General features: G+C 32.6%; 24 protein-coding genes, 2 long non-coding RNA genes and 6 pseudogenes across 50 annotated transcripts; 23 read left to right on the top strand and 9 right to left on the bottom strand.

The window, feature by feature from the left end:
- Positions 1-7877: 7877 nt before the first annotated feature.
- LOC137831344 (uncharacterized) lies at positions 7878-11712 on the top strand. 4 transcript variants are annotated; one of them, XR_011084418.2, is made up of 7 exons: positions 7878-8485; positions 8693-8785; positions 8862-9474; positions 9572-9673; positions 10147-10319; positions 10545-10736; positions 11487-11712. It is a non-coding gene; the product is annotated as an uncharacterized LOC137831344 (long non-coding RNA). The 4 variants fall into 4 exon arrangements; XR_011084416.2 differs by having other exon boundaries at positions 7882-8485; positions 8881-9474; XR_011084417.2 differs by having other exon boundaries at positions 7901-8232; positions 8881-9474.
- An 8996-nt stretch (positions 11713-20708) lies between these two features.
- Positions 20709-24563, top strand: LOC150027299 (uncharacterized). The gene is made up of 5 exons (XM_090303921.1): positions 20709-21097; positions 21203-21831; positions 22492-23164; positions 23987-24368; positions 24474-24563. Exons 1-5 carry the CDS (start codon positions 20709-20711, stop codon positions 24561-24563), a joined length of 2163 nt encoding a protein of 720 aa, XP_090160047.1.
- A 14038-nt stretch (positions 24564-38601) lies between these two features.
- On the top strand, positions 38602-40917 carry LOC137831342 (zinc transporter 11). The gene is made up of 3 exons (XM_068638983.2): positions 38602-39176; positions 39781-39836; positions 39948-40917. Exons 1-3 carry the CDS (start codon positions 38708-38710, stop codon positions 40479-40481), a joined length of 1059 nt encoding a protein of 352 aa, XP_068495084.1. The 5' UTR covers positions 38602-38707; the 3' UTR covers positions 40482-40917.
- Positions 40918-41860: 943 nt separating this feature from the next.
- On the top strand, positions 41861-44660 carry LOC137831343 (large ribosomal subunit protein bL19cz). Of its 2 annotated transcripts, none has more exons than XM_068638984.2 (5): positions 41861-42031; positions 42950-43204; positions 43289-43375; positions 43474-43607; positions 44349-44660. In XM_068638984.2, exons 1-5 carry the CDS (start codon positions 41915-41917, stop codon positions 44449-44451), a joined length of 696 nt encoding a protein of 231 aa, XP_068495085.1. In that variant the 5' UTR covers positions 41861-41914; the 3' UTR covers positions 44452-44660. The 2 variants fall into 2 exon arrangements, 1 of the variants encoding a protein (XP_068495085.1); XR_016521393.1 differs by having other exon boundaries at positions 41872-42031; positions 43296-43375.
- Positions 44661-46574: 1914 nt separating this feature from the next.
- On the top strand, positions 46575-49966 carry LOC137831341 (zinc ion binding protein). The gene is made up of 4 exons (XM_068638982.2): positions 46575-46965; positions 47764-47959; positions 48688-49365; positions 49528-49966. The coding sequence occupies exons 1-4, from the start codon at positions 46808-46810 to the stop codon at positions 49717-49719; spliced, it is 1224 nt and encodes a 407-aa protein (XP_068495083.1). The 5' UTR covers positions 46575-46807; the 3' UTR covers positions 49720-49966.
- A 5746-nt stretch (positions 49967-55712) lies between these two features.
- LOC137833462 (cytochrome b561 and DOMON domain-containing protein At3g59070-like) lies at positions 55713-56707 on the bottom strand. Its single transcript, XM_090303920.1, is given in 3 exon segments — positions 55713-56010; positions 56012-56272; positions 56619-56707. Coding segments are annotated over 3 exon segments (648 nt in total).
- A 5482-nt stretch (positions 56708-62189) lies between these two features.
- On the top strand, positions 62190-68311 carry LOC137831340 (Agenet and bromo-adjacent homology (BAH) domain-containing protein). 2 transcript variants are annotated; one of them, XM_068638981.1, is made up of 7 exons: positions 62190-62351; positions 62516-63530; positions 65121-65209; positions 65299-65421; positions 65749-66555; positions 67186-67402; positions 67488-68311. In XM_068638981.1, the coding sequence occupies exons 2-7, from the start codon at positions 63149-63151 to the stop codon at positions 68000-68002; spliced, it is 2133 nt and encodes a 710-aa protein (XP_068495082.1). In that variant the 5' UTR covers positions 62190-62351; positions 62516-63148; the 3' UTR covers positions 68003-68311. The 2 variants fall into 2 exon arrangements, with proteins under 2 accessions (XP_068495082.1, XP_068495081.1); XM_068638980.2 differs by having other exon boundaries at positions 62204-62351; positions 63236-63530.
- Positions 68312-72040: 3729 nt separating this feature from the next.
- LOC137833461 (cytochrome b561 and DOMON domain-containing protein At5g47530) lies at positions 72041-73607 on the top strand. Its single transcript, XM_068641808.2, has 3 exons — positions 72041-72129; positions 72487-73015; positions 73083-73607. The coding sequence occupies exons 1-3, from the start codon at positions 72041-72043 to the stop codon at positions 73605-73607; spliced, it is 1143 nt and encodes a 380-aa protein (XP_068497909.2).
- A 1701-nt stretch (positions 73608-75308) lies between these two features.
- LOC137831339 (uncharacterized) lies at positions 75309-77376 on the top strand. The gene is made up of 3 exons (XM_068638979.1): positions 75309-75656; positions 76243-76302; positions 76775-77376. Exons 1-3 carry the CDS (start codon positions 75411-75413, stop codon positions 77084-77086), a joined length of 618 nt encoding a protein of 205 aa, XP_068495080.1. The 5' UTR covers positions 75309-75410; the 3' UTR covers positions 77087-77376.
- Positions 77377-81091: 3715 nt separating this feature from the next.
- On the top strand, positions 81092-82917 carry LOC137831338 (serine acetyltransferase 1, chloroplastic). Its single transcript, XM_068638978.1, has one exon. The coding sequence runs from the start codon at positions 81477-81479 to the stop codon at positions 82677-82679; it is 1203 nt and encodes a 400-aa protein (XP_068495079.1). The 5' UTR covers positions 81092-81476; the 3' UTR covers positions 82680-82917.
- Positions 82918-85536: 2619 nt separating this feature from the next.
- LOC137833460 (serine acetyltransferase 1, chloroplastic pseudogene) lies at positions 85537-86866 on the bottom strand (annotated as a pseudogene).
- A 12115-nt stretch (positions 86867-98981) lies between these two features.
- Positions 98982-105581, top strand: LOC137831336 (cytochrome P450 71D11). 4 transcript variants are annotated; one of them, XM_090303690.1, is made up of 2 exons: positions 98982-99955; positions 103179-105581. In XM_090303690.1, exons 1-2 carry the CDS (start codon positions 99050-99052, stop codon positions 103209-103211), a joined length of 939 nt encoding a protein of 312 aa, XP_090159816.1. In that variant the 5' UTR covers positions 98982-99049; the 3' UTR covers positions 103212-105581. The 4 variants fall into 4 exon arrangements, with proteins under 4 accessions (XP_090159816.1, XP_090159815.1, XP_068495077.1 ...); XM_090303689.1 differs by having other exon boundaries at positions 103176-104170; XM_068638976.2 differs by lacking the exon at positions 103179-105581 and adding an exon at positions 101690-101991 and having other exon boundaries at positions 98983-99955.
- Positions 105582-111312: 5731 nt separating this feature from the next.
- Positions 111313-113528, top strand: LOC137831335 (cytochrome P450 71D11). Its single transcript, XM_068638971.2, has 2 exons — positions 111313-112306; positions 112746-113528. The coding sequence occupies exons 1-2, from the start codon at positions 111404-111406 to the stop codon at positions 113367-113369; spliced, it is 1527 nt and encodes a 508-aa protein (XP_068495072.1). The 5' UTR covers positions 111313-111403; the 3' UTR covers positions 113370-113528.
- Positions 113529-120891: 7363 nt separating this feature from the next.
- LOC137831334 (histone-lysine N-methyltransferase, H3 lysine-9 specific SUVH5-like) lies at positions 120892-137006 on the bottom strand (annotated as a pseudogene). The gene is made up of 7 exons (XR_011084413.2): positions 136932-137006; positions 136590-136826; positions 133381-134073; positions 133269-133309; positions 133036-133160; positions 131432-131491; positions 120892-121098 (listed from the first exon to the last, which is right to left on the bottom strand). The product of XR_011084413.2 is annotated as a histone-lysine N-methyltransferase, H3 lysine-9 specific SUVH5-like (transcript).
- LOC137831332 (cytochrome P450 71D11-like) lies at positions 121395-123651 on the top strand. The gene is made up of 2 exons (XM_090303509.1): positions 121395-122401; positions 122841-123651. Exons 1-2 carry the CDS (start codon positions 121499-121501, stop codon positions 123162-123164), a joined length of 1227 nt encoding a protein of 408 aa, XP_090159635.1. The 5' UTR covers positions 121395-121498; the 3' UTR covers positions 123165-123651.
- On the top strand, positions 128412-130741 carry LOC137831333 (cytochrome P450 71D11). Its single transcript, XM_068638970.2, has 2 exons — positions 128412-129425; positions 129865-130741. The coding sequence occupies exons 1-2, from the start codon at positions 128523-128525 to the stop codon at positions 130486-130488; spliced, it is 1527 nt and encodes a 508-aa protein (XP_068495071.1). The 5' UTR covers positions 128412-128522; the 3' UTR covers positions 130489-130741.
- A 6271-nt stretch (positions 137007-143277) lies between the features above and the next one.
- On the bottom strand, positions 143278-147173 carry LOC137833141 (uncharacterized; annotated as a pseudogene).
- Positions 147174-162275: 15102 nt separating this feature from the next.
- Positions 162276-191169, bottom strand: LOC137831328 (uncharacterized). 11 transcript variants are annotated; one of them, XR_016521390.1, is made up of 10 exons: positions 189966-191169; positions 188572-188780; positions 187516-187588; positions 163783-163860; positions 163630-163692; positions 163457-163524; positions 163214-163291; positions 163037-163107; positions 162783-162853; positions 162276-162685 (listed from the first exon to the last, which is right to left on the bottom strand). XR_016521390.1 is itself a non-coding variant. In XM_090303186.1 (3 exons), exon 3 carries the CDS (start codon positions 174020-174022, stop codon positions 173120-173122), a length of 903 nt encoding a protein of 300 aa, XP_090159312.1. In that variant the 5' UTR covers positions 174023-175722; positions 187516-187588; positions 188572-189956; the 3' UTR covers positions 168752-173119. The 11 variants fall into 11 exon arrangements, 2 of the variants coding, with proteins under 2 accessions (XP_090159312.1, XP_068495070.1); XR_016521389.1 differs by lacking the exon at positions 189966-191169 and adding an exon at positions 188849-189956; XR_016521387.1 differs by lacking the exon at positions 189966-191169 and having other exon boundaries at positions 162276-162551; positions 162651-162685; positions 187516-189956.
- On the top strand, positions 165938-168073 carry LOC137831326 (cytochrome P450 71D11). Its single transcript, XM_068638968.2, is given in 3 exon segments — positions 165938-166887; positions 167258-167579; positions 167582-168073. Coding segments are annotated over 3 exon segments (1524 nt in total). The 5' UTR covers positions 165938-165984; the 3' UTR covers positions 167881-168073.
- Positions 184371-187521, top strand: LOC137831327 (cytochrome P450 71D11-like). 2 transcript variants are annotated; one of them, XM_090303185.1, is made up of 3 exons: positions 184385-185530; positions 185974-186636; positions 187031-187521. In XM_090303185.1, the coding sequence occupies exons 1-2, from the start codon at positions 184637-184639 to the stop codon at positions 186595-186597; spliced, it is 1518 nt and encodes a 505-aa protein (XP_090159311.1). In that variant the 5' UTR covers positions 184385-184636; the 3' UTR covers positions 186598-186636; positions 187031-187521. The 2 variants fall into 2 exon arrangements, with proteins under 2 accessions (XP_090159310.1, XP_090159311.1); XM_090303184.1 differs by lacking the exon at positions 187031-187521 and having other exon boundaries at positions 184371-185530; positions 185974-186768.
- Positions 191170-192164: 995 nt separating the features above from the next.
- On the top strand, positions 192165-194348 carry LOC137831325 (cytochrome P450 71D11). Its single transcript, XM_068638967.2, has 2 exons — positions 192165-193067; positions 193611-194348. The coding sequence occupies exons 1-2, from the start codon at positions 192165-192167 to the stop codon at positions 194232-194234; spliced, it is 1527 nt and encodes a 508-aa protein (XP_068495068.1). The 3' UTR covers positions 194235-194348.
- On the bottom strand, positions 192589-202350 carry LOC137831329 (uncharacterized). The gene is made up of 3 exons (XR_011084406.2): positions 202222-202350; positions 202089-202116; positions 192589-193126 (listed from the first exon to the last, which is right to left on the bottom strand). It is a non-coding gene; the product is annotated as an uncharacterized LOC137831329 (long non-coding RNA).
- LOC150027298 (histone-lysine N-methyltransferase, H3 lysine-9 specific SUVH5-like) lies at positions 197792-202071 on the bottom strand (annotated as a pseudogene).
- A 716-nt stretch (positions 202351-203066) lies between the features above and the next one.
- LOC150027297 (uncharacterized) lies at positions 203067-206960 on the bottom strand (annotated as a pseudogene). Its single transcript, XR_016521385.1, has one exon. The product of XR_016521385.1 is annotated as an uncharacterized LOC150027297 (transcript).
- Positions 206961-208000: 1040 nt separating this feature from the next.
- LOC150027296 (serine/threonine-protein phosphatase 7 long form homolog) lies at positions 208001-208743 on the bottom strand (annotated as a pseudogene).
- A 10293-nt stretch (positions 208744-219036) lies between these two features.
- Positions 219037-221390, top strand: LOC137831324 (cytochrome P450 71D11). The gene is made up of 2 exons (XM_068638965.1): positions 219037-220106; positions 220652-221390. The coding sequence occupies exons 1-2, from the start codon at positions 219204-219206 to the stop codon at positions 221273-221275; spliced, it is 1527 nt and encodes a 508-aa protein (XP_068495066.1). The 5' UTR covers positions 219037-219203; the 3' UTR covers positions 221276-221390.
- A 7754-nt stretch (positions 221391-229144) lies between these two features.
- On the top strand, positions 229145-232400 carry LOC137831323 (cytochrome P450 71D9). 2 transcript variants are annotated; one of them, XM_068638964.2, is made up of 3 exons: positions 229145-229857; positions 229998-230767; positions 231627-232400. In XM_068638964.2, the coding sequence occupies exons 1-3, from the start codon at positions 229833-229835 to the stop codon at positions 232236-232238; spliced, it is 1407 nt and encodes a 468-aa protein (XP_068495065.1). In that variant the 5' UTR covers positions 229145-229832; the 3' UTR covers positions 232239-232400. The 2 variants fall into 2 exon arrangements, with proteins under 2 accessions (XP_068495065.1, XP_068495064.1); XM_068638963.2 differs by lacking the exon at positions 229145-229857 and having other exon boundaries at positions 229866-230767.
- A 2283-nt stretch (positions 232401-234683) lies between these two features.
- On the top strand, positions 234684-237049 carry LOC137831322 (cytochrome P450 71D9). The gene is made up of 2 exons (XM_068638962.2): positions 234684-235720; positions 236284-237049. The coding sequence occupies exons 1-2, from the start codon at positions 234818-234820 to the stop codon at positions 236902-236904; spliced, it is 1524 nt and encodes a 507-aa protein (XP_068495063.1). The 5' UTR covers positions 234684-234817; the 3' UTR covers positions 236905-237049.
- A 934-nt stretch (positions 237050-237983) lies between these two features.
- On the top strand, positions 237984-240574 carry LOC137831321 (uncharacterized). Its single transcript, XM_068638961.2, has 2 exons — positions 237984-238621; positions 239868-240574. Exons 1-2 carry the CDS (start codon positions 238111-238113, stop codon positions 240263-240265), a joined length of 909 nt encoding a protein of 302 aa, XP_068495062.1. The 5' UTR covers positions 237984-238110; the 3' UTR covers positions 240266-240574.
- Positions 240575-246963: 6389 nt separating this feature from the next.
- Positions 246964-253215, top strand: LOC137831320 (ABC transporter C family member 3). Of its 2 annotated transcripts, XM_068638960.2 has the most exons (11): positions 246974-248359; positions 248438-249604; positions 249779-249865; positions 249958-250608; positions 250798-250962; positions 251081-251375; positions 251479-251690; positions 251881-252186; positions 252295-252358; positions 252557-252796; positions 252886-253215. In XM_068638960.2, exons 1-11 carry the CDS (start codon positions 247226-247228, stop codon positions 252999-253001), a joined length of 4437 nt encoding a protein of 1478 aa, XP_068495061.1. In that variant the 5' UTR covers positions 246974-247225; the 3' UTR covers positions 253002-253215. The 2 variants fall into 2 exon arrangements, with proteins under 2 accessions (XP_068495060.1, XP_068495061.1); XM_068638959.2 differs by having other exon boundaries at positions 246964-249604.
- A 4193-nt stretch (positions 253216-257408) lies between these two features.
- Positions 257409-260950, top strand: LOC137833069 (uncharacterized). Its single transcript, XM_068641451.1, has 7 exons — positions 257409-257557; positions 257664-257749; positions 259135-259430; positions 259501-259627; positions 259716-259991; positions 260185-260286; positions 260389-260950. The coding sequence occupies exons 2-7, from the start codon at positions 257702-257704 to the stop codon at positions 260767-260769; spliced, it is 1230 nt and encodes a 409-aa protein (XP_068497552.1). The 5' UTR covers positions 257409-257557; positions 257664-257701; the 3' UTR covers positions 260770-260950.
- Positions 260951-262536: 1586 nt separating this feature from the next.
- Positions 262537-268827, top strand: LOC137831319 (ABC transporter C family member 3). 2 transcript variants are annotated; one of them, XM_068638956.2, is made up of 10 exons: positions 262537-264917; positions 265262-265348; positions 265448-266098; positions 266310-266474; positions 266690-266984; positions 267081-267295; positions 267421-267726; positions 267815-267878; positions 267977-268216; positions 268427-268827. In XM_068638956.2, the coding sequence occupies exons 1-10, from the start codon at positions 263139-263141 to the stop codon at positions 268537-268539; spliced, it is 3915 nt and encodes a 1304-aa protein (XP_068495057.1). In that variant the 5' UTR covers positions 262537-263138; the 3' UTR covers positions 268540-268827. The 2 variants fall into 2 exon arrangements, 1 of the variants encoding a protein (XP_068495057.1); XR_011084403.2 differs by having other exon boundaries at positions 262598-264917; positions 267131-267295.
- The last annotated feature ends 2189 nt before the right edge of the window (positions 268828-271016 follow it).

Raw genomic sequence — 271016 nt, 5'->3', positions numbered from 1 at the left:
AAATTTATTGTGTAAAATAATGTCTAAATTTATAAAATAAGAGAAAGCTGTTTAAAACTTTTTAAACCTAAAAAACAAATTTTTATGCCACTGAATCTTATTTAAGATTCTAATGTCTTAATTTTGTTAGTATGCTTTAAAATTTCTTATGAATCTTAAATCTTAAATTTATGAATTTTACATTTTAGAAAAGTTCTTAAAATAAATAAAAAATTGGAACTAAATAAATATATTTTATACGACTCCTTCTCTTTATTACATGTTAAAAATCTTATCATTTCGAAGTAGAATTACATTATTTTTTATATTATTAAAAATATTTTATTAGTATTATTAAAATATTTTATTAATATTATTAATAATACTTTATTAATATTATTAATAATATTTTTTTAATATTAATATTTGATTAATATTTTTATAATATTTGATTAATATTATTAATAACATTTTACATGAATATTTTCACGAATAGGTATACAAGCAATTACCTCCAGGCATGAAACGTGATAAAGAGAACAAGTTCGTCTCTTGCATAAGTCTCTTTATCCGTCACTGTTCTGCCAAACATTCAAATTTTTTGCATGATTTCAAAGAAGCTAATTCTATCACTCTGTTTCTAACTAAAACACGTTGGACCAAATACAACTGCTATTATAGTATATGTAGATGTTGTTGGGAATGATATTGATGAAAAACATATAATATAATATTACTGCTTCTCTTCATCAAACTTTCAAGATAAAGAATATGGAAGATTTAATTTATTTTCTTGGTTTTAAGGTGGAAAGAAGCGAAAGAGGAAAACATTTGGATAGAGAAAAAAAAATAATACTTTGACAAATCTTTGTAGTTGTATACACTCATCAACTAATAAATAAATATATATAATAAAAAATAAATTTAGAATTAAATAATATAAAAAGATATTAAAATAATAATATTAGAAGTTATAATGAGATTTATAAAAAATGAGTTGCAATAGTAACTAAATTAAAATTACACTACAAGAAAATCATGAAATAGAAACCAATTTTTAGAGACTAAAATAATTAGTTGCAATAGTAACTAAATTAGAGACCATTTTAGAAATTAAATAAAAAATTAGTTTCTAAATTAGTTTCTATTAAATAGTTTCTAAATTGGTATCTAATTAGCAACTAAGGTTTTAACTACCAATTATTTAGTTTCTAAATTTGGTCTCTAAAACCAGTTGCTAATTAGATATGAATTTAGAAACTATTTAACAATAATAGAAACTAATTTAAAAAATAATTTTTTATTTAATTTATAAAATGGTTTCTAATTTAATTACTATTGTAACTAATTATTTTAGTCTTTAAAAATTGATTTTTATTTTATGATTTTGTGTAGCGTATATTTCATAGTCAAAATGTGGGATATGACTCTAATTGTGTAAGGTCTTACATATATCACAGTGAAATCTTCATTAGGGTGGGATCTATTTATTGTTACTTTCGTTTAACCTAAATTAAGCTCTCTATCTATCCCTCTAAACCATCACGCTTTTACATTTAAGCAATATAGGAAAAAAAATATCAACACTCTAATAAAATAAATAAAGCAATCCCTTCATGCATATTTCGGCTATATTTGATGCCAAGAACGAACTTTATATATTGCTTAAATATGTTAGCTGATATATTAAGCTAATGAAGAATCTGAATAGTATTCCGCACTTGCGTATTTAATAACATTTTTTTGTTAAGATCACAAGATAATTAAGGAGACAAAGAATAGGAAGATTCTCTGTGTATTCTTCACTTATATATATCTCTTTAAGTGGATTTCACATTTCAGATAAAAATTATGGTGGTGCAGAATTTTCAAGCATATTTATGTGAGAAAGTAAGTATAGGATTCCACCTTTCTCTCAGAAGCAACATATAGACACTATAAGTTTAGATGTTCCTGTGATGGAGCAACCTGAAGTGAAGTGGTGAGTGTGATAGTATTACAAATACACGAGTTGACTCCATGGGCAGCGCGTACAGCAAACATGTGGGGATTGAGCTTTACAAATGGTCTACTTCTGAATTTCCTCAAGAGTATGCTCTTGTTTACACTTCACTCGATGATACATCCAGAACCACCACTTTACGATTTAGCGTCAACACAGATATGGTGCTATGTGGAGTTGCTGACCACATGTGCAAATATCACCCAGTACGATTTCATGCCAAGCTCACTGCTATACGAGACAGCAACGGAGATTACAGGTTCGGGGAAGTTGTGGTTGCTCAACATGGTTGTGAAATCTCAACCAGGAAGAACAACATCCCATTTTTCAGATATAATTGTTCTGAATCATTTCCCGGCAATGATGTTTCGCTGATGCCCAGAATGCACATGCTTGATGCTTATTGGGATTTCAGTCATTCGTTAGAAATTGGTGTTAGAAGAAACCTTAGATGTTATGGGAGAGTTGAGTGTGATAAAGAGACAGGACTTATGGTGGGGTTAAGTGGGCCTTTCTTGTACAAGGGTTTTTTTATTCAAGATGAACTAGGGTTAGAGGGTAAGAATGTGGTGTTGGGAGAGCCACGATTGCTAATGTTGAGAGGGAGTGGAAAGAAAGAAAAGAGTATACCCTCTTTAGAAGGGATCAGAACGGAGCCTTGATTGCGAATGTTGAGAGGGAGTGGAAAGAAAGAAGAGAGTATAACCTCTTGAAAAGGGATCAGAACGGCTCCACCTTACCTTCAGGGCAAGCTAACATGGGTGCTCAAGCTACGGAAAAAATGTTCAACATGGGTGCCCAATTTCAAGGAAACGGTAATGGAGCTAAATACCAAAATTGCAACATTGTTATGAAGTACAAAGCTGCTGCTCCTAAACTTCCTCGAGGCACCAAACCTAGTCGTTCTTAGTAGAAGTTTAAGAGAATTGTTGTTAAAATAAATCAAGTTTAAGAGTTCATGTGTCATACTTATCAGCATGTAATTATCAGTATCTTAATTTCATTTATGTACATTAATAATTTCTGTCTCTCCCTCCCTCCCTCTCTTTCTCTATATATACTCTCTTTGTTTTGGGAATCTTGTAAAGGAGAACAACTCTTGCAATTGTTGGATAATAAGAGACTAGTGGAAGAAAGTAAAGGTATGGCTGATAAGTGGATTTGGAGAAATATAGAGTCTATAGTGAGTGGGAATCAGATGGAGTCAAGCTGCTATGGAGGAGGAAGGAGGGGGTTGAAGGTGGTTCTGGTGTGAGCTGGAGTAATCAATAAGACCACACTCTGGTATGCTGCTGGAACTGGACCGTCTAGGCTGGTTTGTATTTGCTTCTGAAACAGTACCAGAGGTTGAGCAGGCTAACCAAACAGAACCAGCACTCTTTGACTTCTCTGGCTGATCTGAATGGACATATGGTGATTCAGCAAAACAATCAGCACGTCACTGTCCTAAACAGTGTGGTGAAGAAGGAATTGTAAGCCTTTATGCCACCAAATCAACCTGATTCGTGAATGAGATTGGCACCTTGAAGCCACTTGCTACCGTTTTGAGAAAGCCACATCCAGCTGGAGTTAATGCGGGTCCTGTGAGCAATGTTGTGCTGCATGCAAGTGCCAACATTGTTGGAGTTGTAAAGATGGGTACATAAGAGTCAAACCATGCAGGAGCAGACAATTACGATCCAGAAGTAATGGAGGTTCCAAAAGGGAATTGCCTCCTCCGAAAACCAAGGAAAGCTTTAGGCCAGACTAGTTTGTAAGGGAGGGTGGTTTTGGAAGGGTCTACAAAGGCAGGCTTGAAACCACTGGTCAGATTGGAAAGGCTGTGGGTGGGGAGTTTTCTTTTCCTGTGATTCAAACCTTATCAGATGGCTTTTCAAGCAGTGAAGGATTTGGTGTTGTTCTTTGGATCTTGAACCCAATCTGTTGTTTTGGTTTGGTCCCTGGAATCCAAATCTGGTTTTGGCTTTGCCATGCTCTGGAATAAAAAATTGGTTAAAACAAGGCAGTTGTGGTGTTCATGCAGGGCCACCAAGTTTTGGGGTGATGATTGTGTTGCCATATCTGGTGGCTCCTCTCACTTATATGCTTCTGGTATTGCTTGCGGAACAGGCCAGGGAGTAAGTATTGGCAGCCTGGGTAGAGACTAGAGGAAGTTGTGAACTAAATTGCAGCTTCACTAATACTACAAATGGAGCAAGAATCAAGACAACACCAGTTTGCTGAAGCTGATGCAGGGGAGGTCCTGTTTCTTGATGTTGCAGGCTTTCTATGTTAGGTATTCCGCATAGTTAAGCTTTTCTGGTGTGCAGGGATTTGTTGTTTTTTGGGAAGAATTGAAGCTTGATCATGTGGCTTTTAGACATGTCTCAATTCTTGGTTCAACCCCTTTAGGAACCTTTTTTCGTGAAGTATAATAGAAGACTACAGGATAGTTAGTTGCGGTATGTGTGTTTTAATTTTTTTTATGTTGAAAATCATGCAGCAGATTATAATTGAGAAGAGAAACCACTTTTTGGTCAAATATTGATATTCCAAGTCTTCTGAAAGTAAAATTACTTTATAAATTCAAATTAATCTTTACAATCTAGTAAAAATATGGTAAATTGGATGAGTGCATTCAAGAATACTATACCACCTGTTGGTCAAGACCCCATTAAGATCTGACTGTAGCTAATACGAGAGCAACTCACAAAGCAGCTATAAGACATGCTTGGAGAGGAGCTTTCGCAACACTTGAGACAAGAGATGTGAGACATGATGATATCATCTCTTCATCTTTTCTAACAAATATTCAGTTGTTCTCCAATCTATACATGTGTTAGTATAAAAGAAGATTTGTGTTGTTTTTATAATCTATTGGCCAAGAACACTAACAATGATATGCTACATCAATGAGTTGTATTTTATAGTGATTTTTCTTATTTAGTGCTAATTGACAGGTCTCATGATTTTTTTTAATGTTCCCAGCAATTTGGTTTAATTCCTTCGTTTTTTAAATAGAGATAATTTGTCTCTTTATTATAAAAAAAACTGTAATTTTGGATTATAATACAATTTTTCATATATATTATAATACAATAAAATTATTAAATAAAAATCAATTTTAAGGACAAAAAATAATTAGTTGTTATATTAACTAAATTAGATACTATTTTAGAGACTAAAAAAATTATTAGTTTCTAAATTAGTTTTTATTATTGATAAATATTTTCTAAATTGGTATTTAATTAGCTATCAAGGATTTTGCTACCAAATTTATAATCTAAATAATTGGTAGTTAAAATAGCTAATTAAATACCAATTTAGAAACTATTTATAATAAAAAAACTAATTTAGAAATCAATAATTTTGTAGTCTCTAAAATAGTATCTAATTTAGTAGTCACTAATTATTTTCAATCTCTAAATTTGATTTTTATTTAATAATTTTATATTTGTATTCAATTGAACCTTAACACACCAAATCTATGAAGCGGTGTCCGAAGTATCGGACATCGACACTCGTATGACACCTACACCTGTAGGACACATATCCGTAATGTCCAATTCAAAAAGTATTTGTTAGATTTATGATAATTCTAATACGGTTCTAACACAATTTTAAAAAGAAAAAATACATTAATTTTCTAAAAAATCAAACTTTATTGTATAAATTGTTATTATGATTATAAAAATAAGAAATAAATCCTCGTGAATCAGTTATGAAAAACATCTTTTTACTCCAAAAATATACTCTGAAACATACTTGTGCACATAAATATTTATTGTCAATTTATATAATTCATAATTATATAATATATAGATTTGTGTCCCCATGTCCTACATTTTAGAGATTTTACGTATCTTTGTGTCCGTCTCCATGTCGTATCAGTGTGTCTGTGTTAATGTTTGTGCTACGTAGTACCAAATAGCTATAATTTACAACAGGTACTCAAAATAATGGATTGAGCAAAATAAGAGATACTATATTTAAGCCTAATAAAAAATTATTGCAGATTAAAAAAAACCTAATAAAAAATATTAAATAAATAAGTAAATACAGATATATTTAAACTTTTATTTTATAAATTGTTAAAAGATTGTTTTATTAGTGGTTTAACAATATTTTATCATGGATAATGTTGATTTCCGAGTATTTACAAAATAAATTTATATTTTAATTAAATAGTTCATTAAAATTAAAAATGTATTTTTGATATAAAAATTAGAAGAAACATGTTGAAAAACTGTAAAAATGTGTAACCATACGAGAAAAGGAGTATATTATATATACTACAGAAATTATTATTTGAATTTATGATAAAAGTGTATTACTGACAAAAACAGTACTAGATTATTAATTATTTACGATTCATTAGCGCAAACATTTGATAAAGGGAAAGAACGAAATATAAAACGGTGATAAGTTGAAAATAATTATTTGTTGAAAATAAGAAATGATGTTTGGTCAAAGAACACTTATTAAGAAAGCATAAACATTTTCATTCATTTTAGTGGTAGTCAATTTTTGATTGAATGGATGCCAAATTCTATCTTCCCCTCTAGTCAAAATTTCACTGCAATAATATTACCAAAGAAGCATATTTATGTGAGAAAATTTTCTTGTACAAGGCCTTTTATCTAGGTAGAAGTTTAAGAGAATCAGAACCTGGGACTGGGTCGGATGTTGCTTTACTTCATGCTCACTTACTGTCATACTATTTCTGTAAGTAATTGAAAAAATCTACCTTAAGAAAGAGGTCTTTAATTAGTTTCTCTATGGAAGTAACACTTCCATTTGCTATTAGAGTAACACATATGCATAAGCTAGGGGACTGATACATAGTTTAGCAGTTCATACTCATGGTCTTTTCAATGGTTCTTAATTAAAAAAATGTCCAATCTTTTGGACCATAATATGTGGAGACATGTAATTCACGCATTCAAAGAAGTAATTGTTCGATATCATATTAAATTATAATATATAAATAAGAATTTAGTCTCATAAAGTTACTGTAATGTTTCTTTATATTTTTACCAATAATAAAGAAACTTATAAAAGATGGAACACTTACACCATTCCAACCCTTTTCCTATTTATACATAAGAAAAAGTGCAAAAATACATCAAAGATCATATGTGCAGAAATAGTATAGCAACAAAGAATAATTTGATAAGGCTAGTAGTAATCTTGGTTAGTAGTTTGTGTGGATTGTGTGATGAAGAACACTACAAAAAAGATTAGTATTATCTATGAATTTTTATTGACGAATCTAAATTCGTTGGTAAATTCAGTTATGAACATTACCCACAGACAATATTACCTACAAATATTACCCACATATCTAAATTTGTAAGTAAATTCAACATTACCTACTAATTATTATCCACGGATTTTTATTACCTACCAACTATTATCCACGGATCTCTATACCAACGGTTACCCACAAATTTCTATTACCTACCAACTATTAGTCACGAATCTCTATTATCTAATAACTATTATTCACGGATCTCTCTTACCTACCAACTCTTATCCACGGATCTTTGTTACCTACCAACTCTTATCCATAGATCTTTATTACCTACCAACCATTATCATAAAAACTATATACATAATATTAAAAATATTATTATAAAATGAATAATTATAAAATCATAACTAATCACTATAACATTTTTTAGTTTAAACAACGTTAAAATAGACTACATGTATAAAACTGTTGCCTAAACACACCAAAGACCACACTTTTATAAATGTGGGTTAAAAATTATAAGAAGCCACGGTTTTACACCCGTTTAGGTTTTACACCCGTTGACATTTTAAGCCACGGTTTTTAAGCTGATGACATTTAAGCCACGGTTAAAAAATTATAATGCTATGTAGCCTTTTACGTTTAGAAAAAAACTTAAATGAAATATATGCGGGAAAAGGTTTTTTCTTCCTTCTCGTGAACGACTAATCACAAAAAACACAATACACTTCTCCCTCTCGCGCGTTTTTCGCTTCTTCTCCCCAAATCCCAGCGCGCCATCTTTTCCCCAAATCTTCCCGCCTTCTTCTGTGCAAATCTTCTCAGGCGCTCTTCTCCCCAACCCAAATTCTGAACTTGGGTGGTGTGAGTTGGACACCCTAGCAGGTGAGCATTGCAATTTGGTGCGAGTTGGATGGTGAAATCGGTGACCACTGGAGGCAAACGAAGTTCTTCGTGGTAAGGAGGTAGAGGGTTCCGTTGAAATCGTGAACACTGGAGCCAAACGAAGTTCTTCGTGGTGAGGAAGTTGAGGGTTTGTTGAGTTTAATTTAGGGACGGAGGTTTTCTTTCATAGACTATGTAATTTGGGGGCAAAGGTTTGGTTTCGTGAACTGTAATTTCGAAACGAAGAGGGTTCTTTGAAATTTTTTATAAAATAATTTATGTAGCTGCAATTGATGTGTTCTGAGACCATGTATTGGTTGGAATTTTTTATTTCATTGGATTCGGCATGTTTTGCTTGAGCTCTTCTAAGCTTATGGGTACTTCAGGTTAGGGACATCTTCACTGATTTGAATTCTTTTTTTTTCTATTCTTAAGAAATGCAATAGATAATAGAAATCAAAATCTTTCAATGTAGTATTTTTACTAGCAAATTTGGTATTTTTTTAGTTGTAGTAATTTGACGTATCTAAGTGTTGAGATGATAAATAGGATTAAAATTATGTATTGATTTACAGTTGTGTATCCTTGTGCAGCGGACTGGTACTCTTGAGTTTGATGGTGCGTCAAAAGGAAATCCTGGAAAATCTGATGTTGGGGCTGTTCTGCGAGCTATTGATGGAAGTTTGGTATACATTTGATGTTTCCGTATCTAGTCATCATTGGTATACAACTATAATCTCTTTAACTATTTTTACTTTAAAGATTTGTTGGTTACGTGAAGGTGTGGGTGTAGCAACTAACAATGCTGCTGAATATCGTGCAATGGTATTGGGAATGAAATATGCTCTTAAAAAGGGATTTATTCGTATCAAGGTGATTCCAAACTTGTTTCTCATTTCACCTTGATTATCTTTCCATTGTCCCATAAATTTCAGTATGCTGTTATTGGAGAAGTAGAAACATTTTCTGGACGTGTAGGGTAGAGGAATTAAGCATAATGAAATTGTAGATGAAGCGTAGACTTGGAAATGTTACATTTGTTAATGTTCAAAAGAAGATTACAAGTGATAACAACTTGAAATTTTTACAATGCTCAATCTTTATAGTCCTTTAAAGATTTTGTTGCTTTTTAAGTTATTTATTTTATGAAATTCTATAAGCTTTGAAATTTTAAACTGCAATATTCTATTTACAATTTTTGGACTAATTTATTTTGCACTTCTCGTATAATCTTGGTCATGGGAGGGAAAATCATGTTCCTGTGGTTGCTGTCATTGAATGCCCAAATGTTCAATTAGTAAAATTGGGCATCCGAGCTCTGGATGATTTTCCATGCCTGAGTATTCCTTATAATGCACGTGATAGTCAGTACCAGGTAAAAATGTTTGAAACAAGTAGTCATTCTCTACCGTGTCTGTTTTTAGATCTTTTTTTTTTTGTTTCTTAATATATTTAATTTTGGCATTGTTTAGATTCTTGGATGGCAACAAACTACTGGTAAAGTTGTAATGCAACGTTGTGCTGTAGCGGTCCAATGGTTAAATCAAAGAATTGCTCTCTCAAGATATGCTCATGTAAGTATTTCAATCTTTAGTAGCATATCTGAGGGAAAATTATCAAAGAAATAGAGAAAAATATTTGTTTGTAAAAGAAATTTATAGTTTAGGAAAAGTTCAAAACCCGTAGTTCAAGTGTTAATTTGTGATGAAATGTGCTATTTCACAAAGATGTTTTTGTTTCTTTGCTCCAAATGTCTATATGTTTCATCAAATATAGAAAATGGGAGCCATGAGGTTAATGTCCAACGGGAATGGACCCTTGACTAGGTTCTCTGTCTCATGTGGTAGATGCTTGAGGTTGTAACTATTTGTCTCAAAACATCTAACTTTAGGACCTTCTTTCTTTTTGGTTTCAATTAGAAAACTGTAATTGTTGTAACCAAAGATGGTAGGAGTAAACAATGGGCTGCAATAGTTGGTCTATGGAAGTGGTATACTGTTGAACCTGTTTTGATGTCCTAAGCAAATCTATGTCCCTAATGATGCAGAGGTATTTAAGTTTGAAGAGATATAGACAAGTGGAGGAACAGGAACATGTTGAGTCTGTTTGAGCTGCTCCTGCACCAGCAGTGGCTGCCTTTGGAGTACCAACTCAATACCAATGCTAGCGGCTTATGCAACATTTATTAGAATCACAACTTCAGATTAAGGATCACAACAAGTGAGACTGCATACAAGTAGCAATTATCTCATTTATTCTGTCTAAGAAAAATATGTCTTATTTTTTTTTTTAAATGAAATTATTTAAAAATTATTTGCTGTTTTGAACTGCTGTGTGGTCTCTTGTCTCTTATCCATGGCATCAACGTTTCTCACCCTACCAACTCCCTTCCTACACAAAACCAATGCCATTTCTTTCTCTAACAAGAGATCCTCATTTTCGCAGTGGAGCTCTCTGAAGATCAATGCAATTGCAAACAAATGGGAACCTACTAAGGTTGTGCCTCAGGCGGATGTTCTTATTCGTATGGAAGAGCTATCAGATAAAACAGCTGGGGGAGTTTTGCTGTCGAGGTCAGTTGTGAAATTTGAGAGATATCTTGTCGGTGAGGCTGGAGAACTAAAGGCTTGAACAAAGGTACTATTCACTGACATGAGTGCTTATGAGGTTGATTTGGGGATTGATACGCATCACTACTTCTATAGGGTTTGGCCACTGCATGAAATAAAAAGGGTGCACTGTTTTTTATAATATCTTTGAACCATTTCTATTAGTTGCGGCTGAAATTTTATATTCCTTTTATGTTATAATAACTTAGGTAGTTTCTGAATCAAAACTCCAATCATAAATTTGTGTTCTATCCTTTCCAGTAATCTAGTCTTAGTAAAAAAAAAATAATTCAAATAAAATTGTATCACAAAATGTTATTGCAAATAAAATTAATCTCTAAAAAATAAATTCAAATAAGTTGTACAACAACTTTAAGATTAAATGAAATTGATCTCTTTAAAAATAATTTTTCTTCAATAAATCTAAATAAAAAATATTAATCTATAAAATAAAATTTTAATCCCTTCAATTAATAATATTTTATTTTGTGAAAAAAAATTATTCTGATAATCTGGATTTTAAAAAATTCCAAATAAAAACTATTAATTATTTTATTGTTAAAATTAAAATTAACAAAAAATAATATTTTATTTTTTGTTGCATAATGTAAATTATAAATAATATATATATATATATATATATTACTTACCATATAAATATTTTTTATCAAGAATATCCACTAAATATACCTATTTTTATATTTATAGAGAAATTTATGTGTAAATATTTTGTTTAAATTAGATTTAATCTGTATATATTTATGTATTTTTTTTGCAGCTTAAGGACAATGAAGATTATGAAGACAATCTTGAAGAAGAATAAACTTATTGATATATAGTAAAGAAACAATATATTATATTTTTTTAACTAAGTTTGTAGTTTTAATTTTGAAGACTTGATTGTTATCATTACATTTATTGATTATGTAGTTTGAACACATTTATATGAGATTTTTTGTTGGATCACTTTTATTTCAATACACATTATCTTTCAATACTTATTATTTTTATCCTGAACTTTTATATGAGTAATTCTTTTAAACTTAAACTTAAAAAAGTGTATTATTTTTGTCAATACTTTAAGCAACACTTTTAAAATTATGGCTGCTATAAAGATTTTAGGCAACGATTTAAAAATGTTGTCTTTATAAAAACCGTGGCCTATTACAAACAGTCACGTTCACTTGGACCACGGCTAAAAAAACCGTTGCTTAAAGTTTAGACTACGGTTTTAATGCTTTAGACCACGATTTTATGTTGTTGCCTAAAGCAATAATTGTTGTAGTGAATATTCATAAATAATAACAATAATAATTATAACTAATAGATATACATATTATTAATATTATAAAATTAATAATATTAATATAAAAAATATTATTAGTATTATATTAAGAATATGAATAATATTAACAATATTAATAACATTACTATAATAATTAATAATGTTATTAATTTAAATAATAATAATATTAATGAAATTAATAATATGAATAATATTAAATATACGAATAATATTAATAATGTTTATATTATTAATTATATTAATATTGATAATCATATTAATAAGTATAATAATAATCATAACATATGACAACAAAATTTGACTGGTGTAATACTTAAAGCTTCTTTGGTCATATAATAATAATAATTGTCAATGTCAATAATAATCATAAAAATAGGCATAAAATAATATTTGTAAATAATAAGTAGGTAATGAGAAATATGCAGGAGTTCACTTAAAAGGGTGGACTTCATTGACTGCTTTATTTTTTTTTGTCTCTTTAGGGCATAGCAGGTTGCATATGTTGGGTGTTTGGGATAGGTAGGAGTGTGTGGTCCTACCTCTCTTTATTTTATTTTTTATTCTATATTAGGGTTTGATCACTCCTTAAATGATCTATATTTATTTTTTATTTTTTGCTGATAAAAAAATTGAGTAAGTCCTAAAATCATTTATGTCAAGATTTAGTGATAGAGCTAGGGTCACTCCCTAGGATTCGAGGTCAAGGGAAGAAACCTCCAGAAAACATATAAGAGAGAAGATGGGAAATAATTCTTTCTTTTTTTTTTCATTTCTTTCATCATGGTAATATTAGGAAACAACAAAACAAAATTGGATTGCGTATCTACACCTCTGACTCAACAGAAAAACAGAATTGCATATGACTCAACATAATTTTCCCTTCACACATAGTCACTTAGGTAAGTGGGTTTCCAGGTCATCCTAATGGGTTTGGACGATTGGGCATCTGCATTCCTATCATCACCCTCCTCTAGGAGAACCACCTTGTCCTCAAAGTGAAACTTGTATTGAAGATCATCCCATTTTTCCCAACTTGTGTCTTCCGAAGCCAAACCAAGCCATTGCATCAATATCAAGAGAGAAGGTGACGAAGTAGAAGAGTTCCATTAGCGGTCCAAAATAGCCAAAGGTTGAACCAAGGGATGGTTATCGTGGGAATCCGGCGGTAATGGATCAGTATTGTGAATGAGTGGACCTTTGTGAAGTTTTAACAAAGAGCAATGAAACACAAGGTGTATCTTTGAACCAGAGGGTAAATTCAAACGATAAGCAACTGCTCCAATCTGTTCTGTGATTTGAAAAGCACCATAAAATCTTTTAGATCATTTATGATATGTCAAATTAGAAATAGAACTCTGGCGGTAAGGCTGCAATTTGACATAAACTCAATCTCCTATATTATAGGATATATCTCTCCTTTTGCTATCAGCTTGTAGTTTCATGGCAGCTTGAACCTTGAGCAAACGATTCCTTAATTTGAGCAACATTTCTTGTCTAGAAGCCAACAAATTGTCAACAACTTCAATGGAAGATGAACCAAGCAAATAGTGAGGTATGGATGGAGGACTTTTGCCATACATAAGCTTGAAAGGTATAACTCCAGTAGAGGAATGGACAACAGTATTGTAAGACCATTCTGCTAGAGAAAGAAATTTGTACCAGTTGGAAGGTTTAAACAAAGGAACGCAAATACTGCTTAAGTACTCGATTAAGGACCTTCGTTTGACCATCAGTTTCGGGATGGTATGAAGTGCTCATGCGCAGTTTTGTGCCACATATTTTAAACAACTCGCCCCAGAATTGACTGATGAAAATGGGGTCACGGTCTGCGACTAGGCTACGAGGGAAGCCATGGTGTTTGCAAACCAAGTCCAAAAAAACAGAAACCACCTTGAAAGCCCCATATTTTGGAGGAAGTGCGCCAAAGTGAGCACCCTTAGAAAAACGATCCACTACAACAATAATAGCAGTATGGCCCTGGGATGGGGTAGGCCGGTGATAAAATCCAAGGAAAGGTCTTCCCAAATGGCTGTTGGGATTGACAGTGGTTGAAGTAAGCCTGCCGGTTTCTTGGTCTCATACTTGACTTGTTGGCAAGTGCTACACTGAGAAATGAAGTGTTGAACATCCTTACGCATGGCAGCTCAGTAAAAACTTTCTTGCAACCTATGTAAGGATTTTGCTACACCCATATGGCCTCCCAAAGGAGTCTTGTGGTATTCCTCCATCAGTAGCTGTTTAAAGTGATTAGTAGGGTCGAGCTAGATCTTTCCTTTGAAGAAAATGAGACCATTCTGAATTTTATAATCTGTAAAAGAGGCAGGGTTGTGTTGTATTTGTGTGACTAAGTTTTGGAAATCGAGGCTATCAATTAAGGACTTGCGTAGGTCCTCCAAGAAGGTGAAATTGGGCATGGAAAGCACGAAAAATTGACCCTCATTGTGCTCAAAGATGCGAGATGAGGCATCTGCGACAATATTGTTTTTCTCCACTTTATATTGGATGGAATAATCGTAGCCCAGTAGTTTGGACAGATACACTTGTTGCTCAGGTGTTTGGATTACTTGAGACATCAATTCCTTCAAGGTCTTATGATCTGTTAGAATGACAAATGCGTGACCCAACAAATATTGGCACCACTTGCGTACAACCGTGGTGATCGCATGCAGCTCCCTAACATATGTAGAAGCTCGTTGTAATCTAGGACAAAAAGGTTTGCTAAAGAAAGCAATGGGATGTGAATGTTGCATGAGAACAACCCTCATGGCCAGTCCGGACACATCGGTTTCCAAAACAAAGGGAACAGTGAAGTCAGGAAGAGCAAGAACGAGGGCCTCAGTCATAGCTTTCTTGAGGCGTTCAAATGCTAATTGTGCATTTGGATTCCACTGAAAACAATCCTTGTGCAGCAAAGTAGTTAGAGGTGAAGCAATAGATACATATCCCTTAATAAATTTGCGGTAAAAACCCGTGAGTCCAAGAAATCCTTGCAAGGACTTAATGGTGGTGGGAACGGGTCAATCCAACATGGCCTGTGGCCGAGATACTCCAATTGACGTTTACCAAAGAGGCACTTGGAATCTTTGAGAAAGAATTGCCCATCTCGCAGTGCCTGAAAAAAACACTCCAAGTGGGAAAGATGTGCTTAAAATGAACTGCTAGATACAAGAATGTCATCAAAGAACACAATTGCAAACTTGCGAAGGAATGGTTTGAGAAGCTCGTTCATGGTTGCTTGAAAAGTGGAATGGGCGTTACAAAGCCCAAATGGCATGACCCTATATTCGTAGTGGCCTTGGTGGGTGTGGAAAGTTGTCTTAGGAATGCCATGTTCATTCATAAGAATCTGGTGAAAACCTTGCCTCAAATCAAGTTTAGAAAACCAAGAGGCATTGGCCAGTTCATCTAAAATTTCATCAATTATCGGCATTGGAAAGTGATCCTTTATGGTGATCGAGTTTAAAGCCCGGTAGTCCACGCAAAAACGCCAATTGTCGTCCTTTTTCTTAACTAGTAAAACAGGGGAAGAAAATGGGTTGTGGCTAAGTTGAATCATACCCGCAGATAGCATTTCATCAACTTGTTTCTCTATTTCTCCCTTTTGGAAGTGGGGGTAGCGATATGGTCGGACATTTACGGGGTTAGAATTGGGTAGTAAGTGTATTTTGTGGGTAATATTGCGGGAAGGAGGGAGTTGAGTAGGTGTCTGAAAAATGGTGTGGTATGCAGTCACGAGGGAGGCTATTTTTGGGATATGTTGGTTTGGGGTAGGGTCAATGTTTGGGGATTTGGTTTCAGTGATTGAAATGTGAAAAAATGCAGATGTGGCATTGGTTTGAAGGAGTCGTTTGACCTGTTGTGCAGAGGCGTCCATAGGCTTGGTAGGAGCATTTGCACAAAATCGGACGAGCTCCCTGTGTTTGATAAATTGCATGGTCATTTTGTCGTAATCAGTAATGATGGGACCCAAACGTTTGAAGCATTGGATCCCCAATACAATATTTGCACCACTAATAAGGAGTACGTGCAAGTGCACATCAAAAGTGCACCATTGAAAAGACACAGTAGTGTGATGACATATGTGCAAACAGTCTAGTACTATTCCATTTCCTACCGCGACCTTTAGCCCGTGCGTAACTTTTGTGGGTAGCACGAGGAATTTAGCTACCCGAGTTTGCACAAAGTTGTGCGTGCTACCACCATCGATGAGGATAGTAATGTGAGATTGACCAATCTGTCCATATAAACAAAATGCTTCAGGTGCAGAGGAACCTGAAAGAGCGTTGAAGCTGATTTGGGCGTCTGTGTTGTCAGGGTATGGAGGGAGGGATTCAATGATGGGAGGAGGTGGGGGGTCGGAGTCAGGATATTGATCATCATCCTGACTGATTAATAGGAAGAAATAAGCCTTACAATTATGGTTGAGACAAATTTTTCATCGCAATTAAAGGAAAGACCTTTCTCTCTACGGGCAGCTCTTTCCTCTAGGCTCAACTGACGAAATTGGATTTTGGGTGGGGTGGGGAGAAGTGGGGTTGTGGTAGTGTTGGTGGTTGTGGAAGGCGCAGGTGTAGTAATTTTACCCTTGTGACCGTGACAGCGATCCTCAATCTTGTCTTTGTGGAGTTTTGTCAAGGTCATGGCTTGAGGAAGAGACAAAGGTTATAATGCTTGAACTTCTCTGCGAATGTCTGGTGAGAGTCCGGAGATGAAGCAACTAAGGAAGAACGAAGGAGCGAGGCCAACAATGCTATTTTCCAAACGTTCAAACTCATTCAAATAATCATTGGCAGTACCACGTTGAGTAAGTTTGAACAAGGCTCCTTTGCGGTCATCATAGAATGACGGCGCAAATCTGGTTTCGTGAGCTTGGAGCAAGCTAGGCCACGACGTGATGAAGCCGTTGCAAAACATCCATTGAAACCAACTCAAAGCAGGCCATCCATGTAGAGTGATGTCACTATGATACGGTCCTCGTCGGGTGTCCCTTGGTAATCGAAGAATTGTGAGATTTTGAAGATCCATCCCATGACATCATTACCATCAAAACGTGGAACCTCAAGCATAATAAGTGATCGGTTGATATAGGGCGATGGCAGTGGGTGGGCTGAATGTGGTGCTACGAGAGTTCAGTTGCTCGAGAAAGGAATCGATTTTGAGGGAAAGTTCATGTTGGTTAGAGGTGAGGGTGGTTGAGTTTGGGTGAGGCGAAGAATGACCTCTTCCAGGCGGTCGGAGGTGACCTTGGAGCGCGTATTGTGTTTGGTCATGGTGGTGAGAGGGCAAGTTGGACCAATTGATAGAGCTAGGGTCACTCCCTTGGATTTGAGGTCAAGGGAAGAAACCTCCAGAAAACATATAAGAGAGAAGATGGGATATAATTCTTTCTTTTTTTTCCATTTCTTTCATCATGGTAGTATTTAAACAAAATGATCTAACGCCAATCATTAGCAACCCGCAATAATAGGAAACAACAAAACAGAATTGGATTGTGTATCTACACCTATGACCCAACAGAAAAACAGAATTGCTTATGACTCAGCATAATTCTCCCTTCACACATAGTCACTTAGGTAAGTGGATTTTCGGGTCATCCTAATGGGTCTGAATGATTGGGTCTTTGCATTCCTATCATTTATGTGTATAACATGTTTTCTGCTTTTAACCTATTTTCTACTTGTTGATGTCGTTGTCTTGAGATGCTTTAGTTATCCTCTCTAGCTTTACTTTTTTTATCATGAATATTGCATGAACTAAGCAATTAGTCTCACAATGTGCTGTGTTTCAAAAGCATTAATTAACACTATAAACAATTTAATAGATATAAATGTACAAGAATAAGTTATATGGGAGGTAACTGATTTTTTAAGCTAACAAAGAATCGGAACATTAGAAGAAAGATTCATTTTCTTTTGTGTGTGTTTAAAGTGGTTATTCTTTTGCACTGACAACACAAAGGATTCGAGATGCCTTTCTTCATATTAGTGAGGAAGAAATTAGTTAGGAATTCTCTGTAAGTTGCCATCCAGAGTTCATAATATATTGTTCGCAATTGAAATTAATATATAACATCTCGATTTAAAAATTAAAAATAATTGAAAAAAAAACTAAATTCACACGTTGGGTATGAGGTCATACAATTGACGTGCCCATGGCGATATCTATCTTCAAAACAAATATTTGCAATCAAAATTCTTGCCAAAAATGTAACAAAAGTTATTCAACAAATTTTCAGTGGTTATCAATCTGAATATATGCTCAACTCTGTCTTCGAAATTCGGGTGTCACTTCTACCTATCTCCAACTACCTTGTCCATATGAATACAAAAAATATAATTAAAATGCTAAACTCTACTAAAACTAACATTAATTTTTTTAAGGATTAATTAATCACGGATCCAATAATAATTTTACTGATAATAATAATAAGAAAATAGTTTATCATAAAAAAAATGTTAGAGAGATATATAATAGGTGGAATGAGATTTTTTTTTTTAAGATTGGTATGAGATTTGTCACGTGATGGTATCCCAAAAGTCAAAAAGTCAAATCCATTTTATATGCGGACTCTTTCTTTGGTTAAAAGGAAGCACTTGAGTGGATACAATTTCACTCATATCTCTTATTTGATTCACTGTTCTCTGTAGAAGAGAAACAAAGTGATTAACGTGAATAGTGTTTTCTAAACTCCACTTTAACATACACAAATCTAATTTACACATCTATTTTCTCAAATTCTAAAAAGTAAGGAAGAAGATAGATAAACTAGAGGAACAAGATTTGATACCCTTATCTTTGTGATATTAATGAAAACAAAAAAACCTCATTCAAAAATTACTAATGATAGATACAAAATCAAATTACAGTATCATTAATCAGATTATAATTTAGGGTAACAAGATAATACACAAACTTCTAAGCACTACCAAGAATAAATAAATAACTACAAGAAGAACAGATAGAGAAACAAATAATTAATCATTATATACATTAAAATAAATATTATTTTATAAATTAAAAAATTATTAATATTTAAAATAATTTATGTTATTAATAAAAAATTATAAATTAATTTCAATATTTAACACTAATTATCAAGATTTTAGATATTAATTATTTTATATTTTAAATTAATCTTTAATTATAAATTACTGATTAATTTAAAATTTAAAATAATTAGTAGATAAAATTTTGATTAATTTAAAATTTAAAATAATTAGTAGATAAAACTTTAGTAACTAAAATTGGATACGAATATAGAAACAATTTTATGAATTTTTATTTAATAATACAAACTATTTTATATAAAAAAAATCTTTAATTTATAAAATAATATTTAAATTAGTTAATATATTAATTAATTTTTATTGTAATGATATTTTTTATTATATTTAAACTTTGTTTTAACTTAGATCCTTTACCAACTATTTTATAGTTATTTTATGTTAACACCACAAACAATAAAAAAAACATTCACTTAACAAATCAATAAAATAATATTTTAATTATATATAATTTTTTTATATTTTAAATATTATTATATCATTATAATGTAACGTGAAGTATATATGTTTTTACTGTTTGTTCTGATGTGAAAGAAATGTTTTCTTTACAGTTTTTACAGTCACATTAGGTTTGTACGGTTATTTGTGTTTGTTTTTGGTTAAGATATAAATTTATCTGGACCGAAAAGAATTGGTATAGGAAGCATTTTCCTTATAAATGTGCATCTAGGTTTAGCGTTCTCTTCTTACAAACTGTTATATATATATATATATATATATATATATATATATATATATATATATATATATATATATATATATATATATGTGATAGGCGATGCCATGAAGGAGCAACCTTGAATAAAGTGGTGAGACAAAAATCCTCCATGGGAAACTCATTCAACAAATATGTGAAGATTGAGCTTTACAAATGGTCAAGTTCAGAATTTCCTCAAGAGTACGCTCTTGGTTACACTTCCCTCGATGATGCATCGTTGTCAATATGTATTATATATATTGAAGAAGAAAGCGAACCGTTGCAGTGCACATTTCGTAGAGTCACAGAGTCGTTGCAGATCGACGGACACCGCGAGATCTCCTCCGATTTTTCCGGCAATCTGTTTCTCCACTCGCTTTCTGTTTCAAGTTTGTGTCTTTGAGTTTGAAAGGGTTTTTGGAACGTTGCAAGACCTGTTCCACGATCTTCCTTCTGTTGTGGTGGCCTTCCGCCATTTCCGGCGCGTCTCCGGCGTCACCTCCGAACCGCCGGAACAGCTTTCTCCATATCCCCTTTTTTCGTGGGTTTTGGGCTTCTCTCCTTGCCTATAAATAAGAGGCACGAGAATGCTCAAATCACATTGGCTTCGGCACATCGATCTCCTCTTCTTCTTCCTCACAGCACTCACCACCGTGCCTTCTTCTTCCTTCTCCATTTTTTCCCTTCTCATTTTCTCTCACCCCATTATCCTATTATTATAATTTTTCTGGGTTCCTTTTGGGTTTTACTTTTTCAAAGAAGAGAAACTTGCTAGTTCTGATCCTCGGAAATTACCGGGAAGTTCTTGTTGTATCCTGGGGGACTTGCGGAATACACCGCGGATAAGTCCTTACGGACAGTGATTACTCATGCCTTGGGAAACCTTTTTTTTTTTTCGTTTTAAAGCCTAATTTTCTACAATCGTAAGGACTTATGGCTAAAAATCCGAACAACAACGACAACACTGCTCCGGAAACATCAAATGTTGTTTCCGCAACGCAAACCATTTTTGCGAAACCTTTTCCGGACGTCTCCAAAATTGAAGTCTTTACCGGTCAGAACTTCCAACGTTGGCAAGAACGCATGTCCACCCTATTGGACATGTACGGAGTTGTTCATGCACTTACAACTGCCAAACCCGACTCAACCACGGCTGCGAAACAAGTTGACGACTGGATCCATGCGAATAAGGTATGCCGTCACACTTTACTCAGTGTGTTATCTAACGATCTATTCGATGTTTATGCTTCTTATAAGAATGCGAAAGATATTTGGGATTCTCTTATCCTCAAATATACTGTCGAAGACATCGTCAGACAAAGGTTCGTAATTGCAAAATACTATCGCTGGGAGATGATCGAAGGCAAAGACATCAAAATCCAAATAAACGAATATCACAAGCTGATTGAAGATATCAAAACTGAAAGCATAAAATTGCCAGATGAATTCGTGTCCGAACTCTTGATCGAAAAGCTTATGCAGTCTTGGACGGATTACAAACAACAACTGAAGCACAGACAGAAACAGATGTCTCTATCAGATTTGATCACCCACATCATCATTGAAGACACAAACAGGAACGAATGCGCTGCTGCAAAGGCCAAAGCTTTTTCTGCCAAAGCAAACGTGATAGAAGACAAACCAGCTCCAAAAAGGTACGAGAAAAAATTTGATCACAAAAAGAAACCTAATAACAAATTCTCTCGTCCCAGTGGAACTAACCCCATTTTCAAGAAAAAAGGTAATTGCTTTGTCTATGGAAAGCCAGGCCATCATGCACCTCAGTGCAGACATAGGGCTAAAAACGACTATCCTCCTAAGGCAAATCTAGCCGAAGGGGAAGATACTATTGTGGCAGTCGTTTCACAAGTAAACCTTGTGACAAATGTGAGCAAATGGGTGGTAGACTCTGGGGCTACCAGACACATCTGTGCAAACAGAAATGTGTTCACCTCCTACACAAGTGTGGGGGATGGAGAAGAACAAGTATATCTCGGTGACTCCAGGACAACTCCTGTCCTAGGAAAAGGAAGAGTTCTTCTGAAGCTCACATCTGGTAAAACTCTAGCTTTGAATAATGTGCTACATGTGCCATCAATTAGAGTTAATTTGGTCTCTATGGCACTACTAAGCAAAGTTGGGGTTAAAGTGTCATTTGAATCTGATAAGATTGTTATGACAAAAAACAATGTTTTTGTGGGAAAAGGATATTGTGATCAAGGCCTTTTTGTATTAAACATTTCTGAAATTATGAATGAATCTAAATCTTCTGCTTATATTGTTGACTCGTATGATATATGGCATGCTAGATTAGGACATGTGAATTCTTCGTATGTTATAAAATTGCAACGACTAGGATTAATCAACATGCATGACAAACAAAGTAGTAAATGTGATGTATGCGTAGAATCTAAAATAACAAAGAAAACATGTCACTCTGTAGAACGTCAAACTGAAATTCTTGGTTTAATTCATACCGACCTTGCTGATTTAAAACAAACCATGTCTAGAGGTGGTAAAAATTATTTTGTAACCTTTATAGACGATTTTTCTAGATACACCAAAGTGTATTTAATTAAACATAAGGATGAAACTTTTGACATGTTTTTAACTTATAAAGCAGAAGTAGAAAATCAACTCAATAAGAAAATTAAGAGAATTAGATTAGATAGAGGTGGTGAATATGTTTTATTTAATGACTATTGTGTAAAAGAAGGTATTATTCATGAAGTAACCCCACCATATTCACCTGAGTCTAATGGAGTAGCTGAAAGGAAAAATAGGACTCTTAAAGAAATGATGAATGCCATGCTTATTAGTTCTAATGCTCCTGATAATTTATGGGGTGAATCTCTGCTTACTGCGTGTTTTTTACAAAATAGGATACCACATAGGAAAACTAGTAAAACACCCTATGAGTTGTGGAAAAGTTATCAACCTAATTTGAAATACCTAAGAGTGTGGGGGAGTTTAGCTAAAGTGATGTTACCTGATCCTAAGAAAAGGAAAATAGGCTCTAAAACATCTGATTGTATGTTCTTAGGATATGCAGAACACAGTGCTGCCTATAGGTTTCTAGTTCTTAATAGTGATATAATTGAACGCAACACTATAGTAGAGATAAAAAACGTTGAGTTCTTTGAACACATCTTTCCGCTAAAGAGTAGTGGTACATCTGAACAACCTATAGATAGTGTTAGTGATACCTTGAGTGAGGATGTTAGAAGAAGTAAAAGACAGAGAAAGGAAACATCTTTTGGAGATGACTTTTATACTTATCTAGTTGAAAATGATCCAATAAGTTTTGTAGAAGCTACTAGTGCTCCTGATGCTAAACATTGGGATAAGGCCATTAAAACTGAGCTTGAATCAATTAAGAAAAATAATATGTGGACCTTAGTAGATCTTCCTAAAGGAGCAAAACCCATTGGTTGTAAGTGGATCTTTAAGAAGAAGTACCATCCTAATGGATCCATAGAGAAATATAAGGCAAGATTAGTAGCTAAAGGATTTACTCAAAAACATAACATAGATTACTTTGATACTTTTGCACCTGTTACTAGGATTTCCTCTATCCGTGTATTGCTAGCCTTAGCATTTATCCATAAGTTAGTAATTCACCAAATGGATGTTAAAACAGCTTTTTTGAATGGTGAATTAGAAGAGGAAATTTATATGACTCAACCTGAAGGTTGTGTAGTCTCAGCTCAAAAGGAAAAGGTATGCAAACTTTTAAAATCTTTGTATGGTTTGAAACAAGCACCAAAACAATGGCATGAAAAACTTGATAATGTTTTACTTTGTGAAGGTTTTTCTACCAATGATGCGGATAAATGTGTGTATTCTAGATCTGAAAATGGTGAATATGTCATTATATGTTTGTATGTGGATGACATGCTAATATTTGGTACATGTAATGATATAGTTGTTAAAACAAAATTGTTTCTTGGATCTAAGTTTGAGATGAAAGACATGGGTGAAGCAAGTGTGATTCTAGGAGTTAAAATCATAAGGAAGGGAGATAGTATATTACTATCCCAAGAAAAATACACTGAGAAACTTCTAAAGAAGTTTGGTTACTATGACTTTAAGTCAGTGAGTACCCCTTATGATGCTAACTCTAAATTAAAGAAGAATAGAGGAGAATCTATTTCTCAAACTCAGTATGCCCAGATAATTGGGAGCTTGTTGCATTTAATGAGCTTTTCTAGACCAGATATTGCTTATGCAGTAGGTAGATTAAGTAGATACACTCAATGTCCTAGTCAGGATCATTGGGAAGCACTTGCGAGACTCATGAAATACTTGAGAGGTACAATGGATTATGCAATTGAATATAGTGGATTTCTCGTTGTGCTAGAAGGGTACAGTGATGCTAACTGGATCTCTGATTCAGATGAGACAAAATCCACTAGTGGTTATGTATTTACACTTGGGGGTGGTGCAGTTACATGGAGATCAGCCAGGCAAACTATTATTGCAAGATCAACAATGGAATCTGAGTTTGTTGCTCTAGAAATGGCTGGTAGTGAAGCTGAGTGGTTGAAAAACTTCTTAGCAAACATTCCTTTAGGAATGAAACCAACCCCATCTGTATCAATACATTGTGATTGCCAATCGGCAATAGCTATAGCTAAAAATAAAAGCTATAATGGAAAGAATAGACATATACAATTGAGACACAATTTGGTGAAACAGCTGTTAAAGAGTGGAACGATTTCTATTGACTATGTCAAGTCAGAACAGAATCTGGCAGATCCTCTGACAAAACCCCTAGGGAGAAAATGATTTTAGAAACATCGAGGGGAATGGGACTTAAGCCACTTGCAAACAAACAAGTGATGGAAACCCAACCTTTGTGATTGGAGATCCCATGAATAAGGTTCATATGGATAAAAACGAGTCACTTGTTAGTTCTGCTAGCACAGATATTGATTTAAAATCAATTTTGTCCATTCCTATGGTGTGTGTGAAATTGCTAGTTACTGCATTATCGAGAGGATAAACTTTGTGGTTAAAATTCAAAGTTAAAAGAGTCTTAATGATTTACAAAGTTTTAATGATTTTCATATCCCTTATGGGTGGTGTATGATTTGCAGCATACACTTGATGAAATCACCTATATGAGTGACAAGTGGGGCCGCTTGCATGAGATCTAGCACTCATGAATACCGGGCACGCACATGGCCTAGTAGCGCAACACAGCGATAACAACAAGTATTGTGAAGGTGTATTGTGATTGATAAACTTCTAACACATACTAAGTGTTTTGGTTCATATAACTTGCTATACTAACTACACTATGTGTTAAGTTCATCAATCTAAGACTGGTTCATATAACTTGCTATACCAATTCTGATGCATTACATCTTAGATAAACCCAGAATTTCCTCCTTTTTCTTCTTTTTCTTTCTTCTGCAATATGTGGGGGATTGTTGTCAATATGTATTATATATATATATATATATATTGAAGAAGAAAGCGAACCGTTGCAGTGCACATTCCGCAGAGTCACAGAGTCGTTGCAGATCGACGGACACCGCGAGATCTCCTCCGATTTTTCCGGCAATCCGTTTCTCCACTCGCTTTCTGTTTCAAGTTTGTGCCTTTGAGTTTGAAAGGGTTTTTGGAACGTTGCAAGACCTGTTCCACGATCTTCCTTCTGTTGTGGTGGCCTTCCGCCATTTTCGGCGCGTCTCCGGTGTCACCTCTGAACCGCCGGAACAGCTTTCTCCATATCCCCTTTTTTCGTGGGTTTTGAGCTTCTCTCCTTGCCTATAAATAAGAGGCACGAGAATGCTCAAATCACATTGGCTTCGGCACATCGATCTCCTCTTCTTCTTCCTCACAGCACTCACCACCGTGCCTTCTTCTTCCTTCTCCATTTTTTCCCTTCTCATTTTCTCTCACCCCATTATCCTATTATTATAATTTTTCTGGGTTCCTTTTGGGTTTTACTTTTTCGAAGAAGAGAAACTTGCTAGTTCTGATCCTCGGAAATTACCGGGAAGTTTCTGTTGTATCCTGGGGGACTTGCGGAATACACCGCGGATAAGTCCTTACGGACAGTGATTACTCATGCCTTGGGAAACCTTTTTTTTTTGTTCGTTTTAAAGCCTAATTTTCTACAGCATCTAGAATCAGTACTTTACGATTGAGCGTCAACACAGACATAGTACTATGCAGACATGCTGACGATATGTGTAAAACTCATCCAGTACGATGTCATGCCAAGATCACAGCTCTGAGAGACAGCAGAGGAGATTGCAAGTTTGGGGAAGTCGTAGTTTCCAAATATGGGGATGACGGAGATCCATATCTGAATGACAATTGCGCATGCTTCGCCTATTTGTGTAAGGAAAAAGCAGGTGATTTTATTTTGAAGTCAAGAGAACAAAAGGTTGATCGTGTGAATACGGAGAGAACATATTGGGAGTTTTGTCATTCCTATTATGTTGGTGTGAGAAGAAAACTTAAATATTTTGTGAGTATTCTGTGTAATAAAGAGACAGGACTCAGCGTGGGGTTCAGTGGGCCTTTTATGTACAAGGGTGTCATTTTTGACGATGAACTAGGTTTACAGAGTAAGTGTGAGGTCTCGGGAGAGGCTCCAAAAGAGTTGATTGCAAATGCTGAAAGTGAATTTGAAGGAGATGAACATACCCTCTTGAAAATAAATCAGAACGGTTGCACGCTACCTTCTGCAAAAGCTAAGAAAGCCATTAACACACAAACTATGGCTGTGGTTCATGCATCTGCACATGCTACAGGACTCATTAATTCTATTGGTGGACAGACTCAAGGTCATTTCAATGGTGCTATAAATGTCAATTTTTTTGGACCACAATAGCTTCCATTCACTGTGGAGTCCAATAATTCTGTCTGAGTTGAAGGGATTAATAATGAACTCAGTCCAATCTTTATGTATTAAAGTTTGCATAATTTGATAATGTAAAATTAGGGTAAGGCCAATGAATTTACTAATATTGTTTGGTTTCATGCAGCAGATATGTGATTTTTAATGTTTGATATGTCAAATTTAAGAACCAATACCTTTGGTTTTCTTTATTTGAAATATGACTTTTCTATAATCAACATATTTTCTAACAATTTTTTTTTAAAATCAGTAAAGAATTAATAGAATATAGAGAGAAATTTTAGGGATGCTCAGGTAGCTCCAAGTTTAAGCAATCATCACAAAGCATATTAAGGGAAACATCATTTAACTCAAGAATCTTAAACTATTGAAGAGTTCCACAATCCTTATAACACAGAAAAAAAAAACACAATTTGGGTTGGGGTGGTAAATGAAATATGGAACCACATGAATTCTACCATTTTCAAAAAGAGAGTGGTTGACGCGTTTGAAGTATTTGCTTTGGTGCAAATAAAGGTTTGGTCTTGGGTTTCTGCAAAAATTCGTTTTGCTTTGTTTTCTTATTCTTATTAGTGTTTGGAACCTGTGAAAAATATGAGGTTGGTCTCTTCAAGTTGTTTTCTAAGTGTAGTAAGGATAGGGTGTTTTAGTTAGTCTAGTGATACCGTGGCTATTTAAAAGCCAACCAGGCCCCACTCTCAACTGACATAATCAAGCACTCAAGCAAGGCCTAGATGCTTAACAAGTACTTTACAAAAAAACACATATTTGGCATACACAAAAAGATATAAGATGCTACTCTCAACTTTTTTGTCTCAGTGCTCAGAATATGGACCCATTTGAACCTCTTTTCTATCAGCAATCTATCTTATAGACACACAATCCTCTCTCTCCCTCGCACTTCAATTCCAAGGAAGGACAATGATACTTTAACTAATTTCTCACAATCAGTAATTGTTCTCACTCAAAGGTGATTATGGGTTTTGGATTCTTCGAGTTTTCCCTTTGAACCGGCCCAAATAATTTTTCGATCCCTACTTTGTGTTTTTTTGTGTTTTGATGATTTTATTTATAGATAATTTCCAGTTTTTTAATTGAATGAAATCATGCTAAATTACTTTTGTACCGTACGACTGATGACATGTTTCGGTCTCTATCACTGGATAGACTAATCCACATCAATGGATCAACTGACACTTACGTTTAAGCAGAGTCAGTGAAGTTAATATATGATTAGGAACTAGGTAATACAATCCTAATCACGGTCCAACTCTCTAATCTGACCCAATAAAAAAAACTCACTATACTGGTAAGGTCCGTATGACCGATGTCATGTCTCAGGTCCCATCACTAGGCCGACTGAGACCTCACTGCCAACGTCTATAAGGCCGATCAACAACATAAGTCCAATTACGCTCAAGCAAGATCACCGAAGCTAATCTATGATTAGGAGTTAGGTAATGCAACCCTAATCACTATTCAAACACTAAGTATCCGACGAATTAAGGTTATGTAGCTTGCCCCTTTACCCATCATTCAATTGGAAAGGACATGAGAAAATACAAGAAATGGTTATTAACTTGGTCCAACACACGATTTGGGGCTCATCTGATCCATATAGGTTGGGGCAAAAAGAGTTCACAAGACATAAAAAGAACGCTAAAAAATTGACCAAAATGTCGCCAAAAGTCTCACAGGTCAAGCAATATAAAAACAAAATTGCATCTATATACACTAAAAATATGTAAATAATAAAAAATTACCTACGAATTACCTATCAGTAATCAGGGCTATGAGTAATCAGAGGATAGTAATTCCATGGAACACATGAAATCATAACCACTATACTAAAAAGACTTTACGATTATACTATAATTATTATTATTTTTATTATGATTATTATTCTTATTAGTATTAGTATTAATATTACTAATAGAAATATTAATAATAATAATAAAAGAATAGTAATTTAATAAATAAATAATTAAAGAAATAAAATATTATTAATATTAATATTTATCATTAATAATAATAATAATGTCTATAATAATATATAACGGGAACTTTCTTTTTCTATACATTTGGTTTTTTAATTGTATTCTTTATAATATTAAAATATAATAAATTTAATAATTACTTATTTTAAATTGAAAATTGTAGTTTAAAAAATTAAATTTAAAGAAAAAACAAAAAAAACATATCTTACAATTTTACCCTTTAAATAACTATTTTTTTCTAAATTCAAATAATTCTTTCTAATAAAAACCACCTACACAATAAAAAAATACATACAACAAAATTAAAAAAATATATATTTATTTTTATAATTATTTGTAATAAAAATAATTTAATAATTTAATTATATTTTTATTTTAAATAGTTATTATAATAATAGTAATTTAATAATTTATTTTAACCTGATCCTGGCATTGTTAGTCAACTATTAATAGATTGACCGTTCAACCTAATTAACTATTCACAGGCTGATAATTCAGCCTCGATCTGGCACTGCTAGTTGACTATTCACAGGCTAATCATTCAATCTCGATCCCAACACTATCGGTTGACTATTCACATGCTTCATTGTTCAACCTTGATTTCAACACTATCGGTCAACTATTCACATGCTTGATTGCTCAACCTTAATCTTGATACTGTGAGTCGACTATTAATAGATTTACCATTCAACCTTGATCTCGACACTTCTTATTAATAGGTTGATCAATCAACCTCGATCCCGGCATGAGCGGTCGACTCCGACACTATCAGATTATTAAAAGGTTGACCAATGAGCATCACCATTGAAAAGTTTAATAAGTGGAGTATCATAAAACATAAAACAAAATTGAGTAGTTTCTAAATGAGTATACATTTTTTATCCTTGTCCTAGATTAGACTCAACTTATGTCATAATGAAATGGATGATCTAATGTTTTCATGTATGACCATAATTTATTAGGCACAACTTACATATAATTTATTTTCATATTTTTCGTTGGATAAACCTCTTTATCTACTTGGCTCGAGGTTGGGGGTTTGTGTATTGTCCCAAACTAGGGAGATCATCCATAGTTGATCAAACATGTGGTATAAGGACATTTCGTGATGGTGCTAAGAAATCTAAATTCTAAGTGAGTGAAGGCATGTCGCTCTCTTTCCAAGTTGTTTGACAACCAATGGACACTCTTTAAGTGTCGGATTTTTTCACTAAAGGACGCTCTTTGGACGACCATTGTACTAGTTTCCATGGGATAATCATATCCAAACCTACCATCATTGGCATGATGATTTTTTCATTTAGGAGGTTGAGGAACAACTAAATCCTTAAATATCATAAAGATATTTGGTTATCAAAAAATAAAGGATTTAATAAAGTTAAAAGAGGAGTTTGTTTTCGAGTACTCCAAATCTTTAGCCTCAAAGAGTTTATTTCCTAATACCCAATATTTACCTCTAAGAGAATCTAACGAGAATCTTCATGTAAATATATTATAACTCTGACGTAGAAAATAAGATTTGAATCCACTAGTTAAATTCATAACTCTCTATGAGAACAATTTTTTATAAATTTATAACTTTGAATAAGAACAAATTCTTATAAACATTCAAAAATAATATTATTCTTAGGGTGAAACCACTATATCTTCAGAAAATAAAAGTAAAATTATGTTAACAAAATAATCTCTATGATATTACTAATGTTTAGTTTTTTAACATATTTTTAATCCTTGAATTATAATTGATCCCATCGATAAAGACAGAAAGTTACTATTTGGACTAAAATCCCAGACTAACACCCTATAGTTTATCTATAATTTGTTGTTGTATTGCTTCAATAACATGTATAAAAGAGAATCGAGTATACAAAAGATTAGAGGATGTAGACTCAAAACTAAACACTAGAGAAATATGAAGAAAGGTCAAAGTTGTTTGTTTCTATAGAAATCTTTCTTAATAAACTCCCTCCTTTCTTTCTCTTAGAAAGATTTCAACTAACATGGATGTCCATGAATGATTTTCATGTTATGTTCGACACATTTGATAGTGCAGTGCTGTGCAGTGCAGATTAGGTTGCCACAACTAAGATCACCAGGCTCGTAAGAAGAAGGCAAAAGAGGAAATAATTGGAGTTTATTTGAGGGATTGAAGGATATAATTGTTCTCACTAGGGAGAGAATTGTAGAGGCTCAGTCAAAATTATGATGAATGCACATGCAGGTTTGCTGATTTTTTTTCACTAGCTTCTAGCTCGGTTTGGAGATACAAATAATTTTGGAAATCCTTAAAAAAAAATGTCTATAGCTTGCAGCTTTTCTTGAAAAGTTTAGCAATTCTCACATTACTTTTTTTTCTATGAATAGAAAAGGCGTGGAAGGAGAAGAAGATCACGAAGATGTGAGAAAATATTGAAAAGAAGAATAGAGTTTTGAAAATGCAAGAAAAAAAAATTAGCCAGGTGGGTTTTAAAGGACTTCCCACAATGACAAATGCTATTTTTTTCTTTTACTTTTATGAATAATATGATTATTAGAAGAAAAAAAGCAATTTTTTGTAATTGTAAAAAAAATAAAGGAAAAATAGTAAGTATTTGTTGGGAAAAATGGATAATTTTTTCACTAAAACAGAACCCTAACAGAGTTACCCGGCAAATAATATTGAATAAACAGAGCGGAATAATAAAAGAGATAAAGAGGAAAAAAACACACTAGAAAATTGTTAACGGAGTTTAGCCAATTTAGCCTAATCTCCGAGCACAGCTGAAACAACCCACTTTTATTATTATGGGAGAAGATATTACAAATTGGGATATTTAAAAGTGAAGGAGGAGCGTTTAATTTATAACCCTCAAACCTCCTTCCCAAACAATGAACCCACCGATGTGGGACTCGGGATTAAGCCAAAATCAACAAATCTCCACCTTGGCTTTCAAGTCTCACCTAATACAAATCTTCTCAAAACATAACAAAAACAAACTTTGCAGTGCTTCAAATTTGTGCCTCCGGGCGCCAACTTCAAATGTGCAAGATATTAACCAAGTCTAAACAATGTTCAAACTTGGCCCTTGTAACCACCTTGGTGAACATATCTGCAGGATTCTCTATAGTGTGAATCTTCTGGAGAACAATCTCCTCTTCTTCGAGAATCTCACGCACAAAGTGATAGCGAACATCAATGTGCTTCGTCCGTGCATGAAAGACTTGATTCTTTGCTAAATGAATAACACTCTGACTGTCAGAATATAACTCAAGTTGTTTCTGACCAACTCCCAAGTTTTTAAGCAACCCATAAAGCCAAATTGCTTCCTTCACAGCCTCTGTAATCGTCATATACTCTACCTTTGTCGTAGACAAAGCCATCGTAGACTGCAAGGTAGACTTCCAACTAACTGGCGCTTTTGCTAAAGTAAACAAATAGCCAGTTGTAGACCGTCGCTTATCCAAATCAACTGCATAATCAGAATCACAATATCCAACTATGCATTGACCAAGTGATTCATCTTGCTCAAATGGAAATCCAATATCTAAGGTATTTTGGAGGTACCGTAGAATCCATCTCACAGCTTGCCAATGACCCTTGCCCGGATCATGCATGTACCTGCTAACAACACTCATAGCATGTGAAATATCTGGTCTCGTACACACCATTGCATACATCAAGCTTCCAACTGCATTTGCATATGGGACTTTCGCCATGTATTCTCCTTCTTCATCAGTCGTCGGAGATAAACGACTACTCAATTTCAAATGAGGAGCAAGTGGAGTACTTACAGGTTTTGTAGCTTCGTGTATACCAAAACGTTGTAGTACCTTCTGCAAATACTGCTTCCAGCCAAAGTTTTCCCCTCTCTCTGTCCCTGTTTATCTCCATGCCGAGAATCTTCTTGGCTTCCCCAAAATCCTTCATCTTGAATTCTTTACTCAACTGAGCCTTTAACCTGTCAATCTCAACTTGGCTCTTTGTTGCAATCAGCATATCATCAACATATAAGAGTAAGTAAATGTAGAACCATCTTCAAGTCTGCACAAATACACACAATGATCATATTTGCTTCTCTTGTACTTTTGATCGTTCATGAACTTATCAAATCGTTTGTACCACTATCTCGGAGATTGTTTCAGTCCGTACAACGATTTGCTAAGTTTACAAACTCAATCTTCTTGACCAGCAACCTTGTATCCTTCTGGTTGAGTCATATAGATTTCCTCCTTCAAACCACCGTGTATGAACGCGGTCTTTACATCAAATTGAGCTAGCTCCAAATTCAATTGTGCTACCAAGGCCAACAAAATTCGAATGGAGGAATGTTTAACAACTGGAGAAAATACCTCATTATAATCAATTCCCTCCCTTTGAGCAAAGCCTTTAGCAACCAACCTTGCCTTGTAGCGAACATCTTCTTTATTAGGAAATCCTTCTTTCTTTGCAAATACTCATTTGCACCCAATTGCCTTCTTACCTTTTGGTAATTGTGCCAGCTTCCACGTCTTGTTCTTCTTCAAAGACTGCATCTCCTCTTCCATCGCACCTGCCGAATTACCCTCTCTGAACTCATAATGGCTTCTGGATAAGTGGATGGAATGTCATCAACAACTGGAAGTGCATAGGTAACCATATCCATGAAACGAGCAGGCTTCTGAATATCTCGTATGTGTCTTCTAACTGCAATCAGCGCTGATTGTTGTTGAGATTCTTGGGTAGGAACCTCTTCCTCATCTGACTCTTCTTCTTCCATAGGAGAGCCACTTATGGTATTTCGTGTTGGGATCACCACCGTCTGCTCAAACTCCACTTGCTTCCGGGCACACTCCACCTGTTGCGGAGTACTATCAGCTCCTTCTGGATTTACCTTCTTTAACATGGCAGATTCATGAAAGGTAACATCCCTGCTGATAATCGTCTTCTTTGCCTCTAGACACCACAAACGGTATCCCTTCACTCCAGGACTAAAGTCCATGAAAAGAGCCTTCTTTGCCCGTGAATCCAACTTTGATTCAATCACATGATAATATGCAATAGAACCAAAAACATGCAAAGAATCATAATCAGTAGCAGGTTTTCCAAACCATACCTCTAACGGGGGTTTGCCATCTATAGCAAAAGATGGCAAACGATTGATGAGATGTTGAGCGTATGTCACAGCCTCAGCCCAAAACTCTCTGCCTAACTCAACATTAGACAACATACAACGAACTTTCTCCACAAGTGTCTTGTTCATACACTCTGACACCTCATTCTGCTGTGGTGTTTTTCTAACAGTGAAGTGTCGAACTATGCCACAATCTTGGTATACCTTCAGGAACGGATCACTCTTGTATTCTCCTCCATTATCTGTTCGGAGAACCTTAATCTTCCTTCCTGTCTGATTTTCAACTTGAGCTTTCCACTTAAGGAAAATTTCAAGCACATCATTTTTGTTCTTCATAGTAAACACCCAAACTCTCCTGGAAAAATCATCCACAAAAGTGACAAAATAATGTCTACCTCTGATTAACGGAGTCTAGGCAGGTTCTCACACATTTGAATGCACATAATCCAGAATACCCTTGGCATTGTGAATTGCAGTGCCAAACTTCACTCTTCGTTGTTTTCCCAGAACACAATGCTCACAAAATTCAAGTTTGCAAGCTTTCGTACCTTTCAACAATCCCTGCTTGGTAAGAATTTGCAAGGATTTTTCTCCAACATGTCCCAACCTCATATGCCACAACTTTGTTGCTTTAGCATCCTTCTTAGAGCTAGAAGTTGTTGTCGCTACTGTCCCCACCACTGTATTACCTTGGTAGTAGTACAGATTGTTCTTCCTCACGCCTTTCAACATCACCAGTGCTCCTGAAGTTGCTTTAAGAATTTCATCTCGCATCGTCACAACTAGGCCTTTAGATTCTAAAGCCCCCAATGAGATGAGATTCTTCTTCAACTTTGGCACGTACTGTACATCTCGCAAAATTCTGGTGGATCCATCATGATTCCGCAACTTGATTGAACATATCCCAACTGTCTTACATGGATTATCATTACCCATGTAAACAACCCCGCCATCAAGTTCTTGAAATTCAAAGAACCATTCCCGAATGGGACACATATGGTAGGTACAACCTGAATCCAATATCCACTCATCTGGATACGATGATGCTGAAAGCAAAACAATTAGGGTGTGTTTGGATTGGGGAAAAGATTTGAGGGAGTGGATTTGAAGTGATTTGAGAGGAAAGTGAGGTTGTTTGGATTGAGGTATGTTAGAGTAGATTTGTGAGGAAAGTTTATTGAAGTTTGTGTGTGATGTGATGATTGGAAAATATTTTTTAATTTTTTTAAAATGTAAAAGGTATAAAATATAAGTTTTTACAAATTTAATAAATATAATAAATTTTAAAAATATTATAAAATAATTTAGAAATATATATTAAAATAAAAATAAATTCAAATTAAAAAATAATATTAAATATTATTAAAAATATGTATTAATAATTAAAATTAAAATTAATCTTTATTTATTATTTATTTTATTATAATATGAAAATTAATATTAATAATTAATAAATAAATTATAAATGTTATATGTATATATTAAAATATAATTTATATATATAATTAACATAAAATTTATTAAATTTAATAAAAAAATAACATATTATCAACTTTCCCTTCATGAAAGCAAAGAAAGTTTTGAGCAAAAAACTTATCTCATTTTTCGTGTTTTAACCTCAATTCTGCCTCGTTTTTCCAACTTTCTATGCTTTCTTCCTTTCCTCGCCATTCTCCGCCTAGAAACGAACAGAGCCTTAAACATTTGCATCTTGTGAAGCCTTCCCTTTCTTCTGCAGTTTTGGACAGTCTTTCTTCCAGTGTCATTTCTCATGACAGAAAACACACTCATCTTTGGCAACTGCTCGACCTTTAGACTTAGACCTCCCTCTTCTCCCCTTTGTCTGGCTTTGCTGACGACCTCTTGCCACCAATGCTTCTTCTGATGTCGTTGATTTGGTTTTCATCTTATCCTGCTTTCTCAATTCATGACTATATAAAGCAGAACAAACAGCATCTAACGACACATTCTCCAAATGTTCAAATTCATCAGGAAGAGATGATAACAACATCAAAGTCAAATCCTCATCCTCAAACTTCACATCTAAATTCAACAGGTCTGCTACTAATTGATTAAACATAGTGATGTGTGCATTCATAGTAGTACCTTGTTGGTAGTCAAATCAGAACAACCTTTTCTTCATCAGGAGCTTGTTTTGACCACTCTTCTTCAGAAACTTGTTCTCCAATGTCTTCCACAGTTTGTGTGCAGAAGTCTCGTTTTTTACAGCATACTTCTGCTCTCTGGACAGGCAGGATCGAATAGTTCCGCATGCCAACCGGTTGATGATGCTCCGGTCTTTCTCCTCTACCTCTTTTGGTTTCTCTCCTTCAATAGCAATATCAAGACCCTACTGAAAAAGAGAATCCAAGACCTCTCCTTGCCACATGCCAAAATGTCCAGTGCCATCAAATATTTCCACCGCCAATTTCAAAGTGGACATCGGGAACCTCGACCATGATGACGAGGAGCCCGAGACTCTGGATACATCCTTCGCTTCTTCTTCTTGATTTGCCATTACAAACTCAAAATATAATATTCAATATTACAAATAATTTCAAACAACCCAAGGGCGAACCTTCAGCTCTTGATACCACTTGTTGGAAAAAACGGGTAATTTTCCCACTAAAACAGAACCCTAACAGAGCTACCCAACAAATAATATTGAATAAACATAACGGAATAATAAAAGAGATAAAGAGGAAAAAACACACAAGAAAATTGTTAACAGAGTTCAACGAATTTAGCCTAATCTCTGAGCACAGCTGAAACAACCCACTCTTATTATTATGGGAAAAGATATTACAAATTGGGATATTTAACAGTGGAGGAGGAGCGTTTAATTTATAACCCTCTAACCTCTTTCCCAAACAATGAACCAACCGATGTAGGACTCGGGATTAAACCAAAATCAACAATATTAAGTGTTTGTAAGAAATTATTGAAATGTCAAAAAAAATATGTTTGTCCTTATAAATTAAAACTTTATCAATTTCTTAGTATTATTACATATATAATAAGCAATCAATCATTTAACAACTAAAAAATTAACATTTTATTTATATTTTTTTAAAAATTGAATTATTAATCATTATTATATTACTAAAGTAAAATTCTTAAGTGGTGTTTATTTCATAAAAACAAACTTCAAGTTTTGTAAACTCAAAGGACATGGTGTTTATTTTATTATCTATGTTTTATTTTATTGTTATGGTTATGCTCCAACATAAAATATAATTAAAATATTTTATTTATTACATTTTTAAATTGCAATATAATTAAAAATAAAAAAATGGATTTTATTTAGCGATTTTTTTTTTAATTTTTTAATAAATTTCCATATTTTTTTAACTTATATATTAATCACTATTAAAATTAAGAACTTCTATTAAAAATTAAATTTTGTCAAAAAATTATAGTTAACCATGAAAAATACTATACGAAACTTAATGTTTTTTCTGATCACTTTATTCATTTTAAAAAATTAAATTAATTAATTTTGAAATAATTATTAATTTATAAAATTATTTATGCATTATATTTTTTTAATTATATAATTAATAATAAATTACTTTTTTTATTTTGATGATATTTTAAATTTTTGAATAAATTTTCATATTTTTTTAATTTATATATTATATACTATTAACATTAAGTATTGTGTTAAAAAATACATTTTACTAAAATAATTATAGCTCAACATAAAAGAATACTTAGAATATAAAATATTAATGGAGTAATGATAGTTTAAATAACTAACACAAAGTACTTAAATTCAAATATTATTAAGTTGACATTTGGACACGAGAGACATTAGTTTTCCCGTGTCAAAAGTGATGTCAGTTCCAAAAGCTGACAATATTCTATTTTGCCAAGAATTTCGACGAGGTTGTCTTGTTTGTTTTACAAGATTATTGCCAACATCACTTTTTCTTAGTTTGTAGTGCAACGTGATTAACACATAGTACATAAAACAAGTGTTAACTTCTGACAGTAAGAAAATTATATACTATAAACAGTGAGAAGAAAATTTTAAAATTATTAATTATAACATTAATTTAAGATATGTAATTAAGTTCAAAATATCTTATAGGAGAAAGTAAAATTAAAAATAACAACAGAAGACTAAATCAGAGTCTTCTCTCACTCACCATATCTCTCAATCATCAATTAATGATTAATTGCGTAAACCAAACATCTATTTTGGTGTCTGGAATAACAAAATATCAATGAGACGACGGTGACAGCCGCTAAAGAAGGTAACAGAGCAACGTTAAAGTCTACCAAAGAAAACGACGTAGAGTCTACGGAGAAACAAATATAGAAGAAATGTTTTATAAATAGAAAACAAACTTCTCTCTATTTTGTTATTTTAATAGGTACCATAATGAGTAGGTAGAAAATGTAAATTAATAATATCTTATTTATTTCAAAAGGATAATTAATTTAGGTTTAGAGACAGTTATATGTCAAAGTTAAAGAAAAAAACAAAATTGTAGATCAAATCATGTGACTAATTGCATTTTAATATAATAATTAAGATTCTAATGACTAAAGACCCGTGACATACGTTGTTTCTTTTCTTTCAATTCAAGTCAGATGTCGTAGTACACGCGCTCTTCCTTCTCCGGTTCAGTTGGAACTAACTAACTACACGTTCCGGCATCAATTGAAAATAATTATTTCGTGATTAAAATTATTTTTTAAGAACTAATTTGATAGTGATTTAATAAGTATTAAATTGTGATATTAGGGATAAATTTGAGTTTTGTTTAGATTTAAAAGAAAAGAAGAAAGAAGAAAAGATGATTAGGATGACTTAGTCCAACGTAGTACAAACTGTGTCACTCTCACCTATGTGTAGTACAAAGCAAACTTCGAAACCTTATCACTCCCAAAGACCACATTCAATCACGCGCATATTCACCTTCACTCTTCGTCCTCATCTTCACTTCTCACATTCCAACAATGTCTCCTTCTTCACGCACACTCCTCTTCCTCTTCACGTTCACCCTTCTCTTCTCCCACCTATGGGCCCACGGCGGCCACGACGACGACGCTGACGCTGAAACCGACTCCAACGACGCCCCCGTTGACCTCCGCGCGAGGCCCTTGATCCTGGCGAAGGTGTGGTGTCTGATCGTGATCTTCTTCGCGACCTTCGTGTCGGGGGTGTCTCCCTATGTGCTGAAATGGAACGAGGGGTTCCTTGTTGTGGGGACCCAGTTCGCCGGAGGAGTGTTTCTGGGAACTGCCATGATGCATTTTCTCAGTGATGCTAATGAGACTTTCGGGGATTTGACTACCAAAGAGTACCCTTTCGCGTTCATGCTGGCGTGTGCCGGCTATTTGATGACCATGCTTGCTGATTCCGTCATTTCCTCCATTTTAGAGAAGGCGGGGCGTGATGGAGATGCAGGAGATGTCGAAATCCAAGGTTCGTACTTTGCCTTCTGCTTCTGTCGAAAATGTGATTCTGTCAGTATTGCTACTACTATTAGTTTTTTTACTCTGTTGAATCATGTGTTTTTTCAAGGAATAACAGTGTTCTTTTTTTATCAGAAAGTAGGATGATTAGTAGCAAAATTTTGAAAATTTGCAATTTGGTGTTTTTGTTGGTAATTGGTGTAATGAAGCTTTTTTCTAAGAACTTTCATCCAAGTTTTTTCCTAATTTTTGTCCTCTACTTTTCTGGTGTGATTTTGGATTATAATATGTATTATTATACTATTAAAGTTTGTTGTAAGCTGGGTATATTTTTTTTATGATGTAAAAATAATATTTTTGTTCTTTTTATTCATCCATGGTGTTGAATTCCACAAAGAAATTAAAAAACAAAGATCACCTTTTGCTTTATTGCAGCATGATCATTGTGGTGTACAGGGTATGTACAGGCTTATTGGCTATTGAATTGTAGTAGCACTTTTGAATATGTGTTTGTTATCATGGCACATCAATTTGACAAATATGAAATTGGATTTGAATATCCTTGAGTTCACTTATATAAGAAAAGAAAGTTACATTCTATTTTAATTGTGCAGGGCGTGACACGAGCAAAGTAAGTACCAACGGTGTCACTTCTCAGTCACAAAACCGGGTAAGATTTTCATGTGTTTTGTATCAGTTGAATGAGTGGTGAAGAAGGTGTTGTAATTTTAGGCTTGCTACCTCTTATTTGGTACTAATTTCTTGTTTTGTGTGCTATCAGAACCTTTCTATTTCCAGCACTGATCACAACTTCGCAAGCCCTGCACTTGCCTCTGCCCATTCACTTGGAGACACCATTCTGTTGATTGTTGCCCTTTGTGCACATTCTGTGTTTGAGGGCTTAGCAATAGGAGTTGCTGAGACAAAAGCAGATGCATGGAAGGCCTTATGGACAATCTGTCTGCACAAGATATTTGCAGCCATAGCCATGGGAATTGCACTCCTTAGAATGATTCCAAACCGTCCCCTTATGTCATGTGTAGCCTATGCTTTCGCTTTTGCCATCTCCAGTCCAATTGGTGTGGCCATTGGAATCATTTTGGATGCCACAACACAAGGTCATGTGGCAGATTGGATCTTTGCCATATCGATGGGTTTGGCTTGTGGAGTGTTCATCTATGTATCAGTAAACCATCTGTTGGCAAAGGGATACAAGCCCCACAACCCAACAAAGGTTGATTCAGCCTATTTCAAGTTTTTTGCAGTGTTGTTGGGCGTGGGGGTGATAGCAGTTGTGATGATTTGGGATACCTAAGGTTGTTCAGAAGTAGGAGTCATACATAATGATAGCTTGAGTTCCAAGATAACTTCTGTGTACAGCATATGCAGAATCTTTTTCTTATTCCTTTTTATCTCTTATTTGTTATAGTCATCATCATTAGTTGATGGTGAATATGATATAGAAAAAGTTGGGTAGTTCCTACTGTTGAAAAGGTGGCAGAAATTTCCTCAAATGATGCAAAAGATGAGCAACTATTGAGAACTAACGTTAGTTCACATGGAGGGGTAGCTGAAATCATGAGAGACAAAGGTCGGAGAAGGAATATATACAAAGCTATAGTAACACTATGGTGTTTAATTCATGTAAGCTTGTGGGAAAAAAAGGTTGTTGAATTGTTATGATTTAGTAATGTTGAGGTTTGAAAAGTAAACATTTGTTATATGGGAAAGATGCTTTGGAGGTTGTTCAATTTTGTATTATTATCTTAAAAAATAAAGTGTTAATTAATATGTTAAAAGTTCTACATAGATTAAAAAATAAAATAAATCTTATTTTATAAAGTTAAATTTATGATATTATTTAAAAAAACAAAAGTTTCCTAATATATAGGAAATGCTTATTTAATTTGAATTCTCTGAAAAAAAGGTATATATTGGAAAGTTGGAATTATTAGGATCTGTATAATCACAATAGTAAAATTGTATTGTAATTAATAGATTTATACCCTTGAAGCACAAGTATTTTTCTCACAATTTAAACCTGGTTAAATAACACTTTAAAAGAAAAAAAAATTACTTAGCTGAGTATTTGATGATAAAAAAATATAAAATTAAAATAAATTAGTAAATCACTTATATTTTTTAAATTATATGAACTAAAAAATCGAATTTAAACTTAATTGAGTAGAAACAAACTTATTTTAATAAAAATATTAATCTGATTCTGTTTTATGTTATTTTGATATTAGGTCGTGTTATACTATAAAGTTTCATAGCAAAATGGTAATGTTGGTGTTAATTTAGAAAAACTCTAATAGCTTGTTTGGAAAAACATTAAAGCAACAATATTAATTATTCTGTATTTAAGTTTTGGAACGTACGAGTAACCAAACACGCTATGGAAACAATTTACCCTGGTGTTATTTATAATTAACTCTTTATAATTTTTAATTGTTTCAACATGTTTAATTTTTTTTTTAAATAGATGTTATTATTATTATTATCGCTTAAATTACATATATTAATAAATTTTGAAGTGTAATGAGAGATCATATTTTCAGAAATCTATTATCAGAGTAAAAACTAATCTTGACACATTATACAATTGTTTTTAAACTGAAAATAATAGGGTTTCGGGTCGGGAAACCGGTTTCTTCGCCCCGACCCGTATCATATGCGCAAGCCCAAGTCATAAACCCTAACCTAAACGAAAGGGCTTTTCCCCTTCTCACTCACTGCGTTTCAGTTATGGCTTCTCGAAGGCTCTCATCATCTCTCCTCCGACCATTTCTCCGTCGATCTCCGCCGCAATTTCAAGCTCCGGCCTCTTCCCGGTCATTCTCTGTCCCAAAGTTTACCTCTCAGGTCAGGTTTATCCGATCGCCATAAGCATCACCTCGTGTCATTCACTTTCGTACATTTTTTTTTTCCATTTCTATACTTATAATTAAGCACGATGTCATTCTTTCACCAAAAGCTACTTCTTTCGGTCGTTTGGTTTGTCTATGCTTGAGAATTGACAAAGAATAGTACATACTCCTAAATGTATTGATATTGAAATTAGATACATGTTTTTTTAATATATTAATTTACATCTTAAAATCCCATAAATAAAGAATGAATCGTCACTGTAAGTGTGGCATATATCTAATTCATTGAATAGTATTTTACAAGAATGATCTCTTTTAGTACTGTGTGTGTTTCTATGTATAGAATCTCAAATCTCAGTCTCATTTGTGTTTTTGGGACACATAAATAAAGTAACAAAGAAGACCAATTAATATCATATAATCTTGAACTGTGATTGGGAGATTTGTTAAGTTACCGATAATATTGTTTACTACAGGTTTGATCTTCTCAGTTTTCTTGTTTAGTTCTTGTTAATTATGCAAGATTGAGTGGAATGAATACAGGAATTTAAAATGACATAGTATCTAGAGCTCTTCAAGGGGTTTGTTTTGGGGTTTGTTTGAATAAATCTCTCCACATCACTCATGTAGGACAATAAAACTAGAAGGAGAAATTAAATAAGCTTCTTCATAACTTAAAAATTAGCATATGGAAGCAAATTTGTAGAAGTTCTCACATTAACATTTTCAAAAGCTATTTTTTAACTTACACATAACTGATTTTAGCTTATGGAAAGGAAATGCTTATTTTATGTTCCTAAAAGTGTTCATGAAGAAGTTTATCGTCGGCCAAGCTTGAAAGTGTGACCTTGATATATAGACTTTAGCACATATTATGTGGGATATAAGCTCTTATGGGTGCTTGCGTTTGCAGATTACGAAATTCCCTCAGACTGAGGCATTCTCAAGATTTGAATCTGGTTATGGTTTAGCATCAGTTTGGAGAAGTTCTGAACTGGGATCGTGTAAGCATTTTGGGGGGGTCACCCAACCTTTTGCTAGCAGGTATATGTCAACAGAGGCTCCTTCTGTTGATTCTTCTTCTCAAGACAGTTTGATCCCGGAGCCTGAAGTTCCTCCTCGCATCAAATTTAAGAGATTAGACAAAACTGGCCGGCACATTATGCAGGCAAGTGATTGCTCTGGATTGCTTTTTAATAAGAATTTCATTTTTTTCCATTTTGTAAAAATGGTTGGTATTTATATCCTTTAGATTTTAGACAAGGAAGCAGTAGAGGAGGTGAGAGGACAAAGAGAGATACCTGACATAAAGCCTGGTTATATTGTGCAACTTAAAGTGGTATGATAGTTTTTATTTTCTATTCATATTTGTTATTTTCTTGGTGTTTGTGTGTGATAGTGATATGATCTTTTGTTTACTAACATCTGATATTACAGGAAGTACCTGAGAATAAGAGGCGTATTTCTATTATAAAAGGCATTGTTATTGCAAGGCGCAATGCTGGACTCAATACTACTTTCAGAATTAGGAGGCAGGTGGCTGGGGTTGGGATTGAATCTCTATTCCCTCTGTAAGTTGACCTTCCCATATTTTAAGTAAATCTGTATTTATACAAGCTATCTGAACTGGTAAAACAATCTTTTAACATTTGTTGGCATTTGAGGACGGTGTAGTTAAATTGCTTCAGTAACCATAAAGATAAAGGGGTGATAGAAATAATTACTTGGGGTGGTGATAATTATTTGAAATTCTAGTTATGGCCTTGTTATTTGTGTTGTTTACTATTAAGCTCCCTTTTAATTAAATTGTCTAAAAAATTTATGATTAATGAGTGTTTTAAGAAGAAAACTAAAAGGATGGAAAAAGCAATTTTACTGTTTTTCTTATTAGCTACAAAGTGTGAACATGATTGTTTCAAAACTTATTCAAATAAAGAGTTAGATTTTTGGAAAGGACTTATTGGAATATACATTTTATTTTTTAATTTCAGATCAATCTATAATTTGCCCCAAGCATTATCTTTAGGGAAAAAGTGATATGCTTTGCTTCAGTGTACATTCAGACTGTAATTTTTTCTCTTTCATGAGCTTAATTTAAGGTGTTTTTTTGTGTTTAGGATGAGTTCTTGAGTTTGTAATACAATAAGGATCTTCTGTTTATCTTCATTTCAACCTGTCATGATTTATCTACTATTGTTTATCTACTGATGTGATTCTTTGTTGGGGTTTTTTAATTTTCAGTTGGTTGTGCATGTAGTCTTATTACATAATGGTTAATGCTTGAGATTTGTGCCATGTGTGAACTATAATAGGTATTCACCTAACATAAAGGAGATAAAGGTGCTTGACAAGAAGAAAGTGAGAAGGGCTAAACTCTATTATCTGAGGGACAGAATGAACGCACTTAAAAATTGACATCAATCTTCATCTTGGTGGACATTTTTTATGATTCATTTGTCATATCGACATGTGTATTAATGTATTTGCTGCTGTTTAGTCACCAACTAGATTTTTTGGTTTTTCACTGTTGGCTTATTACAACCTAAGAATATGGTTCTGCAGTTTTGTTTGACTCCTTGGAACCTATCACTGTTTTTTGATAGTAATAAGTTAGTTTTCTTGAAGGCAAGTTTCCCTGAAAAATGGGCTAGTATTTTAGCTGCCTTTTGTCGACCATATGATGAAATTGTGATCTGGAAGGTTCATGGTTTTTTTTGCCCTAGGAAAATTGAAAAGGCAAATACTTGTCAGGCCTATGTTACTGGAATATAGTTGTTTGAAAAATGACACATAGTGTCACTTGGTAAGAGAAAACAATATAGGTATTATAGGTAATATAATTATTTCTGCCTCTGTAGGAGATAACATCAATCTTTCTCAGGAGAAAATCCTTGTTTGAGCTGTGTATGCAAGTAGCAAACTCTGAACTCTCTCCATTTGAATATTTAAATTTAAAATAAACACAAAACTTAGGTATAGTATCTTAGCTACTTGTGCTTTTCTTATATTATAATTAAAGTTCCACCTCTATAATGTTCATATATTATAAATACATACTTCTATTACAAGAATTGTTGTACCAAAACTCCAACTTTAATTTGAAAACAGCAAAAACAGTAATATTGTATCTTACTTTCCTTCATTAGGAAAATACAAAAGACAGGTGAATGGCATTGTTTAAATAAATGAATAAAATCACAAACAAATAAAAAAAATTCGGAGAAAAGAAAAACAGGAAAACTCTTGAACAGACACAACATAATTATTATATTACAAATTATGAAAACTCTTTTCTTGTGTACTTCAAGCCCATGTAATCAATTATTCACCGTTATAACAATAATTCAAAAGAAATTTCTTGTACTTCCCTTTTAGTTTTTATTTTCAATTAAATATCTCTATTTTTATTTTTTATTTATTACTTTTCTACAAAATCAATTTTTTTCCATTCATTTATTACATATTCCTCTATTTTTCCTTTTTTCTGCTTATTCCAATATCTCTATTTCTTTCCATTCTACAAAGCACATAGGATCATTTATATATATATGAGTTGATTTACCTAGGAGTTGTCTCCATTTTTCTTTTAGAGATTTTTTTTCTATTCTTAATATAGTTTATATATCTAGCGTTTAGTATCTTCTAGAAGTGCTTCTATTTGAATTTAGAGATTCTTCTTTCTAAATGTTTGGTAAATATTTTTTTGAACTTATTTTTGTCAATAAAAAATCCTATTTAATACTAAAACTCTTATATATATATATATATATATATATATATATATATATATATATATTTTTTATTTTTTATTTTTTTTTTTTATTTTTTATTTTTTTTTTATTTTTTTTTAATTTAATAAATGATCATATATTTTCATAAAAAATAGAAAAAAAAATTCTCTTATATTTAAAAATATTATAAAATTAATTATTTCTCTAAAATAAATTAAACTAATTACGTATTAAGTGGTATGAGGTAATTTCTTTTTGCACCCCTTTCATGTGCCCTTACCATCCTGTTATTGGCACTCCTTTGTTGTTGTCGTCACCTTATCATCCTTGTTATTCTTCTCTATGTATTGTGTTATGTATTGACATAAGAAAAATATCATTTTAGATTGTATAATCTAAAATAAATAAATTAAGACTGTCTAAATTATACAATTTAGAAAACACTTGAAATTATAATTTGATTTTTTTTTTAAAATTACATCCTGATTATGTAATTTTAAAAAAATTATATAAAAAATAACTTTTAAATGGTACAACTCATTAGTCAAAAAAGTTTTTGGACCGTAAATACTAAAATAATAATGGCTTCTAAATTTGCAAATTTTTTTTCATAAAAAATAGCTTTCAGTGTAATATAAAAAAATTATGTAAAAAATAATTTTTAAACTACATAATAATCATATTTTAAGTATAAAATGAAAAAATTTATATTTGTAAGGGTAGAGAAAGAAAATATGGGGTGAAAAGAGAAAGTTCCCTGTCCTAATTTAGTAAGTGCTGAAAAGGTAAGAAGGCCGTCACACGTGTGACAGATTCAAAATGCTGCCCAGACTCGCGCGTTAAGTTTGGATGACCAAATCCTTTCGTTGCGTCGTCGTTTCGACTCTCTCTTTTTTTGTTCTCCCTTCACACCAAATTCTCTGCGATCCTTCACCAATCATCATCGTCGTTTTCAAATTCTTCAATTTTCACCGTCAATTCCCCTCCTTCTCTCTCAATTACTGTGGTTTGCTTAGTTTGGGATTTCAGGGTTTGGGAGGATGAATGTGGGCGACCTCAACAAGGTATGGGAAATCAGAGCTCTGAAGAGGAAACCCGCGGCAGAAGAAGCGACGAAGATGCTGGAGAAGATCGCTAAACAGGTCCAACCCATCATGCGCAAACACAAGTGGAGGGTCAAGCTCCTTTCTGAATTTTGGTACTTCAACTTTCCATTTTCATTATTTATTTATTTGTTTGTTTATGTATGCAATGCCATTCATTTTTCATTTATTTAAAGGAGAATGCTTACACCTTGTATCACTGTTTTTGCTGTTCTCCGATCATATTGGAGTTTTAGCTCGACAACCCCGTAATAAAGGTTTGTAAGAATGGATTATGCAAGTTATCGAAGTGAAACTTCTATTATAACGGGAGAGAAGCAGAACCAGTACTTGAGTTTTTTCTTTATTTAAATATACTTGGATGGAGGGTTTAGTGTTTTCTGCTTATAGTGATCACACTCGGACCCAAGAAGATTGTTTCCCCTGAAAGATACTTGTTATCTCCTACGGATGATACCTGTTATTGACTGTATAACAAATTTCAATTATCCTTTGTGTTTTCTGTTAATGGGCAATGAAGGTAAAATGAAGCATTGGAGTTTGAAAGAGTGGAGTTTTCCTTTTGGAGTAAATACCACTGTTCTAATCACTAAAGTTATGTTACTAATTAAATTAACAGCTTTTGTGATTGGAAGTACGAGCATTACAGATTATGTAATTGTTGATTTCATCGAAAGTTTTTACAATAAGATTTGGACCATTTTTTTTTCTTTTGCATTACGATTTTGGATTCTGCTAATAACCTAAAAAGATTAGTTTGAATTATGCTTTTGCTTAGACAGGAGAAAATTGCTTTTCGTTTGGTGAATAGATTTTTATTTTGGCTTCATTTATATCTGTTCACCTTTTAATTTTTTGGGGAATGACTGAAGAGCTGGTTAATGTTATTGTAGCCCAGGAAATTCATCTCTCCTCGGGTTGAATGTTGGAGCTGGTATACATGTGAAGTTGCGGCTACGGAGGCCGAACAGGGATTTGGAATTCTACCCATTTAATCAAGTTCTTGACACGATGCTTCATGAGCTTTGCCATAATGCCCATGGCCCTCATAATGCCAACTTCTACAAGCTTTGGGATGAGCTTAGAAAGGTTCTTCTTGTTCCTGTGATGTTGTTATAATCTGTAAATGATCTTTAGATTTCCTGCCTTTTAAAATGCCCTCTTTTTGCATTTGAGAAATACCTTCTGGATTTTATGTGACCTTTATTTGTCATATTTACTTTCAAGTGTATTTTTTAACTAATATTTTACTGGTTTAGTCCTCAACTTTATCATTTCTTGCCACACTAGAAGATTTTGGCATAGGAATTTCATTGCCAGGATTTATGTTCTATATAGGATCAGATTGTTATGATCTATATGTGTACCATACTCAAAGATTGTCAATTTTAATTGATGAGAAGATATGTTTGTTTAGCATTTTTATTAGCTAAGATTCCCAACAAAAAATGATAATAATATAAATGAGTAAATAAATAAGAAATGTAATAGGAGGCCGGAATTTTATTTTCCCGGCAACTTATCCTTAACTTCTGGTCATGCTGGGAACTGCTGGTTACTATCAAGATAGACATTTGCAGAATCCTCTCCATTTAACATTCTCTTTTGATGAATTGTGTTTACTTATAATAAAAAAAAAAGGTATTTTACAGTGGAGAATATTTTATTAGAGTAATAGTTGGATAACTAATGCTTATGATTGTTCTAAATACTTGTTTGCAGCAACACATTTCTAAGAAGAAAGTTTTTTTTTTCTCTTAGCAACATATAAAATTTATGAACCTCCTTCATGTGTATATGATTTTAATCATGCACAGGAATGTGAAGAGTTGATGGCCAAGGGAATAACTGGTGCAGGAGAGGGGTTTGACCTTCCAGGAAGGCGTTTAGGTGGTTATTCCCGGCAACCTCCACTTCCATCCCTCCGTAAAACTGCACTAGAAGCTGTAGAAAAGAGGGCACGATTGGGATCTCTTCTTCCATCTGGACCAAAACGTATTGGTGGTGATAGTGTTATAATGAAAGCCCTTACTCCAGTACAAGCTGCTGCAATGGCTGCAGAGCAGAGATTACAGGATGAAATATGGTGTGGTTCTCAATCTTCCGCACATTTGGATGAGAAAGATGTTGACGATGATGATGCTGAGAACATTGTGCATAAGGGGGGAAATGTGGGAACCTCAAGACTAACGGACAATTCTACTCTACCATCAAAGCTGTTATCTCGAAAAAGAAGTCAGGATACAGATTCAAGTTTACCTGTTGGCTCATCATCTAGTAGTCCTGAATTTATAGATTTGTCTATGGATACACCAAAAACTGGATCTAAACGAAGATGCTGTGGATCAGAAACCATTTCACATTCTCAATCAAATTTTCAAGCAGGATCTAGTTCGGCAAATTTATCAAGTGTGTCGGTATATGGTGATAATAGAACATTTCGTTCTGATGAATCTGGAATGTGGGAGTGTACGATGTGTACTCTACTGAACAAAGTAAGTATCCAAATATTTTGCAGAGTTTTTTCCGTTGTTAGAAAGTATATTATTTTCAACCATTCTTCTAAAATATATAATTAGATTAGATAGCACACTACCTATCCCTGGCGTTAAAAAATAGACTTTTCTAATGTGTGTGAATGATGTGGATCGTTGCAGAAATTGGCTCCAATATGTGAGTTGTGTGGCACTCACCAGCCAAAAGATGTTAGTACCAAATACAACACTTGGTCTTGCAAATTCTGTACGTTGGAGAACAATGTGAAGTTGGAGAAGTGCTCTGCCTGTGATCAATGGAGATACTCTTGTGGTCCACCAGTGTCAACCCTGGCACCTAACGTTGGTACATAGCAGAACTGTGTAATTTGCTTATTAAATCTTGATTCATTTTTGGCTTTAGTCTTCACAAACCTGCTCCCCACCTATTTATTTATTGTTGGTATCTTATTTTTCTATGCACGGGTCTAGATTTAGTTCATATCTTCAACGCTCCTACCATTTCACAACAGGATAGAAACATCTTTGAACTCTGTCACGAGGGAGTTGATAAAGGAGAAGGCATATGCACAGTTAATGAAGTCTTGGGATAGATAATTTATGTGTTCTTGTCTCATCTAGCGATTCGTGTTATGTTCATACATGTTAGTTTTCAAAAAAAGCAAGTATTTACATTTTTATGCTGGCTTGTTAATTAAACAGGGAGACCCAAAGAAAAATAACAATGAAGAATGAACATGCACAAAATAATCTGAGTTTTAGCAGTTGACATTACTCATGATCATATATAAATTCGCTTACATTAATAACTACATTCCAAAACAAGCACCCTTATAAATCATCTTCCTTCTCCCTTGACTGTGGCACTATAGTTGCAATGGCACTTACAAGATGGAATTCTACAATTAGATATTCATGCTCAGTACCTCTAATTCGCAGGAATGTCAATATCATTAGAGGATTATGCGATACATAATAAAATTCATAATTTTCATATTTAATTCAATACCAAGTTTCAACATTTCAATTAACACATGCACAATCAAAATTATAGTGGAACATCAAATTTTAATTTTTACCAACAAAGTTATATTTTTTTTATAAAATTCATGCTAATCAGTATGACTATCATGTGAAAAATAACATAAAAAAAAAAGACTAAGGGACTGAAACAAATTCATGTAGCAAAAAAAAAAGCAAACAAACTCTAAAAAAATAGTATAAGCAATTAAATTAGAGCTTAAACTAAAAATAAGAAAAACTAAATAAAGACGATAAGAAAAACAAAAGAACATTATCTTATTCCTAATTCTCATAAAGATTGAATCTCAAAAGTTCAATCAGGTTTACGTCCATAATATTATCATTACTTTGATACCAATTTAATTTATTTTGTTAATATTATTTTACAAGAATAAAACAAAATAATTAATATTTAATTAGTTTGTTTCAATTTCAAATAAAAAAATTAATATCTGTTTAAAATATGAGTGAATTTAAATGTCATCACAATTATTTATACCAATATATTTTTATGTGTCACATATTTTTTTTATCGTATTTAATTTTTATGTTACCTTTTTATATGTGTTTGTTTAAATTTAAAATAAATATAAATTATTTTAAGATATTTTTAAATTTATAATTATTTATCCATACTTATATTTATGATTAAATATGTTGTTCAACATGAACTATTCCTCGAAATTGATTTTAATCTCTAAATGAAACTTTAGATCACATGAGTACTTAAAGTTTATGAAACTAGTGAAAGAAATTTTGTCCAAAGAGTTATTTTTTTTTTCACGGCAAACGTTATTATACACATCAACACAAAAAATCAGAAACTAACACCAATTTTAACATTTTTTTATTTAAAATAATTTTTTATATACAAAAATTGAAAATATTTAAAAATATATCTTCTTAGACCAATCATCCATGAACAACAGATTGAGTAGCAGCTCACATTGAGTTTTACCAATAAAAAAGAAAAACATAATTATTTATTTATTATAATACCAATAACTTTTTTCAAACAACCCTAACTTTTTTTACCATCATAAACAATTAAAATACTAAAATAAAATTATAACAAATTATAATAAACTAAATCATATTCATATAAACATAATAAATTAAGATATATTAACAAACATCACAACAAATTAAATAAAAAATAACAACAATCATTTTTTAAATATTAAACATAGGAAATAAAATATAACCAAAATTATATAACTAATAAAAAACAAATGTAAACACTGGAAAATTAACATGCAATAACAACCAAGATCAGACACAAATAAATTTTAACAAAACTATTTTAACTTATGGGAAATACGCAATTTGAAAAATCCAACACACCAAGACAAAGGAGCAACAACTCCCACGACCTTAAAAAAATTGAAAATACATTATTGCATGGTAAAATCAATTTTTGTACACATACAAGAATGGATGAAATCGATTTAGGCGTTATACAAAATTGACTGTGGTGCTTACTATAAATTGAAGACAGTTGATTATGGTGTCTACTATACACAAAAGACAATTAATTATGATGCTTACTATATTGACAAAAATAGATTAAGCTTGTTATTACATAGAAAACAAAATCGATTGACAAAAATAGATTAAGCTTGTTATTACATAAAAAACAAAATCGATTAAGGAGGGTTCAGATAAAATCGATCGATTCACCTGATTAATATACATTGGAGAAAATAGATTATACTTGTTAAGTAAACATAAAAATAAAATTGATTAACACTCTTGTTATACAGGTAACAAAATCAATTATATAAGCAACACATACAACAAATCGATTATGGTGCATCATATAAGCAACCATAATCGATTATACACCAAACAGATATTGAAAATCGATTATTTTGACTTTGTTTAAGTATAAACATCGATTAGATTTAGGTTATCTTACCACAAAAAATATCTTCATACTCACCTGAGAAGATTATTTAATAATTTTTTTATAGTGATAACTTCCCACAAATCCAAGTTATTATGACTTACTCTTATTTTCCTTCTTAACTACAATATACCCCTAAATCCGAACACATCATAAATATTCAAAGAAAAATATTTTAATCAACCTAAAAGTATAGTATAGAAAAATTTACGTAATACTTTTAGATAAATTTGAGACTGAGACAATTATTTTGAATTTTTAACACATTTTAATATATACATACACATATATATATATATACTAATTTAGACTAATTTCCTATCTAACAAGAGCTAAATTTTAAATTAAAATAATATATAACAATTAAATTATAAAACATTCACGAAAAAAAACTTTAATCTTTATCTCATCTCAATTATTATACCAATAAATATTGAACTTATCTTATCATCATTATTTAATATTATCGTTAATTATTATAACTATCATCATCACTGTCATACTTTAAATTATCTATACTATTTTGATGGTCGATGTTATGGATAGTGCTTGTACTACCCGATGGTCGAAAGACTGACTAGACGACTAAAGTCGACAAGACGACAAGACACAAAGCTAAATACACAATTAGGGGTAAACAAGCCAACTTAAGAGATAAGCACGGTTAAAGCACAATTGGGCCTTCACTTGGACCCTAAAGCAGGCCCATAACAGCCATAGCCCATCTAGAGCAGTATAAATAGCAGAAGAGGCACAACACCCAAGGTAACTATTCACTCCCCACTCTTCTGGTACTTAGCTCTCGGTCTGACTTGATCGTTGGAGTGTCTTCGCAGGTACTCCCCCCATCGTGTCCAGACCGAAGATCCAGCTGAAAGAAGACTAACCGAAAGGTCGGGAAGACAAGAAGAACATCACAAGATATCACAAGAGGAAGTGTTCTGCAGGGTTTAGATCTTGTAGGAACAGTGTTGAATATGTAAATTAAAGTTTTAATTATTTAGTTATTTATTTCTAAATTTTATAATTATTTTTAAATTTTTTATCAGTTTTCTCTAATTTTCTGAAACTGATTTTTTATCATTTTAACAATCAAGAGTGGTTAGAATTTTAATTTATTAAGTTTTTTTTCTCATATCACTACTAGAAAATCATTAATTATAATCAAATTTTAGAGACAAAAAATTATTAGTTTCTATATTGACTAAATTAGATACTATCTTAGAAACTTAAAAAAATATTAGTGTTTAAATTAGTTTCTATTATTGATAAATAGTTTCTAAATTGGTATCTAATTAATTATCTAAGTTTTAGCTACCAATTATTTAGATTCTAAAGTTGGTATCTAATTAGATACCAATTTAGAAATCATTTATCAATAATCAATAATAGAAACTAATTTAGATACCAATAATTTTTTTAGTCTTTAAAATAATATCTAATTTTGTTAATATAACAACTAATTATTTTTGGTTTTAAGATTGATTTCTATTTAATGATATTTTTTAGTGTATTCTAAGTTTCTTGTGTTAGTTGCATATTACCGCATGGGAGATTTGAGACGAATAGACATTTCTATTAAATCAAAATTGTAATAAAATGTCCAGTTTATGAATCAAACATTTTTGGAGACTTCTCTACTTTTTCTAAGTTTTTGAAATAATTCATTAAATAACATAGAAATGATGATAAGAGAAGTTATCTTTGATAAACTATTAATAATAGGTTAGATTTGATAATTTAGTTGAAGTTGGATATGGATGGCTATTCTCATGCATGTATGATGAAACTAGAAAGTTGAAAAAAAGTTGTGAATAAATATGAAATATTGAATTGCTATTGTGGGACTATTTTGCAAGAAAATCTAAGCATTTCTTTATATAAAGTTGTGCTTTCTTTATTTGAAATTTGAATGTAGACTTATGAGTAAATTTATATGGGAGATTTTATTGGTGGTTTCTCTACTTTCTTGGATATTCTAAATGTTTTGGTTGCGGAGTTCTATGAGGTGATTCATGCTATTGAAAAAGCTAAAAAGATAAATTTTTCATGTATGTGGCTTGAATGTGACTCTATCTTAGTTTGTTACATTTACTACTATAACTAATGTTCCTTGGACCCTTCATAATAGGTGGAACAAATATCTTGATTATTATGGAAAAATCATATTTAGATTTCATTCATAAGAAGAAGTTTCATTGGTATAATAGGCTTCCATCAACTTATTCCTATAATTCTTTATTAATAAGTATAACTAACCTAAGTATCGCTTTTCTTAGGTTCTTTTTTATGGGTTCGGCCTAGTCCTCCTATATTTGTTTGTATTTTCTATATTTTTTCTTTTTTAATAATATGTTTTTCATGTGATGACAGATAATTATTGAAACTTGAGGTGTCAACCTAGCTTATATGCTAAATTTTATAATGATACCTAACATGATAGCTTTATAGTCTTTTTATATAAAAAAGAAAAACTTTTAGTATTGCTAGAGTGAGTATATATTAAGTTTAATTATTTAACTAAATGTTATGTTGAGCTTTGAAAATCATTTTAAATAGTAGTTTGAAATTTGTAAAACTATGATATCTAATTTATCCTATTGAATTCTGCTTGAAATGATGTTTTTATAATTTTATTGAATGATAGTTTGAATTTTGCATGTTCAATTTGAGTAAAAATGATTAGAACATAAAATTTGGAGAATATATTGTTGTATTTGAGTATTTTAAACTTGCTGAAATATAGTTAGATGTGTCAAATTTAAAGTGTTATTGTATATTTTCTACATTATTAGTTTAGTGGATCTCAAAATCGTACAACAATGTTGAGACAGTGAAAAAACTAGGTTTTTTTTGGATTTTGTTCAATGAAATATTTATAGTAATAAAACCTAAGCTAATAAGTCTATGAAAAAGTGTACTCATTAACCAAATTTTGCTTAATGAAATTCTAAAAAAACTAAAAAAAAATTGAAATTTTAATATTGACTTATATTATTTAAACAACTTTTATATTCATGGTTCTAATTTAATTTAATTTAATATATTTATGCATATATTTTGAATGTTTTTGTTTAATGCTTCAAATTTAATTACTTGTAAGAATTGAGTAACATTTGGGAATGTGAATAACTATAATATAAATGGTGTATTGAACTAAAAATGGCTTAGGTTTTCAAAAACTCACGTTTGACAGATTTTTCATTGGTTGAGTAAATAACAAAAGAAAATAATTTAAAGAAAAGACACACAAATTGGATCTCATAAAATGAAGAATTTATTAATTATTTTATCGTTTGATGAAACTTTAAAGAAAATAATCAATTACATGTAAAGTAAAAATTGATATAGTTTAGGTTTGTTGTTGACCAATGTCAACATGGTCTTGAGAGTTCTTGGTACTCCTCTTGTTGGAAACTCAAATCCATGTCATGACTTCCAAAATGACAGCAATTACAGCCAACGATATGATTATGCCTACATAGCTCTTCTTCCACACATTGTCAGATATGAAATCGATGGTTCCATAGGATTGAAGATTAGAGCGTGAAAAGGAGTGAGCCTTGAGAGTGCCATCTTCAGAAACCAAACCCTCATCCCAAACATGGTTCACCAAAGTCTTGTTGGGAGGAAGTTGAAAAGTCACAAAGATAATGATTCCACCATTTGTGTATGATGTAGAAAGGCTATGAACCGAAAAACTGAGATTGCCCTCTTAGCTTAGTCTCATAACTTGTTATCGACGATGTATATGCTTTGATGGTCCCATTTGATTTATGAACTGCCACGAATGATTGTGAACCCACCATGCCCTTTGAGCTAGGGTTTATGGCCCATGCAACCCAACTTGAGTCCTTTGCGTTGGCCTTGTTGAATGCAACATCAACTACACCTGATGATGGATGGTAGTTCCAATACAACGAGGATTCAAGAACAGGCAAATCCTCACAAGCCGCATACTTGATGTTTGTTGAAAACCTGTATTATTTTAAAATTATAAATATGAGCTTCATTATATATAATTTATATGATAAATATGAAAGTACTCTTTCACCTAATATAAATAAAACACTAATTTGTTAAGTCATCACGTATATATCTTCAAACCCCTTCCATTAAAAAGCATATTTATTTTGCATTTAGAGAACCAAAAATTTAAAAAAAAATATTTTTATGAAAAATTCCACAGATATTCAAGCAAATATAAGAAAAAGATTATGACTTTATGTTTTTTGAAAACATGCTATTCAAGCAAATATAAGCAAAAGATAAGAGTAACCATTGAAAATAGAAAGAAAAAGAAAAGGATGATGCTTTTGAAAACCTGTATGGGTTGCAAGGCAGTGAAGTGATAGGGACAATAATGGCAATTAGAAAAGTGAAGAAGAACACTATATTTTCACTGAAAGTCATAGTAAGAGAAAGGAAAGGAGAACAAAACAATTGCTCTGATTTTTAGCACTGAAGAAACTATTGTCACACACATCTATTTATAGGTTTATAAGATTTGTAAATGAAGATATCTTTATCTTATCTAACTGTTTAAAATATATTTTAAAACAGTTTTTATCTTTTTATGTCCAAATGATAGTTTTTATTTTCTATACTTTTAAAAGATAAGATTTCAAATTCAAAAAAAAAATTCTGAATTTTTTTTAATTAAAATGTTATTTTGTATTTAATAATTTAATATATATATATATATATTAAATTATCTTTTATCTTAAAATTGGAAAAATATTTTTCTTTTATTTTCTATATAAGCTAAAGATAAAATTAAAAATTAAAAAATTATTTTTACTAAAAACTTTATTTTCAATTAAAAAAATATTGTGTGTAATTAAATTTTGTAGGAATATTTAACTGAATATTGTTATGTATCTACCAATCGCATTCATCCATCCAAAAGATAAATTAGTTTTTTTCCTACAATTCTTATTTCTATTGTGTTAGAATTAATGTTTAGTAAACCGAAATTTAAAAAAAGATATACTTTTCTTTTCTATCTATATATAACCAAATCAATGAATAGATAAAATATTCAGTTATATAAATATTGTTATCAAAATATATTTTGATTTGATATATTGATTTCATATATTTTTATTTTCTTTCTATATATTAATCCAATCATTAATGATCAAATACAAATGACGTAATATTTATCTATATATATATATTTGTTTAATCATTTATATTTATCTTAAGAATACTTAGGTCTTGCATAAACAAGTTTAAATAATTATCATTTAATTTAATGTTTTTTTATAAATAATTTAATTTAAATTTCTATGTCAAATAATTATAAATATAAGACATTATGTTAAATAAAAATTATGATATCTATTATCATATAAACTACTACTAAAAGAATTATGCAAAAACTTATTTTATTTATATAGCTACTTTTTCTTCAAATTATAAATAAATTATATAAGTTTTGTAAAACTAATATTATGATGCAAAAAGAATTTAGAAAATATATTTGAATAATAAAAATTTATTTTGTATATTTTAATTACCATTACAATTTAAATTTATGTGTGTTTTGTAAGGTCCTATTTTAGTTTAGTAAATATTTTTGTGTTAAGAAAATAAGATTTAAAAATCTATTTTATGTTGACTACATACATTAGAATTTTAATTATTTAGTTATTTATGTCTAAAAATTTAGCAATCTCTTTAAACTCTTTTATTCTCTATTTTTTTTAATGTCTCTAGTTTATTCTTTTTTTTTCTTCGGTTAGATTGTGTTTAGTTACAAAGTAGATGTTATTTATAATTATTACGAAGTAGACTTTAAGCCTAACTCAACCCTATAAAACCGGCTAGGGTTGAGGTTTGCACCCACTTATATACAATGAAAGGCTCTAATCTCTAGTCGATGTGGGATCTCCAACACACCCCTCACACCGAGACTGCCAACTCGTGCGTGAGACTATATATTATGGGTGGTCCGATAGCGGCCCGATAGCGGGTGGTCTGATAAGTCCAACAAATACTCACTAGGATAGGCTCGAAAATGGCTCTGATACCATATTACAGTAAATAAAGATGATGAATATTCCTTGCCTGATGTGATGTTTTAATGTAGTGTACGTAATTGTACGTAATCGTAATGAAAAAAAAAGGTTTTGATAAACGTAGAGAAAATTAAATATAAAATAAACTTTTATTCACTTTTATATTAAAGAGTAAAATACATGGTGTATATATAAGAGAAAGATTAAGACCAAACTAAAATAGAAAAGGAAAGTTTGGCCAAAGAAACAAAGCCCAATAAATAGAAAATTAAATATTGTAACAATAATCAATAAAAAAAATTATAGAGTAATTTCATTCTATAAATGATTGTTCTAGTCTTTTGTGAATTGAAGTTTTGAATTCTCAAAACTTTTGTTAGAAGAGATTATGTTTCATCGATATTAACCTTTTATTTGGATTTTGATATGTTGATAATTTTGGAAAATTTACATATAGTATTATATTTTCGTTTTTACATAATGAATAATTTAAAAAAAAATAAAAATGAATAAGTCATATTTTTTATTATTTATTGGAAGAAAAACCTTCGACTTTTTTTTTAATCAAAATCCTGTTTGGGGCAGCATAATTTCTGATTTTTTCTATATATATATATTTTAGTTTTTCAAGTTTTTGGTTTTTCAATTTTATTATTTGATTATTAAATATTTGTTTAAATTAAAATAATAATAGAATTAATTACTTAAACTAAATAAATATTTGTTTAAACTATAATAATAAATTATGTATATTATATTCGAATACAAATAATTTAATACATAATTTAAAAAATAAATAAATAAATTACTTAAACTTATTAAATATTTATTTAAATAATAATAATAAAGTTTCTAAATTATATTTAATTATAATTAAAAATACAATTTTAAAAATAAATAACACAAAAAAATTCAACAAGCAAGATTATTGTACTTAAATTTGGTAATGAATTGGATAGCCATAGTAATTGGAGATGAGATTGAGTTGATGATTTTTTTAATGTAAGGGTTGAGATCTTGAATATTAAATGAAGATACAATTTTTCAGCATAGAATGGTAATTATCTATTGGATTTACGTTCTATGTATTTTTACCAAACATTTGCATACGAAAAAATATGAATGTAATTACTTATATATTATAGATGAAAAAATTTGTATCTAATGTTACTTTCTTTTATTTTGCAAGCCTGGAGATATTCAAAACTTTTTTTTTTCAGATGTGGATATATAATAAAAAAACATTCAAATTTAGATATATATTCAAAAGTTTTCATACTTGGACATATAATCATATAATGTTTCTTTTCTTTTCTTTTATTCTCACGAGATGATGGTGAATCACAACTTTCTTATGACATCTATATATATGACATGAAAAGATAATGAAAACAATTTATGGTTAGCTGATATAAACTGGTTTGACTCTAAACTTTCTCCTAATCATGTAAAACGGTTGGTTTGATTACTAATCATGTCAATATTGATTATCATTACATTATTAGAAAGACTCAAGTGTATACTCAAACTTTTTCTCTCTATATAGTTAAGTCTATCAATTTTCCTATAACACTTTCAATTTGTCTTAAAAAATCTACTTGCCAACATGATATATGAAACATGAAAGGGAACTACTATTTCCCTGCCTTCTAGTTAATGCTTGATAAAGAAATTATGAAACATTTTATTCTATCCATAAATTAATTCTATGGATTGGCTAATAGGTAGACTGCAAACAGTATATCAAACATGAACATAGATCAGCATGACATAAACATTACAAGAAAAAAATTATTTACATATTGATTATTACGTACGAATTCAAATTCAAATCCGTATGCAAAGTGTTACATACAGATATTTGCATACAGATTTAATTCAGTATGTAAATAGACATTACATATGTAAGCAAAAATTGATTACATACGAATTTAATGTAATGTTGGCGTCATGGAGCGGAAATGATTTTCGAAGGATTATATCCGTATATACAGGTATTAAAAAAAATATTATGTTAAAAAGAATTTGATATAATTGGGTAGCTTCTTCATTGCATTCTTTTTGTAGTTTCTTCTCATTTTTTTTGGCTTGTACTCCTCTTTTCGTGCGCGTTTCGCCTTGTTCACCCTTCGAGCTCGTCTGTATTGAAAGGAAATCAAGGTACTGTGAGGCAAATGAATCCAGGTCAAGTTAGTATGATTGAAATGAAATCAAAGAATTATGTTGATATTTGGATTTTGTATGATTGTGTTTGAATAAAAAGAAAACTAAATTAATTATGAATTACTAATCAAATTAGTTATTTTACTTATATTTTTGCATGTCATAACTTTATTTCAATAGCTTACCCTTGCATGTGTTTGTTTGTGTATGGACTGTAATGATTGTACTATGTACACGAGTAAATATTTGTATAGTACAGTGCAAGAGAGACTAGAAGACTTTAGAGTTTTGTTTTGAGCTGTGAATTGTAAATATTTGTACTTTTATAAGTCCTAATCATGTATTAGGAATGTCTTAAAGAAACTTTAAGCTTATGTATAAACATGTAGAATTTGTATTGTAATAATTGGATGTATTTTTTTGGTGTTACACAGTATTTTTTTGGATGTATTTAAGATTTCTCATAGTGTATTATGTAAAGTTTGATGATATAAATATCCTACAGTAAAACTAAAAGTGCTATTTAGTCTAAATTTACAATCTCATAATTCAATTGTACACAAATATATTAACTCACATGACCTCTTCTCAAAGAAAGTCATAAGTAAAATTAAATTTAGTCTAAATTTACAATCTTATAATTTAATTGTACATAAGTATATTAACTCACACTCCTTTGTTTCTAAACATAAGTAAAATCAAATTAGAAAAATTCTATCTTGCTCTTGTGTTTCCAACGACCAATTTGATGGAGTAAGAAAGAGCTAAGAAAGCACAAAAATCAATAAATAAAAAAACAGAAAGCAAGATGAAAGATTTGCATGATATTTCTTCGCAATCCAATCAAAATTTGCTAGAAAAGTTTAGGGTTTGGAGTTTAGATTTTAATATATTATATGTTTTATTATATATATATATTTATAATTATTATATTAAATATATATTAAATTTTTATATTATTAGCTCATTAGTATTTGTATTTATATTATAATAAAATAAATATAATTAATTATTATTATTGAAATAATAAAAATATTAATATTTTTTTTATAAAATAATAATAATAATAAATTTGTTAAAATAATTATTAATAATAAAAATATATAATTTCAATCACACCTATAATATCATTTATAAACTTTCATAAATATTTTCTTCATCTTTCATTCTATTTACTAAAGAAATATAAGTATTATTTAGTATTTAAGAACCAATGCTAGGTAATTGAAATTTTTTCTTCAGTTTCCATTCTATTTACTAAAAAAATATAAGTATTATTTAGTATTTAAGAACCAATGCTAGATAATTAAAATTTTCTATTTAATTTTACATGCACTACAACAATTTTTAGTTTTGTGAAAATATCTTAAATTAAAACATTACATCAATGGTTGATCTAGTTGACTTGGTTTACATTAAAAAAGATAAAAGTACATATATTTAATATGCTTTCACAAATTTAACTATATTTAAATTTTGTATATAATAAACTATTAATTTATTATCATAGTAAAATAATCCAATTTTTTTTATATATTTATAAAATTGAAACATATCAAAATTGATAATTATGAAATATTTTCAAGAAATTTGATATACAATATTCAATAAAGATGATAATTGTGGTGACATTCGATTTTTCCAACTCTCTCAAAACCTGGTGTTAAAGAAAAAAAATAAATATTTGTGTGTAAAAGTAGAAAAAGAAAATATTCACTGCAACCACACCAAACCAAACAGGTCCCCACTTCTCTCTCTTGTTTTTTGTTTTTATTTTTTTCATAATACAACGTCTGCGGCTACATTGGATGCACAATTCCTCAGTTCTGCAACTCTCTTTCTCTCCATCTCCGGTTCATGGCAATCTCAAGGTACCTTTCTTCTGCTTCTTATTTACCTTCCCTTTCATCATCTCTCACCCCTCTCTCTTCTCTCCCACTCTGTTTTTTCCTCTTCACTGTTCCCACAGACCAAACCTTTTCCCCAGTCCTTCTTTCTTGACTCATCTGGGATCACCGTCACCATTTTTACTCAGGGTATGCTATAAAGTTTCAGTCTTTCTATTGGGAACCCCTTTCCTTCTCTCAATTGGAATACCCTTTCGACCTTTTGGCTGATTGTCACCTCTGGAGCAGCCAAAGGCCCTGTTTTTCTCCTGCTGTTGGATTTTTGAGCTCCTGGATCAGTTTTCCTGAAGGGTTTCTCTCTGATCTGTTTGGCGGCACATGTGTTAGTTTGAGGTTTTTGTGGCTGTGGTCAACTTTGGAGCATCTTCAGTTTCTGGAGACAAGGATCGTGCCTCTCTGGAGGCTTGTTAGATTGAAAAAAAGGGGTCAATTAGTGTTCCTTAGATGATGTTTTTCTCTGATTTTAAAGCCCTTTTTAATTTCTGAGGAGATTTTGTCTTTTTTTTTTGTTTGATGTAATTTGGAGGGTATGCGTGCTTAATTAGGGTTTCTGACCTTTTCCCCTCATGAAAAAGTACTTGGTTTTTGAGGATTCTGGTTAGTTTTATGTAGAAGACATATTTTTGTTAACCTGAGTAGGGTTCTTCCTAGTAGTAGGGAGACTGAGGTTGTTCAAAGGTTTTTTGTGTTTGGATGATGGTATGCTGAAAGCTTCTTGCTCTATGTTATGGATTTGTTTGAATATCCTTTTGGACTAGTGAATGCAATGGGTCTGCACCCTTTGCCATTGTTTTGAAATCAAGTGCATATCTGGTGTTCTGTTAACTCCTGCTGGTATTCTCTTTAAGATGGCCGTGAACAATCGCTGTTTTGTGGAATGGAAAGAGCAGTTTGTTTCACAGGAGCGTGGTAATCGTGTTGTTCACTATTACCTGAAGGATGCTGCTGGGGAATCTATCCTTGCAGTGGTGGGTACTGAGAGGAGTGTTAGGCACATGTGCTATGTTGTTGCTGAGGAGTTCCTTGAAATCTGTGGTAAGGATGGTTCCATTCCAACAGGTTTCAAATGGCGATCTAGAAGAGAGGTGGTGGATTGGTTGACATCAACGCTATCAAAGCAGAACCTGCAGGGAGATAGAAGTGGTAAGTTGATACTTCTTTATTTTAACTTGTTGATGTCATTTATAACGTCTTTGATAATTGTATGTCCAATAATAATGTGAGAAATAACATAGGAAATTATGACTTTATGAGCAACAAAGTGATGTAGACTAATGAACAGCTGCATTGTTTTGTAAGGCAATCACATGGATGTGGTTCTATCAATGAACCGATATTTGGTGCCTTTTTCTGTTACAGGAGCGCATATCATATGGATGTGGCTCAAAGAATACTCTTGTTCACTGGAATTTTTCTTTAATATTTTCTTATTCTTCCTTGTATTTGTTCAATGTGAGAATATTTTTTCTACCTATGTACTAGTACTCTCTGTTCATTTTGATAAAACCCCTTCTTTTATCCTTCCAATTTCCAATAATGAAAACAGCAGATGTTCTCAAATAGAAAAAAAAAAGTGAAAGCATTAAGAAATTTAATATCATAGAAGATTGGTGAAGATTTTTTTGGCCTAATCACTTTCAGATTCAGCATCTGTGTGCTAACAGTCTAGTACCTAGGCGCTAACTGGTGTGGAATCATTTTCCAAACATGAAAATTTCCAATCAATCAAAATACACAATCCCATACTTCTATGACAAAAAAGGATAAAGAATCGCTGTTTTCCAATTTTTGCATACAAAGAAGATAACCATCAAAACTAATCATTGTCTATAACACTGCCGAATTCAATTTTCTAACTCGGTTCTTTCAAGAAAAAACAAGATAGAGCAGTATAAACCCATTTTGATGGTGAATAACTCAATATATGATTCTTCGACTAGAAAAAAAGAAATAGACGAGCAAAGCAAAGAGGAAGGGTTTTGAATTCTTTAATCACCTTAAAATTCTAAATACTTGAAGCTTTTTCCTTTCTTTCTCTTCATCAAGCTCTCCCTCCCTTTCTTCTCTTCTTCCCCAGCTGAAAACACTCCTTTTGAGACACACTCATAGTAGTGGCTTTAGTGTAGGGATAAGGATTAAGATAATATTGATAATGTTTCGGTAGAATAAATAATATATGCAATGACAATGTAAAAAGTTCTAATTACAAATTGTCATGTATGGTTTTGCTGACTTTTATAATAGTAATTTTCTTAGAAGTCATACTTGTAATATTTTATTAGTTGGCTGTGTAAAATCTTTTACAATGACAATGGATGCCCATTGAAATCTATTATATTATCCTAGTTACTTTATAACTTGTTACTTTATTCTTCACACTTTCGACTTCAGTACAATTTTCTATATATATGTAAAATAATGTTGATCCATGCAAAAAAGTGCTAGAGATATAATTTGGGGTAATAAAAACTGTAAGTATCATTACAGTGAAGTTGAGAGTTGATCTGTAATGCAGCCGTAAATTCCTGGAAAATGAGATTAAGCTCACCTTTATTCATTTCTGCATTCCAAATAACATTGAAAAAGCTTAGCTTAGAAAAATATGGTGTGTGTTACATGAAGGAGGCCCACCGATGATCTTGTTCATCTTTTTATAACTACTATTTTTTTGAGGTTTATATCTGCTGTCTTGTGTTAATGTTTTTATCTCTTATTTTGTATTTTAAATCACAGTATCACCTGGTCATAACTTGGTAAAAGCTCATGAGACCACAAATGACAGTATCAATGAAATTACCTGTACACAAATAACGGATGATAAGGTATATCCCTTTTTGTCCTCCCGTCCAATATTTTCATTTATATTGTTTCTAGTGAATTTTTTTGACATCTACATACTCCTCTTTCTCAGGACTTTCCTACGAGTAACTCCAAATTATCCAATTCAGACATTGTTTGGTCAGGAGTTGCATGGAGATGTGGCAAACAACTTAAGCATTATCCTGCTTTTTGGAGGAATGGCATCAAAATAGCTGTAAGAGGGCCTTGAACTAAATTCCTTAGCTTACTTGTGTCAAATCCTTGTTTTGTGGTCAACTTCTAATTAGCTTCCCATCATTAATAACCAACGTTTAATCAATTTCTTCCAGTATTGACATGTAAATTCCGTAATGATGTCTGTATTTAGGTGTGCCATTACAGGAAAAATTTTCGACATTGAAATAAATTTTAGTTGCATGATATTTGCTTGATGCCATGCACATTACAGATGCTTGAATTTAGTCAAAGAAGTTTCCTTTCTCTGTGAACATGATATATAAATGGTTTTGTATCTGACATTTACATTCTTCCTGATTTCTAGATTCAATCCTTTGTGTTTGTTATGGGGAAGGGAGAGAATCATTATATTGCTTATGTAGAGGATATGTATGAAGACAGGAGGGGGCAGAAAAAGGTCAAGGTGAGGTGGTTTCACCATAATCAGGAAGTCAAGGGTGTAGTTCCTGTACGAAATCCTCATCCTCGAGAAGTTTTTATCACACCTTATTCTCAAGTTATCAGTGCAGAGTGCGTAGATGGTCCTGCCACAGTCTTGACTCGTGAACACTATGAAAAGTGCATGTCTTTTTTTTCGCCCACTTCGAGGGACAGAACACATTTGTGCTTTAGGCAATTTAGAAGCAACAAAGTAAAGCCCTTTGACTTGAGTAAACTGCGTGGCTACTATGCCCAACCAATTCTTTCTTGCTTGCACCTTGATTCAATTCAGAACCCTGAGAGGCCTGCAGGAGAAAATGAAGACTTGAGTGCAGGTGATGATGTGAAGGTAGGAGCCAAGAGGAGCAGAAGTGATAAGGGGTCTCCTCAGTCTTGGATAAGTCAACAGGGAGTCAGGAAATTGATGAGAAGTAAGCAAATGATGGTATACAAAACCTTCCAGGTTGCAAATTATGCAAGATCAGAAAAAAGATTACTTTCTCGGAAGCAGGTTGAGTGTCAACCTTGGTCTAATCACACATACAAGGTTGATGACAAGATTGAGTTGCTTTGTCAAGATAGTGGCATCAGAGGCTGCTGGTTCAGGTGTACAGTTGTTCAGATAGCTCGGAAACAGTTGAAAGTCCAATACGAAGATGTCCAGGATGAAGATGGAAGTGGAAATCTGGAGGTACAATTAAGCTTTTGAGATATTCTATATTCAATTTTCTGGTCAGTACTTAGTTTGCTTGTAAAGTATATGCATAAATAAAGGGGGCCCCTATTAAAGGTTTTATCATGAACCAGAAATTTAAGGTTATATAGTTTTAGGCTTTTAGCAATTGTTCTGTAATGGGTTTCTGTGTAGAATTAGAGATCATTCTAGTTTAAGTTTAATGTGAATTATTGTATAAACTTAGACTGAATTAACCAAGGATCTATCTAGATGAATCTCATGGGATTAACTAATTGTGCTAGAGATATTTCTATGACAATTTGTTTGACTGCTTTTCTAAGAACTGGCTTTGTAAGCAGAGGAGATTATGTAGGCAGGTTTTATGCACGAATGGATTTTCTAGTGGAGTACAAGAAATTCATTATTTTTATATTAAAAAATTTAGAGGGTAATGGGATGGCCAATAACGACATGGATTGAATGGCAAAGTTATAAATGATACAATTTAAGACGGTAGAAAGATGAAGTTACAGAACCAAATGAAAAGCAGAATATTTCAAAGAAAAGGTCTCGTAGATTCACTTATTGCATACTTTTACAGCACCCACTTTTCAAACTTTTATCTGAATGTTCTCTATATTTTAGGAATGGGTCCCTGCTTTCAAGTTTGCCAGGCCTGATAAACTTGGGATGAGGCATTCTGGCCGCCCCACCATCAGACCTACTCCAACTCTTGAAGAACAAGAACTGACTGTTGAGGTTGGGCATGCAGTTGATGCATGGTGGAGTGACGGCTGGTGGGAGGGGGTTGTAACTAGAATTGATCACTGTGGAGATGACAGTGTTCAAGTATACTTTCCTGGTATGTTGTTTTAATGCCTTTTTGGAGCTTTTTAAATCATTTTATCTTCCGTGTTTTAATAGAAATGTTTTTTTTTTGGTATCAGGAGAATGCCTGCTGATGGAAGTGTGCAAGAAGGATTTAAGAATATCTAGAGATTGGTTAGGGGACAGTTGGATTAACATTAAGGCTAAACCTGAAATAACTACAACTATATTCTTCACAGCTAATAATAGCTTTAACACAAAGCTTTCCGTGTCCCCATCAATGGACAAAGTTGCGGACACTGTTGGTTTTGGTAATTCATGTCATGGTGATACTTTTAGTGAGAAGTGTGATGAACTGGTTATTGAAGACGAGAAACATGTGTCTTGTGAGGGCTTCACTGACAATGAGGTCTGTATCCCGGATAATAAACCCTCTTCAGAAAAAGATACTGAAGCTGATAATATTGAGATACATGGCTGTTGTGATGAACATAACAGTGATGAGCATGAGAAAGTTAACAATGATGATGATAGTATCAAGAATGGTGATAATAATGATAATAAAGATATCAAGGTGTTTGGAACTTCTGGATTGGACCATGAACCTGTAGACCTCATGGAAGTGGCTGTATAAACAAATTTTTTAGAAGTCATGCATAAAGGTATATGGCACTGCTGATTGTAGAGCTATGCCATAATCTCCTAATGTGTTGTAATCTGTCTAAAGTTAGTGTGAGAATGTAAATAGTAGTTACACGGTTATGTGGGGAATCCGATTGATTGTTAACTTAGTAGTTGCCTTCATAGGTGTACAGTGTTGAGTGTAATGTGCAAGTGTGTTGTTATCTTTCCTTCCATTGATTGTATCTGAAAGTAGATTTTTTTCACACGAGACAACTATTGTTGAGTAATTTCAATTGCTATCCAATTAGTTTCATTGATATGAGCCAGTGTATTATAAGATCTTATGTGCATAATATTTTTTTACCCTTGCTTTTGTTCATTCAGACTTGCCAAAAGGTGCTGTAATAATAATAATGTAAGTTTCTTTTCTGAGTGTTGCTTCATGAACAGGAAGTGTGTATCATAAGTTAATGTAGAGAATAGTAAAATGATTCTGATGGGTTAACCAATTGAGCAATTTATAGTTTCTTTATTGGTAAATGAGGGCCACAAAATTCTTCTTTTGCTGATGTGTCCACTGTGTACCATTTGGTGTTGTATAGTGTTTATTACTACTGATGTGACAATGGAGTTCATACTTAAAATGTGTGCATAATTTTTTTATTTGGTAGGCTTTTACTTGTCAAATAGTTTGATGCTCAACACAAGATTGGTTTATTGTGATGGGTTTGAGTTGATTTAGGCTTTGTTTGTATTTGATGTTATTGGGATAACTAGAAATAAGATTTAATTATATAATTTATTGATTTATCAACATATTTTTATTTTAAAATGTTAGAATTAATATATTTTTTACTTAAAATAAACATGAATGTTTTTTTTTCTTTTTTATAAAAAACTTTTATATTAGATATCACTATGCTACTTGACATCTTAGCTAGGCTGATACCTTAAGTAACAACAATCATTTGTCATGAAAAAATATTATTAAAAAAAATACAAAAATAAAGGACTAGACCAAAACTCATGTTAAAAAAACGATACATAGGTAGACTATACCTATTAATAAAGAATTCTAAGAACAGACCAGATGGAAGTCTATTATACCAATGAAAAGATTTTCTATGGATAAATCCTAAATTAGCCAACTTATCAGCACACACATTCCCTTCACGGAAAATATGAGTAACTTTAAACCTGATTTTTCCACAGTAATTAAGACAAGTATTCTATCGATTACGAAACATTCAAGGAACATTTGTCCTAGCAGTAAACGCAGCACAAACCAAGGTAGAGTCACATTCCAGCCAAACATTAGTAAGACCCAACTTTTGAGCTTTCTCCAAAGCATATATAACTCCATAAAATTCAGCAACCAAAGCAGTCTGAACGTCAAGAAACGCAGAGAAAGCTCCAATAAACTCCCCCATACTCCCATGGAAAATACTTCCACAAGCAACAAGACCTGGATAACCCCTAGTAGCCCCATTAGTGTTAATTTTAACCCAGCCCGGTGAAGAAAACTCTCATCTAACAGGAAGAGGACGTAGAACTTTACCAGTACGAGTGTGTTAATACAAAAAAACTTGAACACATTGAAATCGAACATATTATTCTTCATTGAAGCTTTAGACGAATTACTCACTAGACAAGTTAAATCTTTAATAATCAAAATAGTCCTAGAAACCTCAATCTTATCCTGAAAACGAGCATAATTCCTTATATATCATATCATCCAAATAGAAAAAGTTATCACAGCTAGCTTAACCAATTTAACCAACGGACTACCATCACTCTTAATAAAAGAAAGAAGATCATCCTTATTAAAAAAAAAAAACATGAATGTTTACATTTACAGGTTTATATATTTGTGTTTAACTTTTTTTAATTAAAGAAAAAAATCCATAATTATTTTGATAGAACTAATATTATGACGTAAAAAAAATAATTAATAATACATATTGCAAATATTTTCACACATTTTAATTTTTAATCTCTTTTGTGCAAATTGGTGAAGACAAACGCAAACAATATCTACCATTTATCTGCTCGCGAGTACAATTAACTCATCCAAACACAAACACGTAAGGAGAATGAAATTGGACTATTATTTTGTGGTGAAGATTCTTGCATATAGCAAAAACATACGCTTATGATGAATGTCTCCATGGAATTTGGAATTTGGAAGGTATAACATATTTGACTATTTTCACATTTTTCAACAGGATATTAGTCTCAAAATGTATATTTAATTTTTTTAATAATAATGTAAACATTATAATATCTTATTTAAATTAGGAATTTAAAATTTAAAACAAATTGAACTAATTTATCTAAATAAAATATAAACAATTTTAAAAAAGAATTCAAAATTTAAATGTCTTATGTTATTTTTTTAAAAAAATTTGAAGTTTTCAATCCAAATGTATTATAGAGATTCTTGCAAGTGTAAAAATGCTTAAATAATTAAATACTACAAGAATTGTAGGTATAAATCTACCAAATCTTTGGCTGTGTGTTATTAAGTTTTTGAAATTTAAATTTAAATTTCTTTGATTAATTTTTTTTTAAATGTTTTTTATAAATTAGTTCAATTTTTATTAAATTTCAAATTCTTAATTTAGATAGAATAGTTTAACTTATATTATAATTTAAAAAATAGGTATATATTTAAAAAATAGGTATATTATAATGACAAGATATTTTTTATAAGAACATTTATATAACTGAATATGTATCTATTTGATATTTATGATTTGACTAAATTATAAATAAAAAAAGTATATCACGTAAATAATAAGGTCATTCTAATCTTAAACTAACCAGTTTTTAATGTTGGTTTACTAAAATTAACTAATAAGGATTTAGGAAAAAAAGTTAACTTACGTTTTATATAGATAAATTTAATTTATATATTTATATTTTTATGATTATTTTTATTTTTAATTAACATTTTATTTAGTATTTATATTTTAGGTTAGATTAGATAATATTATTGAATTTTTTTAAAATTAATATTTTTCTTGAAAAATTTCTCTTTTTCAAATTAAATAAATTTTATATTTTTTTAAAAATGTAAAATTTACATCAAATTATGCACTATTTAACATAAACGTAATACTTTTTAATATCAAAAGAATTTATGTAAAACAATATATAATTCGTCGTAAATATTTATTTTTTTATCTTTTAGTGTAAATTTATCACTTGTATTAAGTAGAATTTTTAAAAAGTATAGTGGTTGGAAATCGTATTCTTGATCCGATTGTATTACAGGCAGAGGATCATACAGATTTTGATAAAAATCCTTGATACTAATATATAACAGTCTCTTTTAATTTTCCCTTTTGATGATTATTTTGAGAACCAGATATTGTTCAAAATTAGATTTTTAAATATATGAAATGAATATATCAAATATACATTTTCAAATGAAAATATATTTTGATAACAACATTTATATAACTAATATTTTATCTATTCAATGATTTGGTTAATATATAGATAGAAAAGAAAAGTATATCACATATAAATGATATAAAATAAGGTTAATAACCATCTTTTTTTAAATTACGGTTTACTAAACACTAATTCTAGCACAATTTTGTAGAAATAAGAGAATTGTAGGAAAAAAACTAATTTATCTTTTGGATGGATGAATGCCAATGGTATATATATATATATATAACAATATTCAGTTAAATATTTCTACAAATTTAATTACACACACAACAATCTTTTAAGATAAAAGAAAAATATTTTTCCACTTTTAAGATAATAAAAATAATATTAAATTATTAAATAAAAAATAAAATTTTAATTAAATTAAACATATTTTAGTAAAACATTTTTTTGAATTTGAAATCTTATCTTTTAATATAGAAAATAAAAAGATAAAAACTGTTTTAAAAGATATTTGAAGGTTAGATAAGATAAAGATATATTTATTTATAAATCTTATAAACCTATAAATAGATGTGTGTGACAATAGTTTCTTCAGTGCTAAAAATCAGAGCAATTGTTTTGTTCTCCTTTCCTTTCTCTTACTATGACTTTCAGTGCAAATATAGTGTTCTTCTTCACTTTTCTAATTGCCATTATTGTCCCTGTCACTTCACAGCCATGCAACTCATACAGGTTTTCAATTTTTTTTTTCTTTCTATTTTCAATGGTTACTCTTATCTTTTGCTTATATTTGCGTGAATAGCATGTTTTCAAAAAAACATAAAGTCTTTTTCTTATATTTGCTTGAATATCTGTGGAAGGTCAATTTTGTGAATGTAAATACAAAATAATCTCAATTAATTTTTCATAATTTTTTTTTTAATTTCTGGGGCAATATAAATATGCTTTTTAATGAAAGGGGTTTGAAGATATATACTTGATGACTTAACAAATTAGTGTTTTATTTATATTAGGTGAAAGGGTACTTTGATATTTATCCTATAAATTATATATAATGAAGCTCATATTTATAATTTTAAAATAATACAGGTTTTCAAAAAACATCAAGTATGCGGCTTGTGAGGATTTGCCTGTTCTTGAATCCTCGTTGCATTGGAACTACCATCCATCATCAGGTGTAGTTGATGTTGCATTCAACAAGGTCAACGCAAAGGACTCAAGTTGGGTTGCATGGGCCATAAACCCTACCTCAAAGGGCATGGTGGGTTCACAATCATTCGTGGCAGTTCATAAATCAAATGGGACCATCAAAGCATATACATCACCGATAACGAGTTATGGGACTAAGCTACAAGAGGGCAATCTCAGTTTTTCGGTTCATAGCCTTTCTACATCATACACAAATGGTGGCATCATTATCTTTGCGACTTTTCAACTTCCTCCCAACAAGACTTTGGTGAACCATGTTTGGGATGAGGGTTTGGTTTCTGAAGATGGCACTCTCAAGGCTCACTCCTTTTCACGCTCTAATCTTCAATCCTATGGAACCATCGATTTCATATCTGGCAAGGTTTCTAAATCTGATGGAGATGTCAACTCACAAACCATATTGAGAAATGTAAGAAATTTGAACTTCATGATATTTTTTAGAGAAAGTATATATTTTGACCTTGTGAATTATGCAGGTTCATGGAGTTTTGAATACCGTGAGTTGGGGAATAATGATGCCGATTGGAGTGATAATGGGTCGTTACTTGAAGGTGTTGGAAGGTTTGGGTAGCACTTGGTTTCACTCGCATCGAGCATGCCAATCATTGGCCTTCTTGATTAACATTGTTGGCTTTGGGACTGGTTTGTATATTGGAAGCCACTCAGGGGTTCATCATGCTCCTCATCGATGTGTTGGAATTACTCTAATGTGTCTTGCATGTGCACAAGTTCTTGTTGCGGTGTGTTTGAGGCCTAAGAAGGATCATAAGTATAGAATATTTTGGAACATTTTTCATTACATAGTTGGTTATGCAACTATTGCATTGGCCATATGGAACAACTTGAAAGGTTTTGACATTCTCAATGTTGGCAATGTGTGGAAGAAGAGCTATGTGGGCATAATCATATCGTTGGCTGGAATTGCTGTCATTTTGGAAGTCATGACATGGATTTGGGTTTGCAACAAGAGGAGGGCCAAGAACTCTCAAGTACCATGTTGACATTGGTCAACAACAGACCTAAACTATATCAATCTTTATTTTACATGTAATTGATTTTTTTCTTTAAAGTTTCATCATGCGGTAAAATAATTAATAAATTCTTCATTTTATGAGATCCAAACTCTGTGTATTTTTTTTAAAATTATTTTATTATGTTATTTACTCAACCAATTGTCAAGTGTGAGTTTTTGAAAACCTAAGCCTTTTTTAGTTCAATAATTAATTTAAAATATCCTACATTGTGTTTTGTATTGATTAAATAGACATGAAATGATAACTAAGTTGTGATGGCATGCATTTGCTATATATTTTTTCTTGGTAATATAATTTTTCTTAAGTGATTCATGGTCTAGATAATATAAATTAAGATATCAAGAAAAGAAATATCAAGAAGAAGTGATAAATTGAAAAAGAGTTATTGAAAACATTTATTTAATGTATGAATAAGGTGTAGATTAAAATTTTAAAAAAGATCAAATATTATTCTCTCATAATAATGATTAATATAAGTCTTTTATGAAAAATATTTATCTATTTTTTACAAGATATTAAGATGGTAAGAAATAGAATTAATTATTATGTAAGATAAGTATTGATATACTTGAAATAATATGAGATTATTTTTATAAAGTAGTATATTATATTTAAACATACAATAAGTTCCCTTTATTTTATTATGTTTGAGAAACTACTATAATTATAATAATTTATATATAAACAAATAGGTCTAGAGAATCTTATAGAGAAGAACATAGGTTACAAAATATATATATATATATATATATATATATATATATATATATATATATATTGGAAATATTTTGTTTTGTAAAGTCCTATATTTGATGCTTTTGGTGTTACACGATATATAGTCTAAGTTTACATTAATATCTAAACAAAAGTTTAAATGATATCTATTTTTATTTTTAATCGGTTATACAAAAAGTCTACGAGTAAAAAAAATCAATTTTTTTTATACATTTCTAGATCAAACTTCCCATAGTTTTTTTAAACTTTTAATTAATAAAAATATTTATTCTTGCCAATTTCCTTTTTAATCAATAACACTTACTATCACAATAAAATCATGTTTACAAATTGTAGTGACCTAACAATATTTTGTTAAAATGAATTAATTCTGAATATAATTCGTGAACTAAGGAAGGACATGTAATATGTGAGACACTTTATCTCAAACTATATAACATGATTTTGAAATCTAATTGATAGCATATCTAATAATTTGAAGAGAAAATGAAAATTTTGTTGCACAATTGTTTGCACTATTTGCAATATGTTTTAGGAAATATTTAGTTTCTTTGAAAGTAATAATGCCATATACTATTTTAAATATATATAGAGAAATAAAAAAAATGTTAGTTACCATGATAACATAATATTAACTCACACATCTAAAATAAGAAATGAGAAAATAAAATAAAATTATAATACAAATAATGGAATTTATTTTTTTCTTATAAAATTTAATGAGATAACCTATTAATAATTTATACACATTTTGTAACTATTTTGATGTGATTTCTCAAGAAAACTATTTTATCATTTGTTTATATCCTTAACTATACCATTTGTATCGCAATTTCTTAACTGTAAAATAAAACATAATTGGGAAATGTTCGTAAAAGGTTGGTATTGAAAGCCCATTTTCTAATGGGCTTTTGGGCTGTGATACTGAAAAAAAATCAGAAAAAAAATAAATTGTGGATAATTCTATGCTCAGTGTTGCATTGCTCTACACGAGTTCGTTCTTTCAGAGTGAGATAGAATCGTTGAAGAGCTTCAATGGCGGTTTCTTCTCTCTCTGTTACTCCTCTTTCTCTCTCCAATTCTTCTCCCTCTCTATCTTCCAAGCTAAAGTATCCATCTTTGTGCCTTTTCTCGGGTAACTCCTTGAGGGTCACATGCCCCAAACCTCTGCACTCGTCAATTGTGGTTCATGTTGCTCCGGAAGTGTTGGATTCTTCCCCTGATCCCTTGGACCCACCTCCAGAAACCCTTGATGATGACTCTGAATCCACCACTTATCAGGTTTGTGGGTGTGTAGTTTGGTATTTCTTCATTGGGTGATGTATTACTAGGATTTTCCAATTGCTTGATTAATTGTGTTTTAGAATATACTAATTCAGCATGCTTGTTATTTATCTGTAAAGCAATGGCTATTGTGTTTGTTGACAATGTTAGATTTGTGGATATAAGATGAAATGAATAATGAAAATTATGACAATGTTATTGTTTTTGTATTTGCAATGTCATCACTTTTTGTTTGGAGATTTAGGAAGTATAATGGCACTGGCTTCAATGTTATTATGTTTTAGCTTGTGTAGTGGTTTTCCTTACACATGTTGAGTAGTACGGAAAGAAACCGAGGGAAGAAAGTTTAAAATTTAAGTTGAAGAGCAAATGGGTGAGGGAAAAAATTGAATTTTTGTTAAAGTTGATTTTTGTTCTCCCCTTGATAACTACATTGTGATCTGTGTTTCTTTCTGCTGTACTGTCTTTTCTCCCATCCAAACATATCATTACTATTTTGAGCTCATTAGAGAAGTGGGAGTTTTAGATGTTAGGTGGCATGTGCATTTAGTATCCTTGTTAATGCAATATTTTGGTGTTTTAGGTTGGTGACCTGGGGACTCCGAGCACTTCGGCAATTAGCATTGGCGCTGATGCAGATGCAGTATGTATCAATTCCTCATTTCTAGTTGCTATTTAATATTTGTTGCATTTTGGGGTTTTGCTTTATCTTTTACATGTGAGGCTCAAATTTCAAATGTGAATTATATCCAGTAAAAATGGTTGAAGAATTATAATAAGAAATGGTTGGACATTTTAATCTGTGAATAGTGTTTGGGATTCATGGATCAGCGGGGTTGTATTCATGATACTTCTATTTTTTGGGCTTTGAATTAATGTGGGATTAAGCATGCTGTTAGCTTATTTTTCATAAGTTCCTTTGTGAAGTTTTCTGTAAGTTCAGTTGAAAGGTCCAAAAGCAACTCGATGGTAGGAGGTTTGGGTATTAAGCCATTGATTTGTTTTTCTTTTGTCCAACCAGAAATTAGAATAAACATTGCATGAGATGCCTTTCTTTTTTGGTGTATTCCCATGAAATTAAATCATCTGATAACATTTCTTGTTCCTATTCTTAGATGGCACCAAAGCAGAAGATTAGAATCAAGCTTAGATCTTACTGGGTGCCCTTGATAGAGGATTCCTGCAAGCAGATATTAGATGCAGCTAGAACTACCAATGCAAAAACGATGGGACCTGTGCCATTGCCAACCAAGAGGCGAGTCTACTGTGTTCTTAAATCCCCTCACGTACACAAGGATGCTCGGTTCCATTTCGAGATCAGAACTCACCAGCGTCTCATTGATATTCTGTATCCTACTGCTCAAACAATAGATTCTCTGATGCAACTTGATCTTCCTGCTGGTGTTGATGTGGAGGTCAAGCTCTAGAGATATTTTCTTCTTAGGTTGCTAACCATCTTGAATTTGAGGGAGGTTCAACTTGTTATCAATAGCCAAATACATTAGCAAATGTCATGTATCTCACTGCCTAAACTTGACTTGTGTGCACGATGCAAAAAAATCCTTTTTGGTTGTTTCACCTTCTGTCTTCAACAAGGTTTTCATTGTCTATCCCTGATATTTGTATATCATATTCAATGTTATGTAATTCTGATCTGACACTGCCCAATGTTCTCTCTTTTCCTGTTAAGTTATGCTTACGAACTTCTTTTGATTGATTTCTTTTTTATTGATTTCTTGTGGGTTTTAATTAAGTGACGGAGTGGTTAGTGGCGTGTTTGATCTGAGAGAACCTTTTCTTCTTAACTATTCTTAAACAATTAAGCAAATGTTTCCTTGTTTTCATTTTATTTCATGTTTACTAATAGTTTTATAAGAAATGGTGAAAATAACGAGTGGTGTTACAGTTTAGTTTGAAAACTGAAACAAAGTGAAGTTAAGTGCTGGGCCTCTTTTTTTTTGGGTTTACTTGACCTCACTTTGTTCCTCTCCTCTTTTACATATGGCCAAATATGTTTAAAACTAGTAAAGATTATTCCATCAACTTAATTTTAAGAAATAAGAATATACACTAAAAACAATGTCAGTCATGAAGTTGCAGCTCTATCTGACATTATATTTAATGTATATCCATTGCAGTATAAGAAGTGGTTTAACCTTTAAAGCTGATCAAGAATATGCTGAAAATAATGTCAGTTCTGAACACATTTAAACTCAGTAGTGTCTGTTTCTTTTGTTAAAGTAAAACATAATTCATTGTGGAAGAAACTTGCAATTTGTTATCTCTTCAAATGAGAAAGTTGACATATATGGCTCAACCATCTATATATTTTCAAGTTGAATCCTTGGTCAATTTATGTGGAATTGGTCCATGACCACTTGAAAATCTAGTAGCTAACAAAAGTGCTTCGAGATATTTGTTTATAATACAAGATGAAAAGTGCTTTGTGGATATTAACTCATTAATTTATTTAGAATGCTTTATCCTTTAGTTTCTTACCTTTTTTTTATACATGCTCAATTATTCTTTCTTGCTTGTGGAAGTGTGGAACTACTGTCAACCGTACCAACCATATCTCCTATCATGTCTCTTATTAGGTCCTTTTGATAATGCACAATAGAACATGGATCTTGATGGAGAACATCATTTTCAAAAGAACTTGGTCATTGACCAAGTCAAAACATCCACTGCATAATTTAGTTTTTATGCTTTTTACCAACATTCATAACAATTAACTATTTTTTTTTATATCTTTAATAAGAGAATACTTGACTGGGATCACATCACAGCATAACATATTTAGCAAAAACATTTAAGTCTAGCTAGACAGTTATTCCAAAATAGGGAGTGAACCAAATCCTAAAAATTCCATTGTGTGGCTACCAAATTGCTATGTTCTCTTGAATGTGCAACTTGGTGGATTAGCATCTTCAATAATTCAGACAGACTTTCATGGTTGATATGAGATATAGTGACAAAGAAGTCTCAATTTGTCTTATCTTTTGCTAGGCCTGTCTCATAGAGCTCTCTCTGTCCTTCTACCTAACCTTACCACTCAAATGGCCAAATTGTATTCAAATTACAACCAATAAGTTGACTACATGAAGTAAAAAGAAAGAAAAAATATTTCATATTTAGATAATGTGCAAATTTTCAGAGATTAAGAAGTTACTTGAATATAATAGGTAACATAAATTGGATTAAAATAAAAGTTGCTGATTTGGGTGTTTTCTTTAAGCAAGTAAGAAATAATTGTCATTTAAAATCTACTTTTGATTCTTCTTGCAGACATATTCTTACTCTACCCAATTGCAATGTGTTCATAGCATTGTATTCAGATTCTTTTTTTATGTTAAAAAATATTACTTAATCTAATTGGAGATTATAAAACCTTACTCTAAAAATGATTTTGGTCCTCCACTTTTGTTAAAGTTTCACCAATGATCTTATGTGTAATCACTGTGAGGTGTATTGTGGTTCAGGTTTTATTATTACAATGTAACTGTTTTAGATAATGTTTTTGTTTCATTTTTGTTAGAGAAGTTGATATATGCCTATCCTTTAAAAATAATGCATTCTAAAAAGCTGTTCATTGCAGTTCACTTTTTAGTTTTTATTTTTGTTCATATATTTCAAAGTAAGTATATTTCATAAGCATATACCTCTGCACCGGTTCACTTTAAGCATAAAACAAAAGACAGAGAATCTAAAGGAAGTGTTTTGTTTCTTTATTATAGGTAATTCCAAAACTTTGGAAGAAAACACAGGGATGCTCATTAAAATTTCAAATATTTTCAGATATTCTCTGTTCTACAATATATATATATATATAATTTTCACTCTACAACTTAATCCCACATCTTATAAAATTCTTCAAATTACATTACTATATTTAAACTTAGATAGAATAAAGTAGTTTCAATTTAAATAGGGGAAACTAAAATAAATCAATTAATTGAACTCAAGAAAATAAAATACTATCACTTTATAAAACTAAAATAAGACATAATTTAAGTACACTTGATTATATTTAATAATTTAGTAATTTAATTTAATTAAATCTGATTGAGTTAAACTTTTTTTATTATCAAATCTAACTCCATCTTTTACTAATTATGTGTATTGAATAAGAGACCCAGTCTCATTAAATCAAATAAATAATAATAATAATATAACTGATATTTAATCATTCTATTAATTAAATATTATTTTTTTCAAATATTAAGTTATTTAGATACTAAACAATACAATCTATTTTTTAAAACGATTATTTATAAAATTTAAGGAAAATCTTTATAGGAAAACAGTTCAAAATTCATGATTTAATTGAACAAAATTTAACCTATCCTAATCAAGAATAAAAAATTTAATTCAATCCAAAACTATTTTATTAGATTGAGTATTGAGTGTGAAATTCTACTGTTTATTTAAAAGAGATAAAAACATAAATTAGGAAAAGAAAAGGAAGTGGCAAACAAATTGAAGAGGTAACATGATCACAATTTGAAGAGGTAGAATGATGAAGGAGAATCTTTGTGACGTAATGCATTACATAACAAAGTCAAAGAATCATTGAACTTCAACGGCGGCTATTATTTACAAATTACAACTCACTTTTCATTTCATTTCTTAATTATTATATTCTTTTATTTTATTTTATTTTATGCCAAAAATCATTCTCAATGTTATTTTCAATAGCTATCCAGTTTAAAATGTTGGAAGTATTGAAAGTCTCTTTTTACACTTGCTATCAATTATAAATATATTGGTTGTTTTAAATACAATTAAAGATTCTTAAAATAGTTATTTTATTAATCATGTTATTTTTTTTTGTTAAAAACAAATAAAAATAAAATAATTTTTAATATATTAGTTTTTCTCTCTCTTTCTATATATATATATATTATAAAATATTTTAATTTAATCTATAATAAACTAAACTAAAAGTAGAACATTTAAGCATTAAGATGAAAAGTTCATTTTTGAATTATTAGAAAATTTCAAAAAAACTTAAAGGAGCTCAGATTTGGTTAAACTCAACCATTTACAAAATTTGAAATGACATAGAACTTTTATTTTCTCAAATTTTTATTAACTTTTTAATTATTTAAAAATTATTACATTATAAATTTAGATAAAAATGTCGCAATTATTATTTTTGCTCTTTTCTATACCAATGATGTTATATTAATTACTTTTAATTATCCATAAATTTACAATATAAAATAGTTTCAAAAAGCTATAAAAGTAAAAACTGTTATTATATGAAAAGAACAAGAAAATATTATTTTGAAATTTTAATTTTGAACGTAAAATGTCAAAAAATTTCGCTCCATTCACGAAATCCAAAGAGATATGAAAATACTGGAGTCTCTTATGAAATCAAAATCCATGATTTCTACCCTATATTATTGGGTGTGAAGCTTCACATCGAACACGTAGACGCATTCAGGCGATGGCACCAAGATAAAGGGTTCATATCCTACCCACTTTTATGATGTGATGAAATTATTAATGCTTTTCTGACACAATATTAATGTCTTTTAAACTATCTCTTTGTTAATGTTATGTATATATTTTTCAGATAAGAGATATTAAGAAGGTATGATTACTGACTCAAATTTAATTTTGTGAGATGTGGGCTTCCTTAAGACCAGGACCAGTCCTTTCTTTCCGAACAAGAATCACATTCATTCATTCACTCATCAATCTTTCATATTTCATCAACCAACACAACACTCAATCAAGAAGTAAAATTTATTTTCCCTTTCTCCTATTTATAATAATTAAATTTTCCTGAAAAATTTCCTATTTTCCATGAATGTTCTGGTTCTAGGGCGCTTTTTCACTTCTCCATTATATAAGACTTCGCCTCTCACTCCCTCCTCAATCCAATTCACACCCATTTTCATTCATCCCTCAAAGCTCCAACCTTTGCACGCAATCCACCTCTTCTCTCTCTCCATGGCCACTTGCGTTGACGCCACAACCCCTCTTTCTCGCAAGCCAAACGTGCCCCAATCCGATGACCATTCTTTCAATTACACCAAATTCTGCCGACCCAATTTTTCCGATCGCCTCCCCTGCATACCCATTTGCAAGAATCGGGAGATGGCCTTCTCGCGTGTGGAGGACCTGGACACGCGTGTAGAGGACTTGGACACGCGTGCGGAGGATGGTCTTGGTGTTCTTGAGTTCGGGGCTGTTGATCTTTGGTTGAAGATTCAAGAGGAGGCCAGGTTGGATGTGGATCAAGAACCCATTTTGTCTAGTTACTATTTCAGTTCCATTTTGTCTCACAAATCATTAGAGAGTGCTTTGGCCAACCAACTCTCTACCAATTTGAGCAGTTTGAACCTTCCTAGCAGCACCCTTTTTGATATTTTCTTGGGTGTTTTGATTGATGATTGTGGAGATGATATCATAGGAGCCGTGAAGGATGATTTGGTTGCTGTTAAAGAGAGGGACCCTGCATGCATTAGTTATGTGCATTGTTTGTTAAATTTCAAAGGGTTTCTTGCATGCCAGGCTCACAGGATTGCTCACAAATTGTGGCTTCAAGGGAGGAAGGTTCTGGCCCTGTTGATTCAGAATAGGGTGTCTGAGGTTTTTTCTGTGGATATCCACCCTGGTGCACAAATTGGACGTGGAATTTTGTTGGATCATGCTACCGGGCTTGTGGTGGGGGAGACTGCAGCTATTGGCAATAATGTCTCAATTTTGCATAATGTGACTTTGGGAGGGACTGGTAAGTCAAGTGGCGATAGACACCCTAAGATTGGTGATGGGGTGCTAATAGGTGCAGGGACTTGTATTTTGGGAAATATTAAGATTGGTGATGGGGCTAAGATTGGTGCTGGTTCTGTAGTGTTGAAGAATGTTCCACCAAGGACTACTGCAGTTGGAAACCCTGCTAGGTTGGTTGGAGGAAAGGACAATCCAATTAAATTGGATAAGATGCCTAGTTTTACCATGGACCATACTTCATATATCTCTGAGTGGTCTGATTATGTTATTTAGATGTTAATTAATTGTCTGACCTGTTTTAGAGTTGTGTTTAGGTTTAATTACTATGGTTGAGGGGACTTGGTTGTTGTGCATGAGAGAATACAAGTTCTCCAGCTGACAACAGTTGTTCTTTTAATTGTTGTGTTAGGTTTTAAAAATAGTTAAATGTAGTGTTTTGTTGTTGTGTAATTTTCCATGATCACCATCCTTTGTGTAAAGTTTACGAATAAGGATTTTGCATGTTTTTACATTTCTGTTCTCTCTCATTGCTTTATCCTTTTGGAGGATTGCATTGATTAGCAATGTCAGATATCAAACTGTTGTGGTGAATACGGATACCAGATAAAAGCAACAATGGTACCTTTAACACTCTGCCCTGCATAATACAATGAATGTTTTTGGATGGAGCTTTTGTTCAGCCAGTGATAACTGATATGTGGAATTATCAATATTTTTCAACTAAATTAGGATGACTTCTGGGAGAGTTCATTTGGGTTTCCATCATTACCCCAGCTAAAGTGTTTCAGAGAATATATGCAATGAAGTGGGTTTATGATATGGTGATGAGGTATATTTAGTTTATTCTAAAACAATTTAGGATAAGCAGTTCAATCTTGCTTTCTCTTGTAGACAAATGTTTATAGGAAAAACTACTAGGTCAATGAGTACATAATTAGTCAGGTTACAGTTTCATAGAATCATTAGTGTTGTTCTGTTGTGTTCTGAAAAGTGTAATGGCTTTTGATGTCTTTGAAAACTCTATCCAAACACAGACCAAGTTGTTTATCTAAACTTGTCCCAAGCTGTCTCTATTTCTACTTTTCTTGTAAAAACTGTTTCTGTTGAGTTGATAAATATATTAAAGAAGAGACGTACTGAAGTTCTAAAGCGGCTTTAGTTCTGGTTTGGAACATCAAAAACATAAGAGTCAAGATTTTGTTCATTATGGTTTGGACTTTGCATACCAATTACTACAGGAATCAGCAATAAAGAAAGTCCAACTTGGCCGCAATTTTTTGAAGGTGAGATTCCAATAGCCAACAAAATCAATAGTGGAAAGGAGAATAAGATCATAATTAAATTATCAGCAGAAGTTGCATTGCACTTTTACCTTGTTACTCTTTTCACAGTTTAATTATGGCCTTTCTTTTTCTTAGTGGTTACATGAATTTAGAAAAGATTCCATGATGCTTTGGTTTTAGAAAAGTTTAGCGTGTAGTGGCTGTGCTTAATAGCGTGATAAACAAGTTGGTCAAAAGTTGTGGCATCTTTAGATTACTCTGTTTTAAAAACAACTCCTGGTTTTTGTCCTTTTTTTGTTTTCTAAATGATTATTTATTAGCTTAAGCTAGTAATTTGGTTTTATTTATTTAGGTTTGATCATTTAACTATTTTTTTTTTTCAGTTTCACTTTGGTCTTCTCAAAATATCTCACAAAAACTTTCTATGATCTATTCATACATTAGCATATTTCAATGTATAAATATTTTTATTAGTATTGTTATTTTTAAGATCTTACATATTCTGAAAGATTAAATATAATTTTTAAAGACTTTTCAATGATTGAAATCCATTAACATTAAACAGTTTAAGATTGAAAATGTATGTATATAAAAAGCTCTCTTATTTGGATAAGACACTAAATAATTGTAGAAAAAAAATATCCTAATTACAAAAATAAAGACTTTTCAATGACCCATTAGTAACATTTAAATGAAGAAAAAGTCTTCAAAGATATTTTATTTTAAACAATAGAATTTTTTTTTACATGTATTCAACAATAAAATAATTAAAAAAATGCATTACCCTATACCATATTTTCTTGGGAAATTATATAAAATATAAAAGATAATGACGTTGACGTGTTCTCATATTTGCATCATTATTTATTTATTTAATTTTTTTCTTTTAAAGTAAAACATTGTTTGGTTTCTTTCTTTCTCCACTCCCATGGCATTGTTACATCAAATATTCATTGTGGGCAAGACTTTCCCTTTTGGTTAGAAAGTAGTCAAGATTTTATTTGTTTCTATTAGTGGGCATAGGAATTTTCATAAAAAAAGAAAGCTATTCTTTCATTTCTTTTTAGCAAAAGCGATTTGCAGGTCAATTCTTTTTCTCTTCATATATTTTCCACAAATTAGTGATGCCTGCACTCACTTTAGAAGCATACTGCCTTTTTCATTTATTTGAAAAAAATCATTGTGTTAAGTGAAATCAGAGGAGAATTTGGTTTCATTTATATTAACTTTGTTAAGTGAAATCATTTTTGTACTAAACTACAAGTTTGTTTTCAAAAGATAACCACACTTAAACCAGTTAAAATATCAGGAATATAGTAGAAATGATGCAGAACTGTTAGATTGGATAAGGACATGTGGATGAAATAGAGTAGAAAGCGTGTATAAGAAGTCCAAAGATAAGGCTACTTGGTCTGAGGTGAACGTGTTGAGTTGTACATACTAAGCACATTTACCCCACGCCATTCAATTCCGTGTGAGAATGTGAAAATCAAAATCAAACCATGCATCAATATTATTGGCTAAGTACAATTTGAAGTCAAAATATTGCTAATGTAGTGTCCAAAATTGTTAAGACTGTTGGTCACGTATCCACACGTGTTGGATGAATCAGAGACATAATCTCAAGCTCTGATGTTTGTTTGAATGATCTATAGAAAGTGTAGTATTTTAAAGCAGAAAGTTTTGTTTCAAAGATTTATATACAATATTGTGATATGATTTTTTAAAGTGATTATTACAGGATATGAAGTTTGGTTCATATGTTCTCTGAAACACTTTAGCTGGGGTAATGATAGAAACCCAAATGATATTATGCAGGGCAGAGTGTTAAGGTACCATTAGCAAACTTTTCAAAAAACTAAATTCTATGTTGCTTTTATTTGATATTGGTATTCACCACAATAGTTTGATATATGAGAAAGGGTGGTGATCATGGAAACTTACAACAACAAAACACTACATATAACTATTTTTAGAACCTAACACAAGGATTAAAAGAACACCAGTTGTCAGCTGGAGAACTTGGATTCTCTCATGCACAACTAGAAGTCCCCATAACCATAGCCATTAAACCTAAACACAACTCTAAAACATGTCAGAAAATTAATTAGCCTCTAGACCACTCTGAGATATATGAACCATGCATGGTAAAACTAGGCATATCCAATCTAATTGGGTTGTCCTTCCCTCCAACCGACCCGGCAGGGTTTCCAACTGTAGTAGTCCTTGGTGGAACATTCTTCAACACCACAGAACCAGCACCAATCTTAGCCCCATCACCAATCTTAATATTTCCCAAAATACAAGTCCCTGCACCTATTAGCACCCCATCACCAATCTAAGGGTGTCTATCGCCACTTGACTTACCAGTCCAGTCTCCCCCACCATAAGCCCAGTAGCATGATCCAACAAAATTCCACGTCCAATTTGTGCACCAGGGTGGATATCCACAGAAAAAACCTCAGACACCCTATTCTGAATCAACAGGGCCAGAGCCTTCCTCCCTTGAAGCCACAATTTGTGAGCAATCCTGTGAGCCTGGCATGCAAGAAACCCTTTGAAATTTAACAAACAATGCACAAAACTAATGCATGCAGGGTCCCTCTCTTTAACAGCAACCAAATCATCCTTCACGGCTCCTATGATATCATCTCCACAATCATCAATCAAAACACCCAAGAAAATATCAAAAAGGGTGCTGCTAGGAAGGTTCAAACTGCTCAAATTGGTAGAGAGTTGGTTGGCCAAAGCACTCTCTAATGATTTGTGAGACAAAATGGAACTGAAATAGTAGCTAGACAAAATGGGTTCTTGATCCACATCCAACCTCTTCTCCTCTTGAATCTTCAACCAAAGATCAACAGTCCCGAACTCAAGAAAAATGGGTGTGAATTGGAGTGAGGAGGAAGTGAGAGGGGTGAAAATTAAGTCATGGGTCTTTCAGATTTTGTGTTGTGGGATAATTTGTTCTCTCAATGCAGACCCAGTGAAAAAAGATTTTTAAGTTACTTCAATATTCATCATTTCCTTTTAATTTCACAGTGAAAGGTACTGTAAAATTAAGAAAATGAGAATGAAAAATATTTTATTTAAAATTATCTTTTTGTGTATATATAAATATATGTTTTTCCTTCAAATGTGGTTTACCTGAGTTTGTGATTCACTGATAAACCACATACATTCCTGACATTATGAGTGCATCCCTAACCTCATCATGGTTGCTAATGTCATATCATCAGCAACTCAGGAGGAGTTGCAACATTCAATTGAAGTCCCTTATTTTTTTTTGTCTGAATTAGGTAAAATCATTATGAAGAATAATATATTTTCTGTTTTATATTTAAGATAACTACATATCAAAAGCTTAAACTACTTCATCTATTTTGCATAATTTTTCACTTATATTATATATTCCTCATATGGCACATGCAAGCCTTTGTCCACCACCAGAATCACTTTTTTTTTCAAGTGGTCCATATTCTGCACTCTTCTTTTTTCAAAAAATCAAGTTTGTGGTGAAAATTAAGTGATGGGTCTTTTAGATTTTGAGTGGTGGGATAATTTTCTTCACTCAAATTTTATATATAAAAAATGCAGACCTAGAGAAAAAGATGTTAAAGTTATTTCATACTCACCATTTTCTTTTAATTTCACAGTGATATGTTACTATCAAATTAAAAAAATAGAGGAAAATAATTTATTTGAAAATTATATTTCTATGCATATAAATACACATTCATTTCTCTTTCAAATGTGGTTCAGCTGAACTCATGCGTGCCACTAAAAGAAAATGTGTACACAGTAAAGATGCTTCTAAAGGATAAAGCCAAAAAGGAAGGAAGATACATTGATATTGTAGAGAAAAAAAAATCACATGAACCCTAATTGATACTATTTATCTTCTTAAAATATTATTTCTAGTAAATATCTGTGTAAAAAGGGAGTCTTTTATTTGCCAGAGTTTGTTTAGTTCTGTGCTTCATAGCATGATTTGCTAGATTTCATCATCTACATCATACAATTTTACTTTTAGTATCCATTTTTTTTCTTACATTTTCATATATGTGAAAAAAGTCTACATTCTTCATGGGTTGTAAATATTTTAGATTTTAAAATATGAAAACCTATTAGAGATTCCATGATTTAGAATTAAAAACTATATTTCATATTACATAATCTCGAAATGTAATATAAATTGTTGCATTCTAAAATACATTTTTAGATTAAAAAATTATTATAAATTATTCCATCTTAAATATATTTTAATTTACACAATTGAGAACGTATTTTAAATTACACAATTCAGACACTTGTAAAATTCATGTTTATAAATTCTGTAATGTAGAAATATATTTCAAATTGTATCATGTACATTTTTAGATTATTTAATTTAGAACTTAATTCGAATATCTAAAAATGTGTTTTAAATTTTATTTGGAATACATTTTTTTTATTACCCAGTCTGAAAATTCATAAATGTATTTCAAAAATTACAGATTGTGTAGCTTAATCATATTTCTAGATTCTACAACCCAAAATTCTAATCTAAGGACATTTAAGACTTTTCCAACATTGCCATGGACATGAAGAAAACATGGGGTGTGAAAAGTAAATGCCCACAACATATCCAAAAGGGTCAAGTCTACTTGAAAGCCCAATATTGTAGCACAGGCCTTGGCAACACTTGTATTTCCTATTTCTGGTTGTGTCCAATTTTGGCTTGGCTGATTCTCCCTACACCCAATCAAATTGGACCTGCACCCAATTGTATTTGTGAAAGTACCGAATTACCCTTAATGAAAATGAAATTAGGATTTAGTGATTTTTGCACCCAATCACACACCCAAGTTTGTTTCTGCCATTCTCGCACCCAACACCATCTCTCGCACGAGCATTCGCATTCTTGCATCTTGGTTGACATTTCTCCGGCAGCATAGTGTTGAGTGGAAGGACTCCTTGAACAAAGATGAAGCCAAGAGCGCGAAGGTCCGTCCTCCATTGTTGCGCGAAGGTATGAGGGCATCAGTGCACCCTACAAGCTTTTTCAAAATAAACATGACAAGGGTACAATTGAATTTTAGAATGTTCGTCGAGTGTCAATCACAATGGATTGAGTGGAGGAAGAAATTGCCTTTCGGCTTTTGCTTTATGAAACTCCATAATTACTACTTGCACAATCTTTCAAGTAGTTAGTACCACAAATGAATTGTTTGAGTGACATGTATAACAATCTGATAAAATATTTATAATATTAAAGTTAATATTCTTACACAGTGATACATCATCAGAAAATATTGAATTAACTTTTCTAAACTGATGAGTTAATTCTGAAATGAGAAGTTCTGAAATAAACGCTTTTAAGATCAGTCATTTATTTTATAAAAACAACTTAAAATTCATGTCTGGTTATAATTATAAAAAATGTTTTTTATTTAAAATATTATAAACTTTTTTAAATGACATTGCAAAAAAAATATTTAAAAAGTATATACATATTTTTTTTATAAAAAATTATAAATAACACATGTTTGCTTAAAACACCATTTTTTAAATTAAAATGATTATTATGTTTTTTACTTTAAAAAAATTATATTTCAACATTAAACATTAACTAAATTAAAAAATAACTTGTATAAAAAATAGCTATTTTATAATTTTTAAACAAATATGCTTTTATAAATGATGAAAATAAAATGTTTCATCTCTATGAAATTTGGAGCAAATCCAATGGCACACTGTAGATAAAAATTACACAGATGTTTTTTGTTTTGAGGTCAGAATTTGTTGACCAGAAATCCGAATTCTGACTTGCTTATGGGGCTGATTACACCAGATTTCCACCTTGAACTCGGTTTCTGGATAATTGAATTCTAAGGTGGTTTTGATATTTTTTTTTTTCGTTTTCGATTTTAAAATAATATGAAGGTGGACAAATTTGGGAAAAGAAATATAAATATAGTTAAATCAAAATAAATTTTAGGAGGACAATTTTAAATCAATTAAAAATATTGAGAAAGTAGAAAATTAGGTAAAGATATATTTAAAAATAAATATATGTAAAAAGTATATAAATTTTCAAAAATAGAAATTTTGTGAAAAAAATAAAGGATTGTAAGAATGTAATGAAATGTATGTGATATAATTAAACTTATTGAGTAGTGAGAAATATATTAATCTTAAAAGAGAAGTGTATATATAAATTTGGAGAAATAAAATTTTGAATAAATAAAAAAACAAAAGTACAGATATATTAAGAAAAAAAAAATTTAAAAAATATGAGAAAATATAAAATTTATGAAAAAGTAGAGGAAAGAAAGACTTGTAAAAAAATGATTGGAAAGTTTTTTATATAGTAGAATTTTTTTATTTTTAAGTTGTGTATGAAATATTGATGAATTGGAAAAAATATTTTAGAAATATTGATAGAAAGGAAATTAAAAATGTATAGAAAAATGTTTGAAGTAAAATTATTACATTTTATTTTGATTATTTATGTTTATAATAGTGAGGTTTATGAATATAAATAAATTTGACATTTGTATAGTGAAAAAATTAAAAACTGAGTTTGAAAAATTTATTATCGTAGGATTTATTTTATAAATATTAATAATTTATATAATATTTTTTTTGAAAATAGTAAGGTAGAATTAATAATAAAATATTTAAAATGATTAGTTAAGGAGGAATTGAAATTTTACATGAATAATTGTAAAGCTAATACACACTTGGAAGAAAATAAAAATGAAATTAAAGATATAAACAATTAGAAAAATACAGATTTTTTTTATGTAGTTGTGGTTGATATAGTTACTGTATTTTAAATCACGAACCACAATTTAATAAGGGTATTTCACTGTAAATTTTTGGTTTGGATAAAGAGTTCTATGTTGCCCCATGATTGTTTATATTAAATGTAGTAGTTAAGCTTTTTTCCGATGCTTGATCATTTGTGTAACATCAAAGTCAAATTTGATTAACCACTCTAAGGGGACAACGATAATTGATTTCAGTAACTTCTTTGTGGTCTCTATATTGTAGTACTTGGATTGTTGTGTAGTAGTTGATGAAAAGACCACTTTGTGTTGAATGGTTAGATTTATAGGTAAGACTATAACCATTTGGACTTCCATTATGATGGCTCTTAGGGTAATGCCTCCGAAGTATTTGTTGTGTGGAAGTGATGATGTTGAGGTTTGTGGAAGAGGTTGAAGTTGGTTAGTTTAAAAGTATCATAATTTTTTTTTTTGTAAATATTATCAATTTAGCATACAATTCAATGATTGTATTTAAAGAAAATGAGACTTACAAGCTATCATTTCATGTACATGGACATTTATTGAAGTATGAGTAGCATGATACGTAAGACACCCGAACCACCCAATGCATGTCAGGATTACATCTCATCCAACACAATATAGGCTAGCATACTTTTCCAGCAAATATGACAAGTCATAAATATGTGGCAATGTGCACGTGATAGGGTAATGACATGTGTCATGAGCCACTGAACCACCCAATGCATCTTAGAGTTACATCTCATCCAACAACAGTTTAGGGCAACCACATGTTTCTAGTGAATATGAAAAGTCATAATGTGCATGTGATGAGATGATGATATGTATCTTGAACCACCCAAGTCACCCAATGTATGTGAGGGTTACATCCCATCCAACACAATCTAGGTCAACACACATTTTCAGTGAATATAAGAAGTCATAAACATGCGACAATGTGCATATGATAGGGTGATGACACGTGTCTTGAGCCACCCCAACCACCTAATGTATGTTAGGATTTCATAAACATGTGGTAGCGTGCATGTGATAGGGTGTTGACACGTTTATTGAGCCACCCAAACCACCCAATACATGTTAAGATTACATCGCATCCAACATAATCTAGGTCAGCATGCATTTCAAATGAATATGACAAGTCATAAACACGTGACAATTTACATGTCTATCTGATGACACGTGTCGTAAGCCACCCCCAACCAATGCATGTTTGGGTTACATCCTATCCCACTTTCATTGTTTCTATATAATATAAGTGTAATTAGATTAGTGGAAGGATGTGCAATTTCAAATTCGTAGTACTTAAAAATAGTTTGCTTTGAAGAAATGAATGCATACAATTCATTTTGTGCCTTAGTTGATTATGAGGGTGGAATGTTTGCACTGTTTAGATTCTCAAAGGGTGTTACACTTAGTCACATAAAGAGGATTATTGGAAGTGAACTATTGTGCACTCAAGGTTAAGAAGTTACAAATTTTTTTTTATCATATTCCATTTCTACCTTTTGGAGAAACTTACTGATAGCTTGAGCTCTTCATCCTAGCGTTTTTGAGGTGGAATTTGCGGAAGCTTCAATGGATTGTTGGTGGAAAAAGGCTCTCCTAAGAGTTGTGGTAGCCTTGGAGGTGCAGGAGAAGTAGTGAGAGAGGTTTGACCAACTCTCTTTGTAGGTGAAAGGTTTGAAGATTAAAGACCTAAATCCTAAGAGAGTTTAGGCAAAGGAGTAAGAATGACACATTTTGGCAGCATTTTATTACTCAAATTAATCTTATGAAAACATGAACCAAGCACCTCCTTATATAGGCTTGGAGGGTTGGAATTGGAAGAGCCAAATACAATGAAATGAGAGCCAAATTCAAAGTGTTGGCACATGTGAAAAGTGGCGCCTATTTTCAGCCCATGTGAGGTAAGATTCTAGAATGCTTCCATGTGCTAATTCATCTAGAACTTACGCTCATCTAGGGTCAAATTGGGTCGGTCCTAAGTTTAATTAGAAATGGATATTTCTAATTAAACTTAGGTTTAGCCTTTTAAGTACCACTTTGCATGTTTCATCACATTTACAAAAAGATTTAAACTATGCTACCTTGACTAGAAAATTAAGAAAACTATTACACACTAGAGTCTATGGCATGTAAAATGTGTCCTCTTGACCCCTCTTTGACTATGACTCTAGTGGTTGCCTCAATGTATCATTTTGGTGGCCTCTCAAAGGGTTGGTGCTGGGGCCTCTTCCATCATCCCCTCCCTCTTGAAAAGGATTTGTCCTCAAATCCATTGCTTCTTCTTCTTCTTCATGGCTAGGGCGATGGATGTGGCTGGATGGTGTCCATCATCTCCTCCTTCTTGAGAAGATCTATCCACAGATCTACAGATTTGATCTCGGATAGCAGCCTCTTGCTTCTTCAACTAGTCTTGCCCTCCCGGATAAAACGTCCACCTATGGGAATAATCAAATAAAGTAAAGGTGTTAGTTTGAAAATCAATTTTACTATGTTGCCATTTCTCTTGTTTTTGTTTTGTGTTTGGCAACTTTTCACAAAAATTTAAAGAGGAGTACAAAATTTTTCTTTCTAGATGCTTCCTCTTTTGTTCTAAATTTTCGTTATTAACTTCTTTATGAATTTTTCTAAGACTTTCTTTCACAAAATTTGAAGGTTGTTCAACAAGAATCATATTTTCAAATGTGTTTTTAATGTTTTCTTCTTGTTGAATGACCTTTTTTGTTTTTGTTATTTTTTCTTCCTCTCTTTTTTTTCATTTGTACTTGATCCTCTATCACTTGTGAAGGTGATAAGGGATAAAGTATAAAATTCTTTTCTTGGTGAGTGAAAGTTTTCTCATTAGTTAGACCATTGTGCAAGGTTTTTTTTTGTCAAATTGCCATGGTCTACCTAATAGAATGTGGCAAGCTTCCATAGGTACTACATCACATAAAATGTCTTGGTAGTTACCTATAGAAAACTTGACTTTCACTTGCTTATCTACAATTAGTTCCCCATCTTCATTTATCCATTGAAGCTTGTAAATTTTAGGATGAGGGACTACTTGTAGATTTAATTTTTCAACCAATCTAGTGCTACAACAATTGCAGCTTGAACCACTATCCACAATGAAAGAACATATGTTTTCTAAAACTTTACATCTTGTATGAAAGATGTTCTCTCTTCGTGTTTCCATGGTTGCACTAGGTTGATTGTTGAGGGTTCTTTTAATCATCATTAATTCCCCCTCTAAAGGATACACTCTTTCTTCTTCTCCCCTTTCTTTTTTCTCACTAGGTTCGTCTTCACAACTAGTATATTCATCTTTACCTTTCAAAAACAAGGTTCTTAGGTTTGGACATTGTGCTTGCACATGTCCTCTTCCATAGCATTTAAAACATTTAACATCCCTAGTGTGAATGGGTGGAGTGAAGGTATCCTTGCCTAAGGGTTTAGGAGTCTCTTTTGGTGTTTCCTTAGATGTACTCTCCTCCCTTTTAAAATCTCTCTTGGGATAGGAGTTAGGATATGAACCTTCCCTTTGACTTGAAGTTTTCCTTAAATTTTGTTGTTCAACTTTGATACAAAGTTGAACCAAGTCATTCAAGTCTTGATAAGGTAGAAGTTCAACCCTATCTCTTATCTCAAGATTGAGCCTACTTAAGAATCTAGCTATGGTGGTGGTCTCATCCCCCCTAATGACGACTCTCATCATATAAAGCTCCATCTTTTGCCTATACTCCTCAACACTCATGGTTCTTTGTTGGAGTCTTTGGAGCTTGTCCATCAACTCCCTATTATAGTAAGAAAGTATATGGCGGCGTCTTAGGGCTCCCCTTAGGTCATTCCAATACTCTATGGGAGGCTCCCTATGAAGACGCCTATCTCTTTCTAAAGATGTCCACCACTACATAGTGTTTCCTTGAAAACTAAGAGTGGCTAGGGGCACTTTTCTTTCTTCACTCACTCTATGGCAAGCAAAAAGTTGTTCTACCTTCATTTCCCAATCTAAGTATACTTCTTCATCTTCTTTTCCATGGAAATGGGGTAGGTCTACCCTAACCTCTCTTGGGCTCTTTTGTTCTCTTCTATCTCTTCTATGTCTCCTAGGGGGTGGTTGATAATACTCATTTATCCTAAGGCTTTCCTCCCCAAGAGAATCATGACCTTTAGAGATAGATGCATGAGAATGTGTATTTCTTTATTTTTGAGAATTCTCATCCTTTGCTTTAGTCAATTCGTTAATTTTCGCCTCATTATCCAATTGTCTATATGAGAGTGTTTGAAAGTCCTTGGCAAGTTTTTTTTTAAAAGAGATTTAATGGACTTCATATCACTTTCATTAGATTTAGAGGAGTGAGAAGACATGACTAAAGCTTTGTGTTTAAAAGTGTTTCACTTCAAGAAAGAAGAGGAAAGTTAGTGAAGGTAGCTTTCCAGGTAAGAGAGGTGAGTCACTAAGGACTTCTTAAGTACCAAGTCTTGCCTTAGCCAAAAACTATCCTTAAAAAACTTCACACAATTCTTTTTCTAAGTAAATTACTTAGAACACAATGAGGAATGAAAAATCAAATTTTATGCAAGGAAAAACAATGCAAAGCTATTTAACAACTAAAACAATTAATCAAAGCTTAAGCAAAAGATAGACGTAAGCAATTTTAAGCAAAGCTAAACAAAGATTAACGTAAAACAATCTAGCTAACACAATTAAGAATTGCTAATCTACAAAGCTGTAAACTAGTCGCTTCCTGGGTGAAGCTTCTTAGACACTTTGAGCCTTTGAAGACACACTCACCGTCTAATCGTGATTAATTCACTAATTAACAAAAGTGAAATGTAATTACAACTCAAGAAATGCAAAGAAATTGAATTGCACAAATTTAATTTCAGCTTGCTAATCTATGCACTCCTTTGGCTTGTTTTTGCTCTTCTTTGTTGTGCCCTTCAAAGTGTATGGTTTGTTTTTGGTATTTGTATTTACTGCTGCTCCTTGCCTTGAACCTCTTATGATTTAAGCAATTAAATTCTCCAAAGCAGTACCTACTAAGTAGAGCTAGACTCTCCTCAAGTCAATTTCCACTTAACAAGCACCAATTGAAATTTATCCACCAACAATATAGAGGTCAAGAAAAGAAAGCAAGAAACAATTAAATTTTAAAAACAACACCACAGCAATTGGATTTAATGATATGACACAACTAGAAAGAGTTCAGAATGATATTGGACAAGCAAATAAAAAAAATAGGCACTCAACAAAGGATAGCACACAAAAGGAACCTAAAGAATGACACTAGAATTGATTTGAAAAACCAAAACAGCACTACTGGAAAATTTCAGGTTCAGAAAGCGTGACTTAAAATATTTATGCTGAGCTGGCTATTTTGAATTTGCTTATGAAAATTTAAACACAAACGATTCAGTCTCTTAGAAAACTTTTGGCGCTGGAACCACACCAAAAACATGCACCAATTAATTGTGATAAAATTTTCAAAATCAATGTCCAATTACTGCCAGTTTTTGCGCCAGAATGCACACTTTTTTGTGTGATTTATCTTTTTTTTTTTCTATTTTTCCTTTTCAACTAATTCTTTTTTTCTTCTTTTTCTATCACATCAAACCATTGAATTCCAGAATCTCAGAATTTTCTTTCAACGTATTTAATTTTCATAACACAAAACAACCAGAACAGAATTTGTAAAAACAGAGGAATCCTAATTCTGGAATTAAAAACAAAAAAAGAAACTTAAAAAACACAATGGAGTGAATGTTATAGGAATTTGTATGGATCTATCATACAAATATGAACTCAAACTAAAAGGAAAAATGCACCAAAGGAACTAATCAAGTTAGAATTCAAATTAAACACTCAAATCAAAACAAGAAACAAATGAATCAAGAAAAGTACTACTAAGATTTGTTGACATTCTTGGAATTACATGACTAGACAAAACATATAGATTCAGAAAATAAAATAACTCAAGAACATCATATTGCACCGAACAAAAATTCAAACAAGACTCAAGTAACCTAAAATCAAAATAGCAACACAATTCACCATAGATTCCTACACAAAAATTGAAAATAAGGTGCTCAAGAACAATTTGAACAATTTCTACCGATTGAAATGCTTAAAACAACATCTAAATCAAATTAAAAATGTAAAAACAGCAAGACAACATGAACAAGAGATGAACAACATGAAAATAAGAATAACTCAAACAGAAAAATGAAAAGAGACACTTATCTCTTGAAGACTATAGCTCTAGATACCAAATGATAGCTTGAGCTCTTCATCCTAGCGTTTTTGAGGTGGAATTTGCGGAAGCATCAATGGATTGTTGGTGGAACAAGGCTCTCCTAAGAGTTGTGGTAGCCTTGGAGGTGCAGGAGAAGTAGGAGAGTGAGAGAGGTTCGACCAACTTTCTTTGTAGGTGAAAGGTTTGAAGATTAAACACCTAAATCCTAAGAGAGTTTAGGCAAAAGAGTAAGAATGACACATTTTGGCAGCATTTCATTACTCAAATTAATCTTGTGAAAACATGAACCAAGCACCTCCTTATATAGACTTGGAGGGCTGGAATTGGAAGAGGCAAATACAAATGAAATGAGAGCCAAATTCAAAGTGTTGGCACATGTGAAAAGTGGCACCTATTTTCAATCCATGTGAGGTAAGATTCTAGAATGCTTCCATGTGCTAATTCATCTAGAACTTACGCTCATCTAGGGTCAAATTGGGTTGGTCCTAAGTTTAATTAGAAATATCCATTTCTAATTAAACTTAGGTTTAGCCTTTTAAGTACAACTTTGCATGTTTCATCACATTTACAAAAATATTTAAACTATGCTATTTTGACTAGAAAATTAAGAAAACTATTACACACTAGAGTCTATGACATGTAAAATGTGTCCTCTTGACCCCTCTTTGACTATGACTCTAGTGGTTGCCTCAATGTAGCATTTTGGTGGCCTCTCAAAGGGTTGGTGCTGGGACCTCTTCCATCTCTTACCAATATATTATTTTTACAAGTGATGAAGATGTGCAGAACCTGATTTAGTGGCATTCTCAATTTTCTCAATCCAATATCATGTCAATTTTGTAAATTTGATGAAGGTCGAACTAGTAGACTTGGAATATAAAGCATCATGAACTAATAGTGGGGAGTAACTAATTGATGATCAATTTTAATTATTGTTGTAGTTCCTATGTTTATACCATATCTATTATTGTTTTAGTCCCTATTGTTAGTGGTGTTTTTTTTTACATATTTTAGTCTTCTTTGAAATTATATATAAAAGTTCTTATCTTTATCATGAAGGAAAGTTCTCAAAGTTGAATTTACTTTAATTTTTATTTTTACATGTGTTTCGTTACATGTTGCAATTTGTTTTATAATATGTAAAATTCTCATATTTGTAATAAATGAAAGTTTTACAAGTTAGTCTTTATCATTTTTTAAAACTTTTAATTTTTTTAAAATTAGATATTATAATTTTTAATTTCACAAACAATTTTTGTTTTTCCACATTTTTATGTGTACAAAACCCTTACACACGACATAAAATATTCACTTAATCAAAATTAATCCATTCATTTAACAACTCCGAATTTTAACGAATTATATTTTCTAACTTTTAACATTTCCTAAATATCATTTGGTATTTATAAACAAATACCTATTCATAATTACTTGTTTACTATCTTTATCTAAATTAATATATTACATACACTTATATTTTAAAAATTTATATATATATATATATATATATATTAACTAAATCAATATAATTATATGACATACATTCCACTACTTTCTTCTAATTCTTTAAAATTTTTGCTTATATTTCTTTAAAATATATCTACTTATAAGTATTTATTTATCTCACTCTTTACTCTAAATAATTAAATCCTACACACTTATTAAATATAATTAATTACTATAGTTATTTTTAAAATTAATTTTAATATCTCCTCCAAATATATCCATTTAATTAATTATGTCATAAATCCCACAAAATTCCCCCTTCATATTATTTAATAAATTAAAACGCAAAAAAAAGTAGCTCAAAATTCAATTCCCAGGAATAAAATTACGGCTGGTTTTCCACTGGCTCTCTCTCTGGCTGCACTTTGCCCTCTGGGAAAATAAAATCACAGAGAGTGCTATGTCAGAAAAAAACAATTCGTTTCTTTCACTCTTGTATTATAAAAATCACATAACTTCAACCATAAAAAGTTTGGCAGTATCATATTAAAGACAAAGAAAAATAAGTACCTAAGAAATAATATTTCAACCAGAGATTATCTCATGCATTAAAAGTCAATTAAATTAAATGATTCCAATTAATTATTCATGAAAAAGGACTTTTCAGTTCAAAGCTAATGACTTCATTCAACTAAACAAACCAACTCCATTTGTACCAAACTAAGGTTCACTGCTTTCTTTGTAAAATTTAAAATCCCAACATAGGAGAAACCAAGATGCTCACAAGGTACCAACAAACGTAGTTAAGAATGCTGAGTAATGTGTATATATAAACAGACACTAGTAGCATCACACTCACATTAGAAATCTGCTTTTCCATGGCTCAACTACTACTCTACTTTTCAGCTCTTATTATCTTCTTTATCTTCTTAGCCCTTATAGTACAAAAAATTGGAAACAAACCCAGGAAAAGAGATGAAACAACTTCTAAAATACCTCATGGCCCTACAAAGCTACCTATTATAGGAAATATACACAATCTGCTATCCTCTCAGCCACATAGAAAACTAAGAGACCTGGCCTTAAAATATGGACCCTTGATGCATCTTCAACTTGGAGAGGTTTCTACTATTGTCATTTCATCCCCTGAGTGTGCTAAGGAAGTCATGAAAACCCATGATATTAACTTTGCCACGCGGCCTAAAATCTTAGCTAGTGAAATCATATCTTACAATTCCACAGGTATAGTTTTTGCTCCTTATGGAAATTATTGGAGGCAGCTAAGAAAAATTTGCACACTGGAGCTTTTAAGCCTAAAACGTGTCAAATCTTTCCAACCAATTAGAGAAGAGGAGCTCTCCAATCTTGTCAAATGGATAGATTCGGAGAAAGGATCCCCCATCAATCTCACTCAAGCTGTACTTTCATCGATTTATTCAATTGCTTCGAGGTCTGCCTTTGGCAAGAAATACAAAGACCAACAAAACTTCATAGCAGAGGTTAAAAAATTGATAAAACTTGTAGGAGGTTTTGACATTGGAGATTTGTTTCCTTCTGCTACTTGGCTGCAACATGTCACTGGTATCAGGCCCAAGCTTGAGAGGTTGCATCAACAGGTCGATCAAATAATGGAAGGCATCATCAATGAGCATAAAGAGGCAAGGTCAGAGGCCAAAGATTACGAAAGGGAAACAGAAGATCTTGTGGATGTTCTCATGCAATATGAGGATGGTAGCAACCAGGATTTTACTTTAACTAGGAACAACATCAAGGCTATAATTCTGGTATGGATCATAACCTCTTGCAAATACATTTTATGAACATAACCTTTCTCATACTTGCTACGAAAGTGGAATTAGTTAATAAGGATGAGTTTGATTTCTATTTTCAGAAACTGGTTTTAGTTTTAAAAATATGAAGAAACTAGAAGTTTCTGGTTTATGTTTCTAAAACACTTTTTTCGGAAGAAATTTTCAAAACTTAACACACTCTGGGGGAGAAACTGATAATTGAATAGCATCTTTGGAAAACAATTTTTAAAACCGAAAAAGAGAGTATGAAATAAAAATGCTCCTAAATATCTAAACACTTTTTCCCCTCTATATTGCATGATAAGTGAAGAATTGGACATGAGTGAAGAGTTTGGAATCACAGTTAGAAGAAAGCATGATCTGTTCTTGGTTCCTTTTCCTTATCTTCCTCTGCCTGTCCCATAAATCTGTCCCATGGATTTCAGACTGAGAAATTGAAACCCTTGGTGATGTTGAGATCGTGCACTCTTATGCTATCATAGCAGTTTTCATGATCAGGTGTTCCTAGAGTCAATAAAGCATGATCTTCTATTCTGTTATTTAAGTGTGTTTAGACATGAATTATACAAGTCTCTGCTGTTAGTTTTATCCCACAATTAAAACTAGCAATTGATAACATGAATTTTCCTTTTTGAGAGATAGCGTGCCATAGAAACATAAACTCCAAAAAAAACATAATAAATGAGAAACTTTTCTATGACATAATGGGGCCCTATCACTTGACCTATAACCATAATAATGGGCCCTATGACTTGATTCAATCATAAGACTTAATCTCACTTTATGACACATGGATTCATATTCCACATTGGATGATCCACTCTGAACATCAAAAGTTACTTTGGGAAGTGATTAGACAATTGCATTGGTTCAATCATAATTTTCTCAAGAATTATGGTCATATGCTAATAAAAAGAGATATATATTAACAATCTAATATTGGTGATGTTGAGTAGGTATCAGACAGTCCCAAGTCTGGCCTATGAATATCCTATTCCATGGCGCTATCCAGATGTCCCAAGTTTGGCCTATAAATATCCTATTCCATGGCGCTATCCAGATTATCACCTACTTGGTAACTTCCTTACCGCCACCCGATTCTTGCCTTTCATATGTATCAAACTGTAACTTCCAAAATACAAAGACTCATATATTAACATTAACTCAATGTAATGAATTTTATGAATTTTTCTCAACTGACATATTCTTTGGCACTTTCAAGAATAACATAACATGATGACTACTAAGATATGTCATATTTTTTCTTGCCAATAATCTATACCCACCATTCACACAAATACAAAGAGTATAAAATAATAAGAAAGCATATAGATAAATTTCTTTTATCCAAACTCATTAAATAAAAATAATAATTACTTTTATTTTAATTTTATTATTACTTCACATACTTCTTTGAATTATGAAAAACTATGTTTTTAAATAATATAAAAATAAAATAAAAAATAAAACAAGAATTTTAAATAATTAGATATGGATCAATATGTATATATATAAGAAAATAAAATAATAAAATTGATAATTGCCATTATTTAGTAAAATTTCATGTAAAAAAGTTAGATATTTATTGATTTTAATTGTTGATTAAACTATGATTCAACCCTAATTTGAAAAATTAGAATTTAATAATATATTTTGGAGTTTTGAGATTAATAAATTTATTTATTCTCAATTTTGTGTTATTTTCAGGAATTTAAGGAGAGATGAAACAAATAGATATATTATGAATAAAAATGTTACTTAACCCAAGTCTAATTAGGTTAAATAAGGGTATAAGGCAGAGAGGAAGGAAGAAGGTGTTGAGGATAAATAGTATTCTTTGTGAAAATTTTGTAAGTTCAATTCACCCCCTCTTGAACTTAGACTTTAATAATCTCAACAGAAGGGAGGAACTCCTAGAGGCAGGAATGACTAATTCCTCTTCTTTGGGATTGAATGTAATAATTTCAAACTCCTATGTTTTGAGGAAATATTTATCTGTAACATTATGCTCTTTTTTATTTTCATTTTACGCTTAAAGCTTGAATTTTTATTATTGATTTAAATCTTTGGAATTGAGTGAGAAGTATCTTTGATGATCTGACTTAAATAAAAATACTTGACTTAGTATACTTGTCAAATTAGCCCAACAAGTTTTTGGCGCCCTTGTTGGACAACCATTTTTGTTTAAGATTTTAAAGTTTAACTCACCAAGTATTGAGATTTTTTTTAAAAAAAATAGTTATTTTTTTTAATTTTAAATATGTATTTATTTTTATTTCATTTCTAAAAATTAGTTTTTTTCTTTATTTTAATTTTTTTCATTTATTTTTAAAAATTAGTTTTTTTCTTTATTTTTAATTTAAAAAAAATAGTTTTTTTTCTTTATTTTTAATTTTTTGTTTTTCTTTTTATTTTAAAAAATTATTTTTTTATTTTCTTTTATTTAAAAGCATAGTTATTTTTTTCTTTATTTTAATTTTTTTCTTTTTCTTTTATTTTTAAAAATTATTTTTTTATTCTTTATTTTAAATTTTTTTATTTTATTTTTTAAAAATATTTATATTTTCTTTATTTTAAATTTGTTTTTTTTTGTTAGTTTTTTATTTTAATTTTTTTTCGTTAGTTTTTTTTGTTTTTGTTTTTATGTTAGTTTTTTTCTTTTATTTTTAAAAATTAATTATATTTTCTGTATTTTAAATTATTATTGTTGTGTTAATCCTTGCATGAGCTAGTTTATGATATATGATATTAAGAGGACAAGTTTCTAGAGATCAACTATAGTTGGATTTAGAAATTTGGATTTAGAAACCCTAAACCCTAAATTAAGAAAAGAAAAGAATAGCAAAGATAAGCTATTGAAGAATTTTCAACCCTTCTACTAATCACATTGAACCAATTCAAGAAGAAAGCAACATTGTTGAAGAAAGACAATTGTCACCCAGAAGAACACTTGGTGATTATGCTATGCAATAGCGACTACAACAATTTTCCAACATTGCAATACCTCGTGCTACTAAGACATTGGCGATGAAACCAACATTCCTTAGTTTGATAAGTACTCTCATCAATTTACTGACATGGACCATGAGAATTCATATACATATCTATCTACAATTTATGAGCTGTTTGGAAAAATGGGGTTCTAATAAGATGATATTGAATATGTTCATTTGCATTTTTCCTTTTTCATCAGCAGGTAAAGCTGAAGAATGAAAGTCTCACCAATTGAAAAGATGTAGAGAAGTTTTCACACAGTATTTTCAACATTTGCAAGTTCACCAAGTATTCTAACCTCTGCAGGTACACTAAGTATTTCAACCTCTATAGGTACACCAAGCATTTTAACCTCTCCAGGTACACCAAGTATTCTAACCTCTCTAGGTACACGGTCCTAATCTCCCCTTGAGATCAAGACCTCTCAATGTAATGAGAAAACCTTTCGTTTAGAGAGAATAATGAAAGCTCATAGGGTATATTTCACAATATGAAGGATTTATAATGATTAGGCACACAACCCAAATTCTCACAAGTTGCTCTCTTCTAGCAAATAAGAAATTTTATGCACAATTCAAAACACAATTACACAACTTTTTGTACACTAAATCTCGCATTTGATCTTCTTTGTATCTAGGTCATAAACACATGGCAATATGCATGTCATAGGGTTATGACATGTTTCCTCAGCCACCTAAGTCACCCAATATATGTCAGGTTTACATTTTGTCCACACAGTTTAGGTCATCACACATTTCTAGTGAATATGACAAGTTATAAACATGTGACAACGTGCATGTGATAGAATGATAACACGTGTCTTGAGCCACTCAAACCACCCAATGCATGTTCGGATTACATCCCATCCAACATAGTCTATGTCAACACACGTTTATGATGGATATGACAAGTTAAAAACATGGGATGCTACATTGTATAGGTTCCCAAATGGTGTTACTCTTAGCCACACAAAGATGCTTATTGAGAGTGAACTATTGTGTATTCATGTTACAAATGTTTTTTTTTTATCATAGGTCACTGCTACCTTCTAGAGAAACTTACTAATGTATTTTTATTGCAAGTGATGAAGATGTGCAAAACATGATTGGGTGCAAAACATGTAATGGAGTATCGTGCACTAACAATGAAGGAGTCTAATTGATTGGTGATTAATTATAATTGTTATTGTAATTCTTATGTTTGTACCACGTCTATTGTTGTTTTGAACTTTGTTGTTACAAGTGTTTCTTTACATGTTTTAGTCTTCTTTGGAATTATATGGTAAAAATTATCATCTTGGTCATGATGGAAGAAAAGTTCAAAAAGTTGAACTTGTTTTAATCTTTATTATTATAGTTTTTTCTTTCCATGTTGTAATTTTTTTTATAATAATTAAAAATTCTCATCTTTGTGATGAAGAAAAGTTAGCCTTCTTTATCATTTTTTTTAACTTCAAATTCTTCAAAATAAATATTACAATTTTTAGTTTCACATACAATTTTTATTTTTCCACATTTCTATATGTAGAAAACCTTCTTAGACATGACATAAAACACTTTATTCCCTTAATCAAAATTAATTAATTCATTTATCAACTCCAAATTTTATCCAGTTATATTTTATAATTTTCAATATTTCCTAAATAACATTTTGTATATATAAACAAAGACGTACTCATATTATTAGTTTACATATAAAATAAATCTACATAATTACTTGTTTACTATTGTACCGGTATGGCCGAGAGGCCGAGACCTGAGAAGACTTGGCCGAGAGGCTGAGACCTTAGAAGACTTGGCCGAGAGGCCGAGACCTGAGAAGACTTGGCCGAGAGGCCGAGACCTTAGAAGACTTGGCCGAGAGGCCGAGGGGCCGAGACCTTAGAAGGCTTGGCCGAGAGGCCGAGACCTTGGATGGCTTGGCCGAGATGGCCGAGGGGCCGAGACCTTAGAAGACTTGCTCGAGGGGCCGAGACCTTAGAAGACTTGGCCGAGACGACCGAGACCACTGAAACATGGCCGATGGCCGACCCATGCCATGATGATTTGGTCGATGGCCGACCCCTATTACAGTTAACGCTCAAACCAAGATCAGTGAAGTTAATCTATCATTAAGAATTAGGTAATGCAAACCTAAGAGGTGTCCACCTCGATAAATGGGCCCAACAAGGTAGGCCCACTAGAATAATATAAATAGTACGCATCCCAAGGAGTAAGGTATGTCATTTATCACTCTGAGAGCTGACCACCCGCTTTACTGACTTGAGCGTCGGAGTGCCTTCGCAGGTACCCCCACCATCCGGTGTTCAGCCGAGACCGAGGGCCGAAGGAGAAGCAGGAGGACGAAGAGAACCTCAGTTCACTACCCAGTCACCTGACCGACCGAAGGAAGGAGAAGAAGACTTCAACAGTTCTCTAGGTCCCATCTCCCTAGCAGGAACAATTGGCGCCCACCGTGGGGCCGAGGGAAACTAGCTGAAGGAAAAAAGTAGATGGTTTCAACAAGAAGCATGGAAAGAATGACTGAAGCCGACCAAACAATGCTGCTGCTGTCTCTCCAGAGGGAGATGGCCGAGATGCGAAGAAAGGCCGAGGAGGCCGCTCAGAAAAATGAACAAGAGCTGCAAGTTCTCCGCAGGGAGAACGAAGATATGAGAAAGAAGCTGGGGGAGGGCGGACCCTCTGTCATACCGACGAACGTGGTCGGCAAGTCCTACACCTCTCCCCCCAACCCGGATGTGGCCGAGGGGACGAGAGGCCGACCCCCTCCCCGCGAGACTGAGATGGGCGACGAGTCGTGCCTAATCAGGTCCACCCGGACGACCCCGACGACCGACCCGAACCGCCGACATCCCTTTACAAACAACATCATCGAAGTCCCACTTCCTGAGAAGTGGAAGTGTTTCAACCGAGACCGATACGACAGGTCGACCGACCCGGACGAGCATATGGACGCCTACACAACCCATATGAGTCTCTACACCTCGGACGACGCCGTCTTGTGCCGAGTGTTCCCCACATCCTTGAAGGGTGCAGCCCTTAGTTGGTTCACCAAGCTCTCACCCAACTCCATCGACAGCTTTGCCATGCTCGTCACAAAGTTTGAAACGCAGTTCGCGACCAGCCGGCCGCACCATCTAACCTCCATCGCTCTGGTAGGCATTCGCCAGGAGAAGGGAGAGTCGCTGAGAACCTTCGTGGATAGGTTCAGTAAAGTGGCGATGAGCATCCGAAATCTGAGTCCGGACGTCGCCATGCACCACATGCTGACGGCCCTGCGTCCGGGCCCTTTGCCGACAACCTGTGCATGCAGCCGGCCGACAGCCTGGACGAGCTAAGAAAGAGAGCTGCTAAGTACATGCAGCTAGAAGAGCTGAGAGAATTCCGTAACCAGGCCCGTGCCGAGGCCGGTGGAGAGAAAAACAAGGAAGAGAAGAATCGTCAGGGGCGGCCGGGTCAAAGGAACGACCGATCCGGTTCTCAAGGTATACACCCCTGGCGACCAAGCGGGGGAGGATCTTGGACGAGGCCCTCAACGCCGAGTTGATCCCTCCCCCAAGGAAGGTGGCCAGCCGAAATAATACCGACCGGAGGAAGCAATGTCGGTACCACCAAAACACCGGACACTCAACCGACGAGTGTCAGGCCCTTAAGGATAAGATCGAGGAACTTATCCAGGCTGGGCATCTCCACCGTTTCGTCAGGAATGGCCGAGACCCTCCGGGCCGGGCGGATCCACCCAGGCGGACAAAATGGCCGAGATAACAGAGGCGACCGACAACCTGCGAGGGCCGACCCCCCTCAAAGGGACGATCCCCCCAGGGAGGCCGAGATATGAGAGGTAATCGAGAAGTTATCAACACTATAGCCGGCGGCTTCGCCGGGGGAGGAAGCACAAACAACGCTCGGAAGAAACACCTCTGGGCGGTACACCAGGTCAACGCAGTGGCATTCCGGCCGAGGATGCCACCCATCACCTTCACGGACGAAGACTTCAAGGGCGTAGACTACCGCCAGGAGGACGAGGCCGATGGTCCAGTTGCTCCGAAAGGGCAAAAAATTTGTCTGGGACGACCAATGTGGGGAAATCTTCAAACAATTCAAGGAGTTCCTCACATCCCCGGCCGTCATCCAGAAGCCGAGGCCCGACAACCCAATCCTGGTATATCTAGCAACCTCGGAAGAAGCAGTCAGCGCTGCCCTAGTGCCGGAAGCCGAGGGCGAGGAGCGACCCGTATACTATGTTAGCCGAACCCTCCACTCGGCCGAGACCCGATATCAGATGATTGAGAAGGAGGCTCTCGCACTCGTCCTCACGGCAAGGCGGATGCGCCCCTATTTCCAAAATCACTCCATAACTGTAAGAACCGACTACCCTATTTTTAAAATTTTATCTAAACCGGACCTTGCAGGGAGGATGATAGGATGGTCGGTCGAACTCTCCAAGTTCGACATACGCTATGAGCCGAGGAGCGCCATCAAGTCTCAATGCTTGGCCGACTTCTCGGCCGCCCGACTGCCCGCTTGCTCGATTATCATCGCAAGTGCCGGCCTGACGAACGCCCGCTTGACCGATTAACATCGCAAGTGCCGGCCTGCCGAACGCCCTCTTGCTCGATTAACATCGCAAGTGCCGGCCGCCCAACTGCCCGCTTGCTCGATTAACATCGCAAGTGCCGGCCTGCCGAATGCCCACTTGCTCGATTAACATCGCAAGTGCCGGCCTGCCGAATGCCCGCTTGCTCGATTAACATCGCAAGTGCCGACCTAGCAAACGCCCGCTTGTTCGATTCCAACATTCGCAAGTGTCGGCCGCCCAACTGCCCGCTTGCTCGATTAACATCGCAAGTGCCGGCCGATCTCCAACCAAACTTGCTCGATGACATCGCAAGTATTGGCCGAACGCCCGCTTTCTCGATTAAACATCGCAAGTGCCGGCCGCCCACTGCCCGCTTGCTCGATTAAACATCGCAAGTGCCGGCCGATCGCCAACCAAACTTGCTCGATGACATCGCAAGTATTGCCCGACTGCCCGCTTGCTCGATTAACATCGCAAGTGCCGGCCTGCCGATGCCCGCTTGCTCGATTAACATCGCAAGTGCCGGCCTGCCGAATGCGCACTTGCTCGATTAACATCGCAAGTGCCGGCCTAGCAAACGCCCGCTTGTTCGATTCCAACATTCGCAAATATTGACCGATCGCCCATATTTTATTTGCTCGAATTACACGTTCACAATTAAAATGGCCGATCGCCCACACTTTACTCGCTCGAGTTTAGCATTCGCAAATATTGACCGATCGCCCATATTTTATTTGCTCGAATTACATGTTCACAATTAAAATGGCTGATCGCCCACACTTTACTCGCTCGAGTTTAGCGCTCGCAAATATTGGCCGATCGCCCACATTTTATTTGCTCGAGTTACACGTTCACAATTAAAATGGCTGATCGCCCACATTTTATTTGCTCGAGTTACACGTTCGCAAATATTGGCCGATCGGCCACATTTTACTCGCTCGAGTTTAACGCTCGCAAATATTGGCCGATCGCCCACATTTTACTCGCTCGAGTTTAACGCTCGCAAATATCGGCCGATCGCCCATATTTTATTTGCTCGAGTTACACGTCCACAATCAAAATGGCCGACCGCCCGCTACACTTGCTCGATTAACATCGCAAGTAATAGCTGGCCACCTATCCTTAGTTGTTCGATTAAAGATCACAATTAAATGGCCGATCGCCCGTTCTTGTTCGATTAAAATCACAATTAAAAAGCCGACCGCCCAAATCCAACTTATTTGATCACACCTAGGGTCACGTCACACCTCGAGAAATGGAATAGCCGCATGATCAAGGGAAACCGACCGACACCCATCATTAAAGACTCATCGGACATATGTAACACATCTGCCCTTGAGCCTGGGGGGCAAGTGTACCGGTATGGCCGAGAGGCCGAGACCTGAGAAGACTTGGCCGAGAGGCCGAGACCTTAGAAGACTTGGCCGAGAGGCCGAGGGGCCGAGACCTTAGAAGGCTTGGCCGAGAGGCCGAGACCTTGGATGGCTTGGCCGAGATGGCCGAGGGGCCGAGACCTTAGAAGACTTGCCCGAGGGGCCGAGACCTTAGAAGACTTGGCCGAGACGACCGAGACCACTGAAACATGGCCGATGGCCGACCCATGCCATGATGATTTGGCCGATGGCCGACCCCTATTATAGTTAACGCTCAAACCAAGATCAGTGAAGTTAATCTATCATTAAGAATTAGGTAATGCAAACCTAAGAGGTGTCCACCTCGATAAATGGGCCCAACAAGGTAGGCCCACTAGAATAATATAAATAGTACGCATCCCAAGGAGTAAGGTATGTCATTTATCACTCTGAGAGCTGACCACCCGCTTTACTGACTTGAGCGTCGGAGTGCCTTCGCAGGTACCCCCCACCATCCGGTGTTCAGCCGAGACCGAGGGCCGAAGGAGAAGCAGGAGGACAAAGAGAACCTCAGTTCACTACCCAGTCACCTGACCGACCGAAGGAAGGAGAAGAAGACTTCAACAGTTCTCTAGGTCTCATCTCCCTAGCAGGAACAACTATCTTTCTCTAAAGTAATATATTACATACACTTATTTTTTTAAATTAATATATATTTTTTAACTCAACCAATGCAATTATATAACATACATACATTCCATTACATTTTCGATTCTTTAAAAAATTTGCTTATTTATATTTCATTAAAATATATATTTCTAAATATTTATTTATCTCACGTTTTACTTCTCTAAATAATTAAATTCTATACACTTACTAAATATATAATAATAATAATTATTATTAATTAATTTTAATATTTTCTTTAAATAAAATTATTTTCAATTAATTATTATTATATTTTCCACACAAAAAATTCCTCTTTTCATATTATTTAATAAATCAAAACGTAAAAAAAATAATAAAAATCCAGCTCAAAATTCGATTCTCTAAAATCTAAATTCTGAATGATTTTCGAGTGGCAGCTCAGATAATCCAAGGTTGTCTATAGGGGTGGCAAAGCGGGCCAACCCACCCCGCATAGGCCCGCCCCGCTTAGGCCCGTCCCGCATACAAAATGTGGGTTGGTTTTCATGACCCACCCCGCATGCGGGTTGGCCCGCTTTTTTTTTTAACCGTAGAAGAAAAAACAATTGAGTGTTGCAGAAACATCTAAAAGAAAAAAAAAAGATTTCAAAATTAATGATTTATTATATTCTTTTTAGAAGTTTATTGTCTAATCCTGAGAGGTTGGAAATCAATGTTCATGAAACCAAGCTTAGAACCAACGCAACAAAGGATTCAGGATATAAAATTTATGTATATGTCTATACCAGTTACTTAATAGAGAAAGTTTTTTTTTAACGAGATTGATTCCCGTGTTTCATGCACTCACAAAATATAAAATTAACTTTATGTCTTGTTAAATCATTGTCTCAATATAAAGGGATGATCACTTAAAAGGAACCTTCAAATTTTGTAAGAAATAGTTTAATCACACTAGATTTAATTAGAACCCTTAGTGTTGTAATGTAATGAACCACTATAAAATAAATTTTAAGAATTGATGAATAGAGAAAGTTATATTCTAACAAGTCAAGTCAATTATTTTTTTTTAATTTTTTTTTTGCGGGCTAGCGGGCCAGCCCGCCTCGCCCCGCTATTGGCCCGCGTGGGCCGCGAGTTATGCGGGACGGACTAATGCGGGTTAGCGGGTTGAAAACATCAACCCACCCCGCGTTTTTACCGCGGGACGGCCCACATGGCCCGCCAACTTTGCCACCCCTACTTGTCTAGAAACTAAATTCTGATTTGTATGCAAAAGTGTGCCACTGCTAAATATTGGATGTATTGTACCGTACGGGGAAATAAAAACACAAACAGTGCTAAGACAAAATCTCTTTTCTTTCACTCTTGTATTATAGAAATCATTTGATTGCGATATCAATGATTGTCAAAACTCTTATAGAGTTCACATGATTACCTAAATTTTCGTGTCACTTGTATTATTACCTAAACTCTTATGTCACTCAGGTGATTCTCTGAACTCTCGTGCCATTCACAGTATTATAGGTAAACTCTTATGGCACTCACATGACTATCTAAATTAACGTGCCAACTCAACTAGTTCAAATATCTGCATGCAAAACCATAATGGGGAAATAAAAGCACAAAGAGTGATATGTAAAACCACCAAGTTGCACTTATGTCTGTTAGTCTAACTATTCATGAAAAGGACTCATACACAAAAATCTCAATATAGGAGAAACCAAGATGATCACAAGGTACCAAAAAACGATGTTAAGAAATGCTGAGTAATGTGTATAATATATAAACGTATAGTATATAAACAGACACTAGCAGCATCACACTCACATTAGAAATCTGCTTCTTTTCCATGGCTCAACTTGTCCTCTACTTTTCAGCTCTTATCTTCTTTATCTTCTTAGCCCTTATAGTACAAAAAATTGGAAACAAACCCAGAAAAACATATGAAACAACTTCTAAAATACCTCATGGGCCTACAAAGCTACCTATTATAGGAAATATACACAATCTGCTATCCTCTCAGCCACATAGAAAACTAAGAGACCTGGCCTTAAAATATGGACCCTTGATGCATCTTCAACTTGGAGAGATTTCTACTATTGTCATTTCATCCCCTGAGTGTGCTAAGGAAGTCATGAAAACCCATGATATTAACTTTGCCACGCGGCCTAAAATCCTAGCTAGTGAAATCATATCTTACAATTCCACAGATATAGCTTTTGCTCCTTATGGAAATTATTGGAGGCAGCTAAGAAAAATTTGCACACTGGAGCTTTTAAGCCTAAAACGTGTCAACTCATTCCAACCAATTAGAGAAGAGGAGCTCTCCAATCTTGTCAAATGGATAGATTCAAAGAAAGGATCTCCCATCAATCTCACTCAAGCTGTACTTTCATCAATTTATTCAATTGCTTCGAGGTCTGCCTTTGGCAAGAAATACAAAGACCAACAAAACTTCATAGCAGCGGTTAAAAATTTGATAAAACTTATAGGAGGTTTTGACATTGGAGATTTGTTTCCTTCTGCTACTTGGCTGCAACATGTTACTGGCATCAGGCCCAAGCTTGAGAGGTTGCATCAACTAGCCGATCAAATAATGGAAGGCATCATCAATGAGCATAAAGAGGCAAGGTCAGAGGCCAAGGATTACGAAAGGGAAGCAGAAGATCTTGTGGATGTTCTCATGCAATATGATGATGGTAACAACCAGGATTTTGCTTTAACTAGGAACAACGTCAAGGCTATAATTCTGGTATGGATCATAACCTCTTGCAAATACATTTTATGATCATAACCTTTCTCATACTTGCTATGAAAGTGGAATTAGTTAATAAGGATGAGTTTGATTTCTATTTTCAGAAACTGGTTTTAGTTTTAAAAATATGAAGAAACTAGAAATTTCTGGTTTATGTTTCTAAAACACTTTTTTCGGAAGAAATTTTCAAAACTTAACACACTCTGGGGGAGAAACTGATAATTGAATAGCATCTTTGGAAAACAATTTTTAAAACCGAAAAAGAGAGTAGGAAACAAAAATGCTCCTAAATATCTAAACACTTTTCCCCCTCTATATCTTATTTTCCACTCGAAAGATCTTTGATGTAGTAAAACATTTGCCTAATAACTCTAGAAGCATGCAGTCTGTTTATTTCTTTACTTTTAACCTTTTTGATTGATAAACTATTTTTAAGGACATTTTTGCTGCTGGAGGTGAGACATCAGCAACAACCATAGATTGGGCGATGGCTGAAATAATAAAGGATTCAAGAATAATGAGAAAAGCACAAGCTGAGGTTAGAGAGGTATTCAACATGAAAGGAAGGGTTGATGAAAATTACATCAACGAACTCAAATATTTGAAACTAGTTGTGAAAGAGACCTTGAGATTCCACCCTCCACTTCCTCTTTTGCTTCCAAGAGAATGTGGTAAAACATGTGAGATACATGGCTATAACATACCAGCCAAAAGCAAGGTCATAGTCAATGCTTGGGCAATTGGAAGAGATTCAAACTATTGGACTGAACCTGAGAGGTTTTATCCCGAGAGATTCATCGACAGCACTGTTGACTACAAAGGGAATAACTTTGAGTTCATTCCTTTTGGAGCTGGAAGAAGGATATGCCCTGGAAGCACATTTTCATCCAGAGTTGTCGAAGTGACCCTTGCAATGTTGTTATATCACTTTGATTGGAAGCTTCCAAGTGGAATGATAAGTGAAGAATTGGACATGAGTGAAGAGTTTGGAATCACAGTTAGAAGAAAGCATGATCTGTTCTTGGTTCCTTTTCCTTATCTTCCTCTGCCTGTCCCATGAATTTCAGACTGAGAACTTGAAACCTTTGGTGATGTTGAGGTCGTGCACTCTTATGCTATCATAGCAGTTTTAATCTTTGAATAACTTGAGAAAAAAGTCCGTCACTTTGTGTGTAGTGGATGATTTAAGTTTTTATATTATTTTTCATGATTAGTAGGAGTTCCTAAAGTCAAGAAGCAAGATCTTTTATTCTGTTATTTAAGTGTGTTTAAACATGAATTGCAATATAAAAAAATACGATCTTTTTTGGCAAATTCTCCCTGCACCTCAATGGGTGCTCCTGCAGCTCCATTATTCATCTATGTGATATTCCAATTTTGCCTCTATTTAAATTGTTTAAAAACTTTACTTTTCTCTTAACCTCACACTGCAACTTTTTATTTGATATTGTTGTGAACCGGAGCACCCCTTATATCTTCACAGCCGCGACACCTCTTCCATTTTTGTCCAAGAGCTTTCATTTTTCCAGTCAATTTGATGGAGGGCGAGGTTTGAAGCAGGTTGAAGGAAGCACTACAGGTTGAAGGAACCATCGTCCTCTAACATCATTCTTCCACCGTTGTGCTCTGGCCACACCAAACGACGCTGCCACACTGCAGAGCGGGCCGCACCACTGTCAAACGAGCGTCGCCGCATAGACCCAACCACCGTGAAACCCTAAATTGAAGATTTGGGGGTTTTAGGGTTTCCTACTATAGGTTCGGACTTGTTAGCCTTTTAACATGGCGGAGGGCTCTGCGGGTTTCCTCATTCCATGGACTTGTTTGATCGATCGAAAAGTCTGTCCTGATAATAAAGTATATTCCATGTCCGGTCAAAGGAAGACTTTTGCTCAGGCTTTGGGAAATACATGTGATATTCCTTTGTCCCAACTACCTACCCCTTGTATTAAGGGTGACATGATTGCTGTCCAGATTGATGAGGCAGATTACTTGGCTGGTCTTGAGGATTGCAAAACCCATCTCCATGGTCGGGTTATTCTATCTAAGGGGGATAAACCTCTCACACACCTGGATTCAACTAAAAAGTTGCAGCCGGTGTGGAAAGCTCTTGGACCATGGAAAGCAATTCCTCTTGGAAAGGGTTTCTATGAGTTTGAGTTTGCTTCTATAGAAGACATGAGATGGACCCTCGGAATGGGTTCCCTCAAGTTATCTCCTGGTTTATTGAGATTGTTTGCCTGGACAAAAGACTTTGTCCCAGCTACCATGAAGAATACCAAAACTCAAACATGGGTTAGAATCTACCATTTGCCTTTGGAGTATTGGAAACCAAATACAATATATTCCATCGTTAGAGGCCTTGGTACTCCTTTGTCTTTGGATGAGCATACTATGAGAAAGAATAGGGGTATGTTTGCTAGAGTGTTGGTGGATATTGATCTTCTGTCCCCTCTCTCCGATCAACTTTTGGTTGAACGTCCAGACTTTGCTTTTGTAGCTGGTGTGGAATATGAATGGCTCCCTCCTTTTTGCTCTCATTGTAAGATGATTGGGCACGAGCTTGCTCAGTGTCGGGCGATCCATGACCAGGGTCGTGTTCTTGGGCCTCAACATAAACCTTCTCAGAAGGCATCTTCTGATGAACGGGACCAAGGGAGGACCGTGATTCCTAAACAACGTAAAGAATATAGGAAAAAAGATCCGGAGACAAAACTCGTGGAAGGCCTCATTGATAAGTTGAAAGTTGATGAAACAGGTGGAGGGGAGGATGTTTTTGCAGATATGCCTCCTCTGGAGGATGCTTCAGATCATGATAGGTCCTCACCCAAGCAGGGGTTGTCCACTCCCACTTTGGACTCACTTGCTGTTATGCAAGCAAAGGACTCAGAGTCAAATTCAACAACTTTTATTGATGATCATCATGTGGAGGTATCTGTTCCTGTGATTGTACCATCTCCGTTGCGTACTACCTCTCCTCAGAGGGTTAAATCACATGCGGATACTAATGCTCCAGTTCCTAATGTGGAGGTCTCTGCTATTGTGACTGTACCATCTCAGTCGCCTCATCCCTCCCCTCGAAAGGCTAAATATCTTGGGGATGTTAAAGCAATATCGTTGGTCCTTCAAAATCACTTTTCTTCTCTTGATGGTTTGGAAACTACAGATGTGGGAGTTGATTCTCATATTGGAGCATCAACTATTCCGCCTACCATTGTTGGAATTAATTCTGATCATATTGAAAATCAGGTTGTTTCAAAATTTTGGACTGACTCTAATGACATGGAGGAGGATGACAGTGATAATGGGGAGGAAGCAGTTCGCACTAAAAGAAAACCAAGGAGACCACCTAAGGGGACTGGTAAATCCAGGAAAACTGCTAAGGCAGTTCTCTCTACAACGTCGCAATGAAGGTCTCTTCTTTTTTTTGGAATGTAAGAGGATTGGGGAACCACAAAACTGTGGAGATGTTGCTTAGTTTACTTAACCTACATAAACCTCTCATGGTTTTTCTTGCTGAACCCATGATGTCGTACACTAATGCTTTCGACGTCCTTTTCAAATCTGTTAATATGCATTTGGTGGCTACGTCTCCTATTGTTAATAAAGTTGCTAAGCTTTGGTGTTTGTCGGTTCCTAATCTTGTCCAAAATTTCTTGGTTAATGATCAATTTATCTCTGTAACTTGTCGTCTGCAGGATAAGAGTTTTAGCTTTGCAGGTGTTTATGGTGCTAACACATACTTGTCTAGATGATTTTTATGGAGGGATCTTAGTTTCTTCACAGGGCCTTGGTGTATTCTGGGAGATTTTAATGCTGTGCTCTCGGCGGATGACTGTAAAGGGGGGGTGTCTCCTAATCAGGTTTCTTGTAATGAATTCATGGACTGGATTAATACTAATGATCTTTCTTGTATGCCTTTTACTGGATCTTGTTATACTTGGTGTAACGGAAGGAAAGGGTTGCATAGAATTCACAGAAGACTGGATAGGGCTTTATGTAATGGAGTGTGTCTGGATGAATGGGAATCTTGTTCTTATCAGGTTCTTGTTAAAAATTGTTCTGATCATTCCCCTATTCTTGCTAGTCTTGCTAGTAATTCTTTGCGGAAGGTTAGCACTTTTTGTTTCTTTTCGATGTGGCTTCAAGACACTTCGTGTCTAAAGCTTATTCATGATTCTTGGGCTAATCAGGTTGTTGGTTGTCCTATGTTTATCTTGCAACATAAGTTAAAAAGGTTGAAACTTGAGCTCCGAGACTGGAATAAAAATTCTTTTGGTAATGTTCATAATGGAGTTCTTCTTAAGCAGGACATCCTTCTTGGTATTCAAAAAAGCTTAGAGACTGCTAGTTTGTTTGATAGTGATGGACTTCTCTGTCAAGAAAAGATTGCTAAGGAGGAGCTTGATCATGCTCTTCACTGTCAATATTTGTTTTGGAAAGAAAGGGCTAGGATGTTATGGTTCAAGGATGGAGATCGAAATACTGCTTTTTTCCATGCGGTGGTCAAAAGGAGATATAATTCTAGTGGGATTCATCGTCTACGGATTGATAATGAGGTTACGGAGGATCCTAAAATCATTGAGGATCATATTTTGGACTTTTATAAAAATCTTTATGCTGAGTCTATTTCTAATGTTCTGGATATTGATAATATGGAAGATTTTATTGGCACTTATATTCCTGCGTTGGTTTCCTCCGAGGAGAATATGATGTTGATTAAGTGTCCAGATTTCTCTGAAATTAAAAATGCTGTTTTTAATCTTAACGGTAATAGTGCTCCTGGTCCTGATGGTTTTGGTGGTGTTTTCTATCATTCTTGCTGGGAAATTATTGGGACAGATGTTTGCAATGCTGTTCAACAGTTTTTTAAACAAAACTGGGTTCTCTCTGGAATGAATAGTAATGTGGTATCTCTTATTCCAAAGGTTCAGGGTGCTGATTCCATTAAAGATTACAGGCCAATTGCTGTTGCTAATTTCAAGTTTAAGATTATTTCCAAGATACTGGCGGATAGGCTTGCACTTGTGGCTGCTAGAATCATTTCTCCTAATCAATATGGATTTGTGCAGGGTAGACAGATTCAGGATTGCATTGGTATTGCTTTTGAAGTTATTAACCTTCTTTCTAAAAAGGTTAGAGGAGGTAATGTGGCTTACAAAGTTGATATTCATAAAGCTTTTGACACTCTAAGTTGGAAGTTCTTATTATTAGTTTTAAAACGCTTTGGTTTTCACCCCTCATTTGTCGGTTGGATTAGTACAATTCTCCGTTCAGCTATGCTTTCTATAAGAATAAGTGGTAGTTTGGTGGGTTTTTTTCCTTGCAGTCGAGGGGTAAGACAAGGTGATCCATTGTCTCCTTTACTTTTCTGTCTTGCAGAGGAAGTTCTTAGTAGAGGTCTCTCTAAGCTTGTGAATGATAAGAAGATTTTAAATATGGCCAGTCCGCACGGTTATCTCACTCCCTCTCATATTTTGTATGCTGATGACATATTTATTTTTTGTAGGGGGGATATTAAGTCTCTTAGAAATTTGAGTTCTTTTCTTAAAACATATGGTGATTTTTCTGGTCAATATATAAATAACTCTAAAAGTAGTTTCTTCACCATGGATAATTCTCCAAGATTTGTCAAAAAAATTCAAAATATTCTTTCTTGTAGTCATGGTTGTTTGCCTTTCCATTATTTAGGAGTGCCTATCTTTGTTGGTGCTCCAAAGTGTCGGTTTCTTCAACCTTTGGCTGATAAAGTTAAATTGAAGCTCGCATCTTGGAAAGGTAAATCTCTTAGCATGATGGGTCGAATTCAGCTGGTCAATACAGTGATTACTGGATCTCTAGCTTATAGTTTTAATATGTATAAGTGGCCTGTTTCACTTATTAAGCAAGTTGAGCAGTGGTGTCGGAATTTTATTTGGACTGGTGATATTCTGAAAAAAGGTATTGCTACCGTTAATTGGGGGAAAATTTGTTCACCTCTTGAGGATGGAGGCTTGAATATCATTAATCTTCATCATGAAAATAATGCATATCTTCTTAAGCTTGCTTGGAACTTTGCTTATAGCGAAAAACCTTGGTCTTTACTCTTGAAAGCCAGGGTTCTTAAATCAAAATATGAATTTCGAACGGTTTATAGATCTTCCTCTCTTTGGCCTGGAATTAAGCAATTTTATTCTACCATACTTGACTATACTTATTGGACTGTTGGTACAGGTTCTTTTATTAATTTCGGGAATGATAAATGGTGCTCTACTACTTCTTTAGCAAATATTGCAGGGTTATCTGATGGTGTTAGCATTCCGGATACAGTCTCTCAATTTTGGACAGGTTGTGATTGGAATATTCCCTTCTCTTTACAGCAGATGCCTCTTTTTTTTAATCATATCATGATTAGAGAGGAACAGGATATTCCTAATTGGATTCTAAATGAGTCTGGTCGTTTCACTCTTAAATCGGCTAGGACTTTTTTCTTGGAACCAGAGTTCCAGGTGGTTGGGGTAAATTCATTTGGTCTGCATCTATTCCGCCTTCCAAAACTCTAGTACTCTGGAAAATTTTTCATGGGCGACTTCCTACAGATCAACATATTCAGAATAAGGGTTTGCATATATGTTCTATGTGTTCGCTTTGTGAAAAGCAAGAGGAATCTATTCAACATCTATTTTTTGAATGTTCTAACGCATTGCATATTTGGAGTTGGGTACGACAAATTTTTCTTACTTCTCATTTCTCTAATAAGGATGATATACTTTCTTTTATTAAGAGTGATGGTAGTCCTCTGGTTAAATTGATTAAGCTTGCGGTGATAACCTTTTCTATATGGATGATATGACGTATGAGGAATTATGCTAGATTTCAGGATAAGATTGAGGTTTCTAAGGCTATTTCGATAATTAAAGATTTAACTTGTCTAGTGGGAAATTCGTCTAAAGCTTCAATGAAGAATGATATGTTGGACTTCAACGTGATTAAGTTTTTCGGTATTAAGACTCGTAGCGGTAAAGTTCTTCGTCCTCTTCCTATTAGATGGGAATTTCCTTCACCAGGCTGGGTCAAAATTAATACTGATGGGGCTGGTATCCTGGTCTTGCTACTTGTGGAGGTATTTTTCGTGGGAGTATGGGAGAATTTATTGGTGCTTTTTCAGCGTTTCTTGAAGTTCAAACTGCTTTGGTTGCTGAGTTTTATGGAGTTATACATGCTATGGAGGAAGCTCAAAAAATGGGACTTACTAATGTCTGGCTTGAATGTGATTCTGCCTTGGTTTGTGCTGCGTTTACTGCTAGGACTAATGTTCCGTGGATGCTTCAGAATCGATGGAATACTTGTCTTAATTTTTGTGGGACAATCAGGTTTAGGGTAACTCATATTTTTCGTGAAGGGAATGCGTGTGCTGATAAGTTGGCTAATTTAGGATTTATTCATAGAGAATCTTTTCATTGGTATAATAGACTCCCTGCTAGTCTGTTCTTAGAATTATTTATGAATAGGTATAATCTACCTATGTATCGTTTGTGTTAACATATGGGTTTTGGTCTAGTCCCCCCATATTTTTGTATTTTCTTTCTTTTTTCTTTTTTTAATAATATTTTTTCATGTGATGGCAGATAATTGTTGTTACTTGAGGTGTCAGCTTAGCTGAGATGTCAAGTTGCATAGTAATGCCTAACACGAAAACTTTATATAAAAAAAAATGATGAAGATGTGCAGAACCTGATTTAGTCATTCTCAGTTTTCTCAATCCAATATCATGTCAATTTTGTAAATTTGATGAAGGTCGAACCAGTATACTTGGATTATAGAGCATCATGGACTAATAGTGGAGAGTAACTAATTGATGATTAATTTTAATTGTTGTTGTAGTTCCTATGTTTATACCATATCTATTATTGTTTTAATCCCTATTGTTAGTGGTGTTTCTTTACATATTTTAGTCTTCTTTAAAATTATATATAAAAGTTCTTATCTTTATCGTGAAGGAAACTTCTCAAAGTTGGATTTACTTTAATTTTTAATTTTACATGTGTTTCGTTACATGTTGCAATTTGTTTTACAATATATAAAATTCTCATATTTGTAATAAATGAAAGTTTTACAAGTTGGTCTTTATCATTTTTTTAAAACTTTTAATTTTTTTAAAATTAGATATTATAATTTTTAATTTCACATACAATTTTTGTTTTTCGACATTTTTATGTGTACAAAACCCTATTACACACGACATAAAATATTCACTTAATCAAAATTAATCCATTCATTTAACAACGAATTTTAACGAATTATATTTTCTAACTTTTAACATTTCCTAAATATCATTTTGTAATTATAAACAAATACCTATTCATAATTACTTGTTTACTATCTTTATCTAAATATATTACATACACTTATTTTTTAAAAATTAATATATATATATATATATATAAACTAAATCAATATAATTATATGACATACATTCCACTACTTTCTTCTAATTCTTTAAAAACAGTTCTTATTTATATTTCTTTAAAATATATCTATCTATAAGTATTTATTTATCTCACTCTCTAAATAATTAAATCCTACACACTTATTAAATATAATTAATTACTATAGTTATTTTTAAAATTAATTTTAATATCTCCTCCAAATACATCCATTTAATTAATTATGTCATAAATCCCACAAAATCCCCCCTTCATATTATTTAATAAATTAAAAGGCAAAAAAAAGTAGCTCAAAATTCAGTTCCCAGGAATCAAATTACGGCTGGTTTTCCACTGGCTCTCTCTCTGGCTGCACTTTGCCATCTGGAAAAATAAAATCACAGAGAGTGCTATGTCAGAAAAACACAATTCGTTTCTTTCACTCTTGTATTATAAAAATCACATAACTTCAACCATAAAAAGTTTCGCAGTATCATATTATTAAAGACAAAGAAAAAGAAGTACCTATGAAATGATATTTCAACCAGAGACTATCTCATGCCATAAAAGTCAATTAAATTAAATGATTCCAACCAATTCATTATTCATGAAAATGACACTTCGGTTAAAAAATAATGACTTCATTCAACTAAACAAACCAACTCCAATTGTACCAAACTAAGGTTCAATGCGACAAACGATGTTAAGAAATGCTGAGTAATGGTATAATATATAAACAGACACTAGCAGCATCACACTCACATTAGAAATCTGCTTCTTTTCCATGGCTCAACTACTCCTCTACTTTTCAGCTCTTATCTTCTTTATCTTCTTAGCCCTTATAGTACAAAAAATTGGAAACAAACCCAGAAAAACATATGAAACAGCTTCTAAAATACCTCATGGCCCTACAAAGCTACCTATTATAGGGAATATACACAATCTGCTATCCTCTCAGCCACATAGAAAACTAAGAGACCTGGCCTTAAAATATGGACCCTTGATGCATCTTCAACTTGGAGAGGTTTCTACTATTGTCATTTCATCCCCTGAGTGTGCTAAGGAAGTCATGAAAATCCATGATATTAACTTTGCCACGCGGCCTAAAATCCTAGCTAGTGAAATCATATCTTACAATTCCACAGATATAGCTTTTGCTCCTTATGGAAATTATTGGAGGCAGCTAAGAAAAATTTGCACACTGGAGCTTTTAAGCCTAAAACGTGTCAACTCATTCCAACCAATTAGAGAAGAGGAGCTCTCCAATCTTGTCAAATGGATAGATTCAGAGAAAGGATCCCCCATCAATCTCACTCAAGCTGTACTTTCATCAATTTATTCAATTGCTTCGAGGTCTGCCTTTGGCAAGAAATACAAAGACCAACAAAACTTCATAGCAGCGGTTAAAAAGTTGATAAAACTTGAAGGAGGTTTTGACATTGGAGATTTGTTTCCTTCTGCTACTTGGCTGCAACATGTCACTGGTATCAGGCCCAAGCTTGAGAGGTTGCATCAACAAGCCGATCAAATAATGGAAGGCATCATCAATGAGCATAAAGAGGCAAGGTCAGAGGCCAAAGATTACGAAAGGGAAACAGAAGATCTTGTGGATGTTCTCATGCAATATGAGGATGGTAGCAACCAGGATTTTACTTTAACTAGGAACAACATCAAGGCAATAATTCTGGTATGGATCATAACCTCTTGCAAATACATTTTATGAACATAACCTTTCTCATACTTGCTACGAAAGTGGAATTAGTTAATAAGGATGAGTTTGATTTCTATTTTCAGAAACTGGTTTTAGTTTTAAAAATATGAAGAAACTAGAAGTTTCTGGTTTATGTTTCTAAAACACTTTTTTCGGAAGAAATTTTCAAAACTTAACACACTCTGGGGGAGAAACTGATAATTGAATAGCATCTTTGGAAAAGAATTTTTAAAACCGAAAAAGAGAGTAGGAAACAAAAATGCTCCTAAATATCTAAACACTTTTCCCCCTCTATATCTTATTTTCCACTCGAAAGATCTTTGATGTAGTAAAACATTTGCCTAATAACTCTAGAAGCATGCAGTCTGTTTATTTCTTTACTTTTAACATTTTTTATTGATAAACTATTTTTAAGGACATTTTTGCTGCTGGAGGTGAGACATCAGCAACAACCATAGATTGGGCGATGGCTGAAATAATAAAGGATTCAAGAATAATGAGAAAAGCACAAGCTGAGGTTAGAGAGGTGTTCAACATGAAACGAAGGGTTGATGAAAATTGCATCAACGAACTCAAATATTTGAAACTAGTTGTGAAAGAGACCTTGAGATTCCACCCTCCACTTCCTCTTTTGCTTCCAAGAGAATGTGGTAAAACATGTGAGATACATGGCTATAACATACCAGCCAAAAGCAAGGTCATAGTCAATGCTTGGGCAATTGGAAGAGATTCAAACTAATGGACTGAACCTGAGAGGTTTTATCCCGAGAGATTCATCGACAGCACTGTTGACTACAAAGGGAATAATTTTGAGTTCATTCCTTTTGGAGCTGGAAGAAGGATATGCCCTGGAAGCACATTTTCATCCAGAATTGTCGAAGTGACCCTTGCAATGTTGTTATATCACTTTGATTGGAAGCTTCCAAGTGGAATGATAAGTGAAGAATTGGACATGAGTGAAGAGTTTGGAATCACAGGTTAGAAGAAAGCATGATCTGTTCTTGGTTCCTTTTCCTTATCTTCCTCTGCCTGTCCCATGAATTTCAGACAGAGAAATTGAAACCCTTGGTGATGTTGAGATCGTGCACTTTGATGCTATCATAGCAGATTTCATGATCAGTAGGCGTTCCTAGAGTCAATAAAGCATGATCTTCTATTCTGTTATTTAAGTGTGTTTAGACATGAATTATACTATATAAAAATAAAAGTCTCTGCTGTTATTTTTATCCCACAATTTAAACTAGCAATTGATAACATGAATTTTCCTTTTTGAGAGATAACGTGCCATAGAAACATAAACTCCAAAAAAACATAATAAATGAGAAACTTTTCTATGACATAATGGGCCATATGACTTGACTCAACCATAAGACTTAATCTCACACAATGTAGACAATGAGAACCTATGACTTGACCTATAACCATAATAATGGGGCCTTATGACTTGATTCAACCATAAGACTTAATCTCACTTTATGACACATGGATTCATATTCCACATTGGATGATCCACTCTGAACATCAAAAGTTACTTTGGAAAGTGATTAGGCAATTGCATTGGTTCAATCATAATTTTCTCAAGAATTATGGTCATATGCTAATAAAAAGAGATATATATTAACAATCTAATATTGGTGATGTTGAGTAGGTATCAGACAGTCCCAAGTCTGACCTATGAATATCCTATTCCATGGCGCTATCCAGATTATCACCTACTTGGTAACTTCCTTACCCCACCTGATCCTTGCCTTTCATATGTATCAAATTGTAACTTCCCAAATACAAAGACTCATATATTAACATTAACTCAATGTAATGAATTTTATGAATTTTTTCCAACTGACATATTCTTTGACACTTTCAAGAATAACATAACATGATGACTACTAAGATATGTCATATTTTTTCTTGCCAATAATCTATACCCACCATTCACACAAATACAAAGAGTATAAAATAATAAGAAAGCATATAGATAAATTTCTTTTATCCAAACTCATTAAATAAAAATAATAATTACTTTTATTTTAATTTTATTATTACTTCACATACTTCTTTGAATTATAAAAAACTATGTTTTTAAATAATATAAAAATAAAATAAAATAAAAAATAAAACAAGAATTTTAAATAATTAGATATGGATCAATATGTATATATATAAGAAAATAAAATAATAAAAATGATAATTGCCATTATTTAGTAAAATTTCATGTAAAAAGTTAGATATTATTGATTTTAATTGTTGATTAAACTATGATTCAACCCTAATTTGAAAAATTAGAATTTAATAATATATTTTGGAGTTTTGAGATTAATAAATTTATTTATTCTCAATTTTGTGTTATTTTCATGAATTTAAGGAGAGATGAAACAAATGGATATATTATGAATAAAAATGTCACTTAACCCAAGTCTAATTAGGTTAAATAAGGGTATAAGGCAGAGAGAAAAGAAGAAGGTGTTGAGGATAAATAATATTCTTTGTGAAAATTTTGTAAGTTCAATTCACCCCATTTTGAACTTAGACTTTAATAATCTCAACATAAGGGAGGAACTCCTAGAGGCAGGAATGACTAATTCCTTTTCTTTTCTTTGGGATTGAATGTAATAATTTAAAACTCCTATGTTTTGAGGTAATATTTATATGTAACATTATGCTCTTATTTGATATTTTTTATTTTATTTTACGCTTAAAGCTTGAATTTTTATTATTGATTTAAATCTTTGGAATTGAGTGGGAAGTATCTTTGATGATCTGACTTAAATAAAAATACTTGACTTGGTATACTTGTCAAATTAGGCGAACAAGTTTTGACGCCCTTGTTGCACAACAATTTTTGTTTAAGATTTTAATGTTTAACTCACCAAGTATTGAGATTTGTATTTTTTTTTTAAAATATAGTTATTTTTTTCTTAATTTTAAATATGTATTTATTTTTATTTCATTTCTAAAAATTAGTTTTTTTCTTTATTTTAATTTTTTTTCATTTATTTTTAAAAATTAGTTTTTTTTCTTTATTTTTAATTTTTAAAAAAATTAGATTTTTTTTCTTTATATTTAATTTGTTGTTTTTCTTTTTATTTTAAAAAATTATTTATTCTTTTTTTTCCTTTTCTTTTATTTTAAAAGCATAGTTATTTTTTTTTCTTTATTTTAATTTTTTAATTTTTCTTTTATTTTTAAAAATTATTTATTTATTATTTATTTTAAATTTTTTATTTTATTTTTTAAGAATATTTATATTTTCTTTATTTTAAATTTGTTGTTTTTTGTTGGTTTTTTTTCTTAATTTTAAATTTTTTTCGTTAGTTTTTTTTGTTTTTGTTTTTATGTTAGTTTTTTTTCTTTTTATTTAATTTTTTTTTCTTTTATTTTTAAAAATTAGTTATTTTTTATGTATTTTAAATTATTATTTTTGTGTTAATCCTTGCATGAGCTAGTTTATGATATATGATATTAAGATGACAAGTTTCTAGAGATAAACTATAGTTGGATTTAGAAATTTGGATTTAGAAATTGAGAAGACAGCTCGGAAAACAAAATTAAGAAAAGTTATTGAAGAATTTTCAACCACGTCTACTAATCACATTGAACCAATTCAAGAAGAAATCAACATTGTTGAAGAAACACAATTGTCACCCAGAAGAACACTTGGTGATTATGCTATGCAATAGGGACTACAACAATTTTCCAGCATTGCAATACCTCGTGCTACTAAGATATTGGCGATGAAACCAACATTCCTTAGTTTGATAAGTACTCATCAATTTACTAGCATGGACCATGAGAATTCGTATACATATCTGTCTACAATTTATGAGCTGTTTGGAAAAACGGGGTTCTAATTAGATGATATTGAATATGTTCATTTGCGTTTTTCCTTTTCCATTACCAGGTAAAGTTAAAGAATGACTCAAGTCACATCTAAATCAGAGTCTCACCAATTGAAAAAATGTAGAGGAGAAATTTTCACAGAGTATTTTCAACCTTTGCAAGTTCACCAAGTATTCTAACCTCTCCAGGTACACTAAGTATTTCAACCTCTATAGGTACACCAAGCATTTTAACCTCTCCAAGTACACCAAGTATTCTAACCTCTCCAGGTACACGGTCCTAATCTCCCCTTGAGATCAAGACCTCTCAATAATGAGAAAACCTTTCGTTTGGAGAGAATAATGAAAGCTCACAGGGTATATTTCACAATATGAAGGATTTATAATGGTTAGGCACACAACCCAAATTCTCACAGGTTGCTCTCTTCTAGCAAATAAGAAATTCTATGCACAATTCAAAACACAATTACACAACTTTTTGTACACTAAATCTCGTATTTGATCTTCTTTGTATCTAGGTCATAAACACATGGCAATGTGCATGTCATAGGGTTATGACATGTTTCCTCAGCCACCTAAGTCACTTAATATATGTCAGGTTTACATTCTATCCACACAGTCTAGGTCATCACACATTTGCAGTGAAAATGACAAGTTATAAACATGTGGCAATGTGCATGTGATAGGATGATAACACGTGTCTTGAGCCACTCGAACCACCCAATGCATGTTCGAATTACATCCCATCCAACACAATCTATGTCAACACACGTTTATGATGGATATGACAAGTCAAAAACATGGGATGCTACATTGTATAGGTTCCCAAATGGTGTTACTCTTAGCCACACAAAGATGCTTATTGAGAGTGAACTATTGTGTATTCATGTTACAAATGTTTTTTTTTTATCATAGGTCACTGCTACCTTCTAGAGAAACTTACTAATGTATTTTTATTGCAAGTGATGAAGATGTGCAAAACATGATTGGGTGCAAAACATGTCACTTTTTTTTTAATTAGAAGAATATCGAAACAAACATGGATTATGGAGTATCATGCACTAACAAATTCTCATCTTTGTGACGAAGAAAAGTTCTACAAGTTAGCCTTTATCATTTTTTTTAACTTCAAATTCTTCAAAAATAAATATTACAATTTTTAGTTTCACATACAATTTTTATTTTTCCACATTTCTATATGTAGAAAACCCTCTTAGACATGACATAAAACACTTTATTCCCTTAATCAAAATTAATTCATCCATTTATCAACTCCAAATTATATCCAGTTATATTTTATAATTTTCAATAGTTCCTAAATAACATTTTGTATATATAACACTCAACCAATGCAATTATATAACATACATTCCATTACTTTTTCTAAATATTTATTTATCTCACGTTTTACTTCTCTAAATAATTAAATTCTATACACTTACTAAATATATAATAATAACTATTATTAAATTAATTTTAATATTTTCTTTAAATAAAATTATTTTCAATTAATTACTATTATATTTTCCACACAAAAAATTCCTCTTTTCATATTATTTAATAAATCAAAACGTAAAAAAATAAAAAAAAATCCAGCTCAAAATTCGATTCTCTAAAACCCAAATTCTGAATGATTTTCGAGTGCAGCTCAGATAATCCAAGGTTGTCTACAAACTAAATTCTGATTTGTATGCAAAAGTGTGCCACTGCTAAATATTGGATGTATTGTACCGTACGGGGAAATAAAAACACAAACAGTGCTATGTAAGACAAAATCTCTTTTCTTTCACTCTTGTATTATAGAAATCATTTGATTGCGATAACAATGATTGTCTAAACTCTTATAGCATTCACATGATTACCTAAATTTTCGTGTCACTTGTATTATTACCTAAACTCTTATGTCACTCAGGTGATTCTCTGAACTCTCGTGCCATTCACAGTATTATAGGTAAACTCTTATGGCACTCACATGACTATCTAAATTAACGTGCCAACTCAACTAGTTCAAATATCTGCATGCAAAACCATAATGGGGAAATAAAAGCACAAAGAGTGATATGTAAAACCACCAAGTTGCACTTATGTCTGTTAGTCTAACTATTCATGAAAAGGACTCATACACAAAAATCTCAATATAGGAGAAACCAAGATGATCACAAGGTACCAAAAAACGATGTTAAGAAATGCTGAGTAAGGTGTATAATATATAAACAGACACTAACAGCATCACACTCACATTAGAAATCTGCTTCTTTTCCATGGCTCAACTACTCCTCTACTTTTCAGCTCTTATCTTCTTTATCTTCTTAGCCCTTATAGTACAAAAAATTGGAAACAAACCCAGAAAAACATATGAAACAACTTCTAAAATACCTCATGGCCCTACAAAGCTACCTATTATAGGGAATATACACAATCTGCTATCCTCTCAGCCACATAGAAAACTAAGAGACCTGGCCTTAAAATATGGACCCTTGATGCATCTTCAACTTGGAGAGGTTTCTACTATTGTCATTTCATCCCCTGAGTGTGCTAAGGAAGTCATGAAAACCCATGATATTAACTTTGCCACGCGGCCTAAAATCCTAGCTAGTGAAATCATATCTTACAATTCCACAGATATAGCTTTTGCTCCTTATGGAAATTATTGGAGGCAGCTAAGAAAAATTTGCACACTGGAGCTTTTAAGCCTAAAACGTGTCAACTCATTCCAACCAATTAGAGAAGAGGAGCTCTCCAATCTTGTCAAATGGATAGATTCGGAGAAAGGATCCCCCATCAATCTCACTCAAGCTGTACTTTCATCAATTTATTCAATTGCTTCGAGGTCTGCCTTTGGCAAGAAATACAAAGACCAACAAAACTTCATAGCAGCGGTTAAAAATTTGATAAAACTTATAGGAGGTTTTGACATTGGAGATTTGTTTCCTTCTGCTACTTGGCTGCAACATGTTACTGGCATCAGGCCCAAGCTTGAGAGGTTGCATCAACTAGCCGATCAAATAATGGAAGGCATCATCAATGAGCATAAAGAGGCAAGGTCAGAGGCCAAGGATTACGAAAGGGAAACAGAAGATCTTGTGGATGTTCTCATGCAATATGAAGATGGTAACAACCAGGATTTTGCTTTAACTAGGAACAACGTCAAGGCTATAATTCTGGTATGGATCATAACCTCTTGCAAATACATTTTATGATCATAACCTTTCTCATACTTGCTATGAAAGTGGAATTAGTTAATAAGGATGAGTTTGATTTCTATTTTCAGAAACTGGTTTTAGTTTTAAAAATATGAAGAAACTATAAATTTCTGGTTTATGTTTCTAAAACACTTTTTTCGGAAGAAATTTTCAAAACTTAACACACTCTAGGGGAGAAACTGATAATTGAATAGCATCTTTGGAAAAGAATTTTTAAAACCGAAAAAGAGAGTAGGAAACAAAAATGCTCCTAAATATCTAAACACTTTTCCCCCTCTATATCTTATTTTCTACTCGAAAGATCTTTGATGTAGTAAAACATTTGCCTAATAACTCTAGAAGCATGCAGTCTGTTTATTTCTTTACTTTAAACCTTTTTGATTGATAAACTATTTTTAAGGACATTTTTGCTGCTGGAGGTGAGACATCAGCAACAACCATAGATTGGGCGATGGCTGAAATAATAAAGGATTCAAGAATAATGAGAAAAGCACAAGCTGAGGTTAGAGAGGTATTCAACATGAAAGGAAGGGTTGATGAAAATTACATCAACGAACTCAAATATTTGAAACTAGTTGTGAAAGAGACCTTGAGATTCCACCCTCCACTTCCTCTTTTGCTTCCAAGAGAATGTGGTAAAACATGTGAGATACATGGCTATAACATACCAGCCAAAAGCAAGGTCATAGTCAATGCTTGGGCAATTGGAAGAGATTCAAACTATTGGACTGAACCTGAGAGGTTTTATCCCGAGAGATTCATCGACAGCACTGTTGACTACAAAGGGAATAATTTTGAGTTCATTCCTTTTGGAGCTGGAAGAAGGATATGCCCTGGAAGCACATTTTCATCCAGAGTTGTCGAAGTGACCCTTGCAATGTTGTTATATCACTTTGATTGGAAGCTTCCAAGTGGAATGATAAGTGAAGAATTGGACATGAGTGAAGAGTTTGGAATCACAGTTAGAAGAAAGCATGATCTGTTCTTGGTTCCTTTTCCTTATCTTCCTCTGCCTGTCCCATGAATTTCAGAATGAGAACTTGAAACCTTTGGTGATGTTGAGGTCGTGCACTCTGATGCTATCGTAGCAGTTTTAATCTTTGAATAACTTGAGAAAAAAGTCCGTCACTTTGTGTGTAGTGGATGATTTAAGTTTTTATATTATTTTTCATGATTAGTAGGAGTTCCTAAAGTCAAGAAGCACGATATTTTATTCTGTTATTTAAGTGTGTTTAAACATGAATTGGAATATATAAAAATACAAGTCTCTGTTGTTATTTTTTGGCAAATTCTCCCTGCACCTCAATGGGTGTTCCTGCAGCTCCATTATTCATCTATGTGATATTCCAATTTTTCCTTTATTTAAATTGTTTAAAAACTTTACTTTTCTCTTAACCTCACACTGCACCTTTTTATTTGATATTGTTGTGAACCGGAGCACCCCTTATATCTTCACAGCCGCGACACCTCTTCCATTGTTGTCCAAGAGGTTTCATTTTTCCAGTCAATTTGATGGAGGGCGAGGTTTGAAGCAGGTTGAAGGAAGCACTACAGTGAATGTAAGTTCATTTTATTTTATCCCGGTGGTAGCTTAACTTTATTTTGTTTAAACTGGATTCTACAATTCAGTATGTATGTGGATGGTATACATATCGAATTGTACATTTCGGTATTTATTTTTCAATTAGTACAATTCAGTATGTATTACATACTGAATTGTACAATTTGCTATGTTATTAGCAAATGAATACTGGATTATACAATCCGACAATTCGGTATTCATTATTTTTTATAAAGTGCATATCAGATTGGTCAATTCGAAAGCACAAACCGGATTCAACATTGTATACCGAATTACACAATTCGGTATGTAATTGGAGGTGTTATGACTTTTGCAATCCAATATACAAGAAGAAAACGAAAATAAAAAAGGTGAACGAAAACCATGAAAAAAACGCACAACTCACCTCATCAATTAACCTTCACCTTCTTCAACAGCCACCTCCAACCACAACCCCAAGAACCACCTACAAACACCCATTGCAATGAATGAGAACCTTCAAAATGAAGAACAACTCACACTCAAACAACCATGTCATTAAGTGAAATGGACTTCCTTAAGACCGATTCTATATTTAAATTCATCATTTTGTTGCAAATAAGTAGGACACTTGTCATGGTTCTTGACCGAACAATAATGATTCTTTTTTGTGTTTTTGACCAAGTGGTTTGAACTTATCCTTCATATTTTTTTTTCAAACAACCATGTCATTATTTTCTTTGGAAAAAATAATAAGTGAAATACATTTCCTTAACGCTAATATCTATATTTATGTTCATCTTTAGGTGTGACAAATTATGCCACTTAGCATGGTTGTGTTTTTTACGATTTGGATTGATTTTTACCAACTTTTCTAAACTTGTACCACATTATTTGTCATTAACCTTAACTTAGCCTAATTTGGACCCACCACAACTTGGTATGACCTAGACTCGACTTGACATGATCCTGACTTAGCCTAACTTACTTAAGTGTAACCATACCTGCCCAAACTAACCTAGGTCTAGATTTGGATTGATCATATATTTTTCATCCTTATAAAAACTTCTTTTATGTAAATGTTTCTTTTTATTTTCATTTTCATTTTTAAAGATTACTTGCTTTTAAAAAAATGGATCATGGGTTGGCCCTCACCCATGGGACTTTTGTAGGCTTTTTAGCCCTACCAAATTTTCTTATTTGGGACTTTTGACCTTACAAGCATTTTTTACCAAGGCCCATATGGGTCAAGGCCAAGCCCTGTGAACTGAACCAAATTGACAAGTCTAGTAACTCCTAATCAATCTTAGATGTGACAATAACATAACTAAAGTTCAACAATAAGCTTCCAAATTCCAATTTCATAAGTGAGTCTAGCTTGACATTTTGTTGCACTGAAAAACAATTACGATGATGTGTAAGTGTCAAGGTAATTTTTTTTTAAACAGGGTTGGCATGCAAAGCCACATTAAGAATACAGAAATACAAATCATGAGTGGACTAAGCTAAAACTCATGATAAAAAAAGAAAAACCCCAAAACCAAGAGAATCCAAAGTAAAGGAGATGATTCTTATCTCTACGAAACATAATCTATTAGAGAGAAGTGAGATATGGAGAATCTAAAAGCTAGCAAGACACTTTACGAGCCACAAGATTTTCTAACCCAATTTATCATCTGGCTCTTTCAAGACCAAGAATAATAGAAAAAACTTCTGCCGATAGAGCAGAAATCATCAACCATACCATACAAAATGATGTGTGTGTCAAGAGATAATTGAACATAATTATTACTATACAAGAGTCAATGACAACTTTATATATAAAATCATCAACTAGAATTCTTATTTCTAAGTTCCCTTAGTATGTTTATTTCTATGTTCCTTAGTATGTTTATAATTGACACTTCATTAGATATACTTGCATCCTTGACATACTCAGAACCACCTTATACATATCAAACAATGATAATGATGTGAGTATATGTACTATATTCAACAATGCAATAAAAAAGTACAGTTTAAAATTTACACCTTTAAATGTAGATCTGTCCATTGCCTTGCGGTGTTCCCCAATAGCAACTACTACTTCTACTCTTAATCAATTTTCCATTCAAGGAATTATATTTATAAATCAGCTCTCTTCCAGCAAGAATATCCTTTACACCAAACAACATTTTGTGAGGAAGATTCTTGTCATTGTGATCATGCATAACATCTTTGACACGAAGATTTGAAGAACAACTATGATTAGTAAATGTTCCTACATTTCCACATTTACTTGCATAAGTGAAGACCTTTCCAACATCTACAAAAGAAGACTGAAACTGTTAAATAAAGTCCAAACACAACAAAAGAAAGTATCCATCGTGAACATACCCATGTGAAATATATAGTCATTATCTATAGGCACTGACTTCTCCAATATACTCACATAGAAAGCTTCCAGAAGGGAATGAAAGACAATTTTTGTACGTCAACCTCTGCTACCATTCTTCACAGCCACAAAGAATTTCCTGCTTGAACTTTATTGAGTGAATGGTATTAACGACATAAATAAAGGATGTGGGTAGCTGGACACGATCACTTGAAGTCACCACCCTAATACTAAACCTCTTCCGACCATTTGAAAGATCTTTAACACGAACAACCTCCTTTTCGACAACACAACCTTTCGGTTTGTTGTGTTTCTTCCTAGGAGTAAATCTTGAATTTTCGCCATGATCCTTAAGGGCAAAACAAGTTTGGAGTTGTCCTAAAATTCTATTTAGTGAAAAATTGAACACAAGCTTTCCATATCTCCCTCTTCCTATTTTTCATTGTATCCACCAAATACAAACTATCATAAACATATGCGTAATGAGAATTGCTGCTATTCTAACTGAATGCACCATCAAACTTTCCATCACTTTCAATATAACCCACATGGGACTTATAGCTTGCATCCTATTTTTCAGCACCAAATTTCATCGTTCCAATTTGTTTATCACGAAGTGAAATATTTCTCCTAACATTAGGATTTCCGCCTTGACCTTCATAAACCAAGGTACCACTGGGTTCAAAGGTACAAAACTAAAGAACAATGGGGCAAAGTGCTACGGAACAATCTCCATGTCTTTTGCTATAGGACTTTCAAAAGGAGACTTTGTGTTACAGATATCTATCAGTGGTACCACAACAAGTCACAAACAAAAACTTCAATAGAACACTTGAAAGAACAAATTTTCCCTCCACATAAACATGCAAAGCACAAAACAGTAAAACAAGAATTCAAAACTCATAAACTAAATGAAGAAAAAGCACAACTTTAGGGAAAACAAGAAAGAAAGAAACCACCCCATGAAAACCAAGAAAAGAAAGAAGCAGACTAGAGGAAAAATTGAACTAAAACACTCCCTGAAATCAAGACCCTTTTGTTATTTGTTGATGAACTAAAGATATTGAGAATCTGAAATGAAAACTTTGAAATGATAGAAATAAGAAAAGCTTTATTACCCTTGTTAAACGCTTGAAAGAGTTCCTTAGCACTGTAGTGGAGAAGGAAAAGACTTGGATGAAAAGAGAACCTACTGTCACGTCAGAGTTGTGCACAATTCTACAATTCATTATTAATATAAAATTGATAAGGGTTAGAATGAAATCCAATGTTAAGAATAAAAAATGTTTATATTATGGATAACATCATAAGTTACAACTTTTATATGGATAACATAAGTTATTTTTTTTTTCTTTTTTTTTTATAGTTCAATGGTGGATGAATTATGGGTACGCAATTCCAACTTATAAAAGTTAACCATCAAGAATTTAAGTTTAACATATAGTTTATTGGGATGTGAGTGCGGTGGATAAGCAAGTAATAATTATTTTTGTTATGACATAACTCATTTCATTATTAACTTGTCGAATGTAGAAAGAAATTTATTTAGATTATATTTGTAAATTTATTAAAAAAAAAAAAATGAAAGACAAAAGGTTGCATGATTTGGTTTACATAATACTAGTGCATTGACCCGTGCAACGTGCGAGAATTTTTCTAATATTTTATTTTTAAATATCAATATTAAAAATAATAATTTTATTTAGATATATATAAATTATTAAGTTGATGAAATGAAATTAAATATATTACCATAGTATAAGTTTACACACTTTTATTATATTAATGAATTTAATATAATATAACATAAATAATTAAAAATTTATGAATATATTTTTGTCATAATAAATACATTACAATACAATAACAATACAATAAAATAATTTGAAAAAATACATTATTATATAAACAAAATAATCTAATACTATGTATCCATTACGTATTTATGTTGAAGTCCTCTTCACCAAATTCATGCTATCTTCATACTGTAATTTAATCCGTAAAAAAAACTCTCCAAAAAATTATTGCAATTAAAAAATAGAATTCAGTAGATTATACCAAGTACAATTATTACAAAAAACTATCAGTAAATTACAAAAAACTATCAGTAAATGTGTGTTTCTTCCATAAACATATGGTAGGCAAAATCATATTAAATTATGAATTCACCTTTTATGATATAAATTAAATTAAAATGTAATGTAATATAATACAAATAAAACATAATGAAATATAAATACAATGAAATACTATTATATAAATAACTAAAGATCTTAAAAACCATACAACAATAATAAACATATATACATCATCAGGTGTCTAGATAAAAAAAAACAATAATTAATACTTCAATGACTAATTAATAATAAACAATATACAAAAAATAAAATTAATATAAGCATTCTCTAATATTAACACAAAATATATAAAATAAAAAATATGATCAAAGATTTTTATGACTTTAATATACTGGCAATTGTTATAGCGTTAAGCATATGTAATAATGCCAACCTATTATAAATATACCAGATAATGAAACAAAATTGTAATAATTTATGTATTCACATTGCAAGAAATGGATGAACAAATAGAATATGAACATTACTAAACAATAGTGAATATAATATAAACATAAAGAGTACCTAACTGTTCAGTTTTCCAAAAAAGTCCAAGCAGAAACATAAATATGTCTGAGCTTTCTTAATCACTGGTAACTATTATGTTATGAGAATAATAAAAGAAATTATGTAGGATAACTTAAACTGTGAATAGAAGTAAGTAACAAAACCCTGATATGAGAAGAAGGATTTCTCGTATCACATTCAAAGATAATCTTGTCTCCTTCACGAAAAGAATGAAGACTACATAAATGCTTCCACCCTTTGCCAAGTTTAATCCGTCTAGAAGGAGGCTTCCCTTTCAAGACCTTGCATTCCACATCCATTAGTAAACCATGCAGAGTAACCTTATTGAATCTCCCTTGTTTGAATATATTGTGAAAATTTAGCAGGAAGATCCTACAACAATATCGAAATAATAAGAAAATAGAAATGAAGTAGAATATAATACCGAGCATTTTTAAATAAATCAATTTTATACTAACCAGATAACTGAGTTTGATACTTAATCGAGACAACTTTATGGAAAAATGGTCGAAGGGACCAATGTTTAAGGGTTCCTTCCCTTCAATTTCTTCCAATTAACGATTTACTCCACTCTGAGGGACGTCATCCATATAAACAGTTATATGGAAGGCGTTGTGACCCACATAACGAAATAAAATGTAGTTATCATCTATGAAACCATAAAAATCAAACAAATTAAACCATCCACTCAATATTTCCGGCGACAATAAATTTTCGTTATATTCCACTATATGGACATTTCCTTCTGAATAGGGTCCACTCCTTTCCCAGTTCTTTTTGAAACTCGATGGCGAAAGCCCGATCTACATAACCAAGCTATTGATTTTGAAATAAAGAAACAAAAATGTCAGCAAATGAAGAAAATGTTGAAAAGAAGAAATTTTGGAAAAAAAGATAAATATACATACTTCAACACGGCTGTTCATGCACCAAAAGACTCCTCTTGTTTGAAGTCTAATGATTTCTTCAGCACTGGGCGCCATTAAATGAGTAATGGAGAAAACACCAAGAATTCAGTAGGAGAGAAAAAGAATAATAGAGAAACCACCAGAAAAAAAGTAGTAGAGCACCAGAAAGAAAGTAGCAGAGGAGGATATTTTATAGAAGATTTAAGTAGAAATGAAAAAAACACCACAATGTTATGACCTTTGGTTTGTCCAGTGTCTCTTTCATTTCAAGTACATCATTAATTAATTAATAATCATTTAATAATATTAAAAAATAACAATTAAACTGAATTATAACAGGCATACTACAATATAATAATACATAATACGTAATTATATAATATTATATATTATGTATATAATTTTTTTAATATTTAATTATAATAAGAATAAAGTTAAATTTAAATAATATTGAAAATGAATTAAATTTTAATTATATAAAGAAATGATTGTTGGGAAGCGAAATTTAAATTTAAACTATTAATGTTTAATGTTAAAATGATTATCTATATCTACCAAATCTGATAGGGAAGAGGAATGAATATTTTGAAAACTGTGTGAGATTACATTAGCCACGTGTATTTGAAAAAATACAAAATCAAGTAAGTTAGACTCAATCTAAAAAAGTACAAATCAAGTAGGTGACAATATCTGTAAATTTGTGAGTTGATTGCTACCAGATATATGGAAAGCACGCATGTATCGATAAATAAAGCCTTTAAATATTTTTTTTATTTAAACAAATTGTTTTATTTAATAAATATTTTTGAATAATGAATTTGTTCATTTTTAAGAAGTTTGATGATGAGAAATATAACATAAAAAGAAGTCGTCTCAGAAAAAAAAATCAATTCTGACAACATATAATTATTTGACATAAATAATAATCTATACCTATATATAAAGGAGATTCCCTCTTTAACTGCTCTCAAATTTCTTCCTATTTTATCCTTAGATTAATATTTAGTTTTATTTCATTATTTTGGGTATTGCGTCATTTCCTTCTTTTTAAAAATATTTGAAATAAATGGAGGAGCGGTTTTGAATTAAAAGAGATGGTTTATTTTTGAAAATGAATTGCTAAAAAGAGGGAGTGTCTCTTAAAATTATGGGAGAGAAATAAATTTAAAAAATATTTTAAATAAATCGAGCAACTGTTTTGAATTTAAAGAGATAATTTATTTTGAAAATTAAATGAGAGGAGTGTCTGTTTGATGAGAGAGAAATAAATATTAGGAAACGTGAGTAGTGAGTAGTGGTCGAACGTGAGCAATTTTGAAAATTATTGAGTATATTGTCATTTTGTCATTTTCCATTATTATTGAGCGGGTTACATAGGAATAGTGGATTTCAGGAGTAGTTGAAAAGGACCAGTTACATCCACTTCGGAAGGAGCAGTTTCACCGGTTACATCCACTTCATTTTCTCTTTTATATTTCGACTCCAAAGAAAAAAATGCTCATAAATTTTGACACATCTTGAACTTTCTTCCTTCACCCTCCGTGTTCTTCTCCTACTCTCACCCGTCTCACGTCCACTACATCCATTCCGCCTTTTCATCGGCCTCCACTCTTTCAAAATGCTCTCTAAGCACAAAAGAAGTTTATATAATTTTGATTATTTAATTGTTGGAAGAGCAAGTGGAGGCGGAAGAAGTAGAAAATGGAGAAGCTGATCTAGGTGAAGGAGAATCAACTGTTCTTCCCAATCTTTTGCGACCCCTTTCACTAATCTCAACTAGGTTGATTCTGATCTCGCTTGCTTGAACCCTCCAAGAGCAGGTTTCACTTTTATTCTTCTTTTTCTCATTCTACTATATTGCTTCATCTTCACTCCCTTTAATTGGGGAAAAATGATTATTAACGTAACATTGATTTGTTTGTTTGCTTATTCATGTGTTTTGTTTGAGTTTTGGCATGAATTTTTTTTCCAGTGTATGCAAGGTAAAACAATTATTTTGATATTTAGCAGTTTTTTTGGATGAGTTTAGAGAGAATGTCTCCATTAGAACTGTAATCACTTTTATTGTCATATTAAATCATTATTATTATCTTATTTTATATTTAGTATTAGATCAATCATGGGGTTTCACTTATTCATATAGTTGTTTTTTCAATAATGTTTGCGTAAGTGTTTTTTCTTTTATAGTAATGTAATTGTATATCTGGAAAATTATGTTTGATTGTAATTCACCATTAATTAGTATCTTTTGTCTTCCAGGTGTTAGGCATGATGGTTGATATTTCTATATATTCGATGTACAATTTGGAAACAAAGTCTCACAAGGAAACTTCCTTCTTCTAAAACACTGACTACTAATGATGAAGCATCTGAAGAACCGGTGATTGACCATTCTAACAATGTTGAGAAAAAAAATTCTAACAATGTTGAGACCCTCACAAAGTAGTGTTAACAATGAGGCACCATCAACCACTGTTGATTAATGTATTTTCATATTCGTGGAATGTTTGGAAATAAAAGTATTCCACAATAATAGTATTCTTTTCTTTTAATTCTCATCATATTGAATCTCATACTTTTTTGTTAATATTGGAAAAAAGTTGAATTCCCATATTACTCTAAAGTTTGCAAAAAATATTGTTGCTAACTCTCTCTCATCGGATTTTATATTTTATTTTATTTTATTCTCGACTACAATTTTTAGTTTTTGTTTATATTAATTTTATAAAAATAATAAAATATAAAGAGATTATATCCTTTTAGTTATGCAAAGACTAATATTTATTTAATTATTAAAAAGTGTATTTATGATAGCAAAATGTGAAAAAAATTGAATGATAACAATTGTGACATATATAATAATTTTAAAAATATTATATAACTAATCCTAATTAATTTTATATAACTAATCCTAATTAATTTATTTTACATTCAATTATTTTTTATTTTTAAAAGATTGATGTGGTATAAACATTCAAAATCTTAACAATGGAAGATGAAAAATATAAAAGAAAAGGAAAAAAAAATCCTAAAATTAGTTAATAGTTTTACAATTTTAATATATTTTTTTAAAGAAATTATTATAAAATTAAGCACTTTTAATTTATAAAAATTTATTATTTAATTTTAATATATTTTAATTTTAGTATTATTTATATTTTAACAATCTTATGTTTGTCACTTGAATTTAATGTAGAAATATCGTTTAAATTATTATTAACTAACTTAGTTTTTTTTACTGTAATTTTATTAAAAAATAGTATTAAAATATTATATAATCTTATTTACAAAATAAATTATTTAGTTATTTTAAAATAATGAAAAATTATTTGATTATTTATTTTAAATTAAATAAATAAATTATATTTTATTTACATAAAGATTTTTTTTTATAAATATGATACTATTTAAATAAAATTTTATTTTTTTTAAACAAATAATTGTAAATACAGTTTTTTTTATTAAAATTTCAAGTAAATCCAATCTTCTTAAAGGAATCTTTCGCATATCTTTATTATATTAAAAAATATATAACTTTAATATGTTATTTTTAAAATTTAATTGTTTTATGTTTTGTATTTTTATTATATTAAAGTACATATAACTTTAATATGTTATTTTTATAATTTAATTGTTTTATGTTTTCACATTTTTATATGTAATTTTAATATATGTTATTTATACTTCTATACCTATATATAAAAGGGATTCCTACTTAACTGACATTTTATTTTATTTCAATTTTATCTTTATATTTTTATTTTATTTTATTATTTTACAAATATATGATCGAAGATATTTTTGTGAGTAGTTTTAATTTTATATCTTAAAGTGAGACTAACATAATTGATATAACTATTTTTAAATTCAAAATTAAACATTGCAAAGTGAGACTTGCTCAATTGCATCTTTTTCTGTTCATCTTCATTTTTATCCCCATCAAACGTTTTTTTCGTTTTCATAGGTTATATTATCATTCCAAAACCACGAAATCAACCAGTAAGTATTGTTTTTTCAATTATAAAATAGAAGATGGATATGCAATGTGTGAATTTACTCTTTTTTTTTAAAAATTATTTATGCATGTGGGTGCACTGTCCATTCTTGAATTTTCCAAAGATTGAAAATACAAAGAGAGGATATGAGGAGAATACAGGCGTTGCAGTTGAATGGAGATATCAACACAAAGCATTTACACATTTATCTACACAAACAGATATTTATTAATATATGTATATTGCATATATATATATATGTATTTTGCAATTTATTCATAATTGACATTCTTTAGTAGGAATAAAATTTGTAAAACAATGGAACACTTAGAAAGATGATCGAACACTCGCATGGATTAAGCCAATTAACACAAGGTATAATGATTTTACATAATAATGATGATAATGATATTTTTTATTCATAATATACTATAAATTTATATTGTTAATATAAGTGCGCAAATAATAACATTATTTATTTAAATTTTTAATATTAAACATATATATATATATATATATATATATATATATATATAAATGATAAAAATAAAAAATGCAGATACACATGCGCTCTCGCCTGTGTGCCCGCTAGTAATAATAATAAGCATGTAAATCCAAAGGTTAAAATTTAACTAATGTTTAAAATAAATTATTGTGTAAAAAAATAAATTTTGAAATCCTAAAATTTGGAAATTGGGATGAAATGATTACCTGCTTCATTAACTGTGCATAGGAAAAATCAATTAAATTTTGAAAAAAGTGTATCAGGAAAATACAAAGGGCACACTCTATCTCATAAAGAATAAAATAAATTATTGAGTTAATTATTCTGATACCTATTTAATGCAACCATGTATCAATAAACAAAAGACTTGAAAATAAGAAATGATCTCCCTTGTATCTTGTTGACCATAATGTTGATATAATATGAGCACAGTAACTTATATAATCATTTAAGGTATAAGTTATAAGTAATAAAAACAGAGCATGATTAAATAACAAATCATTGTTAGACATATGATGCAATTTGTCGTAACAATATTATACTCAATTTATCAACCATTTAAATACTAATTCTTAAGAATTCTCAATTTATCAACCATTTAAATAATAATTCGTTATTCAATTTAGTACATGTATTTGAAGAATAAGTATAATGTAATTGACATACGTGTAAAGTTTCTAATGATAAACAATGTTACATAAAATTTTCAGAAAAATATTATATTATATTATTTATAAATAAAAAATTGTTTAAAGTAACATAATTACTGTAACAAATTGTCCAATGATGAAACCAACACATTACACAAAGAAATTAAATAATATGTACTGAGTAACGAATACAAACTAAAACTGCCCAAATAGTAAAACCGCTAAAAATTAATAAAACACATTGTTATTACTAATAAAACAAACTGTTAAAATGTACACAAAAATGATGACAATAAGAGAAAATAGTTTGATAAAAGTTATGAAAAAATCATGAATAATAGATTTTTAGAAAAAATAATAATTTTACATTCCTGTAACAATTGTTGACAAATAGTTCTACAAATTAGTACATATGATTTGAAGAATAAGTATAAGGTATTATACATACCTGTAAAGTTTCTTGAAACAAATAACTCACCTGAAATATTCAAGATAAAAACTTATTATATCAGTTATAAATAAAAAAACTGATTAAAATAAGATAATAATAAAAATTTATATATATAATATATAAATGTATTGAAGTCTAAAAAATTGTTTTATATGATTTGAAGAATAAGTATAAGGTACTCTTTTCAATCAATGTTGATATTTGTCCTTAATATCTTGAATGAGATATGATCATCCAGTCCGTAGCCCTCAATAGAATTTGACTCCATAAATCAAGAATTTCACATTGCCTTTCAAGAGCCTGAATAATAGATTAAGTACACAAATAGATACACGAAATTTGTAATAGTAATAATAAATTATGTAAATTAATAATTTAAGTAAGGATACCTCATCAAGTGCTTAAGAGAATAAATCTTATGAAGTGCTTCAGAGAAGCATCCTCATGAAGTGCTTTAGAGATTCATCATTTTTGAACTTTAATGTTACAAAATTGTTTCTTCTTATAAGTAATTCCTGTAAAACATTAATTAAATTAACAAACTTTGACAAAGATATGTCAGAATAGGATCAGATGACCATGAATATTTGTGTCAAACAAAAGCATTGGTAAAAACCTATCAGAGATAGTGTATATTAGTTCTTAAATTGTTGTTCATATATTAAAAAAAAGATATGATATAAAAATATATTTCAAATAATTAAAGAATTTTCATACCTCATATGTAAGGCTGTAAGTTAATACTTCAAACATTTTCGAATATTTCTTTGTAAACCACGTTAGTAGTGAAATTTGTGGCAATACCATTATCATCCAAAATCAATATCTTCAACCCTTTCTTAGATTTTACTCTTGAAAGAGCAACATATAATTGTCCGTGTGTAAAGACTGGACGGGATAGATATAGACCAACTTTATTCAGAGTTTGACCTTGACTTTTATTTATTGTCATGACAAAACACAAAGATATTGGAAATTGCCTTCTTTGAAACATAAATGGCAAACCTGATTCCGAAGGAGTCAAGTTCATTCTCGGAATAAATATTTGATCACCTATATTTTTCCCAGTAATAACTTTGGCACCAATAACATTTTTCTCCAAGTGAGTTACCTGTAGTCTTGTCCCATTGCAAAGTCCATTGGCTTGATCAATATTTCTTAGAAGCATTATTGGAACTCCGACTTTTAATTTAACACAGTGATTGGGAATTCCAGAGCATTTGATCTCATTTAAAAATTCAGTTGTAAACCACTCAGCTTGAGCTTTTTCTTGTTCTTCACATTCACAAGGACTGTCTGAACTTAAATAAGTAACTTCAGATCCTAGTATTAATGATAAAATGAATTCATTCACTTGATCCACACATTCTGTTGTTGGACATAATATTGCACCATCATCAAAAGAACCATCAGATGTCACATTGTTTATGTAGGAGGGATAAACAAACTCAACCAACTACAGTAAAGGTTGTTCAACATCTAAAATTAAATTCTCTTCTGGTATTTCAATCATTCCCTGTCCCAACTCATTTAACTCCATATCTCCATCTCCAATGTGAAGTATCCAATCAGCAAACTCTTTTATTTCTGTTTGACTTTGCATTGATGTGTGACTCTTTAATCTCATATTCTCTGTAAGTTTTAAGATTTTGCAATGTTTCCATAAGTTAGAGTAATTTATTGTTGCCTTCACAATGTCATATTTTGATCCATTTTTTACAACAGGTAATATCTGACGAAAGTCTTTTCCCAATACAATTACTTTACCACCAAAAGGTTTAAGAGCATTTTCTTCACTTTCAGCTCTCATGACATCCCTTAAAGTTCTATCTAGGGCTTCAAAACATAACCTATTAATCATTGGGGCTTCATCCCATATAATTAATTTCGTTTTGATCAACAATTTGGCCCTAAGACTTCCTTGAGGAATATTGCAGGTTGACTCTTCATTTATTACCAAAGGAATGCAAAAGGTAGAATGTGCTGTTTTTCCTCCTGGAAGTAACAAAGAAGCTATACCGCTAGAAGCTATATTTAACACAATCAACCCTTTTGATCTAATACCAGTGGGCAAAGTTTTCCACATGAAAGTTTTTCCAATTCCCCCATAACCATATAAGAAAAAAAAAACCACCAAGGTCTGACAGGACTGCTGTCATTATATTCTCATAGACTTCCACTTGCTCAGGAGTAAGAGTTTGAAAAAGAGAACAATGCATTTCAGGCATTTCTATTTTGTCATAATTCAATTCATCAATAATGAATCTATTTTGATAAATAAAAGAATCTAAATGAATAGGTTCTGGCAGACTTGGAAAATCTTTCAAACACTTACCATTTGAAATTAATAACATTTCTACTTGTAGAAGACAAAGGTTTTGAATTTGAGCATCTTCAATTCTAAGACCTAGGAAAGAAATTATATGTCATACAACAATTATAAATTTAAAAAAAATAAAAAATTATACCTGGTAGGACAAACTCCTTTCTTTTTTGGTATAAAATATCATCTGATAACAACTTCCATGTTTTGTTCCACACTTCATCTGGTCTAGACATAGTATTCATCATTAAAAGGGTAACAAAGAGTCTTCTCAATTGATTTCCTGAAGCAAAGTCACTGCACTCTATAATGGCATCAATAAACTCTTTATCATCTGCCAATAGCCCCATTGCATAGCATGCCTCTTTATATGTTTTGTGAATGAAACCATTAACAGTTTTGATATTATCATAGTTACAACAACCCTTTTGATAATTCAACAATAACCTCAGATAATATAATTCCCCTGACCCTGCAGGAATATATGTTAACCTTCCAATACTAACACCAATTTTCCTTGGCTTCCACTCTCTTCTGTTTGCCATCCAAACAAAATATCTAGGGTATTCACAGTAAGTCAAATTTTTTCCCAGTAGATAAATTTTATTAGCTTCAAACCAAGCTAAAAACATTGTTGTTTTATGTTGATTGAAGTTCAATATTTCATCAATGTCTTCATTGTCTTTAAAGAGAATTGGTTGCTCGTACAATAGTTGAAAAGTTAATCGTTGAATTGGAGGCCAACTATGATGAATATCAAAGGCAAATATTCTCCACACAGCTTCACGTGGAGATATGTATCTACAATCACTGTTTAATTTCATCAATAACTGGGGTCTCTGTAGAGTCTTTATCAGCAGAAGTAATTTTCAAATTGGCTCTATCTGGACCCTTGTTCACATATTTAAATAAATGTTTGATTGAATTTGATTTGTTGCAATATTTTGTGTTAACATGGGCTTGATACCTCAGTAGTAGCAAAGGGCTATATGGCACAACATTTCTATTGTCCAACTTAATTCCATTTTTAAGAATGAATGTTCCATTATCTTGACGTTTATAACATGCATATCCATCCTCATCAATAGTAGTCAACAGTTTAAATTTCTTGGGGTAAAATTTCGAACATCTACCATTAATCATGCAAGGTGAACTTATTCGACTTACCCCGCAAGGGCCATGTATCATGTAGGTTGTCACTGCCTTCAACAATTTAGGATATAAAATTGCATCGGGTAATTCTGCAGAAATGACTCCATCAATATCTGTTCGATTTCTTAACTTATTCTCTCCATCCAACCACAGTAGTATGTGGGCATGAGGTAAACCCCTTTTTTGAAATTCCACAATGTACATACCTAAAAGAATATGAAAAAAAATCTTCAAAATGTAATACATAATAATATAGCAAAGAAACTGTTAAATATAGGTTAATGTGGATTACCTGCATTAACTTTTCCAAAATAGTCATGTTTTTTGAAGTCAATCATCATTTGATATAATTTCATCTTGAAAACTCTACAAACAATGTCTGGCCTATCAACAACAGTTAATCCTTTTGAAGTAAGAAAGTCACGTATTTCTGACCAATTTACGTTGCAGGTAATAGTGATAAATAAATCCGGATATACAAATGTTTTGCAAATGGCCATAGCATCTTGGAAATTTTTGAACATATATCTCATTCCTCCTGTAAAAGATGAAGGTAAAACTATACGCTTTCCAATTGCAGAAGAATTTGTTTCTCCTCGATTCATCGCTTCTTGTACGCCTTGCAAAATATCACAACAAATTGTTTTTTGGTTTAGCCTTATAAACGACAATCTTTGAGCTTCAACCATTGTATATGCATCAACCAAAAATTGTTGAAACAATCGACGTGAATGGACTATATTCCCAAACTCCACATTTCTTTCTTGAATTCTAAATTCAATAAATTCCCTTAATGAAATACGACTTCTCTTACGTTCTCTGTTGTTACTTCCAGAATTCTGTATTGGAATATGTTCTTGATACCCATCCTCTCCAAAGGGGAATATTAATGGATATTGTAATGGAATAAAGGTTGTATGTGTTTTATGGAGTCTATACATTTGTCCTGAATTTTTTTTCACTATGATATCTCGCCCTACATCCATGTTGCTCATATCACCCACAATTAATGCATCTATCTCATCTGTTGTAGGGGTATTGTACACTCTTGGATCTTTGCATCGGTGTCTAAATAACCTCAATGCAAAATCTGAATTTACATCATCATGTACAAAATCTCTTACTCTTCTAAAAGTTTTTGCCAAAACATTGTTGTCATCAATCATCTTGGTAAGATCTTCAATCAAGGATTTGTCAAACTTCACATTTTTCACTTTTGACCTACATGCAATTTTTAAAAATATATCATTAAAAATGATCTTTGAATTAATCCATTAAATAGAAAGTAAGTCATTAAAGTAACTAAATATAACACATACCCAAAGTGAGATAATCTATTTGACACTTCATTTTGAGTGTCATATTGATAGCTGTCGTTTTGCTGTCAAATTAATATGATTCTAGCGTAGACTTGTCTAACACTAGAGAGATGAGAGTATAATTGTGGACAAATGTCCCCAAGTCGTCTCCCAACGAATCCAATAGTAAAATCAGTTGATCAGGGTTTAAAATCTATCTGCAAACAATAAAAGTTAGCAATAACAATAAAGATAAAAAGGGGGTTTGAGATAGTTGTGCAGAAAATATAAAAGAGATTAAAATAGCAAATAAAAAGCGGTTGATCCCAAGTTCTTCCACCATTGAATTCTTCACAGGTTCTCTAAAGATTAATCTTTTCTCAATCCTCCAACAGAGCTAAACCAGATTGAACATGCGCCGATCTGATTCAACTGAAACTCACCAGTAAAGCATGCGTCTACTGGTTTAATCCAAACTCACTTTGTTCCATGCGTATACTCCATGGGAATGCTTGCCTCCTCACTCTTGAATCATGCGCCCAAGAAATTAATTAGAACAATGCGAACTAACTAAGAAACCAAAGTTTAAGACAAGGAAGACTCTCAATCATGCGTTCAAGTACAACCTCTCACAAAAACTAGTTTTCCAGGAGATTAGACAATAAAAACAACTGCTATAGAGAATTAAAAATAGAAACTTTTATTGATCAAAACCTCAGAACTCAATGGGGAATTTACTGCATGTTTGGCCCATTCACAAAGGTAGATGCTTCAGATAATTTACCCTAAAAACACAAAAGTTACCAAAGATAATAGTTAAGGCCCAAATAAACCCAATTATATGAATATTAATTAAAACAATGAATTTATTTATTATTATAGTCCAATAATCTATGATTAAGGCTATTGTGTGTGAATAAATATATGCTCATCAAATATATGTAAAGTTGTGCAAACTTAGGAGATGATCCATTATTGGGGAACAAGCTTCCAATCCTATGATAGTTTTGTCCTTGCAGAATAAATTGAGGAGGGCCATATCCATCATTTATCGAAGAATGAATATTCCCTCCAATTGAAGTAAATGAAAATATACTATTGTAACTTCTAATATTTTGTAGATAGTGTTGACTTCGACTATCTTTCCCATTTAATAAATCTAACAGCAATTTAGGAGGTTCTTGTAAGAAAGGGAGTTGTACTTTTCCCTTTTGACAACAAATAGAAAAATCAACGTTAACTAAGTCTTAGATTTCTGAGATCTTTCTTCATACCAAACCTCGCCCAAGCAGTATTCACATTGAATAGTAGGTTGTCCAAATTCAACAGTAGCTATTTTCAGAAAATAAAGATAGGTGATCTATTAGTTTTCTGATATAAATTGATTTAGTTTGCATGAAGAAGTGAAGAAGTTAGAGTTAAAGATATGCACCTTCATTTTTAGCTTTTGAATATAATTCAGAAGTATAAACTTGACTCGTGTCATCTGAAACAAAAAATAATAAAAGAAAGTGGTTGTTACAAAATTAAAAAAAAAAGAATTATAAATTAACAATTTTTAGTACCATTATTTTCTTCATTTTGGATATCTTCGTCAAAATTCAATCTCTGAGTCACTTATTCAATGATTTCAACACTGTGTGTACCGGACTTGTTATGTAAGTTTAGTGTGTTACTAAATACATACCCTAAACTCCCTGCAACTGAATTACCTAGAGAAAATATGTTCCAAAGCAACAATTAATTAGTACTAAAACATGAGTATGATTTTGAAATTTAATTGACAAAAAAGATCAATGAAAAATAATTTACATTGGTTTCCTGAACTAACCTTGAAATTTAGGGGTAGTACAAATTGTTTGTAAACATGACAATGATTGAGAAGTTGCATCCATCACGTTCAAATGATTCTTAGGGGTCACTGATTGCGAAACACAATGATTTAGGTTAAAAAAGTGTCTTTCATTAAATGAATTTTCATTCAATTTATATTTCTACTACCTCTAGCTTGATCACCCTTTTGCAGCTTTACCAAAATGTGCACAAATACAAAGAAAAAAAATATTTTTTTTAAAAAAATAAAGAAATAAAATTCTAATGTGCTATTGCTAGATATTGTAATCAAATATAACGAATCATGGATCGTAAACTAACCATGAGGAAGTTGAGTGAGGGTAATGTCTCCATGAGTAATTGTTTGCATCGATGACACTGCTTTGGTAGTAGAATTCATCATGTTTAAGTCATTTTTAGGAGTAAGGTTATGAGAAGAAAGGAAATTTGAGCCTGTAATTCCAGATGTCTGAGAAGCAAAATCCTGACTTGATTTAAGAGTACTTTGACCTACAACAAAAACTTTCAATGAGTGATCGAATAAGATAAATAAATTAACATCAGTATATAAGAACTAATAAATTATTTTACATTAAATTTAATCTTTGAACAATGATTTGAAGAACTTTAGCATTTCAGTGTGTTTTAACCATATATATATACGGTAATTATTACTACTTAATGATTTCAGCTGATTTAGAAAAAATATAGTAAAACATAAATTAGTACTATACTTAATAAATCTAATCTGTCTGTATATTTGTAATAATATTATAATTGTAATCAAAACAGTTGAATGATCCATTAGAACTAACCATGAAGTTTCACTGTAAGCCCAAATTCTTCATTACTAACTGTAGTCATTGATGACAATACTTTTGGAATTGAATGCATTGTGTAGAATTCATTGTCAGGAGTCAGTTTTGCACAGATAGAATCATTTATGCTTGTATTTTGAGAAGTTTGACACAAAAATTTCTTACTTGAGTTCACAATAGTTTGACCTACAAAAAAATAAATTAGGCATAAGATTTGACTTTAGTAATATAATTACAAATTTCATTGAATGACATATTGCGAGAGTTAAATGAAATAAAATGTCATTGTTATTACCTCTTGTTTGATCAACCTTTTCTCGCTGATCATAAATGAAGTTTTCTCCCTCTACCCTTGCAGATTTGGCAACATCTGATTAATATAAAAAAAAAATTGATTCCACAAAAAAAGTATATATAAAAATTCAAATGTTTATTGATGTAGTATTAGTTTAAATTGTAATGAATAAAATTTATAATACGTTTTCACTAACCTTGAAGCAATTCTACATTACTAACAGTACTCATTGATGACAATACTTTGGTTGCTGAATGCATTAATTGATTGTTGGGAGTAAACTTCTCATAACAGGGATATTTGTTATCATAATTCGTGATACTGAAGAACCAAGATCTTCACATGAGTTAGGAGTACTTCCACCTACAACAATAAGTCAGAATGAGTGATAAATAAGGTAAAGGGATGACAAATAATGTTAATTATATTTTAAATATAAATTTAAATCTAACTTTATATAAAAAGAAGGTACTTAGGTTTCACTACCTGTTGTTTTAACTTCTTTGCTGCGCAGTTCATATAATATATTTATTCTTTTTCTTCTGTTATATTTTCCATTATCAGCATCGAGAACTAAAATAAATAAAAAATTACAACGAAAATCATATATAAATAGGATAAAGTACTTTTGAAGTAAAGAATATTCTTAAAGTTATACTTACCATTGTTGGAATCAGATATGCATGTTGTGTTTGGATTTTGATTCTCTAGAAAATAAAACCCATGTAAAATAATAATTTGTTAAAAACTATAACATACGATCTATTTTTTTTATATATTTTTACCATAAATTGTGTTGAAAGTTCATTCACTCTTACATCATAACTAATTATTAACTTCTTTTATGAACCTAATTTTTAAATATATATAATAAAAAAATTAGATACCAGTAAAATTAAGTTCATAGAATTATGAGTTAAGTGTATTGCATTTTGATTAACATGTTTCAAAATAAAAATACATGGATAAATTTTGACATTTAGTATTATTAATGATAAAAAAAAGGTAATTATGTTCACTACCTGTTGTTTTGACTTTTCCGCTTCACAATTCATACAATATATTTTTTCTTTTTCTTCTGCCATATTTTCCATTATCAGCTGCGAGAACTAAAAAAGTAAAAAGAAATTACAAAGAAAATCATAAATAAATAACATAGAGTACTTTGAAGTAAACAATATACTTAAAGTTATGCTTACCATTGCTGGATTCAGATATGCATGTTGTGTTTGGATTTTGATTCTCTGAAAAATAAAAATCATTTAAAAAAATAGGTCAAATCATAAACAAACAAAAAATCTATTAAGAACTATAACATACCATTTATTTTTTTATATATATTTTTACCATAAATTGGCCCGAGGGTTGATTATATATACATCATAATAGACTATGAAATTGTTTTCTGAAAATAATTTTGAAATATATATCTATATCTATATCTATATCTATATGTATGTATATATGACACTTAAAACTATAAATATACATTGTAGTTGTTATACCCGATGCATTAGAATTTGTTTGAGAAAGGCTAACAATCCTATTTCTTCTATTAATATTTTGCTTCAGTTGCTCCATAACTATTGAAAGTTGAATGACTGAACTTCAGGAGTATTGTAGTAAGAACAAATATTTTCAGCCATAAAAGTATGTACTGTTTTCAAGAGTAAGTGTGTAAAATATATTGTTCACGGTAGCTTTGTTTGGCGCCAATTTTGACGGTATATGGTCACGCATGGGACTCCCTTTTATGTTATTACTTTGCATAATACAGTTATTAATTAAATATTAAAATATTGAAAAAAGGTGTAATATTTTTATATAATAATCATATCTATTTATATATAATTGTATAATAATGATATTTAATACTTAAAAATGTTAAACCAAAAATTTACCTTTGAAAAGGGATAAAACTTGAACAATTTTTCTTTATTTTGCATAATAAACAATCAAACTTCGAAATGTAATGTTCTTAAAAAATCAAATAATAAGAACAATAAAAACATTTACAAATTTAGGTAGTATCAATGTTCAATGAAGAAAGGTCATGCAATGCATGTCTAGAAGTTGTTGTGAAAAAGGGGAACTTAACTTTTAAGATATGAAAACAAATTCCTATTCCAGTGCAAAAGAACAACGTTCTACTTTAAGCATTCTCATTAATGAATTGTTGGTTGACTTTTGAAACAGGAAACCTGCAGGAAATAAATTTATTAGATTGTATATATAATAATATATATAGTAAATATTAAATATAGTAATATATCTGGACGGACATTTATCTAGGAACAATCATCTCTTAAACCACAGAAGAACGAAACAACCTCCAAAAACAGAAACATAAAGTACATCAATTTAAAAAAATATACCCTGATCTGACAACCCTATTAAGCAAAAAAAAGGAACTTTGACTAACTTTCTTTTGCACCATTGTAGAACAGCTTTTCTGTTTAACAAAAAAAAGGAATCCTTGCATTGGATATATTTGAAATAATACACAGCATGCAAGAACATGTAGTATATGTATACCGCCAAAACAGATATCCTCATTTTGTATTTACTAATTTCACTAAAACAGAACTTAAAATGATTATTATAAGCACTTTTTTTTTATGAAATGTATATACCTTAAATCTGTGAACTTAAAACATTTAAAAATGGAAACTTTAATCAATATTTAGGGTTAGGATGAAAAAAGATCCAAACTTTAATTACCTTTTCCATTCCATGGATACCTCTACAGTGCCTATGGTTACCAAGTTCTATATTGGGAAATCAAAGTAGAAGAGAAAGAGTTATTATGTCTTAAAGCTTAACAATACAGAAATATTATATATATAAAAACATTTTTTTTATGAAATGCATGCACCTTTAATTAATATTTATAGTTAGAATGAAAAAGATCCAAGCTTTAATTACCTTTTCCGTTCTACAGCGTTTCAGTTGTATCTCCCAGAACCAAGCAAAAACATAGTAGACCATGGAGAGCAGATCTGGTATCTGATATCTGATATAATGAACAAAAAGAAGATGTTGAGACAAAGGTTGTTTCTAAAATGTAAAAAATAGATATCAGTTGGCTTATGAATGTCGAAGAAGATGAAGATGATAAGGGACAAGTGAGTTTGAACTAATATTAGGCGAACCAACTTTATGTGCTTTTCCAGAAACTTCTTCAGTCATTTTGTTAATGATCTACAGTGAAAATTGTGTTATTAAGTCATTTTGAATTTGCACTAATATTATATTTATTTATTTATTTTTATTTTTTATTTTTAATTTAACTCTGAAATTTGTACTCAGTGTGGAACTAATGATTACTTGAAAGTTTGCGAAGTCTTAAATATTACTTTATACAACTTTTTTTTATTTGAAAATAATATATATTTCCTTTCTTCGGGTATTTTAATTTTTCTTAATAATATTTTTATGCTATTCAACATTTTAACTTTTTTTTTATTGAACTTTAACATTATAATAAGTCTAGCTAAATATAAAAATTGTGAAAGTGAGGAATATAGAAATATAGAAATAGTGAAATTGAGAAGTTTAAATTTAATTTAATTAAATTAAATATAATACAAAAAAAATTACACAATTTTACAATAACTTGTAAATTACAATACATTACAATAATTTAAACTAATTTAAATTAAATAAAACGATTTCTTATACTATGTTCCCATAAGATATATACATGAAAAATGAAGTATTAAAGACCAACTTCCTTCTTTAAGTTCAACCTGTAAAAAAAATACTCCAAAATAATTAGTGCAAGTAAAAGTATAATTTATTACATTATACCAAATCAAGTCCTTGTAAATAAAAAAATGTATGTTTCTTCCAATAGAAACAGATTGTAGGCAAATTCATATTGAACTATGAAGTCACCTCCACAAATATATAAGAAATATTTTTAAAATGAAATAGTACTCATAAAAATTTCTAAAAATTAGAAAAATGATACAGAAAAACAAACACATGTACATCAAAAGGTTTCGAGATAAAAAAAAATAGTTAATACATCAATAACTAATAAACTAATAAACTAATAATTAATAATGAACAATATAAACATAAACATAAACAATGTATAGAAAATCCAATTAATATGCATGCATTCCACAATCTAAAACAGGCTTATGATTTTTTTAATATACTGGCAATTCTTATAGCATTGAGCATATTTAGAAATGCCAACACATTATTAATATGCTAGATAAGAAATGAAAAATTAAAAGCATATATATACATATTGAAAATATTGGAACACTAAACAACAAATACAAAGAAATAAGATGAGCTAATTAAACAGAACCACAATCAAATAAAAATAAAGAGTAAACAAAATAAACTGTTCTTGTTTCCTCAAAGTGGAAACTGGATACTTCCCAACAAAACGAAGCAATACTTGCAAAAATAAATTAACTTAAACAAACTAATATAGTTCAAAACAATAACTGATTATCCTAAGCACTAAGTCTTTTGTAGTGACATGTCATCAGTAGTAGAATCCTGATATCAGAAGAGGGCTTCTTGTTATAACATTCAAATATAATTTTGTCATCTTCACGAATATAATGAAGACGACAAAATTGTTTCCACCCACTACAGAGTGTAACGCTTCTGGAAGGAAACCTGGACTTGAAAATGGTGCATTCCACATCTTGTAGCCATCCATGTAGATTAACCTTCTCGAACTTCCCTCTACGAACATATTCAGCAAAAGGAGAAGGCAGATCCTTAAACAATAACGAAAATATTAGTTAATAATTAGTTAATAAAAGAAATAGAATATATCAATATCCATTTAAAAAGAAAGGATGGTAAACTTATCACATATCCTCCAAAGACCTGTTTTGAACTCAACTTTAAGCCAAAATGTATAAAGGGGCCATTGTTGAGCGGCAACCTCTCTTCAACTTCCTTCAGAAATTTTCTTATAATCATTTCACATAACTCCCCCATAAAAACAGTTATATTGAAGGAGTTATTACCCACATAACGAAACAATATATTGTGTTCACCTTTAAACCCATAAAAATCACTCAGACGGGACCATCCATACACAATTTGGGACAAAGTATATCTTTGTTATAATATACTATATGAATATTGCCTTGACTATCGCTGAGGGTCCATTCCTCCTCCAGTTCATTTTCAAACTCGATGGCGAATGCACGATCCACGTGTCCATTCTATCCATTTTAAAACCATAAAAATACTCAAAGAACTGAAAAAACTATGAAAAGTAAGGAATTTCAGAACCAAAAACATACCTCCCCACGAATGTTAACTGTTGTAAATAAACCTTTAGCAGAAAGTTTTACGATCTCTTCAGGAATGACAACCATGACAATGAGAAAAAGAAATATGAGGATAATGGAAGTAGGGAAGAAGTAGAGAAGAGTAATAACAATAGGTTTGTGAGTAATAAAAAGCCCTACATTACTTATATATAGGAATCATACATTTTCAGTCACAAATCCACGCTAAATTTTCTCTGAAGCAACATGTCTTTTCAGTTACTAAATTAAATAATAATAAAATAATTAAAATCTAATAATGATATTAAAATAAATTAAGAAAAAATATTCATAATTAATAAATAAATAAATAAATAATATTAAAGTAAAGAAAAATAAATATGAAAAGACAAAACTTTAAAAAGCATAGTAGGTGAGTTGTTACCTGTTATGACCATGGAGGGAGCGACGCCGTGGGAAAGCCTCAGGACCCGATATCTCGGGAAAGTGATAAAGAGAAGGAAAAGGTGGCTTCAAGGCCATAGTGATAGTACCAGTAAAGGGCAGCCTGACTCGTGAAGTACCCCTGCCGCCCCAGAGACGCCTTCGGGACAGATACGACCCAAGAGGAAGGTCACGCCCAGGATAACCGGGTGCAGGGTGCGAGAGGAAGGCAGATACGCTCTCAGAGTAAGTGGCTAGATACTTGGGGGCATGAGTTGGCACCCAAAAAGCCACCCCTAGCGCAGTAGCACTCCCAAGCAGGAGGGCTCACACGTAGAGACGTCCCCAGGTGGGCAGAAACGCCCCCAGATGGGGTCATGGCGTCGTGAGGCCCTCCACGTGTACGACAGCCATGCCAGAATAGAAACACCCTCTAGTCAGGTGCCAGGTAATTAAAGATATTCAATACAGTTTCCCTTTCGAGCATTCAGGTACTATTAGGGCTCCCGAGCGTTTCAACGTCTTAAATGCGCTACGTTTCGTAATTAAGCGCTTTAATGAGTGCGTTACGTTTGAGATTAAAAGCGCTTTAAGGCGCTTTAAATGCTGGGGCAGTTTAAATAGCGCTGGGAATGTCGGAAAAAGGGTTGGAACCTTCGACAAATTTAGGAGAAACTCTCTGGTTGCTTGCCCGTGCTTGAGGATTACGTACAAGTGACTGGAGAATATTTTTGCCTGAAGGGGACAACACACACACACACATATACACAGTTCCTTTGCCACCCTTCAGAGTGCCACACGCGGTGCTCAGATACGTGGGTGGACAGTTTTCTTGGTGTTTCTTGCTGGCTGACTTGAGCGTCGGAGTGCAAACGGCCGCTAGGGCGCCACTTTGCCCTCTTTTTGCAGGGAATTTGCAGGCATTCAGTGGGAAGGAGTCCTTAGCTGACGATTGAGGCCACGCACGAAGACGTCCCGGTCAACAGGACGGAACACCTTTGTTTAGTACTATCATCAATACAAACTTTTTTGACACGAAATGATTGATCAAACCTAAGAGATTGATCTTTAACACAACCAACTTTAAACAACACAACTTTGTTAATCAAAAGATCAAAGTCTTTTGGTAGTACACTAGAATCACCATTCTAAATATTAAAAAAAAATATCAGTTAATATAATAACCTTTTCTTATATGCATAAATAAACAAATGCATGGTTCAATAATTTACCTTATCATGAGTTTCAAATAATTCGGTGCAAGATTTATTGATAAGTGTAGTGGCATCCCTGTCAAATAGAACGAAAGTCGTGGAATCCGTTTCATCAATCACTCGCAGCTTCAGCTTATACTTGAAATATAAAATACATAAAGGTTAACAAATTTTATCTATAATTTAACGAATATAATTAATAGTTAATTATTAACAAATTATTAATTAAAATTAGTAAAAAATAATTAATATAATAATATAATAAGTAATAAGTATTAAGAAATATGTAATATGTAATTAAAAATAAATTCAAGCAAGTACAAACACTACCTCTGTTGGACTTTGATAACATGTTTGTTACATTTCTCACAAAAAAACATTTTGGAATCAGGGTAAACAACTTTACCGCATAAGCAAGCTCTGTACCACCAATTGACATCAGCCACAATATGTTTTATTGTAGCTAAGATAACAAAAGTGCTTTCCTGTAAAAAGAAAAAAAAATGATCTTAAAATATTAATAATCCATTTCAATAAACTGTTAAAAAATATTAGTAATACCTCTTTGCAATCTTTTGGGCCTTGAATAGTATTTCTATGAATGAAGCTGATGAATTCATCCTCAACATTCTGTTTTCCAGAGTCACACAATTGACTGAGTCCCTGTGTAGGAGAATCTGTACTTTCAATCATCCTACACATGTAAAAGTTGTAGTTAGAAAGGTTCATACATTTTAATTATCGAAAAATAATATATTAAACTAACATTTTCTTGAGTTCGGTTGCATCTTTGGACTTATCATTATATATTATTTTCGTACAGTCCAAGCATTTTTGTATAAAAACCTTGTCTACATTAAAATATAATGTAAATAAAATAATCAAATAAAAAAATTTAAATAAATTAGAAATTCATCACTTCACATACCTTTGAAAATTTTTACTTTAGCAAAATGCACACTGATGACAATATTTTCCAGCTCTCCAGATGACAGAAATGCATTGAGCTCATCAACATAGTTACCAAATAAAGTACACTCAATATGGTAGCTGTTGTAAGTTAAAATTACAATTGTAAGAACAAATATTTTGGATTCGTTATGGTACAAAATATTAGCTTACCCATCAGCTTCAATAGAAATCACATTTAACTTAATTGTTGACCCTGATCTATTCAGCTCTCTTTCAGTTCCCATACCAGTTAATATTCCAATAACATCTGTAAAAACATATTCATTTAAAAACATGTCCAAAGAAATCTGTTCAAGTAAAAGAATATTACTAACCGACTAAGTAGTCTGTATCAAAACCAGGCGCCTTTAACACAAAAATTGGTGTGTAATGAGGTTTTGGACATGAGACCAGATCATTACCAACAGAGGTTACTTTGGTTCCAAACTGAAAATTGATTTTGTATTGGTGACAGGTAGTGCGATAAGATCCTGAATTAGTAGACACACTAAAGAAATTGAAGGAATAAACTTTATCCTCAAAAATATCATTTTGAAATTTATAAATTAGAGTTCTTCTAACGGAAACATGAATTCTATCACCCTAAAAGATAGCAACAAACATTAAGCATGATTAATAAAAATTACATTAAACTGTAATACAAAAAAAAATATGAAAGAAAATGATAAAGTATTTTACATCTTTGTCTTGTATGACCATTTCCATGGAGAATGGAAACTTTGTTTTCATAAAATCAGAAACAAACCACAAACATATAACCCTTGCTATCAGGATCCAATTTTCACTTTGTGGATTAACATCTTTCACACAATTTGTATTTTGTCTTGACACAGACATTATAAGGGTGACCTTTGAGTAAAAGGAAAATGTAGAATGCAATGGTCAATGTGAAACACAAAAATACCCATATACGTATATATATACTGAGGAGGTGATACAGAATTATTTTCAAAAATATCAAAAAAACAAATTTACAATTTCAAAGTGAAATAGGTGGAAATATTAAGAAAACATAATAAAGTATAACAATATTGTGAGACAAAAACAAACATTCCAATTTTCAAATCAGATATAGTTTTTTAGCTAAGAATAAAGATGGATTTAGTTCAAATATGTCATAAGACAAAAATAATCATATATAACATTAAATAAATATACAGGTAATGACAACAAAATTAGGTTTAAAAATGTTCAATGAATGACAAAAACGAAGTTAAGCATGTCAGGTTTCATACATAAGAGATTAAGCCTATAAAAAATCGAAACTGTAAAAAGTGCAAACATTTCGACTTCCAGCATTGCGATTAATGAAATTGTGGTTTGAATTTTGAAAAGTAAGGTTGAAAGTACACAATATTTGAAATTCCTAGCATGATCGGAAAATCCTAATATGCAAATAAATGGAATTTTAGGTAGGTTTTCAAAGGAAATTTGAAAAAGAGGATTCTTGTTTAGCACAAAAAAACCCCTTACTTTGAAATTTCTGAAATAATACACAGATAGACAGAAAGTGGAAACCCTAACAGAGAAATCTTACCAATTTCATATAACCATAGACTCTTGCTTTTGCATGCGGATGAAAGAATGAAAAAATCTTTCCTTGGTGCTTGATATACTGGGGAATCAGTTTGAAAACATAAAAATCAAGAAACAAACCTATAAAAGTAGCGGTGCCGTTCACAGATTACTGAAATCGTAAACAAATCAAAGAGGAGAAAAAGTGAGATAATGACTTAACATAATCAGGTAATAAAAACAAAAGAACCAAATGAAAGAAAGTGGGCAGAAGTATAAAATCAGATCTCTGCAAAATGATATTTGAAAAAACGAAAACTTTTTAATACTTTGCAAAACAGGAAAATGAAGATACAAACCTCTGAAAGTAGCTGTGGGGTTGATAGATTCATGAAAAAGGAAAGAAAATCAAAGAAGAGAAAAGGTTGGATACAAAGAGCACAAAACAACATTAATGACTTAAGCCAAGAAGGTAATAGAAACAAAAAAACCAATGCAACGGACGCGGGTAAAGGTTTAAAATCAGATCTAAGTTTACTGAAAGTATGGTTTCATGCAGCTCGATGGGAGTATTCTTGCTGTGTTTTGGAGGAACAGACCAATTCCCCTTGATGATAAAGATGACTTCAAGGAATGAAAATCTTTGACTATTATTATGTACCCCTCATTTTTATGTGGGAACATGTTAGATTAAGGATTTAGGAAAAAATGGGAATGTCAGATCTTAAAATTTTAGAAAAGTTTTGAACGAAATTGGATATGTGTGTAAAAATGAAACTTTATCAACACATCATGTTGAAACATGAAAATGAAGAAACAAATAAATGTTTGACTTGAATCTATCTATAATACAATCTTTCTTAACACTTTCTCTGAAAAAAGACAAAAGATGAAACCTTTATTCCCTTTCAGCCTCATTGTTTACCACAAACCTATGATCCTACCTTGACTATTAAGAAAACAAACTCAAACAAAAATAAAGGTCTTATGGTGTAGAGGATGAACATCAAAACAAGTTCTTTATCCAACAAAAAGAATCACTTCCATTCAATGTACTCTTTTAGGGTTTAGGATTTGCTGTTTTGAGGAAATAAAAATTAGAATTAATGAGCTTCACATGGAGCTGAAAAAACAATCAAAGGAGTATAGGAAAACCTCAATCATGAGTTGAAAAATCTAAATGACTGAAAACTTCATTTATTTAATGGTATTTGATATTTATAAATTTTAAATTCTAATGATATTTGTTAAAATTTTAAAATTCTAATTAATGTTAATAATGTTGTTGAAATTTTTAAACTTTTAAATTTTTAAATTTTTTAAATTTTTAAATTTCTAAATTTTTAAATTTTTAAATTTTTAAATTTTTAAATTTTTAAATTTTTAAATTTCTAAATTTCTAAATTTCTAAATTTCTAAATTTCTAAATTTTTAAATTTCTAAATTTTTAAATTTCTAAATTTTTAAATTTCTAAATTTTTAAATTTCTAAATTTTTAAATTTCTAAATTTTTAAATTTCTAAATTTTTAAATTTGAAAATATGAAAAATTAAATATTTGAAGTTTATTAGTAATAATAATAATAATAATATTGGAATTAGAAATATTGTGTAGCAGTCAGAAAAAAAGATATGAATAAAAAAAGGTAATTAATGTGAATAATGTTGTTGAAATTTTTAAATTTTAAAAATTTTAAATTTGAAAATCTAAAAAATTAAATATTTAAAGTTTATTAGTAATAATAATAATCTTGGAATTATAAGTGTGCAGAAAAAGTCAGAAAAAGAATATACGAATAAAAAAGTAATTAATGATCTTGGAATTGTAAAATTTGAAAATATAAAAAATTAAATATTTGAAAAATATTAATAATAATACTAATCTGAGAATTGGAAATAAGTGTGCAGAAGCAGAGAAGTCAGAAAAAGAAGATATGAATCAAAGAGGTAATTAATGATCTTTGGAATTGTAAAATTTGAAAATATGAATAATTAAATATTTGAAGATTATTAATAATAATAATAATTTGGGAATTGGAAATAAGTGTGCAGAAGCAGAGAAGTCAGAAAAAGAAGATATGAATCAGAAAGATAATTAATGATCTTTGGAACTATAAAATTTGGAAATATGAATAATTAATATTTGAAGATTATTAATAATAATAATCTGGGAATTGGAAATAAGTGGGCAGAAGCAATTAATGATCTTGGAATTAAACAATTTGAAAATATCAAAAATTAAATATTTGAAGATTAATAATAATAATAATAATCTTGGAATTCGAAATAAGTGTGCGGCAACAACAAAATAAGTTAGAAAAAGAAGATATGATTCAGAAGAAGATATGAATAAAAAAGGTAATTAATGATCTTGGACTTCTAAATTTTGAAGAATTTGAATTTTGAAGAATAATATAATGCGAATAATCTTAACGTTAAAGTTTGTCTGAAAAATACATTAATGCGAATAAAAAATTAAATACATTAAATAAATGTCTCTTTTAAAAGTAAACTATACAAAATAACATTCCATAAGAATATTTAATATTAGATTACAAAATTTGACCATGTATTTAAAACAAATTTGATAACTAAAATAAAGTAAACAATTAATTTTCTATACTGGACATTACAACCGTTTGCAAATTACATCTATCTATAATAGTATTTGAATCTATATAATTAGAACATTGTTCTTGGAAAAATAAATTCTGAATACAATATTGAATTTTGAAGCACTAACAACATCATCATATGAATTGGGGTTACTCCACTTTCAAAGATCAATTTGTGGTCTTCACACAGTGCATGTATCTGAAAAAATTCCCTCCATCCACAACCAAATTTAACAGAAGCTTTGGTGGCCTTATCAGAATTCTGCAATTTACTTAAAAGAGAAAGATCCTAAAAGAAAATAAACACATGTATGAGATTTATGAAATAAACTAACTAAACTTAAAAGAGTTATCAAATAAGGGACATAATAAGTAGCCATTCCACTACCGGTTTCTGCACATCTTTGAGAGGAAGTCCAAAGACTAAGTAGCACACCAAAAAACACCATTAAAGATTTTATCAGCAAAAAAAATAAACAATGAAAAAAACAATGAGAAAAAAGGAAGGAAAAAATTTCACCTTGATGCTAAAACAAAAGATGGATATGAAAGAAAATCGCATTCCACTTCCACTACAGGTTGCTGCAAAAACTGAAATGTAGATGGAAAAAAGGTGTTGAAAATTTTCCAAAGAAACTTTAACAACAAAAAAGATATCTCTTTGAGTAGAAGTCCAAACCCTAGGTAGCCCAAAAAAAATCAATTAACGATTAATCACCAAAAAAAATGAACAATGAAAACAACAATAAGAACTAAGGAAGGAAAAGATTTCACCTTGATGCTGAAACAAAAGATGGATACGAACGAAAATCCCATTCCACTTCCACTACCAGTTGCTGCAGAAACTGAAATGTAGATGGAACAACTCCAGAAAAGATTAAATCAACAAAAAAGTGAAAAATGGAAAAAAAACCATGAGGACAAACGAACAGAGGAAGGAAAAGATCTCACCTTGGTGCTTGAAAATCCATTCCACTTCCACTACCGGTTGCTGCAGAAACTGAAATGTAGATGAATATCATTTTGATGCTGTCAAAAGTAACAAAAAAACACAGAATCAACCATGTGAACAACAAAGAAACAAATAAACGGTAGAAACATGAAAAAAACGAAACTTTGATAAGAAAAACCAAAAAATATTTCATTTTTATGCTGTGGAACAAAGAAATCGTAAATGAGATGAACAAAATCCACCTTGATGCTTGAACATGGTTGATATGAACGAAAATCCATTCCACATCCACTACCAGTTGCTGTTAAAACTGAAATGTAGATGGAAAAAACTCCAAAAAACATTAAATCAGCACAAAAGTGAAAAATGGAAAAAACCATGAGGACAGACGAACAGAAGAAGGAAAAGATTTCACCTTTGTGCTTGAAAATCCATTCCACTTCCACTAACAGTTGCTGAAGAAACTGAAATGTAGATGCTAAAACTCCAGAAAAGATTAAAACAGCAAAAAAGTGAAAAATGGAAAAAAACCATGAGGCAGACGAATAGAAGAAGGAAAAGATCTCACCTTGGTGGTTGAAAATTCATTCCACTTCCACTACCGGTTGCTGCCTAAATTGAAATGTAGATGAATATCATTTTTATGCTGTCAAAAGTAACAAAAAAACACATAATCAACCATGTGAACAACAAAGAAGCAAATAAACGGTAGAAACATGAAAAGAACGAAACTTTGATAAAAAAAACAAAAAAAGTTTTCATTTTTATGCGGTGGAACAAAGAAATCGTAAATGAGATGAACAAAATCCACATAACGGAAGAAATAGTCACCTGGAGAAGGAGAAGGCATAAATGAAATAAAGAAGCCAGAAATGAAGAACCATAAAGGAAACCCAGAGAAGAAGAAACCAAACGCAAGGGAAAACAAAGAGAGACCGGAAAAGTTGAGTAATAGGAGAGAGAAACGTTGAAAGTGTATATAAAGAAAGGGAGTATTTAAAGAAATGGGGTTTTGCACACGTGTAAGTCATATAGAGTGCCACTTGTCACTCCCAGAATGCGTTTTAGCTTGCTATTTTTAGTTAAAATTTGAAATTTTTTTTCTTTTTGATTTTGTTTTAAAACTTACCCTGGGAGTGCCTTCCATTTGTATTATTTATAGATAACCAACAACTTGCTAAAAGATACAATACTAGGAATGAAATAGACCCTATTGTACTCAATGACATGATGAGTAATGAGTGGTTAATGGGACAAATTGATGATGATAATGATAATGATACTAAAGAGGGGAAAATGAGTTGTTCTTTTATGAAGATCCCACTCTTAATTGGCATTTGTTTATGATGATTCACGTATTGGAGAACCAATAAATTATACAAGGAGACAAACACCTAGTAAAATAAAACTACCATCAAGTGGTGGTGGTATTGTCATTGGATCTTCCCATACTTCTAAGAAAGGTCCAACTGAAACTTCATCCTAACAAGGAAGGGTAAAGAGAAGATTCAAACTGGGGTTGAGAATGAATTACATGATAGCTCTGATTCTGAGTTTGAAAAATTATTTAACTTTGATAAGAGTTTCTCTGAAGGGGTAGAGGAGGAGTGATATGCCCCATTAGATAATATTGAAGACAATTGTGTTGGGATTGAAGAAGAGTGAGATAATTAGAAACATAAGACCATTTCTTTTGTGTTTTGTTGTTATTTTTAATTTTGAACTTGAAATTTGTGATGTTTTGATTTAATGTTATTCTTATTAGAATTTTTAGACATAATATAATTATTAGTTATGATTATCTCTTTCATTATTTTTGTATTCTTTTAAAATTATCTATATGTATATATTATATTTCTTTCAAACACAATGTTTCCGTCATAACCCATTATAATTTCCGATATAACTTTATAAAAGATTTATGAGATGTTTTTAATGTCATCCGTTAACATTACTTACATAACTATCTAAACTCTTATGTCAGTTAGATAACTATAAACTATGATTATAAAACTTCAACTCAACTAATTCAATGAATTTGTATGCAAAACCATATATGGGGAAATAAAAGCACAAACAGTGCTATGTTAGAAAAAAATTTGTTTTCTTTAACTTCAACTATAAAAAGTTTGGCAGTAGAGAAAAAATGTAACCAAATGTTTGAACCAGAATATAGTCTAATCTCAGCCTTAAATATAGTCTATTTTTAGTAGCGTTGATATTTTGCCAAATTAGATTCTGATATTTTTTTTCTTTTCACGTTACAACTATGCTTTCAATGATTTTTTTATTATCTATGATTTAACTTTTACAAGTTATCTCGTTGATTTTTATTTTCAAAATTAGAATTTTAATTTATTTACAAGGTACTTTTATCTTTTAAATAAATTTATTTCATTTTTTTTTTCATAAAAATGTTAACAGAAAAAATTATCCAGACAAATGTAAAAAAAGGTTTCTATCTTTAAAGTTTTGGTAATGTTTCTGCATCTTTTCATATTTTTTCTTATGTCTATTTTGAGTCCTTAGGCGAAGTGATTTAGTCTGTTAGTTCCCAACAGGTATTTTGTGTCCTTGGATGGATAAAAGTCAATTAAATTAACTGATTCCAATTAATTATTCATGAAAAGGACATCTTCGGTTCAAAGCTATTGACTTATAGAGGAGAAACCAAAATGAAGACGTAGTTAAGTTAAGAATGCTGAGAAATGTGTATATATAAACAGACACTAGTAGCATCACACTCACATTAGAAATCTGCTTCTTTTCCATGGCTCAACTACTCCTCTACTTTTCAGCTCTTATCTTCTTTATCTTCTTAGCCCTTATAGTACAAAAAATTGGAAACAAACCCAGGAAAAGAGATGAAACAACTTCTAAAATACCTCATGGCCCTACAAAGCTACCTATTATAGGAAATATACACAATCTGCTATCCTCTCAGCCACATAGAAAACTAAGAGACCTGGCCTTAAAATATGGACCCTTGATGCATCTTCAACTTGGAGAGGTTTCTACTATTGTCATTTCATCCCCTGAGTGTGCTAAGGAAGTCATGAAAACCCATGATATTAACTTTGCCTCACGGCCTAAAGTCCCAGCTATGGATTTAATGACTTACAATTGCACAGATATAGCTTTCGCTCCTTATGGAAATTATTGGAGGCAGCTAAGAAAAATTTGCACATTGGAGCTTTTAAGCCTAAAACGTGTCAACTCATACCAGCCAATTAGAGAAGAGGAGCTCTCCAATCTTGTCAAATGGATATATTCGGAGAAAGGATCCCCCATCAATCTCACTCAAGCTCTACTTTCATCAATTTATACAATTGCTTCAAGGTCTGCCTTTGGCAAGAAATGCAAAGATCAAGAAAACTTTATATCAGTGGTTAAAAAAACAATAAAACTTGTTGGAGGTTTTCACATTGGAGATTTGTTTCCTTCTGCTACTTGGCTGCAACATGTCACTGGCACGAGGCCCAAGCTTGAGAGGTTCTATCAACAAACAGATCAGATAATAGAAAACATCATCAATGAGCATAAAGAGGCAAAGTCAAAGGCCAAAGATTACGAAAGGGAAGCAGAAGATCTCGTGGATGTTCTCATACAATATGAGGATGGTAGCAAGCAGGATTTTGCTTTAACTAGGAACAACATCAAGGCTATAATTGTGGTATGGATCATAACTTCTTGCAAATACCTTTTATGATCATAATCTTTCTCATACTTGCTATGAAAGTGGAATTAGTTAATAGGGACGAGTTTGATTTCTATTTTCAAAAACTGGTTTTTGTTTTAAAAATAAGAAGAAACTAGACACTCACTTCATACCTCACCACAAACAGTACCTCTTGCAGATGACTCTAGGATCCCAAAACAGGATAACTTAACGAGAAAACATCTCCTAGATGTTTCCCCCCTATATCTTATTTTTCACCAGTGAGATCTTTGAAATAGCGAAACATTTGCCAAATAACTCTAGAAGCATGTAGTCTCTTTATTTCTTTACTTTTAACCTTTTTGATTGATAAACTATTTTTAAGGACATTTTTGCTGCTGGAGGTGAGACATCAGCAACAACCATAGTTTGGGCGATGGCTGAAATAATGAAGGATTCAAGAGTAATGAGAAAAGCACAAGCTGAGGTTAGAGAGGTATTCAACATGAAAAGAAGGGTTGATGAAAATTGCATCACTGAACTCAAATATTTGAAACTAGTCGTGAAAGAGACCTTGAGATTACACCCTCCAGCTCCTCTTTTGCTTCCAAGAGAATGTGGTAAAACATGTGAGATACATGGCTATAACATACCAGCCAAAAGCAAGGTCATAGTCAATGCTTGGGCAATTGGAAGAGATCCAAACTATTGTCTGAACCGGAGAGGTTTTATCCCGAGAGATTCATTGACAGCACTGTTGACTACAAAGGGAATAATTTTGAGTACATTCCTTTTGGAGCTGGAAGAAGGATATGCCCTGGAATCATATTTGCATCCAGAGTTGTCGAAGTGACCCTTGCAATGTTGTTATATCACTTTGATTGGAAGCTTCCAAGTGGAATGATAAGTGAAGAATTGGACATGAGTGAAGAGTTTGGAATCACAGTTAGAAGAAAGCATGATCTGTTCTTGGTTCCTTTTCCTTATCTTCCTTTGTCTGTCCCATAAATCTGTCCCATGGATTTCAGACTGAGAAATTGAAACCCTTGGTGATGTTGAGATCGTGCACTTTGATGCTATCATAGCAGCTTTCATGATGAGTAGGTGTTCCTAGAGTCAATAAAGCATGATCTTCTATTCTGTTATTTAAGTGTGTTTAGACATGAATTATACTATATAAAATTACAAGTTTCTGCTGTTATTTTTATCCCACAATTAAAACTAGCAATTGATAACATGAATTTTCCTTTTTGAGAGATAGCGTACCATAGAAACATAAACTCCAAAAAAAACATAATAAATGAGAAACTTTCTGTACTTGAGTACAATTTTTTTTTCACATATAAATTTTTTGATATATGTCAATGGTACAATATAAAATGTTATCTTATATTTCTTAGAGTGAATATTAATTATAACAAAATTTCATTGATCAACGCTCTATATTTCTTTTAATTATTCACAATATATTTCTAAAATATATAAGTTTTACAACGCTCTTTATTTTTATATTTTTTTCGTTATTTTTTTTTAAATTAGTTTTTTTTCTTTATTTTTAATTTTTTTGTTTTTCTTTTTATTTTAAAAAATTATTTATTCTTTTTTTCTTTATTTTATTTTTTTCTTTTTCTTTTATTTTAAAAGCATACTTTTATTTTTCTTTATTTTAATTTTTTTCTTTTTCTTTTATTTTTAAAAATTATTTATTTTAAATTTTTTTATTTTATTTTTTAAAAATATTTATATTTTCTTTATTTTAAATTTGTTGTTTTTTAATAGGTTTTTTTTCTTTATTTTTTGTTTGTTTTTCATTACTTTTTTTATTTATTTTTATGTTAGTTTTTTTTTCTTTATTTTAATTTTTTTCTTTTATTTTTAAAAATTAGTTATTTTTTCTGTATTTTAAATTATTATTTTTGTGTTAATCCTTGCATGAGCTAGTTTATGATATATGATATTAAGAGGACAAGTTTCTAGAGATCAACTGCAATTGGATTTAGAAATTTAGATTTAGAAATTGAGAAGACAACTCGGAGGAACAAAATTAAGAAAAGCAAAGAGAAGCTATTGAAGAATTTTCAACCACGTCTACTAATCACATTGAACCAATTCAAGAAGAAAACAACATTGTTGAAGAAAGACAATTGTCACTGAGAAGAACACTTGGTGATTATGCTATGCAATAGGGACTACAACAATTTTCCAACATTGCAATACCTCGTGCTACTAAGACAGTGGCAATGAAACCAACATTCCTTAGTTTGATACGTACTCATCAATTTACTGATATGGACCATGAGAATTCGTATACATATTTGTCTACAATTTATGAGCTGTTTGGAAAAAGGGGGTTCTAATAAGATGATATTGAATATGTTCATTTGCGTTTTTCCTTTTTCATTAGCAGGTTGAAGCTGAAGAATGACTCAAGTCACATCTAAATCAGAGTCTCACCAATTGAAGAGAAGTTTTCACACAGTATTTTCAACCTTTGCAAGTTCACCAAGTATTCTAACCTCTCCAAGTACACTAAGTATTCCAACCTCTCCAGGTACACTAAGTATTCCAACCTCTATAGGTACATCAAGCATTCTAACCTCTCCAGGTACACCAAGTATTCTAACTTCTCCAGGTACACAAAGTATTCTAACCTCTCCAGGTACAAGGTCCTAATCTCCCCTTGAGATCAAGACCTCTCAATGTAATGAGAAAACCTTTCGTTTGGAGAGAATAATGAAAACTCATAGGATATATTTCACAATATGAAGAATTTATAATGGTTAGGCACACAACCCAAATTCTCACAGACCCATATCCTTACATGCCCCCAGCTTCAAGCGTAAGCCAATGAGGCTTTATCAAGGTATGGGTCTGAGGTTGATTTATTCTTTATACGGTGTTCATTCCTTGACCCTCTATCCTGTAGTTTCTTGCTCATGGATTACAGTGTTCTTTATCTCTGGGCAAAACATGATGTGTTGCGTGAGGTTTATGTATTTACTTCCCTTAAACGCATTAGAAAACTTCGCCATGCTCAATCGTTGAGTCGTATTCACTCCGACCAAGATCTTGTTGTTATTCCTTGTAATCCTACACAACCCGTTTGTAGTAGTTGTTGTTCAGGCGAGCCACCCTTCTGCTTTTTCTATGAAATGTTGTTTACCAGGCTCAATTTCCGCTTGCCTTTGACTGCCTTCGAGAAAGAGGTTCTTAGTGCCATGAATGTAGCTCCCGCACAACTTCACCCAAATAGTTGGGCTTTTGTACGAGCCTTCTATATCCTTTGCTGTCAGCTTAACTTTGTGCCAAGCGCAACTATGTTCTTCTACTTCTTTGAATATAAACCTTCCAAACGAACTTCCTGGGCTTCTGTTAGCGGAGCGAAAGGTCGGGCCATACTAACTTTGTTCCAGTCTTCCTATAAATCTTTTAAAGGTAGGTTCATAAAAATCCAAAAGACCGATCAAAACCCAGATTTCTTTGAAGGGTTTCCCCTTTACTGGTCATCCAATCCTCAGAGTCAACAAACTCGTTCTCCTGACAACCTTGAGCGTAATGAATTTAATGACTACAAAAATCTTGACGACTTAGGGATTGTCTTTGAAACTTCCATACTGTTAAAGCTAGAGTTCCAACCACATGACCTAAAAGTCAATATTGGTACATACTTCTACTGACTCTCCTTATTCCTCATATTGCTTATTGATGTCTCATTAATACTTTCCTTTTCAGATAACGCCATGCTTCTTACTAAAGCTGAAATGGCTCGCCGGCTGAGGGAGGCTTCTTTGAAACCTAGTACCGAACCAACTGTCGCTGATTCCGAGCACACCGCTAGCTTACCCGTACGAAAGAAGCGTAATGTCGAAGGTCGCCCTCCAGAAGGTGTCTTCGACCTAGATGATCACTCCTCACGTCAACAAGGATCATCAAGAGCCTGAGCTTCACAGAATGAGGCTAACATCTCCTTTGAGATGAACGTTACTGCTAAACGCTTTTGACCACATGGCCCGCCGACTGCTGAAACAAGACAAAGAAAAAATTGACCAACTGACCACTAAAATAGAGAGTGTTCGTACCACAAATTCTCAACTGGAAGAACGATTAACAGCCTTAGTCCATGACCGCGACGATGCTCTTATTAAGCTCCAAAGAACTGTTGAAGATTATGCTCGCCATCGAGATGATCATCAGGCCACCAACCGAGCTTGGCAGAACACTGAAGCCACATTGCATAATAAAATAAACATATTGGAGAATGCATTGGAAGTAGCTAAGAATGAAATATCTCGATCCTTTGTGGACGGTTTCCAAGGAGCTGTGGAGCAAATCAAATTAATCCAACCAGATTTGGATATCTCGTGTATGGGCCCTTTTAAGAGTGTTGTGGATGGTTGGATTGCGGATGAAGAATGAATATAACAAAGAAACTTTAAATTTCGGTACCATTTTGAAAACTTAACCATATTTCATGTAATCAAGTTTACAAATGTCTCTCATATTTAGTATTTGAACAACTAGACTGCTGGTATTTGAACGACTCCTATGATATCTAAGTTTATGTCTTACCTCTTATTTATTTAAACAAAAATTATTCGTAATACAACTAAACTAAACGTATTCTAATTCAGACTTAAAAGACACTGAACTTTAAACGTAATTTTTGAAAATAAATTATTCTAATTCAAACTTAAAGGACAACGAACTTTAAACGGAATTTTCTAAAATAAATTATAAATGCAACTTACAAAGACTTAGCATTTCCAACCTGGCACTAAAAGTAGGGAATGCCCATCTTCTCCTTTGAACCGAGCATCTCCGGCTCGGAACCATGGGTGGTGAACACCAAGTCATGGATTTTTATTGGACCAAATGTCTCCGGCTTGGCACCATGGGCGGTGAACACCCTCCCATGGTTTTTCTTGGACCGAGCATTTCCGGCTCGACACCATGGGCAGTGAACACCAACCCATGGTTTTTATTGAACCGAGCATCTCCGGCTCGACACCATGTGCAATGAACACCAACCCATGGTTTTTATTGAACCAAGCATCTCCGACTTGGCACCATGGACGTTGAACACCTTCCCATGGTTTTTTATTGGACTGAGCAACTCCGGCTCGGCACCATGGGCGGTGAACACCTTTTCATGGTTTTTATTGGATACACCTGACTTTGAAAATAGTTTAATAAATCATTGCAAATGCCAATCCTTTTGGACTGGTAATTTATTATTAAAATATTGTTGTAACATGTCTCAAACTATAAAGTAAATGAAAAATCCAACATGAGGATTAGCTATAATAAAACCTTAAATTAGCTACATTCCATGTCCGAGGGACTTCCCCGCCATCTAGGGCCTCCAACTTGTACGCTCCTCTCCCTAATACTTCTCGAATCCTGTATGGTCCAATCCATTGCAGTGCTAATTTGTTATTTATGTTTGCTTCTCCCGCCTTTCTTAAGACGAGGTCTCTCTCTTTGAACTCCTTTGCATGCACTTTGCTTAGGTATTTTGCTTCGATTCTCCATTTTTGCACTGATTCTCGTATCCTCGCTTTTTCTCTTAACTCCTCAATAGTATCTAATTGGTATAATCGGCCCTCTTCTGATGTCGCTTCCGAAAAATCTTCTACCCTCATTGATATCATTTCCACCTCAATCGGTAATACTGCATCCCCACCATATACCAAACCAAAAGGTGTTTCCTTCATCATTGACTGCACCGTAGTGTGGTACGACCAAACTACTTATGGTAGAACATCCACCCATTTGGCTTTGGCTGCTCCCAACTTCTTCTCCAACCCTTGTAAAATTACCTTATTTGCTGCTTTCGCCTGTCCATTAGTCTGCGGATGTTCCACAGACGAAAATATGTGTCGGATTCCCAGCTCTTCACACATGAGCTTCATCTTTCGACTAATAAACTGGGTACCATTATCTGATATCAGTTCTTTAGGTACACCAAACCTGCATATTATTGATCTCCATACGAACTTGGTAATTTTCTCTGCTGTAATGGTGGTTAAAGCCTCCACTTCTATCCATTTCGTAAAATATTCAACAACTACTACTATGAATTTGAATTGTCTTACCGATATGGGAAAAGGTCCCAAGATGTCAATTCCCCATCTAAAGAATGGCCATGGGGCGATCAAGGAGTACAATCGCTCCGCTGGAATCTTAATTTCATTCGAATGTCTTTGGCACCTATCACATTTCCTAACATATTCTGCATAATCCCCTCTTAATGTGGGCCAAAAAAACCTGCCCTTAGTACCTTCATAGCTAAGGATCTCCCTACGATGTGATTCCCACAAATTCCTTCGTGAATCTCTTGCATTATCCTTTCCTTTTCAAATTCATCTACACACCTCAGCAATGGCGTTGAAAATCCTCTTCTGTATAACTTTCCCTCAACCATCTGGAATTGAGCTATATTTTTTCTCAAAATGGCTTGTGCTTCCAACCCAACAGACTCTTCTCCATATCTGAACCATTTTAAATACATGTCCATCCAACTATGCCTGCTACGAAGCTCCATCATCTCCCCAATGGTTACGCTTGGTGCTGCTAAGCTCTCCTGAATGACAAATCTATGATTACCCCATCTTTTTGTACTTGCTAATTTAGACAACAAATATGCTCGAGCATTCTGGTCCCGTGGTACGTGTACCAAACCGAACTCAAAATTGGTTGCCATATTTCGTACCTCCTCCAGATACTTAGCCAAATGCGGGTCTCGTGCCTGGAAGTTTCCTGATACTTGTTCGGTCACTAATTGGGAATCGCTTCTTACCACCAACCTACTGACCCCCATATCAATCGCCAATCTCATTCCAGCCAACAAAGCTTCATATTCTGCTTGATTATTGTTTGCTTGAAATGCGAATTTTAATGACTGCTCTACTAGGACACCATCCGGCCCTTCCAAGATTATCCCTGCTCTGCTCCCTTTCACATTTGATGCGCCATCCACAGATAAGATCCATCCTCCCGAACCTCCCTTCACATCCTCTCCACCTGAGGGTGCCAACTCTGCCACAAAATCTACAAGTGCCTGAGGCCTTACCAGACCCCTGCCTTCAAACAACAACCCATACTCCGACAATTCAATCGCCCATTTCATCATCCTTCCTGCCAAATCCATCTTCTGTAAGACTTGTTTGATTGGCAAGTCTGTCTTCACCACTACCTGGAAATTCTAAAAATAATACTTCAACCGTCTTGCTGTCATCACAACGGCCAAGGCTACTTTTTCTATCTTCTGGTACCTTACTTCCGCTCCCTGTAATGTCCGACTAACAAAATAGATCGGCCTATGTTCCTTTTCTTTCTCATGTGTTAACACCGTGCTTATCGCTTTCACTATGACACACAAGTATAGATGGATAGGTGTCCCTACCGAGGGTTTAATCAAGATTGGCGGTGATGCTAATACTTCTTTTAACTTCTGAAAAGCTTCCTCACATTCCTGTGTCCGTGTAAATTGATTACTCCCTTTCAGACATTAGAAAAAAGAAACCAATCTCTCTCCCTCTTTTGGAATAAATCTCGACAAGGATGCAATCCTTCCAGCTAATTGTTGCACTTCTTTAACTGGCGTTGGACTCCGCATGTTAAGGATTGCCGCATACTTCTTTGGATTCATCTCAATTCCCCTTTGTGTCAACATAAAGCCTAGAAACTTTCCTGCTTTTACTCCGAATACGCACTTTTCTGGATTCAACTTCAACTTAAATTTGTCCAACGCCTGAAAAGTTCCCTCAGATCTCGCACATGACTATCAGCTTTTACAGATTTCACCACCATATCATCTACATATGCCTCCACATTCTTGCCCAACATTCCCTCCAAAATTCGATCCATCAACCGTTGGTATGTCGCTCCTGCATTTTTTAATCCAAATGACATTACAGTGTAACAAAAATTTGACAAACCTCCCTTAAATGTTGTTTTGTCTTCATCCATAGGATGTGATGGCATTGAGGTCTTCTTCTTGTTGGAAATTGGGGTGAATTTGCGGAAGCTTATGGTTGTTAATGGAACAAGGTCTTCCTAGGAAGTGTGGATGCCTTGAAGGTGCATGAAGAGTGTGAGATTAGGGAGGTTCGGCCAGCCCCTATTGAAGACTAAAACCTAGATTCTAGGCAAGGAGTAATGTATGACTCAAGTTTGGCAGCATAACAATACTCAATTTAATCTTACAATACATGAGGTTGGCTCTTCTTTTTATAGACTAAGGAGGACCGTAAATGATGACCTAAATGATGAGCAAATGCAAACCAAATGAAATGTAAAAGAGTAGCACATGGAGGCACATGGAGCACATGGCACATGGGTGCACATGGCCTTCTAACTTGCACATGGCCGGTCCTAGATTAGTGGGGAGGTTCTAGAAACAATAGCTAATCTAGGTTAACTCCTCCTTAATCCTAATTTGCAGAAATTAAACAAAGGTTCACAAGGCTATGCTATTTACACCACAATTAAAACTAAGCTACACTTTGTTGGGCCTTCTTGGACGCCAACCTTCTTGGATGTCAACTCTCTTAGACGCTTCTTGTGTCTCTTAGACACTTCTTGTGGGTGCCCTCTATGCAAGGTTGGTCCTAAACGCTCTTTTGGGTGCTGGAGCCTCTTCCATCATCCCCTCCCTCTTAAAAAGGATTTGTCCTCAAATCCAATGCTTTTTCTTTTTCATGGCTAGGGAGATGGATGTTTATGGCTGGATGGTGTCCATCATCTCTTCCTTCTTGAGAAAATCTATCCTCAGATCTACAGATGTGATCTCGGATAGCAGCCTCTTGCTTCTTCAATTAGGCTTGCCCTCCCGGATCAAACATCCACCTAGGAAAATCATCAAACAAAGCAGAGGTGTTAATTTGAAAATTATTTTTTCTATGTTCCTTTAACTAAAATTGAAGGTTGTTCAACAAGAATCATATTTTCAATTGTTTTTTGAATGTTTTCCTCATGTTGAATGTCCTTTTCAATTTTTGTTATTTTTTCCTCCTCTTTTTTTTTCATTTGTACTTCATCCTCTATCACTTGTGAAGGTGATAAGGGATAAAGTATAAAATTCTTTTCTTGGTGAGTGAAAGTTATCTCATTAGTTAGACCATTGTGCAAGGTTTTTTTATCAAAGTGCCATGGTCTACCTAAAAGAATGTGGCAAGCTTCCATAGGTACTACATCACATAAAACATTGTCTTGGTAGTTACCTATAGAAAACTTGACTTTCACTTGTTTATCTACAATTAGTTCCCCATCATCATTTATCCATTGAAGTTTGTAAATTTTTGGATGTAGGACTACTTGTAGATTTAATTTTTCAACCAATCTAGTACTACAACAATTGCAGCTTGAACCACTATCCACAATGAGAGAACATATGTTTTCTAAAATTTTACATCTTGTGTGAAAGATGTTCTCTCTTTGTGTTTCTATGGTGGCACTAGATTGATTGTTGAAGGATCTTTTAATCATCATTAATTCCCCCTCTAAAGGATACAATCTTTGTTTTTCTTCCCCTTCTTCGTCTTCACAACTAGTATATTCATCTTTACCTTTTAAAAACAAGGATCTTTGGTTTGGACATTGGGCTTGCACATGTCCTCTTCCATAGCATTTAAAACATTTAACATCCCTAGCGTGAATGGGTAGAGTGAAGGTATCCTTGACTAAGGGTTTAGGAGCCTCTCTTGGTGTTTCCTTAGATGTACTCTCCTCCCTTTTATAATCTCTCTTGGGATAGGAGTTAGGATATGAACCTTCCCTTAGACTTGAAACTTTTCTTAAATTTTGTTGTTCAACTTTAATACAAAGTTGAACCAAATCATTCAAGTCTTGATAAGGTAGAAGTTCAACCCTATCTCTTATCCCAAGATTGAGCCCACTTAGGAATCTAGCTATGGTAGTGGCTTCTTCCTCTATAATAGAGGCTCTCATCATGTAAAGCTCCATTTTTTGCCTATACTCTTCCACACTCATGTTTCTTTGTTGGAATCTTTGGAGCTTGTCCATTAACCCCCTATTGTAGTAGGAAAGTATGTGACGACGTCTTAGGGCTCCCTTAAGGTCATTCCAATATTCTATGGGAGGCTCCCTATGAAGACGTCTATCTCACTCTAAAGAGGTCCACCAATACATGGCATTCCCTTGAAAAGTAAGGGTGGCTAAGGGCACTTTTCTCTCTTCACTTACCCCATGACAAGTAAAAAGTTGTTCAACCTTCATCTCCCAATCTAGATATACTTCTACGTCTTCCTTACCATAGAAATGGGGTAGGTCTACCCTAACCTCCCTTGAGCTCTCTTGCTCTCTTTGCCTATTTCTTCTAGGGGGTGGTTGGTAGTAATCATTGATTCTAAGGCTTTCCTCCCCTATAGACTCATTATATTTAGAGTGAGATGCATGAGTGTGTGACTTTTTTGAATTTTGAGATTTCTCTTCCTTTGCTCTAGTTAATTCATTGATTTTAGATTCATTCTCCAATTGTCTATAGGAAATTAATTGAACATCCTTTGCAAGTTGTTTCAAAAGGGATTTGATGGATTTCACATCACTTTCCATAGACTTTGCAGAATTAGAAGACATGACTAGAACTTTGTGTATAGAAATGTTTTACTTTAAGAAAGATGAGGGAAGTTAATGAAGATAGTTTTCCAGGTAAGAGAGGTGAGTCACAATGGACTACTTAAATACCAAGTCTTTGCCTTAGCCAAAAACTATCCCTCAAGATCTTCACACAAATCTTTCTTTAGGTAAATCACTTAAAACACCATGAAGATGTCAAAATCAAATTTTTATGCAACAAAAACAATGCAAGCTATCTAGCAAATTATCAAAGCTTTAAACAAGACCAAACAAAAGCAATTAAGCGAAGTTAAACAAAAGCAAATGGCATAATTAAAGCAATTAACAAATGCTAAGCTAGAAAGTTTAAACTAGGCGATCCTAGGTGAGGCTTCTTAGACACTTGGAGCCTTCGAAGACACACTCACCGTCTAATTGTGTGATTAAGCTACTAATTAACAAAAGTAATTTGCAAAGAAATTAAGTTGCACAAGTTAAAGTGCACTCCCTTGCCTTGTTGTTGATTTTCTTGCTTGTGACCTTCAAAAGTGTATGGTGTATTTTTGATATGGTGTTTGTTGTTGTTCCTTGCCTTGATCCTCTTGGAATTAGGTAATTAGATTCTTCAATACAGCACCTATTAAGTAAAGCTAGACTCTCCTCAAGTCAAATCTCACTCAACAAACACCAATTGATAATAATCCACCAACAAAGCTTAGAGGTTAAGAAAATAAAGCAAGAAAACAAATAAAATTTGAAAACAGCACCACTACAATTGAAATTAATATTGTGACACAACTAGAAGAAGTTCAGAATGAAATGGACAAGCAAATAAAAATAGGCACTCAAATAATGGATGGCACACAAAAGGAAACTAAGGAATAGTACTAGATTTGATTTAAAAACAAAAAACAACACCACTGAAAAATATTGTGATCCAGAATGCGTGACTTCAAAGATTTATCTTGAGCTGGCTATTTTGTATTTGTTTCCGAAAATTTAAACACACTTAATTCAATTTCTGAACAAACTTTTGGCGTTGGTTTCACTTAAATCACATGCGCCATTTAATTATGATAATTTTTTTAAAATCAGTGTCCAAAACTGTCAGTTCCAGCGCTAGAATACACACTTTTCTTGTGTGATTTGTCTTTTTTTTCTATTTCTTTTTTTTCAACTAATTCTTTTTTTTGTTCTTTTGCTAGCACCTCAAACTAGTGAAATCCATAGGCTCATAATTTTCTTATGATGTATTTAATTTTCATAAAGTAAAACAGCCAAAACAGAATTGTGAAAAACAGAGGATTCTGAAATCTAAAGTCAAAACAGAAAGATATACTTCAAAAACATAATGGAATTAGTGTAATGGAATTTGTGTGGATCTAACACACAAATATGAACTCAAACTAAAAGAAAAATGCACCAAAGGATCAAAACAATATAGATTTCAGATCAAGCATTCAAACCAAAACAAGAAACAATTAAATCAAGAAGAGTACTACTAGAATTTGTTAACAAATTTGGAAAACACATGACTAGACAAAACTTATGGATTCATAAAATGAAAAGACTCAAACTCATTAATATGAACCGAACAATATTGCAAACAAGACTCAAGCAACCTAAAAAATTAAAAACAGCAACACAAAGTATCAAGAATCCTACACAAAATTAAAATTAGATGTTCAAGCACAATTTGAACACAAACTACCGATTGAATTGAATAGAAAAGCATTCAAATCATATTAAAAAAAAAAACAGCAAGATAACTTGAAATAGAGATGAACAACTCAGAAATAAGAAGAACACAAACACAAAAATGAGAAGAGAAACTTATCTCTTGAAGACCATAGCTCATGATACCAAATGATGGCATTGAGGTCTTCTTCTTGTTGGAAATTGGGGTGAATTTGCGGAAGCTTATGGTTGTTGATGGAACAAGGCCTTCCTAGGAAGTGTGGATGCCTTGAAGGTGCATGAAGAGTGTGAGATTAGGGAGGTTCGGCCAACCCCTTTGAAGGTGTAAGGATTGAAGACTAAAACCTAGATTCTAGGCAAGGAGTAATGTATGACTCAAATTTGACAGCATAACAATACTCAATTTAATCTTACAATACATGAGGTTGGCTCCTCCTTTTATAGGCTAAGGAGGACCGTAAATGATGACCTAAATGATGAGCAAATGCAAGCCAAATGAAATGTAAAAGAGTAGCACATGGAGCACATGGCACATGGGTGCACATGGCCTTCTAACTTGCACATGACCGGTCCTAGATTAGTGGGGAGGTTCTAGAAACCGTAGCTAATCTAGGTTAACTCCTCCTTGATCCTAATTTGCAGAAATTAAACAAAGGTTCACAAGGCTATGTTATTTATACCACAATTAAGACTAAGCTACACTTTGTTGGGCCTTCTTGGACGCCAACTTTCTTGGATGTCAACTCTCTTATACGCTTCTTGTGGGTGCCCTCTATGCAAGGTTGGTCCTAGACGCTTTCTTGGTTGCCTTTCATGCAAGGTTGGTCCTAGACGCTCTTTTAGGTGTTGGGGCCTCTTCCATCAGGATGCATTCGAATTTGATTGTAACCCGAATATGCATCCATAAAACTTAATAATTCACAACCTGACACCCCATCTACCAAGACATCAATATTAGGCAGAGGGTAAGCATCCTTAGGACATGCTTTATTTAAATCAGTAAAATCCGTGCACATTCTCCATCTTTTGTTACTCTTTTGCACTAAAACCACATTGGCTAGCCAAGATGGGTACTGTATTTCACGAACATACCCAACACTCCTCAATTTCTCCACTTCCTCGTCTACTATCTGTCGCCTTTCTTCACCTAATTTTCGTTTCTTTTGTACCACAGGTTTCGCGTTTGGATTCATTGATAACCTATGGCATATGACATTAGAATCAATCCCTGACATATCCCAGACCGACCATGCAAAAGCATTTAAATTGTCTTTCAAACATTCTATCAACTCCCTTTCCCGCTCCAAATCCATACAACTTCCTATCTTTAACGACCTATGCTCCCCCACTACTACAGTTTTTACTTCCTCCATTGGTTGTGGTCTTTCCCCCTCATAATCTACCTGTGGGTCCAATTTTACTTCCTCATCTACCCTCTCTACCTGCCAACATTTTTTTTTATTTTTAAACTCCCCTCATAACACTTCCTTGCTGTCTTTTGATCCACCCTTATTACATGTCTTGGTATTGCTATCATCTTCAAAAGTGGTCCGCGCTTGTATGTATCCTCGCACCTGAACTGGATCGCCCGAGAACCCAACCAAAACCCCTTCATACGGCTCCAGCTCCTCTAACGATCCACCAATAGCCACAAAAGCATCCCAAAAAAGTACATCAACTGAAGACCCTTGATCAACCAACACCCTGTGTATACGTCGACTTTTCATTACAACCGAAATAACCATGGGATCATTATCATGGGGAAAGACATCTTCCAAGTCTTCCCTAGTGAAACTCAGCGTTGGCATTGTGAAAACAACACCAAGCACTCGAATTTTTTCCCATGTTCATGGTGGCCTTCTCAGGAAAACGCAGAAGTCGTGTTGTATTTACGTCTTTCACAATATCCCATTGAGATATCGATAATTTCGATGGAAACCACGCTCTTTCCTCCCTCCTCTCATAAGGCTTTCCTGCTCCATACGTATAAGACCCTCCTGCAGTTCTTCCTCCATATGAACCTCCTCCTGATTTTTCCTCCCTTCGTATCTTCAATACCTCTTTTTTCCTCCATATGCTCCATACCTCTTTTTCCGCCTTTGAACGCGACCCATCTTCACCCCTTCTCTCCTCCTCTTTCTTCTTCCTAGAAAACTCTTCCACTTTAACATACGATACCGCCCGAAGATTAACATCCGCCATATCCACCAGTCTTTTCTTCACTAGAGATTCTCCAAACGATCCTAACCTCAATCCTCTAATGAAAGCCTCCACATTAGGCTGGGAAATTTGAACTACCACTTCGTTAAATCGACGCAAATATTGTTTTACCGTCTCTCCCCTAGCCTGCCTTACATCAAATAAATCTGCTGTGTCTAGAGGTTTAGTTTTATTTGCCGCAAAATGAGCGACCAATAACCTAACAAAAACCTCCAATGATGTCACCGATCTTTCTGGCAGATTACTGAACCAATCCAATGTCGTACTTGTCAAGGATCTCGCCAGCATTTTACATCGGACAGAGTCCAAATGATGGATATCCACTAGGAGAGGATTTTATTAATGAAGGAAGAGGATTTTCACCTACACATTTGAAGTTCTTCCTTCTAGTCTTCTCACAAATTAAAAGAAGTCAAAGAGAAGATCAAGCCTAAAGATAAAGAAGTCTACAAACTCTCAAATAATAGGCTTCATATTAAATATCTCTCTTTATAGTTTCTTTTAAATTGTAAATAATATAGAATAGTGTTTAGAAAGGTGCTTAGAGGGAAACATGAGACACCTCTTTTGTAAAAGCATCTTTAGGCTTTAGTTTAGCAAATTCTAGAAGCTTGGGGAGTGAGCTTAGTAAGGGGGGTGTGATCTTAGGACTTTTTTGGGTAGCTTAGGGAATAAGCTATGTAAATGACCAGCCCTTACTCCTATAAAAGGAGGGCTTAGGTCCTTCACAATTCAGATTGGAATTTTATAGTAGAGAGACTATACTCAATTTTGGAGAGAATTTGTGAGTTTTGAGTCTTCCTCTTCTTTGCCTTATCTTGTGAGCTATGGTGAGCTTCAAGTGGTGGCACTCCATCACTTATCTTGGTTCAAGGTTCCAAGTGGCGTGAATGGTTTCTTCCAATTCTCAAAATCCAGCAAGCATCTTCTTCTATAAGTGTTCTTCTTCCCTTTTCTTCAATTTTCCATTCGGTAGTTTTGATTCCTAGAGTTTACTTCTTTTTCTACCGTTTATTTTTGTGTTTCCAGCATTGTGTTCTTAATTCTGTTTTGGTTCAGTAGCTATCATTTAAATTCTGTCCAGTTTTAATTCTTGTTCTTCTTTCCTTTTGTTTTGATTCAATTTGACAATACATGGACTTCAATATGAGTCTTGGTTGGTGCTTAGTTTTGGTGAGTTCTTGAATTTAGAACATTGGTCCAATTCTAAAGTAAAGTGTCTTTTAAATCCAGCTCAAGTTGTTCCTAAGAATGTCAAGAATCATGTGTTCTTGTAGTTACATTCACATCACCAAACCTCCATATATCAGCATTTGCGTCCTAAAATTCTTTACGTGGGCATTTAGATCTTGTTTCCCATTGAACGAGCCAATCTTAGGAAAAACATAATTTGCCGGAATTTGTTCGTTCAAAATTTCCAACGAAAACGATTGAAAATCTGGCTCCACGTCCTTCATTACTCGTTTCCCCACACTCCGAGCGTCCATCTGCCTTTGAAGCTCCTCATTTTGCCTCACGAGTTGCTCTTGACCCCTTAATGCTTCCTCCATTCTCATCCTTGTCTCCTCCTGAATTCCTTCGCTTATTGATTGTTTTGTCTCCTCATGGTCTCCATCAAAGTTCTAGTTACATCTGGAGTATGCTCTCCATTTGGTACAACGTTTACCTCTTCCTCTACTACTGCTCTTCTTCCTCCCCTCATTTTTTGTCTGTCTTAATTTGTGGTGCAGGAAAAAATTGTCTGCCCCACGGTGGGCGCCAAAATGTTCTAGACAGGCCAATTGGAGACCTAAACCCAGAACATTCAAGGTAGTCAAGAACAAGTGTGCTCTTAACCTAATTTGTGATCTCCTTCCAGCAACATATTACATAGTATATATGGATGCATTCCTAACTTTCATACCTTACTGTTATGATTCTGTCTTAATTGAGTATTTAAGACTAATTACTCTAAATCCCAAGTCCCATGCCATAACGCCCGCCTTATCATGATCGATGGCCAACCTTGATGCACCCAGAATCGGGTCAGACCAATATCCTTAAAATAATATGTAAAAATTCTCATCTTTGTGATGAAGAAAAGTTCTACAAATTAGCATTCTTTATCATTTTTTTTAACTTCAAATTCTTCAAAAATAAATATTACAATTTTTAGTTTCACATACAATTTTTATTTTTCCACATTTCTATATGTAGAAAACCCTCCTAGACATGAAATAAAACACTTTATTCCCTTAATCAAAATTAATTCATTCATTTATCAACTCCAAATTTTATCCAATTATATTTTATAATTTTTAATATTTCCTAAATAACATTTTGTATATATAAACAAATCCAATTATATTTTATAATTTTCAATATTTCCTAAATAACATTTTGTATATATAAACAAAGAATTACTCATATTATTAGTTTACATATAAAATAAACCTACATAATTACTAGTTTACTATCTTTCTCTAAAGTAATATATTACATACACTTATTATTTTAAATTAATATATATTTTTTAACTCAACCAATGCAATTATATAACATACATTCCATTACTTTTTCTAATTCTTTAAAAAATTTGCTTATTTTATATTTCTTTAAAATATAGATTTCTAAATATTTGTTTATCTCACATTTTACTTCTCTAAATAATTAAATTCTATACACTTACTAAGTATATAATAATAATTCTTATTATTAAATTAATTTTAAAACTTTCTTTAAATAAAATTATTTTCAATTAATTATTTTTACATTTTCCACAAAAAATTTCCTCTTCATATTATTTAATAAATCAAAACGTAAAAAAATAATAAAAACCTAGCTCAAAATTCGATTCTCTAGAACCCAAATTCTGAATGATTTTCGAGTCAGCTAATCCAAGGTTGTCTAGAAACTAAATTCTGATTTGTATGCAAAAGTGTGCCACCGCTAAACTCTTATGTCAAACACATGATTCTCTGCCATTCACAGTATTACGTAAACTCTTATGGCACTCACATAACGTGTCAGCTAGTTCAAATATCTGGCATGCAAAACCATATGGGGAAATAAAAGCACAAAGAGTGATATGTAAAACCACCAAGTTGCACTTATGTCTATTAGTCTAACTATTCATGAAAAGGATTCATACACAAAAATCTCAATATAGGAGAAACCCAGATGATCACAAGGTACCAAAAAACGATGTTAAGAAATGCTGAGTAATGAGTATAATATATAAACAGACACTAGCAGCATCACACTCACATTAGAAATCTGCTTCTTTTCCATGGCTCAACTACTCCTCTACTTTTCAGCTCTTATCTTCTTAGCCCTTATAGTACAAAAAATTGGAAACAAACCCAGAAAAACATATGAAACAGCTTCTAAAATACCTCATGGCCCTACAAAGCTACCTATTATAGGGAATATACACAATCTGCTATCCTCTCAGCCACATAGAAAACTAAGAGACCTGGCCTTAAAATATGGACCCTTGATGCATCTTCAACTTGGAGAGGTTTCTACTATTGTCATTTCATCCCCTGAGTGTGCTAAGGAAGTCATGAAAACCCATGATATTAACTTTGCCACGCGGCCTAAAATCCTAGCTAGTGAAATCATATCTTACAATTCCACAGATATAGTTTTTGCTCCTTATGGAAATTATTGGAGGCAGCTAAGAAAAATTTGCACACTGGAGCTTTTAAGCCTAAAACGTGTCAACTCATTCCAACCAATTAGAGAAGACGAGCTCTCCAATCTTGTCAAATGGATAGATTCGGAGAAAGGATCCCCCATCAATCTCACTCAAGCTGTACTTTCATCGATTTATTCAATTGCATCGAGGTCTGCCTTTGGCAAGAAATACAAAGACCAACAAAACTTCATAGCAGAGGTTAAAAAATTGATAAAACTTGTAGGAGGTTTTGACATTGGAGATTTGTTTCCTTCTGCTACTTGGCTGCAACATGTCACTGGTATCAGGCCCAAGCTTGAGAGGTTGCATCAACAAGTCGATCAAATATTGGAAGGCATCATCAATGAGCATAAAGAGGCAAGGTCAGAGGCCAAAGATTTCGAAAGGGAAACAGAAGATCTTGTGGATGTTCTCATACAATATGAGGATGGTAGCAACCAGGATTTTACTTTAACTAGGAACAACATCAAGGCTATAATTCTGGTATGGATCATAACCTCTTGAAAATACATTTTATGATCATAATTTTTCTCGTACTTGCTATGAAAGTGGAATTAGTTAATAAGGATGAGTTTGATTTCTATTTTCAGAAACTGGTTTTAGTTTTAAAAATATGAAAGAAACTAGAAGTTTCTGGTTTATGTTTCTAAAACACTTTTTTCGGAAGAAATTTTCAAAACTTAACACACTCTGGAGGAGAAACTGATAATTGAATAGCATCTTTGGAAAACAATTTTTAAAACCGAAAAAGAGAGTAGGAAATAAAAATGTTCCTAAATATCTAATAAACACTTTTCCCCCTCTATATCTTATTTTCCACTCGAAAGATCTTTGAAGTAGTAAAACATTTGCCTAATAACTCTAGAAGCATGCAGTCTGTTTATTTCTTTACTTTTAACCTTTTTTATTGATAAACTATTTGTAAGGACATTTTTGCTGCTGGAGGTGATACATCAGCAAAAACCATAGATTGGGCGATGGCTGAAATAATAAAGGATTCAAGAATAATGAGAAAAGCACAAGCTGAGGTTAGAGAGGTATTCAACATGAAACGAAGGGTTGATGAAAATTGCATCAACGAACTCAAATATTTGAAACTAGTTGTGAAAGAGACCTTGAGATTACACCCTCCACTTCCTCTTTTGCTTCCAAGAGAATGTGGTCAAACATGTGAGATACATGGCTATAACATACCAGCCAAAAGCAAGGTCATAGTCAATGCTTGGGCAATTGGAAGAGATTCAAACTATTGGACTGAACCAGAGAAGTTTTATCCCGAGAGGTTCATCGACAGCACTGTTGACTACAAAGGGAATAATTTTGAGTTCATTCCTTTCGGAGCTGGAAGAAGGATATGCCCTGGAAGCACATTTTCATCCAGAGTTGTCGAAGTGACCCTTGCAATGTTGTTATATCACTTTGATTGGAAGCTTCCAAGTGGAATGATAAGTGAAGAATTGGACATGAGTGAAGAGTTTGGAATCGCAGTTAGAAGAAAGCATGATCTGTTCTTGGTTCCTTTTCCTTATCTTCCTCTGCCTGTCCCATGAATTTCAGACTGAGAACTTGAAACCTTTGGTGATATTGAGGTCGTGCACTCTTATGCTATCATAGCAGTTTTAATCTTTGAATAACTTGAGAAAAAAGTCCGTCATTTTGTGTGTAGTGGATGATTTAAGTTTTTATATTACTTTTCATGATCAGTAGGAGTTCATAAAGTCAAGAAGCATGATCTTTTATTCTGTTATTTAAGTGTGTTTAAACATGAATTGCAGTATATAAAAATACAAGTTACTGCTGTTATTTTTGGGCAAATTCTCCCTGCACCTCAATGGGTGCTCATGCAGCTCCATTATTCATCTATGTGATATTCCAATTTTGCCTTTATTTAAAATTTTAAAAACTTTACTTTTCTCTTAACCTCACACTGCACCCTTTTATTTGCTATTGTTGTGAACCGGCGCACCCTTTATTTCTTCACAGATGTCACACCTCCTCCATTGTTGTCCAAGAGCTTTCATTTTTCAAGTCAATTTGATGGAGGGCGAGGTTTGACACAGGTTGAAGGAAGCACTACAGTGAATGTAAGTTCATTTTTTTTTCTATTCTGGTGGTAGCTTAACTTTATTTTGTTTAAACAGTAATGTATAATTCAGTATGAATGTGGATGGTATACATATCCAATTGTACAATTTGGTATTCATTTTTCAATAACATATCAGATTGTATATGTATTACTGGACTCAAGGTATACAAATTGAATTGAACAATTTGGTATGTTATTAGCAAATGAATACCAGATTGTTCAATTCGGAAGCACCAACCGGATCCAACATTGTATACCAGATTGCACAATTCAGCAGATAATTGGAGGTGTTATGACTTATGACTTTTGCAATCCAATATACAAGAAGAAAACGAAAATTAAAAATGCGAACGAAAGCCATGAAAAGAAATGCACAACTCACCTCTGCAACTAACGTTCACCTCCTTCAACAGCCACCTCCAACCACAACCCCCAAGAACCACCCACAAACTCCACTGCAATGAATGAGAACCCTCAAAATGAAGAACAACTCACAAACTCAACCAAAACCCTAACATATATTGCCAAGGATAGATTTGGTATTTAAAAATTATATGGAGGTACAGGAAGAACTTGTCGAGGTGCAAGGAGAATTTGTGTACGCTTATCCCACAATTAAAGCAAGCAATTGATAACATGAACCTTCATGTTTGGTGAATTCTCCCTAAACCTCCATACCTTCTCCTACACTCCATATTTTTTTTGGATTTGGATTGATCATATATTTAACTATACACTCACTTTTAAAAAAATGATCATGGGTTGGCCCTCACCCATGGGGCTTTTGTGGGCGTTTTAGCCCTACCAATTTTTTTTATTTGGGCCTTTTGACCTTACAAACATTTTTTTACCGTGGCCCATATGATTTTTTTAAACAGGGTTGACATGCAAAGCCACATTAAGAATACAGAAATACAAATCATGAGTGGACTAAGCTAAAACTCATGATAAAAAAGAAAAACCCCAAAACCAGGAGAATCCAAAGTAAAGGAGATGATTCTTATCTCTACAAAACATAATCTATTAGAAAGAAGTGAGATATGGAGAATCTAAAAGCTAGCAAGACACTTTACGAGCCACAAGATTTTCTAATCCAATTTATCATCTGGCTCTTTCAAGACCAAGAATAATAGAAAAAACTTCTGCCGATAGAGCAGAAATCATCAACCATACCATACAAGATGATGTGTAAGTGTCAAGAGATAATTGAACATAATTATTACTATACAAAAGTCAATGACAACTTTATATATAAAATCATCAACCAGAATTCTTATTTCTAAGTTTCCTTAGTATGTTTATTTCTATGTTCCCTTAGTATGTTTATAATTGACACTTCATTAGATATACTTGCATCCTTGACATACTCAGAACGACCTTATACATATCAAACAATGATGTGAGTATATGTACTATATTCAACAATGCAATAAAACACCTGATCAAGTTTCCATTGAAGGAATTATAATCATAAGTCTGTTCTCTTCCAGCAAGAATATCCTTTACACCAAGCAACATTTTGAGGAAGATTCTTGTCATTGTCATCATACATAACATCTTTGACACGAAGATTTGAAGAACAACTATGATTAGTAAATCTTCCTCCATTTCCACATTTACTTGCATAAGTGAAGACCTTTCTAACACCTACAAAAGAAGACTGAAACTGTTAAATAAAGTCCAAACACAACAAAAGAAAATATCCATGAACATACCCATGTGAAATATATAGTCATTATCCATAGGCACTGACTTCTCCAATATACTCACATAGAAAGCTTCCAGAAGGGAATGAAAGACAATTTTTGTACGTCAACCTTTGCTACCATTTTTCACAGCCACAAAGAATTTCCTGCTTGAACTTCATTGAGTGAACGTTATTTACGACATAAATAAAGGATGTGGGTAGCTGGACACGATCACTTGAAGTCACCACCCTAATACTAAACCTCTTCCGACCATCTGAAAGATCTTTAACACGAACAACCTCCTTTTCGACAACACAACCTTTCGGTTTGTTGTGTTTCTTCCTAGGAGTAAATCTTGAATTTTCGCCATGATCCTTAAGGGCAAAACAAGTTTGGAGTTGTCCTAAAATTCTATTTAGTGCAAAATTGAACACAAGCATTCCATATCTCCCTCTTTCTATTTTCATTGTATCCACCAAATACACACTATCATAAACATATGCGTAATGAGAATTGCTGCTATTGTAACTGAATGCACCATCAAACTTTCCATCACTTTCAATATAACCCACATGGGACTTATAGCTTGCATGCTATTTTTCAGCACCAAATTTCATCGTTCCAATTTGTTTATCACGAAGTGAAATATTTCTCCTAACATTAGGATTTCCTCCTTGACCTTCATAAACAAAGGTACCACTGGGTTCAAAGGTACAAAACTAAAGAAAAATGGGGCAAAGTGCTACGGAGCAATCTCCATGTCTTTTGCTATAGGACTTTCAAAAGGAGACTTTGTGTTACAGATATCTATCAGTGGTACCACAACAAGTCACATAAACAAAAACTTCAATAGAACACTTGAAAGAACAAACTTTCCCTCCACATAAACATGCAAAGCACAAAACAGTAAAACAAGAATATAAAACTCATAAACTAAATGAAGAAAAAGCAAAACTTTAGGGAAAACAAGAAAGAAAGAAACCACCCCATGAAAACCAAGAAAAGAAAGAAGCAGACCAGAGGAAAATTTGAAGAAAAAGACTCCCTGAAATCAAGACCCTTTTGTTATTTGTTGATGAACTAAAGATATTGAGAATCTGAAATGAAAACTTTGAAATGATAGAAATAAGAAAAAGTTTATTACCCTTGTTAAATGCTTGAAAGAACAAAACTTCCTTAGCACTGTAGTGGAGAAAGAATTGGATGAAAAGAGAACCTACTGTCACGTCAGAGTTGTGCACAATTCTACTATTTATTATTAATATAAAATTGATAAGGGTTAGAATGAAATGCAACGTTAAGAATAAAAAATGTTTATATTATGGATACATTTAAATTAGATATTTTTAAAAAAATTCTGTAAATCATCAAATTTCACTAGTCCGAAGTCATTAAATTTAAATTATAAAGGTGATAGAGGAAGTTTTAAAAGACTTACCGACAATCTTTATCCGGATAACATCATAAGTTACTTTTTTTTTTCTTTATAGTTGAATGGTGGATGAATTATGGGTACGCAGTTCCCAACTTGTAAAAAGTTAACAATCAAGATTTTAAGTTTGACATGTAGTTCATTGAGATGGGAGTGTAGTTGAAGGTATTTGAGCAAGTAATAATTATTTTTCATGACATAACTCATTTCATTATTATCTTGTAGAATGTAGAAAGAAATTTATTCACATTATACTTGCAAATTTATTAAAAAAAAGAATAAGATGGAAGACAAAATGTTGCATGATTTGGTTTACGTAGTATAACCAACAACTTGCTCAAAGATACAATACTAGGAATGAAATGAACCCTATTGTACTCAATGACATGATGAGTAATGAGTGGTTAATGGGACAAATTGATGATGATAATGATACTAAAGAGGGGAAAATGAGTTGTTTTTTTTTATGAAGATCTCACTCTTAATTGACAGTTGTTTATGATGATTCACGTATTGGAGAACCAATAAATTACATAAGGAGACAAGCACCTAGTAAAATAAAACTACCATCAAGTGGTGGTGGTATTGTCATTGGATCTTCCCATACTTCTAAGAAAGGTCCAACTGAAACTTCATCCTAACAAGGAAGGGTAAAGAGAAGATTCAAACTGGGGTTGAGAATGAATTACATGATAGCTCTGATTCTAAATTTGAAAAATTATTTAACTTTGATAAGAGTTTCTTTGAAGGGAAAGAGGATGGGTGATATGCCCCATTAGATAATATTGAAGACAATTGTGTTGGGATTGAAGGAGAGTCAGATGATTAGAAACATCAGACAATTTCTTTTGTGTTTTGTTGTTATTTTAAATTTTGAACTTGAAATTTGTGATGTTTTGATTTAATGTTATTCTTATTAGAATTTTTAGACATAATATAATTATTAGTTATGATTATCTCTTTCATTATTTTTGTATTCTTTTAAAGTTATAACTATCTAAACTCTTATGTTTGTTACATAACTGTAAACTATGATTATAAAACTTCAACTCAACTAATTCAATGAATTTGTATGCAAAACCATATATGGGGGAAATAAAAGCACAAACAGTGCTATGTTAGAAAAAAAATTGTTTTCTTTAACTTCAACTATAAGAAAAATTGTTTTCTTTAACTTCAACTATAAGAAGTTTGGCAGTAGAGAAAAAATGTAACCAAATGTTTGAACCAGAATATAGTCTATTCTCAGCCTTAAATATAGTCTATTTTTAGTAGCGCTGATATTTTGCCAAATTAGATTCTGATATTTTTTTTCTTTTCACGTTACAACTATGCTTTCAATGATTTTTTTATTATCTATGATTTAACTTGTACAAGTTATCTCGTTGAATATTTTTTCAAAATTAGAATTTTAATTTATTTACAAGGTAGTTTTATCTTTTAAAGAAATTTATTTCATTTTTTTCATAAAAATGTTTACAGAAAAAATTATCCAGACAAATGTAAAAAAAAAAAAGGTTTCTATCTTTAAAGTGTTGGTAATGTTTCTGCATCTTTTCATATTTTTTCTTATGTCTATTTTGAGTCCTTAGGCGAAGTGATTTAGTCTGTTAGTTCCCAACAGGTATTTTGTGTCCTTGGATGGATAAAAGTCAATTAAATTAACTGATTCCAATTAATTATTCATGAAAAGGACATCTTCGGTTCAAAGCTATTGACTTCATTGAACTAAACGAAACCAACTCCATTTGTGCCAAACTAAGGTTAAATGCTTTCTTTGTGAAATTTAAAACAGCAGGCACTTCCAGAGGACAAACCAAGATGATGACGTAGTTAAGAATGCTGAGTAATGTGTAAATATAAACAGACACTACTAGCATCATACTCACATTAGAAATCTGCTTCTTCTCCATGGCTCAACTAGTTCTCTATTTTTCAGCTCTTCTCTTCTTTATCTTCTTAACCCTTATAGTACAAAAAATTGGAAACAAACCCAGGAAAAGAGATGAAACAACTTCTAAAATACCTCCTGGCCCAACAAAGCTACCTATTATAGGAAATATACACAATCTGCTATCCTCTCAGCCACATAGAAAACTAAGAGACCTGGCCTTAAAATATGGACCCTTGATGCATCTTCAACTTGGAGAGGTTTCTACTATTGTCATTTCAACCCCTGAGTGTGCTAAGGAAGTGATGAAAACCCATGATATTAACTTTGCCACACGGCCTAAACTCCCAACTGTGGATGTATTCAGTTACAATTGCACAGATATAGCTTTCTCTCCTTATGGATACTATTGGAGGCAGCTAAGAAAAATTTGCACACTGGAGCTTTTAAGCCTAAAACGTGTCAACTCATTCCAACCAATTAGAGAAGACGAGCTCTCCAATCTTGTCAAATGGATTGATTCGGAGAAAGGATCCCCCATCAATCTCACTCAAGCTCTACTTTCATCTATTTATACAATTATTTCAAGGTCTGCCTTTGGCAAAAAATATAAAGACCAAGAAAACTTCATAACAGTGGTTAAAAAATCAATGAAAGTTGCAGGAGGTTTTGACATTGGAGATTTGTTTCCTTCTGCTACTTGGCTGCAACATGTCACTGGCATGAGGCCCGAGCTTGAGAGGTTACATCAACAAACCGATCACATAATGGAAAACATCATCAATGAACATAAAGAGGCAAAGTCAAAGGCCAAAGATCACGAAAGGGAACCAGAAGATCTTGTGGATGTTCTCATACAATATGAGGATGGTAGCAAGCAGGATTTTTCTTTAACAAGGACAAACATCAAGGCTATAATTCTGGTATGGATCATAACCTCTTGCAAATACATTTTATGATCATGAATTAATCTTTATCATACCTGATATGAAAGTGGAATGAATTAGTTAATAAGGATGAGTTTGAGTTCTATTTTCAAAAATGCTTTTAGTTTTAAAAATATGAAGAAACTAGACACTCACACCAAGTTCATACCTCAACACAAACAGTACCTCTGCAGAGGATTCGCTCTTATGAGCTAGGATCCCAAAACAGGAGAACTTAATGAGAAAACATCTCCTAGATGTTTCTGTTTTATGTTTTTAAAACCCTCTTTTTTGGAAGCAATTTTGAAAACATAACACGTTCAGGGGGAGAAACTGATTATTGAATAGCATGTTGGAAAACAATTTTTAAACCAAAAAGAGAGTAGGAAATCAAAATGGTAATAAATATCTAACACTTTTTCCCTCTATATCTTATTTTTCACTAGATCTTTGAAGTAGTGAAACATTTGCCTAATAACTCTAGAAGCATGCAGTCTCTTTGTTTCTTTACTTGTAACCTTTTTTATTGATATTTTTAAGGACATTTTTGGTGCTGGAGGGGAGACATCAGCAACAACCATAGATTGGGCGATGGCTGAAATAATGAATGATTCAAGAGTAATGAAAAAAGCACAAGCTGAGGTTAGAGAGGTATTCAACATGAAAGGAAGGGTTGATGAAAATTGCATCAATGAACTCAAATATTTGAAACTAGTTGTGAAAGAGACCTTGAGATTACACCCTCCACTTCCTCTTTTGCTTCCAAGAGAATGTGGTAAAACGTGTGAGATACATGGCTATAACATACCAGCCAAAAGCAAGGTCATAGTCAATGTTTGGGCAATTGGAAGAGATTCAAACTATTGGACTGAACCAGAGAGGTTTTATCCCGAGAGATTCATTGACAGCACTATTGACTACAAAGGGAATAATTTTGAGTACATTCCTTTTGGAGCTGGAAGAAGGATATGCCCTGGAAGCATATTTGCATCCAGAGTTGTCGAAGTGACCCTTGCAATGTTGTTATATCACTTTGATTGGAAGCTTCCAAGTGGAATGATAAGTGAAGAATTGGACATGAGTGAAGAGTTTGGAATCACAGTTAGAAGAAAGCATGATCTGTTCTTGGTTCCTTTTCCTTATATTCCTTTGCCTGTCCCATGAATTTCAGACTGAGAAATTGAAACCCTTGGTGATGCTGAGATTGTGCACTCTAATGCTATAGTAGCAGTTTTAATCTTTGAATAACTTGAGATAAAAGTCGTCATTTTGCGTTTAGTGGATGATTTAAGTTTTTATATTATTTTTCATTTTGTTTTATCAGCAAAGAATGACATTAAATTAAGAGGGATACAAAAAGGGTATCCAACCCTTTTACATAAACCAAACCACATTAAGAATCTCCAAGAATAAAGAGATGACCAAACACCCCAGAAGTGCATAACCTAGACATCTTATTCCAACTAGCACCGTGCTCGTATTGAAATGCTATAAGCACTGCAAACTGCAGCTACAAAACCATCAAAATACACCAAAATATTCGTTATCTCTACCACCTCATTGACATTCCTTCTACCCAGCTTGCAGTGGCACGATTGTAGCACTTGTCACCGAATTAATCACTTCAATGCAACATCTTCCATTCGCTTCTTTTTTGTCTTTGGCTTCCCCCTGTTTGCTCCTTACGACTGGGTACTCCTCTGACGACAGACTTACCACCAAACATCCCTCACCGGCTCCCCTCACCACAAGCTTTCCCGAAAATTCTATGGCCCATACCCTATTTCCAAACGCATTGGTGAAGTGACTTATGAACTAGCTCTCCCACCAGATTCCAAAGTTCATCCAGTATTTCACATATCTCTCCTCAAACCATATCATGGACCAAAACCCCCTCTACCCCACCACCCTCCCAACCAGGAAATAAACCCGTACCTTTTGCACCCTCCCAACATAAACCTAAGTGAAACCCTAAGTGAGACTTCAAACTCACGTAACACAGCTCTGATGCCATCCACACACGCCACGTGTCCTCTATCAGCAGCCCTCATTAAACCCCTTCACCAACCACTAACCTCTGCTTCACGTGCCCATTTACTCTCACACCTACCTTCACCTACCCATCTACTTCCACAAGTAAATGCACCTAACCATCTACCCACACCACTTCATTTCCATCAATGACCCATATTGTGTCACATCACCGACTCCCTACAACACCTTCACGTGACTCTGTGTCGCATTCAATACAAGTAGTTGACACACACCAAATTCCAACGTTACAAAACCAATCTCTTTCCAAACCTTGCCCTTTGGGTTTCCCATGCCAATTTACAACCCACTCTCAACCCCCTTTGCCAACACCACACCCCAACGTGGCCCAAAAGCCCGCACCACACTTTCCCAATTTATTCTCACTCTCACATCCACCCCCACACCACAAAAATTACCTTGGCCCACCAACCACCACCCACATCAAATAGTCCAACATTTTACAATAACCAGACCACCCCGTTTTACCTCCCGCACCCCTAGTTCCTATACCACCGTGTCATCCACCACAACTCCTCTGCCAAGTTCATCCATCCAAAACCTTGAGGAAAAGGTTGCTTTGCAGGGGCCAACTATTGATACGGGACTCACAAGCACAAGGCCCATTAGAAGGATATCTAGGCCCATTTGGTTAAAGGATTATATCTAGAAGGATCTCTTTTGTCTTTTGTAGGGATTGGATCCCCTTTTCTGTTAGGATTTTCTGTTATAGCTTTTCAGTATTTTCAGCACAGCTGTCTATTAGGACAAATAGTTTTTCAAAGGGTATTATATACCCCACTAGACTAGGAGAGTAGGCATGTTGTTGGTTATGTTACTTTTATCCTAAAAAGTTGTTTTTTTATTCGGATATATCTCTATCCCAACACTTATTTTTCTAGTTTTTTCTATGTTCTTCCCTTTCCCTGCTCCATCACCATATCAGAAACCATATAAAGAAACGCACAACTTAACTCACCAACTAACCTTCACCGTCTCCAACAACCACCTCCAACCACAACCCTCAAGAATCACCCACAAACACTCACCGCAATTAATGAAAACCTTCAAAATGAAGAACAACTCATCAACTCAACTAAAACCATAACATATACTGCCAATTGTAGATTTGATAATTAAAAATTATATGGAGGTGCAAGAAGAACCCGTTGAGGTGTAGGGGGAATTTTCTTATTTTTATCCCACAATTAAAACAAGCAATTGATAACATGGACCTTCATGTTTGGTAAATTCTCCGTATACTTCCATATCTTCCCCCTACACCTTCATATTTTTTTTAATTCAAACCCTACTCTTATGAGTATATGTTAGGATTTTTCTCTTTCTTTTTTTTTCAATTTTTTTTGTGTATACTGTATTGTAAAATTCGTAACACCCCCTTACTATAATATGTATTTCGGGTTGTACTATCTGGAAGATAATTTTCATTCTAGAAATATCTTCTGGATTGTATAATCTAAAAGACATTTTGAATTGTATACTTTTCATATTATATAATCCAAAGAAATACATATTATAGTAAAAGGATGCTGCAAATTGTACAATTCGGAAACTATTGCTGAATCCGGGATTACCTTCTAGATTTTGTAATCTAGAATGGATTGTGGAATCCATGAGGTGTTAATAGAAAAGATAACATTTTCATTTTGCAAAATCCAGAAGTAATTTTTTAAGGACAACATGGTCTTTTCGCCTAACCAAAGCCTAGAGAAACTATGGGTATGCAAGAAACAACCAAACATAAACTACAAAAAGAATACATAATTAATGCCTTGAGTTTTTTTTTTTGCCAGTCCACTATATTTGGGCTTTCCTCTCATCCTTCGTCTGTTTCTTCCTGTACCTCCATATCTTCTTCTGCCACCTCCATACACAACATGAAAATACATTTTTGTCCTTCTTGTGTCACCCCCATAGAGTAGTTTCCGGATTATGTAATTTGGAAACTCATTTAAAAAAAGACTTTCGGATTACATAATCTGGAAGTTAAATAAGACTTCCGGATTATGTAATCCAAAGAATAATCATGCATCTGAAAAATGGTTTCTGGATTACGTAATCCGGTAGCTAATTACAAATTTGAAAAATGACTTCCGAATTACGTAATTCGGAATATTATAAAGGGGCATTTTTGGAAATTTCAAAACTTATGAAGGTGAGAGAAGAAGGTATGGAGGTGCAGGAAGAAACAGTCCCTTCGTCTATATAAGTTTATATATACTGAACATATGCATGCAGATAATATAAGTAGTGTTTTGTTTTCTTCTTTTTCTACGTATTGTATTATGGCAGTTTCTTCCTGCACCCCTATATTTTTCTTCCTGCACCCCCTACTTGTTATTCATAATAAGAGTCCTTTCATAATGTTTTTTGAATGTGTTCCTGACCTCTACAAATTAAGAAATTTTGGATGATTATGGTTTGTTTTAACCTTTGAAAATAACATAAATAAGCTTGATCTCAACGTTGTATATATCTCGGTTTTATAGCTGGAACTAAAAGATATGTTGTTATTGATACAAATACTAGAAATTTTTGTATCTTGAAATGTCATTTTTCTTAAGTATGGCTTTTGTCTAATTGTTGATACAACCATTTAGACTGATACAGGACATCGTGAGAATTACTTTGAACACATATATGATTACACACATGATGAAAATCATGTTATTACATAAGATAGTAACACTGAAAATAATGAACACATTGAGACCGAGAACTTAAGAAGGTCTTATAGGATACACAAATCTCTATCTTTCGTAGAAGACTATCATTATCAACATATAATATCACTTTGAGAAGAGAACTTACAGAATTCCAATAAGGTATGTTATTCTTTTAACCTAGTTTTATCATATAGAATATTATTCAATAAACAACTTAGATACACTCTCCCTCCTTTATCTCGAACCAAGCCACAATCCTATAAAGAAGTTATACAAGTTCTAGAATGGATAAAAGTCATGGAAGTAAAGATTATGGCTTTTGAATTCATGATGTAGAATTATTGATACCATTTAATGGCTTTTGCTTCCTACACCCTTCAATTTTTGAACCTTCACCCCATCACCTTAAAAAATGACATCAATGTCGGGGTTTATAATTAAAAAGTACACATTCCCCTATCTTTATTGCACTGTTCTGATCTGTGGTTCGTTCAATTTGTTGCAATTATAGTACTTGCATTTGGTTGGTGATTCACATTCGTTTCTGTCTTGTCTCCAATGGTTATTGACACCGCTATGGTACGTAAATCGTCATTAAAAAACTACAGGTTCGCGTATTTTTTCTTTTTGGAAAGGGTAATCCAAAAAAAAAAATAGACTTTGGATTCGAGAAAAGGGGGAGGTGTGCATAATGTGATTACTTCTGAAATTAGGTTTCCAAAATATGTTTCTAAAACATATTTTCTGAATAGTTGTTCGAAATAGACTTTCTGGAAATTTTAGAAACATATTCTGAAAAGACTATTCTAAAAAACTATTTTGGAAAGCTTGTTCTAGAAATATGATTTTTCTTTGGGTTTTTTTTTTTCTATGTATGATTGTTTTTAGCTGTTAAATATTAATTTTATTAACATATATGGAGCGCGGCATGGTCAATGAGGATAAGGTTCCCAGATTGATTGTGTTGACTACATTTGTTAGATGAAGAGAGCAGGGTGGTACTAGTAACATCATTGTTAAAGGTGACAAAGGTGAAAATGTGGTAGCTAAGAAGGTTCATCCTACCTTCAATTGAAGAGTTTGCGGGATATGTAGTGATGAAGACCAAGTAGAGGAGGCGTATGAGGCCCAAGCCCAAGAGGGGACCAAAGCCCAATCCATGAGCTCAACATCTTTCTTGCCTCAAAGAATTACTAGAAACATGGCTAAAGCTTTGGGAGATGAACATTTGATGATTTTTTGTAATTACTTTTGTATAGTTTTTTAGTATAACTTTAAAATGGAGGTGTAGATATTAAATAAGGGGTACTAATGTACAAAACAAGTTACACCTTCCATGTGACATACGAGTAGGTGTAGATAGGATTTTTAGCAGGTGCGAAAGTAGGAAAACAATTATCTCTTGAATTTCAATTGTGTCTTTTCATTTTTCAGCCCTCTTCTACTATAAATAGAGAGGCATTGCTCATGTAATCCAGAATATAAAAATAGAAGAAAGGAAACTCTACACAAAATGAGAGAGAATTGTGAGAGATTTGATCTCCTTCTCTAATTCTTATCTTGTGAGTTTTGGAGGGCTTCAAGTGGCGGCATTTAGCACTCATCTTGGACCTTTCACCATCCAAGTGGCGTGTCCATCTCCTTCAAGTCTTCATCCAATTATGTTCCTTCTTCCTTCCATCTCCATTTCCATTTAGACTCATGTTTTAGCAATTCCAATCGATTGCTTTTGTCCCTTTAGTGTTGTTCTTCATTTTCCACCGATGGTTCTTGCTTCTTTTGTGTTTCCTTTTATTTCCAACACTTAATTCTCCTTTCAATCAGATCATGTGTTAGTTGCTGTTTTTAATTGTTCTACATTGTGTTTCTACTTGTGTTCATGTGTTTGATCTTGCTTTCCTTTCCATTTCCGCCATATATATGTGTATAAAGATATGTCACTCATGATTATGAGTTTGACTCTTCATTTGGAAGGCAATGTCCTCCATTGAATTGTCCTTAAGCCTTCTTATTGTGTTCCTAAAGTGTTTATGCTTGATTCAACTCACATCATGTAGCTCGGCTCGGCCTGGCCCCAAACCTCACTTACAGGAGGAGGTGGGTATGTTGGAAAGGAAACCATAAGAAGGAGTCGAAACATAATCTATTAGAGAGAAGTGAGATATAGCAAGACTCACTCTACGAGGCACAAAATTTTCTAGCCCAATCTTTCATTTTGCTCTTTCAAGAGCAAGAATAATAGAAAAAACTTCGGCCATTAGAGCAAAAATCATCAACCAACCATACAAGATGATGTGTAAGTGTCAAGATAATTGGACATAACCATTATACAAGAGTCAATGACAACTTTATATGTAAAATCATCAACCAGAATTCTTATTTCTAAGTTCCCTTTGTATGTTTATTTCTATGTTCCTTAGTATGTTTATAATTGACACTTCATTAGATATACTTGCATCCTTGACATACTCAGAACCACCTTATACATATCAAACAATGATAATGATGTGAGTATATGTACTATAATGCATATCTAAATTATATTCAACAATGCAATAAAACAAACACAAGTTTAAAATTTGCACTTTTAAATGTAGATTTGTCCATTGCCATTATATCTTCTACTCTCGATCAATTCTCCATTGAAGGAATTATAATCATAAGTCAGCTCTCAGCAAGATTATCCTTTACACCAAGCAACATTTTGTGAGGAAGATTCTTGTCATTGTGATCATATATAACATCTTTGACACGAAGATTTGAAGAACTATGATTAGTAAATGTTCCTACGTTTCTACATTTACTTGCATTAGTGAAGACCTTTCCAACACTTACAAAAGAAAACTGAAACTGTTAAATAAAGTCAAACACAACAAAAGAAAGTATCTATCATGAACATACCCATGCGAAATATATAGTCATTATCTAGCCTCCATTTAAGCACCGACTTCTCCATTCTCCAATATACTCACATAGAAAGCTTCCAGAGGGAATGAAAGACAATTTTTATACGTCAACCATTCAACATTTTGCTACCATTCTTCACAGCCACAAAGAATTGCCTGCTTGAACTTCAATGAGTGAATGTTATTTACGATATAATCAAAGGATGTGGGTAGCTGGACACAACCACTTAAAGTCACCACCTTAATACTAAACCTCTTCCGACCATTTGAAAGACCTTTAACACGAACAACCTCCTTTTTTACAACACAACCTTTCGGTTTGTGTTTCTTCCTAGGAGTAAATCTTGTAAGATGCCTTGAATTTTTTACATGATCCTTAACGGCAAAACAAGTTTGGAGTTGTCTAAAATTCTATTTAGTGCAAACTTGAACACAAGCTTTCCATATCTCCCTCTTTCTATTTTCTTTGTATCCACCAAACACAAACTATCATAAACATACGAGTAATGAGAATTGTTGCTACGCACCATCAAACTTTCCATAAGGTTCAATATAACCCACATGGGACTTATGGCTTGCATGCTATTTTTCAGCACCGAATTTCCTCGTTCCAATTTGTTTATCACGAAGAAAAAAAATTCTCCTAACATTAGGATTTCCTCCTTGACCTTCATAACCAAGGTAACAATGGATTTCCTACCATTATCATAGCGATCCGTTAAGACAGTGTTAGCGGCCATTACTTTAGAATTCCCAGGTTCTTACAATTTGTATTGAAGTATTATTAGCTTGTCAAACAAGTTCCTAAAGGACTGTCAAAAGGAGACTTTGTATTACAGATATCCATCAGTGGTACCACAACAAGTCAAACAACAGTTTACAAACCATCTAGAATGAACAAATAACAACAACCAAACTATAAAAAAAAACATTCAACCAAGAATTCAAATGCTGAAAGCTTTTTCAGTGATGTAAGCGTTCAAAGGTAGAAAATAGAATAATGGGAGATTGGAGTATAAAATAATAATGATGCAAAATGAAAATTGAAAAGCCATGAAGACGAAACTTCATACCTTGGAAGCTTTAGAGTGATAAAAGTTGAAGGACAGATAGTGCCAAGCAACGGAAGTTGAAAAATCACATAAACAAAAACTTCAAGAGAACACTTGAAAAACAAGAGAAGTATGAGCAGTACAGTTACAGTAGAAAAAGAATTCATACAAAGTAAACATATTTAAAAGAACAAACTTTCCCTCCACAGAAACATGCAATTTGCAAAGCACAAAACAGTAAAACAAGAATGCAAAACTCAAACTAAATAAAGAAAAAGCAAAACTTTAGGGAGAGAAAGAAAGAAAGAAACCACCCCATGAAAACCAAGAAAAGAAGCATACCAGAGGAAAAATTGAAGTAAAACACTCCCTGCAATCAAGATCCTTTTGTTATTTGTTGATGAACTAAAGATATTGAGAATTGGAAATGAAAATGAAAACTTTAAAACAATAGAAACAAGAAAAGGTTTATTACCCTTGTTAAATGCTTGAAAGAACAAAACTTCCTTAGCACTGTACTGGAGAAAGAAAAGACTAGGATGAAGAGAAAACCTACTGTTCACGTCAGAGTTGTGATGATTATTAATATAAAATTGATAAGAGTTAGAATGCAACGTTAAGAATAAAAAAGATTTATATTATGGATGCATTTAAATTAAATAATTTTTTTTGTAAATTTTCTTAAATCATCAAATTTCACTAGTTGTAAGTCATTAAATTTAAATTATAAAAGTGATCAATAGAAGAAGTTTTAAAACACATATCGATAACTTGTATAATTTTAATTACAAAGGATACCATTCTTTTATAAAAGTTTCTTAAATTATATTGTAATGATTATGAAAATATTTATATTAGTTCCAAAATATAATATTATTTGTGAGAAATATATATTCAATTCTCTTTTAATAATAAAGAATTTTAGAAAAAATTTGCATATTGGAGCTTTAAAACGTATCAACTCATACCAGCCAATTAAAGAAGAGGAGCTCTCCAATCTTGTCAAATGGATAGATTCGGAGAAAGGATCCCCCATCAATCTCACTCAAGCTCTACTTTCATCTATTTATACAATTGTTTCCAGGTCTGCCTTTGGCAAGAAATATAAAGACCAAGAAAACTTTATATCAGTGGTTAAAAAATCAATAAAAGTTGCAGGAGGTTTTAACATTGGAGATTTGTTTCCTTCTGCTACTTGGCTGCAACGTGTCACTGGCCTGAGGCCCAAGCTTGAGAGGTTACATCAACAAACCGATCACATAATGGAAAACATCATAATGAACATAAAGAGGCAAAGTCAAAAACCAAAGATTACGAAAGGGAAGCAGAAGATCTTGTGGATGTTCTCATACAATATGAGGATGTTAGCAAGCAAGATTTTTATTTAACAAGGAAAAACATCAAGGCTATAATTCTGGTATGGATCATAACCTCTTGCAAATACATTTTATGATCATAATCCTTACCATACTTGATATGAAAGTGGAATGAATTAGTTAAAAAGGATGTGTTTAAGTTCTATTTTCAAAAATGGTTTTAGTTTTTTTTTTTTTATCGACAAAGAATTAATTAAATTAAAGGACCACATTTTACTACCAAAGCAAACCTATTGTAGTATTAACCCACAAACCCCCCACTCACTAGAAATCCACACCAGACCCAACAGACCATAAAAAAGAGAACCAGCAGCTCATGTTTGAGGTCCACACCACACCAACAAAGCATCCAAGCATAGGATGAAAGAGCTTGCTTCACTTGATTGCCCCACGCTGGAAGCACCAACCAGCAACCCTTTCCCAACCCAGCTTTGGCATCACAACATATGCACCATCCAGGGCTCCGTGCGTAGGCCACCAGTCCACTTCAATTGATTGAAAACTGCTCTGCATCTAGCGCACCACTTGGACCAAAGAAATAATACCCCTTGAATAATGCTTTGAAATCCAAGCTACAAATTCATCAGCATAAATAAAACCCCCTACTTTTTATGGCCCTTTACTGTGAAACAGTGAGCTTCACTTGCATCCAGCCAGCATCTCCAACACACAAGGTAAACCAGCAACCCAACAAACCAGCCAGCAGCTCCACCAAAACCAGCAAACCAGTACTGGCAGCACCAGCAAACCAACAAACCAGCCAGCAACTCCAACAAGACCCAGTAAACCAATACTGGCACCACATCAGGTGTGAGAAGTGAGGCTCCATACAAGGTAAACCAGCCACTTCAGGTTTAAAGACCATCTGATTTAACACCCATCACTACTGACAGCCGCTCCAGACATCCTATTACCATGGATTTTACTTCCAGAGACTCTATCATGGCTCTTCGTGACAGAAACCAGATAAACCTCTCCAGACAAACCGCAAGTTCCACACAAGGAGACCTCCTTGGGTCTTGTTTCAGTGGCCATATACACTCCTTGAAAGAGGTGTTAGTCCTGCTACCTCAACCAATGAGATAGACATTCAACAGCCCTTCTATGGTTGCTGCAGGCTCCATGATGATAACTAAGAGAGTATTCCTTCTTCGTTTTCCTTCTCATGGCCACCATGACACCTGCATTGCCTGCACCTCCTTTTCCTCGTTTCCTTTGACAACAGTTCTCCTGTCAGACCTACCACAGCCCAGAGAGGTTGATGAAGAGAGGTTTTGCAATCAACACCCACAAACTGGTTTTGCTACAGAGAGGTTGATAATTCCCCTACGCATGATTAGGCATAACTCATAGACCAAGGTTATTAGTCTTGAATCAATAACCTACAAACCACCATCCATCATCCAAGACCAAGCCACATAAGCTATGCATATTGTACATATCTTTTACATCAAAGGCTTATGGACTACTACAACCAATGCATATCAAACAATGATGTGAGTATATGTACTCTATTCAACAATGTAATAAAAAAATACAGTTTATAATTTACACCTTTAAATGTAGATTTGTCCATTGCCTTTCGGTGTTCCCCAATAGCAACTATTACTACTACTATTGATCAATTTTCCACTGAAGGAATTATAATCATAAGTCAGCTCTCAAACAGCCGAAATATCCTTTACAGCAAACAACAATTTGTAAGGAAGATTCTTGTCATTGTGATCATACATAACATCTTTGACACGAAGATTTGAAGAACAGCTATGATTAGTAAATCTTCCTACGTATACACATTTACTTGCATTAGTGAAGACCTTTTCAACACCTACAAAGGAAGACTGAAACTGTTAAATAAAGTCCAAACACAACAAAAGAAAGTATCCATCATGAACATACCCATGTGAAATATATAGTCATTATCTATAGCCACTGACTTCTCCAATATACTCACATAGAAAGCTTCCAGAAGGGAATGAAAGACAATTTTTGTACGTCAACCTTTGCTACCATTCTTCACAGCCACAAAGAATTGCCTGCTTGAACTTCATTGAGTGAATTTTATTTACGACATAATCAAAGGATGTGGGTAGCTGGACACAATCTCTTGAAGTCACCACCCTAATACTAAACCTCTTCTGACGATTTTAAAGATCTTTAACACGGACAACCTCCTTTTCAACAACACAACCTTTCGGTTTGTTGCGTTTCTTCCTAGAAGTAAATCTTGAATTTTCACCATGATCCTTAAGGGAAAAACAAGTTTGGAGTTGTCCTAAAATTCTATTTAGGACAAAAATGAACACAAGCTTTCCATATCTTCCTCTTTCTATTTTCATTGTATCCACCAAATACAAACTATCATAAACATGAGTAATGAGAATTGTTGCTATTGTAACTGAATGCACAATCAAACTTTCCATAACTTTCAATATAACCCACATGGGACTTATAGCTTGCATCCTATTTTTCAGCACCAAATTTCATCGTTCCAATTTGTTTATCACTGAAGTGAAATATTTCTCCTAACATTAGGATTTCTTCCTTGACCTTCATAAGCCAAGGTACCACTGGATTTCCTACCATTATCATAGCAATCCGTTAAGACGGCGTTTGCGGCCATTACTTTAGAATTCCCAGGTTCTTACAATTTGTATAGATGCATTAGCTTATCAAACAAGTTCTTAAATGTCACCAATGCTCGATTCACCGTCCACTGTCCACTGTTTCACAAACACTTTCCTTAATTCTTTGCCAGTCGAAGTGCTGAGGAACTTCATACCTTGAAAACACAGATAGTGCCAAGCAGCGGAGGTTGAAAAAGAGGTGTTTGAGAAGTACGACCACAAAACAGTAGAAAAATAATTCATAAAAAGTAAACATATTTAAAAGAACAAACTTTCCCTCCACAGAAACATGCAAAGCACAAAACAGTAAAAAAAAAATGCAAAACTCCTAAGCTAAATGAAGAAAAAGTGAAACTTTAGGGAAAACAAGAAACAAAGAAACCACCCCATGAAATCATGAAAACCAAGAAAAGCAAGAAAAGAAACCACCCTATGAAATCATGAAATCCAAGAACACAAGCTTTCCATATCTCACTCTTTCTATTTTCATTGTATCCACCAAATACAAACCATCATAAACATATGAGTAATGAGAACTGCTCCTATTGTAACTGAATGCACCATCAAACTTTCCATCACTTTCAATATAACCCACATGGGACTTATAGCTTGCATGCTATTTTTCAGCACCAAATTTCCTCGTTCCAATTTGTTTATCACGAAGTTAAATATTTCTCCTAACATTAGGATTTCCTCCTTGACCTTCATAAACCAAGGTACCACAGGGTCCAAAGGTACAAAACTAAAGAAAAATGGGGCAAAGTGCTACGGAGCAATCTCCATGTCTTTTCCAATAGGACTTTCAAAAGGAGACTTTATGTTACAGATATCTATCAATGGTACCTCAACAAGTCACATAAACAAAAACTTCAATAGAACACTTGAAAGAACAAACTTGCCCTCCACATAAACATGCAAAGCACAAAACAGTAAAACAAGAATGCAAAACTCATAAACTAAATGAAGAAAAAGCAAAACTTTAGGGAAAACAAGAAAGAAAGAAACCACCCCATGAAAACGAAGAAAAGAAAGAAGCAGACCAGAGAAAAAATTGAAGTAAAACACTCCCTCAAATCAAGACCCTTTTGTTGATGAACTAAAGATATTGAGAATCTGAAATGAAAAATTTGAAACGATAGAAACAAGAAAAGGTTTATAACCCTTCTTAAATGCTTGAATGAACAAAACTTCCTTTGCACTGTACTGTAGAAAGAAAAGACTAGGATGAAGAGAAAACCTACTGTCAGAGTAAAAAAGATTTATATTATGGATGCATTTAAATTAAATAATTTTTTTGTAAATTTTGTAAATCATCAAATTTCGTAAGTCGTTAAATTTAAATTATAAAAGTGATAGAAGGAGTTTGAAACGACTTACAGACAACTTGTATAGTTTTAATTACAAAGGGCACGATTCTTTTATAAAAGTTTCTTAAATATATTTTTAATTATGAAAATATTTGTATTAGTTCCAAAATATAATATTATTTGTAAGAAATATATATTAAAGTCTTTTTTTAATAATAAAGAATTTTAGAAAAACTTAAGAAACTTATTTTTTTTACTTATACAAGTTAAATAGACAAATTAATAAATAAATATTAAGAATATTTAATAATGAGAGTGAGTATTGTTATTTAAACAATCAACTTTAATAAATATTTTATTTATTCATGAAATCTTTTTATAATTGTGTGATGGGTAAGGAAATTTAATCTTTTTCCAATTATTTAGGATACATATTTAATTTTTAGGTACTACATTTAATTTTTTCTTTCATTATTTTTTTAAAAAAATATTATTAAAATTATGACACAAATATGAAACATATATAACATATTATCGTTCATTAAATACAATATTTTCAATTTTCGTCACGGATGATAAATATCACAATGAGGTCAATGTTTATTATGTGTTGATTTTTTCATTTAGGTTGTTCGGGTGGTATTGTGTGTTCTTGGAGTGGGGTTAGTCATGGACCATTTTTGCAAACCCCCAATATGAAGCTGAAGATGACCCTAGTTCATAATGTTGTTGTGCAGAGTAAGTGGATTACATGAAGATTTGTGCAAATAATGGTGTTGTCACATATGTTCTAAACATATTTTTGCATGTCATGTTCAAAGAATGCCAAAAATGAATATCTTCTTTCATCCATGGTAGGCTCTTGTCGGGTGTCCCAAACTGCTAAAAACTGCTGAATTATTAATGTGGATCCTCTGCGAGGAGGAACAATTATGGTGAAATGGTCACTGTGAACTCTTTATTTGATGATTGAGCCTCTAATTCTGCAACATTTGTGGCACCAAAAGAAGATATATGAATTGGCTATGTACCATCCCATGTACTCATGTGTGTGGTGGAGAGGACCAAGCATTGGAATATCTGTCAATCTAAGTTGATGTTTGTTGTTCAGAAATCAACCCAATAGGCATGTTTGGTCACCCAATTCTCATCTTGACTTTCTCTCATGTCAATTTTGTGTTGGTGATCAAGCTTGTTGGAAGGCTCTATTACTTCTTGTGATAGACGAAAATGTAACTTCACCTTGTCGGACTAGTGCCACTCCGCAACTGCAAAATAAATTAACATTGTGCATGATGTCCACAAGTGTTGATCCTTAAAGGCTTCAGTTGGTGTTGATGCCTCTAACCCATCATATGGAGCCCATATAAACTTAAAAAAAGTCATTAAAGTACATTCGTGTGTATCAGGAAAGCAAAATATTATAAATAAGGGCAGCAAGAATAGGAACATTTAGTTGTTGCTTTTAACATTACCTATTCTAGCTTTGTAGTAAGTTGTTGCATGGGACATTTTGGAAATTCAGAACTACTGTCACTCCACTTGCGAACCAACAAGTACATTAAATCACATTTGGAAATTGGTGCCATAAAGGGCATGTGATGTTGCGCCCATGACTGCAAAAGGGATGCACAACCACGACTTATGTCTTTGCACGCATATTAATGCTTTTACACATTTCCCTATACAAAATAACTAAACAAGTAAATCCTCAACTACATCGTTAGTTTTTCGAAGATTGATTAAAAATATTAAGTACATGGGCACTTTGTTACCTATTTTGTCAGACATTGACACCCTACCAATTAATCCTAATATATATGTCCTTTAATGGGCATTAAGTTCCTCTTCAGATGGTTGTTCTTGAAGTGGGAACATGTTCTCTCTTAACCACTTCAACTTCACCATTGACCTAACTAAAGACTCCACTTTGTGTTATGCCAAAAAATGTAGCACACATATCTTCCCAATCAAATAGGTTGGTGTAATAATTAGGGCTTCATTCAATCACTCCCAACTGAAGTCCTACATCTTATAGGATTTTGTGCATTCTCTAGTTGGGAAATAAAATTTATATGTTTCTAGTTTCCACCTCCAATACTAGAGTTGTCACCAAATCATAATCAACATTTAGATGCATCAACTTTGCGATCTAGTTTAGGAACTACTAAAGGGTGTGACTCAGACACAATGACAATAAGACAACACAATGCTTCTTTTTAAATCTTAATTTCACAAAAGAAATTAGCCAAACTTTAAATGTCAAAGTATTTAATAATTAAGTCAATGACACATAGATTAAGTTACCATGGAACTGATGTAGGTTGATCTTTTGCTTCCATAACAACATATTACGCTGGTTAAAGGAACTTGCAAACAATATAGTTGAAGTGTGAAATTTAGGTTCGCTTGTAAGTATTGATTATGAAGTAAATAGTGTGTAACATGAACATTAAACCTATATATAAAAGAATGTCGAAGTACATGGTCTGACTTTATAAGTTGAATATTTTAAGTTCAATCTTGTGCGTTCATCTAAAGGCTCATTTAATCCAGACGATCTGTTAAAAGGTGGCGCATCAATTTATATGCTTTATGAGGATTAAAAAGTGTGAAAAGGTCATAAATGCATATGAGGTCTTGTTCAATGTAACATTCAAGGCATTTTAATTTGGATCATCCATTAAAAGGTGGTGTATTGATTTATGCGCTCTATGAGGTTGACTAAGTGTGAAAATGTCATAATGCATTTGAGTTTTGTTCAATGTGACGTTCAATCTTGTGCTCTCATTTGAAGGCCCTTTTAATCTAGATCATTCGTTAAAAGGTGGTGCATTGATATATGCCATTTGTTACTTAAAAAAGAATGAAAAGGTCATAAATACGCCTCAAGTCTCGTTCAGTGTAATGTTCAATCCTATGCATTTATTTGAAGGCTCATTTAATCCTGTGCATTTTTATATAAGGAGATGGATTATTTTTATATGAGGAGATGGATTGCACCAAAGAGAAGATTAAAAACAACTTTAATAATATCAAGAAAAAGGTACCATTTCTAACTTTCTTCCATTTTAAATTTAAATACTTATTTATTTGTGAAATATTTCTAATATAACATAATTGGTACGTAGTTATGAACATGTTTGGAAAATCATTGATTAGAGGTGGAAAAATCAGCTTCATAGGCCTTTGGCCTTTGCATGCAATTGCCTATTACCTAAACCCCCAATTACACTATGAACCAAACTCTAGAAATGATGATGCTGAGGTGAAGGAAGGGTTGTACATATGCATGAGAAGATTGGTTAATGACGTTTCAGAAAGAACAAAAATAAATTTGCAACTTACTGTTTTTCACTATTCAAGAGGAACATTTTCTTCGGAAAATGCAAAGGTGTGTAAGAAAGTTATGTTCCCTGAAGAATGGTGGGAGATATTTGGGGATAGAACTCCATAACTAAAGATGTTTGCTATTCGAGTTTTGAGTTTAACTTGTAGTTCTTCAGAGTGTGAGCGTAATTGGAACTCATTTGAAATGGTAATTCGAGTACTTGAAGTTATTTAAGGTTTTTCTTGATTTCATTTATATATTGACAAAAATTTCATATTTAATTATAGGTTCATACAAAAAGAAGAAATTGTTTGCATCAGAAGAAAATGAATGACTTAATGTATAACTCGAAGTTGATAAACAAACAAATTATAAGATCAATTATTTGAAGACATTAAGTTCGATAATGAATGTATAACTGAAGAAGGAGATAATGTTGTTGAGGTTGAGCAAACTCAAGTTGAAGATGATGGTGTGAATGTTGACTTAGTTGGAGGAACAAGTTTAAATGATTCAATTCTAGATGCAACTGATTTTGATAATATAGTTTTTGATGATGATGTTGATGGTGATGAAGATGATGATGAAGATGGTGATGAATATGATGATGAGATGATCATGAAGATCTTAGAGAGGATTTCCTTAGAGGATTAGATGAATGAGACTTTTAAACTTCATAACATTTGTGTTGTTTTACTTATTTTGTTGGTGTATGAACTTGTTTATTTCAATATTATGAAATTGGTATCATGAATTATTTTTTTTGTTAAATTTTTTATGTGAAGTAGACTCTTACGAGTCTGCGAGTTTACTGGACTCTCACGAGTCTGATAACCTTGAAAGGAAGGGTTAATGAAAATTGCATCAACGAACTCAAATATTTGAAACTAGTTGTGAAAGAGACATTGAGATTACACCCTCCACTCCCTTTTTTGCTTCCAAGAGAATATGGTAAAACATGTGAGATACATGGTTATAACATACCAGCCAAAAGCAAGGTCATAGTCAATGCTTGAGCAATTGGAAGAAATTCAAAGTATTGGACTGAACCAGAGAGATTTTATCCCGAGAGATTCATTGACAGCACTATTGACTATAAAGGGAATAATTTTGAGTACATTCCTTTTGGAGCTGGAAGAAGGATATGCCCTGGAAGCATATATGCATCCAGAGTTGTCGAAGTGACCCTTGCAATGTTGTTATATCACTTTGATTGGAAGCTTCCAAGTGGAATGATAAGTGAAGAATTGAACACGAGTGAAGAGTTTGGAATCACAGTTAGAAGAAAGCATTATTAAGGAAATAATAATTATCAAATTATATGTAATATTGTACGATATTGTATTCAATTATATGCAATTAATTTAATAATGATAGAATCTCATGATTAGTATCCCTACCTAATTAGATTGTAATTTGGAGAGAGAAACTCCTTATATATTTCATATACATGAAGTGATGTAACCATACACATAAGACAATAAGAAACATCTCTTCTTCTTACCATTTTTTATCATTTTCTTATTGGTATCAGAGCACCGATCTTGGTGCCCTGACAGCCTGTCCATTTTTATCCCCTAAATAAAAAATCATGTATGGCAAAAAAGCATCAGTAACGAGTCCGATAGAAACCTCGTACAAGGCTTCAGTGCCGAGCAAATTCAGCAATTGGCAAAAGCTATTTACTCGCTCAACAATAACGGTAAAAGTGACACGTTTGTTAGCTCTGCAGGTCTGCTTGCCCATAACTCCTATTCTAATTCTACTTTTACGAAACCATGGATTTTGGATAGCGGAGCAACCAATCACATTGCATCTGAGTCACAATTTTTCACACACACTTCATCATCATTTATTTCAAATGTTAATCTGCCCACAGGCTCAACTGCGCCCATCTCATCTACAGGCACAATTAAATTCAATGACAAAATCACTTTCAAAGATGTTCTTTGTGTTCCTTGTTTTAATTTAAATCTCATGTCCATTAGTAAGATAACCAGTTCACTAAATTGTTGTGTCGTTTTTACTCCTATAGTTCACTAATTTACAGGACTTGGCTACGGGGAGGATGATTGGCTCGGGTAAACAACACGCAGGCTTATACTACATGTCCCCTCTTCCAAACCAAGCCCACGCATCTCAAATATCGACCGACCCTAATTTATGGCACAAGCGCCTCATACATCCTTCTCCGACGTGTCTACAACTTGTATCTTCCTTACTACCTATCCCTATCAGTAAAAATCTCATTCGCATTCATAATAATTGTAGTATTTGTCCCAAAGCTAAACAGACAAGGCTACACTTTCCTTTAAGCACAATAAGATCTCATTCTCCATTTAATCTATTGCATTGTGACATTTGGGGTCCTCATAAAACCCCAACTCATTTTGGAAAACGTTTTTTTCTCATTATAGTCGATGACTATACTAGATGTACTTGGCTATTTCTTATGAATCACAAATCTGAAACCCAACATTTCTTAGAGTCATTCATTACATTTGCACAAAATCAATTTCAGACATTAAAACCATCCACGTTGACAACGGACTTAAATTTATTTCAATGTATGATTTTTTTCTCAAAAAAGGTATTGAATGTCAACGCACTTGCATCTACACTCCTCAACAAAATGGAGTAGTAGAACGCAAATATAGACACGTTTTAAACACAACACGAGCCCTCCTATTTCAGTCCAATTTACCATTAGAATTTTGGGGAGAATGCGTTTTAACCGCCACATATATCATTAATTGCTTGCCATCACCTTTACTAAAAAACAAATCACCTTTTGAGCTACTATATAATCAACCACCTTCACTTTCTCACCTAAAACATACAAATTATTTGATATAGATGCAAACACTTTTTTTACAAGTCGGGATGTCATCTTCTGTGAAAGTGTTTTCTCATTCTGCCAACAGTCACAGACACAATCCTCACCTCCATTACAAGGTATTTTGCCCACTATTGACATTGACTTACCCACTCCTGTCCTACATTCACTCGATCAACCTTCTTTTCTTACTCATCACAATGCACCTGAACCTCCATCAAACCAACCTTCTTCTTCTACTCGTCATAATACATTGAACCTCTAGTAGACCAACCTTCTTCTCCCATGCCAAGAAATCTAGCACTCACTACCAAACCTTCTCCAACCGACCTTCCTGTTCGACGATCCAGTCGCACATCCACCCCACCTTCCTGGCTTCAAGACTACGTAACGGGATCCCAAGCCAATCATTCGATCACTACCCAAGACCGGTCGAATGGAACCAGGCATCCTATGCATCATTTTCTTTCTAATTCACGATTTTCTTCTACACATAGTGCATATCTTGCTAACATCACAGCCACCAAAGAACCTCACACTTATGGTCAAGCTATCCTTAATCCAAATTGGCAAAAAGCAATGGATGAAGAGCTTTCCGCCTTGCAGCTAAATCAAACGTGGACCTTGACACCGTTACCCGCTGGGCAGAAACCCATCGGATGCAAATGGGTCTATAAAATAAAGTACAACTCAGATGGTAGCGTCGACAGATATAAGGCGCGCCTTGTCGCAAAGAGGTACACTCAGATTGAAGGTGTCGACTATTCTGAAACTTTTTCACCAACAGCAAAATTAACAACTTTGAGGTGTCTCCTCACCATTGCAGCAGCCAGAAATTGGTTTACTCATCAGCTAGATGTGCAAAATACCTTCTTACATGGCACATTGCATGAAATTATTTACATGGACTTGCCACCCGGTCATCATCGACAGGGGAGAACATTGTATGTCGACTCAAGAAATCCCTTTATGGTCTCAAACAAGCATCTCGAACATGGTTTTCAACATTTTCTCATGTGATTAAATCTGTAGGATTTCAACAGTCTAACACAAATTAGTCTCTATTCAGAAGACATAATAACTCATCATTTACTGCCCTTTTGATTTATGTGGATGATATTCTTTTGATAGGAAATGATTTGACAGAAATTCAGCGTGTTAAATATTGTCTATTATAACAATTTCGCATTAAAGATCTTGGAGACCTAAAATATTTTTTAGGGATTGAATTTTCCCGTTCCAAAGTTGGTATTTACATGTTCCAAAGAAAATATGCGCTTGATATTTTGCAGGATACGACTCACAGGTGCTCGTCCAGACAAATTTCCAATGGAACACTACTTAAAACTCATGGAACGACTAATATACCTTACCTCACGGTTACTCAACCTGACATAACATTTTCGGTTCAGACCCTAAGTCAATATATACAGATCCACGGAAATGCTGCAATTCAAGTCCTAAAGGACATCAAAGGATCACCAAGACAAGAATTGTTATTGCCATCCGAAAACAATCTGACATTATTGCGACTCAGACTGGGGAGGTTGTAACAGAACTCGAAGATCAGTACCTGGATATTGCATTTTTCTTGGTTCTTTTATTATCTCATGGAAGTAAAAAAAAATAGACAAACGTATACCGCGCGATGACCAATACTTGTTTGGAGATAATTTGGTTGCGATATCTGTTGCAGGATTTAAAGGTGTCATGTAACTTGCCAGCTCAACTTGTTTGTGACAATCAAGTGGCATTACATATAGTAGCAAAACCCAGTATTTCATGAACGCACAAAGCACATTGAGATAGACTGTCACATTGTGCGAGAAAAATTACAAGCTGGGATAATCAGTCCTTTATATGTATCGACACAGTATTAACTCGCTGATATTTTTACAAAGGCACTAGGCAAAGAACGATTTTTGACGTACGACACAAGTTGGGGTTCATGATCTTCACCTACCAACTTGAGGGGAGTATTAAGGAAATAATAATTATTATCAAATTATATGCAACTAATTTAATAATAATAGAATTTCATGATTAGTATCCTACTTGTAAGTTAGAGAGAAAAACTCCCTATATATTTCATATACATCAGATAATAAGAAACCTCTCTTCTTATCATTTTCTTATAAGCATGATGTGTGATCGGTTCCTTTTCCTTATCTTGGTCTGTCCCATGAATCTGTCCCATGAATTTCAGACTGAGAAATTGAAACCCTTGGTGATGCTGAGACTGTGCACTCTGATGCTATCGTAGCAGTTTTAATCTTTGAATAACTTGAGATAAAAGTCGTCATTTTGCGTTTAGTGGATGATTTAAGTTTTTATATTATTTTTCACTTCCAACGACACTATTATTTGGCAAAGCTTCAATTCCCCAACCAACACCGTCCTTCCTTCATGGAATGTGTGGACCTAACGGCTTGTGTAATACTGATCTTATTATTGGAAGGACCACTCTTGTTTCTATTACCCCACCACAACTGCCAAACGCAGTTGGTGGACACTCTTATATTCGCTTTCACGTTAAACGGTCATCTTTTTGTTTTTACCATAGACGATTCAAGTTATCAAGATCTTTCTAAACTCAAATATTTTGTTCTGGAAGTGTTTTCTAATAATTATTAATCAATTGGGAAAGTTGTACTGACTTTAATTAATCTCTTTAAACAAAGAATAACTTCATCATTTGATTAAATCAATTCGGGAAAGTTTTTGAAATAAAAATGTTAACAGAAGGTTTTCAAAAATAGAAGTTCTTCGTATTCATGATTATGTCTTGTATGTTTTGTATGCATCAACATTTTGATTTTATACAAAGATGGAAAGTTTTTGAAATGAAATTACTAGAAGTTTTCTGATATAGAAGTTTTTTCAAAATATTTATTCTGTGTTATTCAAATTAATTTATATTGCTTACTGTTTATTAGAGTATATGTGAATTATTTCTGAAAGAATAAATGCTTAAGACGCGTGCAAAATTCTTTAATATCAGAAGTCTCCTTTTTTTAAGGTCTAATACAAAAAATAATGAAGTTGCATAGCAAAATTTGTGCAATCTTCAGGTCTTAGTGTACATGCTTCAAGGTTCATCTTTTTGAAAGTTATATGAAGGACTATAGGCAGAAGAAGAAACAATAACTATTAGAATATCTTTTGTATAGAAAAAGTTATGCACGAAGTTAATATTTCTTCTTTTAGAGTGTATAGTCAAATCGGATTACGTGCTTAATCATTGTAAATTCTTCGATCAGTTAATTATACTGATAAATGTCATAATTCAGTAATATTTTATATAAAAATATAAGTACTTATGAATTTTAATTGATAAAATAGTTAGGAAATTCTTTCTATACTAAATCAATTTTGATTGGCACCAACGAAAGTTTTAAAATTCCATTCTACCCTTTTTCACACATTTTTTTACGGATGCCAATATCTAGAAGTGATATATTTATCTATGAATATTGGCATCCGAAAGTGATAGTTTTGCCGACGAATATTGACATCCGAAAGTGTCAATTTTACCTACGGATATTGGTATCCAGAAGTGTCAATTTTGCCTATAAATATTGACATCCAGAAGACATCCAAAACTAGCACTCTTTGACTACGAACATTTTTATCCGAAAGACATCATCATGCTTTCTACACCACATCCGTAAGAGGTAGTTATTGAGGTTTCTAGCTAAACTTTTTCCTTGATTCTTATTTAATATTCTTTGCTGGATGGACAAGTATTATATGTAGACTAGTTTATACAGATAATGTTTCCACACGAGTTTGCATGAATTATATTAATGATTTCATTTGGTTTTAAGATGATATTTTGGATACACATAATGTTTTCAATAACTTAATATTTAGGCTCGTGCGAAAAAGATATTAATTATTCCAAGAGTACTTGAGTGTTGCAGTCACAGTGGTGGTCCAACATACATGTGTGGATATGATAAATTACAAGAAATCGTGAACAAGTGGTTCAAGAATATGATTGTAACTTCTGGATAAACCTTATGGATATCTAGATTTAGAACTGAAGTGGTTGCTTCTGGATATGGACGTGAATTTGCAAAATGCACTATCATGCTTCGTGTGTGTGTAAGAGTTCCGCAAGAGTGCTTCGTGTGTGTGCCTCAATGTCTAGAACAATGAATGTGCTTAGCTGTTGGGTTGGATGCACTTAAGTGTAAACCTAATTTCAAGGTGTTTTGGTCATTTCGCATGGATCATTAAGGGTGTTATGGACATTTCATACGGTCAATTGGGTGCCAATAAGAATTGATTGTGGGGCAGGGAGAATCGGCCAAATAGTTATAATTCAACTTCAAATTCATCATACACTAAATCTTTTAACAAACTTTTACATATTGTCTTATATTTAGAGAATATTATACTTGAAAATTTAGCTGTTCTTTGTGAGTTCGATATTATTTTTTAAGGATAAATTATTACTTTTGACTCGGTACACTTGAGATAAAATAATTATCGTATACCCTATAAGCTTACCTTGTAGTCTTTTTGAGAATGTTTTTCTTGAATCTTGAGAGGTCTTAGTCTCGAGGAGATTAAGTCTGGTATAAGTTGAAGAAGTTTATGTACTTGATATAATTTGGAGATGTTTGTTTACTTGTTTAGTAATCCTTGTGATTAATGGAATCACTTAAATAGTTTGTTCATATATACAAGAACTGGACATAGCTCAAGGTGTATAAAATATGTTTTGCTTTATTCTCTCTTAGCCAGTTAGACATTGTGTTTTGGCTTTCTTCACGATTTGAGTTCAAACTTCATTAAACCCCTTATAGAGTTAGTTATTCCTATACAAATATACTAGTGATATCTTTAAGTAAATTGTACAATTTAGTAACAGAATGTTACTAAAAAATGAATAAAATTTAAAAATGTTGTCTTTCTATTTAAACAATTTAGTAAACGTTACAAAATATTTATATGCAACATTTTTATAATCTTACTTTATTAGAAAAATATTACTGAAGATTTTTAATAACAATTTTAAAATGTCTCTTTATTGAAAAAAAAAATTACTAAAGATTCTTAATAACATTTTTATAATGTTACATTTTTATAATGTTACATTTTTATTAAAAATATTACTAAAAATTTTTAGCAACATTTTAAAAGTGTTATCTTACTGTTAAATAAATTTTACTAAAAGTATTTACTAATATTTTTATTGATATGTGAAAATATTGCTAAAAGTCCTTAGTAACCTAACATTTGATAAAGTGTTACCAAATGATGTTAGTAACATTTTTTATTTAATGATATTTTTTAATGTGTCAGATTTAGATATGTCATAATACTTTATACTTTTCATATTCATGCCTTTTTGTTTTCTCACTTCTTGTTCATCTAAAATTATAAACATATTTAGTGTTCGTACAAGGCTAGGGCCACCCTATAAAACCACTTCTTCCTTCAATCCGTCTACCCTAGAGTCTCAGCTCATTTGCTATTCTCTCAACCCATAGAAAATTAAATGACATGGCCTTAATTTTGAGAAATAAAAAGCACAAATAGTTCTATGTCAGAAAAAATCTCATTCTTTCACTCTTGTATTGTAAAAATCACATAACTTCAACTATTAAAAATTTTGGAGCAAAGAAAAAAATTACCTGATGTTTTGAACCAGAGATTATCTCATGCCATAAATATAGTCTGTTAGTCTAATTATTCATGAAAAGGACTCGTGGGTTCAAAGATAATGACTTCATTGAACTAAACGAAACCAACTCCAATTGTACCAAACTAAGGTTAAATGCTTTCCTTGTAAAATTTAAAATAGCAGGCACTTTCATAGAGAAGAAATCAATCATACACAAAAGTCCCTATATAGGAGAAACCAAGATGATGACAAGGTACCAACAAACGTAGTTAAGAATGCTAAGTAATGTGTATATAAACAAGCACTAGTAGCAGCTGACTGACATTAGAAATCTGCATCTTTTCCATGGCTCAACTAGTGCTCTACTTTCCAGCTCTTATCTTCTTTATCTTCTTAACCCTTGTAGTACAGAAAATTGGAAAGAAACCCAGGAAAACAGATGAAACAACTTCTAAAATACCTCATGGGCCTACAAAGCTACCTATTATAGGAAATATATACAATCTGCTATTCTCTCAACCCCATATAAAATTAAGAGATTTGGCCTTAAAATATGGACCTTTGATGCATCTTCAACTTGGAGAGATTTCTACTATTGTCATTTCATCCCCTGAGTGTGCTAAGGAAGTGATGAAAACCCATGATATTAACTTTGCCACAAGGCCTAAAGTCCTAGCTGTGGATATAATGAGTTACAATTCCACAGATATAGCTTTCGCTCCTTACGGAGAATATTGGAGGCAGCTAAGAAAAATTTGCACATTGGAGCTTTTAAGCCTAAAACGTGTAAACTCATACCAGCCAATTAGAGAAGAGGAGCTCTCCAATCTTGTCAAATGGATAGATTCAAAGAAAGGATCCCCCATCAATCTCACTCAAGCTGTACTTTCATCAATTTATTCAATTGCTTCAAGGTCTGCCTTTGGCAAGAAATACAAAGACCAAGAAAACTTCATATTAGTGATTAAAAAATTGATTAAAGCTGCAGGAGGTTTTGATATTGGAGATTTGTTTCCTTCTGCTACTTGGCTGCAACATGTCACTGGCATGAGGCCCAAGCTTGAGAACTTGCATCAACAAGCCGATCAGATAATGGAAAACATCATCAATGAGCATAAAGAGGCAAAGTCAGAGGCCAATGATTACGAAAGGGAAGCAGAAGATCTTGTGGATGTTCTCATACAATATGAGGAGGGTAGCAAGCAGGATTTTTCTTTAACTAGGAACAACATCAAGGCTATAATTCTGGTATGGATCATAACCTCTTGCAAATACATTTTATGATCATAATCTTTCTCATACTTGCTATGAAAGTGGAATTAGTTAATAAGGATGAGTTTGATTTCTATTTTTCATAAACTGATTTAGTTTTTAAAATATGAAGAAACTAGACACTCACACCAAGTTCATACCTCACCCAAACATTACCAGTGCCGATGACTCGCTCTGATGAGCTAAGATCCCAAAACAGAATAACTGAATCAGAAAACATCTCCTGGGTGTTTCTATTTTATGTTTCTAAAACACTTTTTTTGGAAGAAATTTTCAAAACTTAACACATTCTAGGGGAGAAACTCATTATTGTATAGCATGAATCTTTGGAGAACAATTTTTAAAACCAAAAAGAGAGTATGAAATCAAAATGATTCTAAATTCCTCACTTTTCCCCTCTATATCTTATTTTTCACTGGTGAGATTTTGGAAGTAGTGAAACATTTGCCTAAAAACTCTAGAAGCATGCAGTCTGTTTATTTCCTTACTTTTAGCCTTTTGATTGATAAACTATTTTTAAGGACATTTTTGCTGCTGGAGGTGAGACATCAGCAACAACCATAGATTGGGCAATGGCTGAAATAATGAAGAATTCAAGAGTAATGAAACATGCGCAAGCTGAGGTTAGAGAGGTATTCAACATGAAAGGAAGGGTTGATGAAAATTGCATCAATGAACTCAAATATTTGAAACTAGTTGTGAAAGAGACCTTGAGATTACACCCTCCAATTCCTCTTTTGCTTCCAAGAGAATGTGGTCAAACATGTGAGATACATGGCTATAACATACCAGCCAAAAGCAAGGTCATAGTCAATGCTTGGGCAATTGGAAGAGATTCAAACTATTGGACTGAACCTGAGAGATTTTATCCCGAGAGATTCATTGACAACACTATTGACTACAAAGGGAATAATTTTGAGTACATTCCTTTTGGAGCTGGAAGAAGGATATGCCCTGGAAGCATATTTGCATCCAGAGTTGTCGAATTGACCCTTGCAATGTTGCTATATCACTTTGATTGGAAGCTTCCAAGTGGAATGATAAGTGAAGAATTGGACATGAGTGAAGAGTTTGGAATCACAGTTAGAAGAAAGCATGATCTGTTCTTGGTTCCTTTTCCTTGTCTTCCTCTGCCTGTCCTTTGAATTTCACACTGAGAAATTGAAACCTTTGGTGATGTTGAGATGGTGCACTCTGATGCTACCGTAGCTGTTTTAAACTTTGAATAACTTGAGATAAAAGTCCGTCATTTTGCGTTCAGTGGATGATTTAATTTTTTATATTATTTTTCATGATCAGTAGGAGTTCCTAGAGTCAAGAAAGCATGATCTTCTATTCTGTTATTTAACTGTGTTTAAACATGAATTACACATAAAATACAAGTCACTTCTGTTATTTTTAACTCTCAATTAAAACTAGCAATTGATAACATGAACCTTCCTTTTTGAGAGACTAAGTTAGATTCATAGCGTACCATGGAAACATAAACTCCCAAAAAACATATCAGAGTTGTTCTTTTCTGGCTTGTTTCTTCACTACCCTGTTTTTCTTGCAATTTTTTATGGAATACACCCAAGGGAGAATCCTAGAATGATTTTTGTTGCACTACAGCTTGATGAATCTAAATCGTCTAATTTTCAATCCTTAATCAGAGTTATTTAGCGTGCTATTCAAAACCGAATGGAGCAAGCATGTTGGTTTCTCCATAACAACTTCCTAATTATACACATGAAAACAGATAACCCGACAGGATGTATAGATCCAGAGAGAGATTCATGGTGTTGAAGAAATTATATTATAATGCAATAATTTATATTATCATTACCTCTAATTATCCAAAAGCTTGTCTATTTTTATTTTTTTTTGAGTAAAAGTGATGTTAGAACTTGAAAGGCTGGATCATTATACCTCCATGGTTTATGAGTAAAAGTGATGTTAGATCCTCTTTTTATTTTCAGTTGTTGTGTGAGTGCTTCAGGATGGTTGTGCCCAAATCTTTCTTTCAGGATGCTGATATGATATGATCTTACCTAATAGGAGATAGTAGGGGATGTGATGAGGCAGTTGCTTGGTTTATGAATGCTTGAATTTAATGTTTTTCATCTTTGAAAAGAAAACCTTTATATAAATTCTTTCTAGATAAAGGGATTAAGACTACATCTTTGTAAATATTAAGAATGAATACAATTTTGTTAAGGATTGCAGCAAAAATTTTAATGCTTTTAAGAATTTAAAACATTTTTTCTTGATGCTTTTGCTTCATACAAAAGATAAATAGATGTCTTTTGTGATGGTGAACTGTGGCTGATCGGTAGGTCTATTTTACCAGGATAGAAAATACTTTCAAGGATTACACAAAATCCTTACATCCCGTAGAAGTCCTTGGCCCAGATAGTTAGCTGTTTCTTCTGCATCTCATTCTTTCTCATGCAGCTTGTGCATTTCTGAATTGTGTAATTCAGAAAAATGTTTCCAAATTGAGTCATAAATTGTTTTTGAATAAAGTTTTGAATTTTGTATTCTAGAATATATTTCTAGATATGCATTTTGGAATGTAAAACATGTAAGAAATTATGTAAATTAATTTCTATAAAGTGACTCACATGACTTAGAGTTTGGGCTTTGGGTCCAAATATGATTTAATAATAATAATAGAATTAAAGGCCCATTAGTTAATGTGAGAAATATATATCTGATGATATACCTAATGGAAAACCTACATCTGATGGAGATTGGGTACTAAAGGCTATAGGGTTTTGTCTCTGCAAATAATAGTTGTCTCATTGTTAACCATCACAAAAGTGTGTGACAAGAACAGAATTGCAAGAGATAGATTGGGATAAAGGAGATAAAGTAACTGCTCAATTAGGATCACTCATGGATCAAGGTAAGTGTCTATTCCTTCTTGATTGTATCATTGTGTGAGAATCATGATATGATAAGATCTATTTGTGAACATAAATTGTATGTGTTCAATTTACGTTTATTCATGTGTTTTGACTTACATGTGGTATCAGAGCCTTGTTGCTCAAGTTGTGATTCTCCATTAATGCTTTTCCAAAGTCAAAGAACCCTAATTTTAAAATATTTTCAATTTAAGAACTCTAATTTTAAAATTAGGATTTATACATTAAGGTTTTCATTCCTCTATAATAGATCCCTAATTGTCCTAAACCATCAAAATTAAAGAACCCTAATTTTTAAAATTAGGGTTTATGGATCAACGCCATTAACGGCGTAAAACCTTTTGAACCCAAACGCAAGAGAGTGGCTGCTGCTGTTGCGGCTGACTCATTGTGAGAGGGGTGGTTAACGGCATCCCTGCAGCCTAAGCAATTTTGCTTCATGAAAAAGAAGCAAATTTGATTTACTGTGCCTTAGGTTATCAATTTTATTAATATTATATTAGAAATATAAAATAATGAAATACGTCAATTTTATTGATATTATATTATAATATAATATAATAAAATGCATTAAAAGAATCTAATTAGTGAATCTATGTATGAATTATTCTCTGCCATCATGAAATGCATGAATTCTTTGCTGCACCCCATATTAAAGTTTATGTATCATGTTTTAATGTAATTTTATTTGCATTAAATTAAAGTTTAATTAAAGTTTTAATGAAATTTTATTATGTTTTAATGTAATTTTATTTGCATTAAATTAAAGTTTAATTAAAGTTTTAATGAAATTTTATTATGTTCATTAAATTAAAGTTTGATTAATTGATTGAAAGTGAGGAATGGAAAATTATATTTCCGCTTTATGTATTTAATTTTAAATTAAAATTTTGGAATTACTTGTATGATGGATTTGTAATCACCAAAGTGATCAAATCTTTAAGTTTTATTTAATTCCAAATTATGGATGAAATTTTATTTCATATAATGATATTATTTATGGAATTATTTGTATGATAGATTTGTAATCACCAAAGTGATCAAATCTTTAAGTTTTATTTAATTCCAAATTATGGATGAAATTTTATTTCATATAATGATATTATTTTTTGGAATTATTTGTATGATATATTTGTAATCACCAAAGTGATCAAATCTTTATGTTTTATTTAATTCCAAATTATGGATGATGAAATTTTATTTGAATTAATGATATTATTTATGGAATTATTTGTATGATAGATTTGTAATCACCAAAGTGATCAAATCTTTAAGTTTTATTTAATTCCAAATTACTGATAAATTTTATTCCAATTACCTATAGAATGGATGCTAAATTATTTATATATGTGGGTAAATGGAAATTCATTATTATAGGGCATTATGGATCACCCAAAGGTTGATTAGTTGTCCTTATAATTAATGGATATGATTGTCGGTAGTGAGTATGTGTTATTAGTTTTGCTTGTATATTCAAAGATAACAAGTGTTTCTAGTTAATGCATATATCTTAGCAAATAAAGTTAATACTATTAGCATCATTATGTTTTGTGTATTAATGAATCTCCCAAAGGAGAACATTAGTATACATAGAATGTTTTCTGAATCTGTATGGTATGTTTAGTTTATGACTCAAAGTATTAATGTTAAGCATGTGTGATCAAGTATATGTTCCTGTATCTTTATGCGAATGAGCATAGCAAGTAATATTAAGTCTGCTCTTTCCAAAACTGATAGTGCAAAAGAATTTATGAAAATTTTTGGAAGAGCGCTCCCAAACTACTGATAAGTCTCTTGTTGGGACATTAATGAGCACATTAACCATCATGGAATTTGATGGTTCTCGTACTATGCACGAACATGTCATTGAAATGAATAATATTGCGGCAAGACTTAAGCCTATTGGAATGGCAGTGGATGAGAACTATAACATGTTAGTTCAGGAAAAGACTAAATTGAAGAATCGAGGAAACCACTCTATACACTATGTGAACAATCAGGGAGCTGGAAAGAAGGTCTTCAAGAAACATGGAAAGGGTAAAGGACCAGTGAAGATAAATGAGTCCTCTACTAAGCTCTAGAAGAAGAATGACAAATGTCATTTCTGTAAGAAATTGGATTTGGTACTCTTTATGATGGATTATATAGATTGAACCTTGATAATCTATATGTTGAAACTCTTATGACCTCGCATCATAACGTAGTTTATTGAATGAATGTTCTGCTTTCTTGTGGTACAAACGTTTGGGGCATATTTCCAAAGAAAGGATGGAAAGATTAGTAAAGAATGAAATACTTTCAAGTTTGGATTTTACTTATCTGAATGTTTGTGTAGATTGTATTAAAGGCAAACAAACAAAACACACAAAGAAAAGAGCCACAAGAAGTACTCAGCTTCTTGAAATTATACACACTGATATATGTGGACCTTTTGATGCAAGTTCTTTCAATAAAGAAAGGTATTTTATCACCTTTATTGATGATTTTTTACGTTATGGTTATGTTTATTTACTGCATGAAAAATCGCAAGCGGTGAATGTAAAATTAAACATGAATAAACGTAAATTGAACACATACAATTATGTTCACAAATAGATCTTATCATATCATGATTCTCACACAATCATACAATCAAGAAGGAATAGGCACTTACCTTGATCCATGAGTGATCTTAATTGAGCAGTTATTTTATCTCCTTTGTCCCAATCTATCTCTTAGCAATTCCGTTCTTGTCACACACTTTCGTGATGGTTAACAGTGAGACAACTATTATTTGCAGAGACAGAACCCTATAGCCTTTAGTACCCAATCTCCATCAGATGTAGGTTTTCATTAGGTATATCATCAGATATATATTTCTCACATTAACCAATGGACCTTTAATTCTATTATTATTATTAAATCATATTTGGGCCCAAAGCCCAAACTCTAAGTAATGTGAGTCACTTTATAGAAATTAATTTACATAATTTCTTACAGTGAATGCCTAGGAAGTTTATATAAATGAAGTGGAAAGACAATTAGACAAAAAAGTGAAAATTTTCAGATCAGACAGAGGTAGTGAATATTATGGAAAGTATGATGAAAGTGGACAACATCCTGGTCCGTTTGCTAAGTTCCTTGAAAGACGTGGTATTTGTGCTCAATACACAATGCCAGGTACACCACAACAAAATGGTGTTTCAAAAAGGCGTAATCGAACCTTAATGGATATGGTTAGGAGCATGTTAAGTAAGTCAACTGTACCTGTTTCATTGTGGATGTATGCTTTAAAAACTGTCATGTATCTGTTGAACAAGGTTCCTAGTAAGGCAGTTCAAAAGACACCTTTTGAATTGAGGACAGGAAGGAAACCCAGTTTGAGACACCTGCATGTTTGGGGATGTCAGGCAGAAGTTAGAATATACAACCCGCAAGAGAAGAAATTGGATGCAAGAACAATCAGTGGATATTTCATTGGTTATCCAGCAAAGTCAAAAGGGTATATGTTTTACTGTCCTGCCCATAACACAAGAATTGTTGAATCTGGAAATGCACGGTTCATTGAAAATGGTGAAACCAGTGGGAGTGATACTTCACAAAATGTGGAGATTAAGGAAGTTAGAGTACAAGTTCCTTTAACTAGTACCTTTACTTCAAGTATTGTTGTTCCTAATGTAGTTGAGTCACTCAATGATGAAGAAGAACAACAAATTAATGATCATGAAGAAAACAATGAACCTGTAGTAGAACAACCACAAGAAATAGTATTAAGAAGATCTCAAAGAGAAAGAAAGTCTGCTGTTTCGAATGATTATGTGGTTTATCTACAAGAGTCAGAAAATGACTTAAGTATTGATAATGATCCAGTTTCATTTTCAGACGCCGTCAATGATGATAATTCTGATAAGTGGTTAGATGCCATGAAAGATGAGCTTAAATCAATGGCACAGAATGATGTATGGGACCTTATAGAATTGCCAGAAGGATGCAAGAGAGTCGGGTGTAAATGGGTCTTTAAGACTAAACGTGACTCTCATGTCAATATCGAACGTTATAAGGCCCGACTTGTTGCCAAAGGTTTTACTCAAAAAGATGGCATTGATTATAAGGATGTTTATATGGACCAACCAGTGGGGTTCATTGAAGAAGGAAAGGAACACATGGTGTGTAAACTTAAGAAATCAATATACGGGCTTAAACAGGCTTCTAAGCAATGGTATCTTAAGTTCAATGATACTATTGTGTCCTTTGGGTTTAAGGAAAACATCGTTGATCGGTGTATATACCTGAAGGTCAGTGGGAGCAAGTTTATATTCCTGATTCTGTATGTTGATGATACCTTGCTTGCAACTAATGATCTTGGTCTATTAAGTGAGACTAAGAAGTTTCTCTCTAATAACTTTGAGATGAAAGATATGGGCGAGGCATACTATGTGATATGAATTGAAATATTCCATGACAGATCACAAGGACGGTTAGGTTTATCTCAGAAAGCATATATTAATAAAGTTTTAGAGAGATTCAAAATGGATAAATATTCGACATCTCCTGTTCCAATACAGAAAGGAGACAAATTTAGTCTCATGCAATGTCCAAAGAATGACTTGGAACAGAAACAGATGGAGAATATACCTTATGCATCTATTGTTGGGAGTTTAATGTATGCTCAAACTTGTACACGACCAGATATTAGTTTTGTAGTTGGTATGCTTGGTAGATACCAGAGTAATCCAGGATTGGATCATTGGAAAGCAGCAAAGAAAGTTTTAAGATACTTGCAAGGAACGAAGGATCACATGCTTACTTTTAAAAGATCTGATCACCTTGAGGTGATTGGATATACAGATTCAGATTTTGCTGGCTATGTAGATACACGAAAGTCTACATTTGGTTATGTGTATCTTTTAGCCGGAGGAGCGATTTCATGGAAAAGTGCGAAGCAGTCAGTCATCGTTGCGTCCACTATGGAGGCTGAATTTGTGGCATGCTTTGAGGCCACAGTTCATGCTAATTGGTTGCGGAATTTTATTTCAGGACTTGGAATTGTTGACAGTATTGCCAAGCCGCTGAAAATTTATTGTGATAACTCCGCAACAGTCTTCTTTCCTAAAAACGACAAGTATTCCAAAGGTGCTAAACATATGGAATTGAAATACTTTGCCGTTAAAGAAGAAGTTTAGAAACATAAAGTGTCAATAGAACATATTAGCATTAATCTTATGATTGCTGACCCTTTAACAAAAGGGTTACCGCCCAAAACATTTACTGGTCATGTTGTAAATATGGGCATTATGTCTACTAGTGAATTATGAATGTTGTTAATGCTTATTTGACACTCTGAGCTCATTGATAAATAAAGTTTCTGAAATTTATGTTGTTTTCTACTTTATGTATATGCATGCAAATTATGTTATTGTGTTGTGGAAAACAAATTATGTTGTTATTGATGACAATGACATTATGTTTGAACCTATTATGAATTTCTCACTATGAAGTCATATTAAGGAGAAAGAATGATATAGTAGTACATGGAAGGAAATGTGTTGATTCAAATGACATGTAACCGCCATGACTCTTATTATTTATGTATTCTTGATTATGAATAATGATAGAACCAATTTATGTAAGGCCTTTTAAATGCGCATTTATGTAATTATTAAATCATGAAAGTATTATAAGTCATATGAGTCAAGTAGGCCCATTAGTTAATGTGAGAAATATATATCTGATGATATACCTAATGGAAAACCTACATCTGATGGAGATTGGGTACTAAAGGCTATAGGGTTCTGTCTCTGCAAATAATAGTTGTCTCACTGTTAACCATCACGAAAGTGTGTGACAAGAACAGAATTGCAAGAGATAGATTGGGATAAAGGAGATAAAGTAACTGCTCAATTAGGATCACTCATGGATCAAGGTAAGTGTCTATTCCTTCTTGATTGTATCATTGTGTGAGAATCATGATATGATAAGATCTATTTGTGAACATAAATTGTATGTGTTCAATTTACGTTTATTCATGTGTTTTGACTTACAAAACATTCTGAAATTAAAGCCGGATTGAGTAATTATGTGAGTAATTGTTTGGTTAGTCATCCTTTTGTGACTAGGACAGAAAGAAGAGGAGGATGTAGTAGAGGTATTCTCAAGATAATGACATTATCCTAGTAAGAAAATAAAAGTGATGTGAGTTGTCCTTAAGATCTACTGTCAGTAAATTAGGAAGGTTGAAATTCTGATATCAAATTCAGATTATGTTAAGAAATAAAATTCCTAGAATTAACTGGAGAATAAAACAGGATCAAATCATTTCCTGATATTTTGTTTTTTCAGAAATAGGCTGCTATCATTTCTGTGATAAATCACTCCCATCAGTATGTAGAATAAAATTTTTATTCCCTTCCTATCTACATCTACCATTATTCAGAGAAACACTTTAAAAGAGAAACACACGTCGAATTAGTCAATGGATTTAAGTGTAGTTTTCTTAATTATTGTGGAACCCAAGTTTCATAAATATGAGAATGATTGCTTTAAAATATAACAATTATCAAGTTCTGCAATTTTTTAAGCCATATGATTTTGCTAAGGAGTTTTTTAAACTAAATGTTTGTCAGTTGATGTACTACTGCAACCACTATTTTGTATATAGAAATATGTCTCTTTGTTTCTAGTTTTTGGCTGTGGTAACATTCTTGTCCATTTTGAATGGTGTTGCATTAATCAAATACATCACCAAAATGCAGAGTATATTGCAACCAGGAGATTAAAAATATTCAATAACGGACGATGAAGGTTCCACAATCTATATATGAGCTGCAAACAAAATTTCATTGGTAAAACAGAAAACCTTGATCTAACTTTTATTTCCACATGGATCTTCAAACCCTCTACGTTTTATCCATTGTCATTTTTATGTTTATTGCACACAAAATAATAACAAAGAAATGTGCCTCAACTTCAAATTTACCACCAGGGCCATGGAAGCTACCTATCATAGGGAACATACACAACCTTGTAGGCTCACTTCCCCATCGTAGACTGAGAGATTTATCAGCAAAATATGGACCCTTGATGCATCTGAAGCTTGGAGAGGTTTCTACCATTGTGGTTTCGTCTGCAGAGTATGCTAAAGAAGTGTTGAAAACCCATGATCTTATCTTTGCATCAAGGCCTCCAATACTAGCTTCAAAGATATTGTCTTACGATTCTGTGGGCATTTCTTTTTCTCCTTATGGTGATTACTGGAGACAGCTAAGGAAGATTTGTGCGTTGGAGCTATTAAGCTTGAAACGAGTCCAATCTTTCCAGCCAATCAGAGAGGAAGAGCTCACTAAATTCATCAAAAACATTGCTTCAAAAGAAGGGTCACCCATCAATCTCACCAAAGAAATCCTCTCAACAATATCTACAATTGTTTCAAGGACAGCCCTTGGAAGCAAGTATAGGGACCATAAAAAATTCATATCAGCTGTAAGGGAAGCCACGGAGGTTGCTGGAGGTTTTGACTTGGGAGATTTGTACCCTTCTGCAGGATGGCTTCAGCACATCTCAGGGTTGAAGGGTAAGCTAGAGCAGAGTCATCAACAAACTGACCGGATAATGCAAAGGATCATTGATGATCATAGAGAGGCTAAGTCAAGGGCCGCACAAGCCCAAGGTGAACAAGTGGAGGATGATCTTGTAGATGTGCTCATGAAGGAGGAGTTTGGCTTAAGTGACAATAGTATCAAGGCTGTGATTTTGGTAAGAGTATTTACATCTCCCATCAATGTTATTTGCATAGTAGAGAGTGATGAACAATTCACATCTTCCCTATGTACTTACTTTTATTAAACTGCTGCTGTGTGCTGATAACTTCTGAAATGTGCTAGTCAACTTTTAAACGGTGACACACAAACAAGAAGCAAAACTAAGTTGCTACTTGACACTAACAATTCCAAATAAGAATAGGTTAAGGTTGTATTTAGATAAATTTGTCTATAATAAGTACTTACAAGAAAAGAATTTTTTTTTATCAGCAAAGAACTTAAATTAAATTAAGAGGATACTTCACGGTATCCAACCCTTATACATAACCCAAAAATCACATAATAGGGTTTTTGGATCACAAAAACAAACCAGGAACACAAAAGTACAGTTGTTTGCTGCATAAAAGCATACAAAACAGCACCAACAAACCCTGCCACTAGAATCTGCTAAAGAACTTCACCCTGCAGCTTCTGAATTGGCCAGCTCCTCAACACCACAACTCTCCAAAAGTACAGAATTTCTATATAACTAAAGCTGTAACAGATTAAAAGAAAAGAAAATGATAAAAAAAAGGATAGAGGCTTCTCCTTGTTAGCTGAAATTAGTTTTGCATATCCAAAGTACAAAGTTTTGTACAAAGAAGTTTAAGTTCACACCACTCTGATTTACAATAGGTCTTATGCTGTGTTGTACTGGACTAATTCATTATACTTTTTTGGTGAATGATGGTATTATTTGGGTTAATTTCATTTAACTTTCTTGCTTATTCTTCCACTGCAAAGAATTTTGGTATTCCTTCCACTGTTTCCTATAAAATTCAGATGAACATCATGATGTCATGATCTTGAATTAGGATATTTATGGAGGGGGAAGCGAGACATCATCTATTACCATAACATGGGCAATGGCAGAGATGATAAAAAATCCAAGAGTAATGAAGAAGGTACAGAGTGAGGTAAGAGAGGTATTTGGTAAAGAAGGAGGCCCTAATGAAAGTGACATGGAGAATCTAAAATATTTGAAATCTGTTGTGAAAGAGACATTGAGACTGCACCCTCCTGGTCCCCTTCTACTTCCAAGAGAGAGTGGACAAGCTTGTGAGATAAAAGGGTATCACATACCAATCAAAAGCAAGATCATTGTCAATGCTTGGGCTATTGGAAGAGACCCAAATCACTGGACTGAGGCAGAGAGGTTTTATCCTGAGAGGTTCATTGAAAGTGATTTTGACTACAAAGGCAATAATTTTGAGTATATTCCATTTGGTGCTGGAAGAAGAATGTGCCCTGGCCTCACATTTGGCTTGACCAATGTTGAGTTTCCTCTTGCATTGTTAATGTATCATTTTGATTGGAAACTTCCCAATGGAATGAGGAATGAAGATTTGGATATGACTGAGGTTTTTGGAGTATCAGTTAGTAGAAAACATGATTTGCAGCTAATTCCTGTCACTTTCCATCCTTGAAAGAGCTGAGATTAAGGAAACTTTGTATCAACTGTTGGTGATGTTTTTCTTAGCCTTTTCATTTCACTGAACAAATATATAAAGAAAAATATGTATTTGAACCTCAATAATGGGGCTTTGGAAGATAAATTTCTAAGAGAAAAGAAAATGCAATCTGTTCAATTCTGTCTAATTTATTAGTTAGGACTATATTAATTTTTAAGAGTGTTAAAATTGAAATAAGTTAATCTTAATCAAATTTCATAACTGCCTAAGGTTTCTATTTGAGATTTTAATATTTTTTATTGACTTCAACAATATAGCATAAATTACTAGGTTGATACATATTGCATTATATTAATTTTGATTAATATTTTTAATTTTTAAATTTATATTTATCTAATGACATTTATAGTTTGAACAAGATCTTTGTTTTGGTTTCGAGCAAATATGTGTCCTATAATTATATATTATATATTGTGGGTGCGAATTAAATATTTTTAGTTATTTCAACAAGATAATTATATTTGTTAATTTTTTTTAAAATAATTTAAAAACCAAAAATTGTAAAAAATAGTAGCAATTGTGCATTTAATCACTGCGTAAGATGTTAAAAAGCATAACCATTGTGTTCAAAGTTAAATTTATTTATGACAAAAGAATTTATTTGGTGTAGTGGTTAAAGTTTTTGTACGAAATATTATATTTTTCTTGTAGTGATGATAAGCCAATAATCTCAGGCACTTTCTTCTTGCACCCCTACATTTTTCTTCTTGCACCCCCACAATATCATCCAAAGACCATATTATCCCTATTATTTTTTAAAAAACCCAAAATGCACTTAAGCTGTACTTAAATTTTACATTTCGGATTATGAAATCCGAAAAATTTTTGGATTGACACTTCTGGTAAATTTTTGGATCTACCAATCCATAATTCAAAATATATATTCCACATTCAGAAACCCATCATTCAAAAAAAATATTCCGGATTTCCTAATCCGTAACAGAAATATGCATTCTGGATTCAGAAATCCATAATTAAAAAAAAAAATTCTGAATTCACCAATCCGTAACAGAATTAGGCTTCCGGATTCAGCAATTCGGAAATCAACAATTTATGCAAAATTTGCTTTCGGAACACCCCTCATCCAGAAAACACAATTTAATCAATTTTGGATTCATGAATCCGTAATACATTACCAAATCTCGATATCTGGTAACCCCAAAATCTCCATAACTACCATGCTCCTAAAAAAAACTTAATTCTTACCTCTACAACCAAATAACACTCCAGCAAAATAGCGTATCCATCTATTTTGCCTCGAACAACTACAAAAACCCTTCACCAGTGGTTGATATTTAATGATGAAAATTAATAGTGACAAAAAATTCAGCATGGTACCCTTTTCAAATTATAGGTCAAGATTAATTTTAAAATATTTAAAATTGTGGGGTGCAGGAAGAATAAGCCATAATCACTTTCGAATTACTTAAACAATATCAAAACCCAATTAGGTTAAGAAAAATTAACTATTCAAGATATTTGAAGTTATATTAATACTTCTATTAAAATTTCAATAAAAAAAATCACGTACTTTTATCTTAAAGATTTTATGTTAAAAGTAGTATCTTAAGTTTGTTATCTGAAATACTTGATTGATTGTGACTGATTTGATCTAATGATTGTAACTATTTGTTGTAAATTAATATTTTATGATTGAGACATATATTAATACATTACCGAATAAATGAGTTTGCCTTGGTTGTTCAGTTAGCGACGGAATCAAAGTTGATGAAAATTGAAAGAAACAGATTATGACGAAAACAAGGGCTACAAACAAATAATCAAATAATGAATGTTTGACGTAATCCCTTAACTTTACGTTTGGGCTGAAAATTTCATAATGTCCACAAAATTTCATAATTATATGGTTCAGACATTAAATAAAAAATCAATGATATTTATCATTATACTAAAAAAAAAAAAGTTGTGAATTTTTTTTAGGGTTTTAAAATATGATTTTTGTTTTATTATTCTTACATACTTTTTTTTATCCTTATGAAGATAAAAAAGAGAGTATTTGGTGAGTAACAGTGATTTCTTTTAACTGATTTTAAGAGAAAAGCGTGGAAAGTTAGAAGTAGAAGAATTTATGCAAAATAAAAAATATTATTAAACAGATTAAATAGTAAGAAATAGAATTATTATACTAAATAAAATTATAATAAAATAAATATTACAATAATAATTCAAATTAATTAATTTAAATTTAATATTTTATAAAGTATTTTATTTTAATATATTATTAGTTTAAAATATAAATTTTGTATTTATTAAGATTTTTTAAATAATTTTTTTAATTTAAAATTTATTTTAACTTTAATTTATATTTTACAATTTATTTTTATATAAAACAATTTTAAAAATTTATTTTAATACATGAATCACAATTATTACTTTCTTCTATCATTTCTTACTCCTTTTAATACAAATAAAGGATAGGTTGAATTTTGCCCTCTTCCATTACAATCTGTGACCACAAATTCTCACATCAAGCTCTCTAATCAGATACTGATAGTTTGTTTTCCTTCACATCCATGGAGATTGGTCTCCAAAACATTCCCTCACCTGCAATCTTACCCTTGTTCTTCTTCTTGTTCATAGGGTTTAGCATATTTTGCATAACAAAAACCAAGTCTTCAAACTCCAAGTTACCACCAGGACCACCAAAACTACCCCTTATAGGAAACTTGCACCTGCTTGGAGCAATGCCTCATCATGGCCTGCAAAAACTATCACACCAATATGGCCCTCTCATGCACATAAAACTTGGTGCACTTTCCACCATAGTGGTGTCTTCCCCTGAAATGGCCAAGGAAGTGATGAAGACACATGACATCATTTTTGCAAATAGGCCTTATCTTCTTGCAGCAGATGTAATATCCTATGGCTCCAAGGGCATCAGTTTTTCCCCTTACGGCAGTTACTGGAGGCAGATGAGAAAGATTTGCACCTTTGAGCTACTAACTCCAAAACGTGTTGAATCATTTAAAGCAATTAGAGAAGAGGAGACATCAAAACTTGTTAAAGAGGTAGGTTTGAGTGAAGGGTCATCTATGAATCTCAGTAAGATGATCAATTCATTCTCCTATGGATTAACATCACGTGTAGCTTTTGGAGGTAAATCCAATGATCAAGAAGCTTTCATAGCTGTTATGAAAGAGGTGTTAAAAGGTGTTGCTGGTTTCTCCCTAGCTGACTTGTATCCTATTAAAGTGCTTCCAGTTTTGACTGGATTAAGGTCCAAAGTTGAAAAGCTACATCAAGAAGTAGATAGGATTCTGGAGAAAATTGTGAGAGATCACAGGGACACTAGTTCAGAAACAAAGGAAACCAGTGAAAAAGCAGGAGAAGATCTGGTTGATGTCCTGCTAAAGCTTCAGAAGCATAACAACCTTGAGCATCCTCTATCTGACAACGTTATCAAAGCAACCATTTTGGTTAGTATTTGCAATTACAAATCATATAATTTCCAAAATAGCTCCAAATATACATCATCAAAGATCAAATAACTCCTGTTGACTTCGATGATTGTAACATTTTCTTTGTTAAAAAGACTTTAAGGTGATACTCTCGCTGCCAGAGCATAAGCAATATTCATAGCATACTTGGATTTTGACTACAAACTAAGTTTAAGTAAAATCTAGTATATTATAACTCATATTTAGATAAAGAAGATTTTCTTCGAGAGGCTCAACCAAAATCTATGTATGACTCTTGAATTTGAAGAAAAAAAAACAGTTTCCCATGTAAGTTACTTGATAAAAACTTAACAGTTTGATCAATTGGAGTCATGATCAACTGTTATAAGTTAAACTCAAATGCAGCTCGACTTCAGAAGAAGTTAGGCAAGGTGCTATATGAATGAAAAAATTTCAATTCATTTTTCCTTCTTATTATGTTCTCCTGTAAGTTTATCTGACAGAACTGGGATATACTATACTAGTTCAGTTGTGTTGCAATAAATAGTTGGCAAATATGCTGAGTTTATCATTTATTTCAGGATATCTTCAGTGCTGGAAGTGGTACTTCAGCTAAAACCATAGATTGGGCCATGTCAGAACTTGTCAAAAACCCAAGGGTGATGGAGAAAGCACAAGCTGAGATAAGAAGGGTGTTGGGTGAAAAGGGGCATGTAGATGAAGCTAACCTCCATGAACTGAAGTACTTAAAGTCAGTAATCAAAGAAACATTGCGTCTACACACTCCTGTTCCATTATTACTGCCAAGGGAGTGTAGTGAGAGATGTGAAATTAAAGGGTATGAAATAGCAGCTAAGAGCAAGGTTATTGTTAATGCTTGGGCTATTGGAAGGGATCCAAACTATTGGAATGATGCTGAGAAGTTTTGGCCAGAAAGGTTCCTTGATGAGTCAGTTGATTACAGAGGTGGAGATTTTCAGTTTATTCCATTTGGTGCTGGAAAGAGGATGTGTCCTGGAAGCACTTTTGGCATTGCTAATGTTGAAATCTTGCTAGCAAATTTACTTTTCCATTTTGATTGGAAGATGCCTGATGGGAACAAGTGTGAAGACCTTGACATGACTGAATCATTTGGCTTGTCTGTTAGAAGAAAACAAGATTTGTATTTGATTCCTTACATGTGCCACTCATTTGCTAATTAGAACCACTCAGTTTTAAAATCACTCCATTTTTAGTGAAAATGGAAGGATTTTGAAGAATGAAGATACAAAAACAAGAGTTCAGAGAGCCAACACTTCTACAAGTCATTCATTAATGCCAATTAGTGCACATAAAGGTGTATTTTCCCTTTTTTTGCAATTTTTTATTTAGATTCGTTAGTTGCTAATTTTTATATGTTTATAAGATTTTGGTTATCGAGTTTGAGTACATGTTAATTAAAATAAATAAATAAATAAATAATATAACAAAAATGGTGTAATTTGATTTCAAAATTACAAAAATAGAAAAAAAAAATATTTATTACGAGATTGGGTAGGTAAGTCATGTGACATAAAAATGCTTGTATACGAGTATAATGTATTATAACTAAATTAATTTTAAAATATATATTTAATTTTTTTTCACTAAAATTAAAAATCTATATTAGTTTTCATCATACAATTATTTTAAAAATAACAAGAATTAAATTAAATTTGAATGAAAAATATGACAATATGGTTCAACATTATTTATACAATTTTTCTTATAAAAATACAATCAGAGCATAATTTGGTTGCTCAATTTCATAATGAAAAAAACTAGTTATATTATTTCAAGTTTTTTAATATTGTTTTCAAATTGAAGATAAAATTTAATTTCATAGTTAGTATGGATTTTTAACGTCAAGTTTTATCACGTAAATTACGGCTGTAAAACTTTATTTTAATTCGAAAATACCACAAACACTTAATAGACTAGTAAAACTTTATTCATAAGTAATAAAGTATTTAAAAATTATATAACTTTGTTTTTTCGTTTAATTTTTGTGTATACACTTTATTATTTTATTTTATGATTTTGATAAATAGCATTACAATGTTTTAATGTTGTAGAATTCGAAGTAAATTTCTCAGAAAACATTTTTTGAGATTTTTTAGGGAATATTTTGAAATGATTTAATATTAATAAGCTATAAGTAAACTATATAAAAGATTAATATAATTTATAATTTAGAAAATTAGGATTAAGTTTGTAAGTTTTTTTGTATATGTCAGTTAATTTTCTTAAGAGCATTCATTTTCTTCCAACTATGCTCAGAACAGTAAACGAGGTCGTTTCGTTTTACTCATTATCCCTCTTTCTCTCCCTATTCTCTGTCACACCACATTCCATTTTTTCCAAAAAGTTTGCACCTTTCCAGCTCCGTCATGGCCTCAAAACCAGAATCCGAAACCGGGTCGGGTGTGAGGAAGCAAAACGGAACGAACATCTCCGAGTTGATTTCCGAGTTGCGCGACTCGTTCCTGAGTAGCGACTTCGACCGAGTCGAACAGGTGCTGGTGGCTCGGGAAGCGAGGCTGGAGGCAGAGCTCGACGAGAAGAAGAGAGAAATTGGGTTCCTCAAAGAAAGAATCACAATTGAGACGTTGGGGAGGATCAATGCGGAGTTGAAACTGAAGAAGCTGAGGAAAAAGAAGTTGGTGAGGAGTGATGATGGGTTTGGGGATTGTGAAATTGTTGTGAAGAGGGAAAAGTGCAATGTTGAGGGTGGTGGTGAAGTGGAGGGTGGAAAGGTTGAAGCTTTGGGAAGAAAGGAGAGAAGGGTTGCTGAGTTGGAGAGTGAGAAGGAGATGAAGGTTTATGAGGAGAAGAAGGAAGTGGTTGGAATCAATGGTTCTATGTCTTTGAAGAGAGATGAAGGTGGTTTAGGTGCTTCAGGTATGGATTTTTTTTGTCTTGCTTTTTTTTCTAGTTTGGCTATATGGTTGTGGTTAATTGAATGTTTGTTGAGAGAAAAGAGGAAAAAAAAGTTTCAATTTAGTTTTTGAAGTGATGGTGCATCAACTTCTGTATGTAACTCTACTAGGGCCATTATCCTTTACTTTTCCTAGCTTGTTGAATGCTCCAGCTATTGATAGTTTATCTTCAGTTTATATTTTTGTGAATTCAGATCCTACTTGGTGATCATCTTAGTAATCACCTTAGTAGTTGTTTGTTCATTCCTCTTCTTCATATCATCCTTCTATTAATATGGCCAAATGAAATGAGTATGGCAAAAGAAAGGTTCATTATAATGTCAGAAAGGATTGTGCATATTTTCTCTTTTAGACGTTCTGCTCATGGTTTGATTATCAAAGTTGTGGTTTACATATTCTACAAGATTTGAGCACCCTGATGTCAGAATCTGCAACTGCTGTGGTTTTACTTGAGCTTGTTACCATGATTTTCTGTTCTAGTGGAGGGCTGGCTTGTTTATGTGCTTTGTGTAAAAAACAAACGATTTCTTATAAAATCAAGTTTGTTGGATTTCCTACCATATGTATATCTATATTTGATTTAAGTATAGATCATCATCAATTACTTAAAGAGCCAAGTGTATGTATGTTAGGGAAACAAACCTCTTCTTGCACACTGAAGATCAAAGGATAGAACACAAACAACATCTCCGTAAATAGAAATAGTTGAAGGGTATAAATTGAACATGGTTCAACACTTGTTGTGTACGTTCACAAGAACATCTCAATAAATATATTGAATATTTTTAATTTTTTATAAACTTCTTCACAAGTACTTAAACGATAAAAAAAATCAATAGAAAAAATGAAATAAAATTCTCCATGAGCTAAAGTTAGTTTATACTTAAATTAGTCTGTAGAAGTTCTCTTGTATTAGTTTCTCTAAAAGTTTATTTTTAACTTATTGATAAGCTAAAGAAAAGTTATTTAATTTTTCTTTCTTTATTTTTTTCTCCTATAAGTTAATTTTGCTTTCTTATCTTCTTCTCCTATAAGTACTTATAGAGAAATCCATACAAATAGGTCAATTATCTCCCAATAAGATTACAGGTTTTATTAGGGTTTTGAAGTCTACTGCACTTCATATCCCAAGCTTCTGCTTAAGGTTTTTTTTTTGTCCACAAATATACTATTGTGTAGGACTAACATATCTCTCTCTGTGATGCCAGAAAGGGGAAAATTGAGTATTGAAGATGTTATTACTGTAGAAAGTGATGAAGATGAGTGTAATTTACAAGCAACATCGGACAAAAAAGAGACTACTTCATGTACTATTATAGATAATAACCATCAAAGTTCACCAGCAGCATTCCAGAAAAACCTTCTGACAGGATTGACTGAAAGCATTGGGAATCTGAAAAGAAAATTTGTTTCTTCGCCCAAACTCGATGAAAATATCAATGTCTTGAAAAGCTTAGATAGCGAGACTTCCTCTTCTAGTTCCAGTTCTAGTTCCTCTTCTAGTTCCTCTTCAGCTTCATTTGATATGGATAGTCTCCCTGTTAGAAACAATAAGAAAACTAGAACAGATGCAACCAATCTTAGATTGGATTTATCGCAAAGGTAAAGAGGCAGGGCATAGATTTATGGTAATGGAAATACTTACCATAGAATGGATTTTTCTTGTGGCATATGAGGGAAACATCTTGGTAGATAAGTGTTTTATTAAATAGCAGATTATTGTTCATTGATTATGTATAAAAGTAATCATAACAACCTACTTCCCATTCACTTACAGGATGAATGGATTGAAGAAATCCAGGATTGGTTCTAGTAGGAGTTAGGTAAGTTATTCTGTGGTAAAATACTGATGGAACAAGATGAACAATAGTAAAATCTTGCACGTCAAGGAACACTAAATTAATAATTTTTCGTATATGGATGATTATCAAGCCAGCCACAATACTGCACTTGTCAAAGTTACTACATTATCTACCCAATAAGGTCACCTTCACCAAGAATAATTTCTAGTTATTCTTTATTACATTATCTTTGAAATTTAAAATTCTATAGCATTTACAAATTAATTACACCAATGATTGTGACTGGGTTAACAATGCACATTAAGCTTATGCAGAAATTATTATATAAACATTATTGCATGGTTCTAGTTGATCTTTGTGCAACACAATAACAATTCTTATTCTTAAGTTAAAAAATGTGATTACATATTAGATGAAGATTGGTGAGAGCTGTGCTGTCTCAAACTATGAAATAAGTAATAAAACTTATAAAGATTTATGCTTAATTTCTGCTGAACATATCTTGTATGAGAGACAAGAAGATGGTTTCATACTGACAATTAATTTCATAGTAGTCTATCTAAAGAATCAAAACTTGGAATACCACAAAAAGAAATCTAATTAATAGATAAGGGAATATTGTTAGAATGAGTAATTACACACTAGGCCAAAAAAACAATCCAATTAATTGGATGAAAGATTTTATATTAGGTTAAGTACATGCTTTTTCTGTTCTGTCATTTTATTTAGTATGTTATTTTCCAGTTTCATCTTTGCTTTATTTTAAGTATTGTAAGGCCCATGACCCTCAAGTTCTTAGGGACTAACCAAGGACTAACCAATATGAATGAAGGCAAAAGTTTTTTTTGGTAACCTTAATTTTTAGTATAGCAGTAACAAAAGATCTAACAAATATGCTCACTATCCTTACTTCTGTATGTGCTTATTACTTATTACGAACTTGTATATATATATCAAACATCTGTCTTCCTCCTCGCCCCACCATGGATAAGTTTCCATGTTTTCCTTACCTTTCTCTTTCTCTTGGTGTTATATAAAATAATGAAAAGGTCATAATATAGGAGTTCCACCACCATGGAAGCTGCCCCTCGTAGGAAACTTACACCTACTTTTTTGGCTCATCTCGCCCCCATTGTGTTTTAAGAAACTTGGCCAGCATGTATGGTCCCCCTTAATGCACCTAAAACTAGGAGAGGTATCAAACATCATAGTTTCTTCTCCATAAATGGCCAAAGAGATTGTGAAAACACATGATATCATCTTTTCCAATAGGCCACAAATTCTTGTTAACAAAGTTGCTTACAATTCCAAAGACATTGCCTTCTCTCCCTATGGAAGCCATTGGAAGCAACTAAAAGATGTGCACAGAAGAGCTTTTAGCCTCAAAGCGGGTACAGTGTTTCTGGTGTCAACATTCATTTAAGAGGATGTGTCCTTGGATTGCATTTGCAATAGCTGACATTGAGTTGTCACTTGCTAGGTTGCTCTACCATTTTGATTGGAGGCTGCCTATTGGAATCAAATTTCAAGAACTTGACATGACTGAATCATATGGTTTAAGGAAAACTGAGAAAAAAAAGTATTTGTTTGATTTTCTTAAGGAAGACATTATGAAGCAAAATTCTAAAGTATTTTTGTTTCAACTCTCTCTGTTAAGTAAAAAAAAGGCAGATAAATAATTTTAACGATGATAGAAGAAAATAATTTATGAATTGTGGAATCCAAACAAATTTTACGGAAAAAAATGATTTTTAAATTGTATAATTTAAAGTTTTTTTGAATTGTATAAATGCTCTACAAACTAATATAATCCGTTTCTTTGAATTTTGGAGAAAAAAATTATATCTGTCGAAAGAATTCTCCAATACACAATCAATAGTTTTCAAACAAATTAAAAACAGAGAAGTCCTACTCCTGCATGACTTTTACCCCTGTTTGCTTCCATGGATGTACTGTTCAAGAGGAAGGATGTGAGTGGATATCCATGGTTTGGATCAAGGGATGTGCAGGGAAGTGAAGGAGAAGATATACCTGTGAACAGTAAATATCCTCTCCCCTCAAAATGAAGAGATGTAGAAGGAAAGTCATGTCAACATTCCTTATTTCCAAATTTACCCTCATTTAAATGTATCACAATGTTTCATTTGAATGTATTAGTATTTTAAAAAATTTATTGTACAATGTTTAAAATATATATATATATATATATAATATTTAAAATGAAAAAACAAATCATAATAAATTTTAAGGAAGTTTTAAGTTGTTTATTATTTTATAAAATATTATAAATCAGTGTAAAAAAAATATAGTTAAATAAAATCTTCCATTTATATATTAGTTATTAGAGTAGATCAGGTGATACCTATTTTTCAAATTCTAATCAGATATTTTATTAAATGTGGTTGGATTTAGTTTTTTTTAAAGAAAAGAACATACTATATCTAATTAAAATTAAAAATATTACCTGGATTGGATCATGGTCATCACCAAAAGGTTATACTAAATATTTTTCATCTTATTTTATACTAAATATTTAATTTATTTAATACAAAAAAAAATCTCTAAAAACAATCCATCACTTAAAATAATTTTATTCTAACTTAAATTATTCATTAGAAACTGAAAATATAATTAATATATTTCACTTATTTTTACATAATTTATTAATAAAAACTACACTTTATTATAAATATTAGTTATTAAATAAATTTAACTAACACAAATATTTAATAAACCAAAATAATAATAATTAATTATTGAACTATATCGGATTATACTACTAATACATTTTTATCCTTATTTTTTATTATAGTTTTTTATGAAATCCTTTTCTAAGGTTAATTAAGTTATATTTTTGTTACTGTTATATTTTTTAGATTGCTTTATTGTGAGATTTTTTAATATTAAAAAATAGTAATTTTTTATTTATATAAGATGTGATTTATTTTTTAATTTTATAGTATATGTTTAATATTTAAAGAAATTATTTGAAATTCTGTTTTTTTTTGTTATGTTTATATTAATATATTTCTATATATATAGTTATTATGTTTATGAGTTATAATTTATTTTATTATAATTTTTTATGAAAATTTTTTCTATTGTTAATTACGTGATATTTTTGTTGTTGTAGTATTTTTTATTTTTCATTTCTAGAGAGTTTTTAATATTAAAAAATAATATCTTTTTATTTATATAAGATTTGATTTATTTTTCAATTTTATTACTTGAAGTTCTGTTTTTATTTAATTTGTTGAATACATATTTTTTTTTCTAATTATAGTTTTTATATTATACATATTTACATTTAACATATATTTTTTTAATTATAATTTTTAAATCTAAGAAATGTGTGAAAGTTTTTCATTTTTAAACAAAAATAACTCATTTTGTTATTAATTTTTTTAATAGGCAAGGGTTAATATGTAAAGTAACATTTCACACATTTAAAAAAAATTAAAATTCTCTCGTAACAATCACATAACTTACAAACTCCTAACCTACCCCAATCCAAACACCCTCACTTTCTTCACACTTTCCTCACACATCCTCACATATCCACTATCTCAAATCCTCATACATCCCCTCCCTAATCCAAACAGAGTCTAAAAGATAAAATAAAAAATTTAAAAGCAAAAGGTATGTATTATGCATATGACTTCATTGATAATAAAAAATAATAAATAAAAATCGTATTTAAAAACATGAAATTTTATTTACTCATTTTTATAATTCTTTTTTAAAAATAGATCTCTTTAGATAAATTTGTAAGAAAAAACGCAACAATTATCAATTAATTTGATACGATAAAGATATTGTGTTTTTAGTTCTAATTATACATACTAAATTATTTTACAAATATATGAGACTCTATGTGTGCCATAGGTGTAACTTCTCAAAACATTGAACATTGTTGTATGGATTACAGAAGCATGTGTTACAAATTAATACTGAGAATGGGGAACATTGGAGTATGGATCAAAGGCAATTTTTTGGTGTGATTGATACATCATCACTTGATACAACTAGCACTTGATTATATTATAAAGTGAACTTTAAGTCTAACTCAATCCCATAAAACTAATTCATGGGGTGAGATTTGCACCAACTTATATACAATGAAATATTTTTATCTCTAGTCGATGTGGGATCTCCAACACATCTCCTCACGCCGAGAGTGACAGCTCGTACGTGAAACAACATATTAACATATTATGGGTGGTCCTCAAATAGCAAGTGACACAATAGGCCCAACAAACACTCGCTACGATAGACTGAAAATGGTTATGATACCATACAATTTTTTCATTTTTTATTTAATTTTTGTTTTCTCTCATTCAAATAATAATATTCTTTTTTATTTTCTTTGTCACTATTTCTTTTCTTTATAAGTCAAACAAAAACTGAGTTTCTTGTACTCTCGTCCTCTTTTATCATCTGTCCCATCATGTATTAACTACCTGCCATACAAATGCATAAATGTGTTCATAATTTTACATCTTGTATTTCACTACATACGTGAAAGTTCACAAATATTTCACATCCATATATCAGGGATTATTATTATCTTCAGCAATAACTGTACCTAACTCTATCCATTTTATTAATGTTTTCAACAATATGATGAGAAGTGAAGGACTGTAAAAAAGTTAGAATAAAAAATAAAACTGTTTAAATTAAGTAAAAAATATATAGAAATAAATAAAAAGTTATATAATTCTATTTATTAATTTTTATATTTAGTTGTTGATTATTTACTGTTATTATTATAGGAAAACAACAAGAAGAAAAAAAAAAACAAAGTTTATAAGAATTGTAAGTATGTACGATAAACATTCAAGCAACAATTAAGACACTGTACATTTGCTGATAAAAAAAACAAAACACTACATTTTCAGATGTTGAATTAATTCTAAATTGGTTTCTAAATTCTATTATTATTAAATAGTTTTTAAATTGGTATCTAATTAGCAACCAATGTTTTAATTACCAATTATTTAGTTTCTAAATTTGGTTTCTAAAATCTTGGTTGCTAATTAGATACATCTATTTAACAATATTAAAAACCAATATTTTTTTTTAGTTTTTAAAATGTCTCTAATTTAGTTACTATTGCAACTAATTATTTTGGTCTCTAAAAATTATTTTCTATTTCATGATTGTCTTGTAGTGTCATTACTATATCATTAAACTAATTAAAACAATAACTGAATTCATATAAATAAAATAAATAATATCCTAAAGCAGTAATTAATGTCATAGAGAATAAATAAAAAATGAAATAGAAAAGTCACAAAAGAACAAAAGCACACTAATTGTAAATGTTAGTATGTGATTTATCAATTCAAAAGGTGACTGATTTTTTTTGAAAAAAAAATGCTAAAAAATCTTAATTAATAACTAATTTTGTATGAAAAATGAATTAACCAAACAAGTCTAATAATTCAAATCATAACTAAATAAGTTAAATAGTAACTCAATTTCTAAAATAAATAAAATAAAGAAATCGTTAAACAAGAAAATTTGTATACAAAAATTAAAATAAAAAATAAAAAGGGTTACAAATATTGGAACAATAATATACTACGTGCAAAAATGTCTATAGTGAATTTTTTTCTTCAATTACAATTTTCAAGCAATAACAATCAATACCAACTTCTATTAGTACATATTATTCGTAATTTTAATTCAAATTATACAAATACTTCGCATATGAAAATTTCAAAAATCAATTAAAAATAAAATTATATCATTAACATCATAATTTGAGTTGTATGAAAAAATATTATTTTTTATTTACAATTTTCTATTTAAATATAAAGTAATACATATCTACATTCATATATCAACATTTATCTTTATTTAAATTCAATTCTTTAACAATTTTATGTTAAGAATATTTAGGTAAATAAATACATAATGCAATTAGTTTTATTTTATTTACATCAATTATATCTTGTAATATCTTTCCACTCAAATGTAATTAATTTCTATACATTTAAACAACAAAATTTTCCTCTCACTTTCATCTCTTTTCCTTCCCTTACAAACAAGCATAATAAATGTGTATAAAAGAAGTGAGAACATGGCAATTACATTTCTGAATAAATTATAAACATTGAATTAATGAATGTGTACGAGAAAAGTGACATTCTGTTTGATCTAGAATTATTTTAATAATTTATAAATTAAGTTGTTTTTAAATTAAATATTGTTTCACGTGCTTCAGATTTTGCAGTGCCATTTAATATAAACATTAAAATTTATGTGCACTGGTGAACTGCAATGATTTATAAATCATTTAATGGGAAATAATAATCTAAATTTTTTATAATCTTACAACTTTCAATATTATTATTTAAATATTTTTAAATATATTCATCACACCTTAAAGAATTGCATTAAGAGTTGTATATGATATTTTCCTTACTTATTTAATATGGTAACTGCATTTAATTTACACTTCAGAACTTTTATTCAGATCATGTGCAATGTGTCATTCATCGTGGCTCACTGCGGATCAAGCCTTTCTTCTCACTATCACTTTCATAATTTTCACCCGTGTTTCCTGGAAAATATAGCCTCCATTTTCTCTTGTTTTCTTGCTCTTTCCTTCATATCTTGTTTTCATTCATTGACCATAACTTCATTGTCGTCCATAACCAGAATGCCTTCATTACCAATCCATTTCTCAGAATCCTTGCAAGGTTCCCCAACAAACTGAAATTCCTTGTTATTGTTTCTAGATCAGCTGTTGTACATTCATGATGTTGTTTGTCTCATCACTCCATTCTCTTACTCTTAGACACCTTGGCAGTAGTTTTCTGAGATATTTAGTTAAGCCGGTTTTCTTGCATGGCTTTTCTGGTTTCCTTCATCTACTGTTATTGGTGGTGCTTTTAGTGTCGCTGCTGTGGAGGAAAGTCGCAGTTGGAACCAGAGAACGTTCTACAAAGAACATTACTAATGCCTTGTTTGCTAAGGCTCCACTTTGTTCCCTACTTGTTTCGGCTTTCAATCTTCTACTCTTTTTGTTTGATTACTTTTGTTGGTATAAAAATGGTTGGTCAGAAGAAAAGCTTGCGACCCTTTTGGATTTTCTGCTCAAAACAGTTGCTTGGGGTGTTGGTGGTGTTTGCTTGCACATGGAACTCTTCATTTCAAGGGAAAGAAGATTACCATTCTTCTTCAGAGCTTGGTGCGTCCTTTTCCTCTCTGTTTCCGGCTATTGCTTTATAGTGGACTTTGCTCTCTATGAAAAAAAGCATTCTGCTTTGTCCATTCAGAGCTTAGTTTCTGATGCTTTCTCTGTGTGTGCGTGTTTATTCTTCTTTTACTTGGACTTGCTTGTAAAAAATGAGAGTGGAGTAGGAGATAGTACTTTTCAAGAATCTCTTTTGGATGCTGACTCAAGAGGTGATGTGTTTGGGTCAAAAGAGACCAAGGGGGGTGACACTGTTACACCTTACTCTAATGCTGGAATATTTGGCCTTCTTACCTTCTCTTGGATTGGTCCTCTAATTACTGTTGGCAGGAAGAAGTCTTTAGACCTTGAGGATGTCCCCCAACTTGACAAAAGAGACAGTTTAACTGGAGCTTTTCCAACTTTTAGGGATAGGCTTGAGGCACAATGTGGAGCTGTTAACACAGTGACCACACTTATGTTAGTGAAGTCATTAGTATTCTCAAGCTGGAAAGAAATTATTTTCACAGCCATACTTGCATTGCTAAACACTTTGGCTTCTTTTGTTGGTCCCTATCTTATTGATGGTTTTGTTCAATTCCTTAACGGACAACGAAAATTTGAGCACGAGGGCCTTATATTGGTGACTGCATTTTTAGTGGCAAAGCTTTTGGAGGGCCTCACAAAGAGGCACTGGTTTTTTAGGTTGCAGCAGGTAGGAATACGAATGCGAGCATTGCTTGTGACTATCATATATAATAAAATTTTAAATCTTTCATTTCAATCCAAGCAGGGTCACACTACTGGGGAAATAATCAACTTCATGACAGTTGATGCAGAAAAAGTTGGTGAGTTCAGTTGGCATCTACATGATCTGTGGTTAGTAGTTCTACAGGTTATAGTAGCCTTGTTGATTTTGTATAGAAATCTTGGGCTTGCTTCAATTTCTGGCCTTGTTGCAATTCTCATTGTAATGTGGGCAAACATTCCCCTGGGTTCAATCCAAGAGAAGTTTCATAACAAGTTGATGGAGTCAAAAGATGCAAGAATGAAAACAACATCTGAGATTTTGAGGAACATGCGGATTCTCAAACTACAAGGATGGGAAATGAAGTTTTTGTCTAACATAACCGAACTCAGAAAGATCGAGCAAGGCTGGTTAAAAAAAGTTATGTACTCGTTAGCCATGATCATATTTGTATTTTGGTGTGCCCCAGCGTTTGTGTCAGTGGTTACTTTTGGTACTTCTATACTTGGAGGGATCCCCCTTGAGTCAGGGAAGATACTGTCTACACTAGCCACATTCCAGATTCTCCAAGAACCCATTTATAATCTTCCAGAGACAATTTCAATGATGGCACAGACCAAGGTTTCTCTTGACAGGATTGCATCTTTCCTTCGTCTGGATGAGATTGTATTTGATGTTGTGGAGAAGCTTCCACAAGGTAGTTCTAATGTAGCTATTGAAGTAGTTGATGGGAATTTCTCTTGGGATTCGTTTTCCCCTAGTATAACATTGCAAAACATAAATCTCAGAGTTTTTCATGGCATGAGGGTTGCTGTTTGTGGTAGTGTTGGATCAGGCAAGTCAACTTTGCTTTCTTGTATATTAGGAGAAGTACCCAAGAAATCAGGGATTTTGAAGGTATGTGGAACAAAGGCCTATGTAGCTCAGTCATCATGGATACAAAGTAGCACGATAGAGGATAATATATTGTTTGGCAAGGACATGGAAAGGCAAAGGTACGAGAAGGTTCTTGAAGCTTGTTGCCTAAAGAAGGATCTAGATATTCTGTCATTTGGAGATCAGACTATAATAGGAGAGAGGGGGATAAATTTGAGTGGTGGACAGAAACAAAGAATACAAATTGCTCGTGCTCTATACCATGATGCTGATATATATCTATTTGATGATGTGTTTAGTGCTGTGGATGCTCACACAGGATCTCATCTCTTTCAGGTAACTCATTTTCTACTGTAATTTGTAATGTAGTGTGTTATTATTCTATTGTATTTCTTTGTATGTATTATAAAGTAGAAACTTTCTCAAGAATTTGTCAAATGTTCTGAATGTAGCATGGCCATTGTATCAGTATTTAGGTAAATGAGCCTTTTCATTTTATGTATATGACAGGAATGCTTACTCGACCATTTAAGTTCAAAGACAGTGGTTTATGTTACTCATCAAGTAGAGTTCTTACCTGCTGCTGACCTTATTTTGGTAAGCAATTCTCAGAATTATGTTGTCATTAATTTATTTAGTTTGCTTTTCTTCTTTACACATTTCTCATCAGAATATGATTTATTTGTTAGGTCATGAAAGATGGGAAGATTATTCAAAGTGGAAAATATAATGATCTGCTCAACTCAGGCACTGATTTTATGGAACTTGTTGGTGCTCATAAAGAAGCTTTGTCTGCACTTGATTCAATAGATGGAGGGAAAGCGTCTTATACAACAAGTACATCACAAGAGGATGTAAGTTTCGTTGTTTCTCACGGTATTGAAGAAAGGGAAGTAAAGAAAAATGAGCAAAATGGTGGAAAAGATAACAAATGTGATCCAAAAGGCCAGCTTATCCAAGAAGAAGAAAGAGAGAAAGGTAAAGTTGGGTTTTCAGTTTATTGGAAATATGTAACAACAACATATGGAGGAGCACTTATACCACTCATACTGTTGGCTGAAATTTTGTTTCAACTTCTTCAAATTGGAAGCAACTATTGGATGGCTTGGGCAACTCCTGTCTCAACTGATGTTGAGCCACCTGTTGGAGGAAGTGCCCTTATACTTGTATATGTAGCTTTGGCCATAGGAAGTTCTATCTGTGTCCTTGCTAGAGCAACACTTGTTGCCACAACTGGTTATGAGACAGCTACTTCACTCTTCAACAACATGCATTTCAGCATTTTCCGTGCTCCCATGTCATTTTTCGATGCCACTCCAAGTGGGAGAATCCTTAATAGGGTATGTCGAACTAACTATGGATGTCACACTATCCATTTCATTTGTTATGATTTTGAGAAGACTATATGAATCTTTAATATATTTTCGAGAACCATTGATTAATTAACTATTAGTCACATCAATTTTGTTGGTTGTCTTCACTTTTCAATGTTAATAGGACGAAATGAATAAATTATATGCTCCTTTCAGGCTTCTACCGATCAAAGTGCAGTGGATATAGACATTCCTTTTCAAACTGGATCATTTGCTTCCTCTGTGGTCCATGTTCTTGGAATTGTAGGAGTAATGTCTCAAGTTGCATGGCAGGTTTTCATTGTCTTTATTCCTGTTATAGCAATCAACATCTGGTATCAGGTATTTTGTTTTGCACCATGTTGTCTTTGATGACAGGATATTAAGGTGTGACTGGATCATTTGCAAAATTTATTTATCATGTTGTGTGTTGACATCTTAAAAACCTACAATTCATCAGCAATATTATTTACCATCAGCCCGGGAACTATCACGTTTAGTTGGGGTATGCAACGCTCCTGTCATTCAGCACTTTGCTGAAACAATATCAGGTTCATCAACCATCAGGAGCTTTGATCAGGTGCCAGGATTTCAGCAAACAAATATGAAACTGATAGATGGATATTCTCGCCCCAAGTTCAACAATGCTGCTGCTATGGAATGGTTGTGCTTCCGATTAGATATGTTGTCTTCTATCACATTTGCCTTTTGCTTGATATTCTTGATATCTATTCCACATGGATTCATAGACTCAGGTATAAACTCAAATCCAACGATCTTGTTTACCAATCCAAAGTGTGTATTCATAACGGAGCACTAGACCATAATCGTGGCACATTCTTTTTCTTGCTTTTGAAGGTATTGCTGGTTTAGCTGTAACCTATGGCCTTAATCTGAACATTATACAATCATGGATGATATGGGAACTTTGCAGCTTGGAGAACAAAATTATATCAGTGGAAAGAATTCTTCAGTATACTTCCATTCCTAGTGAGCCTCCTCTTGTAGAAGAAAACCGGCCACATGATTCTTGGCCATCATGTGGCAAGATTGATATTCACAACTTGCAGGTAATTGGACTTCTTAATATGTTTGCATTTTATTGTGTTTTCCTTTTGTTGTTGATTTACCAAACTTGAGCCAAGTTGTTTTTATCCTCTTATATTTTGAAGTTAGCTTCTGAACAAAAAAGAATTTCGCTTGTATGTTAGTGCTTTATTTTTTTGCTACGTTTATAATGATGACATACACTTGATGAAGGTACGTTACGCTCCACATATGCCATTTGTGTTGCATGGCTTTACATGCACATTTCATGGAGGACTTAAAACTGGAATTGTTGGGAGAACAGGAAGTGGCAAATCAACTCTCATACAAACACTATTCCGAATTGTTGAGCCCACTGTTGGGAGAGTTATGATTGATGGCATCAACATCTCATCCATTGGAATTTATGATTTGAGGTCTAGACTGAGCATTATCCCTCAGGATCCAACCATGTTTGAAGGTACTGTGAGAAGTAATCTGGACCCACTTGAAGAGTACACAGATGAACAAATTTGGGAGGTGGGTTGGTTTCCGTTGTCACACAAGAAGAGACTAGATTCTATCCAAAACACTTCACTTGGTTTTGTTCTTGGCAGTTCCTTTACTCATTGGAATTCTCTTATGTAGGCCCTTGATAAGTGTCAACTTGGAGATGAAGTCAGAAGGAAAGAAGGAAAACTAGACTCTGCAGGTTTGTCTTCTAAATTTGTTAAACATAAACATGACATTCATAGTGTAAAAGTTTTCCACACTATTAACTTTACAAAATTGGGTGAATTTTGTGACCATTTATATAATCTGACTATATCTTTAGTCCACCACAAAAGCTCTTCTAATGTGTATTTCATCTATTCCTTGAATGAATCTATTGTTAAAATGGATGCTGCAGTTTGTGAAGATGGAGAGAATTGGAGTATGGGCCAGAGGCAATTGGTGTGTCTTGGTAGAGTGCTGCTTAAGAAGAGTAGGGTCTTGGTGCTAGATGAAGCTACTGCATCTGTTGACACAGCTACAGATAATTTGATTCAGCAAACTCTTAGGCAATATTTTTCTGATTGCACAGTCATTACAATTGCCCATAGGATAACTTCTGTCATTAACAGTGATATGATTCTACTACTTAATGAAGGTGAGAAAAGGCTTTAATGTTACATTCTTCTTAGAACTTAAATCACTTTAGTGTTCATGTGTTGATTATTTGATTGGACATTGTTGCAGGACTTATTGAGGAGTATGATTCCCCAGCAAGGTTGCTAGAGGACAAGTTTTCTTCTTTTGCTCAACTTGTGGCAAAGTATACCACAAGGTCCAATTCCAGTTTGGACCAACTATAATAACAGTTTTTCCTTTTTCTATTTTTGTTTGAATGGCATCAAGTTGGGGAAATTACAAGGATAATCACTGTGTTTTTTCATTTGTAACGGTGTAGTTTATAATTAAGGAAGTGTACCCTAAAACTAATTTTATAATGTAAAAATTTATGAAGATTCTATGTGGTAAGATTTTTCACCTTTCAAATTGATTTTATAATATTGAATTAGATATAAATTTATCTTGATTTCTCCATACATGAGACTCGGATACTTCTACACTTCTATTAAATGACATATTCGTGTAAGACACACGATGCTGACACTCGTACACACTCAAAACACTTATCAATAAAATGTTCAATTTAAACAAATATTTATTGAATTTCTTAAAATTCTAACACGATTTAAAAAAAATACAATAATTTTCTAAAAACTCAAATTTATTGTATAAAATTTTATTATGATTATAAAATTAAGGAACAAATTCTTTTGAACCAGACATGAAAAACAATTTTTTGCTCCAAAAAAAATCTGAAACATACTTGTACACATAAATATTTATTATCAATTCATATAATTCATAATTATATAATATATAGATCTGTGTTCCCGTGTCCTACATTTTAGATATTATACGTATGTCCGTGTCATGTCAGTGTTTGTATCCGTGTTTGTGTTACATAGGTCTCATTCCATATTCTACTTAGAACTAGGTTTGGAATATGTTAACCAAAATGATTTTAAAACATTATTTATGGTGAAAGAAAAGGTAAACAATTAACATATGATCAAATTTTAAGATATTATATATATATATATATATATATATATATATATATATATAAAACATAGTTTTAAAAAAATCATATTAGACATCACAATAACTACGGACACTTATGATCTCAACCACATTTTTTTAACATGATTTTTAAAAGATTATATTTCATAAAATGAAACTTAAATATGTTGTTTTCTTCATAAATATTGATTGCTAAATAGTATAAATGCTAAAAAGCGGTTAAACTATTAGTAATCGTCACGATTTTTAAAATAATTATGGTAAAAATCAGTACACTTATATCATAGATGATATTCTTTAATTGAATAACAATATAAAGTTGTTTTACACTATTAATATACATTTTTCTTTTTTGTTAGTTTTTTTGGAAAAAAATGGTTATTTTGCTTTTAAATAAAATGTTGGAGAAGTATTTTTTAAGATATTGACTTTTATTAGTCGGGTGTGGTTCCACTAGCATAGAAATGCTAAACAAGAGCGGTTGTTTTACATTTACAAATGCGACTATAGAGCCGCATTTGACCAACATGCATTCGTAAATCAAAGAGATACAAATGCTATATAGCCGCATTTGTAAATACTATTTATAAGTGCGGCTATTTCTAGTAGCCGCATTTGTAAATGTTATACCCCTAACCTTGTCACCTGATTCAGAAACATATACATATGTTTCTGAATCAGGTGACAAGGTTAGGGGTATAACATTTACAAATGCGGCTATTACCATAGCCGCATTCGTATATGTGATTTACAAATGCGGCTATTACCAAAACCGAATTTGTAAATCACATTTACGAATGCTGCTATTAAGTAAAACTGCATTTGTAAATCAAACATTGATTTACAAGTGCGGTTATCGCTAAAACCGCACTTGTAAATCCAAACGCTTTGATTTACAAATGCGGCTTTTCAAATAGCCGCACTTGTAAATCAACATAATCTTAAAAATGTCACTGAATTTTTTACAAATATGTGTAAGCGCAAAACCACACTAAATAAAGAACATTATTTTCTTCATTTTACACTAGTGCTAAGTGTTTGTGGTGTGAACTCTATGTTTATTAGAATTAAGAATAAAAAATACTATTGAATGGTAGAATTGGAAAGACAAATTTGTATTATGAATTTTACTTCAGAATTTATTTATGAATCAATTTAATATTTAAACATTTTAAGATCAATAATTAAAAAAATATTAATTAAAATATACATTTTATTATGTATTAATCTATTTGTTCAATAATTTCATACAACAACTCTTAGCATAAAGATATCCTTATACCTTATCACCTAGTATTATAGTCCTTTATCAATCATAGTGAAGTTATGAACAACTTCCACATTCATATTGGTTATAATATCATGAGTGTGAATAGTACATTGAGAATGCAAAATCACATCTTTATTCTTCAATCCTTTGGCAACCACTCATCTTATGTTAGTAAGTTGGTAGTATTTTAGGTAGAAAAGTGATAGTTTTACAATTTTTGGATTCTCCACTCACACCCTTATCTCCAGGATCTAGGGAGGTGTAATTCAGTTTTTTCTTAAATAATTTCATTACCACTTCAAAAATAGGATAACCTTTTCTCAAAATTTTCTAACTTTTTGTTTTAGCTTTTGAAGATCATCATAAACTTTTAATTTTTTTTTATTAAAATTTGGAACTATTATAGATAACTTATAAAATCAATTAAACCGTGATGAAAGTTCGGTTTTCTCTTCATAAAAAAATTTAATATAGTTTTGTTTTTGTCTGTGAACATTACAGTTTTTTTTTGTCTGTAAACATTACAATAAATTTCTAATTTTACATATAGATTATTCCTAGAAACACTGCATTATTATTCCCAAATTTGTATTCGTCAATAAAATACAATTACCCTCATAATTTTATCAACAGAGTTATGAATTTTATAATATGGTAATTTGTCATTAAAATCTGTGGGAAAAAATATTATTAATATTATTATGATTATTATTAATAATTTTACTATTATTATTATAATTATTAGTATTAATATTATTATTTTTAACATTAATACTGTTATTCATATTAATATTGTTATTGAGTATATATTATTATTCATATTAATACTATTATTATTATTATTATTAATATTAATATTAATAATATTATTATTAATAGTAAATATTAATAGTAATGATAATATATTATTATTATTACTATTATTATTATTATTATTATCTCTCTATGGTTATAGATTTTATGTCTATTTATAACCTTGATTCTCTTCTTCATAATTATAATAATTATAAGTAAATATTTATTTAATTTTTGAGTAGAGATAATTATTATAGACAAATAATAACAACAGTGATTTTATAATATAAGTTAAGTTTATAAATTTTTTCACAAAGTAGCTAAACTCCTAATTTGTTGGAGTATTTGATTTAGCCATAAGAAGAAGAAGAAGAGGTGAACCAACTTTCCACTTCTTCAATCTATTTAATTGTTTTTTAAATTATACTTTATCTTTATTATTATTTCTCTCTATTATTTTTCACTAAAAAAAATATCAAATTGCAACTAATTCTAGAGGCCAAAATAATTAGTTACTATTTGATTAAATTAGACACTATTTTAGAGACTAAAAAAATTATTGATATCTAAAGTAGTTTCTCTTACTAATAAAATTTTATAAAGTGGTTTTGTAAATCAGTGTCTAACTATTAGGTACCAATGTTTTATCAACTAATATTTTAGATTCTAAATTAGTCTCCAAAAGAATAATTGAAACCAATTTAGAATCTAAAATATTAGTAGTTAAGATTTTAATAGCTAATTTAAAAATTATTTTATATTTTTTTTATCAATTATAAAAATCACTTTAGATAGTAATAATTTTCTAGTCTCTAAAATAGTATCTAATTTAGTTAATACAATAATTAATTATTTTTGGTCTAAATTTAGTTATTATTTAATAAATTTATTTTAAATTTAATTATTATTTAATGAATTTCTAAATTTGATTATTAATTAATAAATTTCTTCTAAATTTGGTTATTATTTAATTTTTCTTGTGTATTTCTCTAAGTACTAGCAAATCCCCTTAAATATTTTCCATCACATAGACAATATCTTAACATTATAAATCCTTATTGTTTCTTTGCATACTATCTATCTACTTTGACTTATTTAAAAAGAAAATATGGAACCCAAAAGTCATATATTGTTAAATATGAAAAATAAAGAGTAAAAGGGGAAAATTGTCATATTAAAAAATTGTATAGAAGAGTGTGAAATTACAAGTGCTTCATTAAAGCAAATACAAAAAACCATTCCACCAATTCAAGAGAAAAAAAATTCCCCAATATATTTACAACAATTGTTAAGAAAGATTTTCAAGGAAGATTTTTCCTCTTAAAAATAATCAGTTATTTTGAAAAAAAAAACTTTTTTAAACACAAGTAAAAATGGAATTATATAAATTAGGTTAAACTTTTTTTAAAAAATTTCTTAAAAATAATCACTAAATTATTTAGCCTCTATTCATATCAAAATTCAGAGAAAAAAGAGTCATTATACATATATGTAAAAGAACCAATTCTTTCTTAATACCCAAGAAAGGAGAGTAGCATTTAAGGGTGCCGCAGAGCTACCCAGTGAAGGCTTGTTTGGAAGAAGTGTAGCCACCAATTTTCTTGTGACCAAATTCCCAAATCATTCCCTATAAAAACAAATTGGCGTTTCAAATTCACTCTACGTACTTTTCATCACCCTTCTCCCATTTTCACATTCCAATGTGTAGAAACTGTAAAAATCTGTCTTATACTCTCATCGCTTCTTTCTCTTTCATTCTTTATATTGTGTTTGCGTATATGCTTTTCCTTTTCACCTTTATGAACGTGTGAATTTTCAGAAGCAGAAACGGTAACGTGGAAGAAGTTGGCACTTGGTATGGCCAGGAGAAAGAGTAATGCTAGCAGAAAGTTAACTAAGCGACTGGTAATGTAATATGTCTTTTGTTTATTCTTCGTTTCATTGATTTTATCCATTTGGGTCTTCACCATTCACTGTTATTATCATCCTCGTGTTTGCACGTCTTTTTGAAGGAAAAAGAATTGTTTTTTTATTCCCTATACGGAGGTATAAACGTTTGGATTATCGAGTCTTTTTTTTTAGAAGTGCTTCTAGGCTAAAGATACACACAAAAAGAACATTATCCAAAATTATATTTAACGTCCGAAAGTGCCTTTTTACAAGGTTATTGGAACATGCTTCCAAACATGCACGTGGTCAAGTCTCTGCACTTTCGTATTGATTAATTTGATCTTCAAAATTAGAAAAGAAAACACTAGGTTTAGTCACTTTTAATTTTAAATAACTCTGGATTTAGAAAGGAGATACTAAATTCACGTGTTTTTTGAAATTTGGGGGACTGATTCATCTTTATGAAAATGTGACTTTGACTACTTGTGAACGTAGAGGGACTAAATTTTTTTTTTATATTTTTAATCACTCTTCTTTCTGTTCATCCTCTGTTTGTTTTCTTAGTGGCTGGTTTGAAATCAGTTTTGTGTAATGCCTTGAATGCTTGTCTCTGTTGATATGTTTGGTATAGTAATGGTTGATTTGAAAACCCAATGAACTCTTAATTGGCAGAAGCTCTCGAATTTTTTTTGGGGATAGATAGTTCAATTTGAATATAACAAAAATAATATAAGTGTTAATTGGATTAATAGATTAAACCTTTGGATTTAAGGCGATATATCAATTGGTTTGAAGTTCCAAAGATTTGGGTCAATGAGGGACTTTTAAAGGGGATTTTGCTTTTTTATCTTGCTATATAGAAGATTTTTTTGAACTTTTATATTAATTGCATGAATATGGTAATTGCTTTGTGTTTTGGCTACTTTTGATTCTGGGGTCTTTACAGTTCTTTCGTTATGCTTTAGGGAGTCCATCACGGTAAAGTTTGTGCTCTTTAATATTGGTCGTGTCATGTACTGCTTATTGTTGAATTTTTAGACTATGAATACTTTTCTTGATATATTTTGCCTTGTGAAGTTGATGGGTAGCATGCGTCTCTCTATAATTTCTGCTGGATTCTCTTTGCATATTATTAAAACTTATCTTTATGAATTACTCCTGCAACTCAATTATCTGATTTTAGTGTGTGCACTGAATGTGGAGTCTAGGATGTGTTTTTATTCTGTATTTTGGCTTGGCTTCATTCATTTTCAACTCATACCTTTGATCCTAACACATGATAACAGCCACATATCATGTTTTTTGTGTTGTCTTGTTTAGCTATTTTACACCCTTCGGTGTGTTTCTGTTTTATAATGTTCTCAACAAAGTCTAAATTGTTAATTTTGTGATAACTATAGATGACAGAGAAATATCAGAATAAAGAAAAAGCTTCGAGTCATCCAACAAAAAAACGTGGTAGACCACGAAAGACCCCTCAAATTCCAGAAGATGCTTCACCGCATACAACAGTATCCGATCCTTCTGATCCACCTGCTTGGACATTTGATATGGCATCTCCATCTCGAATACAAGGGGTACACACACCATGTCCACAACCAATAAATTCAGATGCTGGTTGCATTCTTAAGTCAGAGGTTGAATCAGAGATACAGAGCAATGATGACAAGCCAATCCTATACCTTGATGGGCAAGGGTATGCTCTTGTATTTTGTTACTTATTCACTTTTTAAAAACTTCTGTTTGTTGACATGTAATCTCTACAGATTTTTACCTTCACGCCTTGCTGCTAGTGGGATTGGGGACCTTATCTCAAGGTATTATACTGATCCTTGGCCATCTTGGAAGAAGATATCAGCTAAAACAAGAGACTCGATGTTTGAAGAGTTTTTGGTGAGATTTCCTATGTTGATGACTACAAAAAAATTTGCATATGTATGTTTAGTCTACCGGTAGCTAACTTGTTTACTTGTATATATAGACAAAGTTTTCAATTAGTCCAGCAGATCACAGGTGGGCAAAAAGGAATTTTCAAATGCGAGGTTCAATATTGATGACCAATAAGCTAGTTAAGGCTCGAACCACAATGCTTAAACCTTATTGGATGGAAGATAGAGTCTGGGAGAAATTGTGCGAGCATTGGAAATCTGAAGATTTTAAAAAGAAGAGTGCTCAAGCAAAAACTAATCGGGCATCTAGTTATGGAACATCTCACACTGGTGGCTCTATTTCTGCATCTCAGCATAGAGTTAATATGGTAAAGTTGTTACTTAATATAATTTATTCTATTGTTTATCTCAATACTTAGAGTGTAAAAAAAAACATTTTTGCATCCACAATGCATGGACTTATAAATTAATTGCGTATAAGCAATGTTTGGTCAATTTAAGCAACTGTGGAGATGACTTAAACAATTAACTTCTGAACTTGTATTCTTGGTTCTGTGTTAGATTAAAGAGAATGGAGTCGCCCCAACTCCATTGGAGTTGTTTCGTCGCTTGCATCAACACAAGGACAAGACATGGGTGGACAGTAGATCGAAAAATCTAAATGTAGTGAACCCTCATCTTTACAATCATGTAACATTTTATGTGGTTCTATTCTATTTTGGACTGTTCTGAAACATCACGCTTGTATTGATGATATGATGACAGGAGGCATTTACTCGCACACTGAACCAATTGACCGAAAGTGCACTGGCACAAGGAAAGCCTCCACCCAATGAGTTGCATGTGTGGTCCGATGTGGCTAGATCGAAGAAAGGAAAAGTATATGGGCTTGGAGTAGAATCTACAGAAGTTAGAGGAGGGCCTTGCCATCATGGTTCATCTTCATCAATGGAGTTGGTTACAAAACAAGAGTTTGATGAACTGAGGAGGGAGATGGAAGAAGTAAGAAAAGAGAGAGATGTGCTTAAGACCAAAGTTTCAAATACTGAGAGACTTATTGAGGAGAACAATGCATTGATTCTACAGATGATGGAAAGCATCAATGATCACTCCATGCACTCTAGAGGAAATTTAAAACTAGGATGAGACAAACAAAGTCACAATGTTTGGATAGGTTGATTTTGGAGTGAGAGAAAAGGAAAGTATTAAGTTAGGAAAGATAATTTTCATGGATTTTGGATGACAAGTAAATGTGAAGGATTTGGCAAAATTAGCTGATCCAACCAGATTATCTCCTTTAGAAAAGACGAACTTTTGTTCTGTTTTGAACTCTAAGAGAAGTTATCTCAGTCCTCTTTGTTTTTAAATATGTACAAAAATCATTTTTTTATAAAAATAAAAAATTCTTAAATTAATATAATATTTATTTTGGTAAGTTAAATTTAATCATTCTATTTAAGTTTACATATTTCGCTACATTTTTTACCATCCAAACAATTAAAGAAAATTTGTTTTATTTTATAAATTTCAATTCATTTATCCAGGTTTCATCTAATCCATACAAAGTGAACATTACTGATCTACCTTTACATTGTTTTTATACACATATTTCTTTCTTTTTTTTCATAATTTGAGAATCACGATTCTTGATCGAAAACTGTGATTATAAGAATGTCTACAATTTGTTTGGTTGATAAAAACTATTTATATATATTTTCTGAAAAAAATAGTTAGATATTTTATTTTTTAATATGCCAAATGATTTAATATATCCTTTTCAGGTATTAAAAGAGAGAAAATATGATTATCTAAATTTAACAAATCTATATAACAACAGTTATATAATGACAGTTCATGAACTGTCGTTGATTTTCGCAAAAATGATTTGTAACAACGGTTCAGACTAGAACTGTTGTTAAAAAGGCCAAAAGTATTAGGAGTTTGACACTGTTTTTTTGTTACAATGGCCTTGTAATAACCGTCGGTTGTGATATAGATATTTTGTATTCCACAAACCTTTGTTTTTTTATTAGTCTTCCTTTATATTTTTGCAAATTTTTTTATTGAAAACTTGTAATTTTTTTATTTACAAATTGGATTCTCCTTCAATCCTGAAATTTTTCTTCCTTCACTTCCTCTATTCCTTTGCCATCAAATTTGACATTTTGAAAAAAAAAACTAAAGAATAGGAAAAGCGGCACATAGGACAAATTTTCGTTGAGAAAAAAATAGAGCAAAAGCATGAAATTTGAAAGAACGTAATTCCTCCAACCAATTTGGACCGCTAAGTGTCACCAAAAGAATTTTCTTAACAAATTTGTTGAAACGAGTGTCCTTGTAAATAATTAAAGAGCATGAATAGATTTAAGTAACGAAAAAAGGTACCTTTCTGTCATCATATACTTTACGTTAGAAAGAGAAACTTTTTTAATTCTTGAAGAAAGATCTAGGAAGAAAGAAGAGAAAAGGACAAACTGTAATAAGTGAACAAGAATCTTCACAAATCATAGTATTTGTTTCTCTATCATTATTTATAGTTAAACTATCTTTTATTAGGATTAAATATAATCATTCAAATTGTATGCACTATTTGCTAATTTAAGTGAACTCCATTTTCTATATCCTTATTAGTGCTTCTACATTTGTCATTACTATTTTCTTAGTTAAAAATTGGGTTTTAACTTCAAATATGAAGTGATTCCATTTTTTCAAAAACAAATTAAATGACCTTGATCATTAAATGCCTAGGAATAGTTTCGCTCATGCACGATCTTTGTATTGTTTTTCATAATATTCCAAAAGTGTATATTGGCACGCGAGTTTGACCATTTTTAGAAAAATTGAATTTCACCAATTTTCTTAGTTTACATTTACAAAATTATATGAATAGTCTTTTTCAAGTGTTGAAATTTTATTTTCAAATACAAACCCGCAGCTAAAGTGATATATAATTAAATCTTTGAAATCTATTTGTATAATTTCATTGATTTTAAAGATGATTTGTAAAGAACACTCTGCTTTGGTTCAACATCAACCAGTCAAACGTTGTTCTTCACCGAGAAAATTTTACCCACTAAGTGAAGCTTCTTTCTTTTTTCATATATCACATCATGCTCCACTGTCTCTCGCCACTCTTCTTCCGTGATGCACCATCCAAGTCATTTTCTCCTTTGTTTCTCGTGCCATGGATATCAAAGAAAGTGAAAGAATTGGAATACAAAGTTTTGGTTTCTTGTATTATAAAAAACATAGTCTTGTTTGTAGCTTAGTTATTTGTGTGTTCAACCTTGGTTATGCTTACTATATGCTACTTTTACTTTTATAAACATGATGGTTCGAAGGAGCTTGCCACAGTTTCTGATTTTTCCCTGAAAATATGATCAGGACTCCCCGTGTTTGTTGATAACTTGGAGCTGCCTTTGTTTACTTCTTCTTGTTGTTACTTCCTTGTTTCTGACGTAGGTTCCACTATTACGGGTTTATTTCTATGTTACATTGGATGTTCTGTTAGAAATATGGCCAAGCTTTCCCCTCTTGAAGAGCCTCTTTTGGATGGTGACTCTAGAGCAATCAACAATTCTGATTCCAGTAAGACTAGAGGAAATGAAAATTCAACCCGATATTCAAATGCAGGATTTTTCAGTATGCTTACTTTCTCTTGGATCAGTCCGTTAATAGGTCTAGGAAATGAGAAGACTTTAAACCATGAGGACCTCCCACTTCTTGCAACTGATGACAGTGCTTATGGGATTTTTCCAACATTTAGAAACAAACTAGAGTCAGAGTGTGGTGTTCGAAATGTGACCACTCTTGGGCTGGTGAAGGTGTTATTCGTGTCAACTTGGCAAGGGATCTTTTTGTCAGGTTTGTTTGCATTCCTGTATGCATGTGCTTCCTTTGTTGGACCCTTTCTTATTGACATCCTTGTTCAATACCTCAATGGAGAATACATGTTTAAAAATGAAGGCTATGTTTTGGCAGCGACATTTGTTGCTGCAAAGCTTGTGGAGTGTCTTTCACAGAGGCACTTGATGTTTAGGTTCCAGCAGGTTGGGGTTAGGATGCAATCGATGTTGGTGGCAATGATCTATGCTAAAGGTTTGACTCTTTCGTGTCAAGCAAAGGAGGTTTGTAGTACTGGGGAAATCATCAACTTAATGACTGTCGATGCAGAAAGAATTGGTGAATTTTGTTGGTACATGCATGATCCATGGATGTGTGTTTTGCAACTTGCTTTAGCCCTGTTAATTCTCTATAGAAGTGTAGGTGTTGCTTCAATAGCTGCTCTTGCTGCCACTGTAATTGTGATGTTGCTAAACCATCCTGTGGCATCATTGCAAGAAAAGTTCCAAAGCAAGATAATGGAGTTCAAAGATAAAAGAATGAAGGCTACATCTGAGATTCTTAAGAATATGAGGATTCTAAAACTGCAAGCATGGGAGATGAAGTTCTTGTCAAAGATTATTCAGCTTAGGAGAACTGAGGAGATATGGCTAAAGAAATTTCTAGCTGGAACAGCAACTATTAGATTTCTCTTCCATAATGCCCCAACGTTTATTGCAGTGGTTACTTTTGGTACTTGTGTTCTTATAGGCATTCCACTTGAATCAGGAAAGGTCTTATCTGCACTTGCAACATTCCGAATTCTTCAAATGCCCATCTACAGTCTTCCTGACACAATTTCTATGATTGCACAAACTAAAATTTCTCTGGATAGGATTGCATCATTTCTTCGACTAGATGAGTTGCAGACTGATATTGTACAGAAGCTTCCATGGGGTAGTTCCGATAAGGCAATTGAATTAGTGGATGGAAACTTCTCATGGGATTTGTCTTCCCCTAATCCAACATTGAGAAACATTAATCTCAATGTTTTTCATGGTATGAGAGTAGCTGTATGTGGTACTGTTGGATCAGGCAAGTCTAGTTTACTTTCTTGTATTATAGGGGAAGTACCAAAGATATCTGGGACATTGAAAATATGTGGAAGAAAGGCTTATGTTTCTCAATCGCCATGGATACAGAGTGGCAAGATAGAAGACAACATATTATTTGGTAAAGAGATGGACAGTGAGAAGTATGAGAAGGTGCTAGAAGCATGTTCCTTGACAAAGGACCTTGAGGTTCTACCATTTGGTGATCAGACCATTATTGGGGAGAAGGGAATCAATTTGAGTGGTGGACAGAAGCAAAGAGTGCAAATAGCCCGTGCTCTATACCAAGATGCTGATATATATCTTTTTGATGATCCCTTCAGTGCCGTTGATGCTCATACAGGATCCCATCTCTTTAAGGTACTATATTTTTCTAAACTACTATTTTCAGTGCAGTCTTGTTTTTTTCTTGGGAAGGTAATTTTAGACTTCCAAATTCTTGATATAATCTGAATCTTTTTTAACATTTTACATTTACTCAGTTCAAATGCTTACTTAGATGCGTGTTTCAAATAGTCTGAGTTTAGATTTCTCCAATTTTGAGTATAAAAATTCCCAGTGGAGTTTTATGTATCTAATCTCTATACAATGTCGAACAGCATAATGTGCTCATGGATACACCAATATACGTCAAACATAGTTACTCTAGTTTTGTTATGCATTTGGATGGCATCTGATTTTCCATTTACACTACACTGTTTCAGGAGTGCTTGCTTGGCCTTTTAAATTCAAAAACTGTGATATACGTAACACATCAAGTAGAGTTCTTACCTGATGCTGATCTAATACTGGTGAGTGATTTATAAATTTCACATTCGAGAATTAAAGCATCTGCATTTGGTCAATTTACTATTGTCTCAGTATTTTTATCATGCTTTCAACTTATCTAGGTTATGAGAGAAGGAAGGATAACTCAATCAGGAAAATATAATGACATTCTCAAGACAGGCACAGATTTTATGGAACTTGTAGGTGCACATAGAGCAGCTTTGTCTTCAATTAAGTCCTTAGAGAGAAGTCCAACATTTAAAACATCAAGTACCACCAAGGAGAAAACAAATTCATTAAGTGATTTTGAACTTGATCAAAATGTGGAAAACATATATGGTGAAAATGATAAGCCTAACGACACACTTGAGCCTAAAGGACAACTTGTTCAAGAAGAAGAACGAGAAAAGGGTAGAGTTGGGTTTAAAGTGTACTGGAAATACTTCACAACAGCTTATGGAGGAGCTCTTGTGCCCTTCATATTACTTGCTCAGACACTCACTGTGAGTTTTCAGATTGCAAGCAATTACTGGATGACTGTTGCAACTCCTGTTTCAATAACTGCTGAACCTGATATTGGAAGCTTTACACTTATGGTTGTCTATGTGGCTTTGGCAATTGGAAGTTCCATTTTCACCTTCGCCAGATCATTTCTTGCTGTGATAGCTGGATACAAGACATCCACTGTGCTCTTTGATAAAATGCAGTTGTGTATTTTTCGAGCACCAGTATCATTTTTTGATGCCACCCCAAGTGGTCGAATCCTCAATAGAGTATGTCAGTATGTGTTGATAATTCTTCATTGGTTTAATTTGAAGAGACAACTTTTTTAACTGATACAAATGGTGACGAGACAACTTTTTTAGCTGATATAAATGGCTGAGTGCATTGTTTTCGAAAGTTTGATTTCTTTTAATTGTTTTTCTAAATGACCATATTAAATGTAATTATTTACAAAATTCTTAGTTTTGTTTTTTGTTGCAGGCTTCAGTGGACCAAAGCACACTAGATATGTACATTGCCAATGTATTATGGGCAGTTACCTTAAATCTGGTTCAGCTCTTGGGAAATGTTGTTGTGATGTCTCAAGCTGCATGGCAGGTGTTCATAGTATTGATTCCTGTCATGGCAGCTAGCATATGGTACCAGGTAGTTTTGGATAATATCTACCTTTATAATTTGAAATTGAAAACACTTAACAACAGATGTCAGAAATTTTTTCTTTATTGATTAAGTATTTGAAATGCACTTAATTTTGTCACATTTCTCAGAAGTTCTGAGGGTAAGAAAAATATGAATCTGACTGATATCATTCTCCAAACAATATCACTGCATATGCTAACAAAGTGATTCAATAAATGTAGCGGTACTATTCTGCATCTGCTAGAGAATTGGCACGATTGGTTGGTACATGTCAAGCTCCAGTTATACAACATTTTTCTGAAACAATTTCTGGATCAACAACCATAAGAAGTTTTGAACAAGAACCAAGATTTAATGACATAAATATGAAGTTGATAGACAGATATTCCCAACCCAAACTATACAGTGCTACTGCAATTGAATGGCTGAGTTTCCGATTGGATATTTTATCCACTCTCATATTTGCCTTCTGTTTGGTATTCTTGATATCTTTCCCAAATTCAATGACTACTCCTGGTGAGTAATTCAAAGGACATTGCACACACGTTACTCTTTTATCACACTTAGCAAACAACTTCATTCATCTTTCATTCCAATTTTGTTTTTTCCAAGGCATTGCGGGATTGGCTGTGACATATGGACTTAATCTAAACTCTATACAGACTAAAATAATCTGGTTTCTTTGCAATTCGGAGAACAAAATTATATCTGTTGAAAGAATACTCCAGTACACATCCCTCCCAAGTGAAGCTCCTCTTGTGATTAAAGACAACCAACCTGATTCTTCTTGGCCATCATTTGGCGAGATTCATATCCAGGATTTACAGGTACATTTCAATGATCATTCATTTGTTCCATTAAGAATTGAAGCCTACAATTACATTTTCTTGGTTATAAAATCTTCCTGGTTTTCTTATGGTATATAAATGTAATGAGGAGCTGTGTTATGCAGGTTCGATATGCTCCTCACTTGCCTATTGTTTTACGAGGTCTTACTTGCACTTTTACTGCTGGAGCAAAAACTGGTATTGTGGGAAGAACAGGAAGTGGAAAATCAACTCTAGTGCAAACACTTCTCCGACTTATTGAACCTATGGCTGGAAAAATATTAATAGATAACATTAACATATCTTTGATTGGAATTCATGATTTGCGGTCTAAACTCAGCATTATTCCTCAAGATCCAACAATGTTTGAAGGGACTGTAAGAACCAACCTGGATCCACTGGAAGAGTACACAGATGAACAGATCTGGGAGGTAATTTGGTTTTGTTTGTAACTATGATGAGAAACTTATCTATTTAGTGCAGGTTATACGTGCTAATTTTTAATAAGAAACATTCCAGGCTCTAGATATGTGCCAACTAGGAGATGATGTAAGGAAAAAAGAAGGGAAGCTGGACTCCATAGGTGAGACTTCTTTAAACTTTGAACAGTGATTTAGTATGTTTCAATTATATGTCTAAATGTAGAAAGGAAGTGTTACTTATCATCATGAGTTTTTGCAGTTACTGAGAATGGAGAAAATTGGAGTATAGGTCAAAGGCAATTGGTCTGCCTAGGCCGTGTTCTACTGAAGAAAAGCAAGATCTTGGTGCTTGATGAGGCTACTGCATCAGTTGATACAGCCACAGATAATATTATTCAGCAAACAGTTAAGCAACAGTTTTCAGAATGCACTGTCATTACCATTGCTCATAGGATAACTTCTATCATCGACAGTGACATGGTTCTGTTTTTAAATCAAGGTAAGCATCACTTTCCTCGTGCTTATTTACTCTTATTCCAAATAAATAATCACATTTTTGGTGAAATCTTTTTGAACTAAACGAGATTATTTCTCCCAATAATCAAATCCGAAAGGCAGCATCATTTAATTTCTTTCTTGATTTGTCACTATTTTTCCTTTTATCTCATGATAAATATGAATATGATTTATTTTCATATTGATGCTGCAGGGTTGATTGAGGAATATGATTCACCAAAGAAACTTCTTGAGAACAATTCTTCATCTCTAGCTCAACTAGTTGCAGAATACACAAAGAGGTCAAACTCTGGTTTTGGAAATTAAATTGAAGTTAGCAACCAACCAGCTATGTTCTTCATGATGATACAAATTTTCTGGTGTCTGGTTTCCATTGCATTTCATGTATTGTATACTGGACTTAAGTAAATTTTTGTTGTTAAACTTCCTATTACTCTAACTGGGACTCACTCTATGGTGCATAATATTACTTTTGCTCCCAAATAATTTATGCATAGTTTGTGAGTTGTTATGCAAAAGTTTAATCTTAGTGGCTGATTGTAAGACTCAATTGCCTAGTTACCTAAAATGCAGACAAGTTTTTTGTTTGCTCAACATTTAAATCTCCACTTGTCATCTATACATTTTCCAAATATACATAAAAAATTTACAGAGTTTTGTGTGAGTTTATTTGAATATATTTTTTAGTAAAAACATTAAATAATATTATGTACAGAACTCTGAATAAGCTAATAAAGTTATACTTATATTATATGTTATGTGTAAGCCATTAAGTTATGTGTAAGCAGGATAATATGTACGTATATAATTTCAAAAATATTATAATAAATGTAGATAAGAACAAAGAATGAGGAATGATCAGGTTTTAAAATCTTTTCAAAACTTTTTAGGAAATTCAAAATGTTTTTAACACAGTAAATATAACATCATGATTCGTCCTAAAATGAATACGACAAACCTTGTCTGAGAAAAGCAAATTTCATCTTATTTAATGAAACCGTCACAAAAAAATACTCTTCATTTAATTACGATTTTATTCTTGATACTATATTTTTAACGAAGGATAGTTTAGTGGAAAACTGAATTTTAAATGAGATTAAATTAATTAAATAATTTTTAATTAATATAATTTGTTTATTTACTATTATTAGAAACCAAAATAGTAGACATATAAAACTTGAACCAAACGTGAACTAAGTTATACACCCGCATTAATATACCTTTTTATTTCCATATTTTTTATGAATTCTAAAAATGTTATAAAAAAATTAAGAATTTAAACGCAGAAGTTAATATATAGTTTTTTTTTTAATTATGCTATATGTGTTTTCTAATGAGGATGTCCAATATGCAAAATAATTAAAATAATATAAAACTGTTTGAGTTGTGTCGTTTCAAATTATAAGAAAATCAAACCTAAAAACAACATAAGCTAAAAATGAAAGGTATGTAAATGATAATTTAACCTAAATTATAAAGTTCAACAATTTGTTATTATCTCACATCGTATTGAAACGCTACTAAATGTCTGAATGATAATACCATCCCAGATTTGAAGTTTATCTCAAATTGATTTTCCCTCAAGAATTAATATAAAAATAGGAATATTAAATTCAAATTTTTTGGTTTTCTATTGAAATGCTGCATGCTTTCCCAAACTCAGGAATATTTCACAAACTCAAATGACATACATTTTTGTCGTATCTCAATAAATAAAATTTTAGGTTTGAATTTTGAAAGTGAAAAAATAAGCTGTCAATCTAGAAAAGTTTAGTTCAATAGATTCACCCTATTCTGATACCAATTTCAATTCAGAATTTTAACAAGTTTTCATTTTGTTATGATTTTGTTTGTTAAATTCATGTGAGTCTTGCATCAAATTTTGATTTTGATTTTGTGGGAAAATTTTCTTAGAGATTCCATTTCAATGTTTTGCTCTGGGTCAACCAGTCTTGAAGTTTGAGGCCAAAGTGTGTTGTTGAGCCATGCAATTTAGGAGCCAACTTGGTTTCTGGTCAAAGGGGTTTGAATTGTTTGGGTGGAGGTAGTGACAAGTTCAAAGGAAACAGTGACGTTTACCAAGGGAATTTGAACTTTATTTTGGAGTCACTGAAGAAGAGAATGAGGATAATTCTGACTGCAACTGTTTTTGGGGTGGTGGTGCTGTGGAAGATGTGCTTGCTATTGTGAAACATAGCAAAGTGTTTCTTAGGAATGCATGGCCCAAAGTGTTGCCAACTGTTAAGGCTGTTAAGGAGCAAGGGTTAGTACTGGTTGTACTTTTGTCTCTTTCTGCTTTCTTTTTTCTATGGCAGAGACTTCTGTTACCACACTTTGGACTTGGAAGGTACCACTTTTGACTTTTTATTTATTTTTTATTCTCTTGTCAATTATATTATTATATATATATATATATATATATATACTTTTATTTCCTCCTCCAGTTTAGTTTCGTCCTCCCATCTTATGCTTTGTTTGCATCCGAGTGAATACTGTTCATTCGGATTGAAATGCACGAAAGATATGAAAGTTATCTTCTCCAGCAAAGAAAGACAAGGAAATCTTGAGAAAAATACATCACATCATTACAAAAGTCTAAATTACTCTTAATTTTTAAAATTTAAAATAAAAATAATATATATAAAAAAATTATAAATAATAATAATAAATAAAATAATAAAAATAAAAAATAAATATAAATTAATACTTAGTAATAATTAAAATAAATTTATTAAATAATAATACTAACAATAATAGAAATTAATTTTAATTTTGATTTGATT

The sequence above is a fragment of the Phaseolus vulgaris genome, chromosome 6, assembly GCF_051622355.1.
Source record: "Phaseolus vulgaris cultivar YP4 chromosome 6, ASM5162235v1, whole genome shotgun sequence".
Classification (NCBI taxonomy): Eukaryota; Viridiplantae; Streptophyta; class Magnoliopsida; order Fabales; family Fabaceae; genus Phaseolus; species Phaseolus vulgaris.
Note: the sequence above shows the minus strand (reverse complement) of the source record. Positions and strands in the feature narration are given on the sequence as shown.

Coding starts and splice junctions, on each gene's coding strand:
- LOC150027299 (XM_090303921.1), top strand. CDS start 20,709: ATGGCTAAAAATCCGAACAACAACGACAACACTGCTCCGGAAACATCA. Junction 21,098..21,202: donor GAAGACATCGTCAGACAAAG/GTTCGTAATTGC, acceptor CAAAACTGAAAG/CATAAAATTGCCAGATGAAT. Junction 24,369..24,473: donor GAATGAAACCAACCCCATCT/GTATCAATACAT, acceptor TTGGTGAAACAG/CTGTTAAAGAGTGGAACGAT.
- LOC137831342 (XM_068638983.2), top strand. CDS start 38,708: ATGTCTCCTTCTTCACGCACACTCCTCTTCCTCTTCACGTTCACCCTT. Junction 39,177..39,780: donor AGGAGATGTCGAAATCCAAG/GTTCGTACTTTG, acceptor TTAATTGTGCAG/GGCGTGACACGAGCAAAGTA. Junction 39,837..39,947: donor CTTCTCAGTCACAAAACCGG/GTAAGATTTTCA, acceptor GTGTGCTATCAG/AACCTTTCTATTTCCAGCAC.
- LOC137831343 (XM_068638984.2), top strand. CDS start 41,915: ATGGCTTCTCGAAGGCTCTCATCATCTCTCCTCCGACCATTTCTCCGT. Junction 43,205..43,288: donor CTGGCCGGCACATTATGCAG/GCAAGTGATTGC, acceptor TATATCCTTTAG/ATTTTAGACAAGGAAGCAGT. Junction 43,376..43,473: donor ATATTGTGCAACTTAAAGTG/GTATGATAGTTT, acceptor CTGATATTACAG/GAAGTACCTGAGAATAAGAG.
- LOC137831341 (XM_068638982.2), top strand. CDS start 46,808: ATGAATGTGGGCGACCTCAACAAGGTATGGGAAATCAGAGCTCTGAAG. Junction 47,960..48,687: donor TTTGGGATGAGCTTAGAAAG/GTTCTTCTTGTT, acceptor AATCATGCACAG/GAATGTGAAGAGTTGATGGC. Junction 49,366..49,527: donor TGTGTACTCTACTGAACAAA/GTAAGTATCCAA, acceptor GGATCGTTGCAG/AAATTGGCTCCAATATGTGA.
- LOC137831340 (XM_068638981.1), top strand. CDS start 63,149: ATGCAATGGGTCTGCACCCTTTGCCATTGTTTTGAAATCAAGTGCATA. Junction 65,422..65,748: donor GGAATGGCATCAAAATAGCT/GTAAGAGGGCCT, acceptor CCTGATTTCTAG/ATTCAATCCTTTGTGTTTGT. Junction 66,556..67,185: donor ATGGAAGTGGAAATCTGGAG/GTACAATTAAGC, acceptor TCTATATTTTAG/GAATGGGTCCCTGCTTTCAA.
- LOC137833461 (XM_068641808.2), top strand. CDS start 72,041: ATGACTTTCAGTGCAAATATAGTGTTCTTCTTCACTTTTCTAATTGCC. Junction 72,130..72,486: donor CAGCCATGCAACTCATACAG/GTTTTCAATTTT, acceptor AAAATAATACAG/GTTTTCAAAAAACATCAAGT. Junction 73,016..73,082: donor CACAAACCATATTGAGAAAT/GTAAGAAATTTG, acceptor TGAATTATGCAG/GTTCATGGAGTTTTGAATAC.
- LOC137831339 (XM_068638979.1), top strand. CDS start 75,411: ATGGCGGTTTCTTCTCTCTCTGTTACTCCTCTTTCTCTCTCCAATTCT. Junction 75,657..76,242: donor CTGAATCCACCACTTATCAG/GTTTGTGGGTGT, acceptor TTGGTGTTTTAG/GTTGGTGACCTGGGGACTCC. Junction 76,303..76,774: donor TTGGCGCTGATGCAGATGCA/GTATGTATCAAT, acceptor TCCTATTCTTAG/ATGGCACCAAAGCAGAAGAT.
- LOC137831338 (XM_068638978.1), top strand. CDS start 81,477: ATGAATGTTCTGGTTCTAGGGCGCTTTTTCACTTCTCCATTATATAAG.
- LOC137831336 (XM_090303689.1), top strand. CDS start 99,050: ATGGCTCAACTACTACTCTACTTTTCAGCTCTTATTATCTTCTTTATC. Junction 99,956..103,175: donor ACATCAAGGCTATAATTCTG/GTATGGATCATA, acceptor CTTTTTCATCAG/CAGGTAAAGCTGAAGAATGA.
- LOC137831335 (XM_068638971.2), top strand. CDS start 111,404: ATGGCTCAACTTGTCCTCTACTTTTCAGCTCTTATCTTCTTTATCTTC. Junction 112,307..112,745: donor ACGTCAAGGCTATAATTCTG/GTATGGATCATA, acceptor ACTATTTTTAAG/GACATTTTTGCTGCTGGAGG.
- LOC137831332 (XM_090303509.1), top strand. CDS start 121,499: ATGGCTCAACTACTCCTCTACTTTTCAGCTCTTATCTTCTTTATCTTC. Junction 122,402..122,840: donor ACATCAAGGCAATAATTCTG/GTATGGATCATA, acceptor ACTATTTTTAAG/GACATTTTTGCTGCTGGAGG.
- LOC137831333 (XM_068638970.2), top strand. CDS start 128,523: ATGGCTCAACTACTCCTCTACTTTTCAGCTCTTATCTTCTTTATCTTC. Junction 129,426..129,864: donor ACGTCAAGGCTATAATTCTG/GTATGGATCATA, acceptor ACTATTTTTAAG/GACATTTTTGCTGCTGGAGG.
- LOC137831328 (XM_068638969.2), bottom strand. CDS start 174,022: ATGGATTTGGCAGGAAGGATGATGAAATGGGCGATTGAATTGTCGGAG.
- LOC137831327 (XM_090303185.1), top strand. CDS start 184,637: ATGGCTCAACTACTCCTCTACTTTTCAGCTCTTATCTTCTTAGCCCTT. Junction 185,531..185,973: donor ACATCAAGGCTATAATTCTG/GTATGGATCATA, acceptor ACTATTTGTAAG/GACATTTTTGCTGCTGGAGG.
- LOC137831325 (XM_068638967.2), top strand. CDS start 192,165: ATGGCTCAACTAGTTCTCTATTTTTCAGCTCTTCTCTTCTTTATCTTC. Junction 193,068..193,610: donor ACATCAAGGCTATAATTCTG/GTATGGATCATA, acceptor GATATTTTTAAG/GACATTTTTGGTGCTGGAGG.
- LOC137831324 (XM_068638965.1), top strand. CDS start 219,204: ATGGCTCAACTAGTGCTCTACTTTCCAGCTCTTATCTTCTTTATCTTC. Junction 220,107..220,651: donor ACATCAAGGCTATAATTCTG/GTATGGATCATA, acceptor ACTATTTTTAAG/GACATTTTTGCTGCTGGAGG.
- LOC137831323 (XM_068638963.2), top strand. CDS start 229,895: ATGGATCTTCAAACCCTCTACGTTTTATCCATTGTCATTTTTATGTTT. Junction 230,768..231,626: donor GTATCAAGGCTGTGATTTTG/GTAAGAGTATTT, acceptor ATCTTGAATTAG/GATATTTATGGAGGGGGAAG.
- LOC137831322 (XM_068638962.2), top strand. CDS start 234,818: ATGGAGATTGGTCTCCAAAACATTCCCTCACCTGCAATCTTACCCTTG. Junction 235,721..236,283: donor TTATCAAAGCAACCATTTTG/GTTAGTATTTGC, acceptor CATTTATTTCAG/GATATCTTCAGTGCTGGAAG.
- LOC137831321 (XM_068638961.2), top strand. CDS start 238,111: ATGGCCTCAAAACCAGAATCCGAAACCGGGTCGGGTGTGAGGAAGCAA. Junction 238,622..239,867: donor AGGTGGTTTAGGTGCTTCAG/GTATGGATTTTT, acceptor CTGTGATGCCAG/AAAGGGGAAAATTGAGTATT.
- LOC137831320 (XM_068638959.2), top strand. CDS start 247,226: ATGATGTTGTTTGTCTCATCACTCCATTCTCTTACTCTTAGACACCTT. Junction 251,691..251,880: donor TTGATATTCACAACTTGCAG/GTAATTGGACTT, acceptor CACTTGATGAAG/GTACGTTACGCTCCACATAT. Junction 252,359..252,556: donor AGGAAAACTAGACTCTGCAG/GTTTGTCTTCTA, acceptor TGGATGCTGCAG/TTTGTGAAGATGGAGAGAAT.
- LOC137833069 (XM_068641451.1), top strand. CDS start 257,702: ATGGCCAGGAGAAAGAGTAATGCTAGCAGAAAGTTAACTAAGCGACTG. Junction 259,431..259,500: donor CTATACCTTGATGGGCAAGG/GTATGCTCTTGT, acceptor TAATCTCTACAG/ATTTTTACCTTCACGCCTTG. Junction 259,628..259,715: donor CGATGTTTGAAGAGTTTTTG/GTGAGATTTCCT, acceptor TTGTATATATAG/ACAAAGTTTTCAATTAGTCC.
- LOC137831319 (XM_068638956.2), top strand. CDS start 263,139: ATGGCCAAGCTTTCCCCTCTTGAAGAGCCTCTTTTGGATGGTGACTCT. Junction 267,296..267,420: donor TTCATATCCAGGATTTACAG/GTACATTTCAAT, acceptor TGTGTTATGCAG/GTTCGATATGCTCCTCACTT. Junction 267,879..267,976: donor AGGGAAGCTGGACTCCATAG/GTGAGACTTCTT, acceptor GAGTTTTTGCAG/TTACTGAGAATGGAGAAAAT.